Source organism: Neodiprion virginianus, chromosome 7 (assembly GCF_021901495.1).
Source record: "Neodiprion virginianus isolate iyNeoVirg1 chromosome 7, iyNeoVirg1.1, whole genome shotgun sequence".
NCBI classification, from domain to species: Eukaryota; Metazoa; Arthropoda; class Insecta; order Hymenoptera; family Diprionidae; genus Neodiprion; species Neodiprion virginianus.
Genome location: NC_060883.1, coordinates 3,075,973 through 3,326,927, shown reverse-complemented (window position 1 = coordinate 3,326,927; position 250,955 = coordinate 3,075,973). Strand labels below are relative to the sequence as shown.

At 37.9% G+C, this 250,955-nt stretch overlaps 23 protein-coding genes and 3 long non-coding RNA genes across 36 annotated transcripts; 8 read left to right on the top strand and 18 right to left on the bottom strand.

Moving 5' to 3' along the window:
* Positions 1-9,890: 9,890 nt before the first annotated feature.
* Positions 9,891-64,657, bottom strand: LOC124308878 (uncharacterized). Of its 2 annotated transcripts, XR_006909130.1 has the most exons (4): positions 64,453-64,657; positions 41,025-41,130; positions 21,510-21,634; positions 9,891-10,442 (listed from the first exon to the last, which is right to left on the bottom strand). It is a non-coding gene; the product is annotated as an uncharacterized LOC124308878 (long non-coding RNA). The 2 variants fall into 2 exon arrangements; XR_006909131.1 differs by lacking the exons at positions 41,025-41,130; positions 64,453-64,657 and adding an exon at positions 22,751-22,961.
* Positions 64,658-70,509: 5,852 nt separating this feature from the next.
* Positions 70,510-75,861, bottom strand: LOC124308866 (silk gland factor 1-like). The gene has a single exon (XM_046772022.1). The coding sequence runs from the start codon at positions 74,516-74,518 to the stop codon at positions 73,031-73,033; it is 1,488 nt and encodes a 495-aa protein (XP_046627978.1). The 5' UTR covers positions 74,519-75,861; the 3' UTR covers positions 70,510-73,030.
* A 15,599-nt stretch (positions 75,862-91,460) lies between these two features.
* On the bottom strand, positions 91,461-106,483 carry LOC124308861 (uncharacterized). Of its 3 annotated transcripts, XM_046772013.1 has the most exons (7): positions 106,177-106,483; positions 104,353-105,196; positions 103,668-103,806; positions 103,268-103,404; positions 98,747-98,841; positions 97,312-97,419; positions 91,461-94,085 (listed from the first exon to the last, which is right to left on the bottom strand). In XM_046772013.1, exons 1-7 carry the CDS (start codon positions 106,185-106,187, stop codon positions 93,698-93,700), a joined length of 1,722 nt encoding a protein of 573 aa, XP_046627969.1. In that variant the 5' UTR covers positions 106,188-106,483; the 3' UTR covers positions 91,461-93,697. The 3 variants fall into 3 exon arrangements, with proteins under 3 accessions (XP_046627969.1, XP_046627970.1, XP_046627968.1); XM_046772014.1 differs by lacking the exon at positions 97,312-97,419; XM_046772012.1 differs by lacking the exon at positions 91,461-94,085 and having other exon boundaries at positions 95,663-97,419.
* Positions 106,484-108,314: 1,831 nt separating this feature from the next.
* On the top strand, positions 108,315-109,394 carry LOC124309019 (SUN domain-containing protein 1-like). The gene is made up of 4 exons (XM_046772236.1): positions 108,315-108,518; positions 108,682-108,849; positions 108,958-109,041; positions 109,116-109,394. The coding sequence occupies exons 1-4, from the start codon at positions 108,315-108,317 to the stop codon at positions 109,275-109,277; spliced, it is 618 nt and encodes a 205-aa protein (XP_046628192.1). The 3' UTR covers positions 109,278-109,394.
* A 68-nt stretch (positions 109,395-109,462) lies between these two features.
* Positions 109,463-111,727, bottom strand: LOC124308874 (40S ribosomal protein SA). Of its 2 annotated transcripts, none has more exons than XM_046772029.1 (6): positions 111,597-111,727; positions 110,975-111,137; positions 110,687-110,892; positions 110,189-110,476; positions 109,859-110,083; positions 109,463-109,645 (listed from the first exon to the last, which is right to left on the bottom strand). In XM_046772029.1, the coding sequence occupies exons 2-6, from the start codon at positions 111,105-111,107 to the stop codon at positions 109,544-109,546; spliced, it is 954 nt and encodes a 317-aa protein (XP_046627985.1). In that variant the 5' UTR covers positions 111,108-111,137; positions 111,597-111,727; the 3' UTR covers positions 109,463-109,543. The 2 variants fall into 2 exon arrangements, with proteins under 2 accessions (XP_046627985.1, XP_046627986.1); XM_046772030.1 differs by having other exon boundaries at positions 109,556-109,791; positions 111,597-111,710.
* A 225-nt stretch (positions 111,728-111,952) lies between these two features.
* Positions 111,953-150,540, bottom strand: LOC124308875 (growth factor receptor-bound protein 2). Of its 3 annotated transcripts, XM_046772033.1 has the most exons (7): positions 150,172-150,540; positions 149,879-150,020; positions 118,375-118,472; positions 118,061-118,180; positions 117,710-117,875; positions 117,351-117,524; positions 111,953-116,653 (listed from the first exon to the last, which is right to left on the bottom strand). In XM_046772033.1, exons 2-6 carry the CDS (start codon positions 149,954-149,956, stop codon positions 117,351-117,353), a joined length of 636 nt encoding a protein of 211 aa, XP_046627989.1. In that variant the 5' UTR covers positions 149,957-150,020; positions 150,172-150,540; the 3' UTR covers positions 111,953-116,653. The 3 variants fall into 3 exon arrangements, with proteins under 3 accessions (XP_046627989.1, XP_046627988.1, XP_046627987.1); XM_046772032.1 differs by lacking the exons at positions 149,879-150,020; positions 150,172-150,540 and adding an exon at positions 121,426-121,959 and having other exon boundaries at positions 111,953-116,669; XM_046772031.1 differs by lacking the exons at positions 149,879-150,020; positions 150,172-150,540 and adding an exon at positions 121,426-121,955.
* LOC124308879 (uncharacterized) lies at positions 122,651-123,482 on the top strand. The gene is made up of 2 exons (XR_006909132.1): positions 122,651-122,771; positions 122,850-123,482. It is a non-coding gene; the product is annotated as an uncharacterized LOC124308879 (long non-coding RNA).
* LOC124308870 (cell wall integrity and stress response component 4) lies at positions 131,707-139,342 on the top strand. The gene is made up of 4 exons (XM_046772025.1): positions 131,707-132,872; positions 135,905-136,001; positions 136,282-136,597; positions 136,929-139,342. Exons 1-4 carry the CDS (start codon positions 132,724-132,726, stop codon positions 137,516-137,518), a joined length of 1,152 nt encoding a protein of 383 aa, XP_046627981.1. The 5' UTR covers positions 131,707-132,723; the 3' UTR covers positions 137,519-139,342.
* A 132-nt stretch (positions 150,541-150,672) lies between the features above and the next one.
* LOC124308872 (endonuclease III-like protein 1) lies at positions 150,673-188,731 on the top strand. The gene is made up of 5 exons (XM_046772027.1): positions 150,673-151,244; positions 151,339-152,092; positions 152,383-152,758; positions 166,801-166,991; positions 187,675-188,731. Exons 2-4 carry the CDS (start codon positions 151,496-151,498, stop codon positions 166,893-166,895), a joined length of 1,068 nt encoding a protein of 355 aa, XP_046627983.1. The 5' UTR covers positions 150,673-151,244; positions 151,339-151,495; the 3' UTR covers positions 166,896-166,991; positions 187,675-188,731.
* Positions 153,167-157,267, bottom strand: LOC124308862 (integrator complex subunit 13). The gene is made up of 9 exons (XM_046772016.1): positions 156,590-157,267; positions 156,410-156,484; positions 155,745-156,031; positions 155,569-155,662; positions 154,864-155,071; positions 154,405-154,784; positions 154,161-154,322; positions 153,745-154,076; positions 153,167-153,619 (listed from the first exon to the last, which is right to left on the bottom strand). The coding sequence occupies exons 1-9, from the start codon at positions 156,803-156,805 to the stop codon at positions 153,334-153,336; spliced, it is 2,040 nt and encodes a 679-aa protein (XP_046627972.1). The 5' UTR covers positions 156,806-157,267; the 3' UTR covers positions 153,167-153,333.
* On the bottom strand, positions 157,482-158,469 carry LOC124308876 (DNA-directed RNA polymerases I, II, and III subunit RPABC1). Its single transcript, XM_046772034.1, has 2 exons — positions 158,011-158,469; positions 157,482-157,920 (listed from the first exon to the last, which is right to left on the bottom strand). The coding sequence occupies exons 1-2, from the start codon at positions 158,310-158,312 to the stop codon at positions 157,590-157,592; spliced, it is 633 nt and encodes a 210-aa protein (XP_046627990.1). The 5' UTR covers positions 158,313-158,469; the 3' UTR covers positions 157,482-157,589.
* On the top strand, positions 158,788-161,000 carry LOC124308873 (abscission/NoCut checkpoint regulator). The gene is made up of 6 exons (XM_046772028.1): positions 158,788-159,028; positions 159,262-159,500; positions 159,607-159,841; positions 159,940-160,098; positions 160,185-160,313; positions 160,374-161,000. Exons 1-6 carry the CDS (start codon positions 158,981-158,983, stop codon positions 160,563-160,565), a joined length of 1,002 nt encoding a protein of 333 aa, XP_046627984.1. The 5' UTR covers positions 158,788-158,980; the 3' UTR covers positions 160,566-161,000.
* LOC124308864 (putative inorganic phosphate cotransporter) lies at positions 160,854-163,815 on the bottom strand. The gene is made up of 3 exons (XM_046772019.1): positions 163,750-163,815; positions 162,776-163,008; positions 160,854-162,492 (listed from the first exon to the last, which is right to left on the bottom strand). The coding sequence occupies exons 1-3, from the start codon at positions 163,772-163,774 to the stop codon at positions 161,242-161,244; spliced, it is 1,509 nt and encodes a 502-aa protein (XP_046627975.1). The 5' UTR covers positions 163,775-163,815; the 3' UTR covers positions 160,854-161,241.
* On the bottom strand, positions 163,808-166,222 carry LOC124308869 (putative inorganic phosphate cotransporter). The gene is made up of 3 exons (XM_046772024.1): positions 166,115-166,222; positions 165,766-165,992; positions 163,808-165,456 (listed from the first exon to the last, which is right to left on the bottom strand). Exons 1-3 carry the CDS (start codon positions 166,137-166,139, stop codon positions 164,242-164,244), a joined length of 1,467 nt encoding a protein of 488 aa, XP_046627980.1. The 5' UTR covers positions 166,140-166,222; the 3' UTR covers positions 163,808-164,241.
* On the bottom strand, positions 167,690-172,344 carry LOC124308868 (putative inorganic phosphate cotransporter). The gene is made up of 5 exons (XM_046772023.1): positions 171,993-172,344; positions 170,420-170,608; positions 170,127-170,347; positions 169,398-169,908; positions 167,690-168,715 (listed from the first exon to the last, which is right to left on the bottom strand). The coding sequence occupies exons 2-5, from the start codon at positions 170,442-170,444 to the stop codon at positions 167,988-167,990; spliced, it is 1,485 nt and encodes a 494-aa protein (XP_046627979.1). The 5' UTR covers positions 170,445-170,608; positions 171,993-172,344; the 3' UTR covers positions 167,690-167,987.
* On the bottom strand, positions 172,564-176,741 carry LOC124308863 (putative inorganic phosphate cotransporter). 3 transcript variants are annotated; one of them, XR_006909129.1, is made up of 6 exons: positions 176,615-176,741; positions 175,798-176,021; positions 174,797-175,307; positions 173,595-174,339; positions 173,378-173,496; positions 172,564-173,102 (listed from the first exon to the last, which is right to left on the bottom strand). XR_006909129.1 is itself a non-coding variant. In XM_046772017.1 (5 exons), the coding sequence occupies exons 1-4, from the start codon at positions 176,688-176,690 to the stop codon at positions 173,612-173,614; spliced, it is 1,539 nt and encodes a 512-aa protein (XP_046627973.1). In that variant the 5' UTR covers positions 176,691-176,741; the 3' UTR covers positions 172,564-173,102; positions 173,595-173,611. The 3 variants fall into 3 exon arrangements, 2 of the variants coding, with proteins under 2 accessions (XP_046627973.1, XP_046627974.1); XM_046772017.1 differs by lacking the exon at positions 173,378-173,496; XM_046772018.1 differs by lacking the exons at positions 173,378-173,496; positions 176,615-176,741 and adding an exon at positions 176,167-176,266.
* LOC124308865 (putative inorganic phosphate cotransporter) lies at positions 177,833-186,495 on the bottom strand. Of its 2 annotated transcripts, none has more exons than XM_046772020.1 (3): positions 186,118-186,495; positions 180,527-180,753; positions 177,833-180,006 (listed from the first exon to the last, which is right to left on the bottom strand). In XM_046772020.1, exons 1-3 carry the CDS (start codon positions 186,140-186,142, stop codon positions 178,753-178,755), a joined length of 1,506 nt encoding a protein of 501 aa, XP_046627976.1. In that variant the 5' UTR covers positions 186,143-186,495; the 3' UTR covers positions 177,833-178,752. The 2 variants fall into 2 exon arrangements, with proteins under 2 accessions (XP_046627976.1, XP_046627977.1); XM_046772021.1 differs by lacking the exon at positions 186,118-186,495 and adding an exon at positions 180,889-181,203.
* A 3,994-nt stretch (positions 188,732-192,725) lies between the features above and the next one.
* On the top strand, positions 192,726-194,679 carry LOC124309018 (DNA topoisomerase 1-like). Its single transcript, XM_046772235.1, has 5 exons — positions 192,726-192,855; positions 193,485-193,651; positions 193,927-194,204; positions 194,308-194,561; positions 194,665-194,679. Exons 1-5 carry the CDS (start codon positions 192,838-192,840, stop codon positions 194,677-194,679), a joined length of 732 nt encoding a protein of 243 aa, XP_046628191.1. The 5' UTR covers positions 192,726-192,837.
* A 29-nt stretch (positions 194,680-194,708) lies between these two features.
* LOC124308904 (uncharacterized) lies at positions 194,709-195,596 on the top strand. The gene is made up of 2 exons (XR_006909139.1): positions 194,709-194,874; positions 194,972-195,596. It is a non-coding gene; the product is annotated as an uncharacterized LOC124308904 (long non-coding RNA).
* Positions 195,597-195,615: 19 nt separating this feature from the next.
* Positions 195,616-198,955, bottom strand: LOC124308903 (putative inorganic phosphate cotransporter). The gene is made up of 3 exons (XM_046772065.1): positions 198,738-198,955; positions 197,925-198,145; positions 195,616-197,279 (listed from the first exon to the last, which is right to left on the bottom strand). Exons 1-3 carry the CDS (start codon positions 198,760-198,762, stop codon positions 196,029-196,031), a joined length of 1,497 nt encoding a protein of 498 aa, XP_046628021.1. The 5' UTR covers positions 198,763-198,955; the 3' UTR covers positions 195,616-196,028.
* Positions 198,956-202,269: 3,314 nt separating this feature from the next.
* On the bottom strand, positions 202,270-205,476 carry LOC124308533 (putative inorganic phosphate cotransporter). Of its 2 annotated transcripts, none has more exons than XM_046771332.1 (3): positions 205,293-205,476; positions 204,964-205,184; positions 202,270-204,707 (listed from the first exon to the last, which is right to left on the bottom strand). In XM_046771332.1, exons 1-3 carry the CDS (start codon positions 205,315-205,317, stop codon positions 203,466-203,468), a joined length of 1,488 nt encoding a protein of 495 aa, XP_046627288.1. In that variant the 5' UTR covers positions 205,318-205,476; the 3' UTR covers positions 202,270-203,465. The 2 variants fall into 2 exon arrangements, with proteins under 2 accessions (XP_046627288.1, XP_046627289.1); XM_046771333.1 differs by having other exon boundaries at positions 204,964-205,133.
* A 759-nt stretch (positions 205,477-206,235) lies between these two features.
* Positions 206,236-207,909, bottom strand: LOC124308542 (uncharacterized). The gene is made up of 5 exons (XM_046771349.1): positions 207,792-207,909; positions 207,626-207,701; positions 207,303-207,379; positions 207,039-207,218; positions 206,236-206,456 (listed from the first exon to the last, which is right to left on the bottom strand). Exons 1-5 carry the CDS (start codon positions 207,837-207,839, stop codon positions 206,412-206,414), a joined length of 426 nt encoding a protein of 141 aa, XP_046627305.1. The 5' UTR covers positions 207,840-207,909; the 3' UTR covers positions 206,236-206,411.
* Positions 207,910-211,336: 3,427 nt separating this feature from the next.
* LOC124308541 (uncharacterized) lies at positions 211,337-213,003 on the top strand. Its single transcript, XM_046771347.1, has 5 exons — positions 211,337-211,472; positions 211,563-211,638; positions 211,896-211,972; positions 212,057-212,236; positions 212,803-213,003. The coding sequence occupies exons 1-5, from the start codon at positions 211,425-211,427 to the stop codon at positions 212,845-212,847; spliced, it is 426 nt and encodes a 141-aa protein (XP_046627303.1). The 5' UTR covers positions 211,337-211,424; the 3' UTR covers positions 212,848-213,003.
* Positions 213,004-213,489: 486 nt separating this feature from the next.
* Positions 213,490-218,057, bottom strand: LOC124308531 (sialin-like). The gene is made up of 3 exons (XM_046771329.1): positions 216,813-218,057; positions 216,484-216,704; positions 213,490-216,170 (listed from the first exon to the last, which is right to left on the bottom strand). Exons 1-3 carry the CDS (start codon positions 216,835-216,837, stop codon positions 214,923-214,925), a joined length of 1,494 nt encoding a protein of 497 aa, XP_046627285.1. The 5' UTR covers positions 216,838-218,057; the 3' UTR covers positions 213,490-214,922.
* LOC124309017 (uncharacterized) lies at positions 218,058-242,161 on the bottom strand. Its single transcript, XM_046772234.1, has 4 exons — positions 241,760-242,161; positions 239,823-240,046; positions 224,815-226,057; positions 218,058-220,133 (listed from the first exon to the last, which is right to left on the bottom strand). The coding sequence occupies exons 1-4, from the start codon at positions 241,782-241,784 to the stop codon at positions 218,569-218,571; spliced, it is 3,057 nt and encodes a 1,018-aa protein (XP_046628190.1). The 5' UTR covers positions 241,785-242,161; the 3' UTR covers positions 218,058-218,568.
* Positions 242,162-244,245: 2,084 nt separating this feature from the next.
* Positions 244,246-249,520, bottom strand: LOC124308529 (putative inorganic phosphate cotransporter). Its single transcript, XM_046771327.1, has 3 exons — positions 249,175-249,520; positions 246,686-246,912; positions 244,246-245,990 (listed from the first exon to the last, which is right to left on the bottom strand). The coding sequence occupies exons 1-3, from the start codon at positions 249,197-249,199 to the stop codon at positions 244,749-244,751; spliced, it is 1,494 nt and encodes a 497-aa protein (XP_046627283.1). The 5' UTR covers positions 249,200-249,520; the 3' UTR covers positions 244,246-244,748.
* Between the last annotated feature and the right edge of the window lie 1,435 nt (positions 249,521-250,955).

Genomic DNA, 250,955 nt, shown 5'->3' with positions numbered 1-250,955 from the left:
AGCACAAGTGCAACTGTATTTCGGCTGCACAAGGGTGCCGGGCGTGGAACGGGGGGTGTAAAATTGTTATTCAAATCCGTGGACAAATTCGGTACAAACCGAGCAATATGTAGCGCTAACTGTGGGTAGTTCGCCCCTCGAATAACCGGCGCATAAAGCGGCCCTCCACAATGGGAGCGTCTGGGCTCGCGTTTAGCGCAGCCACCCCAGCTTGATCGGGGCCCTGGGGTGTGGGGGTGATAAGCTCGCCTGTCGCTCAGACTTACCCCTGATTTCCACGCATTATTTCACGACGCTACATGCGCACATACGCGCGTTCGCCGGTTTTCGGTGAGGGGCTTTCTGCACGCACGCGAGGGAATCGCCCCGCGCCACCAAGATTCTACCCTCGGGGTTAAAGCGACGAATTGTTTTGGGATACGCTGATTGTTGGGGCGTGTTGTTTGGGGTCAGGGCGGGTTGAGTCCTCGCCCATAAATTCATCTCGGTTGGTGCCCGTCTCGACATCGAATAAAGATCGGCCTGATGATGTGTTGGTAGATATCGGTACGAGAATTAATTATCGGGATCATTTTTTAACACACCATTAATACGATCGAGTTTCATCGACGTGGAAAAGTAAACGATGCGTTTGAGCGATGAATTTGCGAAATAAGGTTTTGGATTTCGCTGCTTTCCTCAACGAGAATCTTCTACTCTGGATATCGATTCGTAGCACAAAATTCCCGTTGATCGGTACGATTGATATGTACGATAACTGGTTGACATTGTGAGACCACTGGAAACTGGCAACAAAATATAAAAACAAATTTTTATCTCATAATTGATTTTATAATCCATTATAGACTAAAGGCTGACGCCGACTAGACCGCGGCGGACGGCGGCGGACGGCGGCGAAATTTTCGCTCATACAGTTATCCATATAGGTGTTCACACTAGACGGCGGCGGACCGCGGCAATTTTTCGCGAGTTCCAGGTTGGGAATATTTCGGCGGTGCGCCGCGCATCGCCGCGCATCGCCGTCGTCTAGTGTGAACACCCGACCGATGCCGAAATTCATCCCAAGTATAAAAATAGGGAAACCTGCGTTACTTTGATGTAAATGGTTATGGTTTACAAGGATTCTTTTCATTCTCTCCGCTGTTCTTGCGAAAAATAAATGTATTCATTTTTACATCTTAAATAAATCCTACGGATATTAAATAAATGTTACGCAAGTAGTTACTTCATTTTTAAAGAAATTTAAGTAAATGTGAGTTTTAGAACAACAAGTTATGATCAACGGATTATTTTATGTAAAAAATTTATTTTTTTCTCATTGTTCGGGTATGATGCTGATTTCATGAAGACTGTTTTTTATTTTGCGTATTAATTTTTATGCATAAGAAATGAGAGAGTATATTTTGAGCTAAAATTTATTTCATTTTTACTATACATATATTATATGTATAATAGGGTGTTTCAAAATAAAAAAATTTACGATTTTCCAACGAGCCACACCCGAAATAGTTTAGGTAGAAACAAAAATTCTGGCGAAAGATGAGCATTGTCGGTTGATTTTTAATCCTTTTTTCCTTTTCATCGAATTTATGATGGACAATTGTTAGTAATTTTTTTTCGTGTTAAACACTTCTTCATCTGAGCTATCCATAATAAGTAATCAAGAAGTAGTGGCAAATATGCATGATTATTTATTGTGTGCCCATGACGACTGAGACAAATCGTGGTCATCAGATAATTGATAAATATCTCTTTTTCGTAGAAACAGTATCGGCGGGTGGTCACGCGACTATAGTGGGCGCATCTCACGGTAACTGCGCCGCGGTCCGCCGCGGTCCGCCGCGGTGCAGTGGGTGTCAGCCTTAACTTTTGAAATGTCCTACCATTTCCGAACACCTCCAACCATCCTATTTACCTATATTACTAGATTAGCTATTATATGAAAAGAGAAGAATTATTCACTTCGAAATGGGATTCTATTCGACGCGCGCTCGATGTATTCCATAACATTAGTATTCCTAATTATTTCAACATCTTTTCATTTGCTCTCTCGATCTTGAATTTTCGTAGGCATATAACCAAAACGCTGTTCTAGCTAGTCGAGAGTGAAGTATCTACGTTGGGTAGAGAAGCAAAATTGTTTTTCGAAAAGTATTCGGATGGAAAAAAATTCAGAGTAACCGTAATACATCACGGATGCGCTAATTTTGAACGAGATGAAATGGATGCTTCGTATATGAGATAGTATTAACGCTGCGTAGTGATTTAAAGACCTAAAAAGGTGATAGGAAGAGGAAGAACGAAGCTTCTTAACACTTCGAGTGTATTTTAACACACATTTGAAAGATACGAGCAAAATTTTTCATCATCCGACTGTCGCAGAACGGCAGCGTTATCGGCTGACCCGTTAAGTAAAGGATATATCTTCAGTCAACGGCTGACAATCGAAGGGCCTGGCCGCTTGAGTCTGGAATCGGCAGGACAGATAAGGTGTGTATTTCTTGTATGAAATGTGAACACTAGAATCATTATACATCATATCATATCATCATACATCATACATCATCATACCTAGTATTACAGTTCGAAACCAAAGTTTGAATTTTCGGATGTTCGAAAAGTGACGTCACCAATCTAAAATCGGCTAGCCGAGTTCCTCAGTCTGGTAACAACCACGCAGTAGAGCGGACGGTTGAGAGTCGCGCTCCGCAAACTTCGAGTACCGGGTTCTCAACCTCCCGGATCCCGCGCTTCGGGTCCGCTACGTATTTCGAGTACCGGGTTCTCAACCTCCCGGATCCCGCGCTTCGGGTCCGCTACGCGGTGAAACTCGACTTCCAGGATAAGCGCTCCGTGGTTCCTGGTTCACGTTTACAATAAATTATTTCAATTCGTTTTTCGCGCACGCCCAAATTCAGTAGCTGTCGGTGCGCTAATAAAATTTCTCGACTTCCAGGATAACCGCTCCGTGGTTCCTGGTTCACGTTTACAATAAATTATTTCAATTCGTTTTTCGCGCGAGCCCAAATTCGGTAGCTGTCAGTCCGCTAATAAAATTTCTCGACTTCCAGGATAACCGCTCCGTGGTTCCTGGTTCACGTTTACAATAAATTATTTCAATTCGTTTTTCGCGCACGCCCAAATTCAGTAGCTGTCGGTGCGCTAATAAAATTTCTCGACTTCCAGGATAAGCGCTCCGTGGTTCCTGGTTCACGTTTACAATAAATTATTTCAATTCGTTTTTCGCGCAAGCCCAAATTCGGTAGCTGTCAGTCCGCTAATAAAATTTCTCGACTTCCAGGATAACCGCTCCGTGGTTCCTGGTTCACGTTTACAATAAATTATTTCAATTCGTTTTTCGCGCACGCCCAAATTCAGTAGCTGTCGGTGCGCTAATAAAATTTCTCGACTTCCAGGATAACCGCTCCGTGGTTCCTGGTTCACGTTTACAATAAATTATTTCAATTCGTTTTTCGCGCAACCCCAAATTCGGTAGCTGTCAGTCCGCTAATAAAATTTCTCGACTTCCAGGATAAGCGCTCCGTGGTTCCTGGTTCACGTTTACAATAAATTATTTCAATTCGTTTTCGCGCAACCCCAAATTCGGTAGCTGTCAGTCCGCTAATAAAATTTCTCGACTTCCAGGATAAGCGCTCCGTGGTTCCTGGTTCACGTTTACAATAAATTATTTCAATTCGTTTTTCGCGCAAGCCCAAATTCGGTAGCTGTCAGTCCGCTAGTAAAATTTCTCGACTTCCAGGATAACCGCTCCGTGGTTCCTGGTTCACGTTTACAATAAATTATTTCAATTCGTTTTTCGCGCAACCCCAAATTCGGTAGCTGTCAGTCCGCTGATAAAATTTCTCGACTTCCAGGATAACCGCTCCGTGGTTCCTGGTTCACGTTTACAATAAATTATTTCAATTCGTTTTTCGCGCAACCCCAAATTCGGTAGCTGTCAGTCCGCTAATAAAATTTCTCGACTTCCAGGATAAGCGCTCCGTGGTTCCTGGTTCACGTTTACAATAAATTATTTCAATTCGTTTTCGCGCAACCCCAAATTCGGTAGCTGTCAGTCCGCTAATAAAATTTCTCGACTTCCAGGATAAGCGCTCCGTGGTTCCTGGTTCACGTTTACAATAAATTATTTCAATTCGTTTTTCGCGCAACTCCAAATTCGGTAGCTGTCAGTACGCTAATAAAATTTCTATAACTTTACAATCTTCTCATAATCTTTCTGGTAGATAATATCGATAAAAAAATTATATCAAACGTTACACATTATTTTTGATTTGTTCTCATGCTGAAAATATTTATTAGTATTCGAGGTATAACTCGCGGTGGTTGGCGGTGGTCGGAGTTGGACGAGGAGGAGGACGAGGAGGACGAGGATTTGTGCTGGGTGAGTAAAACACTTTTATAATATTTGATGGCGATTGTAATTATATTTCATCTGAAATATTACAAACTTGTCACGTTTACAATAAATTATTTCAATTCATTTTTCGTGCAAGCACATATTCAGTAGCTATGAATAATCTTATACAATTTATTACATTATTAATTAATTGATTAATTACATGAATCCTTACACAATATTTTCGATATGTTCCTATACTAAAAATATTCATTACTATTCCAGGTATTACCCCAGGTGGTCGGAGCTGGACGAGGAGGAGGACCAGGTGGACCAGGAGGAGGACGAGGTGGACGAGGAGCAGGCGGGGTGGGTCGTGGGAGAGGACCTCTCCTCTCCTCAGAGGAGGGGAGGGAGAGGGGCAGGGAAGGGGGATGGGAAGGGAAGGGGAGGGGGAGAGGTGGGCGGGGAGGGGGAAGGGAAGGGAAGGGGGAGAGGTGGGCGGGGTGTGGGACGGGAAGGGGAAGGTGAGGGGGAGGGGGTGGGGGAGGGGGTGGGGGTGGGGGGGAGGGGGAGGGAGGGAGGGAGGGAGGGAGGGAGGGAAGGAGGGTGGGAGGGAGGGAGGGAGGGAGGGCGGGAGGGTGGGCGGGAGGGAGAGAGTGGAGGACGAATGTCGATGCAAGCCCATTAGAGTTAATAGAGCAGTACCGCCCCCCTACACGCCCGCCCGCCCTCCCTCCCTCCCTCCCTCCCTCCCACCCTCCTTCCCTCCCTCCCTCCCTCCCTCCCTCCCCCCCCGCCCTCCCCCCTCCCCGACCCCTCCCCCTCCCCCACCCCCTCCCACCCACCCCTCCCCCTCCCCCTCCCCACCCCTTCCCATCCCTTCCCTTCCCTTCCCTTCCCTTCCCCCTTCCCAGCCCCTCCCCCTCCCCTCCTCTGAGGAGAGGAGAGGTCCTCTCCCACGACCCACCCCGCCTGCTCCTCGTCCACCTCGTCCTCCACCTGGTCCTCCTCCTCGTCCAGCTCCGACCACCTGGGGTAATACCTGAAATAGTAATGAATATTTTTAGTATAGGAACATATCAAAAATATTGTGTAAGGATTAATGTAATCAATCAATTAATTAATAATGTAATAAATTGTATAAGATTATTCATGGTTACTGAATTTGTGCTTGCACGAAAAATGAATTGAAATAATTTATTGTAAACGTGACAAGTTTGTAATATTTCAGATGAAATATAATTACAATTGCCATCAAATATTATAAGAATATTAATTAATTAATTAATAATATAATAAATTGTATAAGATTATTCATAGCTACTGAATATGTGCTTGCACGAGAAATGAATTGAAATAATTTATTGTAAACGTGACAAGTTTGTGATATTTCAGATGAAATATAATCACAATTGCCATCAAATATTATAAAAGTGTTTTACTCACCCAGCACAAATCCTCGTCCTCCTCGTCCTCCTCCTCGTCCAACTCCGACCAACGCCAACCACCGCGAGTTATACCTCGTATACTAATAAATATTTTCAGCATGAGAACAAATCAAAAATAATGTGTAACGTTTGATATACTTTTTTTATAGATATTATCTACCAGAAAGATTATGAGAAGATTGTAAAGTTATAGAAATTTTATTAGCGTACTGACAGCTACCGAATTTGGGGTTGCGCGAAAAACGAATTGAAATAATTTATTGTAAACGTGAACCAGGAACCACGGAGCGCTTATCCTGGAAGTCGAGAAATTTTATTAGCGGACTGACAGCTACCGAATTTTGGGTTGCGCGAAAAACGAATTGAAATAATTTATTGTAAACATGAACCAGGAACCACGGAGCGCTTATCCTGGAAGTCGAGAAATTTTATTAGCGCACCGACAGCTACTGAATTTCAGCTTGCGCGAAAAACCAATTGAAATAATTTATTGTAAACGTGAACCAGGAACCACGGAGCGCTTATCCTGGAAGTCGAGAAATTTCATTAGCGGACTGACAGCTACCGAATTTCAGCTTGCGCGAAAAACGAATTGAAATAATTTATTGTAAACGTGAACCAGGAACCACGGAGCGCTTATCCTGGAAGTCGAGAAATTTTATTAGCGGACTGACAGCTACCGAATTTGGGGTTGCGCGAAAAACGAATTGAAATAATTTATTGTAAACGTGAACCAGGAACCACAGAGCGCTTGTCCTGGAAGTCGAGAAATTTTATTAGCGGACTGACAGCTACTGAATATGGGCGTTCGCGAAAAACGAATTGAAATAATTTATTGTAAACGTGAACCAGGAACCACGGAGCGCTTATCCTGGAAGTCGAGAAATTTTATTAGCGGACTGACAGCTACCGAATTTGGGGTTGCGCGAAAAACGAATTGAAATAATTTATTGTAAACGTGAACCAGGAACCACAGAGCGCTTGTCCTGGAAGTCGAGAAATTTTATTAGCGGACTGACAGCTACTGAATATGGGCGTTCGCGAAAAACGAATTGAAATAATTTATTGTAAACATGAACCAGGAACCACGGAGCGCTTATCCTGGAAGTCGAGAAATTTTATTAGCGCACCGACAGCTACTGAATTTCAGCTTGCGCGAAAAACCAATTGAAATAATTTATTGTAAACGTGAAGCAGGAACCACGGAGCGCTTATCCTGGAAGTCGAGAAATTTTACTAGCGGACTGACAGCTACCGAATTTGGGCTTGCGCGAAAAACGAATTGAAATAATTTATTGTAAACGTGAACCAGGAACCACGGAGCGCTTATCCTGGAAGTCGAGAAATTTTATTAGCGGACTGACAGCCACCGAATTTGGGGTTGCGCGAAAAACGAATTGAAATAATTTATTGTAAACGTGAACCAGGAACCACGGAGCGGTTATCCTGGAAGTCGAGAAATTTTATTAGCGCACCGACAGCTACTGAATTTGGGCGTGCGCGAAAAACGAATTGAAATAATTTATTGTAAACGTGAACCAGGAACCACGGAGCGGTTATCCTGGAAGTCGAGAAATTTTATTAGCGGACTGACAGCTACCGAATTTGGGCTCGCGCGAAAAACGAATTGAAATAATTTATTGTAAACGTGAACCAGGAACCACGGAGCGGTTATCCTGGAAGTCGAGAAATTTTATTAGCGCACCGACAGCTACTGAATTTGGGCGTGCGCGAAAAACGAATTGAAATAATTTATTGTAAACGTGAACCAGGAACCACGGAGCGCTTATTCTGGAAGTCGAGAAATTTTATTAGCGGACTGACAGCTACCGAATTTGGGGTTGCGCGAAAACGAATTGAAATAATTTATTGTAAACGTGAACCAGGAACCACGGAGCGGTTATCCTGGAAGTCGAGAAATTTTATTAGCGCACCGACAGCTACTGAATTTGGGCGTGCGCGAAAAACGAATTGAAATAATTTATTGTAAACGTGAACCAGGAACCACGGAGCGCTTATCCTGGAAGTCGAGAAATTTTATTAGCGGACTGACAGCTACCGAATTTGGGCTCGCGCGAAAAACGAATTGAAATAATTTATTGTAAACGTGAACCAGGAACCACGGAGCGCTTATCCTGGAAGTCGAGAAATTTTATTAGCGGACTGACAGCTACCGAATTTGGGGTTGCGCGAAAACGAATTGAAATAATTTATTGTAAACGTGAACCAGGAACCACGGAGCGGTTATCCTGGAAGTCGAGAAATTTTATTAGCGCACCGACAGCTACTGAATTTGGGCGTGCGCGAAAAACGAATTGAAATAATTTATTGTAAACGTGAACCAGGAACCACGGAGCGCTTATCCTGGAAGTCGAGAAATTTTATTAGCGGACTGACAGCTACCGAATTTGGGGTTGCGCGAAAACGAATTGAAATAATTTATTGTAAACGTGAACCAGGAACCACGGAGCGCTTATCCTGGAAGTCGAGTTTCACCGCGTAGCGGACCCGAAGCGCGGGATCCGGGAGGTTGAGAACCCGGTACTCGAAGTTTGCGGAGCGCGACTCTCAACCGTCCGCTCTACTGCGTGGTTGTTACCAGACTGAGGAACTCGGCTAGCCGATTTTAGATTGGTGACGTCACTTTTCGAACATCCGAAAATTCAAACTTTGTTTTCGAACTGTAATACTAGGTATGATGATGTATGATGTATGATGATATGATATGATGCATAATGATTCTAGTGATCACATGCCCTCTGAATCAAGCAGGCATGCCTTCAGTCACACAGCGTCGACATCACATGCAGTCAATCAATGTGCCCCTGTTTTGGAAGAGCTCTTCGGTTTTTCTGCGCTCCTGATACCAGGAGTAATTTTCGCTGAAATTCCTCCGATTTTCTTAGTGCTAAGTTTAAGTTGCGTATGAGCAAGCGACCACATGGACTCCAAAGCAAGCAAGCATGCACGATTGCTTTCGAAAATAGCGATTGCGAATGAAAATAAATTTCTGATTATGAAATCGAATTTCCGAAATAGTATTTTTCAACTTCTTCAGACCTAGGAAATAAAAAAATGTCTAGCAGAACAACTCAGTTTCTACTTTCAGTTTTCAATACCCAATCAGTTTTATGGATCACCAAACTTGCAAGATAACTTGAATTCCTCTAGATTAAATGTTCAAATTTCTCGTCAAATGATTGACAAATTATTTCCGTTCATACTGTTACTACTCATGCAAGACATAAACAAAATCTACATTTTTCAAGTTCCAAGTCCGACCATCGATCAGATACGTTAAACAGTACGACAATGTTCGTTTGCTCTCCATCAACCCACAACCGTTTCCGTATTTATGTTTTTCTCAAATTCCCGTGCATATATAACCCAGCACAAAAATCATACTGTGAATATTCTTTTATCGCATGTTTCTCGAGCAACCCGCGTGTGCCGTCGCGTGTTTTTATTTTCCCTCTTGTCCTCTAGCGCTCGTTCTTTCCTCTATTATTACAAAATCCCTAAATCTCGGTAATCCTCTACTCCAAGTGCAACACGTCACCGTTGACGGGATGACCGCCGGATCAGGGACACCTTCTCAAGAACGGGCTGTCTACTCCATGATTTATTTAGGGCTGATACGCACTTGGCACGTTCGAAATACACGCGTTGTGAAGAAGAAAAAAAGGGCGAAAAGGGGGCTCGGTGACACACGCACACTACTTTGGCTCTCTCCTGACAAAAAGGTGTTCGAAAAACTGCTGAAACCGACAGGACAAACATTGTATCCTGGACCACCTCGCAGACACTGATGCAGAAACAGCAAATCTTCTTCGGCACAGTTTCGACCAAGGATCGTGTCAGCCCTTCTTTCTTAACTTCATATACAGCGATTTACGTAAATAATTTTTACCAACAACAACTTAGGCGAAGACTGTCAACGTTGCTGATAGCCAGTTTATTTTTATTTATTAGATTGACTAGATTCGGAGAATGCTCAGCATAAACTTTGAAGGTTACGGTTTTACTCGAATAAAAAATATAAAAACGAGTCAATTCTACTAGTGTCAGCATCGTGATTTATTCTTCTTACAAAAGTGAAAAAGTTATCGTTTAGCATTTTCTATTAATATAATGTACCATGTATCTTTACTATGAATAACTATGTAATAACTATATCATAAGCGTTGGAGAAATGCAATAAAGGGAAGTTATAAGTTTTGCATTTACAATTTATCAATAGGTACTTTAATAATAAATACACTTATCTTAGGTTTTATTTTCTATTAATTTCATATCAATTAGTCTTGCTATTCGTAAAACTTGTTGTACAAAAAAATCATTACATACTATTATTGCTAATGTTCTCTTATTACTATGACAACTGATGGTATTTATCAAAATTCACCACATCATTAAACTGCACTACTAAAACCACTTTAATTTAAGTTTCTTTCCATTCTGGATTCACAAAGCCTTTGGAGTTGCAATTGTCGTCTTGACCTTGCTTGCCTGGGCCAGAGTCAAAGAAGAGTGAAACGTTGAACTTTGGTTGGGTTTGATGGCTGATTTCCACCGGGGAAGTGTTAATTTTATTAGTAACTCCGCGGGCTGAGCCTGCCGAGTTGGTGTGGCCTCTGTAAACAAGAAGCAGCATAGTTAATAATTGAATATCTGAACGGCACCGTTTACACTAATTCTAATTTACGCTCAGATCGAGCTTGGCTTGATAAACAAGCGTGCAACAGCTACTTGAGCTCAAGTATCTCTGACCATTTACCAGGGAAAAAATTGATCCATTCATTTCATCGTGAAAATGTAAAAAGAAATTGAAATATTTAATCTCAATTCTATATGTAGAATATCACAGTAAAATTATGTAAGCACAAAATCACGAATTCGCAATAGAATCTAAACACAAAGGAAAAAAAATTCAACGATACAAGGATTTGTATTATCAAGGGAAACCAAAATTGTTCGATTTTCTTCTAATAGTTTTCAGCATATAGATAAGAAATTTATTGATAAAAAAATATAATCCTAATTCTGAAACAGAGTTGAAATTTGATTAGTCTAATTCGCTGAGCTTTTTCCGATTCTATATCACTCGGTGAATGAAATCAAATATCTGATCTACCATTTTTAAAATTACGAATTCGCTGTCAAGAATTTTACTCTCCATCGTTTCTCCAACGTCAAAAATATTTCTCACTCTTAGCTTGGAATTCTTGGTCGTCCAAATATTTATAATCTTTCTAAATTTTTAACTCCCTAAAATAACAAATTTGCAAATCTCTAATCACGATACGAAATTGAATCTAGTTTAAACAGACCGTGAGGCTTCACCGAAATTCTACCGAACTTGTCAACTAAGATTATTCAAACGATTCATTACACTAAATTGTCGTCTGCATCGTTCTCTCCGAACACCCCGACGACCAAGTGTTCCATTGTTTTTTTACCTTTATAGTATAAGTAGATACCTAAATTGTATATAGAGAACGGAACGTAACGAAGCGAGATGCCTAAAGTGATAATTTCGTCATGAATTTTAATTCCTTAGAAAGAGAGAGAGAGAGGTAGAAAAATATAAGGACAAATATAAAGAGACGGAGAGTCCTGCGCCCTGGACCTCAACTAGAAACGCACCCTCGGTAGGCTTGCTGCACGTTGGCACTCGATGAATTTTAATTTCGTCAAGGTTTGCTCTCCAAGTAGAGCACCGCGTCTTCTAGGTACCTGTGAAAAGGGGTTTCGTACACTTGGGGACAATGAATATGAGACGGCTAATTTTTTACACTAGACAGTTATGTTGGCAACACAGAGAAACTTACAGCTCCATAGTCGGCCGAACGCGACACAAACTCAATCTCAATAACCATAAAATAACCCATGAACGTCGAATCTAACCTTAGAATACGTGTCAATCCAACAAGTAAATTATCCCCGCGGAATTCGAAGGTTAGATTCGACGGTCATGGGTTATTTTATGGTTACTGAGATTGAGTTTGTTTCGCGCTCGGCCGACTATGGCGCCTTAGATTTCTCTGCGTTGCCAACATAACTGTCTGGTGTAAAAAATTACCATTCCCAGATTCATTATTCCCAAGTGTAACTCTGCCTGCCTGGAACCTACGCTCTTTCAGATCCCGTTACAGCTGCGAAATCCGCGTCTTGTTCTCTCTGCGTTTCCCATTCTTACGTTTTTTTTTTTTTTTCTCATAGTGAGAAAGAGAGAGAGAGAGAGAGAGAGAGAGTGAGCTCGAGGCGAAGGCCATCATTGCGAGAATGTCACACTCATGCCATGCCATACCATCAGACAACGACGATGACGTCTACATGCCTACGAGGCATTCTCATATAAATTCACGATTTCACACGTAATCCAGCTCTCGTCTCGTATACATCCTTTCAATACGTGTACCTACACCTTCCGGCCTTCTCTTTCAAGTTTTACCTGTCTGGTTATTATTAATTCCCTTTTCCCCACTCGCATCGAGTGTATACCGGGAAACAGGAGTTCTATCGCACTTTTTTCAAATTTGGGTAAATATAAGTAGCATTGGATTAATTTGATGCTCACAGGTAATCAATGAAAAAAATAACACACAAAGAAACAACTTGCGGCGGGACTATCTTCGAGGAAATTGTTATTTAATTTATTTTTTAAACAGGGAATAATCAGTTTCCCGACTAGCCCCTGCATCGTGTTTTAACCCTTTGAGTCACACCGAGTCAAATTTTATAACGTGACAATATTCTGTGATGTTTGGGGTCGTTGATTACGAATCTGACATCAGATTTCAAAAATTCAAGATTGCGGATACAATACGGCGGACGGAAATTTCAAATTTTATCATTTACGGTCAAAAAACTTTATGCAGGGGATTTCGGGGTCGCTAATTGGATTCGCCATAATCAATTTTCAAAATCCGATTTCAGATTCGTAAACAACGATCCCAAAAACTTGTAATTTATGTAAAACATGTTTACGATTTCTTTCAATCAATTTGTTAAGAATACTCACCACTGTGACTTAACGGGTTAAACTATAGAATGTTACTGATTCTTTGATTACTTTGATGTGTTCTTTTCTGTTACATCGATACAAAGATTATCAGAATCTCAAACCAGTTAATTCAAATTCATTAAATTTTTCCGATTGAAAAATAAAAACCTCTGTTCAAGAATCAAGTTAAATTTTTGTTTTTCTGATTAGCATTTCCTATTGCTTTATTTACTTTCTTTTCATAAAAACATACTTCACTACCTTAATTTGATTCCGATTGAAGCTAACTCACTTAGTTTCATTAAATGAACGGAAAAAAAAAATGTTTTCAATCCTTCATCTCCCTTTGTCCCTGCAATTAGTTTTTACTTTATTCGTATAACATGAATCCATTCGATTTCCCAACAAGAAAGAATAACATTTATCCATATATTATAAATTCACTTGTTCCACCGTTCCATCTATCATAAAAAATCTTTTCTAACAAGCGTTTATTTTTCATTAGGATTACCCGACTCAGCGACTCTGTATTTTTAATTTGGAAAAAAAAAAAAAAAACGTATAAGAAAATTGTTTTTCCTGGCAGAAATCGATCAACTTCGCGTTTTCTTCTTTCTCTTTTCTCAACACGTCAGGGCGTATAATCATTTTTTCGATAGAGTGTACGATTCGAGTTGCGTTTTTTCCCCTCCGTACATATACTCGGTAGGACTGGAGCGGCTTGTTAGCACTCAATTAACTGGCACCACCGTGTCAGTCCATAGCGGTGTAGGTGAGTACAACATATATGTATATAATATATAGATAAAGTATATGCATATTATATATATATATATATTCTGACTTCTATCAGCGCTGTCTCGTCTTGGAAGCCTTTCTTTACACCTCGAGCTCAACTGACGCGTATAATATCTGCCTACCTGTCTCAATGCCTCAGCCTAAAGTCTAAAAACTCAGCTTTCAGGGTCCGCTTACGGTAAGTATCTGTATTTCACGTGTATGTGTGTGTGTGTGTGTGTGTGTGTGTGTGTGTGTGTACAAAGATTTTTTTTTTTTTTTTTTTTTTGCTATTTCATCTTATTTTTACCCACCTCAAAGTCTCGCTTTTTATTTTGACTGCTTCTTTGTAGCCTGCCTGAAATACGGAAATATACACGTGTATGTGTATATACGATAAGCTGCAGATGTAGCACGAAATGGGATATTTATAGACGTGGTGTGTATGGAAAAATATGATCATCACGTAATTATGTATGCCTTATGAACGTATTTCTTAATGGGCAACGCGAAACGGTATTTCACAGCTTCTTTCTAAACTTTTTACGGACACGTACCAATCGGCACTCGGTACAACTAGCTTGTAACGAACGAATGTTAAGTATCGCACGAGAAGGAAGAGAGAAAAAAAAATATATATATACATGAATATTGTTTCTTTTTTCTTTAAATACATTGTTTTCACTCCGTTCTCGTCGTCTGAATTAGCGTACAATGAAAATGAATCTATTTTGTTGAAAGCTGGAATAAAATTTTCAAAATCAGATAAGGATGATAAAAGAAAAAAAAGAAAAAGAGAGAAGAAAATAAACGGTTTATATTATAAATAGCGGTTCGAGAATTTGCTTCTCTCCATCTTTATTCCTTTTTTCCTCTGCAGTCTTTCTTTTCACTATACGTAACGGAGCTTTTCGAGGAATAAATTAAGACCATATTATTCGTCTATATACATATACGTGTGTACATATGACATTAGGCAATATACTATAAGTCGACGACTTGACTTATTGTAAGTTCGTACATTTTTATTTTATTTCATTGCATTTTTGTTTGTTTGTTTATTTGTTTTTTTTTTTTTGCCCTCCGCTCTTTCAAATTTTTTAGTAAATTTTAACGATCCATACAAATTTACAGTGGTGAAATTGAAAAAAGAACGAATAAATGATGCATGAATGAATCACCTAACGACCAAACGAACGAACGAATGAATGAACGAACGAAACTGTCAAAGCTTTGCGAATCGTATACCAAATTTTACGTATGCACGCGTATGAACATACATTTTTCACCAAGAAAACAATAATTACACTGCTTCTCTAATTGACGTATTTAGATATTCACGATATCTTATTGGATAATACCTTCATTTATTTTATAATATAATTATTTTCATTTATGCATCTCTCTCTCTCTCTCTCTCTCTTTTAAAAATCGGTGAATTCTATCTAAATTTATATCATTCTCTATCTGTTCGGGAGTGTTCTTATTTACGGATATATATATATATATATATATAAAAGAGTGTGTTTGTCTATTTATTTGACTTTTCTAAAAAAAGTTGGTATGCGTGTGCCTGTACGGGCAGGTACACTTTCAGCCGCTCTCTCTCTCTCTCTCTGTCTCCTATCTTTGGACTTTATTGACAATATCACACGTATGGACACCCGCGTATAATAACACACGACCATACGTGTATTGTATGCATATATACACATGTGTGTGTGTATATATATATATATATATATACAGTGTAACATGGTACATTTATATACGTATACTTACACACGACACCACCTGGCAATGTAAATTTGTTACTATTTTCTACCTCAAACACTTGAAGAGTCTCTAAAGAATATAGTGGTGTGGAGTCGACAAAGATTGACGTGGGACAAATATTTACTGAAATTTATACAACATTATTAATATATTGTCAAATTTACGCGCTTCTATACGTATACGTATATAAATATACACGTGTATAGTACATTTTCTTAACGGTGTATCATTATCCGTGTGTGTGTGTGTGTGTGTGTATGTGTAATAAATCTGCGTGTGTCATAACGTCAATGTGTATCCTTGATATTGTTCTTCAACGCAAACACTTCACCGCGGGATCAGTGTGAATTAACCTCTATAATGCAAACGAGGAATCGTCCAGTGTATACATATGTATGTGTATGTATAATTTATTTCACGTAAACTAATGAAGAAAGAATAATTTTATTGGACGAAGCTTGCTTTTTTAGAAACGATAACGATGTTTCGAATTTTAAAACAAAAGATTACATATTTTCACAAACATTTATATTGAAAATAATAATTAAACAAACTTCAGATTCGCCTTTACAATATTTGAATAAAAATGATTTAATATGGGAAACTGAAGATTGTTTAATTGTTATTTACAATGTAAATGTTTGAGAAAATAGGTCGTTTATCTTAAAATTGAAAATATCATTTTGGTTTCTACAAAAGCAAATTTTATCCAATAGATATGTTAGATAGAATTGTTTTTTTCTTTTATTGTTTACGCCGAAGAAACGAAAATTTCAACATCTAGAACTTAGACTCAAAAATCGCGATAACCGGTGTTATTTATCAACGTAAGAAAGACGAAAGCAAACTTTATATAAGCGACAAAGTGAAGATTTTGGTTATTATTCGATGTGTAGAATCAAAACTTACTTATTTAAATATAGACACGGGGAAAAAAAACAATTTTTTTATCGATCTGTGTTATTCTCCAAAAAACTAAACACGTATGTGTACATTGTTTTTTCTCGCTCTCTTCTTTTAACTCGGAAAATAGAAACAATGAATTTTAGATTCATGACTCTATAGGTTCATGGTCTGATTTCAATTACCAGGATACCTGAGTCTTTGGAAAAACGAAACCTCGATTCAAATATTTCAAAGGAAAAATTTCTAAAATTCATCCACAATGTTTACTCCAACGCTTCTCTATCAATTTCCATTTCTGTTTGCTTCTATTTTTTTAATTCAATCAGCCCGATTGCGTGTTGAGTCGAATATCGTTGAATTTAAAGTGTTCGAAAATGAGAATGTATAAAATTAATATCACATAGTTTTCGTCGTTCACTTTCTCTCTTATTTCATCCACTCGGCAATTTCGTTATCACAGAAAAGATAAGTTCTACACTTTAATTTTTTTTATACGCTTTTATTCTTTTCATTCTACATTTGATATTCATTGTATCTTTCTGAAATATTTCAAATTTTCACAATAATATTGAATATCGATTAAACTGGCCAACTTTGAGCGTTCGTTTCTGCATCTAGGTGGAAAAGTGAGAGTGAAAGAAAATTAGAAAAAAAAAAAAATTTCAAAATCTCGAGTTAATTCTACGAATCCAGCTGATTAAGCAGTCGAGAAGAGTAACCGAGGATAAAGAATAGAAAATGAGAAACACCAGCAGCAGCAATGCACAAACATAAATATCTCTGAATCCGACGTGAGTATAATAAACGGTATAGAGTGAGAGATGATTTCACTTTATATATATATATATATATACGTGAAGTAAACACACTTGTATGAATACCGGGTGGTCGTTTACTCACAAGCGAGTAAATGTACATACTAGTATAATATGTAAAAGAAACGGCAACAAACCTCTGTGTGACAACAATTCCGAATGTCCGTATAAACGCAGAAAAATTATACTTGGTTCAGTTAACATTTTACTCGTCATTTGTACGAAATTAAACAACCAAGCGACAATTTTTCGCGTCAAGTTGCTGTTGCGTCGTAATTTCGGGTTGATTTTTTAAATACGGCGAGAAAAAAAAAAAAACAAAAAAGAAAGAAAATTCTAAAACATGTGAAATATTTACCCTGAAACATTTTTAGATTCTTATTTTAAAGGAAGGGTGTTTTTTTTCTGACATATCACTGTTGAAATGATTTCTGTATGGAACTTCCTACACTGTATTAGAAATTTTATTCGGATACGGAAAAGTGAATTCGTCGTACGTTTACTGCTTATTCAATTTATAAATTTCAAATAAATATACTACACAATTTAGTAAGTTTGGATTATTTTTTTCCCACTTTTTCCCTAATTTATATCGCTGCACCGAATTTGTAAATTTTTAACCTGATTTCGTAAATTGACAACTCATGTGTACAGTAAATATGTTATAATAAGCACACAATCACTTTTAACACGCTGAAATAAAAGTACGATAAAAATTGTCCACAAATTTGTTGCGAAAAGAAAGGATGGATGAAAAAAAAAAACGAAGACATTAAAAATTTCTCCGCAACCGTAAAAATTATGAGGACCAAAAATTTTATAGGTAATTTAAATCAAGGATTGAAGATCTTCACAACAATATAAGCTATTGTAAAATTCTGATTGTGGTTTAACATAAAGTGTAAGATGTTAGGAGTTGATTCTGCGGTAAAAATGCTGCAAACAAAAAGTTTTGTAGATGTCATAATCGTTGGATGTAGATTAACAAGATTTTCCAGAAGACTAACATTTTCCGAGTCCTGTTAAGATACTAAAATCTAAATCATTCAAAAAATACAATATCAACAAAGTCAGCTTCAGCCAAATTATTATTCTCGTCGTAAAAAAGTAAGTTTCTAACTTTAAATCGTTTCTAATTCCCATTATGAAATATTGATATTTTCACTTTATTCCATGACCAAAATGAAAATTCCCCAACAATTCTCGGTTTTTCATGACCACTTTTAAATTCCCTTATATTTCCAGGCTTTTCAGGCCTTCCAGTTGCCAATGCCACCCTGGATGAATCTAACCTAATTATGTTGCCATTATATGGTATGAGTTTGTTTCAAAATCCATTGTTTTTTATTCTGAATTTAATTTTATGTATGTTTGACGTAAGTATACTCGATGAATTGGTACTTTTCATTGCATTTACGTTTTTTTTTTCACGTCAATGTTTAGATTACATTTGAAACTCAAGTTGATTGTAAATAAATAAAATAAATAAATAAGCAAAAATTGTTGCTCCGTATGATTTACGATACCGAAAAACACGTAAACTATGTAAATTGCATGCAACAATGGTAAGGATGGAATTCTCGGCGTTGATGGTAGACCTGTCTGCAAAAGCACAAGCCTGAATCGTTCGAAGTCCGCGTATAATAGACGGTAGAAATATATAGGTGTGTTTGAGAATGTGCGTATGCGTGTGCCAACCATCGACACGAGTTTGCGAGGAGAAAATATTTGTCGCTCAAACAGCGGAGGAGGAAGTCTCGTCGAGTCGTCGAGGCTGGTTGGTTTGCTATGGGTTACCCGGTTACCCGGTCGCTGCTTCACGGTTTGTCCATTCGGTCTCAGTTCTCCTCTCTCTCTCTCTCTCTTTACTTGGCTTAGCCACCCCGTCGCACCGCATAAAATCTCTCTTCAATTTTATCCCCCTCCAAATCCAAACTAGGACCTGCCTCAACTCTGTTTACCGAATCGTGGATTGAGGCTCGATTTCTACCAGTCAACCGGAACCGATCGCCAGACGCGATTCGATTATATTTCGATTCGTCATTTTCGATTTAAAATTTTCATCGTTCGAGCCGCGTTGCTTGAAATTTTTTCCCGATCTTCGAATCGATTTTCTCCGATTTTCTGGCTCAACGATTTTTACACTTGAAATAAGGTATAGTAAAAAAAAAAAAAATAAATAACGAGATAAACACCAGAAGAAACCGATAAAATTATTTTTATCATTATAGTGGAGAACAAATACTGTTGAAATGGTGAATAAATTTTGGGCGGAAATTGTGTCAATGAAAACAAAAAAAAAAAGATAGAAACTCATGTTTTGAGAGGCATCATCGAATCTAAATTTTGAGAAAAAAAAAATAAGCTAAATAAACTGTTAACCACATTTCGCATCGATGGGTTAAAAAATATTTGCACAACTCGAGGATCCTTGTAGAATGATAATTAACCGTATACCCGGCAAAGAACAGCAGTGGTTATAAAATAAACGCTGCTGCAATTCAGCTCGTGAAATGCAAAAAGATTTTTGCTAACGATCATTTTCTGCAAGCACTAAGTGGATCGTTCGCAATGAATATCGAGGCACGTGTCTTCGGTGCGAAGTTTCGAGCCGTCTTTTATGAGTCTGCGTAATTGCGTTAAGACTCCGCGTACCGACATATGTATGGGAAATTCCATGCAAACCCAACCAACTTCTACTAACACTCACCATTTTTGATTTTGTTCAACATTTTTTCTGCTATTGTCCCAATTCCAATACATTGCCCACAATTTTTTCAGGTCCTTTATACAACTGGCTGATTCATTACTTATTAATATTGACAGTGATTTTGAAAAGGACCTTTTTCAAAATTCTCAATAACTCTATTTTCTTTTCCAAACATTTCAAGACCTGGACAATTTTTTGTTTTGTCTATTATTCTCAAGAAACTAAATTTTTCTGATCAACTGGAACATTGTTTGGACGCTCTGAAAATGCTCAAAACTTCTATATTTCACTTGGAATATTTCTAACACAGATTCCATTGTCGAGCAATTTCTATTTTTTTGGCACATTACGTTGCTGTTTTTTTTTTTTATTAACTTTATAACGAACCAATCCAGAAATGTTCCAAGTGAAGAATAGAATTAATAAAAAATTTTCGGATTATTCTCAGACCGTTTAAACAACGTTTTAGTTGACGAGAAAAATTCAAAGTGCTAAGATACAAAAAAAAAAAAATCAGAAAAAAATGATTTCATCGTGAGTCCAGAGTTTCGAAATGTTTGGATAAGAAAATACCATTTGCAAAAAATTTTTGAGGCTTGAAAAAAAAAGCTACATTTCAGAATCACTTTTTAATATTTATAAATAGTCAACAAGTCGAATAAAAAATCTGAAAAAATTCAGGGCGCCGTTTCTGAGTTGGGAGAATTGCAGAAAAAATTTTCAACGAAATTAAAAATGTTAAGGGTCGGGTTCGCATGGAATTTCCCATATATGTATCACGTAGGCCTATATATAAATGGAAAATAATGTGACGAGTGCTTCGCCTTGGTGCACAGCATATATAAGAGTGTTAACAACACTAACTAAGATAATCAGTCATTACCCGTTGTTAGCGGGCGTATACCGATGCTCGCGGACTCAATTTTCATTGGCTCGAAGCCGCTCCCCGTAACAGAATGGACAAATACAAGCCATCGGACGGTCTGGTTAGCAAGTGATCTGGAATTTTTCTTTCACACGTTTCAACTACCAATTGCCACCGGCCTCAGAACGAGGCTTTAATCATTCTCGGGCAAACGACGAACGTTCTCATTTTTTTTCTTTTCACAATTTTTAATATTCCGTCGCTCTCTCATTTTTTTTTGTTTTTTTCTTTTTGGCCTTTCAAACTTATTTATACTACTCATTTCTACGTAATTAACGGGATACATTTGATTTTATACTTCGGTTAAAGGGTCGATTTTTTTTTAGAATGAATTTTTGACGGAAGACTGTTTTCTATGAATTTACTCGGAACACGTTATTCTGTTATTTTTTATTTTTTTTCATCATGTTGGCATCATTGAATATACAATATTGCATGTGATAAAATTATTTATGCCTAACAAATGGCAATACTGAATTGAATACTGATAACAAAATCTGTCTCGAATTCATCAACACTTTGTAGAAAACAGTCTTTTAGAATAATGAAATAAGCCATCGTGGATTGAAATTGAACGAATCGGTTGGATTTTCAATAATTTTTAATCGATTTGAAAGGAGCATCGATGTATCCAAACTTTTATTTACAATTACAGTGACTTTTATTTTTCTACTATTGAACAGTTATAAGCTTTGTAACTTCCGAAATTCGCAATTTGATAAACGCTCAATGCACGATCTCTTATAAATAAGATCGAAAATTTGTATAGAAGTTTTTCCAACTAACCTCGGTGATATTTATTTTTCTTAATTTTCTTCGGTAAACGTGTAGAACTTGAAACTTTTACATTTGCGCCAGATTAAGAAAGGAGGCGTTTCAAAAGTGATCGATGTTATCAATTCAGCTCGCATCTGCAAAAAAAAAAAAAAAAAACCAATATTTATAATGAGAAACAAAACACGAAGACATTCGTATTTATTCTATTTTTTCACCTCTGCAAGCCTCTGTTTTCTTTTGATTTTAGCATATCTGTGATACCGCAGAAATTTTGTAATATTTTTAAAATGAAAATTTGCGCACATGGAAGATAAATCTGATTCAGAAAAATCACAGTCTTCAAAACGCAATCAAGCAAAAGGGTTTCGGGTTTCCTTCAGTTTCTGCAATCGAATTTCCCTGACCTTTCATCAAGCCGTTCACAAATGTTGCATAAATAATTTTTAAGGAATGCTAATTTTTCTTTGCATACCAAAAATTCCGATGTTTTTTCACAAACGAAGGCTAAATTTACAATGTCAACCAACCGAGTGACTGACTGAGTGACTGACAGGTAACCAACATGCATAAATATATCAGCTTATGTACCTGACCTAAAAAAATTTCCTCGCCATGTGTACTTAAGAGAAAAACAAATTTTCTTCCAAGCTTTGTACAACTGCACGGTTACGTGACGTAAAACACGGTGTACAAACTAGAGAAATATAGATCGACTCATCTGGTCTTCCATATATATCCACTTTTAAATCATTGGAATAATAATTATTATGGTTACTTTCACCATTAATAATTTTCAAATATTCGCCAAGTTTTATTTATCTAGAAAAATGTTTCTTTCGTATAAATTTTTTTGCGTTCGTTTAACCGGAACGGAAATGTTTTAATTTACAAAATGAGAAGAAGAAAAAAAAACCTGAAAACATAAACAGCGATTTTATAAAGATTTTTTTTCTACTAGTCCTGCACCTCATTATTCACGATTCTTCTGTGATTACGTTATAACCGCACGAGTTTTTTAAACATTGTAGAATCGTTGATTTTCAATCAGTCCTGCAAGATTTTGGTAACCAGTAGCAAAAAAAAAAAAACTCCAAGAAAACGGTGAACAAAATTGAAATACCAGCTTTATAAAAAAAAAAAAAAAGAGATCCATTTTAAAAAATGCTTCGTTTGCCTATTTACATAATTACGAAAAATAGCAAGATTTGCGATCCGCCAAAAATTCGATGAACAAAAACTCATTATCGAACCTTTTACATTTCCGTATTTTCTCAGCTTTTATTTAGCGTTAGATACGCTTGGTTGAAAAAATTTCTGAACTGATGCAGCAGCTGATCGAGCGGATCGCGAGAGTCAGTCGAGACGCTACGTGGCCTAGCAACGCGACATTTTATTTCTATTTGACGGTATTTTTTTCGACACGACGACGACACGACGACTAATATTTGCGCAGCCGGGAGTGAACCGCGTCACTCGACCTTCCCCGACCACATGTGGATGGCCGTGTGCAACTCCTTCTCCTCCACCTCCACCTCCACCTCCACCTCCTCATCCTCCTCCTTCTACTCCTCCTCCTCCTTCCTCACCTCATTGCTGCAAACTCTAGCTGCTTCGGTATTCCGACTATATAGACATTTTAAAATTCGGTAAAACCAACCGGCTCATTTATGCAGCGAACCACAAGAGATGGAGCTTTTTAGAATTTAGAGCTTCAGAGCTTGAGACTGTAGTAGCAAAGTTTAGGGTAGGGGTAAAAAACCAGAAATTTCGATTCACGGAAGAACCAGAATATCCAATTTTCATACATCTGCGTGCGAAAATTTTTAATTTTAAAGCATTTCTCCATTGAGTGCCGTCTCTTGATTTCTCCTTTTTCACGCCTACATACATACATACATACCAACCTAGACATAATTTTTTTTCCTTCGAACAACCGAGCCAATCGATCATCACTCGAGGCTAGAGGAACGTCTATAAAGTGGGCAAGTGAATATTGGTACACACAGATTAGCGATTCGGTAATATTCTATGGTCCTATACCGGCTAGGCACTGTAATACAATATTGTACAATGTTGTTGGATCAGACCAAACATTGTTCGGCACAAGCCTCGATCCATCCATCCATCCATCCATCCACCCATCACTGAACACTACGGGCCGGTTTTCTACGCGTCCGTTTGCATCGCAGGTATTACGTGCCCTGTGTACACTGGTTATACGCTGCACCTAAGCACACGCTCATCAACCACAATATTTTCTTATCAGGTATCGCCCATAACTTGATACGATCCCGCGAAATTAACTGTGGCCAACTATGGGTAAGTATATGAATGTTACAGGCCCCGTACTTCAGGCTCTCGCCGAATATGTATGGGTCTACATGCGCACACTCACTGTGTCCGATCATCGAACAACTGGACAAATTTCTTTTTTACCCACCCTTAATTGCCACCCCTCCACCACCCCGTTACAACAACGCCTCTTCGCGTCGTGATTTCATTGAACACCGTATCGCTTCTCCCTTGATCAAACCGTGGTAAAAATCTACTTGTCGTCCGGCTCTATTAAGGCAATGGAACAGTCGTACCTTTACCGACCGAGCAAATGAACGGAAATGCTTCGAATTTCGACGATGAAATTATTTTTATTCCTAGTTTTCGTTTGGTGATTTCAGTATCGCATGAAAACGGTTTCACGATGGCTCATTGTACTCCTCGTTATTTACGGAATTGCGAAAAGTATTTCAGCTGTGCAATTTTTAACTCCTGATATTCCAAAAATGTGTAAATAGTAAGATTTTTCAAAAGAACCACAGGTTTTTTTTTCATTTTTGACCATTTCCGGGATATGAGTAGGTTTTCTGAATTCCACTACGAAAAAAAAAAAATAAATAGCAACTGACTAGTTTGGATTACTGATTGAATTTTTTTTTTTTTTTTTTTTTTACTATGGAAAGAAATTACCGAGGGTGGCGGATACTGGAAAATTACTTTGATTCTCGGAGGTGAATTTTGAGCGATACAAGACCGGAGAGTCGAACCACAGAATTGAACACCGAAAGCTAGGGATGTCAGAAAGCTCGTCGATAACGATGATGCAAATTTACGACGCGATTAAACCTGCTAATTATTGGATTTATCGACGATTGTTATATACTAATGGGATTACGGCAAACCCGCCGCACCTGCGCAATTGTTCCCGTCAAACATACAAAATCCAGCCGAAATCTAAACAGCAGCTTCTTCTCTGATCCTCGAACAGAAATCAAATCATGCACGATTTCCCTTCGAGTCAGAGATTTCTAGTTTTTTTTTTTTTTTTTATTACCCGGAACGGAATGGAGTTTCAAAGTTTAAAAAAAAATTCATACCTTTTCCCATGATTATTGTCAACGCGTTAGTCAATTTTTTTATAGTTTCATGGTAGTTCAGGATACCGAAAATATTGTAAAAATAGTAAAAACTTGGCATAAAATATCTACGATAATATCTCCTTCGACTTTATATACAGGTACTGTAAAAAAAAAACGGTCGTACATATTTCGTTTAGTTTGGAACACATAAGGGTTTGTCCAAATTTCAATTAAATTTGTTCAAATTTTAGGCGAGCTGGTGAAAATTGACACGAATCTTACTTCGAATGAAGAAATTTTTGCTAAAATTCAACGAAGAAAATTTCCGGTTTTCCACCATAACGTATGAGATTTTGCACGAAAATTACTCAATATTATTAACAGTGTACAAGAAATGCTTGAATATTCATCATGACCGGTAAAAATAATGGAACAAATTCCCTGACTTTCCATTTTTCAAATAACAATTTTTTCCCTGAATGATATCCGAACTATTTAGTGCAAATTCGAGTTAAACAGTAAATATTGTTCATAGAATTTTGTTTCGTCACCAGGAATGATTCATCCTTATTCTTTTTCCAAACCGCAAAAAAATGCCCTGACTTATCCCCCACGACATTAAAAACTATAAACCCTGCACAATGTTTATTTTCCGAATATCTAAATCCCCTGAAAAAAGCATTAACCCGAGAAAAATGTCGAAGTAAAAATAAAAACATTAACAGGCGTAAAATCAGCGGGATGAAAACAATAAATATAATTAAACCGTCAGCAACTTTGCCAACGATATTAAAACGCAACGGAGGGCCCCGATCATTGTCCCCGATCAACTCGACGAGTTTATTAGATAAATCTTATCTGACCGTATCGCGTGGTGAAAATCATGGTGGTGGTGGTGGTGGACAGGGTACGTATATTAGGTAATTGAATGATACCCTTTGAATGGAGCAGGTGGCAAGCGAGTTTTATACGTCGAGGGTACACAACGAGGGGGCGCGTGCCACCCTCCCCCCCCCCCCCTTACCTCTTCTTCAAACTACCCCCCTGCCCGCGGTGGTGGTTAGCCACGGGGAATAGGGACGACAGAAATCCCCCCCCCATCGCAGACTCAAGGGGTATTCGAGCAAGGAAAAAGGGGGGGGGGGGGCACAGCTGGGCGCCGTGTAAACGCCGACGGCACCGCGTCTCGACGCCGACGTCGGACACTCGAAAACCCCAGGAATTAGATGCGAGCCCGACGGGGGGTCGAAAGCTACCATTTTCAAAATAAATTCATCAATTCGAATCGTTTGTGAGGTCAAGTCTGCGGCAGCGAGAAGCGATATTTTATACAAACGAGCCTCCTGATTTATTCGCCTGACGATGAGAGGAAAACAGGTTATGCCCTGAATTTAAGCCTTTGATTATTTGTTTTTGGTAGGGCGGAGCGATTGTTCGATTAATCGAGTTTTTCGATCAGGCGGTTTTTCAATTGATCGAAATATCGATTTTGATTCGTGTATCGATTGACCTGCGGAATTATTATACTAGGCAATTTTGATCGATCGATTAGTCGGAAGAACGATTAATCGACAAAAAAAAATCAACCGAAGCTGCATTCCGATTAATCGATTAATCGAAAAAAGCTGGAGTAAAGGGTGTCGAAAAATCGCGTGAAACCGAATTGGATCTATGCTTGAAAAAATTTAATCCATGGTATGTATAAATTGACAGAGAAGCAAAAAAATTAATAAACCATGCGTTTTTCCACCGAAAAATAATTGTGGGAGATGCGACTGATTTAAATTTTTTACATTCTGTACAAAATCCTGAATTTCTTTGCATTCTCAGGTAAACTAAAAAGTTGAACTTCGTAACCGAGAGTGTTTAAACAAAGGGATCGAATTAATTTCAATCGGTCTTGGGACGAGTCGATTGGAGAACAAGCGGTTAGACAAACATAGGTATAATTCTATCGTAGTAAGGGAGGATTGAAATGGTCTAAATCTGAGACGGAGTCGTAGCCGGGTAGCCGAAACGCGTTACATAAACAGGGTATACGATATCAATCGCTGCAAGCTCTCGAGCCTCGAACAAGGGGAACAAAAGAGAAGCCGCGTGTCTCGAACGACGCCCGGCGTCGGCTAATGTCCGAGTAACAAAGAGACTCGCGATGTTTTACAAACTGCACGTTTCTCCGCGTGGCGCTACGACGGGGATTTTTTAGAGCTGCGCTCATTTCGCCGCACACGTGTCTTCGCCGCCCTGTCAAAACACCCGCGACGTTGAAAAAAATAAGGGAGGGAGGGGATGAAATCGGTTTCGAGACATACGTCCAGCGCATGGGAAATTCTTTATTAATCGGAAGAGCCCGAGAGGATTCATAGTCGGGAGATATTTGCCCCCGGGGAATTCGCGATGCGGTTTCGGAACCGCTGGACCAAGTGAGAAAGAGAGAGAGAGAGAGTGAGAGGGGGGGTGGGAGGGAGAGAGGGAGGGACAGGGTCCTCTTAAACTCGCGTGAACGATTTTCGAGCTTACTCAAAGAGGGAGATAAAATCGTGTGTGATACTTGAGACAGAAAATGCAACCCTCGATTTTCGGGCCACTTCTGGCGCGATTAACTCTCGCTTGTTGGGTGTAATTGATTTTTAAACAGGCCCCATCAACGCGCCGAACCGACCGGACTCGAGTGTTGTGGGAAATTTGACTCGACGCGGTTGCTTGTTTTCCATCCCGAGAAAAAACCACGCTTAGATAGTTTTTTAATCGTATTCGTTGGGGTGAACAATTTTTTTTTTTCTTCTTGTTTTTTTCCAAACGCGCTAAAGAATTTCGATAGATTAATACATGATATAGAATATCTCGATCAAATATGAGCTATTAATATTGATATTTAAAAGCGCCTGTTTTGTATTGACAATTTCCATTTAGATATGACAAATCGTAAAAAAAAATTTGGAAAAATTTGAATTTTTTTCCCCCTAAACGGTTTAACTTGTTAACTATTTAAATGCAGATTCTTACAGGAAATTTCACGCTCTGTAAAAAAATACTACGATAGATATTCTAGTTCAGATGTAATACGTAAATTGTGATGCGCGTTTGAGAAAGAAAATTATTTTTCTTGTTCAGAACACCCTGATAGGTATTCATCCAGTTTCATAGGCACCTAGATAAATTATGATAAAATCGAGAAAAGTGGCAATCAGTGTGATTTTTACGATGAAAAATTGTACCAGTATACCGTAATATCAAAAACTGTGTAAAAATTGATTGAAAAATGCATAACGAATATCAGTAGGCACTTACTTGGCGATATGATTTATAATAACATAAAAACATTTCTCTTGTAGGTGTGGTAATTTGAATTGGGAAATCGTTTACATACATCACGTAGCTAGGGATCGAGATCGGTATCGAAAAAGTACAACGATTAATTTTTCACGGTCATTACGGTGATATTCATTTGGGGTTAATCGGGGTTAGCACCCCGTGTTGAAAAGATCATTTTGATACGATTTGTATAGATAATAAATGCTTCTGCGTGTTTACGGTGGTATTACGACTACTTTCACCTCTGCAATATGGGTGGACGAAATGTCCCGGCACCATATGTCGAACCTAGCCACGCAAATATCGCAGTATTATTACACAGACACACGGATACGTATTCAGAAATCCGTTACGCTTCATCGATTCGCCATTTTGTACGTACAAAGGGATTTTGTTTAATTTTCCGTCGTTGTTTTTGGTTCCACTTTTGAAATTTGATTATTTAATCCCTCGAGCTTTATTGCTGCTGTAAGACTGACGTGTATCGAGTATAATGAAAAATTCGCAACCTGAGAATAATTTTTGCTTTTACTCAAGTATTAATAAACGATCAACTACATCTGTGATTCGAATTTTTGTGTCCAGTTTTACACCCGCAATTTTTTACCCATCAAGTACCACCTGTATCTCTTTATTCGCGTGCAATATCGAAAAGTCTAAATGCCGAATTGCAGAGTTGAGCACGCGATGCGGGTGTAAATCTCAGGCTAGATTTCGGCGCCTGTTAATGGCCGTAACCCCTTGGCCTTCGGCTGGGCCGCAGGCCCCACGGATGACCATATGCCGTTGCTCGGCAGGGTTGTATCATAATCTGGCATGACTTACGAGCCAGCGAAGGAACCGCGCAATATCGTGTACCTGTTACCCGGTCGCGATATTAGACTCGCACGAAGGTTGCGTGCTCGTATCAATCCCGCCGTTTGTACCCATAGACAGGTCACAGCCTAGCCCTGCACCAGCTGACCATATGCCTAACAAAGTGCGCCAATTAAAGCTCAGAGCGCTTTCATACATCGTTTAATTATTCAACGATTTTCAGTCTCGCGCTCCGTTTGCACGCGCAAACTACCAGCGGGTCTCGTTAAGCGGACACTTACGTCACTTGCGACTTGTTTCAGAGCGTGTATACAAGGCTCTCTGGACAAGCTAGGCGGTGCTTCTCGTATCGATGGGTCTTTCAATGCTCATGTTGTAGCTGAAGTCGAGACGAAGTCAATGACCTTTCGTTCTTCCGAATCGGATGAGCCGTTCCAGAGATATCGCGATTTGAAATTTCGACGGGGCACGAGCCGCACGAACAGCCGGCCGCTGACTGCTGTCCGCGTGGCTCCTGTCACGTCAAAACTTCAAATTACGATATCTCGAGAACCATTCAACAGAATTCGTTGAACGAGGAATCGTTGGATTCATCCGAAAGTCAGCAATAGTTTGGATGAGAAAACTCGTCATTCCGCGTGATGATTCTTGGGAAAACGAAACGGAATCGACTTTGTTTTCTGTATAACTGGACACCGAAAGAGATGCTGACGGTTGAATTAAGCGATCGGAAAATAATGTAGTCATTCTTCAGTTGCAGCGTGGGTTGATTCATCCTGATGCTTCATTAGTCACTCAGTCAAATAAGGTTAAATTAGACTCGCCTGAGTTCCTTTCCACGTTATCAAAAAGTAAATAAACCCGAAGAATTGGCTAAGACAGTCTATTCCTGGAATATTTGTCGATAATTACCTTTGCATTGTCATCGAACGGAATAAAACGATAGACGATACGAAAATCCAAGAAAAATTAGATAAATGTGTGTATCCAGTTGACCCGTGCGCGTTGATACGTTTAGTCACCTGATAGAACGTGGCTTTCGCGTTTTCGAACTCAGAACTGCGCTTGGGACGAGTCTGAAGGTCGGAGTTCAGAGTTCGTAGTTCACGACTCAGTCGTAGGTAGAGACGGCGCAAAGTATGTTTATCGCCAAAGCCAATATGCATGCGCTTTTACAATCAGTGTAACATTCTATCTCTATCGCCGTATTTTCGTCCCGACTGCGGTAAAAGTTTATCTCGCGTTATTTGTAAAGCTCACGCATTAGCTGCTTCACGGCGTACTTTGCACGTTCGATTTTCCACTTAAAGTTTCTCAGTTCCAGTATTTTCCACTCAATTGTTACACTGTATTACTGTACTCTAACCGTAACGCCTCGAGACGCTGATTCAGATGAACTTTGAACTCTTACTACCGGCATCTACGTAGTTAGTTATCAATCCATGCAGCTCCATGACGTGACATATCGTACGTGAATCCCAACTGGTCTGAATTGAAAATCAAAACTAAGAGAGTACAAAGTTGATCTGGTACCTAGTTTTGGTAATTTTTTAACACATTTGACCATTCTGAGCCTTTCTTCACCTGTGATTATAATTTTCAACTCTTCATCGACTGTTTTGAGGTATTTGTAGAGATTTTTCGTTCACCTTAGAAATCGTTCTCAAATTTACCATCGATAGCTTTAGATCACTTTCAGACATAATCATTCCTATATAAGATGAAAAATAATATTAGGTACAATTGATACCCTATTTACGACGGTTCGTTACACAGAACTTTTGATATTTTTGTTCCTTTTTTTTTTTAGAAACGGATATTTCCAGCAGAGGCGTGTTTCCACCACGTCCATGGATTCGCATACACGGGTATAAGTCTCTTACGTACCTATACTTACCTACCTAAGTAAGCGAAGGACGTGAAAGCGATCGATAATCGACCGGGTGTATGGCTAGATGGGTGGATGCAGGGTGGATATATAAGAACCGATATAAGGGCGAATAAGGTCGGTGAGGGGCAGCCGATGGGTAGTATGGATTGAGCAAACAGCCCGCTTATAGCGCAGAAGGGACCCTGAATTCCCTCGAGCTCCGAGCTCCGAGCTAGCAAACTACGATCGCCGATGCGAGCTACGCGCCATCGCGGATTCAGGCGTGGAAACCAACGGTGCTGATCATCTTTTTGTTCCTGCTTTAAATTCCGACTCTGACTTTTTATTGTTAGCCATTTTTTGTAATCGTCTGTCGGAGTTATTAGAAAAAGAAAACCCGACACTGAACGGATCTTGAAAATGAAAAAATTTTCGATCAGAACCGTAATCGCAAATTGGGAGCTTCGTACAGCGAGACGGAAAAAAAAAATTTCAACAATTTTTGACCGATTGACAAATTATGACGAATTTAAGCTGATTCCAATTGTCAGGTTCAAGGTTTCTATCAGTTTTGAACTTCGTCTGAAGGCTTTAGTGCTTTTAAAAGCCAGGTTATAAACGGTTGAAAATGTAGTTTGAAACATACTTCAAGTTATTTTGACTTCGATTTACTATTAAGAGAATAAAAGAGACACGTCCACTAAGGTTCAGAATCCAGAAATTTTCAAGATATTAAGTCGAATAGTAGTCAAATTAACAGCATAAATTATAAGGCTAGAAAATTCATCGAGATTTTGCGACAACTATGTAACATAGTTGGTATAACTATGCCAATAATATCAATTAAACATCGTAAAACTATCGATCAATTACTACGCAATCGACTACACGAATAGTCAAACAAACTATCTTTACGATATTTATAATTTCTACTGTATTTCGACGAATGGATTTTCGAAATAATTACCCTCAATACAGACAATTCTGATCCCAGATAGTTCGACCTTTGACGAAATTAATTCGCCCGGTGTCTTGAAATTTTTTTTTTTTTTTTTTACGACCTCCGGCTTTCGGGAGTAAGAAAAAGGGTTAACGAATTCTATACCTTCCCGAGACAAACTCAAGTCTGTGTCTTACGCACCGCGTTACGATGCGGGTACATTGCCTTCGCTTTGCGGCACGCCGGGGTTTGATGCGCATTGCGATCCGGCTCAATACCCGACCTCATCGGACACGGACGTTGGTCGTTCCTTGGTCGTTGCTATCTCCGCGTTGTTGAGGGGTCGTAAAAAATTCATTATCCACGTCCGGAATTGATCCCGGTCCCGTGTAATTAGCTATACTACATGTACATATATATATATGAAGAGGGAGGGAGAGAGAGAGAGAGAGTCAAGGTGCCGTCGACCCCCCACGTATTTTTACCTTCCCCCTTCTCCTCCGTCCTGGTCTCATCCCTCTCGAGTTTGATCTCTCTTGATCTCTCGCCTCCGTTGACCCGCCCTCGCTCTTCTCAACTTGCCGAAATGCTCGCTCCGAGTCCGACTGATCGTTATTTGGTGATTATACCGTTGCCTCACTCTTCATTTCGAAAAGTTTCTTTTTATTCAATTTAATTTCTGCTTTATAAACTCACCAAACATAATTTAACCTAACCTAGACAGTCAATCCGAAATTTGTTCAATAATTAATCACCGATGCAGAGGCTGAAGGAAGCTTTGGCAATTCGATTTCACGTTACGGAACGTTAGGAATAACGTTCTTCCTCCTCGGAATGATGAAATTAATTTTCTTTTTTTTTTTACGATTTTTAAACAACTCAATTTCACATTTTTTTTTCACACTTATACAAGTTTCAAAATTTCATCAATTCGAATTCACGAATTCCTCTTGAATTCTTTAGTCCGTTATAGTAGCTGAACAAAACTGAAGAGCATGAATCGAAGAATCAGTTAAACATATCAAACTTTAATATTTCTATGAACCTCGTTTTAATTTTTCATGCTGCAAAAATCAACAATTGAATTTGCATAGACGTGAAGATATCACAATTTTCAAAGCAATTGATGTTTCGATTTTTATGATAAGATTTTAAGTTTATCGTTGCTTTCTGCAAATTTATTTACTTAAAAATGATATTTCGAACTCTCAAGGAGCGAAATATGATGAAATATATTTTAAACAATAATAAAAATGTTTCTATCTAAAACAGATAGTATTTATGCTGCACGATTTAAGCCGCAGTTGTAATTTGGCGCTCGTTATCGATTTAAGGTGTGCGAATTTATGCATATATATATATATATATATACACGCAGTAACTTGGCTCAAGAAAGTTTCTCGTTTCTGCAGCAGTAGCAGCAGGAGAAGTCAGCAGGGGTAAGTTTTAATATTTTATGCCGTAGCGAGATCTCGCCCGTACGTCCCGTTCGTCGCGTTCACCCTCCTTAACCAAACATCCGCCCTCCAGCCTTCCGTGCATGTGGGATACTCGGATACTCCGCACCTCCACCTCCACTTCCACCTTCTAGGCTTCAACGTGTAAGGGGGTGTCGCGCGAATCGAGGCCACCCGGTTTAACACGTAATGAATCGCTGGCGATAAGGCGCGGGGTTGCATGCAAACAAAGAAGCGTTTCGAAAGACGGGACAAACAAAAAAAAAAAAAACATTAAAAAAGAAAAACACGGAAGAGACGTACGACGGATTAAAAATTCAGGATACGAAAGATTTCAAATCAAACGGATTTTCGAGTTGATCCTGATTCGATTGAGAAAGGGGGATTTTTTTCGCCAGTATAAAGACACTGTTCGGAACTATTCGAAACTATTTGAATTTTCAATCCAATCACTCAACCTGTTGAAGATAATTCGATTTTGCAATTCAACTATTTCAAACAATACGAAATTACAATTCAAGTATTTCAAATTATCGGAACTTGCAATTCAACTATTTCAAACTATCCAAACTTAGAATTAAACTATTTCAGACTATCCGAGCTTACAATTAAAGTATTTCAAATTATCGGAACTTACAAATCAACTATTTCAAACTGTCCGAATTTACAATTCAACTATTTCAAACTATCTGAGTTTACAGTTCAACTATTTAAATTTATCAATACAATAGAAAGTATCATTGCAACTATACGACGAATTGGAATCTAGTCAAATTTGCAATTCAATTATTTCAAACAACTAATACTTCTAATTTACCCACTCGATCTGATTACAATATTCAATTCAATTATTTAAACCAGTACAAACCGTCAGAGTTTACAATTACAACTGTTCATTACTATTAAAATTTTCAGCACAACTATTTAAATGTGTAGTTTAACATTGAATAACTGTTTTCAAAATGTGAAACAATTCTGTTGGAAAAACATGTACGAAAGAAAAGGAATTAAATAGTAGGAAAAAGCGAAGAAAAGAAGGTCTTGAAAAGTACAATATAGCAGGGCGTGTTACAATCCAAACCGTTAGGTTGCGACAACGGAATGTAGTGGAAGGCTGGAGGCGTAGGAATAAGGTGTGCGTACCTTAGGTACGAGATTGAATAATAAAAATTAAAAAAGTGAACTTCCTGGTCTTGTAAGAAAAAAAATGAGCGGCCCCTCTTTGAAGACTCGAGGAGTGTTTGGTTATCCGAATGGTTTACTGACAGCCCGAGAGACGCGTAGATAAGAAAAATGGATAACTATTCTCGGATATGTACAGTATGTAACATTGAGTATACTTACTATAATATGTTTTACCAAGAAACAGGCACGAGAGTTACGCGTATAAACAAATAATACATACTTCGGTATAAATAATCACAGTCACGAATCAGAATAACAACGACGACGATGATAATTGATGAAAATAAATAAATTATAATGCGAGAACTTTCTCTCTCTCTCTCTCTCTCTCTCCCTATCTCTATTTTTCTTCTTCTCTTCTTTCCTCTCGAACGCCGCGAGGATATTGAATTAGCAAAATTGCGATATTGGCCGCGAGGGGTTGAACTTCTAAATCGTTATTCGAGGTGGTGTTTTAATTAGCCAATTGATTAATTAACTGATTGCTCACCTAATTGCCATCGATATCCGGAACAAACGGAGGAATAATTTCCTCATCGAAACGAAACAAACTGAAGAGTAATGAGATAAAAAAAAAAAAAAAAAATTAAATGAGACGAAAATCAGCAGCAAACGAGTCGCTCTTATTTCATTAGGGAAACTTGACTTAGCTAAAGGTATACGCGAGGGTGTCTACACACACACACACACACACACACACCCATATATATGTATATATATGCATTGCATATACACGGGAAGAATCGTTCTGCGACTTCGTAATTAATTGTATCAACCCGCGTACAGCGCCAAAGTACGAAACTGAACGAAACGGAAGCTCAACGATGTGGAAATGATTCGACTAACGAGGAAGATTCTTAAATTAACGCCGCCCAACACTATTTCATTGTTCTTATCGCCATTCGAGCCCTCTTCTTATACTTCTTCTTCTTCTTCTTCACGCGATTTCGTATATACCTACCGAGAAACCGTTAAAAATCATAGATATATATATATATATAATTTTCATTTAATCCGCAATTATTTGCCGATCATTTGGCGAACCCCTCGAATTATTCCACTTCGAAATAATTATGCACCCACGCGTTTTTATTATTATATAGTCTGCGTATAAAAGTATTATACATGACGAGAAACGCAATCGCCTTTTTCTTTTTTAGAATTTTTCGAATCGGCGTATTTGAAGTATGATTTAAAAACTTGAATAAAAAAAACCCCACTTTCTAATATCTGAAAAAATTCGGGAAAATATTATAAAATATAAAAAAAAAAATCTAAGCTGGTTAGAAGATGGAGATTTCATAACTTTAAAGAATAAATAAGACAAACGAGAAAAAAAAATACAATCCAGTAATAATCATTTTTTTTTAATTATTTTTTTAATTCAATCTTTCGAAATTATGAAATCTCAATTTTCTATAGGTGTCAAAAATTTTGCTACATTTTATAAGATTTTTCTGAATTTTTTCGGATTTTAGAAAGTCGGTTTTTCCAGTTTTCGCAGATCGAGAAATTGCCATTCCGATTTTCGTCCTGAACTTTCATCAGAAAAAATTATAAAGCCAATCTGAGACATCATAACATTCATAATTATATAAATTACACTACCCGATATTTTGTACACCTAAAAAAATTTCGATCAAATAGTTTTTATTTACTCTGTGACTTTCACTCAAATTTTTTTTCTCATATTCAATTAATTGACTATGTATACAGAAGCATCGAAGAAGGAGAAAAAAAATTCTCCGTAACTATTTACCCCATTTAGACGAATCGATCGACTAGCCATATTTGTTCAAAGCAAAGTTTACTTGAATAAAAACACTTCACCGAAATCACAGCACTTGGAATTCGACTTGATAAAAGTAACATCATTTACGAGCAACTTTAAAGTATCAATTTGGTCGCCAACTATTTTTTCTGTTTGCTCAATTACATATTTTGGACATTACATTCACTTTTTTTTTCTGCTTTCTCAAGATTCAAATTTATTCCTTTATATCTCAGGTTTTCTTTTACAGCTAAAAGAAAAACACAAAATCGTTGTTGAGAAGAGAGTTGAGGTACGCTAAGAAAAATATCATTTGTTATAATAACTAGAAAAATTAGTAAAACAGGTATCGTTAAAAAATACTGTTTGAATATTGTTGGAGTTACGAAAAACGAGGTACGCGTAAACATTTTGCGCTATCGTCGATTCTTTTTTGGTTATTGCAACGCAAAATCAGTTTCTGAGGTTTACTCTACTTTTTTAGTTAAACAAGGCTTTAACGTCAATTTATTATTGCGCGAGCGTTAAATTTTCGCAACGGTTGCAAGAAAATCTAGCAACAGCGATCGTAATGAGAAAGAATAGCAACGGATACTAGACTTTCCGGTAACAGCTGGAAAACTAATTTTCATATTCTACCTAGAACTATATTTTTCGATTTTGGTAAAAAATGAAAATAGTTAAGGACTGAGCGGTAACCGGAAATAAAAATTTTTCTCAGTGTACCGAAACATATGTGAACGTTATATATTATTACCTAGGTATAATATCCAACTAACCCGCAAGGTTCAAGAGGACTAATAACGGGGGGGCGGAGATGCGGTTCGTATCTTTGTGAGCCACCGACTCTCAAGTTAGTGAGATGAGTGATATTTCACCAGCGTTACTATACGTCTATTTGGATAGCAGGTTACTTAAGTCGTTCTAATAGATCTAACCAGATATTTCGGGCTACCTGTTCCCCACTTAGACTAATTTAACAACTTACACCTTCCACTTTTACCTCTGCTCTTTTCTTTTTCTCCATGTTTGTGCATTCGAGTGTGACGGTGTTCTGTATTCAAACTAGCGAATTTAGTAATAAAATGTTAACAACAAATCTTTCTCAGCTCTGAGCTATTATTATTAAACAATTGTATGATCACTGATACTTGTAAAAATATTGCAATATTTTACCTTGAATCGATGAAATAGGAATTTGAATTTTTGTGTTTCTTCCATTTCGTGATTACGAGTTTTTTATTTATTTATTTATTTGTTTATATTTTGAAGTTTCGTTTCCTCCTTCGATCAACAATTTTCCCGAAAAACTCACCGATATCGCAATGATTGATATTTATATTACGAATAACGTAAGATATCAGACATCGAATATATTATTCCTGTAAATTTTGCAGATAAATCGTGGAGCAAAGCGTGTTGCGATATATATACCTGTAGAGAGGCTGACTGTACAGGACGTGACGTAACGTAGCACATGACTGAATTAAATGCGAAAGAGTCTTGGCGATAATAAATGTGCACACCTATATATGCAGATAATTAAAGATACGGGTGAAGTATATTACATATAATACGTGCGGTAAAAATCTGTAAATATCTGAGCCACTGACAGAAATATAATGAGTGTATAGGCACAGGTACATATGTACGCAGGTTACACGGTACAGTAATTTATAATATATACGTATGTATATATAAATAAAACTTGGGAAATCTTATCTTAGCAAAAGTAAGATACGCAGTGTTAGATACATTATCAATTCCCACGTAGGAAAATTCTCAACATTTCTCAATGCCGGAATTTGCAACCATTGTTAAAAGTGTGTGTATATATATATATATCGTGTATAAAATTGTTAATAAAAAAAAAAATCATGCTAGAGAATGTATAATTTGTACGAATATTACGATTTTCATAATGTTTCAAATTACAAACGTTTCCAAAATCGATCCAATAATATTCTTATTGCATATAGTTGCTCGAAATCATATCGGAACAGAAGAAAACGAATAAAAATTTGTCTTTTTGATCAAACAACGTAGCCGAAAGTTTGAGGTGAAAGAAAAGATCGCGTTGGATAATTTTTAAGTAATGTAAAATTAAGCAGAAAATTCAACGAAACACACGGGTTGAAATTTTTCAACAAAATTATACCAACTTCGAGATTATTTTCATTGATCTCATGAACTGTCGAAATTATTCTATAATGGTATGAATAATTTTTTATCGAACCACGCACGTTTCATCATTTATACCTGACGTTCCGATGGAATATTAAAATTTTTTTTTTTTTTTTTCATCTATCCTTTCTTTTCCGTTTCAGTTTTCTTGCTCTCTTCACTTGCCGAATATAAACCACGCATTATGTTCGACCAATTTTATGTAGCCGTCAAAATTTTGCGAGGTACGTATGAGAATACATTAATTTTTCGTTTGTGATTGTTGCTAATCGAAGAAAAATATATTTACAGGACAGGTATTGTAATTTACAGCTCCTGACTGAATATTGTAACAAGTACATCGTCGCGTGTGTATGGATGTGCAATCGACACAACGACTTTTGTAGGCACGGGTCGAAATACGGTGAACATACAGAGAGTAACACTTGTGCAAACCGTACGAAAGGTATGCGAGGTAGGTGAAGCGTGAAAAATTGCCTTATTTAAAAAATATCATATATTAATGGCAAACTTTTGTAGACTCGAATTTCGTTTCATTTACAATTTCAGTATCAGTTTCGTTTCGCTTCGTTTTATTGCACGACTAAGAAACCAACAACCTTGTTTTAATTTCTTTAACATTTTCTAGGCACATTTCGTTTCATCTCAATTTAAAATTCTTCGTTAAAACTGTTCGGAAATATTTGTAACACGAGTGTGAACAAATTTACAGTAAATTTTTTTCTCGTAGGTACTTTTGCGTCGAAATAATGATGATAAAAAAAAAAAAGATACCCAATATTTTAACGAAACTTAAACCGCGATAATAACTGCTGTAATAATGAAAAGAAATGTTGAATGGAGTGAGTGGAAAAATCATGGTTTTATAAATTTTAAGCGAAAAAAGAATATTCCAACTTTTCTCGTTCTCAAAATGTCAAATAATCCGACCGAGTGATTTAAAAAAAAAAAATTTATTTATGAAGTCCCCACGCAAAGTCTGTAAAAAAATCTTCTATGAATTGTATCAATTGTAGATGAAAAAAAAAAAATGAGTGAAAAATAACAAAAATTGGAGAATCAATATTTATAATATTAACAATAATAATAACAAGCAGAAGAGGGAGCAAAAATAATGTATTAATTTTCTTGTCGTCATATTAATTCTCGCAACGCAACTACACAGATGATCAGCTTTTAGCTGCTCGTGACTCGTTAGTTAGCGTATAAGGCTTGTGAGGTGAGGAGAGGGAGCGATGAATTCACACCGCGTCGCTATCGTAGCAGCTCGGTTCTCTTCCAGCTATATACCGAAATATCCTACCCCATAAATACGTTGGCTTGATAAGGCGCGCGAGCTAGCGGCTCTCTACTGATAAGATAGATGTACTCATGCGACTCGACGAATACGCGTAATGTGTAAGGTATAAGGTGTAGGTTACAACACCAGCGCCGAGAATTTAGACGTGGTAATTTTTTTTTTTTTTCACACAAATTTTCCGACAGTTTTCCTTCATTTGCGCGATTAAAAATGTCGACAGGGTTGAAATGTTTTTCAATTTTTTTAATACAACAATTGTGATGTATTAGAAATTAATATCACGATTAGTTGTTCCTTTCCTTCTGGCGTTTCAGTTTTTTTTTTCTTGTCTGCACTCATCGCTGGTACAATTTTCGCAATTTTGAAACAGTTATAAAGAAATTTGAAACTAGTAGTTCTCGGTATTTATAAAGTTCGACAGAGTATTTGAATAGCGAAGGCTACTAGTTTCATAGTTATTTATACTATCTGATACTACTTAAAATTTTCTGGCACAGAAGATTAGAAATCAGTAGTTTTATAATATCTACAAAGTCAGACTAACTATTTTTATAGTAAGTACCAATATTTTTTTGTAGTTGTTACTGCTATTTCAAGCATAGAAGCTACTAATTCGGAATTTCAGGCACCGCGTGGGTAGAAAAAGTAATATTTAGAAAATTAGTAATTAGCAGTTTTCACTATCTACGAAACGAGCCTAACTATCTTCACAACAAACACCACTATTTTTACAGTTGTTTCTACTATTTTATTCATCGAAGCTAAATATCAGAATTTTCAGATGCTCTGGAATAATAGTCTTCACTATTTCCACAAAGTTCATCCGACTTTGAAACAACGGAAGCTACTAATTTCGAATTCCAAGTACCAAATAGCGAATGGGTTATACTTCGAAGGAATTTGGATGATCCTAATCCGTGCGTAATATCAACTAAACGGCACGCGTTCACAATTTAACCATACTTTACTGTTTGGTAGGGAATTATTCGCTAAACGTTTAGCCAATGTAACTAAACGACGACGCCCTGCAATGTGGTATTATGTAGGCATATATATACAGGCATAAATACGGTAGGAGGGAATGATTCAAGAACCAAATAACCAGAGTCAACGTTGCCGAGTTGACACCGCACATACCTCTACACATAATACACGTATGCACACACGCCTAAGTATATAAGTAAATGTACGACACACGTATGTACATAGTAGGTGTATACCTCGCATTGTATCAAGTACGCGGGTAAGTGAGTAAGTAAGTAAGTAAGTAAGTAAGTAACTAAGCGAGTGAGTATATGGTACACTATAAATAGGTGTATAATATAATACTTACGGATCTCTCTGTGATACGCGGGCAAATTTGCAGCGCATCTAATTCCTCCGACCCGTCTACAAATTATTCCTCGTTAATTGAAGTAGGAAAATACAGGCACGCAACTCTGAAAAAAAAAAAAGACAGCTGTCAATAAAAGTCAGGATAGTAATTCAACTAAACATTTGTGTTGAAAAATAAACACGACGAATATGCCGATCGTTTTGGGAGGAGAAGATTAATGCATTGTTTGGAAAAAGCTTCTGTGGAATATATCCTTCAGGCGAATTAGTTGCGTTAGTATTTTTATCAATTTTTTTTTTCTTCTACAACTAAGCGATTCAAACTGAAATCCAAAATCCATTCTTGAACTGTCGACTTTTTCTTTTTCCAGCAAAATATTTAGTACTTGTTTTGGTATTCGACTTGTTTTTTGAACAATTAGTTGTAACTAGTTGTTTAATTCGCTTCACTATTAATACAGTAACAGTCTTATTATAACAATCTTGGGTATAGAATAACCGCGCATTACTTTACAAAATTTAATAAGTCCGATGAAGCAACGGTTCAACTATTATTGAATTACAACTATAACCGATCATAAAGTAATTTTCTCCAAAAGTTTCTCGACATAAATATTTAAGAAAAACGTTTTCTCCAGTTTATATCTTACAGAATAGTTGAATCATACGAAGTTTTTTTTTTTCTTTTAATAAAACACCACCTGATTTGGTAAACTATGCTACACCACATGTCCAATAATTACTCAAACGAGCTTCTGTTCGACAAAGTTATTATAATCAGCTCATTTTCAATCGATGTACATAATTACCACGGAGAAGTTTGAGTTTATAGAGAGATAGAGTACACCGGGGCACAAGGCGGAGGCGGAAAAGAGGGGGAAGGAGAGAGAGAGCGAGAGAGAGAGAGAAAGAGAAATGATGCTGGCACTGACATTAGTTGAACATATTTGAGTTGCTTTGCTCTGTCGTGTCCAAATATTTATTTATTTACCTCGAAATACACATTTGTGTATTAACCATAAGCGTATAAAGTGTGCATACTTGGGGGGCAATACACATTCATGTGCGAATAGGTTTGCACGTAATATATTTCTCGCCGATTTGCACGCATGATGGCGAATTCATTCGTGCTGCACACTCCGTGAATTATCCTAATTAAACGTCGTGAAGGTGAATTATTTTTGAAAAATATCCTTAAATAACGAATTTTTCCATTCATTGAACGATACGTTTTTATACGCAAACAATTTGTTTCAACTGATTGAAAACCGGGTGTTGTTGAAATTTATCAAATTTACCAACGGAGGAATGAAAATCTACACAAGTGATCTTAAAATTACGCATGTCAGTCAAAAGTTTTCTGGGTTTAAGGTGGACAAATGTACACCACGTTGTTTGTTTTATTATAAACAATGTAAACGTAACGCAATTTTTTTTTTTTTTTTTTTTTTCAAGACAACGATGTCAAAAAACCAATTCACTGTTGTCTCAGTTCTTTTCAATAAATTGATCTGATTGTTTTATGGTTCGAAGAAAACCAATTTCGTTCAATTGATGAATAATAAAAAGTGTGCAGGTATATTATACGTATTGCAAAATGATATCGAGGAGCATACAAAGGCGAAAATAACAGAGAGAATAAGGCATAAAAATGTGGGTCACACCTGTGCTAAACGGGTTCTACACCTCATGCTTTATATTAGCAAATACCTTATAAAAGACAGGCAGTAAATTATTGTCGATTAAATATATCGTTTCGTTTGTTTTTGCGTCAACTCTATTGCGAAATATCCGAAAGTAGAGCGACTCCTTCGAAAAAAATAACCGCAATTAAAGTACCTGAAAAAATTACATATTTCAAAACCACGAAGCTTTTGTAGGTGAGCCTTGTTATTAAATTTAATTTCATCATCAGCGATCATCGAAGTATATTTTTATTCGTTAATCGCATTATAGAACGTAAAAATTTCATCCATCCGGAGTAAATCGTTAATAATAATTGCCTTACAAGCGATTATACCTATAGCGAATATTTATGCTAATTTCAACGAGTATACAACTAATTTGAAGTCAATGTTTATTCCCGCCAATATTTAGTTAAGCATATTAACTAATATTTGAACGATCGATTGAACCAATACTCGCACATATTGAATAAGTAACAGGTCACGAAACAATCACTGCACTATCGACACAATCACTATTATACATAACACAAGTGTTCTTTATCCATCAAGTTAGTCCGAACTACACAAGTTGCTTCATACATCAAAATTGTTCTTCCGTCATTCCAATTCATTCAGTGTTGTCTTGCTTGATATTTATTTATTTCAAATCAACCTCAAACTAATATCAACTAATTTCACCTGACCCAATGTTTAGTTGATTTCGAAACTCGATTTATTCATATCAATCCTGCGAATCGAAGTAAAAATTCGTCACTTCTCAATTATCTTCCTCAATCTTTTACATCTTGAAATCGACGTTGAAGAAAATAAAAAATTCCATTTTACTCCAATTTCCATAATTCATCAAAAAATCTGTAACGGTATAAATAATTAATTAAGTATAAAACGAGTTTTATACAATATCGTTCGCCATTATCTGCCTGGTAATTATTTGTTGTTTTTTGTTTCACGCGTATACACATATGTATATATATATGTACAAACAGCGATGAACAAATCTTTGCCAGTCAATTCGGAAGCCCGAGAGTTTGAGAAGTAAAGTTAGTATTATTATACCTATATTTAATATACGATAGGGTACATACAGTGCATGCTACTATACGTATAGACACGAGTCAGTTTTGTACACACACACAACGCGACATATCTACGTGCATACGGTAAGCCTGTGTGTGTGTGTGTGCGTATTATACATTACACATGTACATAGATTGCATATACAGGTAGGTATAGGTGTGTGCAAGGTGCGATGAAAAGCAGGTCTACATCTGGATGTTTGAGTTGGTAATATTTGGAGTAACACTCAACAGACGCTGCAAGGGTTTACTGAATTTTGTTGGCAATATTGTTGCCTCGACTCGACTCCTACCTGCCCTCTCATATTCACATAATACGGTTATAAATGAGCGAGTGAAGCGAGAAAAGAGAGAAAGAAAGAGAGAGAGAGAGAGGGAGGGAGAGGGAGAGGGAGAGTGATAGTGTCCGCGTTCGATGTTTGCGGACAAATAATTCAGGATCTTTTGTTGATAAGAGACCGAGAGACCAGATCGAGGGATAAATAATAGAAAAGAAGTATGAAGAGGGGGGGGGGGGGGAGAAAAAAAAAAGAAAAGAAACAGAGACGAGGGGTAAATATACAAACCGATCTTTGCGGTCTGCGACTGATATCGTTACACATACGTGTATACATGTATATGGTAAACCAGCCTTACAACCGCGTTTCTCGCTAAAAGAGATAAGTCGGGGTGAAGAAGAAAAAAAAAAAAAATTAAAAAAAGAAAAAAAAAAGAACCATATTATGTACATGATATAAAAATTTCATCGTGTTTCGCAATGAAGATAATTTCATTACTCGCACGATCGCTAAGGATATACGTACGAAGGATGCTCGAAACGAGAAACGAAAGAAAAAAAAAAAATTATTTTATTTAAATTTATTACATCAAATAATCGAATAAAATATTTTTCTGCAATTCTTCAGTGAAGAGAATGAAGTAAAAAAAAAAAAAAAAAAACAGCGTAACGTGCACTCGAGTGTTTGTTTATTCGTTGTTAGAATTAAGGTTAAGAAAAATTGAAAGACAATATTTAAAAAAACATTGAAAATAAAACAATATTAATATATTCTTCGAATGATTCAGAGTGGAAAAACAACGAGGAATAAGTAGACGGACAGATTCATGGAATATCTGAATAGTAGATACGACGATTCTGACTGATGTTTTACGGAAAATTACGGCAGCTAGGCTTGTATGCGATAAGAGACGATCGAGTGCAGAGGGAGAATAATGGCGACGAGAGAGGGAAGAGAGAAAGGAAACATGGAGGAACAGAGAGAAAATTAGTAACTTGACGAGTCAAAGACGAAAGAAAAAAGGGGCAAAAAAAAAAAAATATAAGAATCGTGAAAGGTAATCGAACTTGGGTCCTCGACCTCTTAAGATATGATCTTTGACGAGAATATGATCTATCTGTATACGCAATCGGTATAACAGCGGATTACAAAGATCCGAGACGATGCGTAACGTCTGATTGATTTAGAGATAAAATATCGTATACAGATAGTAGATTCATATACGGATATAATTAGTTGATAATAACTGATTTCAATTGTTTGCTACTGACCTACATTACATTGCGATGGTATCGATTAATAGGTTGATCTATTATAAGTACACATCTACTTGCGGTATATTGATTCTTACGACTGTACACAACCGGCTTATCGTATTATAGGTAAAATACAACTTAAGTGTATTTAAACCACTGTCTGAAGATAATGAGAAAATCTCTGCGGTACAGAAAAAAAAAAGAAAAAAAAAGAAAGAAAGAAGCTCAGAAGCTCAGAATTTCCTGCGTAATTTTTTTTTTTTTTTGTATTTTACTTTTTATTTTTTATTTAATTATTGCAACTATTCGATCTTCTTATCGTCATAGTGATAATTTATCAATCAAGCATACACACGCGTTAATATTCGAGTAATTACGGTTGTTGCAAGAATCGCAAGAATAGATCGTTAAAACCGCGCGATAATTAGTGGTAATTCTAATAATCCTGTTTTCTGAATAGTTGTCGTAGCGATTTTTTGATGTTTTACGTTTCAAGCTCCCCCTCTTGATTTTCGCCAACGAATTTTTCGGCCCTCCTCCTCTCCCTCGCGAGGTTTTTCCCGAGGAGATGAAGCAATTCCTGTCTCTCCGTTGTGTTCATAAACAAGCGTCAAGTACCCGCCTAATACAGCCTCATCGATGAGAGCAAACAAAAGGGGGTGTAAACAAAGCGGAAAATGGCCGTGAGGTAAACGGAAACGAAATACATATAGTAGAAGAAAAATGTGAAACATCGTTTGGTCTAATGCGCGGATGAACGAGTTTCGCGAAGATGGTGCAGAAAATTCGGAGTAAAATTATTCGTCGAGGGTTACTCTGTGTGTGAGTGTGTTTGGATGTACAGTACGGTGTGTATGAACAAGCATCGAGGCAACGGGTTCGATTTTTAATGCCCGGCAAATAGTACTAAGGCTTGTATAAATATATGCGCGAGAATCAGTAGCGCCAACATTGGAATCGTTGAATCGGATCGACCTACTAGTACAACGGTTAGGTATAAGGTATATAAGGGACCTACGGGAATATACCTATAAGTTATAGGTGGAGGGTATATAATACGCGGGGATTCGGACGTGAAAAATTTTGTCGAAGATTCTAGAAGCGGGTTATGCGCGTCAGGATCGTCAATACGATGTCCGTCGTTGAGGTGTTCAAATGTTTGCCGGCGTGTCCTGTATAGTCACTCTCTCCTCAACGCCCGCCCGCGAGATGCTTCACTACGGAATCTGTAAAACGATTGTTCATCTTCCGCATACCCTACTGATATCCAAAGTCAAACGATACTCCACCTCCCTCACCCAGGACTCTCATGCACACAACGATCCGATAAGTTGAAGCTTTGATAGGAGTTTAAACGACGCTCAAACGCTGCCTTGCAGCTGCGAGAACAACTATTCAGGTAGCAACTATCAGGTGCATGTACCTGAACAAGCGACGTTGAAGCTCGATCACCGATGTGTACTTATTGCTTTACGAAAATTTAGTCAACGTTGACTGATGAACAGGCGATCCTGCGACGTGGGTCGAGATTTAGGATTCTGTACAGTTCTAACACTCGAGAAAAACAATATAGTTGGCTATAGTTGACTGTGTACTGCGATTTGGGTGAAAATTTAGGATTCTGTACAGTTCGGACACCCGCGAAAAACAATATGATTGGTTGTGGTTGAATATAGTTGCAACTATTTAATTCGTTATACGGCGCATGGAATTTTGAATTAGTAGTGCTTACTGAGTAAATAGTAGGACCGGCATATAATGGGTGAATAGTAGTCTTCGCTATCATGAAATAGTTGGACTGACTGTAAACAGTATCAAAGACTACTGCTTCAAAATTTCAATGACTTGGAGAGAAAGAATTGAATAGTAAGCAAAGACCGATGGCAAAATTCTAATGTAAATTCTCGAACAAGTTCGTGAAGTTTTGGGTTAGTAGTATTTACTCAGTTGATAGTAGGACTAGCTATAACATGAGAACAGTTGTCTTCGCCGTTGTCAAACAATCAAATTAATCCCAAAAAGTATCAGAAAATTTTACAAATCGAGCCTAGACGTTTTTTTACAAAGCAGATAACGCCACTATAGCCTTACACGTCAGAAGTCAGATAACTAAGGTTCAATCAAACCATATTATCAATGACGCTTAGTTGAAATTCTAGTTGTAACTAGTGATTTTCCGAAAATTGTTTCAAATAAGCAAAGCGAGTGCAGGTGTATTAATCGAATGACAATTTGTCGGAGAAGATTTAGAATTGAAAAAAATTGTGAAAATTACAATCTTTCTCAAAATTTAGCTCACATATCGTTTCTCACGTATAATCTCACAGATTTTGAAAATTCGAGTCTTGAGCGGTGTTTTAAAGAGATATTACACACGTAATCGTGCAGTGTAACTTGAACTCGTGCTGCATGGAATCTCCCTCTCAGCAGCACTCAGCGATCGTCCAATGATAATTAATCCTGAGTAAAACATATAATACGTGAGCCATTATCAAATGAAAGTTAAACAAAGAGGGTTCTCCTCCGATGGTGCAGCATAGAGCCAAAGCCCGCCGGTTGTGTATTATGGGCACTACACACCGGCCACGTAACTCGACACCGCACCCCGCGAATGACTGGCGCGTTCTTCCCGGTTAATTCCGGGACCCTCCTCCTCCTCCTTTTCCACCATAATACTCGATATTTTCCCTTTTCTATTTTCCTTTCCCTCCAGCCGTGGACTCTTTCGCTCTCTTTCGGCATTTCCGAGTCAAAACACGATCCTAAGCGGTTGGGGGGGCCCGATGGCCATGCCCTGAATATAATTTTCCGAGACGCGCGTAGATGACGGGCCCCGGCAAAAAAGGGAGAAAGGGAGAAAAAAAAAAATAAAAATCGAAGAAACTTCGGGCATGTTGTGGGACTATTTTCGACATTCAGAGGAGCCGCGCTGTTTGTCCAGCTACGAGGGCGCAAACACGAGATTGGAACCGCGTGCAGCAAGGTATGTCTGTCTCATCCTACGGTAAGTCAGGTAGACACACGAAGTAAGGTATGGAAGACCATCTTAGCTCCGCGGTGATGTTCTTCAAAAGTCAAAAGAGGTACACGTAGAACGCGTCGGAAGACTAGAGAAACCGCGGATATAATATGTACGTTTGTGCTGTCCCCGCGGCGTCCTCAAAGGAAAGAATATACCTGCATTATGTTGAGGGGGAAAAAGTGAAAAAAAAAAAAAAAAATTGAAAAAAAATTAAAAAAATAAAAAATTTAAAAAAAAAGAAGCCTCGAGAGTCGCCAAGTATTATATATATGTATGGAATAACTGACATTTTTTTTTCTTCGACCTGCACGTGAAGGCTAATTTATGTACAATTCAAACCTATCTCTTTTTTTTTTTATTCTTATACGTACCTACGTGGTACCATCGCTCTGTATTTGTTTTTCATTTTTGTGCTCTTTGGGCTTTTTCTTTCTTTTTTTTTCCTTTCTTCTTTCTCGTTTTTGTGTTAACCCGAGTACGCGAGGCGAGAGATAAGAAAGCCTTTCGCAAAGTATTTTAAATTATTCCATTTTAAGTAACTAATTTTGAAATTTTCTTTTATTCGTTACTATTCTCGCAGTAAGTCGGGATACTTCGATTACTAAAACTACTATTCTTATGCTTAGTTTCATTACATCGAAATTGTAGAAACCGTTAATTTAAACACTTCAGACGTTGGATAGGAAATCAAATGATTTACCAGATAATTAGGTATATCTACCGTGAATTGAGATATACAACTTCTGAGCAAAATATACGTAGTTTGGTTGACGATTATTATCGGTAATTGATGTAGTGAATTTCACTAATCACAAGAAGCTCGAATATAGACGAAAATAAACTATACAATTATATTACATGTCGATCAAAAAAATATTTCACGAGGCAATCGAGCAATAATATTAAAATAGTCGATTCCTATACATAATAGTTACGTCGACTAATTTTTTTTTGGAATTTAAACAAAAAAAAAAAAAACAATACAAATGTCGCATCGAATATATCTGTTCGTCTGGATCCCGACAAGTTTCAGGGCAAGACTTTTTTATTCATCGCAGATTCTTGATTTCATCGTAAGCACATCTTCCTTGGTAATGTTTAATTGCTAACGATAACTCGGATTATTTAATGCTGCTCGTTCGTTTATTGCGCGAGGTTGTATCGAAAGTAGGTACGTAATAGTTACAAAATAACGTCGGCGGAGGTCGCGAGACAGAGTATACAGGTATGTATAACAGCAAGTGGCCAAACGAATCGTTTAATTATCTGATAACGACGCTCGTTATACACGCATGAGCGTGTAACAGTTTGGGCAACAGGTAAATTGAGCATAACGTGGGTAGACATTGCGCGCAAGTATTTACACCTACAATATGCGTAAGAAGCTTGTATTTATATTCACATTATTACAACTATAACACATGCCATTTACAAACGATCGCTTACAATGAAACGATATTCCGTAATATTTTTTCAGCTGAAAAATGAGAGTATGGAAGAAACGAAGAATAGGAATATACCAGGCAAGAGTAAAAGAGAATATATATATATGTATATTTCTTTTTTTTTAATTCAATTCTATGATATTAGATCTTAATCGTCGCGTAAATAATTAATACTGTGAACCTATACATATATATATATATACACATGTAACAGTGATGTATGCTCATTGTTAGTAAAAAATATGTTAGTTATTAGCGCGAATATATTTCGTATTAATTTTCAAAATAATTTCATTTCAACTCTCGGTAAATAAATTTCTCTAGGTGATAGGTACACGCGTATACTATTACAATGGAATTAGAAGGAATATTTACCGCGCGTACGAAGGTGAAGCCTTCTCGGTGTGCGGGGAGTTAAGAGATTGGTATTGATTGGTCTGTTTGCGGAGAACACACAACCAATACAAGTTCGTTTTCATCCAGGCCGTTGAATATATACATATATATATATATGTATGTATATATATATTGAGAGAGAGAGAGAGAGAGAGAGAGAGAGAGACCCGGGCGAGCGCAAAACATTGTGTAGGTACAATGTGTGTGTATGTATAATACACATGCATAGAGGGGAGAAAACATGGCGGGCTAATATTGGCACGGAAATTACGAAAACAGAGGAAGTGCTGCCTTGATCTTGACAAATCAGGTATAGAGGAGCCACGGATACACCCATCACGTATATATATATATATATATGCACATACGCAGTGCTATACGTATAGATAGAACATTATACATCTTATTCGGTAAAAGGGCCACTGTTGTATATTATAATAATTTAATACCTGAATAAAATTTATCTCAAGTCGCGTTTGCATCCGTCATTGTTATAGGTAGTACGGATAAGCGTTACGTTGCACGAAAATTGGAGAAAAAAAAAAAACAATAAACGACAAAGAGTATCTTTAAAAATCAAAAGAAGAAAGAAATGATGATGAAAAAAAAAAAAGAAACATCGACCAAACACGCGACAGACAAACAGATTATTGTATAATAATGTTTGTGCACAAACATTTGAGGAGAAACTGCGTTAAGAAAAAAATGAAAAATAAAAAATCACACATACCCATGTAATAACTAAGGTTTACCTAGGTTACGCATTCACCTGATGTAATGCTCGTTAGAATTAATTTGCATCGTGAAAATTGCATTAGAATTTGCATTAGAGGTACGGCGAAAAAAAAAATGTTCACACGTAACGAATACTCGGTACAGTCTCCAGACAAGTGAGAATATGTTATATATATTAACGTACGTCATAATTTCCGATGACAAACTACCGCAGTGAGTGGAAGAACCGGAAACAAAAAGATAAATTCTATGCACGAAAAAAAAACAAAAAAAAACTGTGCAACTTTTATATTTATTTATTTATTTATTTATTTATTTATTTCTTTTTTTTTTTGCTCAAACAGTAGAGAAAAAGTTTTAATATAATCCGATGAATAAGAATACAAAAAACAAATAAATAAATAAATTAAATAAAATAGAAAAAAATAAACGTGAAAATTGAAATAGAAATCAAGATTCCCGTGTTTCTTATTTTTCTTTCCTATTTTGAAAAGAACCACCCAAGAAGCGGAAAGAGAGATCAGGGAAAAAGAGGGAAACGTAAGAGGCCGACAAAGCTGCAGTCCTCGCGGGCTGAAAGGTTGCACGCGGTGTCGAAGCCACCCCCTTGAACGTTGCGGCATATGCCTGGGCTAGGCTGATGCACCTATGGGATGTTAGGTAGGAAGGTAGGAAGGTAGGAGGGTTTAACGTGTTGGAAATGGTGCGTGTAGAGGTGTACGTATAACCCGGGATTGGCTTTGTGGGTATGCGTAGGTATACCTACTAGGACGCTCTAGGATCTACGCAAATATACTCGTACCACCTTTGTTTTCACTTCCCAAAAAACCGCCAAGTAGGATGTTATATGCGCTGCGTCGACCACCTGCGCTACCCTATAGCCGCTACATCTTTCCTGCTTTTTCCCTCCTTGTAGGCGCGCTAGAAATTTTTACGATAAAACGATGGAGAACTTTGGTTGTCTTTGAATCTGAGATCAGATTTTCAAAATTCAAGACAGTGGATCTGATACGGTGGACAAAAATTTCAAATTTCATCGAGTACGGTCAAATGATTCTATGTGGGAGTTTTCGGGGTCACTGATTTGATTCGCCATACTGAATTTTCAAAATCTGATCTCGGATTCGTAATCGGGAAGCCCAAAAACCCCTGAACAGAGTTTTGTCTCGGGATTCGATCGAATTTGAAAATTTCCTCCGCTATATTGGACCCACCATGTTGAGTTTTTGAAATCCCAATTCAGATTCGTAATCAGCGAGCCAAAAAACTTATAACTTGTATGAAACATGTATATGTGTAAGGAGTAACTTTCGCGGAAACGAATTATTAAATCTTAATAATCTTTATATTGAATATTAATGTTTATTTTATAATTTATTGTTATAAAAAAATTTCACTCTGAATAGACTTCTTAGTAAAATAGTTGTAAGTATAGTTGAAGACTCGTGTTTTTGTTTGCTACATCACTTTTCTTCTGCTCATTTTTAGAGTGCAGGTGAAAATAGTAGGTATAAACCTTGTAATATTATAATTACATCGATTACTATAAAATCGAAAACAAGAACTCAAAAAAATTATTACAGCGATTAGTAAATTATAGTGATAAGGATGAAAATCGTGGCACTTACAATTAGTTATAGTAATGGTGATAATAATTTGAATAACGACACCGAACCGTAACCAAAATAATATCGAGTGCAACTATACTTACATAATATCTATAACTATTAGTCATGATAGTGACAGGCACGAATATAGTTTAATACGCAAATTAGTGATGAGAATCGTTTTTAAAAAATTGTAATACCGGTTGCAATCACAAAAGTTTTTTATCCATACTAGTAGAATGCAATGACTGTGACTATTTTTTTTTGTTTTTTTTGTCACTTTTTCACTCGTAACGGGATTTTAATTTCAGCTGCAGAATTGCGTAGCAGCGGCAAGCAACGACGACTGCACGTGTTTAGTAATCGCATCTTCCTTCACGTATTTATCGTTGTACATGGGTCACATTATACATGCACACGTATCTTTTCTCGAATATAATAATGTATTATACGAGGCGCGATGTGGCCGTACTATATAGCGTATAATACGAGACGCGATATCGTCACTGTTTGAACATTGATAAGAAGAACTCGGCTGCCGCAGTACCTGGCGCCGACTTACTGGCCCCTCGCGTTTCCCGCCGCCTCCCCGCCGCCCCACGGTCTCATCCCTTGGGAAAGACGTAGAGCCCGAACCCGGACAAAACGCCCTCTTTGTCTCATTGTCAGCACCGTTGATTCGTATAATTTATAACACACCGCGGGTATGGATCGCACCTAAGTGTGAAAATTCATGCAACTTTCGAGGAAACGAAGCAGGTAACTAATTTTAAAACGATCAAACAACAACGAGAACCGTCAACTATGTGTAAATAGTACTTGATCTAGAGATCGTGAATAGTGATCGGATTATAATTGTTGAAACGGACACAAAGGAAGGTAATATTAAACGTGTCACATTTTCGTTCTACGTGAATTTCCAAATAAGAAATGAAAACAACTAATTCACAATTTTTATCAGCACTTGTATAGTCATACTTGGATTAATACCGACTGGTTGCCTCTTTTTTATCGACTTCAAGACCCATTACGGATATTATATATATATGTGCGTACATCAATATACAACCTGTTATAACTGCACCCATATGCCACGCCAATATACATGTACTTTGTACTCTGATGCGATCACTTAAGCCCGAGTGCGTTAGTGTGAGTGAGAAGAAGATAAATAAACAGGCTGCGCCCATGGAATTTTTGCCATTCCTTTTAACCATCGCGCGATTCTCGGACCTGTAGCAAAACGTATAGTTGCGAGATGATCTCCGACAGCACCTGCTCTCAGATATACTCGCGGTTTATACACTTATGTACTATCGAAGTTACTTTTCGTTCCGACATGAGGTATACGATAGTTTTAAAGATCGTAATGAAAACTGGTAAGTACAAGTATACATTCAACTTGGACGATTAAAATTATAGTTGCAACTAGGTATAGCAGCGTTCGACTGAATTTCAGGGCACGAACAACTATGACTCCGATCACGTAAAAACTTGATTAGCAATTTAAATCCCAATTTCAAACTCTAAAATTGACTTAGAAATACGAGCATTTGCGTCAATAGTAGATACTCAATAGTCGTGAACTATAAAAACTATTTAAATTCAATGGAAGTTTAACGAAACTCTGAAAGCAATTTCAAATTACCAACTACCAGACTGCGTTATACAGATATGGTAGCCCAACTGCGGACATTAGTTTCCACATACTATACGTATAGTTTTCGTACGAAAATAATGGCCGAAAAGAATCTGACCGAGCAGACGCATGCGTATCGTTTTCCGCGTTCGTCCCTGCAGCAGGTGCTGATGGATTATGGATTACACAATTTAAAAAGTTCAAGCCTGCACCTTATACCTCGTGCCTCCGTCCATTATACCTACACACGTCAACGGCAAAGTGACGCTCGCTTATATTACTGACACTAAGGCTCTTTTTGTGCAGTTACGCGTCGCTGGAACCTCCGACCATATAATACCTGCAAACGGTACTGCGCTACGCGTGCCGGGAATTAGCACAAGGAACAACCCACCCGCTGTGTTCCCTCAATGTGCATGCGCCAACGAATGAGCATCGCACGTTCCCTGCACTCGCCACTTATGGTGCACCATAGCCATGTAACTGATTGTAAGTGACGTTTTGACGAAAAAAACTATGTCAATTTGGAAATAGTTGCAACTATTTTTACTGCGAAACAGAATACCAAAAATAGTTGCAACATGACGCTATCAATTGACCTATGTAACTCAGAAGTAGAATGACGAAATTGTGTTTAGTTGTTGATTAGTTTTTCTGTGAGGATTAGTACGATTTATAAATTAGGTACTAAAACGGCTCATATTGCGGTAAAATAAATATTTTTAGGAACATTCTTATACGAAAGCAATTTTTACTCTGATTAGTTACGCATAGTTTCTTGTTAGACGCAGTTCTTGTTTAGTTTTTCTGTAAGGATTAGTACAATTTATATATAGTAAATATATTACAGTGGCTCATATTGCACTGAAATGAATATTCTTATGAATATTCTTACACGGAAGAAATTTTCACTCTGATTATTTGTTGAACGCAGTTTTCATTCGATTCACTATGAAATGATAGCAACTATGTTAACTATGAGACAATCCCTAAACGGCACGTATTTCTAACTCATCGACAAACCTGAAACAATTCCGGGCAAAATTATCCGCCAGGAAGTTGTTTTTGTTTTTCTTATCTTATTTTATTCTCTCTATCTGTTACTGCAATAGTACCTTAACAGGTAATTTACTTGCCTCTTCATGTTTTATTTGCGCATGTAATACATTGTGTATGATATACTGCTGATCGAATAAATGAAATAAAAATAAGGTGCATAATCAAGAATTCGCCCCCGTCGCAGCCCGTCTAACGTCGCCCTTTTCGGTACAGCGTTGCAGTTAATTCATCGGTGGTGAAAGTGCACGACAGCGTTTAGTGCTGAACAGAGCTTAGAGATTAGGCCTTGGGTATAGACGGATACGGGGAATACCGCGCACGCAGGGTGAAATCGCGGCGGCGTTTGACACCCCCTAGGCTGCACAAGGGGTGGAATGGACATGCGTACACTTGGTCGAGTATACGACGTGCGTTCGTGTGCGGCACAATCGGCACTGCAAAGAGATCACGGAGAGAGAGAGAGAGAGAGAGTGAGAGAGAATAGTCGCGTGCATGCGTGCGAATTGAGCCGTGCAATGGCAGGATAAGCCGCACAATAATACAGGGGCATTTAGTTCGACAACACGCAGGACAAAGAACTCCGAATCTAGTTCTACTCCCGCTTAATCATCCTACCTATGAGCATTATTCTCGCGCGATCATCGAGCTTCGCAGCTGATCGGGAATCCAGTCTGGCACCCCAAGGATCGAGTTGAGCACTGAAGTAAACATCCGTACCGATTTCGACACGTGGTGCTGGAATCTGGATCGGTGGTGGATGTAAATTCTCTCGAAATGTAACGAAAAACATTTGAAATCAAGCAAGTGGTTGTAAACCGACCATCAGCCAGCCCTTGAACTTCATGTTCTTACACTACAGGTTCCGAGTTCATAGAGACAAAAAAAAAGGATAATATCCGATTCGAATTTTCAACTACAAATTCAGATCCGTGATTAACGATTTTAACGCACTCGGATACCATTTTATACAAAAATATGACGATTCAAATCCGAGTATCTCAATATAGTTATGAGAATTTCTTAGAACGAATAATTCTTTTTTAACACGATTATTTAGATCGTTTGAAAAACAATTTGAGACAAAGCATCGTGAAGGTTACAGGAAAATAATTACTCCAAATGTAGCAACTATTCGAATATCAACGACTAATTCGAAAAATTAGTCATTTGTATAATTCTCAATAATAAATTGGTTCTCAATAATAAAAAGTGAAAAAAGAATGATCAAGCGTACGGATATAACGGTAAATTTAAAATACCATGTAATAAATGAAATAGTAGCAAATAGTTGTCACAACTAACTATACTATTTTTTCGCTGCGTACGCTGACAATGAGCTGTGAAGATAATGCCGCAGTGGATGAATATACAATAACCAATATACAACCTCTGATGTATTAATTGAAACGAATTGTCGGAAGAAGAATCGAGACAGACAAAGAAGACCGATTAACGATACTTTAGTGCGAGGTTAGGTTAAGGTAGGTTAGTTTAGGTTAGGTTAGGTTGGGCGAAGAAGGTGCCGTGCAATGCGGCGGCGGTGGTGCGGAGATAATAGCGTAAAATCGGCGTATAAATGAAATCTGCCGAAGAGGAATAAGAGAAGAAGAGGCTAATTGCCCCCTGCGAGAACCTTGGACCAATTAGTCGCTCGAGCAACGTGAAATTAATAATAATCTCCGCAGAAAGATATATATTACACCTGGCTGCGCGAAGCTTTAGCGGTGATGCTATGACGATGATGACGAAGTGACAGCAAAAGTTTATAACCAGTTTATAAAGATTTTGATCTGTGATGATTCTGCAAATGGTATAATAGTCGCGTTTCTACGGATCACAGGCGAATTAAAAAAATTTAACTCAACATAATGTTTCAGAAGATCGACTTCATATTTGTGTTATTTGTTAAATTTTTGTCAATGAATATGACTAAAAAAGAGAAGAAAAATGCTGTAATTTTAACAATCAAAGTATCGTATCAGCGTTTAATTTGTAATTCTTACTTTTTCTTCCCTTGGTAGCGCACCAAAAAATGGTTGAATCAATTAAAAAATTTTACTGGAACTCCTGAGAAATTTGTTTTTTTTTTTCTCCAATCGTGTACACACACACACACGCACATACACACACGTTGATATATGGGTTATCGTTAGTTCGCGTTGCTATCGCAAAGCTGGATGTTGAGGGGCACGGAATATATGCATAGAGACACAGATATACATATATATATATATATATATATATAGGTAAACGCATATCGGCTAGCGTGGTTTTCGACCCATCATCCGAATCTATTATACAAAGACTTGACCGCACGTCACGGCGGTCGTGATCGATGACGGTGATTAATTATACGATGTCCTACCGATCCGCACCGAGTGGTTATAAGTTAGGTATGTAGCTACGCTGCAGGCTGTATATATTCTACAACCTACACCCTCTGCCGCTGTCCCGATCGGACGAAGACACGCGGCCACCCCCCCAAAAACCCACTGTCAGCCACGGTATAACGTGACGTATTCATTTCGTTGAGTGGAACCTCGACGCACGTACGAACCACGGTGTCGGACACCGGAAACAGTATGTATGTATACGTTTGTTAGAAGAGTCCTTAAGGAGAGTGAAATCGAATTTGACTCCTCGGATTGGTTCGAAATAATTATTACTTCACTGATCGTGGTAAAAAATGAAAATAGTCAAGGACTGAGCGGTAACCGGAACTAAAAATTTCTCCCGGTGCAGTGCCGCAGACCGCGATGATTCCCAAGCTGCACAACGCCGGGGAATAGAGAAGAGTATAAACCTACGGCTCGAGGTACTTGGTCCCGGTAACGTGGGACGTGCTTTGGACATTATCGGGTGGATTTGCCAGAGGCGAGAGAGAACAGCCAGGCCGAGGGGCAAGCGGCACGGCCGGACACGGGGTAGATTTGCCGATGACCGTAGCTTCGACGTCGATTGGTGAACGTATATCCGCGGGTCACCGCCATATTCGGCAGCTATACGTGCGATATACGTACACCAAGCTGTAACGGCGATCAATCCGCCGGCATAATTTCGCCCCTGCATACACACCCGCGTATTCGCAAGCGCGATATTACAGGTGTACGGCTGCGATGCATAAGGGGCGATTTTAACCCCTGCGGACAATGGAGAAGCCCGGGTTCAATCAATTCCGGAAATACCTGCAGCGTGGAAAATGATGGGATTTCAAATTGGATCCAAATTTTTAAATCTCTTGAGGTTGTTGAAAAAATTTCAGGGGGTAACTATTCTGGTATAAAAATTTGAAAATGACGATTTTTTATTTATTTTTTTAGGCATATTATTATAGTTACAGGTTTTAAGAATATTTTGGCTTGAAACCGATGACGAATTTTCGAAAAATTGAGAAACTTACGAGCGGCACTTTGTTCGCAAGATCGAAGTGTAAAAATTACTATTTCAGCTGATATGGAAATGAACGTAAAAACCGAAGTCGAAACTTCAAATGCGTTTATCTCAAAAGTACATTTTTCAACCCGGATGACATAAGTGCTCGAGTTCTATCTAACAGATTTTTTTTTCCAACAATTCTTCCGTAAAAAATGGAAAACGTGGTTGTTTACTTCCCCTGTTCCTTCGTATTTCAAACTTTCAAAAACCCCGTAAAAAAAAAATGAATCAAATCGCACCAAATTTGTTTTTATTCATTTTTTGTTTTCACTTCGTCGAGTTACTTTTTCCAACCCCCTAGATTCCAAGCTTTCACTTATCCATAAATGTATGTACGTGACAGGAGTAAATATGTATATCTGATCTATAGATCGGCTTAGCGATTAGTTCCAACAACCTGTCGCAGGAAGGCCAACATCTGACGCTAGTTGCGTATAAGGTAGCGTATTAGAGGTACGTGTCGTACTTCGCAGGACCAAATCCTGATCCTATTAGGTTCAATAATGGTGGACAATTAGACGCGGTATAGAGCTTACAGCAATCCGGCCCCTACACTCCACGGCTGCATGCATACGCGATGGCATACGTGTACGTATGGGGTGCATGTGCCTGCATACGTGTAGAATTAAACGCTGCGGCACACGGACGAGCGAAGCCCCTGTAATATGCACTGTGAACGTCAGGCGCCAGTCACGAGAGACTAGATATAATATAGTACCTATGATTTGATCAAACATCGTGACAATGCGGAGAGCAGAGAGTAGAAAATAGCTAAAAACGAAAGGTACAGATATAATCAAATCCAGTCAATCTACTAATTGGCTCGAGTTATAGCTGCTAATTACTGCACGTTGTTCGATTAAAATTGTGAACGAGCTGGTTTAATTAATTCAATGTGACAAATTTTTATCCATTTCAACGTAAACGAATTTTCAATCAATTTTCTGAATTCAGCGAACATTCAAATAGTTTTTGCATTGTTCAAACTACTAAATTTTTTAATACCAGTTGACTCGAAGAAAATAGTTTCTGTCGATCCAGCTTATATATGTATATAATACTAAATGTAAGCCCCGAAAAATTAATTAGTTATAATTAAATAACCTATAGTCTGTATACTTAAATTTGTCGAATAGTTACATAATTAAATTCAATATTTTACGCTATCTAAAATGCTTTATAGTATACTACAGTTTAGTTATCGATTACATTGTAAACAATGTCGCAGTATTCACTCCGTTAATCTCGTTACATACCAGAAATTACTGCTTAGAATTTATATCATCCCCTGCGATACAGAATATTAGTAATATCTAGTAGTTGAATGTTAAGTTGTTGAACTACTAGGTATACTATGTTCTGTTTAAAACGATCTCACGTTCAAAGGAACAAGTACAATTACTCCGTATAGGTATCTATAATTCGAATGAAAAACATCCTATGAGAAAAAATTATTAACTAAACGAAAATAGTAGGTAACTTCTGTCTTGGTAATAATATATCATAATATACCTAGTAGATCGATGTTCTGACTAAAACGATCTCACATTCCAAAAAACAAGTTAAGCTAGGTACTCTGTACGACTACAATTTGAATAAAAAAATGTCCTACAAGAAAAAATGATCAAGTAAACGAAAATAGTAGGTAACTCGTGTCTCGATGATTTCGACATTATATAAACCGACGTACTAAACGCTAATTTATTCAATTCCCTTCTACAGAATATTAGTAAAATCTAATAGTTTAGTGTCAATAGTCATAGTAAACATTGTAATTTAATGTTCTGGCTAAAGCGATCTCACATTCCAAAGAACAAGTAAACCTGTTCCGTATAACTATAATTCGAATAAAAAAATGTCCTGCAAGGAAAAATAATCGACTAAACGGAAATAGTAGATAACTCGTCATATAAAACCGAGCCTTTATCCGCACTCTAATTGTCCAAGTTCTCTCTGCAGTTCTCGCGTTCACTTTCTTCCCCCTTGCTCGATTAGTTCATTCGTTTGTTACACGCATACCTAGGATATACGCTCATTGCGTAGTTCGGTATGGTGGAGGATGTAGGTAGGTGCGCGAGTCGAGAGCGGCCATGTTGAGCCTGCGCGTGGGAGGGCGTCCTCACTCTTGGTCGAGTCAATACCGAGATCCCTCTCCCTCCCCGCCGCCTCCCCCTCACTCCCGCCTCCGCGTCCTCCTCCCACCACCTTCCCGACGAGACTGGCGTCCGACTTCGACCGCGAGCACCAACCAAAACTCGAGCTGATACCCGCCGTAGCGATGGCAACGCTTTTTCCCTCTCTCTCCCTCCCCCTCTTTTCGTTCTTCTCGCCGTTGCCTCTCCACCGGAGGCGCCGAGCCTCGACGAGGAGGTACGTACGGTAAAAGAAAAATCCGCGAAACCCGCGACGACGACGACGCGACGCTCTTCCTGTACAACCTGTCCGTGCCATGCGCGTTATTCGGTTATGGCCACCGATCGGATTAACGAGGACAGAAACTGAGAGAGATGTGTAGATGATGGATAGATAGATGGTATATTTTATGCCCTGGAACACTTTGGGACGAAATAGATACATGGCAAGTATTAACCGCGTTAACAAATTGAACCAATGATAGTTATGATTGCGACTTCAAAACGAAACTAAAAATAACTATGAGAAAAATAGTAATTAGTAGAATATGACAAAATAGTCCCGTATTTGGATAACAATAACGTGAGAAGTGAACTATACATGGTAAAGTAAATATAATAACATTGAACGGAATATGAAAAACTAGTAAAATAGAGTTAATAAGAGGAAAGAGAAAGAAAGTTTGATAAGCAAAATAACCCGGTCATTTAGGTTGTACGAAGTCGACAAATGCCGTCGCGGAAAGACAGCGAATATTTATAAATGAGTTGCATAGTAGTTGGCATAAATAGTTGTTACGTATAGCCCAATAACGTGTTGAACTATTCTTCGTCTCAACTATTTCTTACCAAAATGCTGAAGAAAAGATATGGATTAAAAGAAACAGCAGGAATGCGTCCGAGGAGAAATGAATGGAGAAAAAACAAATAGAGAAAGTGTGCGATCTGTCTACTAGTTGCTACTATTTTAATTCATAGATTATACACTGGGTAAAAAAGATTCGGCGAGACCGACTAAATCTGCTTGTATTATAATATAGGTTATACAAACGTGGTGATGTAAATCGTTCTACAGTTTACATTGCACAACTAAACATTAGCTGACATAGTTCTTTACGTGCAAACTGATTGATACAAGCATATCCTGTTCATCGTGACTATAAATATGTGTCAACTAAATCAACTAAATCTTTCCGAAACTTATACGAATAGACAATACATAGTATAAATTAGTCGAAAAGTTTGGGGAAAACAAAACTTTCTCTATTTTCTTTTTCACATATCATCATCCTCGGCTTTCTTTTCTTATATATACTCCTATTTTAATTCCCAACCGGCCAGTAACAATTAAAAAATCTACATCGTTCAGATCGTCTCTTATAGGTATATCAGCGTAATATAGTATAATGTATGTACAAACATACGCGTATAGTATACAACAAGCGGTTCACAACGAATCTGATAACGACGTTGTTTTTATTACATGACACACGCTGCTCTCCGAATGAGGAAGTCCCGAGTCGTGTAGAATTGCACTGTGTAACGTTATATGTTACTTGGGCGATCATCTGATGCATGAGAATCACGGACACAAAAATCTCAGAATAGTTGTTCCGGTCAATTGCGATTTTGTACATTTATATTTGTTCCTCATTAACGTTTCATTCGCTTATTCTCAGCCATGCATTAATTTTAACAAAATCACCGGTTCCGTAGTAATATTTTTTTGTTTGCAATCAATAATTTCTATTACACGTACTTCGAAATAGTCGATCGTGAACCTATAATCGAACAGTCCCTAGGTTATGAATACCGAAGGCTAATGATTCAAAATTTCAGAGGGCAGGCGAGAAATTAAATATAAATAGTTGGAAAAATTGTTAACTTTTTTTCTTTGTTTTTTACCGTGGTCCCGCGTATAAACCATAATTTCGTTCGCGTTAAGAGCATACGTGGGCACCTTATAGGTATATAAATGTGGTTCAGGTATAACGTATATATATACGTATACCTGACAACCACGAGAGCTTATGTATAATCCGTTTACCAAAATTTCAATTTCTGGTCGGACCTAAGTAAACCTGCGAGTATATGTAAAGCGGTCGAAACGAGCGTCCGTGCCAGCGTACCTCCATCTCCTAACCTAACCTAAGTACTTATTATACCCACGTTATGGCGTACATGCAAGCCTGTAAATGTGTGCGTACACAAAATACAACTACGCTATTCAACTCGAACGTGACAAGTTTATTATTATTTCTCTGCCGCAAGGTTTTCTAGTAATTGGGGAAAAAGGAACCAACCGTCCGGTAAATCTCTGGGCAGCCTCTAAATTTGGGTTCTTACACCCTCGCACAACGGGAAATTAACTGAAAGCCACAAGTCCCGCAAGATGCACGACTAAACGGAGAACGAAGAGTAACCTTCATCGTGATTATGACTATGCTTCAACTATACGAAATTTGATAATATAAATAATAAACAATTGTTAAACTGGGTTATATTTAACGTATAATAGTTACAACTATACTTTTTATCGTGCGTAGACAAACAACTATGAATGTTAGTAATTTTTTGTGACAAAAAATCGTTCAAATACTTTCTCCGAATTGATGTCAGTCTTTCGTAATTCAGAATTCTAGTAAAGGACATTTGTATAGTTGTCATTGAAGAAAATAAATAGTTAAACTTATCAGCTATATAGTTTGATGTCACTGGCACTGTTTGTAGAATTATAGTATACCGTTGCGATTGATAAATGATAGTATTTTTTGGGAAATGGTGATTTAATCGGTGGTTTTTATTTCGAGTAGTTAGTACCATATAGTAATAGATAATAGTGATAGACAACAACCCAAATCCTATTAACGAACGACCGAAGAAAGAATGAAAAAAGATATGGTGGATAAACGGTTCGCGGCAAAACTCAAAGAGACAGTTTGAATATCGTGTTGAAAAGAGTCGAGTTTTAAAACGTCCGCTAGTCAAATAGCAGGTGAGTCGTTGAAGTATGCGGAAGTGTAGGCATGTGATGCACGGCGAACGAATGACGACGAGACTCTAGCCAGGTGAAATATTAAACTCTGGAGTATATAATCTATCATACACGTGTATATTGCGATTCCGAAGATTCGTAGCACGAATAAAAATATACTCTTCTAATAGGATGGTTAAAATTTGCTCAGTCGATTTGATTAGTACATAGTTTTGAGTCTTTCCTATTTTCGTATAAGTAATATTACCGTAAGAATACAGTCAAACCTGCCGTTCTAACGGTTGTATATGATTTCAGACAGTAAATTGTACACTTGGATCAACTAATTCTTCCTCTCCGTCTACTAATTGTGAAGTGATTCAAGTACAAGACAACAAAGCAGCCGTTTGATAGTTTCGTGCCCTGTTTGATGAACTAATGACTATACCCATGTGGAGAATGTAATATCGAATGATATCTCTCAAATCGTAAATCTGTCTTACGATCTGACTTCAATACTTATTCGGAGTACGAAATTCGCGTGCTTCAAACGCCCGAGTACCTAGTAATTATAATATAGTAGGTCGCGAGACAATTAATCAGTTGTTTGAATAAATAGAATTTTTTTCTCGGTACTGTTTAATGTGCTCTGGTAGCCTATATTCCGGTATAAAACATATATACCCAGGGTAGCTGGCTGGTTGGCGGGTAGGTCGTATCACGCCGTAGTTCCGAGGACCTAAGCGTAGTGAGGTAACCTTCTCTCGACCACGTATCGATCCTCGGGGCTGGCTCTGTGCCTCTGCCTACTCCGCGCCACCAACCAGCTAGTAGTATCTTGGTTTAGCTGGCTGGCTGGATGGGCGGATGGCTGGCTCGGGCTTTCCTCGACTTCCGAAGCCGCGTAGGAAGGTGGCCGCCCCTAGACGCACCTCCATAGTCAGACATTCACACCGAAACACAGAATTCGCGTCGCGATAAAGACGTGAAACACCGAAAACTGAGTGACGGAAAATCAGAAATTTCATACACCGAAGCAACAAGAATTAACCGCCATCTTTTACGGAATTAAAGAGTCTGTCATCTCTTACCTTCCGGCTTGCAGCCGACGTCGAGACGAATCCAATGAGCCGTCGAACACCTAATTTGGACGAACCGTTTCCGAGATACGACGCGTCAAACTTCCCGGCTAGCGCGAGTAACGCGACTTCTGCTCTACGCAGTCCGAACCGCTCGCGCTAGTGATGCGATTCAAACTGAAATATTTCGGGAAGGGGTCGTCCGAAATCGAGCGGCGAGGGCTCGTTGGACTCGTCTGAACGCCAGCCGTAACATCGACGCAAAATAAATCCGCTTTGGCTGGAATATAAATACTGCGCTCTTGTTAACTCCGAAACGGTTGATTTAATTTCGCACGTCATCGCCGCCGTCGCATGATCGCGACGTAATAAAAGTACCGCGCATTTTGCAATCACCGATCTTTTCAACCGGAGTAAACAAGAGAGGGTAAAAAAAAGACCTGTGAATTGAGATGAAAACGCGTCATCGACGCGTCTGGCTGTTTCTCCAGATGCTATTTCAGAGTCAAATCGTACGGTGAACGGAGGTAAAGCAGTTACGTAACCGATCGGTCCAAGCTGCGCAGTACCCGATGCATATAGCCGGCTAACTAACGAGAAGAGAAGAGCTTATTGCAGCGAGCGTGGCGTCGCCTCGAGTCGAGCCGAGTCAAGTCAAGTCGAGTCGCGGCGGTGTTATACCGAGCGATCAAACATTGTTCATGATTTAGTCAAATATTTGCAAAATATACACACAGTGCTGCAGCGCTCTTTGCATAGTGGCTGGCTCTCGTTGCACCGCGCTTGTTTCCGACCCCTCGCTCCATCTCTCTCTCTCTCTCTCTCTCTCTCTCTGTCTCTCTCTCTCTCTTTCTTTCTCTCTCGTTCTCTCTCTCTCTCTCTCTCTTTCCATCTTTACAGGTGTATACTGCATAAGCGAGCATTGCATGCGTGCCACGTCCAACCTTTACGCAGTATACGAGTAGGTGTACCTACCTATGTACAGAGCTCGCGTACCTTCATCGAATAATAATTACAGAAGTATAAGGCGTGTACATATACCGACATATATCTCCATCGCTTATGCGCCACGGGTCAATGCGCAATACGCGCATGCATGCATGTATGACAATGATTGCACAATTAACCGCTTCTTCTGTATATCCAGCTACCGTAAATTTTTATTCAAACAGACACCGAATAATTTTCTGTTTTATAGATTGTACAGCTAATATCTCGATATGGTTATTTTCCTTGTTTTTTTTCTTTTTTTCATGCACTTACAATGCATAATAACAATAATAATCCGGTAACTTCTTAATCGTTTCGAATTAATATATGATTAACTTCTCTTTTACTTCCTTTTCTGCCAGGTGTTAAATATACGTATACATAGTAAATCAATAGAAAAAATCAAATGTGACAAATAATTATTACATATTATAGTTTTTAACTTGGATGTAGAGTAAAATAGGACAACGCAACGAGATTTCGTAGAAATACGTATTGGTTTATTGAAACATTTACATTTTTTTTTTTTTTTTTTTAGGGCGATACTCGTTTATCATTATTTTACTTTATTTTATTTACTCATTTATTTTCATTATCAATTAATTAATTTATCCACTTTACTTATTAAATTTTTTCAAGGATAAAATTTCATCAAATTAATATCTCTCTCACTCTCACACTATCAATAGGTAACGCACTCTCTCCTGCTTTCATATTCATCAATTATTCTTTCATACTACAGAAACACAGCTGCGATCAAACGAATTATTAACAAGGCTCGTACATACGTATGTATATGTGCGATTCGGTCACGGACCAGTTGAACCGTGTATCATCCCTAAACTCTAGAAATTAAATGATGATTAAAAAACAAAAGAAGAAAAAAACGTTAGGAGAAACTATACAATATTAATAGAAAATTAGTAGTACAGAAGATAAGAGACAGAAGAAGCCAAGTAACTGTGCAGCGTCAAGAAAAATCGAAACAACGTAGGAACGGGGAAAAGTAAAAAAAAAAAAAATGTACATTATGTAACAAGGGAATAAAATCGAAAATGATTCCCGCGGTTAATCACCCAAGAGAATAAAGTTGACTTTTATTTCCGACTCAACTCTGGCCGCAATATTTATTTGACAATTGGGACTTTTAAATTAAGATGCGGTGCGTATCGTGGACAATTGTTTGCGCTCGCTTCCTTTCGTTTTCTTCAAGGCGTTCGTTTCTTCTGGATTTGAATTTGCGGGAAATATGATCTCGTATTTCCCGCAAATGCGTTTTAGGCAAAAATATGCCACTTTCGTCCCGATTTTCAGATCAAAAAAGTTAACTTTAAGGTTGAGTTGGGAATAAAATCGGTTCTAAAGTGTAAAGCAATTCAGAACCGGAGAAAATATATCCGTAAAATATAATAATTATGTAATTGACATACATTGAGATTTCCAAATTTTTACAGAGATTATTCTTAAATTCTCTACTCTTTCTTTTATATTATACACACCGTTTATCATACAAGTTTAGGAATAATAACTATACTAGACATGTACATACATATATACGCACATACATACATATGTATGTATGTATACATCAACTACGCACTGTCGTGAGATTTATCGAGTTCTCCAAGATTCGCGTACAGGTATACGAATAACATACGAATGTATGTATAGATGCTATATAATATACACACAATACGTATAGTAGCATATACCTATATTTTATATGATGATGATGATGATGCATAATCGAGATCTTCGAATATTAAATTATACATATATGCATATATACATGTACAATGTGCTACCTATATCTTGCAAGTTCAATCGCGTACTTTTCTTGTTTAAGTTATGAAAATTTGATTTTCGTCGTGAAAATAAAAAAAATTCGGTGTTAGGTGCGGGAATGACGCGTCTAACGTTTATTTCGAAAACAAAAAAATCCTACGACTGCTCGAATCGTTGCGCGAGCGTTACGATAATTATAATAATATTATAATGATAATCGTAGTTTGTAATAATAATGGTAGTGATATATATCTATAATAATAGTAATAATAAATCATAAATCATATTGTATAATAATAATGTGCGATGATATAATCGAATGATCGCTATGTGTATACGTATATACATATCTATATATATATGTATGATAAAATGGCATGAATCTATTTACCCGAAAAAAGTACAAAGTACACAACCTATGCGTATTTATACATAATTTATGTATGTAGTAATAATGATAATAATAATAATAATAATAATAGTTATTCGCTACAATATACATATATATTCTAATATTCATATTATTTACAATAGAGTGTAGGTACGTATGCAGTGTATGTGTGTTTTATTCTTTTTCTTGGTTTTTTTCCTGCACACTGTTCTGTGTGATTCTCTTCGATGTGGTTTTTTTTTTTTTTTTAATTTTATTTTGTGTTTCTTCTTCGGACAGAATTGTTTCCGACGCTTCTCTGTACATAAATTTACGACGGATTGAAATTATACATTCAAGTAAAACGAAACACAATTGTACGAATTGTATAGTTACGTAGTGAAAAATTTACACACAACATACATACATACATACATATAAATAACGTGCACTATATACCGATACATTACGTGTCCGATGGATGAGAAAAATACGTTGAAACGTTTAAAAATCGAGAGTAAATTTTTATTCAATTATGTTTTTTTTCTCCGTCTTTTTTGGTTTATTTTCTAAAAATTCGACTGCAAGAAACTATTGACCACGTCTCTCTCTCTCTCTCTATATATATATATATATAATATAACATTATGTACATTAATTATACTTTGCACGCAGTCGATATTTTGTTCCAATGAAATAATTCCGACAAAATTTGGTACACGTATAAGATACGTATCTATACATTATGTATGTACGAATGTATGTATAATGGACGTATAATAACTGATACAAGCATCTGTTTTTCTTCGAAAAATTAAAATATTACAAATGTACAATTTTTTTCATGATTATTATTATTATTATTATTACCGTACTGCAGTGCGTGGATGTAGGTACGTGTACTATAAAGAGGCGTACACCTGCAGATGGGAAAACATGGGATTTTACCTATATTCACCATATCCACTGCCACATATTTCATACGCGAAGTTTTTTACGTAGAATTTTTCATCTCGATTTCACTCTTTCCCCGATCTTTATCTCTGCGAATATCCACAGTACTACTATCATTAGTTATACTAAGGTCTAAGTATCGTACAAGAAAGTGAAGAAGGCGAGAACAGGAATTTAACGAAAAATTAAACTAAACAAATTACGGAAAAATCTTCAGCGTGAAGTTTTCCGTAGCATAATATGAAACTAAAAAAATGTTATCATTCGTTCGTTTTTAAAAACTTCGTTTTTTTTTTATTTTGATTATTCGAATGCGTTGTAGCAGCTGCATCGCATCCTTAAACACTTTATTTTTCCTTCAATTTACGAATTATCACATTTTCACTTTTGTTTTATTGTTATTAATATTATTCTTATCGACATTATCATTATTTGTTGTTATTATTATTATTATTACTATTATTATTATTATATATCTGTATGTGTGTATATATAAGTTTTTTTTTTTACATAATACAAATGTACAGATATATTTATATTTATGTATAGTATATGTATATTTATATATAGTGAATAATTTTACGTCGCATCGTCTATTTATAACCCTTTTTATCCCCCTGGTGTATATTACTATTATTATTATTATTTTTGTTGTTGTTGTTGTTGTTGTTGTTGTTGTTGTTGTTACATATTTGCATCTAAGATAATAATTCTATATTATACACGGTTGTTACCAGTACTTTTAGCCTCGCTTCTGGATCGCACATATTCATATCAATGAAAACCTTCGAAAAGAATTTCTAAAACATAATTACATGTGTTTTCTTTTTGTTTTTCTTGCTTTTTTTTTTTTTACATAAAATACGTGTTCTGCCGATATAGCTGGTTATATACTTACAATACGTAACACGACAGGTATTAATCGTTTCGAAATATTCATACACACGCATTGGCGCACCGACGTTTATCATTATCATTATTATCAGACATTCGAGTAATTAAAAAATGAGAAAAAAACAAAAAAAAATAGAATTTTTCATACGCGAAATTAACGAACGTTAAAAACAAAGAAAACGGAAATGAAAATTAACGGAAAACAGAAAAGGTTTGATTGTGCTTAACGATAGTAGTTGTAGTAAGAATAGTAATGATAATAATAATAGAAATTCGTTTGATCAGATTTTAATCGACGACGGATAATCGGTGCTCCGATGATCAAACGGAGCGATACAACTAGTATTACGTTATTACAACAAGTTCAGATATAATTTCGTTGATAGATATAATATATTATGTAATGTGGAATAGATAGACTTCACAATGACACTGAATTTCGGTCATTGGCACTCGAGTCTATTCGATATCGATGTACAAACGTATCGATCTTCAAACGATTCGCGATAAGGTAATTTGTGCTTTGATGAAAAAATTTGTCGAGAAAAGATTTGATTTTCTTTTACCAAGCGCGGTATTTCTATTTGTTTTTTGTTGTATTGTTTTCTTTTTCCCGTTTGCACATTCGTTTTATATCCAAAGTCCAAAGATTTCAAGAAAATTATATTCGTTCGAAAACGTAGTTATTGCAGATAATTTAAAAATAATGTTGAGTTGTTCGATTGTTTTTTTTTCGTTTTTTTTTTGTATCTTCATCACGTTTCACGGAATCGAAACGATTGTATGAACACGGAATTTTTACCTATTTTCTTACAACCTTGCAAACAATCTGTTACATAAAATCTTTTAACAAAATTGTTCATCCAATTCTTTACGGAATTTGACAATGTGAAAATAATTTCAAATTATTACATTTATTTTTCACGTTATAGCGGATCGGAAAATATTCTCTTATATCCGTTTGTTTCAGATTTTGAAAGACTTTATTGAAATTGATTTTTCCGCCAGCGGTTTAATCGTTTCAAAAGTATTTCGCAATTTTCTTAGGCTATTTCTTAAACAGTTATTATATACAAAAATTCATGAATATTATCTGTATTCTGAACACGGTGTACAACGAATGAAAATATTTCACGTAAAATCGTGTAACGTTCGGTGGGATTTTGTAATAAATTTCACAAGATTTGAAAGAATTTCAATTCCTTGCAGACACCACCGTGTTATTTAAACTCTCAAGTTTTCGGGTGAAAATATTTCTCTCGAATTTAACATTCGCAAGGTTCTAATTTCGCATTAGAATCTAATTCGTACCCATTTATAGACTTTGTAGGAACTTCAAATGGTACGTTTATCGTGAGAAATTCACGAGATTTCATTACGTGAATTTACACACTCATTTCAATGAAATTTCTGACGCCAATATTTACATACAAACGGGACTTGAAGAGCAATTCCGTTGATTGGTTAAAAGTCACGGTGAAAAGATTTGATTGAAATTTGACTAGATACGATTTTCAAAAGACTGTTTCAAATTACATATTTTCAAAATATAACTGAAAAAATTGTATCTTGACTTCACAGTCTTGTAGATACTGTTACGAATTGAAAAGGCCTCAAACATTTTGAAGCTTGAAAGTTTCGTTGACAGTTATCCATGTTCTGATACCGAATATCACGATCAACTGATTTTTACTGTAAGCGAAACGTTGAAATAATGGCAATTCTGAAATCATGCTCGTGCTGAATATTCGGTAAAAATACCGACACTTTTCTAATCACAGATCATCAAATGCAGATATTTTACACCTTCGATTCCTATTATAGTTTTCAGAAATTTAGTTTTATAATTTTAGACTTCTTGGATATACTTTTAAACAAAATATACCGCAATTTCAAGAATTCGAAATGTCTGTGTAAACTACGCGCCTAATTTTTTTCTCGGATCAAACAGAAACGACTTGTCCAACGACAGTACGAAGTCAGATATGTATCGCATAACAAAAGGTACGAATTCCCTAGCATAACCACCAAAGGACGTTAAAATAAAACGAGGTTAATTTTAGTACCAAAGAAGATGTGAACTTCCGTTCTAAAAACTAACGTATGCGTGAATTTTTCCCCAAATCAAACCAAACCAAGATACAAAAAAAAAAGAAAACATTACGTACACTGCGAGATCCCAAAGTCGTGTAATTGTAAAATGGTGAAATCTTAAGAACGACTTTAAAACCCAGTTCCATGCGTGTTAAAAATAAGCCTGAAGAACCTTTCTAACGTCAAGTTCTGCTTACGTTATACATACACGTGGTGTAGTTAATTTTTTAACTTTATTTTTCAAAGTGCCACTCGAAAAATTTGTCGAAAATACTGAAAAACAAACTTTGTCGTTATTTTCCAGTGGCACCTAGGGAAAAAAAAAAACAAGTTGAAAGTGAAGCACCCTAATGTAGGTATATTAGAAGAAGCGAGTACCGATGGGAATTTCCCTACAGTTTTCCTACACGCACCTCTATTCTTTGAAAACTGGAAAATCTGTAACTGAATAAGCTTGACTTGTTTTTGCAAATCGGACCGATCATTAGAAAAGCAAGGCGGAAATTCTTGACCTCTATGTTAGGATACCTAATTCATGCATGTTACACTGTTAGAAAATTTACGACGTCAATAAAAGTTCACACCGATTGGTGCAAAATCAAAAATCATCGTCGTAAATCGTTCGATTCTTGACACCAAATGATCAACACCAAAATAGAGCGGACCTCTGTAGAATATTTTCCGTGTTACGTTCAATGTTGCATTTTTAAGAGCGTATGTATATATATAACCATACTTACGATTTACCAGCAGAACACGAGTACGCGGAATAATCGTGATATAAAATAAAATATATAAATTTTTACATAGAGGCGTACGGTAAATTGTGGTTATCTTCATCCCCGTCGACGTCGTCATCTTGCACGGTGTCATTGTCCCAGGCCTCGTCCCCCTGCCCTAATGTAGCGTGAATATCGCCGCCGGATTCCCGACCAACACCGACCCGCTGATGAAGTTGATCATCGGCACGTCGATGATGATCGAGATCGTGAGTCCGCCGCCGGTGTCGAAGACTCGCGTTACCGTGGTCATCACATCCAGCGACGGTGTAAACGGCGGCGACTCAGGCAAGGGCATAGGGATGAGTAGCGTGGTGTCACAACCCGGTAGCAGAAGCGCTTGTCGGAGGCGGAGGAGCCGATGATGTGGCGACGGAACTTGCGTGGTGATAAAGCGAACTCGGGTAGTAGTCCTGATGGTGATTGCTCATGTTGTGCATACCGGAGGCGCCGTTGGGTCCAGCGTGCATGCCGTTGTGATGATGATGGTGTCCGGGGGGGACGGAATGGTGCGGATGATGCGGGGACGATCCGTAGGTGGCGTAGCTCTGATGAAGCTGTTCGTACATCTTGAGCTCCGGTGACTTGGTGTCCTGACTTCCGGGGGATCCGGCGGCCGTCGCTCCAGGTAAAAGCCTCGTGATGCTAAACGGATGACTCGCCGCTGTGTAGGGTGTCTCCTGCTTCAGGCTACCTGACATCCCGTGGTGCAGGGCCGACGCCGGATCGCCAAGAAGATGGGGGTGGAGGTTGCGTCCGACCATGGCGGCCAGTTCGTCGTGAGTGGGTCCGAGGTCACCACCTAAGAGACCGCCGATGTCGGTAACGTCGGTCTTCAGGGAAGAGTGGTTGTGGTGAATACCGCCGGCCGTGGGTATATGGTGATGGTGATGGTGGCCCCCGACCAGCGAGTGCATGTCCTTATCGGCCTGCGTTTGACCCGCGTGATGCTGAAGCGGTGTCTTCTTCCCGTGGTTCATTTCATGGGAGGGACTGTGCTGCCCGGCACCATTGTGGTGGTTCTGCTGCGGGTGTTGCTGTTGCTTGTTGGACTGCCGAGAGAGTTCCTTGTTAGAATCCTTGAACCGTTTCTGGCGTCTGAGGTAGCAACCGTTCTCAAACATGTTACCACTCTCGGGATGCAGGGTCCAGAATGATCCCTTACCCGGTTTGTCCGGAGTCCTCGCCACCTTTACAAAACAGTCGTTGAAGCTGAGCGAGTGCCTAATGGAGTTCTGCCAGCGTTGCTGATTCTGTCTGTAGAACGGAAAGAGGTCCATTATGAACTGGTATATCTCGGAGAGAGTTAGCATCTTCGACGGTGCATTCTGGATCGCCATGGTTATCAGGCTTATGTAGGAGTACGGTGGTTTCGCGTGCGTGTAACTCCGACGGTAGGACTTGTCCGATCGAGCTCGCTGCAACGCCGACGTTGGTGATCCAGGCTCCGTCAACGAAAGCGTGTCCCGCGAAACTACCCCGGAACTACCACTCGGGGTTAGCGGACCATAACCGACGTTCATGCAGGCGCTTCCCATGGAGCCTGGACCATAGCTACCCATGCCACCGCCACCGACCCCCATAGCGGAGCTCATCGAGCTCATGGTGAAGCCGCCGGTCCCCTGTGGGCTGCAGCTCGGACCTACGCCTACCCCCATCGGCATACCCATTGGCACGCAACCCATGGAGTTTATTGAACTGTAGGTTGACGCCATGCTACCCATGCTCGACATCGCGCCGCTTGTCATCGCTCCACCAAGACTACCAGCTTCGCTATAGAGCTTCTGGGGTTGCAGCATCGCCATGTCGAAGATCTTGGTTTATCCGCTCCTTGGCCTTCGGAATCGTTCCTCGTCGATGCAGGTGGGAAATTCGGAAATACAGAATCCTAAAACTCTGCACCGTTTTTCCCGAACACTCACCTTGCACCGTCTTTTACGTGCTACTACTTTTCACTAGTGAAATGGTGAAATGTTCTCTCTGTGTCTTGCGGTGTTTTTAAAGTCCCGCACTATCACTGCATCAATTTCATCGGGGTTGCGCGGTTTCTCGATTAAGAGGATATTACACCACGATCGCTGTGTATCAACGACCCGGACGGTTGGATATCTTCTTTAGCTTTGCGGTTACATCTTGGATTGTCGATCTTCTTCGCGGCGGCATTTTTTCGCCTTTTTATTTTACGATGTATGATATTCCGTGTATACTATGCGTCGTACGTTGGAAAAGCACTGAAACTAACGATGAAATCTTGCGGATCAAGTCGGTAGATCGAAAAACTTGGATTGTTGAGTTCACACAAGAGTTGACATAGATTTACTCGAAACGAAGGAACGAAAAAATAATTGTCGAAAAACACTGTATCACAACGATTTATCCACAATGATTAAACACGACTGAAGCACCAAAATACCGTAGCACTGAATCAGTCGATTATTACCTAACATGTATCGAACGGAAACGAGGATCACAAGTGATGTACGAATACATTACGAAAACGCGCACTCCATCAACGATGAGGATTGTTTAAAAACTAATCACACTGACAACCGGATTCGAGGTATACCCAACAGTCTCCAAACGATATACGCCGCACGGTCATCCATGGTGTGTAATAAAATGTGATAAAACCGTAAACCAGGTATCGAGTTTCAGCGAAAGCGCATAACACGAGTTTAACAAACTAATTGAAACACGTTCGAAGTCGATCACTGCACTGCGTTGTTTACCACGTTGTTGTGATAGGGGAGTATATAATTGTTGTCCCAATAACGACTATCTCTCTCCACCAAATTCCCGCGATTGTCCCGCCGATCGCCTACAACAGTGCACCGCACCGCGTTTAACGTACGTGTGCGGGATACGTCAACGTCGCACAAACACGCACACACGTGTCCACAAATATATAGATATACATATCGATGTGTGTACGGGGGAAAATCTATGCACGTGTATACACGTATACAAAACCGTGTTTGCGTGTACTCGCGTGTACACACATGAAAAACACACACCCGCCGCGCTGGCTGTTTCTAACGTTTATCTCTCGCGTTCCTGTTTCAGCAACTCTGAGTGTGTAGTGTGGACCAGGTCCGGTTGCCGAGTGTACCCTGGCCCTCTCGTAGCCGAGAAGCTTGTTCAAACAATCGCTTCCCCCACGGACGGACTCTTGGAAACTCGAATCGAACCACCCACGAACAACTCGACGACCAATAAGCAAGCGTCTCTAGCCGCCATCCGACCAATCGAATTCCGGCCAGAAAAGGAGAGGCGGAGTCGACCTCTTCACCCGACGCGTTTTCGGCAGACGACAGCTGTTCCCGCTCGGTGAAAACGGAGGGTTGGAAGCGCTGGCTGCGCGCGCATTGCCGCGGCGCGTGCGCGCCGCGCGGCGAACTATGAAACCTTGCGTAACCCCGCGCGCCAGTGCTGCCGTCTCGCTCTCTTCCGCGCCAAGTATACGCGGCCTTAAAGCCATCCGTCTCTGTCCGTCCGGCGCGCGGGTTTTCATGTGCGATTTCGTCGCACTCTCTCTGATCGCTAGCACGATTTTTGAGGACCGTTTTTTTTAGTTTTTTCTCTCTTAAAATTTCTCTTTTTTTTTCTTTTTTACTTTTTTTTTTCTCCCCGTTCTCGGAGGGGTTCTACTTTCTTTTTGTGCTTGCTACTGCCGCCGCGCTCGCTCGCGCTCACCGGGTCTCTTCTTCTCAATGTGCACACGCACATCTCCCGATCGTAACCACGTCCCACCACCGCGGCCCTCTGCTCAACTCCGTCGCGACGCTAACGCCGAATCCACGCCTGCAACCCCAAAACGACGTTATACGTTACGTTGACCGACGCGCACGTAGGTTATACCCTCACCTTACACCATACCGTTTACGTCATGCGTCAAATGGGGTTCACGACACGCATTTTGACACATTCGTCGAATAAAACACACGGATTTTGTGCCGCACCGTCAAGCCTGAGTTTCAATGTCGATATTTCTTATTGTTAGTTATCAGTTTTAGCCTTAACGCGCGAGATTTCGATCTTAGTAAACGTAACTTTCGCATTGACTCCTAGAAAATTAATAGAAACTGAAAGGTTTTCACCAATATTAATAAAAGTAAGTGTATCACATAGTATCAAATCTACACGTATAATAATATATATGATAACCTCTTTTTTATTTCATATAAAAGACGGTTCGTTCGTCACCTCGGTTTTGCATCAAGTTTGTAATAAGTATATAATACAATTATTATATAAATTACGCATCAAGTGCGGGGAACATAAAACACATATAAAATAATATGTATTTATGTCAGATACATAAACGTATAATGCAGTGAGAAAAAACAATATGTAATTTACACGCGGTCTGCAAACACCAAGTTTAAATACGCCTGAATATATGTAACGATAATGATAATATTGACAATCATTTTGCTTACCGAAAATTTCATATTACAGAATTAAACATAATAATTGTAATAATAACAGCATAATATTCATACCAATTATAATGATGACAATAATAATAATTTGAAAAGATCTGCAATTTAAAGAATTTTTTTAAACCAACTCTAATCGTATTTTTATACGAATGTAAACCTGTTCGGTGTTAATGCGGTACGATAGAAACCGACTACTTTGGTGTTAATTAAAGAGTTTCGAGAGAACACGGAAGGACGGAATTAATGTGCTCTTTTATACAAGCCACGACGTGACAATTGATACGAATTGAATTTTTCCAGGGTATGTTGAAGTATGGTTAGATTTATAGATGTGACGCGGGTTTTTCGTGCACGCGCATTACGTTTGAAATTCTATCGTTGTACATAGTGTTAAATTTATACTTTTTTGAATAAATTAATAAATCAAATTTTTTGTTAATTCAGCTGTGCTACTATTTATACAAGTTATATTCGTAGAATTTGGAACACAGTTCAATATATTCTAATTGATGCACGAATTTTTACAACTGTTACTTCTTTCTTTTTTTTATATCGATATGTAGCTAAAAATTTTATACTTTTTTGTGGAAATTGCCAAATACGTCGTCACTGTTTTTATATGACATGCAGTATAATAACAGATACTTGATCGATCTATCGTCGCAAAAACGGTTCTTCAACACCGTTAATCAATTTAGTCAAACATTTTACAAATCCATAAATTATCAAAGAGGCAAAGAGTACAACAAGGAGGTATAAGACAGTAAAGATTAAAAAAGATAGGGTAGTTTCTCTAGATTGAAGGGCAACCCCGAGTTCGAAGGGTAATTTTGGCGTAATCATGCGACGGACGGCGTCGAGACGCGCGAGTTCGTGTCGTTATATTTAAATTATATGATAAAATACTTGTGTCTATATAACCAGCGACCGAGTGAAAATTTGTTACGATTTTTGATAAGTAAATTTTTTCAAATTATCCGCGTTCGTACGTAGGACTAATTTACAAATTTCATCAATTGTTCATAAAAATTATACAAACTGTAAGACGTCGTAAAGAAATCAAAGATATTCTGTATTTGTAACACATTTGGATTAATACCAACAAATACAACGATAATATAAAATTGCGAATTTCTTAGCTGTCGAAATTAGACCAAATCTTTTTCCTTTTCGGTTACATATTTTTAACGGCACTGAAAAATAAAAGAACTCTTACATTCCTCGTCCAATTCACATCTGCAGATAATACCGTTATAATTGTCAATAAGAAAAAAACAACAACAACAACAATCAGCATCTTTATTAATACAAAGATGCTGATAATTCGTGACGTCGTTTGTGCTGCAAATTAGAGAGAATGCAGCCAGTTAATCAATTATAATATGTGCAGTACGACCATGCGTGCAAACGAGGCGTGAAGGCATTTTTGCAGTATGCACGTATAAATAATTAATTGGTTTGACTTGCGTCAATGTTGAAACGACTCATTCGGACCGTCCAACGACAATGGCGTATCAAATTCCCTGATATATTCACAGTTTTTCATACATACCTAGATAAATGTGATCTACGTGTCTATATTCTCAGTTTAACAACCGCTTATCGATAGACCGTGTAATAAGTCTCTGTATCAAGTTGATGCAGCCAAGTTACATCAACGTGACAGTCGAGCTGTCACTGCAGTTCTATTGCCATTTGAAATAACAGATATCTACCATTATAATAGACGCGATTAGAACGCGTATAGATGTATACATATCTGCATTGCATATTTGTTATGATTTCAAATATATGTAATACACTTTTTATCTAAGCTTTGTGTATGTACGTATGTATAATTGTGTGTTGGTGATAAACGGCGGAGCTTCTTCTACCATCATCTTATAGTTTTTACGGTTACAAAGGTCTGACAATGACATTAAATATTACAGTGATGTGTTTATTGTTTTTGTTGTCAATTTTGATAAAAGTCATCCCAAAATCGATAACTTCAAAACCACCAAAATTTCCGAACGAATATAATCACGAGGTTTTATTTTTGGAACATACTTCGCGCAACGTTTGACGAAACTACTGATTCTTCACATGTGTGAACTGATAACGATATTTTTCGTGATGGAATTTTTTTTTTTCTTCTTAGCTCTTCGCAAAACTCATACAAGTGGGAAAGTTTGTTTAACGCTAATTGTCGAAATCTCTAACTCTTCAGAGAATAGAAGCAGCTAACGCGAGTGAATAAATTCTCCTTTTCTTGAAATGTTACAAAAAAAAAAAAAAAACAACATAACGAACTTTTCTTTTTCTCCTTCTTGTAATTATGTGTAATTTATAATAACAGTAATAAAAAATATGTAACACGTATGTTTTTATCCTGTGTTTCTTTTACTTTTTTTTTCTAATAAAACGCCATTTTTGCTTACAAATTATAATCGAACACTAACGACAGAAATAATATTTCATTGCGGAACTGTGTACTTGACTGTTTATATATTTAACAACTGATCGTGAGAAAGATGGAGAAAGTCAACCATGGAATTAACAAATATGTGATTAACATCAAAATGTAAATAATTACCAATACACCTAATAACAGATATGATTTTTAATATTCAATCGATTTCGAATTTTTGTTAATTGTTTTGTTCGAAATTTATTACAATATTATTAGTCAGTCTATAAGTTCGAGAACTAAATGATGCGAGCCAAGAAACCTGAGATTATAATAATCTTATTTATAACTGATTTGACTAGTCAATATTTGTTTGAAATAAAGTTTACCAGAAACTAGCAAATTTATTTAGATCTATACGCGTTTGTTATATTTATTGATAAAATATTATTTTCGAATAAACAAATTACTGATAATATAGTAATAATATTTGAACGATAGAGTTTAAATTGCATAATCTACTCAAACACCCTTAATAGTTGTATAAATATTAGTTGATTGCAGAGTTACCATGCGTTCAATCAACTACAAGGAAATTCATTCGATTCAACAAATCCGAATTCGATCAGATCAGATATTTAACCGTAAAATTCGTTTGTTCGTATAAAATTATTTTTTGATCCATCAAGAAAAATAAATAACCTTTTTTCGTACTAAATAATACGTATAAGCTTTGGATTAAAATAATCATAACTTCACGAGATTAGTTACAATGAAAAAATATCAATATAAGTATAATACCAAATTTTGAATAATATATAATAATTACATAAGTTACACGTATTCAAATTGAAATTCGTTAGTTCAGGCAAATATTTTTCTTACACTATTTGCAGATTAAAAATTTCTTGCCGCACTAAAAGTTAGATAGCGGACTCAAAAATAAAGATAATCGAACGTTCCGAGCAGCGTTTTAAAGAGAATAAATTAGCCTTTATTTTGGCTATTTAGAAAATTCTCTACAATTATTTTTTGATCCTGATACATTTTTTTTAGCGTGGCCGTTTTTTAATCTGTTTTTTCCTTTTTATTGAATTTATGATGGATAATTGTAAGTAAAAATTTTTTTCGTGTTTACAACTGCCAGCGGATCAGTTTGTGTCTTAAGTAAGATGCTCGTGGAACTCTTTAGTTGATATTTAATACAATTTAATATATATATATATATATGTGTGTGTGTGTGTGTGTGTGTATAAAAGCCGCACAATGCAAAGCGCGCGGATGAAATTGTTTGTGTAAAGCTTTTCAATTGTTTGTGAGATGAAAATATTGTCCCGGTAAACAACCGCAGGTCAGGTATACAGCGTTATACATACAATATGTATAAAATATTGATACATCCGCATTATATAATAGGTACATCATTGCAGATATAACAAATTGCTCTTTCCGCACGCTTTACACTTATTATCGTATAAAAGTATAAAAACGGGGCGAATATGGCGCGAAATTTTGCTAAAATTATTGACTAGGTATATATGGGTTATTCCACGTAAAATGAGCGGACCATGTACCCTCAGTCTCTTCGATTTTAATCATTTTTTAGTATGACGAGTCTTATCGAATCAAAATATTTTACTATTTTGTTTTCTCACACTTTCTTAGCCACTGATGAAATTCAAAAATAAGAAATCGAAAAACCGATTCCGAAGACGTAAATTTTAGTAATCTGGAACAATTCACACAGATTCTTTTTATGAATTGAAATGTGATTTTTAAGTACCCACACGATAATGGGATCTCAATAGTTGCCGTTTTTTTTTTCCACAAGTTTTTAGTTTTAGTTTTTCAATGACATAATCGGAGGTTCTTTTTTTCTGTTCCCCGATCTAAATAGATCATGGAATGATGAAAATAATGATTCTGCAATCTAATTAGATCAAGGCACAATGAAAATGAAACAAAAAAAAATCGACACGTAAAAATTAAATGCTTGCGGAAAAAATAGTAAATATTAAGATCCCATTATCGTGTGGTGCTTAGACAAGTTTTTTCGTTTTTTATAAATTTCATTTAAATTAAAGTAACGATTTGATTGAATCATGGCAATTGCAATTGCTTGCAATGATAGGAAGAAATTCTAGAAAATTTCAAAATTTTTTCATGATTTTTATTAAGCTTATACATGAGAAAAAAATAATGATAAAAATGATGGAAATTTTCAGGATATGTTCTCCTAATATTATAAACAACAACTTTGCCAAGATTAAAATTGTTTCTTCAATTATTACTGCAGCCGTAAAAAATGAAGTAACTGATTGTAAAACTTACACGTGTGTTTTCGTAGCTTCGAGGCAAGTGACTTTACGCAGCTAAATCAAAGAAGACAAGGATGAGACCCATTTAGAGTTGGCACGGAATGCCCCGTAGATATAATACAAAAATAGTTTCGATAATTTGCAACTTGCTGCAGCCAGTTGTTGGACAAACAAACGTTCATTAACTCGGATCATTATTTGAAAAATAATACAGTTCGCGTGTCGTACAAACCGTAGTATTTGGTACGTGTGTGTTTGTGCTTTTTTACCTCCTCCACACGATGCGTATTGTGAACTCTTACCTGGGACGGGATCTCTCGCCTCGTCGACGTGGGTGGCCGCCGCCCCTTCATCTCCTCTCAAACTACTCACTTAATATATACCCAAATTTGAAGATAAGTTAGTCTTGGGCTGCTGCTAAGGCAGGTAGTCTGCAACGGGCACTCAAAACACACCTTTTTACATCGCACCTTGGTTACATACATACGCGTGTAGGTTGTGGAGGTTCCAACACAAACCCGCAAACAAAGACCTGGTGTGGTGCATACACTGGGAAAAATTTCATTTGTTATACTAACTAGAAAAATTAAGTAAATCAGGTATCGTTATAAAAAAACAAAACTGTTCGAATATTGTTGGAATTACGAAAAACGAGGAACGCCTAACGATTTTGCGAAAACTAATTTTCGTTTTTTACCTAGAACTATATTTTTAGATTGTGGTAACAAATGAAAATAGCTAAGGACTGAGCGGTAATTGGAACTAAAAATTTTTCTCAGTGTACGAATATGCAAAGGCATCCATTTTTTCAGGTTTTTGATCAAAAGCGCGTAACGAGTGCCAAAAAAAAAAAAATTATTAAAAATTTTCTGAGATAGGAAAATGAAGGTGAATTTGTCACCTTTAAGACCCCGCTTCGAAAATTTGGATATCTCTATTTTTGACTCCGCTATCCAACTTTTAGTGCGGCAAGAAATTTCGTCCGACGAATCCAAACTTTTAACGGTCAGGGAACTCAGTGGGATTGGTCTTATGGAAAAAGGAAATTCTTCGCTCAATATAATAAATAAGAATTCAAAAGTTTCGATCACGATATTTTTTTCAACATCTATTTATTATTTTCAGCAAAGAATTTCCTTTTTCTTCAAGACCTTTGTTTATCTTTACATGTCTTTGCAGTTATCAAAAAAAAAAAAAAAAAAATCGGTGATTTCGCCAGATTTTTTTCTATAACATATAATGTTGGTGTACTTTTGAGGGATGAGCGCGAAGAAATTTCGACATGACAAAATCAAACACCAACCTAGTATACACATATTTGTTGGAGTGATTTTTATTTTCAACATTTCCGAAACTTTGCCTTGCAATACTTAATTACTTCAATATTTTATTAATTCTTCTATCACCGTCCTCTAGATTGGTCCTATAAATAATAAATAAACGAAAATCTCCTCCCCGAAACACAGAATTCTATCTCAACCCTAAAACCCTCCTCGCACAAGGGACGTCAAGTTTTGAATGTAAAACACACACGCTGTATGTATTGTAAATACATACCTATCGTTACACACATACAACGTTCACTTTTGTGTTTACACACCGATATCTTACCAACGTGTCATTTTACTTTCCTAACAAATTAGCGAAAATTTTCTTCCGATGCCTCCTTTTTTTATTTACTTTTTTCCCCATCTCTAGGCATTCCTTATTTGTTTTCTTCTCCCTTACTTTATTTCTATCCTCTTTTCTTTGTACGGGGGAAAAAAAAAAGAAAAATAAAAACGGTTTCAAATTCACACAAATATATGTATACCTGATGTTTTCGATCTGACCTCTGCGACTTCGCTTACATACCTGTGTTTCAAAAATTTCTTTTTTGTTTTCTGTTTCTTATACGATTGCTTTATATTCGTTGCAATTTTAATCGGTAAGCCAGAAACAATGAATGTACAGATGAACATACGTAACCTGTTGCGGAAAAGAGGAATTTACTATACAAAATGTATTTAAAGTAATTATAAGTAAGAATAATGAAAATCTATAACAATAATAAACTTTAAACCGAATACCTGCATTAAGAAAAAAAAAAAAAAAAACAACCAATCGTAATACAATTAGTGGTAATATTTTTATACCGACATTTTCACTATACGTTTTCAATTCAATGGAAAACGACGAAACGAATCATCAAATAATAGAATAAGCGATAAGCCACAACGATTGCTTATCGATTCTTCCGGTTATGTGAAAATGAAAAATTACAACAATCATCGTTCTTATACAATAAAACCGTCAAGGTTTTGATCCCATTAAGGGGTTTAGAAACGAATAAAGATGTATAAGTGAAATTGCATATGAAAACGGAAAATGAAAAGCTTAACGAAAACTCGGTTGAGAGGGGGTTAAAATTTGAGCTAAAGAAATTCCGTCAAAATGTTTATAAACGTGCCTGAAACGGGTCGGCACCTGATTTTCGGTTCAAGTGTTGTTTTATTTCGTTTTTTTTTTTTTCTCTTCTTGCGTTTCTTTTTGCTCCAGTCTCCTTCCGTTTCCCGGCGGTTTCCTGCCTCGATTCTTCCACCTTTCCTACCGCCCTTACTCTTACACTATTCTAAAATAATCTATTATTCTGCAGTAAAATTTGACTTTTCGACGCGTAGACAGTAAGGTTAAAAGTAAACAAAATTATCCCGGAAAGAGAATATTTCCGGCTACGAATTTATTTTTCAAAGCTTAAGCACCGGCACCAGCAACAGGAGCTTATTGTGACCCAGAGAAAACTGCGAAACGAATGAATGACCTACTAATCGATTTGACGGAGGTGAGCTCGATCCTTAACCCGGATTTCATGGTTTAGCCCGTATAACAAGCCCCGCAAAATCCCGAACTCGATATTGTACCTAATCGCGTATGAGGGGATGTTTTTCTTTCGCGAAAGTCAAAGCTCGAGGTGACGTGGAAGGACACCGTCGAATTGTACCTGCAGGACACAACCACCAGGAAACCTGCTTCGGCGACAAAAATCCCAGGGCGAAAAAGGACGACGTTTGTTTTCATAGGGCGGTTAACGCAACCCTCAAAAAATTACTTGGAAATTCTATACGTATGTAGAAAAAATCGCGGGGGTTGAAGTTTCGGATTGTCGAAAAATTTCATTTCTATACTTGAAAATCGTACGAATTCTGCATCAATTGTTCTGGAGAAATAATATTCCATGATATTTCACAAATCGGTACGTAGAAACCGTTTAAAAAAAAAAAAAAAAACATTGATCCCAACAAATTCCACAAAAAAATTTCTCGTACTAGAAATATGAATGAAGAATCAAGAAAATATTTCACAAATCAGTATAAACTATTTTTTTTTTTTTTAAATTCACTTTTAAAAATTGTATTCAAGAATTTCTCCTACTATAATATTTCGATAAAATTATAAAAGGTGGGTAAAAAAAATTGAAATTACAATTGCTATTCGTCATCTTTTGAAGTTTAAGTTATCTACGTATACTATGTGTGATAAAGAATCGAAAGATATGGAAAAGGGAGGAAGTTGAAGGAAAAGGAAAGAAATATGACAGTCCGCAGGTAAAATGACGTGTACGTCCAAAGTCCGTGAGGATATTTAAAGGGGGTTGCAAATCTGGGAGACTCAAACTACGGCACGAAGCGAATACCACACGTGCATGACGAGAAAGCTGCCTGGACGGCATCGGACGAGATACGGCACGACGATATTCATCCGATGTTAAACGGACCCCGATCAAATTCCATACCCAATTCCAATGTCCACTCCATACTTTTGTCTGCCTCGTCTCTTTATCGCGGAATGAAAAAAAAAAAAAATCTGAGACTTACAGGATTATACAATCAAGTAATGGTGAGTATAAATTCCCGTGTACCACGTTTAATTTGAACTTCCGGTTCTAACGGAAATAAATCAACTTTCACTGTTTTACCGACAGGCCGATACTTTTTTCTTCTTTATTGATGTTTCTAAACAAACAATCGTGTTCTTCTCAATTTAACTATTTATTAAAAAAAAAAAAAAAAATATTATACTTTTCTTTACTTCCAAGTTTACTTTTTTACTACTTTTTCTTTCATTGCTCCGCCAAGTCTGATCAGTTACGAATTTTTCACTCGGCCGTTTTCTAGATCACCGCTGAAGTTTGTCGGACTGTAAATTATCGCGAGAAAACGGTTTTACCGGCCTGTTTTTCCGTCTTCTTTCTCCGAATAAAATCCTGTTCCAAATCCACCCCCGAAAACGAAGAAGATTCACAAGAATCTTTTAAAACTCGTGACAAATATCTTACTCTCGTATATAGTTTTGCATTATTTAACCCTGGTCACTTACACCTATCGAAACTTTCACGTTACTCAAACCCCAGCCAACTTGGGACCGTTGATTGTACGTTAAAGAAAATTTCAGGGGTCGACTGAACCCCTCGTGCCAGTGACTAAGATTAGATATATAATTGTACTCATCCAAGAATGTAAAATTCTTTTAAGTCGAAAGACAAACTTAAGTCTAAACTTAATGTGGGAACCGTATGAACTGGATTGTAAACATTTTTCAAATTGGAACCACTTGTGGGTCACCGGCTGTATTATACGTGGGTACCTTAATTATTTACTTACCTACGCATTACATTGTTAAACACTCCGCCTATTGTAAGTCTATTCAGCGCCTCTGTTTGCACATACGTAAAAATATATAGACGCGTAATTTACTCGGTATTTCGGTATTCGATGAGCAAATAATTCGCGACAGCATATCTTAAAGGGTGACTAAATGTAAATTCGTTGGTTTACAATTGTCTGTATGTCTCAGGTAAGAGGCACGTAGATAAAAACATAGGGAATTCCATGCCGATGTAACCATAGTGGCTCGATCATAGTTTGTTTGGTAAATTATCTTTAAATTTTTTTATGCACTTTGAAAAATCATCGAACTTCTATTTCGTCAAACTCGATTTTGATCTTAGTTTCCGTCCTTTTTTTTTTTTTTGCGTGTTGCGGGGCAATAAATTGATACGAAATCATTTTCGTCGTTCTAATTGGTGTAAAATTTCATCAATAAACAATGAGCCAACTCCAAACGGAGGCGTCGTATGGGGTCGACCTTCTATAGCGTATTCTTTGTGTGTGTTCATCATTAAATGCTTGTAAGTGCCCCATTGTCGCTCGTTTGGTCGAAATTACTTTTCTCCGACGACAATGCGAACAAATGGTTTGAGTCATATAGCATTATTTACATAAATATCGTAAACATATACATAATAAGTTACAAAATCTATCTAATGATGCGTCGCTTTGTGATCTAGATATTATTATTATAACTTCCGCCCGAATAATTCGTCGAAAAAAACGTGTCATCCGATGTGTCATAAAGAAGAAAATGTCGGCATTAAGCAACACACGAATACAGTGTAAAACTGATGATATTGAGAAGAAAAATGTTATTGAATTTAATAAATATCAATTCATCCAAATGATAATCTATGCGTTTGTATAATAATAATATAATTTTCTTAAATAAATATCGAAACCTGTCTTGTGAAATAAATTCTTGTTTAAACATATCACACATTTCTTTGATCATAGTTATCACTGATTATGTCGGACGAACATCACATTGAGCCAAATATACTGTCTGGCAATTTTAATTTAAACTTTAATATTTCAGCAAGTGTGCACTGAGTAAAATTTCATTTGTTACGGTAACTAGAAAAATTCAGTAGAACAGGTATCGTTAAAAAAAAACTGTTTCAATATTTTTGGAATTACGAAAAACGAGGTGAGCGTAAAGATTTTGCGCTATCGTCGATCCTTTTTCGGTTATTGCAACGCAAAATCAGTTTCTTCGGTTTACTCTACTTTTTTTTAGTTAAACAAGTACCAGTAGTTTCATTATTTTATTTACCGACGCAGGCATTTTCAGGCGTGAAATTTTAAACCCGCACGCAGGATTCTGCGATGCGTAATCCTCCAGGCACTTTGAAAAATCGTCGTACCAAGGACGCGTATCACAATGGTTAGGTTAGATATACGTACATGTAGGCATGTAAAGTCGGGGGCTTCGACGGTTATTTAATACCATGGGCGGGTCGATTGGGCAAACACGATTCTCAGCCCCCTTCGTCCCTCGCCATGGCCCTCCGATGGACCCCATAAGCTTTCTCGCCCTTCTTCTCTTCCGCGTCCTTCGGCAAACCTTTCAGCCTTCGACTGATCGGTCATAGCGCCGATTCACTTCACCACGCGATTCAAGTGCGAAGCAGAAACAAAAGGACGGAGGGGAAAGAAAAATTGTCGGACGTGTGGTCAGGAATGAATAAATCAATCGACTGATTTTGCCTGACGTTAATACAGTCAACATTTGAAATAATTAGGTAGAATCGATTTTTTGGTTCCGGTTACCGCTCGGTCCTCAACTATTTTCATTTTTTACCACAATCGACAAAATACAGTTCTAGGTAGAAAATGAAAATTAGTTTTCTAGCCATTAACGGAAAGTCTAGTATCCGTTGCTATTCTTTCTCATTACGATCACTGTTCCTATATTTTCTTGCTACTGTTGGGAAAATTTAACGCTCGTGCAAGAATAAATTGACGTTAAAGCCTCGTTTAACTAAAAAAGTAGAGTAAACCTCGCAAACCGATTTTACGTTGCAATTACCAAAATGGTTAGGCGTACCTCGTTTTTCGTAATTCCAACAATATTCGAACAGTTTTTTTAACGATGTCTGTTTTACTGAATTTTTCTAGTTACCGTAACAAATGAAATTTTCCTCGGTGCAATTTTGAACACGGTATTAAAGATTTCAAATATTTCAGATGATCACTCGCGAGAATTCTGAAAATTTCACGCGTGCAACAGGATTTAAAAATAATTTACAATTCAATGATTTCGTACAATTGCAAAAATTGTTAAATATTATATGTTTGAAGAAGATTGTTTCAGATAATTTCAGAATTTACGTATTTTCTCACTGCTTCAAAATATATTTCATTTTGTAATAAAATTTCAAAGCTTTTATTAAATCGGGTAAGAATTGGAGAATTCTGTGGCGATTGGCTAATCGCGACCAAAGAAATAAGAAGGATATTTCAAACTTTTACCCAAATAATTCGATTATCAAAAACCCATGTAGAAAATATTATTATACCTGCAAAGTTTTCGCAAAACTTTACAACACGATTAAGATAGCTGCGGGTACATTTTTACGTCGGTTGTTTTTTTTTTCACTCACTCTCTCTCTCTATCCTCTTATTCTCTCCTTCATTCTTTTTTCTTTCGCCGCGTGCCGTAACCTCATGATCGATTTATGACGGCGGTTTCCTTTTGTATGCACGCGTTTGCTAAGCCCGGTATATCCTAGCACTTTGCAACCCGCAATATCCGGCCGCCAAACCCCCGAGAAACCGTAAAATATAGTTTTATATATATGTAATATGCAATATATAAAATCGGCGGTGTTGGAAAGAATTTTCGAACTCTGCAAGGAAAAAATATTTTTCATCAATGTGCGCGGTGGATAAAAAACTACGAGAAGAAGTCATCCCCAGTTTTTATACGCCCTTGAAATTTTCAAGAGCTGCCAATAGTATTTATTATAAATTATTTTCCGATTGGTTCTGTACGTCTTAATTATCGTTACTGTTACGTGTGTAAGAAAAAAAAAAATTTAACGATCGTCAATTTGAAAATTACACAATTTTCAACGACGCCAAGAGTTCGGATTTTGTTGATCGCGAGGAAAAATTTTGGGTGTACAAATTTATTTTCACATCTCCTGACAAAAATGACCGAATAAATTTCACCTACTATTTATAAAAGTCCTCGTTATAAGAGAAAAATATCTCGATAAAATGATCATATAAAACGCGTAACTATTCCAAAGTGTTATTTTTTTTGATTTTTTGCTTATAAGCATTTATGCAGTATGATGGTTGAGGGGGAAAAGAAGGAATAAAAAAAAAAAAAAAAAACAGTTCCTAATGGTTTCTAATCTCGGGAAAATTATATACGTAGATATGTATAAAATACGACGTTAGCTGCTATGCAATAATTATAGGACGAAATCGTAATATTTTTTCAACTGAAGAGACAAAACAAAAAAAAAAGAGGGGTTTGGGGGTAAAGGGGGAAAGGGAAGTTTGTGTATCCACGACGGATTCTCTTGTTGCCATTTCCCGTAGAGATATTTTTCTTGGTTATCGAGCTCTGTTTTTCCCCCATCCTCCAATCTCGTTACAACCTGCATCTATATATTGCATGTACATATGCGTGTATATATATACATATATATATATATATGTATGTGTGTGCGTGTGTGTATATCTGGCAGCATCTCACGGAGATTGGAAGGAACTCCTATCCAGGATAAGTCTGACCTAGGCTAGACTCATAGTACTCGGATATATGAACGTGTACGTCCGTGAGTGAGCGTCGAGAACATCGTCAATTTACGTTAAATAACAACGGACGATGCTGAGAGTGACTCGAGTTACTCGAGAGTTAATTGTAACAGTGAATTTATCGCAATAGTGTAACAGATGCACCGAGAAAAATTTCATTTGTTACGGTAGGTGGAAAAGTTGAGTAAAACAGGTATGGTTGAAAAAAAATTGTTTGAATATTGTTGGTATTACGAAAAACGAGGTACGCGTAAACATTTTGCGCTGTCGTCGATCCTTTTTTGGTTATTGCAAGGCAAAATCAGTTTCTGAGGTTTACTCTACTTTTTTTTAGCTAAACAAGGCTTTAACGTCAATTTATTATTGCGCGAGCGTTAAATTTTCGCAACGGTTGCAAGAAAATATAGCAACAGCGATCGTAATGAGAAAGAATAGCAACGGATACTAGACTTTCCGGTAACAGCTGGAAAATAAATCGATTCTCAATGTTCGGCCGACGCACCTTTACTTTTTCTAAATGAACAAAGTCATCTTTTTCCCAGTTTATATATTTTTTCAGAAACAAATTTATACATTTTTTGGTTATTCAGAATTTTTCTTTCCAAACTTTTTCATTTCGCTGTCAATTCGTATCATTTTCAGATTTTTCACTCGGCCGTTTTCGAGATCATTGGGAAAGTTTGTCGAATAGATCGACGGACTATTTTCTATTCTCGGTGATGAAAATTATCGTGAAAAAACTGTTCATCCCATCTATTTTTAATTTTTGAAATTTTTATTCCTTCTATCTTTGTTACAATCCACGAAAACTTTTGCCCAAAAAATAACACTGCCAACTTTGAGGTTTTCAATACAGAGGAAGAGAGAAAAAATTTCCGGAAGAGTGAAAATACCTTTGTTTTTTTTTTTTTGTCAAGAATCTTCCGACGTTTTTTTATTTTCTTTTTATTCGTCCCCATTTTGATTAGTTTATCATGTTTACTACTGGTATTATATTATTATTATTATTATTATTGTTACTGCTTTAAATACTATATGATATTATATAAATATAATAATGTTATACAAGCTTAACGCTTATAGGTGTGTATACGTATTGTAAGTACATACTTGAACAATTTCTCGGCACTAACTTTTTGTGTTTCGCGTGATTTTAAACACTTGCTTTTTTTTAAAATCTATTTTCAGACTGTGTTTCCGTTAGTTTTTTTTTTCCAAAAGTATGATTAAATCTACAGTAATAAATTACCGACGTACAATTAGTAATAACGATTATAATTATAATAATGGCACTTTGAGATTCAAGAACTTTTATATCCTAGACAATTATATATGTATATATATATACGTATCCTGTATCCACGTTACATATATTAAGATAAGTACCAAATACAAATGATCCTTATAGAATTATTTCGCGTTTATGTAACGATAATATTTACGCTATTTCTGATGTAATAATAATGGAAATTAAGTAACGAGGAAAAATTCGTCAGTGAGTATAAAATATTAATTATTTATAATATGTATTCGATAAATTTGATTCTATAAACAATACTATGAATTTATACAACGATTATTATTATACTTATACGTATTTATGCTATCCAAAATACGTGCCAAGGCTTTAATTGTAATTGTCATTATCAGGCTGAATACATGCTGTGAGAAACGGTATTATTATAAAGTTTAAATAATATGTGGAATTTATAATTAATTTGTAAAAAGATCTGCGTTATTTTCTACCGTAATAATTGTTTTATCAAAACTAGACAAGAGAAAAAAGTCGTCTAATTTCATTCCTATTTTCACTGTATTATTCTTATATTAGTATACCTAGAAACGGCTATATTGCAAGTTATGTACCCTGATTTATATAACCTAGAGATGAGAATACGTTGTTCGAAGTAACACAAAACGCTTTCGACAAAAATGTTTGATATTGAAAACAGACAAATGAAAAAAAAAAAATAATAATAAGAAACAATACTGTTAATGATAAATGAGCAAGGATTACGAGACTAAAATATTCAATGCATATATTCGCCTCGGAGGATAAAGAAAAAAAAAAAAGATCTGCGCTGTTTTACGTACGATAAGTTATTGTACATTATACAGAATTTTCAAATCGACCACGTGTATATATACAAACACTTAGATGTGTGTATAAGTATAAACTGTAATAAATTATATATGGAGGGGGTTTAAGTACAATTGCAAATGAGAAAAGTACAATATAATATATATATTAGCTATTGGTTCGGACTATGAAAAAAAGAATCGGATAGAATTCGTTAGATTTGTCAGGACTTGTATTCACAGGGCTGCAGGTAAGTAGAAAGTCATCAACTTGACTGTATGGGAATATATTTGAATTCGAATAAGTGGCACAAATTGTTTAAAAGATTTGAATTGAACGACTGACTTGAATTGTAATTTGAACTGTATCAAGTTACTTGAATTGAAATACAGTGACTTTGGAATTGTGGAACTGATTTGCGTCGAAATGACAGACTTGAATCCCGATTCGAATTGAAATAATTTACTTGAAGAAAATACTGGTGACGTAAATTTAACAAACAGTGACTTGAATTGGAAACCCTTGATTGCGATTTAAATGAAACGCTGATTGAAAAAGACTCGAATCTTGAATCAAACGATGTACTTGGGTTGGAAAAAGAAAAAAAAGAAACGAGTTGAATAGAAATTGCAGTAACGGTAAGTAACTTGAATTACAAAACGTGAGTTACACTGAAGTAAGGCACTTGAATTGAAAAAAAAAAAAAAAGGAATTCAGTGACTTGAATTGCAAAAATTCAATCACACAATTTACTGGGGTTGAAAAGAAGAAATGAGTTGAATTGAAATTGTATCAATGGTAAGTAGTAACTTGAATTGCAAAACGTGGATTACGTTGAAGTAAGGCACTTGAATTGAAAAAAAGAATTCAGTGACTTGAGTTGCAAAAATTCAAAGAATGCACTTGGGTTGGAAAAAAAAAACAAAAAAGAAAAAAGAAACGAGTTGAATTGAAATTATAACGACGATAAGTAACCTGACTTACGAAAAGTGGGTTACATTGAGGTAAGTTACTCGATATGAAAAAGTTTATTAAAATTGTATCGGTAATGCAGTTTAATTGACAATGAGAACGAGACAGGAAAAAAAACAATGCAATACCTAAACTTGACTTGAATCAAGAAACCTAATCGAGGCACAGGGAGAAGAGTCATTAGCTATAACGAACCAAGCGATCGAAAATATGTTGAAATGTCAAAATAAGCTGGCAAAAATATGACAATGACTCACGACCAGCCCTGATATAAAAGAACCCAAAATCGACAACATAACTAGACTCCAATTGTCGTATCCGTGATTTGAATACTACGGTAATAAATTCGATGATTATTAACTAAAGATCCGTAACAGGTCCGGAACTGTTCAAGCTGGTAGTAAAGTTTATTGAACCGCAATTATCGCTGGTACCAGTCGTTTTATTATTAGCATTAGCTGCCGTAGGCATTTTGGGGCGTGGTTCAAAAGCGGAGGATTCGTCACCCGATGAAGAATTGTTAAGACTAATCGAGCTGACCGGTGAACGGGGATCGGCACTGCTGCTGTTTCCGTCAGAAATCGTCGTCGTCGTCGTCGTCGTCTCGTGGATGTTATCGTTCATCGAAGTTGCAGTCATCGTCGTCGACGACGATGTAACGAGATGCCTGATACCGGGACCCGCTTCGATATCTTCGACGCTAGAACCGTTCGTCTTCTTCCGAAGTATTCCGACCAATTGTTCCAGTCTATAGTGATAAAAATCACACGGGGCGATTATGGGGCCCCATTTTTTTTCCATCATTATTTCGGATTTTTTTTTTTTTTTTTTGTTTTTTTGTTTTGCTCTCTGCTTTTCATTACCATCGAGTGTTATATTCTCGGTTTTGTCACGTTTTATTTTCGATTACTTGTAATGTTAATATAGTTACGATGTAGATTATTTCTGCCTTGTTTCTCTTTCTTTCTTTCTTTCTTTATACGTTATTAAAGCGAATTGGTGAAAGAAAAAAAAAAAAAAAAACGACTTTCATAAATCGGTACGGACAAATTTTTGAAAAACGAAATTACGTGACAACACGTGGTTTAATATTACCGAAAGGAAAACAGAAAAAGAGATAAGAAAAAGTCAACTCTCTTTTTCCTTTGATATGTAAAAAAAAATGCAATAGATAAAAATTGTTCCCTGATATTAAGGAACAATGTTGTTACGATTATCGAGAAAATTTTCACTTTTCAGCTCAGTGTGAAATTTTTCGAAAGATTTGAAAATTTGGTAAACGTTGGAGTGAAAGAAAATTTTATCTCACCAAACAGTATCTTCATCCTAAGCGATAACGATGGAAACGATGGAACAGTCTAATTCGATAAAATACCTTAAAAATTGAAGATCTGATTATGCGATATTATTACCGATTAATAAGAAATGGCAAATAAAATTTTTGACGATATTACATATTTCGCGTTAAACAATTTTCACGCGAGATGAAAAAAAAAGAGAGAAAGAATCAGAGACGCTTGCTGCAGTAATTTTCACGATATGTAAGTATTATCACACATATGTGTATAGTATAAGCATTTATATTATTTTACAGCGTTTAGTATATAGTTAAAACACATTATTATAGATAGTATAATCACTAATGCATGCATATTTATGTACATACACACACAAACACACGCATACACGGCACTGTTGAAACAAACGCAAACATTTACATTAATCTGAAAATTTTTTCTATCACGCGAAAAATGTGCAAAAAAAAAAAAGTCCGACGTCAATTCGCATGTAAAAACAATTTTATTTTGAAAATTTAACAAGATTTATTAACTTTTCTAATGAAACTACATCTTTTATTGAATGTACTATGCATAGATGTGATTTTTTCAGAACTGAACTATCAAGAACTCGATGAAATCCGCGAGATTCTTTTCGTACAAACAGAGAATCGCCAAAAGAATTGAGATATTCTTGGTAATTTTTGTGAAGGCAGAAAACAAATTTTTACCCATCAAAATATACAAGCGAATTATTACTTTCAACAGCGCAACGCTACGAAATGTACAATAACGTATCGTATATATACACATATAATTACAATAAAAACTCAAGCCAATATACATTTAGATAAGATATTATATACAAAACACACAAGAAAAATAATTAAGCATGCAGCGTGTCAAATATTGAACACAATGCAAAGAAAGATGGAAATGAACGAATGATATATTTAAAAAAAAAAACCTACGTGCTTTGTTTTGGTTTTTTTGGTTTTGACGGGTCGTATGTACAGTAGAGGTAGGTTGAGCCCCCAGCAACAATATACCATACATGTAAATCGTTTTCTTTGTTTTTGTGATTTTTTTTTCCTCTGTCTTTTTCTAGTGTTTAATTAAATAGCGCCATTGTAAATAATAGTAGAACTGAAGACCCATTTTATGGATGAAAAAGTGTGTGTGTGTGTGTGTGTGTGTATATACGTGTAATGAAAATTTGATTTTTTGTCAGGATAAAGTTGGATAAAATGGTTGGAATGTGGAAATATTTTAAACCGCGATAAACGGAACAGAGTCAATTTGCTTGTTCAATAAGTTTGACTTTGGATTGTATTTTATAAATTTCGAAAAATCGTATCCGGATTTCTTAAGACTTATACAACTAACGTTCTAAATTAATCGTTCCAATAGTATGATTTATAGATACACCGAAAATCGCGTAATTAACTAACGCGTCGATTATTTTATTTATTTTTTTTTTTTTTTAATTAATACATTTTTTTATAAAAATATGATTGCTTCAGTTTTTTCGTTTATACAATTACAGTAACGTCGCGAAATAATGAGATTCAAAATTCGAGAACGTATGTCAAAGTTTGTTGATGTATTTTTCTAAATCGTCACTGTTTAAAAAGGCGCATAAAAACAAAAAAAAGAAACTTCGATTATCGAAATTCGGCAATTTTTATCAAATTTTCAACATATCAACCGAAAATTACATCTACGTCGGTCTTTTATCAGTATATGCAATTTTTTACGTTAAATAATTTTTTAGTGATTGAAGCTAAAAAATGTATACGCATTGTCAGATGAAAAATATTCAAATGTTTTCCTTGATTTTCAGAGATTATTCAGTTGATTTGTGAAAATCAGGAATTCGATGATCAGGCTAAATCCTTTGTAACAATAATGAGTTCTCTAATTTCCCTATTTCTCTATATATAAGCAGTGGTGTAAGTCGCCTTTGTCGGTGGAGGTTTGAGGCCTTTTGAATTAATAATCCTAACCGAGCATGCCGGTTTCTTAACGATATTAACACGCCCGAAAGATTTCCCATCGACAACAGCAACTTCCGGGATATCGACGATGCGGTCATTGGGGGTGAAATTTTTCGCCCGAAGTCCCTGATGCAAGCCGATGATATCCGGTGATTTTCGATCATCCGTTTCGTCGTTAAAAAATTCCTGATCGTTACAGTCCTGCATACACTCGTCAAAGACAGCGCGTATCGCGTCATTTGTTATTACGGGATCGTTATTGCAGGAGCCGTCGATCTTTATCGGGGTTGAAGTAGAATTTATATAATCATTTTTGGCCGATATATTATCATCGATCTCGTGTTTAAAAATTGAAAAATCGGCGCCGATTTCTTCCTCAAAAATCGGTTTAAACTTTGCTAAAGTATTTTCGTTATTCGGTGGATTATTTTGGCACAATTTCAAGTCGATCGGAGAAAAATCGGTAACGTGACCGGTATCGGGATCGGTATCGGGATCGGTATCGTTTTTCTGGGATGCTAAAGGTGCGGTTGCGTGATCGGTGTTACTGGTTATGACTGCAGAGTGTTGCGGTTGCGATGACTGTGTTACTGTGGTATAATTATGCGTGGTGATGATTTTTGTTTTGGTGACGTGATGGTTGTCAGGCGTGACAGATCTTGGTGAAGCTGCAGCTACTTCGGCGTTTTTTACTACGCACTTTGATGCCTGATTTTGGGCCTTATTTCTCGACGCCATCGCCTCCTGTAGCTCCCGACGCAAGGCCAGCGTCTCTTCTTCGAGTGCGACTATCTCCTGACCCTCGTCGCTATATAATTGGGTTACAATAAATTCCAAAGGTATAAAAAATAACAACGCTATTCGCGGTGATTCGAGTCGGCCGTAAGATTTTAGATCAAATTCGGGTTTAAACCGGTAATCGATTCCGTGATTATTTTTCTTTTACAACTTTGTTCATGATTTTCGAAAAAAAAAAAATCAACAAAACTCGGTTCCTATATTCGAAAATCAGAATTCACAATTTGACGATAAAATCGGTAAGAGTAAGATTGCAAATAAGATGGGTAAAATTTGTAAGAGAAAACTAATCGTTTGCGTATGCAGAAAAAAAATATGTAAAAGTAAATCATTTTCATTTCCTAACGTTACTTCAATTATCATTATAATCGTAGATTAATCGGCATCTTGTATGTCTTCCAACGATTAATCAGCTTATTGCAGTGTCAAAAATAAATGCAGATGAAATGTAATGATCAATGAATCGATGCGCAAAATATTGGAGTGCCGGCAAGTGCGCAAATTTGTGCTGCACATCACTGCGTGAAAGTGTGTAAAAAATTTTTAAAATTGACAACAAGTTCTTATAAAAAAAATGCACGAACTGAAAATTCTTAAACTTGATCGAATTTCCCATTTGTGCAGTTTTGTGTATAATAATCAAATTGTGCGGATGGGGTATTTTTATTTTAATTATTCTGTATCATGATGATACTTTTTTCAAACTGTTTTGTATTAACATCTGGCCTCCGTATTTGATTTCAATAAGGCCTTGTTAACGAAAAACTTTTTTGCCCTACAACGTTTTTTTTTTCTTCCTCTCTTCAACAATTAATACCAGCGATCAGAAAAAAAAATTCGTCCAGCTGAAAATTATACAACGCTTCTTTTTCCCAACTTGAACTATGTTCGGTAAAATTTTCCAAAAAACTATGGAAAACTCTTCGCAAAATCGTAAGTAATGAGATTTTGGTCGGACATGAAATTTGCTGACCATCGGTCGAAATGCGGACCGTTTAGCGTGAAATACCTCATAAATAGATAAAGTCAATAAATATACGATACCGATACAATACGTCAAGATTTTTTCGTTGCAAAGTTTTATATTAATTAGAAATTCATTTCTCAATTGCAGTTTATTCACGTAGGTAATAATAATTATATTTCCGAACAATTGAAAAAAGAAAATCTGGAGACAAAAATCTCTGCTGATCGTTGAAAATTAAGAATCGCACGAAAATCGCAGGTATGTGAGATAAAAAATTGTGTTTACGGTGTAGAAGAATAATCCAGTCAATGTATATGTATATTTGAAAAAATATATAATATGACGCGTATGAATGATGTAAGTTACTCACTTAGCGCTTGATTTGAGGGCAGCTAATTCCTGCTCAACTTTGGCAAGCCGGACTTCAGTCTTTGTCTTCTCGTCAGTAATCCGCGCTAATTGATTCTGAGGAGCAAAAAAAAAAAAAAAATTCAATATTTCTCATACGCGGACAGTGTGTGTTATGCCAGCTGATTCATTTCAACGGTTTTAACACCGACGACAGTGATCAAGATACTCGCATCAGGTCAAATTTCTAAAATAAAATTTCAAAATCATCTCCATTTTATGTACAGAAAATTGATTATCTAATCCAAAAATTTGTTGAACACGATTTGTAAAGAATCGTGGAAAGATTCGGTTACGAAATAAAATTGAAAACATAACAAGATATTTTTCATACCAATTAGCGATAAAAAAAGGGAACAAACCGACAATATAATCGATTCTTTTCGAATTCATTGAGAAATGAAATGATTTCTCGTTTCAAGTTTGACGATTTTGCAGTTTTTATTACATATAATATCTTTGTTTGTGCTTTTGTTTTTGTCGATACGGTTAAATATAAGATTGTAGTTTCAAAAATTATATTAAAAATCGACTCAATGAACTTGAGTCTGACTTTTAACGTCTAACTTCATCACTGTTCTGTTTTTTTTTTTTTGTTAATTAGGTACATCGCATGGTAAGCATAAATAACAAAGAAGAATACAAGATTTCGTCGTCGTATCACAAGTCTGGCAGACTGAGTAATTTAATAACCAACAAACCAAAATAATCCACGTACAGCAGGGTGGTCTTCATTTAGAATTTTGACGAATTTATTCCGGATCACCGCACCAAATCAACTATAAATAATTGAAAAACAATTCACAATTTTTTTCAGATTTTTATATCAACTGTAACCCGTGCCTGTAAGAGAAAGGATTTCCCAATTCAAAATACACGTGTTTCGGACACGTTCTTAGTATATATTTTACTGTAAGAGTAATAATGTTCGAAAAAATCCATGAATGTGAGGTCTATCTGAGAAAAAATTCACATCATCATACCAGGTAACATAGACAATTGCATTTCTTATAAATAAAAAGAAAAAGTCAAATTTCTAGGGTGTGCAATTCGTCGAGATTGGTTGGTACGATGATGTGAATTTTTTCTCATATAGTAGCACTAATACTCACTAAATCTTCGCAATTGAAGATTGATTCGAACATCGTTACTCTTACAATAAAATATATGCTGAGAATGTATCCGAAACAATTGTATTTCAAATGGTGACACCCATCCATTTACAGGCACGGGTTAGAATTGATATAAAAATCTAAAAAAATTAGGAAATTGTTTTTGAATTATTTATAGTTGATTTGGGGGATAATCTGAAAAAAAAAATCATCAACACCCTGAGTAAGGATCGCCCTAACGTACAATGGATATATAAATGTACGAAATAATACGTGTTTGTAAAATTAAATACGGTAGAAATTGCAGCAGGGAGAATTTAGTGGCTATAATGTTGTAGGAGGTGATGCCCGATGGCGTGGGCAGCCATTGCCTTTCGGCTGATGAGGCTAATGGATGTTTGTAACCCGAGAACCCTGCGGAGAGATGAGAACCCGGCAAAGAGGAGAGGAGAGGAGAGGAGAGGAGAAAGAGAAGAAGAGAGGACCGAGAGAAAGGCCTGCCTTTCCCTGACAGCCGCTAAGTGGCCGCATACCCGCCCTGTGCTCATGACGCCCGTCCCTGATGAAATCCCACCCCCGCCATATTTTTTGTTTGCCCCCCCCCCATCCCCTCCCCCCATAACATCATACGACACCGAGCGTCCTTTTTGTTTTTTGTTTTCCGTTACACCCGTTATCATTGCGTATATCTCTCTACCTCTCTAACCTCTCCTTACACTGAGCAAAAAAATTTTTAGTTCCGGTTACCGCTCAGTCCTCAACTATTTTCATTTTTTACCAGAATCGAAAACATATAGTTCTAGGTATTAAAAGTGCCAAGTAAAAACCCCTGACACTCGAATTTAATTTAATATGCAACATCATGGAGTTTCGTAAATCCGAAATCGGATAATCATTTCGAAATTATGAATTATATAAAATGTGCGCAATTATTTATAAGATCTCAAAGAAATCCCGTGAATTCGATACAGGGTTTCTTTCTTTTTTAAATCCATAACGAAACAACAGAAATATGTTTGAAATTATTTCAAATCACGTAGCTACTATACATATGATTGAAAACAACTTGAAATCAAGCAATTTATAGGAATGGCACGTAATTAAATGAATCTCGAGATGAAAATTAGTCAAGTCTGCGGATAAAATCAACTAAACTTCGAAATGACTGCACAGTTAAAGAAATGATTTGTTAATTATAATTTACCGAACGTGACAAAGGAAATGTTACTTTTATTCAAAGAAACGTTATCCTATCGATCAATAATTTGAAAAAAATAAATAAATAATGTGCTCGGAACGATAATTTGAGTTTTTGGAAAATCTCTTTGAATGTAAGAAAACAAACGTTTCTTTTGACATGTCATATTTGTTAGAGTCAAAAAAATTTCTCCATATATTTATGTGCGTAGCGATCGGATAGACAATTTTTTGAGTCTCGACAGAAGTAGAAAAATCCTGCAGGCTGGCGGATTCTCAATGCGGGACAATGTTTATAATATGAACCAACACAAGGCATAGAGCAGCACATAATACGTACAGATAATATAATAAAGAAGGATCGAAATAAGAGGTGCAGTGACGATGATGGCGGGGCTGAGTCGCCACCTGGCCATATTAAGTTGTCCTAATCAAACAGTCAGGAGAGAAAAGAGAGAGAGAAGAGGGGAGAGACTGCGAAGGGAGGAAGAGGGATAAAAATTGAGGGAGAGAAGGAGGGAGAGAAGGAGAGAGAGAGAGAGAGAGAGAGAGAGAGAGAGAGAGAGAGGCCGTTGTGCAAACACTGAAATTCGACTGTTCAGCGTTTTGGCCTTCTGTCATGGGAGGATGAATGCCAAAACAATATTCTCAGGGTAAGTATCATCTATCACGAATAGTTGTGATGATTTTCAGGAAACTCCATCGTTTTCAGTGCGATTAAAAATTAGACCGAAGTTAGTAACGTCGGCGTTTCGAAATATTGAAGGGGAATCTCTATTTTGCAATTTTTTTAGTAACCTTCAAGCGGCTAAGATTTGAAAATATGAATTACTTTTGCCTTGTTATAATTTACTGCGTTTCAGAGATTCCTAAAATTACGAAATACACGGCATTTCTGAAATACGAATCAACGTTACTAACTTCAGAGTAATGATTGAAATTAAAACGAAAAGATTCGTCAAAGTTTGCAGGAATTTCCGGACTCATTCTGTGTACCGTCAGGTTATTTGAAAACAGAAATCAGACTTGTTTACCATAAAAATTATTTTTCGCAAGTCGGAAATTCAAAATGACGGATCAAAATCGGAAAAAAAAGGTTTCACGATTAATGAAAACAGATTTACTGAAATTTTTGATAAAGTTAGAGATTGATCGGGTAAAAAATTATTCAACGCTACGGCGCAAATTTCCTGTGTGCGTAGAATAATTAATTTCAGGGTAATTTTTAGATAGATAATTTTTTTACGTAGTTCCTCGCGTAGGATGAATAATTTGTTTAAAAGAAAGTTACAAGAGCCGTATTATACGCATAATTTTCGAGCTTTGCGAGCTACGATGAAATAGCGGTATAAAAATACGAATAATAAAGGATGTGAGAACACTTATAAGATGCTATACGAAAGTTTTTCCCTCTACCTGAAAATATAAAAGGGTCTTTACCCTGAGCGGATGGATCAAAGGTGCCGAACATGCAATATTTTCGCGTGTAAGGAAAATGTTTGGGTTTTTATTTTAAGGTGGCTTAGAGAGAGAATAAAAGACTGAGAGGAAGTACAATATAAAAAATAATACGAATGGGAAAATATCGGCAAAACAATTCAGGCTGATTCATGTAATACACACGATGTCAATTCGTAGGTCATTTTTTAATTTATCACTTAAAGGTGAAGGAATATTTTTAAATTGGTTAAAACTTATTGGATTCAATATTTTTTAATGAATAACGGGTTTTCCAGAACGAAATTGAAATACTACAGAGTCTAAACTATCAAAATTTTACAAAGAAATTGACATGAAATACGAAGCTAAATGAAAAGAACAACAAAAAAGCAGACAAAACAATAAGCAGCATTTCAAGAGATTTATAAAAATCGACTTCAACAAATATATCAAATTTTGGATTTTATTTTTATTATTATTGAAAAAAAAATTTGCTGTCTGCATCGATTGAGGAATTGAGCTATAAAATGTTTGTCGCGAAGAAGCTTAATCGATGAGTGTAAGATTGGGTACAATTTTTTTTGAAAAACATGACGAACATTCGAGCAGTATAAAGAAAGCTCTCCATAATTCGGTATAAATTCAAAATTATCGGGAGATTTTCCGTAGGAAAGAAAAAGACGCTGAAAAAGGCACAAAGTGGAATAAAAAATGATAAAAATTTATGATTTTACCTTCAACTCATCCAATTCCGTCGTCGACGTATCGGGGATTGATGAAAATGGCTGTTTTTCGTTCATCATTGATTTTACTTTTGATATTAACGATTCCTCGCGTACTTTTGCCGCCTCTCTCATTTCCCTGACAATATCTGTGAACATAGATAGAAAAAATACCATTGTTAGTAATTTAAAAATTGATATTAAAATGCAGTTTGTATCGAATCGTATATTTGTAGAATCGTACTTTAATCACATATGTTTCTTTCTCATATCCTCTAGAACTTTCGATCGTTGCGATAAGCTAAATTATAATTATGATCGATATCTGTGACATAATTGATTTTATCGATTTTGAAACTTTTTTGTGCCAAACTTATCAATTAGAATAATTTTTATATCGTGAAGGGTTAACCTGATAACATTCCGGGTTGATAATCGGCGAAACTGCTTTGTTTTAATCTGGTCAATTCCATTTTCACAGTTTCTAGTTCGGCTTTGGTTTGATGAAGTTCTTTGAATAGCTGGCTATTGCTCTCCTTCAATGCTGTCACCTGAAAAGTAATAAAAATAATTAAACTAAATTAAAATAAACTAAAATTATGTGAATAAATGAACGAGTGATAAGTTCTTATCTTTTACATAATGACCGATCGATCAACCTTTCAAATCTCAGTTGTCAAGACACGTGGAATCTAACTCTCAAGATTAATGCGACGATAAGATATCTAACGAATTCTCAATTGCCTTTGCTAACTCTGTAAAGCCTAGAACCTAATTAAGAGACTGCCAAACTTGAATTTACAAATTAATTGTATTCATTTTTAGAACTTCAATTTATTATGTACAAGCTACTGTTATGATTCTTTAACATTTGAATTTGTGAAGAACGGCAAGAGTCGGTTAACGAATTGACGAGACTATTCATAATTTAACTATGGAACGACACAGCGAAATCACAACTGTCACTAAAGAAGCAGTCTTCCTGAACAACGTGCCAATCTTGCTGTATTCTTGGTTAATTAGAATTCTGCGACAAGTATAAACCCTGAGAGAAAACACAAACAGCAAAATTCAGAGAAATCGACATGCAATTCTACCTGTTCGATCAGCGAAAGGACGAGTTTATTGCTTCTTCCAACAGTAGTACCAGAACTCCCGCTATCAATTGATTCCGAGTCATCGCTCTTGCCAAATTTAGGTATTTCGAGAGGTCCAAGTCCAGGATCAGAGTACCTCCTATGTTCAGATCCTAATTCTTGAGCAGCGACGCCATTTTGGATGTTAGCAGCAGGCGGCAGGCTGGTGTAATCCCCGTTTTGATAACCAACGCCTATCGAATAGCCGACGTTATTCTCTTGCAGGCTTGAATATCCGTTGAGATGGTTGAACGGCGGCGTCATTTTTCCTCCTAAGATGCCGGATGCACCCTGAGCGTGATTTTGCTTCCCCCTGCCGTGATAGCTGTGATAACTGGGCCTCGGCACTGGCTGAAAGAGCTGATACATGGGCGGCAAGGAAACGGGCTCCATTGCGTAGGTCAGAGGCATCGGTGAATAGCCGCAAACTGCTGGATCCGAAGCGGCTGTGAAGAGTCGCTGGCTGTTTTGGGTAGCCCGTAGTTGTTGCTGGAGCGGCGACTGTTGCCAATAAATTTTACCGTAGTCCGTCTTAGCTGCGGAATTCGCAAGCGCAGAGATGTAGCTTTTTTGCTGTGAGTTTAATTGCTGCTGCTCCTGCTCATGGCGCGACTCAACACATTGCGATAATTCACCTGTCTGAGGCGAGCTTCCGGTTCCCTTTTTGCTATTTCGTCGTTTACTTTTTTTGATATAATAGCGATTATTATGATGATTATGCGAGTTATTGCTGTTGCTGTTGGCAGTGTTGCTGCTGTGACCTGATTTTTGTTGAGATGTTTGATCTCGACGACTGTCGGCTGGTCTGTAAAAATTATTTTTTTCTTCTTGGTATATAATTAATTGTTGTTTTACTGGGCGTTCTTGTTGTTCTTCGATTGCAATTCAATTTCTGGGTCTTTTTGGATCGGTTTTGGGTATTTCACTTGCAGTTTTTTGGTTAATATTTGGATTTCGGAGTAGGTCTTTTGCTGGTTTTCAATTGCACGAATGAATTTAATGTTGCATGGAACTTAGGTTTCCACGCCGCTCTTGCATCGCTTTTGGGTTGTTTTTGCACTGTTGCATGCACATGTCAAAAAAACCCATCCCATTTATAAAACTTCTTTCTCTACTTTTAAATGGCTACATACAAGAGAGAACAAAGCGTCTTTTATTCTCAAAAGCAAATACAGTACGAACTATATAGTAACCTTTCAATGTCATCCGATTGAAAAAAATCAGTACACAAACGGCGGGACTAAGAATCGAAACAATCGCTTCTAACTGCAGATCGAAACTGATAACCAAAAGTTTTAAAACCTACTGAAAATCTTCGACAATTAGGCAATTCCTAATGACATAAATGCTATAAAAATTCAGCGCTGGTTGACGTTTTCTTTTATAAATCTTACTCAAGATCTTTGAATCGAGTAAAAAAAAAAAAAACAAATGACAACACGTCATCCGAGAATCGTGACTTTCATTGGATCTCATTTTAAATGAGTATAAAATTGTCAGAGGATACAAAAGCGCAGCATTGTCGCAAAGAAAATCAATTTTACAGACGAAAAACGTCAATGCTGAATATTATACAAGTGTACAATGCTAGAAATTGTTCTACAAAGATGCATGTCAGAGTCTAGAACCTAATGCAAAAAAGAGATTGACCCTCTGCCAAGTGGTTATGACATATACAGACCTAGGAAAAAGGAATACGAGGAGAGGACGATCGAAAGAGGGATTCAAGGGATAAATAGAACGACAGCGTCGATGCCAATTAGCATGATTCAAACGATACTTAACCTTTTATCCATCGTTGTCGTTATTGTTGCCTCTGTTTATAAACTGCGGTGATTCGTTGCCGCTTTTCACTTGTTTACTTGTCAGTTTGTCGACAAACAGAGGATGAGTCGCGAATCAGATCAAATTTTTCGTGTAAAAACGGGACATTTCATCTCTCCAAGGAAATAAGAGAACGGAACTAGTACCGATCCTGACCTGTCGCTGTTTATGCTCCTGCTGGTGCTGATGCTGATGCTAATGGCACCACGGAGTCAAAACTCGACTGAACTCACCAAAATCACCGCCGCCATGTTGTATTGCCCCTGTCACGTGGTAGCACCATTTTCAAGTTTCGAGAATTCGTCGTGTTAAGTGATCGCAGCGCCCTACCGGTGACCGCGAGTCGAAGCTTTGAAAAGAGTCTGACTCTGATTCAAATTATTCCATAACGCGAATTAATAAAAATGAAGAAAAGACGATAAAAAAAAATAAAAAATGGCAAACCTCGTCTTTTTTCGGTGTATGAACCATAGAGCAATATAGATAAAGTATCGTTCGATGGTTTGATCCGGAAACAATTTCAGATATATTCGGAACAGGATACCAGGATAGTTTTTCGAAAAAAAATTACAAACATGGGCCGATGATTTTCAAACCGGCTAAAACCGACATTATTCACGTTGGCGCGTCGGAAAACGGAATGAACACAGCAACGGAACAACGGAAATACATCAAAAATAACATAATTATTGCAGCTCCGAAATATATTAGCTGCGATTTGTAAATGCAGGACAGACTTGAATATTTGTTCAGATTTAGAAATATAAGTCAGCATCTTGTGTGACGTTGAATTGAAACAAATTAATAAGGACCCGTAGGTTTGATAAATTACGATAGGATTGTACCAGAGTTACATCATAGGATTATATCGTACGCATTCGTAATCGTAAGAAAATCAGCCTTACATGCGATGGACGGCCGCAAAAATAAATGTAAATAGTATAGTTAATTCACATAAGTACACAGTGATAAACACAGTGGTATTTAAATGTCGCAATGAAAAATTTAGCATGTCAAATTTACAAAGTATTATAAATGATTTTGTTCTTTATATTATATAAATATGCGGTAACTCACGGACATATTATAGTTCTTTTCAGATCGACGATGAAATTGATGACTCTCGACCTGTGGTTACTTCTCAATACTCGACTCATAGTTAATTTTCTTACAAAAACCTTCAGCTCCCTGATCCAGATCATATCCATAATGGCTCTAGGAGCAGGTATCGCACCAACAGCTTGTATCTATTTGAATGATGAAATTTTCGTTGGAACGATATCTTACATTCTACATAAAATATGTACAAAAAATGTCTTCATCATTTAACGCTGATTTCACCTCAGTCCAGAAGAAAGTAAAAGAATGATAAGAGGAAAAGGAAATCCAACTTTTTTCACAATTATATTTTCTTCTCTTTTCTTCACTGATAACTACCCAAGTTGGATGAGATTTCATGAAAACGTATTGCAAATGAATCGGAAGTAATTCATCAATTTTGGTGACGAGAAAAAAATTTTTCGAAACAGTCAGCATAGATTTGAGATTAAAAAAAAGAACACACAAACAAAAATTAAACTTAATGTTAATATTTTGAAATAGGTGTATTAATAGCGTACACATTGGTGCATGTGAAAATTGACGTGTCGATGTATCCCGAAGAGCATCCCTATGGCAAGGTGGTAAAATCGAGCGATGAGGAACTCATTGGCATTGGGATGACTTCGACAGAGTCAAATTTGTTGCTAGTACAAGAACTAGCAAGTCTCAAGAACCAGGCGCTCAATATTGAAATGAGCTTGATAAAAATGGTGATGAATTTTACATATTTAGCAATTAATAATCGACTGTATTATTGATGAATGAAAAATGCTCAAAATTGTCTCACTTTTTTCCTCTACAGAAAAATCAATACAAGGATCTCTCAAATATTGCGCTGAGCAGTGGAAAAGGTGCATACAAAATAACTCTCTTCAGTGAACACAAAACAGTTAAAAATATTACAAGGAGCTGATTTGAGCTCACTTAAGATTTAAACTTGTTTCAAGAATTTCTTTACTTACGCATGAACTCTCAATTTAATAAGAACCATCAATGCGATGATACATAGTTATGTAGATGAGCTGTTGGGTGTTTTTTGTTCAGACCAAGACCTTCCAGACTTTGCGTCCGAGGCTGCCGGTGGAGCAGTTCTGGACACTCCTGACACAGAATCGTATCATGAACCGTATCATCAGCAAATAACTTTTTTTGGTATTCCAATTTGGGAGGCGGGATATTTTACACCTCGTAAAGTGATACAGGTGTGTTAGTTGGGTTTGTTGTGCATTGATTTGCTACGAAAAAGGAAAAAGCCCACTTTAACTTTACTTGGATCAATACAGCAAATAATGGGATTGATCAGTTTTACCCCATTCAATTTTATACTTCAAGCTACACTGTAGTTTTTCTGTACAAATCCTCTAGCCATGGACTCAAGCAGGAGAATGTTGGGCGTTTCGAGGATCAAGCGGAAAGATACTTTTGAAACTGGCACATGCGGCACACATCGACAAAGTTACACTCGAACACATACCCGTCTCAGCCTCGTTAACCGGTTCGATAAACTCGGCACCGCGAGACTTTTCGATTCACGTGAGTGAGAAATAAAATAGGAACATTAAAAGCATCTTTCAATTAGTTATCGCTTCATCATACGCCCGCCGAACTATTATAATTACACAATCTACTCACACGTTTCAGGCGATAATAGAACACACTCTTCAAAGACTAGATAGTTTCACGTATGACATCAATGGCCAGCCTTCGCAGACCTTTGTTCTGAAGGTAAGACTGACCATGACTTGGCCACGTTTTGTGACTTTTGTACAGTTTAATGATGTAAGTTAATTGCGTTTCAGGACAAAAAGGTGAAGATGTATTCGATCGAAACAATTCTTCTTGAAATACAATCGAACTGGGGTCACCCTGATTTCACCTGCATTTACAGATTCAGAGTTCACGGCAAAATCGCCAGTCATCAAAAAAACGATCCCGGACTTGAGATTGGCGAGGAAAAGTAGAAAATATACTGTGCAAAGAAATCACATGATTAAAAAACCATGAATTTCGTCAATAATAATGTAGTGTAACTGGCCATGACGATCATACAGAGAACAATTTTTTCATTTAAAACTTCAACGAATATTGTGTATCAAGTGTGCATAACTTAAAAAAAAAAATAAATAAAAGATAAATATCAACGTACTGTGATTTAGTTATTCACTTTATTATTGTATTGTATTACAAAGTGATTTAGTAACACGCGATAGCTCTGAAAGCAGCGCGATTACCATTTTTCAGTCGGTGCTCCACCCCAGCTCTGGGTAGGAGCAGGTGCTGCAGCAGATGCGGTGGCGGCAGCCGGGGTAGCCGACCACTCGTCTTGTACCTGAGAAAAAGAGTTCGCAATCGAAGAATTTCATCAAATTCGCGGAGCAAATCGCGAAGAATTGATCCGAAACAGGATTCAGAAGAACTTCATACAGCTTGTCCAAGATTTGTGTGTGGTCAACTTTGGTGTAGCATTGAGTGAATCTGATCTCGAAACATATTTGCATTTTGAAACGAATGAGAGTTTCAGTTAAAGTGGTTAGTGTTTTACCTGCGAAGCCCAGTCCTCATTGGGTGCAAAGGCAGCAGGTGCACCAGCTGCGGGAACAACTGCGGGTGCAGCACCAGTGTCGTCTGCCCAGTTTTCAGTCGCTTGAACAACAGCAACCTCATTAGCCCATCCAGCCTCAGTGGCAGGCGGAGCTTCGGCGCTGCTGATGAAGTCCATTTTTGCCGGTGCTGCAATCTCCTTTGCTGCTTGTTCGTCCTTCTCAGCCTACAAAATAAATCGTTGTGCATAAGTTAAGAAAAAGATTGTGCTTCCTGATGAAGTCGGATGAATTTTCTCTGATCTTCCAGTGTCTTGCAACAAAATACAAACCTCATCTGGATCTCTGTAAAAGAAGAGATCGACCACGACTTCCCATTTGGTTTCGCGAGGAATGGACCCTCGGAGACGTAGTACCTCACGTGCCAGGAGCCACCACATCAACCCGATGCTGTGCCAGCTCTTAGTGTTGCACGGAATTGCAATGTCAACGAATCTCAGAGGCGAGTCAGTATTGCAGAATGCAATTACAGGGATGTTAACGTAACTGGCTTCAGTGATGGGTTGATGGTCGGTAACAGGGTCGGTAACGATCAGCAGACGAGGTTCCCGGAAAGCAGCCTTAAAACGTGTAAAACAACAAAAAAAAAATCAGTCGTATGCTGTTGAGGGATTTTTCTAACACTAGAATCTAATTTTTGGTTCGTTTATCACCATTCAGAAAAGATTAAGCCTTATGTACCAACATATATACTTTCTAGACATAAATTGTCTCATCATTTAGTATTCATTATTTACTTTAACTTCAACAAGAGAAAAAACTGTTACAACCTGAATCTGGTTAGTAAACGCTCCGGGCGTGAAACGTCCGGCAATTGGCGTAGCGCCGGTGTGGGCAGCAAACTTAAGAACAGCCCTCTGACCGTAGGGACGAGAACTGATAACGAAAACCTCGCTGGCGTGCTCGATCGCCACGATAGCACGAGCAGCCAACAAAAGCTTCTCCCAAGTACGACGGAGGTTGATGATGTTCACACCTGGAGACAACCGTTTGGACCTTTGCTTTTACTCGGTTACTTAGAACGGATCGCGACAGAGTTTACGAGGAGTTCGACTCACCATCGGCACGCCGTTTGTAGACGTACTGTTCCATCTGGAAATTGACGTTGTCACTGCCCAGGTGAGTGCACGCGGCCAACATCTTGGTAACGTCATCCTCCTTCAGAGCTAACGCGTCCAATCCTCCCGACATCTTAACGTTGTGGTTGAACTACGATTCAACCTGAAATACGAAAGGTTTTAGTCAGCTCGAGAAATGAAATGCTGTGGATTCTGACCAAAACGACACTCGTTTCTCACATGTTGCTTATCATCAGTGCCCGGATAGATATGTATTCCACATATTGAAAATAGAAATTGCATTTTCTGGATCCAAACCTCATACTTTATGCAGATAATCAAATAAGGTACGAAAATGATTTGAATAAAAAATATGTATTTACACATTAATCAGGGCCCTATTCATTGTTAATTAGCGAATCGTGGAAGTTCGAGACTAGGCTGACACGTGTACTCGCCACGCCGACAGTTATCTTTCAATTTTTAATCGTAAGCACCGAGGTTTTTGTCGTTTGGAATATGTTTCGAGGCAGGAAAGGCGTCGCTGATCAACTAGGCCTAATTTCACCGCCATTTCTAGTCAACTAATATTATGATATTGGATTTTTGTTACTGAACTCACGTTTGGCAATGCCACTGGGAGACTTCCTGAACAGGAAAGAAGGTCCGTCATTTTGGACGCATTCTACGTCAGTCAAGACCGTACTTGATTTTCAACCAGCTCGTTTTGGTCTTCCTAAATAGAACGGAGAAAAATAATATCTGCATAATTTTCACCCAACTTTTAATCACGGAAATATATGCACAAAAACGTTGAATATTCCAGGATCGGTTGTGCAGTTGCGGATTTATTCCGGGGAGCGTTTAATGGCGGAAATTGTGATTAAATAGCGCGCGAAGTTCAATTATCGAATCGATATTTACCTACTTTCATAATACGAAATGTTGAAATTGTAGTTATTTTGTACAAATACAGTATACTTTGGAAACAATAATTTATTCTTGGATTAATTTAATTATACATGGTATATACCTGTTAACGATTTAACGGTCAGCTACAAGTCTCTCGTTCTCCTTGCTTCGTTACGTTTCGAAGAAATGATCCTGTGATAGTAATAGTTTTAAAAAAAAACGCAATAATCGTAGTATTATTTATGAGAATGCAAACAGGTAGTGCTAAAATTTATTTCATCATCAATCTTTTACGCTCTTTTTACACGTGCACATTGGTTTCTATGTACATTAGACATACATAAGACGGAGAGTACACGGTATGTAAATTATACTTACGAAGAGATTATTTTCCGAGCGTATATTATATTATGTACGTATGTATGCATTCGTGGTGAAACCTGAATGATGGGAGAAACATCTGGCAAAATGCTTACACTTCATGTCGTATTATTATATATAGTTATGTACTAATAATATGTATAAATATCCGTAGCAATTATTTCCAAGTATTTTTACAGAAAAATGATAAATCGATATTGCAGTTCGGTTGTTTTGTATTATACTGTGGCTACAGCACAACGTGCTTAGTTATAAATAAACGTAATATATTTGTTGGTCCTGCAGTAAACTCGAATCAAGTTTATTTTTACATTGTTTACGTATTACGTAATTACATTCTTCATACATGTGCTAAAAATACAAGGTTCCGTTTTTGAACTTGTATAATATAGATGATATTATTACTACAACCGGTTGGCAATCTTTACGAAAAAGAATTTAACTATTTCATAATAGTGAATGTATTTACAAACGATATGATCGTTGATTAAATTTAGAGATAAAGAAATTATAGAAAAAAAGCATCGGGAGAAAGAGTTAATCAGAAATATCAGAATCATATATTAATTGTATCTGACGTATCATTGTACTATTTTTCCTCTCCTTTGTACACCAATTTGTCCAAATTTTTATTACTCTTCCTTTCCACTAAAATCGTGTAATTCTCATTTCAGCTGTGACTGTGAATAAAGGAAATATGTAACATACAATTTTATGCAACGATGTATTGAAAAGTATACCCACCAGTACGAGACGTTTTACCGTTGTCTTAAGGCCAAGTATTGTAAGAATAATAATGAATCTCGATACTAGAATATTATAATAACGCCCCAATATCTGACATATTTTTTACTATTGCTATACATGTAAGAATTATTAAAAATGGCACAATCCTAATAGCTCGCTATTATTCATAATTACCACTACGGTATACACAAATTTATATTATATATATGACTGTACCTTCAAAAAGTTCATCATTACTGTAAGGCTTTTTCTTCTATTTCTCCTAACGAATTATTTGCTACATACTATAACTAGTCGCTAGCAAATCTGTGTATGTTTGTTTCCATTGACCGTAGTAAGACCTTGTGAAAAAAAAAAGAAGAGATTATTGGAACAAGGTTAAAATATAATGGCAGTTCATTCGTCTAATTAAAGTATTATAAATCGTTGAAACTTTAATCTAGTCTTTTATAAGTAATTATGACTCTCCGATCAACGAGGACATGATTCCAACTTACCATTGCTGATCATCGTCACCGTTCGTTTAATAATGATGAAAAAAATATAAGTAAAAGTACCACTCAAAATAACAGACAAAAAAAAACTCTTAAACCGAAAAACGCAACGTGGGTGATAATAATTACTGCTATTACACTGAAAACGAGAAAAAAAACTAAAACCCTATGCACATTAATTTTAAACAATTACTACCGAATATTATTGTATAAACAATCCAGTCGCTCTACGTTTCATTCTTCACTCCGCAACGACGGGCCGCATTAATATTCTAATAATTCGTGCGCGTCGTTGAAATAAGTACGTTTCTTACACAGAAATCAAAAATTAATCACGATTTTTTCAACAGCAATTTTCTATTCGGAACTTCCGGAGAATATACAGGGAATAATTTCTTGGTAATTGAGTGGCAGGACGTGATACGAAAACAAATAAGAGATTCATGCATAAGTATACGATTAATAATATATAATAAAATATAACGTAACGCAATAATAAGTGATAATAATAAAAATAATAATTACACAATAATTGCTCGACATTTAAACGATAATAATGATAGTGATAATGATAATAGTAATAATAATTATAATAGTAGTAGTAATAGTTGTAGTAGTAGAAGTAGTAGTAGTAGTAGTAGTAGTAGTAGTAGTAGTAGCAGTGGCACTAATAATAATGATAATAATAATAATAATAACAACAACAACAGGAGTAATTGTAGTAGTGGTAGTAATAATAATAATAATAATGATAATAATAATAATAATAATAATAATAAAAATAATGTTTACAAAGAAAACAGGATGGACAATTATGAAGATCGTTAGAAAAATTATATAACTCTTAAAAAATATACATACAATATTTCTTATACTTTATTCTATTTTATTTGTTTATTATTGATTTATTTAATTTATTTATTTATTCATTTACTCATTCATCGTTCTCTTGTTTTCTTATTTTTCGCCCGGTTATGTGTTCATTATTTATATTGTCATTCCATTTTCGCATTTTCGATACCGTTCGCTTTGAGGGTGTGTGTATGTGTGTAATAATTTTTCACCATGCTTATTTAGGGAAGAAATTAGTTTCATACTACTGGATATTACTAATTTCCTATCGGTAGAATTGGTTAAAGATGGTCAAGATGTTTGACTGAAAGATAAAAACTTTTTCAGGGGTAGAAAGAATGGAACAAATCCCACGACCTTTAATTTTGTCTAACATAATGATATTAAGACTGCTATCCATCAATTTTTAAATGATCATTCCTGAATATATATATATATACATATATATATACTGAAATTTGTTCTCCTGTAAAAATTTATCAAACTAACACGTGCCTGCTATATACGTATACATCGTGTACGCGATAATAATATGATTAGGTACGTGGTTAATAACCAGCCGATGCTATTGAATGTGAAGTCAAAGTGTCATGTTCCGTCGTGTCGTGTGCATGGAGGTGGAAAATTGTTCTTCCCTCTCTCAACCCTCCGTTCCCGCCATCACATATTACGACACACAGTATTACATGTATATTTAGGTATTCGTGTAAATATTGTGTAAGCCATCTGTTACCTATTAGTATTATACATCTCAGGATAATTGTCTTTCTCTACCTGTAAATATGAGAAAGATATTTCAACAACAACAATGGAAAAACCGGTGACAGATGAAGGCGAAGGAAAAGAAGACGAAGATAAGGAAATCTATGATTAGCGCAGAAGATATTCGTGAACAATCAGACAAAAAAAAAGAAAAAGCTATGGCTGAATCGTTTAATTATAGAATCAACGGTAATAATTTATTGCCTAGTCTAAAACAGTAAAGATACGAAAATTTCGGAAACAGAACTTTAGATATGGTCAAATATAATAGATAGAAATGAACAGAATTCAAGCAACGCTTTCTTGAAAGATGAAACATTTAACGATTTGGATTTTTATAATCTTCGTGGACATTGTCGATGTTGTTGTTATCGTCGGCTTCGTGTAATAAATTTAATTTGAAAAAAAAACGGAAAGACAATCATAACAAGGAACATGTTTATTATTTAAAATGAGAAACAAAAGACAAATACGTCGTAATAAAATAAAATGCAATAATGAGAAGAGAATAATAGGTTTAAACGTTACGATAAATCAAAGCAAAGTCGGCGGATATCGATGTCAGGTTACTTCTAATCGAAAGTCCTGAAAATACATATATACATATATAAATATTACGCATATACATATATATATATATATATGTGTGTATATGTATATATGTATTTATATATATATACATAAACAAACGATGCTCCGATTTATATAGATATCTCTCTCTCCTTCTGCCTCTCTCTATCTCTCTTTCTCTCTAAACACTTTCGATAAGTCAGCAGTCTATACTGACGTTACAATGCAAGCATGGAAACATACAATTACACAAAGATACAAGAAAAACAAAAATATGAATGATAAGAAAATAGGAGTAACCGATCCAGTTCTCGAGTTCTCGAATACAATGCGCTTATTACATTATGGCGATGAATCAGGTCTCCGTCAAATCGATTGTGTAACATTGGATTCGTTAGCAGTTAAAACCACAGAAGCAGGCTAAGAAATTATTAATATTAAATCTTGTTGTCAAGCTTGCGAGCCATCAGTCCTTGATCCATTTGTTTATTTTCACGTGTTAATTCCGTAGATTCTACTTTCTTCCTCTCTCTCTCTCTTGTTTCACCTGTTCATGTAACCTGACACATTTTTGCGTGTCTGTGTAAGTATAAAGTTTCTCCGAAGTGAGATGAACGCAATGATCGAAATATTGCCGATAGAAAAGATGGATTCCAAAAGAAACGAAAGCGAAAGAGAGAGGGGAGAAATAAAAAACAGACAGTGAACAACGAAATTTTCTGAAATTAAAAACTGATGAAACGAAAATTTCACAATCATTTCAATGCCCTATATCAAAGAGCTACAAAGCCCTGCGCCTGGACCACCAATACATTCTAAACGCCCACTCCATTGGCGTAGTTTGAAGAATGTTGTTGATCAATTCCGCAGTTATACGAATTCTGTAGGTAATTGTTGCAGGATAAGATGACGATGACGATGATGACGGAGGTTGTCGTCTCCTTTGGGCACTCTGCGTGGCCTGTTTTTGTTCAAAACTTGGTAAAAAAAATATTGAAAATAAAAATAAAAAAAATCGTGCGTCAATGTCGGTAAAATTTTCTAATTCTAAAAATCTCTGCGCAGGACTGAAAATTGATCAATTTTTTAATCGTCACCTTTGGCAAAAGTTACGAACAAATTAATTCAACTGTATCGATAAATTGCTCCAAGCACCTTGATCGAAACGTCGATAAAATGCTACTGAATATCAACAAATAGTAATCAAAAACAAGGTACAAAACGATAAAGGAAGACAGAACTTACCGTGCTCTGTCATATTCTTGATATCTATCCTATAACATTTTTTCCCTATCTAATCTCGACACTCAAGAAGAGAAAGTTCAATCGAGTCTACAACGCATTTATTTCGGGACTATAAATAAATGACTACGAAATCATAAGAAATATGTCATCGTCAAGCGGGATAAAATTTTCGAAATAGGTAATAAATATTTAGTATATCAAAGGCAACGTATCCAAAGACAAGTAATGCTATAAATACACATCCGAGAAAAGGGGAAAAGGTATGGATAACAAACGGAAGTGATAAATTTATAAAGATAAATGAGAGAAGTAGATCTGAGCTTGCGTTCTTTGTGTACGATAAAAAGATGACAAAGAAGCACCCGAAACGATCTATAAATTATAAAAAATTAGTTGGTAATTTAAACAATTACCTAGGAGTGATACTGCGTAACGTAAGTCGATGGGAAGAGTCCCCGTCTGCTGCCAATCTCTCCGTGCCACCAATGCTGGTCAGTGCGATCTGTAACTGTGATGACGTCGCCTCGTCTGAATTCAAGTTCTCCGGGTTCCTGGGGTGCAAAATCATAGAGCGCCTGAACCAAGCACTGCAATAACAAGAAAAGTCCAATGAAGACGGAACCTCGATGATAATTTTGTAGTAAATTCTTCCGATACTTTTCACTTCTGGAAGTTAATACTTCTCATTGATTAATTGGAGTGATTTTAGTATCGATGTGTGTATAAATAAGACGGAACAACCATTTCGCAGTATATTGTTAATTTTCCTCACCTCCTCTGGTTTCATATCAAGCAATTTCACGTCCTGAGAACGAGATACTGATGCGGTGCGATGATATTCGACGAGCTCGTTAAGACTGTTGAATTTGACTACCCAAAGGAAGAACTTGCCTTGCGCGTCTCTGAGGACTTTGAAATGCTGAACGCCGTCCGAGCATCTGTGGAATTGAAATAATGTCTCGATCCGAAGCTATGCATAAGCGTTTAAATGGTTAAATATCTTCGAGTATTATTGTAAGCTATGAGAGGTAAAAATCATACAAATACCGCAAATCTTTGTTTTAACAACATTTAAAATTAGACATTTTTCGAACGATGGAACGAATATTTATACACAACTTACTTGACTGATAAGGAAAAATCACCGGGAGAACTCTCGCTGATTCTGATAAGAAACGCACCTTCGCGTTTGTTCATCAAAAGCCTTTCCGCATCTGCTCTTGTTATTCTCCCGTAATACCAGCTGCGTACAGGGAACAAAAATAGAAAAGTCAAATTCTGGTTCTCTCTTTTTTTTTCCCTTGTTTCAACCATAGCCTTAATTTGTTATCTTGGGCACTTTCAAGTCAGCATCGCCTTTTTCATATAGCTTTGGCTTTGGCTTGGGTCAACAATGGAATGAAACTCATTAAGAAAGAAATACGCCGTCAAACTTACTCGTGATTCTTCATCTCAATGTAATTGCTCGGTATCAAGCCTTCCCTAGAGTCCAATTCTGCTCTGTACCAATTCATGTCGTCTTCCATGTTTAAAATCTAATAAATAGAGAAAGTTAAATCAGTTATTTATAAAATCAAAGGAACAGTGTATTTTGTGCGTTGTTCTTTTGAGATGATGAAAATAGAGAAATTGGAAAATTGAATATGTATGTAAAGGTAAATCCCCAGCTATAAAAAATGACCGATTTTTTTTTCAATTTTCCGTCATTGCTGCTCTTGTCTTCCTATTGATAACGGAGCCAGCTGCATGCTGGTCAGTGTGGTAGCAATACATGCTGCGCAAGTATACATGTATGAATAATCGCAGCTTCCACCACCAAAGTAGCAGCAGCAAACCGAACCAAGGTCGTAAGATTAATGAGTTTCGTTTGCAGGAAAGGAGGAGCGAAACTGATATCAACATAACGATAAGCAGGTGGTATTTAAATACCCTATTGATTAGGACAAAAGATAAAAGAAAAAAGGAACGCCAGAGCATACGGGTATTTAAAATGATATTTTCGTGTAGTAATGTATGCAGCGGTTGTTAAAGGAGGAAACTTATCTTAGACGATAATAGATGCCAAAGTTTCAGACAAAAATATCTGTTTGTATACTAATTATTGTTATTCGTCTTCTTCATTTTTTTTCCTCCTCTGTAATGTGACAATAATTTGCGAATGATCTTGAATTCTTTATTATGAAATGTCATTTCTAGAATATAACTTATCAATTGCGAAAATTAATTATTAACAATAAATTCTATGGAACGTTTTAACGGGATAACAAACAGGGATGTCTGACCTTTCATTAGGAATAGGAAAAGGAATGAACTTTAAAATTTTGAAAATCGGATATCCGCGAAAAAAAAGTTTCTATCTCAAGTTTTTCTTTCAATCTTTATTTTAATTTCATAACGAAATACAATTTAATTTCTCAACATGGACAAGAAATTTTGCGTCATTGTGCGACTTGAAATGTACTATTTTTAGGACGTATAGAATGCATGTTACTACACTGCACATACATTTCTAGTCATTCCCTTAGAGTTGCTAAATTTCTCCACAAAAATGGCGCCACTTGCAGCCACTTATAGAATTTTTTATAAATGTGCTGACATTTTCCAACCGATTTACTTTCGTAAATCCGTTACAATATCGACGCCCGTTACATAATTTTCGATGCGTTACTTTTTTTACAAGTTTGATCGTTTCGTCGAAAATTTGCGGATGGGATCGTGGTTCGTTGGTTGGTCGCCGTTCCTAAAAAAAACGCGAAATCATCTAGACGAGGAAGAACCGAAGAGGCTCTGTTTCCCTTCATACCTACGTGGGTATCTATCCACGTTTCTCGCATGGTTTCATGAAAATTTATAAATAGGTATAAGAGAGAAGATCGAGTATAGTTTTGCCCAAGCAGAAAATAGCTATGGCATAACTTGGACACGATATTCAGCTCGTGTCAGAGTCAGTCTCAGAAATCCCAAGACTCAGTTCCCTGCATACGTGCTTATGTATAATATTCTCGATTTCTCGTTTCGTCATAAACTCTTACGACAATGTAGTTACGCGTAGGAGAAACACGATACTCCGAAAACAATGACAAACTTCCACAAATAATATTCATTCCGATGTCGAAATAATATACAATAATCATCAAATGTATACAAAGTAAGAACGATTAACGTATGCGCAACAAAACGTCGTCGTTTCGTTTCTTTCATAAAAATTCTTTATGTTAAATGTACAAATATATTTCACTTGACGCTTCGCTGTCATAAAATATTCAGCAGCTTTTTTTTTTTTTTTTTTTATTTTGGTACTAACGATCTTTTAAACGATCGAGAAGCATAGATAGCGCGATCACCGAAGAAAGGAAACTGCCAATAAAATATTGGCGAGTTTCCTTTCTCTTCTTTTTTGTTTTTTTTTTTGTTAATAAAATACAATTCGAAAGACTCAGATGGATATACCTATAAGCAAGATTCGAAGAAAGTTTTCATGATTGGCTAAATGAATTCAGAAAGACGATTGGTATCGAATTTTCTCGATTCATGAACCTGCAACCAAAGCGCAAATCAGGGATGAAAGAATTGATATTAGACAAAATTGATGAACGCAATGAAAAATTAAGGGTGTAGGCGATTATAAAAAAAAAACTAGCCAACTTATTAACAAGGAATAAAAATTCTTTTGCCATACGTAGAGACAATTGTATTACGAAATGTCATATTGTTAGATTGCAAAATCCCGAAACGCCATAAAATCCTCCTCCACCATCCGTAGTGCGGATCAGGGAGATCGAAGAGCGAACACACAGGTGCATGCATACACACATACGCATGTGTATTTCTATATTTGGTGATTGGGAGAATGGCGCTGATGATATAAAAGAATTCGTTACTGCTTTTTGCGGGTGTATGCGCGTGTGCGTGTCCCGTTTTGCTTGTCCCGTGTTGATATCGTTCTTCCTCCTTTCCTTTAGTTTTATCAAATAGACGATGACAGGGCGATGGGTGAAATAGAATAAATAAATAAAAAAAAAAAACGTAGGGAAAAAGCGTGGAACACATTGTAACGTTGTTGAGTCGAACAAGCGATCGTTCGTCATTTGTTTTTATTTTATTTATTTTAATTTTTTTGTTCATTTCTTCTCTTCTCTTCTCTTCCCTCCATACAATCACCGCTGCTATTCTTTTCACCTCGGTTATCTAGGAAACATATTCCGCATATGCGCGCTGTCCCCCGTTTACATACATCACACGTATGGTATAAGTATAGATAAGATAAGAAGCGTGTTATTTGCGCTTAATTTACAGCGCGAGGCGTAAGAAATGGGATAAATATTGCCATGGCACGATCAGGGATTATACAGGATCCGTCTAGGACGACACATGTGGGTATGCATAAGTAAATAGACACATTGTGTGAAGAGGAATGGATAAACGACGAGATGACGAGAGCGGTGGTGGGCGGGGAAGGGCGGCGAGGAGAGGGTGACCCGTACCAACCTTCAATACTTGACTCCTACGAAAGCTGAGCTCGTCGTCGGCCGTCGCATTGAAATCGTGTTTCGCTATCGCCTCCATGGTGATGATTCACTCTCTTTATCCGAATCTATTTATCCAAGTTGAATCCTGGCAAATGCGTTATATTTGTTATATTTCGCCGAAGAATTTATGCGTGCGATATCAATCGTTCCCCTGCTCCTCCTCCTCGTCCTCGTCCTCCTCCACGTCCTCGTCGTCGTCGTCTTCGTCGTCGTCACGGGTTCTCGGTTAGGTAGGTAATAAACGAACGTCTCTCCCTTGGCACGAACCAGCCTTGAACAACGTCCACCTCGACACAAAGTTCAAACGACCCAATCGAAGAGTAGTTTTTCCTCTTCTTTCCCTTCGTATGTCACACGCAGTGTGACTGGGTATAATAAGCCTATGGGTACCACGTATCGCCGTATGTAATGAGGAAAAAAAAATCACAGCTGCGGATCTACTCCGTGGATGGTGATCGGCCGTTCGTTCGCCTCTCGACGCCCGTCGGTCGCCTTTCGATATATATATATATTATCTTTTTTTTTCTTTCACCTCTGATATAGCCTGTTGAGAGAAGAAGAACAACCTAAACTGCACAGTATACAACATACACCACCAGTTGATAATAATCGGACACGTAGATTTTGTGACAGTAACGAAAAACCGCAGCTGGGTTCTTTATTTTGCTTGTTGTTTTTTTTATTTTTTTTTTAAATTATTTTTCTTTTCCTTCTCTCGTTCCTTCTCTTTGTACCTCTAAACTTGTTGTGTTGGTGTTGTTAAACTCTTGTTCCTTTTCTTTATCGTTCCTCTTTTGTTTTCGAAACGTTTTACTTGTGCACCGAGACGCGTATCTATGTCACGTTCGCGTTTGTATGGTTTAAACAACACACTGCGAACGATATCTGTTTCCTCTCGATCGAAACACGAGTGCCAGGAGCCAGTAGTAGTATTAGTAGCGGTAGCGAAACGCGATACTAGCAGAAACGGAACCCGTAATCTTTCATTATAATTTCGGTCGGTTGTCTTCTTGCGGCAAGAAAGTTAAATAATAATGTTCGCCGCGTCAATTGCTCCTTATTAATCGGAACGAACTTTTATTGGTAAACCGTTAAAACTGTCATCAGTTCACGACGACCACCGCAATTGCATACTTCGAGGAATTATAACCCATTGCTTTAAGCTTACGCTTATCAGCCGCCGTCGGTCGCCACTGACCGCTGCTGCACCTCCTGCCTTCTCCTGGGGATCCCGGTTAGCGACGGTGCTGCTACCGCGTCGTTTCACGTCGGTACTAAAACAGCCCGACGATATTTTGGGGCCTGGTAATTTTCACCCGATAGTTTATCCCACCTATCGCTTATCAAGTCGTATTCCCATTGACTACCCCAGACGTTTCGCAGGGTTATTGTAATTGCGGCAAATCCGTTCGAGTACATTTCTACGCGGCAACATGAACGCCATTTTTTTTTCTCATTTTACCTCTGGGACTACTTCGCGACCGCGGAATACGCGACATGCGCAGTCGGCAACAACTCGGTTGTACAGCTCGAGGAAAAGCCTGTCGACTGCTGTCGTCATTCGGCAGAGCCAGGCACGTTTCTTTTCATGAAACACGACAACCGCCTATCCTCTGCGTCGATGTATGTATGTATGTACATACAAACAAATAAACGCGCATGCGTATAGGTTTAGCGAGTGGAAGTTTACATTCGTAGAAATGATGGATGAATTATAATAAAATACGGTGTTAAAAATTAATAGAGAAATATTTGTTCATTTACAATGAATTTTGAACCATAAGATCGATTTGAAATTCGCAACTGTATACTAGTATCGTTGATGCACAGGTAGGTATAGATAGGTGTAATTAGCATATAGGTGTATACGTACACCTTGTTCGAGCTGATTATTCCGGCCAGAGACAATGACGAAAATTTACGCGTTACAACATGTATACACATACGTATATCTATACATGTACGCATATTATGAATTATTCAGTATCCGGATAATAAATTATCGGTTAAACTGTTGACCTGTCGTATTTATTCTTCCTTGCGATATCCTCTATGGCCACGGTGTGAAACCTGCGTGCATATCTCTGGTAACGGTAATTTCCCAAATAAGAGAAAAAGATAAATTTTTGTGCGTGAATCATATGTGGCGGTCACTGATCCATTCCGCCGGAAGGTCGAAAGTATCGGACGTCGCCTGTCTGCCGGCGTAGAACGAAACTCATCGACAAAATTGAACATACCATAATAACGGACTAATAGGAGTTTGAAAATCGAGTGTGATTGATAGGTAGTACCCAGCTAAAATAACCGATTCGTACCGTTTTGCTTTGAATCGGGATCGTTTCGAGAATTAAAGAAGGACTCATTCTGATAAATGTATTATATTTGTATTGTGTTACGTCGTATTATTACTGCGCAGCTTTATTAACCAATGTATCCGGGAAACGCTACCCACATACGATGCTGCATACGATAGAGAGATGAAAGAGTTTTCACATACTGCCCAACGCATGTCCAACGACTGTACGATGATGAAAAGAGTGAGACAGAATGAGAACTGTGTTTATTTCAAGTGGGATATATAGCTATATATGGTGGACGATGATGGTTGGGTTCAGTTCCTCTACGTGAACTCGGCTAAGTCTATCATTGTCAAGCAACATCGTCCACTGCGCATGCCTGTACATCCCTTAAGGATCCACCAAAGAGGAACGAAAAATAGAAGAAAGAAGCACGACGGCCCTACAGTTCGCACGTAGTTTCTGCCCTTTTCGATGCAGGTCGCTCTCCGGTTATGTATACCTGCGTACAGGTATAATACATGCATGCATGCACGTCTCTTCGAAAAGAAGATGAAAGGTACTTAAATGCGATCCCCGGACAAACGGGCGGCCCCTGCAACGAGAAGAGCGGGATAGAGAAGGGCTGCAAGGAGAGAGAAGAAGACGGGACGAGTCTGAGAAAAACTGCGGGCTTGAGCACGGGAGATGAAGAGATAGAGAGACGCTCGACGACGGGGAAAGTACGGACCGCACAGCGCGAGAAAAACCACAGCTGGAGTCTGATTCTGTCGCCGTCGTGGCTACGGAGAAAATCAACAATGGAGAATCTTTTCATTTCATTAGTTTTGTTCAACACCAAAATAATGATGCGATTGATAATGATAATGTTTGATACTTGACCCTAGTCACTTACACGGGGTCGAGTTGATCCTAGAACCGACTTTAACGTACAATTTTGAAATCAGCGTGCTTGAATCAGGGTTGCTTGTGCAAGTAGAATGAAGGATGAAACAACTTTTCACTCTCAGAGACCCCATCTATGTATTGCGTATCGTTTTACTTTTTTTGCATCAAGAATTTCTCCCACATCTTCCATGGTTTTTTGCCAAAACTAAGATCGGAATCGATTTCTGAATTGTTAAGTTTTGTCTCAGAATTTTGTTAAACTCATAACTGTGCATAACGTAATGTTGCGCACAGTAAAAACGTTCCAAAGTTGGCTGGGGTTTGAGTAACCCCGTGTAAGTAATGTGGAAGTTTCCATAGGTGTAAGCGACTAGGGTTAATTATACGGAATGATAAGTGGGTCAATATAACAAACATTTCATCTGGTTTACTACGATGACTATGTTAACTATCGCTGAAAATATGGCTTTCAAATTCACGGCCCTATCTCATTTTTGAGAAAGTTGGTATCGGTTGCTTGAGTAGGATTTAAAATTGAAATTTAGTTTAAAGGAATCTAGCTTCGATACATTAATTTTCGACGTTATACTTTCAAGGAATAAATACATACCCCAATATATCGTCATGTATATAACATAGGAATGTACAGACATATAAATCGAGAGAAAGTTTGATAAAATTTTTATCACACAAAGATTGATAACACGTATGTTATAATTTGAGGAACGTATGGTTTAAGCAAAGTGAATTATAGCATTTTGAAATCTACGAAAAACGCGCGCGACGACCAATTTGTCAAATCATATCGTGTTGCGATTGCGATCGCAACGAATACGTGGTGGGAGTTGGAAAACAAGAAGGAAGATGTGAAATAAGTAAGAAAAAAAAAATTACGTTATACCCTTACCAGACTTGCGTCAGTCGAGCGATTGACGTAATTCGCTGACGCGTGCTGCGGCCAGTATAAGAGAACTCGCGTTCTAGATGCGCGATTACGAATCGAGTGCCAACCAGACTTCGATTGATGGTACCTAACTCATTTTCTTCAACTGGATTGTACATTATTGATGAATTTTGCGATAGTTAGGAAAGTAATCAGGTAATTCTTGGCAATTAACCCAATTGATCGTACCTGCCTCTGCCTCCATCCTCCCATCCTTTTAATTTTTTATCCACCCGCCACGAATCCCAGCGCAATCTATTCCCACGGGCCGCGTTTTGCCGATTAAATATCGATCGAATCGCATCATACCGCGACGTGCGGATATATTTCCCCCACGAGGTATCGCCATCTGGCAATGATATGGTTAAAATAGAACCGATGACATCTCAGTCGGTAAGAACGGAAACCCCGTGTACAATTTTCTGTAATTCAAATTAGCGTGGTTCCTTCGTTGGAAACTGAAGAAAAGATGTAATCGCGTTACCAACGCTCGTCTGTTTTGGCCTTAAACGACATGAACCACGCTTTTCAATTGTGTGTGAATAAGAAATTCCCGCCCACAATCCGCCCACGTTCGAATCATTCGTAACAAGTGCGTGTATTAAATACTTAACATACCAACGTCACGCTGCGATAACTGTCAAAGAGTTGTTGTTCAACGTGGAATTTTTCGTCAATTCAGCATGTTCGAATTTCAAAAATTCAAGCCGATACGAAAGAAAACGGAAAATTTTCCAACACGATTCTGTATACGGGGCTTAAGCCACGGCTGTTCTTTCTACAGACCGTTCTGTGCCTGTGTGCACAAACACGCATGAAGCGCTGCAGCGGTCAGGTTAATCTGGTCTCAAGCCTGGTTTACAACGAACGCAGCGCCTTGTGCGGCCTCAGAGCAACGCACACGCGCACAGAGAGGTGGTATTCCTGCGTACGTGAGGTCGGTTCGAAGTGTGCCGCATGGTTACTGCGGCGTTAGCATCTGTTATAAACCGGACTTAAGGCTGTAAACTGAAACAGCAGTCGTGGCAGAACACCCGGCGGGGCTCTAAACCCTGCACAGCAAGCCAGCAGGCCAAGCAAGCAGGCAAGCCAGCCAGCCAGCAAACCGCCCCGCTTTTTACCAGGGGTAAAATATCCCCATCTGCTCTTGAGCAGCATTTTGGCCCGCGGGGGAATAAGTTCTATGCCTTGTCCCTATATACACAGACCGTTTCGGAGATGAAATTCAATACACACAAGTCCCATATTTCGTGTCCGTCGAATTCGAGGTACGCGGAACTGTATACGCCTGAATTTTTTCCATTAATTTTCATACGAATCGTCAAACCCCCGCTCGGATTCAAAGATCCCCATGTCCATTGATGAGGAAACACGTTTATGCTTACCTCAAACGGTTATAACCATTGCCTTGACTGTATTTTTATTTTATATATGCATGTGTATTATATGTACATGCGATTACAGTAAGAGGATCGTGACGTTTACATACATCGAATACCTGTAACAACCACCTGTCTCATCGTGACAACTACACAATATTTGTGTTAATGTGTGTATATTCGTGCGTCTATTCATACCGAAGAAGCTTTGTTACGTGGGCGTAGGTGTGTAAAATAACGAACCGTATCCCACCGACACGTGATCGAAATCATGTGCATAGGGATTATTTAACGCAATGCGATACATTTTACGTCAGTCCTACTACCGCGTGGTACACGCACACATACATGCGTGCATTCAAGATTTGTATTTACGTATAAAGATACGCGTTGTCCTAGGTCAAGGTCATCGTCCTCCCACCCGTTACACCGTATACGTACGATAATCCAATTTAGATAACAGTAATATAGAGGCCTTGAAATATAAGTATGTAAATATTAGTGAGTCATTACAAGCTCTACGAGGTGCCACATATACCGCAGCACCGCGTACAATTAACGTACATAGATGTCAATGTGCGGTAGGCCCCGGTAGGGTTCCTCGACCAATGTGTAACTTGGCCCAGTCATCTTCTCGTATTTGTTTATATTATTTTATTTATTTTCTTTATCTGCGACGGAGCGTAGTATAAGTATATACTATATTATCTCCATTGATGCCTGTGCTATTATACTTTCGATTTGGATATGAAACAGTAGTGAAACTGAAGTTTCGTAACGTTAACGTAACGAAACATAATGCGGGAAAGAAAACAAAAAATCATAATTGTTGCTTGATTTTAGAATTACATTCAAAGAGTTGGGTTTGCAATATACTGCGAAGTAACGACTTTTCCCTAAACACGTGTAACGTTACTTATGACTTAATCCTCATAAAAAAGGAAGTAACGTAATACACTTCGTTCGAATTCTATGCCGGAAAAAGGAAACGTGGATATGAATTTTGTACAAGTAAAGAATAATATGCAGCCTTCGTTTTGTCGATTATTATTATCCATTTCTCCGTACAATCGCGTGTAACAAAAATTTTGACACATGGGCGAACGTCGTTTTACGCTTTTGTTGTTCTGTTCAATCGAACCGGGACTTAATCTTTCAATTCAAAATACGAATGAATGTACCTAGAAAGCTAGTCTCCACGCGAAAAGTCATCTATCTGCTTAATACGATATACCCGAAGTAGTTTAACATTTCCGTGCATAATCTATAAAAGTTGGTTACGCATTTGTTGGTTACTACCCATATGTATTTTGCATCATATTATGTATATTGTCATGGGATTTGAACATGGATTGGAAAACAAGCGTGTTAATTCTATTCTCACGCGAATCGCAAATTGCCAAAATGTCAAAACGAAGCTTTACAAACGAATAACGTAAATCGTTCGACAGGTGTCAACGATCTTACGCGGGGATTTCAATGCGGTACATGTGTGTATATTATGCATAGAACCGGACAACAAGACTACACGTGGCTTGCGCCGTCGTACACACGGTTCGGGAAACGGGTGGCAAAGCTAAACATGTGTTTGTGTGGGAGTATATATATATATATATGTGGGTATATGTACCATATCCATACATATATCGTTCGGCGTCTCTCGTCTTCCGTCCCAGTTTTAGATGTGTTATACACACAATGGCACGTACCGAATCGAGTCGTATGTGCACGCATGCATGCATATGCGTAAGGCACGTGGTATCGTACATACCTACACACCGAGATGTATGTATCTACTCCACTTTCATTCATTCATTCATTCGTTCGTCTCTAGAAATAAATCCCCTGATTCATAATCAGTACCTTCTCTACTATACCGATATGCGGGTGTGCGGGGCTTACTCAGACGTATAGTGTAGTGTAGTTTCAACGGCCCTAGTCGTAGTAGTAGTAGTGGTCGTGTGCGTGAACGAATATATTAGTATAGGTATGTATAATACGTCAGAGTGTATATTATAGAGTATTAGATGCCCTGCAGTAGAGACGCACCGCGGTTTATTTACAATCCATTGACGACCACGGCGATCGTTTACACGCCGGTAACTCGGAATTATACTTACAGTTTATTATTAAGTCGTGCAGCGGTCTTCTCCGCGCATTATTCATGTTCGTCGGGAAATACCTAAAATACATGTATGCGATAGACACATGTTGCACATGACACCGAATTTGTGGAGAAGCGTGTAGAAAGTGCAATCAACGGAATGACAAAGCAGGCCTGTTTTATTTCATCAATTATTTGTTTATACATAGATTTGCTTTGTACCTGTCTCCGTTTTTTTTTTTTTTTTTTTTGAGAGCACTTACTGTACCGTTAGCAGTGCAGATACTGAAGTTTAGTGTGAAAATTATTTAACACTATCAATAGATATATGTATATACACGTCTAGATGTTAAAATATATTTATAATGTCTGCTGCAACACACACACACACTCACACATTTAAATTTGTAATTCCTGCTGCATAAACTGAGCAAGGGGATATTAGCGAGAGTATTTTGAGCGGCCGTAATTCCCTTTGCCAAATAGGTTATTTGGCCGAACGGCATAAACCAGATACCTACCTACCTACCTACCTACCGACCTTATCTATAGGTGTGCATGTCCTGACTAGAGGTACATCGTACCCAGACGTAACGTTTCAACGTCATATTTACTTACGCACGTGCCTCGCATAACGGTCGTGTGGTATACTACCAAGTTTAAAAGTTGCACGTACGTATAACATCTAAAAATACTGTACAATGTAGCACCCTGGTGAAAAATTCCGCTACTACGAATTTTTACAGTAATTGAAAGCATATGGTACCATATCGTAGAAAATTTTTTTCAATATCCATAATTTTTCGTAAAGAATTGTCAAATTTTTGTTAAAAATTGTAGTATCTTGCAGATTTACTTATTTTTTTTTTTTTACTGAAAGTAGAAAAATTTTCATGACAATCTACAGGTTTTTTATGAGAAACTGTACATACATATTTACAATATTTTTTACGGCATGGGCATTGAAAAGTCCACTTTTTGTGGCAGTTTTCGTTCCGTAAAGTGACGCTTTATACGGCAGCGAACAAAGTTGCGGAATAAAGTCTTTATTCCGCAGTTTTGATGCGCAGTTCGAAGTGCGCATCCCAAACTGCCGAATAAAGTAGCTTCGTCGAACAGATGGGGCGATGTAATCTCACTCTTCGTTTTGCTTTTCAATGCCCATACCGTAAAAAATATTGTATGTGGCATGCCCGTAAACCGTTTTTTGGCTCGGATAATTTCAGTACTCCCTTCCGGCTCGCTTTCAGCTCGTCCTGAAATCTTTATCCTTGCCAAAAAAAAAACAGGCGGTTTACGGGCATGCCACATAAATAGCTATTGTACAGTCTCCCAATTTTCGTAAAAATTGGTAGAAATTCGTGGAAATCATTTTCACCAGGGCACATAATATCGGACGAGAAGCTTCGCCTGCATACTTGAACGTCACCGATAGACGTAGCGAGATCATCGAAATAATTGCTATATAATAAAGCGTATATAATAAATATCTCGGCACTCTCACGTTCACGGTCATAGTTATAAACGCCTATAGAGAGTTTCGTTCGTAATACGCATAGCCCTATGCCAGAAACGGACGCACAAACGGAGAAACTTTCCTCCTCGGTTTTACCGTACGATACGGTGCCATAGAATATACCTTCTAGGACACAGCGTCATACCTGCACAGCTGTACACCTAATCGTAAACCGTACATAGGCGGAAAGATACCTGTGTACAGAGGCATGCAAACTGCAAGGATAATGGTTAATGGTTAACGGTACACGTGACAGAGGGTAGGTAGGAAATCGGTAGGAGGAATACCGATGACAACCCAGCTGCGCGATATTACTATGTGTAGAAAATAAGAAGCGAATACCGGGCCGAAGGATGAACACGAACGTTGACGTTCCGACGTGTTGGAAAAATAGACTAGTCAAAAAATTCCTTCTTGTTTATAAAATATCCGTACATTTATATTCAATTTTCAAAAATTCTCTCCCGGTACTGAGTCGCCGTGCGATATTCCCTCCAGTCCGTAAATATATATACCCTATGTATGCGTATATACGTATAAAAAAATAAATCAATGATTATGCCAACGAACGAAACGAAATGAACACGTTGCTTTTTGTGTTAAATGCGCGCAGGTACAACAGCGAGTGACGATGTAGTTTTATAATTTCGAATGAGCGAGCGATATAATTCTCGGCAAGGCTCTATGCCTGTGCCTATGTGTATGCGTGGTGTGCAAAGCGACATAGATGCACGTACACGATCCGTTAGTCGTTGTGCTACCTACATAAGAGCGAAGAAACGGTGCAGTCGCTGGCAGGCGGCTTATGGCCGGGACAGTCGCGACATCGGGACGGGACGGGCGACGCTGACGTAGGTAGAGAGGACGCGGTGTAAACGCGCACATACACAACGACGTCGATGGCGTCGAATGGGGGGGAGGGGGGGGAGAGGTAGTGGTAGTGGTGATGAAGATGGTGGTGGTGGTGTGGTGGTGGTGGTGGTGGTGGTGGTGGTGGTGGTGGTGGTGGTGGTGGTGGTGGTGTGGTGGTGGTAGTGGTAGCGATGGTGATGGCGGTAGTGGTGGTGGTGAGTGGCGACTGGAGGGGTGGTGGGGAGGGAGAGAGGTTGAAAGAGGGGCGTGGAAGGGATGATGGCGTTCACACAAAGGCACATGCTCCCCTCCACTCGACTCTCCCTGGCTCACGGACGAAACACTTCGTGGGGCTGTGCACAGAGGGCGGCGTGTTCGAAGCCATATACACAACTACAAACGAGGATGGTTGGGGGGGTGACGAGAGGAGGGGTGAGCGAGGGAGAGAGACAGAGAGCGTGTTCTGTGTAGAGTGTCGGCTTCGCTGCGCTGGCTGTTCCCTCGCCTAGCATCGATCTCCGCTCCGCCGCGGCGTTTGTGTAATTTCCGAATCGAGTTTCAGCGCGCCAGTCGCTTCAGAGAAAGAGTGAGTGAGTCCTGCCACCGAACAGTTGAAAAGCCCATCGTCCGTCCGCTCTCTACGCGCCGAGAGAGTAAGCTAAGCAACATCTATTCACGAGTGAACCGTGAGCAGGTAGTAGAGACAGACGTTGGTGTGCGAACACGAAGCGGATAGTTCATGTTTCGCGTATTCGAAACCGGCTGTAGCATTTTGCAAAAAGTTTCTTGAAAAGCTCTGGGTTTATAAAATCGTGACGTGAGAAATTTCACTTATAGTCTCTCTCGTTCGTTGCGGTGTAGAGAGCGCGAGAGAGATAGATAGATAAATTGATAGAGATAGAGAGAAAGAGAGAAGGAGAAAAAGACCGACGGCAGCGGAGAGTGGTGTGCTTGTGCGGTGGGCATCGGTGAGCGCTCGTGTTGGTCGACCGTGAGAGGCGAGTCGTGTCGGTCGCCCGGTCGCTAGTCGCTAAGGGGGGAAAGGCAGCAGCGGCAGCAGGCAGAGAAGCAGCAGCGAGCAGCTAGGCTAGCTGGGTGAGCGGCGGCAGTCAGGCGAGCAGAGCAGTCGAAGTTGGAGAAGAAGGGAATTATTGAAAAGGGAAGCGGCTCGGCTCGACTCGACTCGACTCGACTCGCGAAGCTCTAGTATTAACGTCGAGTAGTGCTGCCCTCAGTCGGCAAAGAGACGTATACCGACCGACAGTTTTCATCACAATGGCTTCCGTGAAAGACACGGCGACTTTCTTCGCCGAAGGTACGGCGAGCCAATTTGAACACGTTATCAAGCTATATCCTCAGGCGCTGAGGCTAAAGGCGGACTTGAAGACCAAGAAACCCGAGGAACTTATCAAGCTGGATAACTGGTGAGTCGATACTACTTCTCTACGTCTTTTCACACATCGTGGAGGATTAGTTTTTTGTCAAGGGGGCAACCCAATCCGGACAATGAACTCGAAGCGCGCTTGATGATCGCACGTAGCGCACTGCTGCCGCTGCTCTCTGCTCCTCTTCTTAATCGCCTCCTCTTACTCTCTCTCTCTCTCTCTCTCTCTATCTATCTTCCTCCTTCTCTCTCCGTCTCGCTCACTCCGTGTTCCCTATTTCATCCCATTGCTCTCCGGCATGATCGACGATTGTGTATCATGCACACGCGGAGAGCAGAGAGCGCGTCGCTGTGTGAGCGCGCCGATTCGATACAACCATACGTATATCTCATTCTCTCTCCCTCCCCCCCCCCCACTCGAATGTCCCGCTCATTAAAATACCGACAAACCTTCGCGTCACGTGGGACACCCGCCGATGACAAGTGCTTCGATACATTTCCACCAATTTTTCCCACTTTTTCCTTATCTTTTCTCGCTTCTCAACCCCTTTTCACGCCCTTCTACATCCGACTCTTCGTCGTACATTTCCAAATCTCTCTGTCGCTCTTTCTCTCGTTCCTCGCATCAGCGCCTGTGTGTACGTGTAGAACGTTTCAGCTTGTCGGCCAGTGATGTCACGATCATTCCTGCAAGTCGGCAAAGCAAGCGGCTGGCCTGCCTGGCCTCCGAGCTATCCGCATCATGTCTGCCTTCTCCCCACATCAACCGCGACCGTAGTTTGAAAAATTTTTCTACGTGCCGTTTTTTTCCCTCCCTCGTTCTCGCCAATTCACTCCCCTTCCCTTAATTCTTCGTCGCTTAACTTTATTTTCTCCTCATTTCAATTCACTCCTATCCCATCGAACTTATTTTGCATTTTTTTAATTTTGTTGAGAAAAAAAAAGAATAAAAAAAAAATAAAAATATCAACGCATGTAGTACTATGCACACAAGGATCCCTGATAATAACACGAACACGAAATTAAGGAGAAAACCATCATCGGTGTTAGAAAAATATTATACGTACGTGTCTACACATGTGCATACATAGATAGACTGAGTGTGCTGCTTGGCATCTTCGCCACGTTGAGCTATCTAGATATGCACGTACGTATATACATACCTACCGGTAAACAATATCACGAGGAGGCTCTCTAGAAGCTGTGTTCGCTTTATTTTCAAGGCTGTGTGCACAGCGCTTTGATGCCGCCTCTGTGTGTGCGCGCGTGTTTTTCCCTTCTCTCTTGCGGCAGCGGCAGCGGCAGCGGCAAGAGAGTGAGTCGAGCGCTGTGTGCCGCTGGCCGAGCCTCTCAAAATGGAGACGTACAAAGAGAGACGGCGATAGGGTGCGAAAAGGGGGGAAAAATAAAGATAGAAAAAGTCCGAGAGAGAGACATAACGGACTCGTTGGCGCTACCACGCTAAATTTATAATAATATGCGCGATAAGAGAGGAGGCGGGAAAAGAAAATAAATAGTAAAATTTATCCTTGTAATTATTATTCTTCGCGATCATTCATTCATTCATTCATTCATCATTCGTTTATTCGTTCATTCATTCATTCATTCATTCGAACGGTTCGGATCGAAAACCTTCGAAGCTTTCCCTCTATTTTCCCTCTATTTTCCATTATGTCTTCGTATTGTAACGGAGTTCGAAAAGCGGGGAAAATGTTTCCAATTAATGACCGAGAACTTTCTTGTGAAATTAAACCGCGGCGGATCGCTAGACTGACAACGTGGTGCCTGATGTACAGTACATTCGATGTCAATTCGGCAAAATTCTGCAATACGGCATATTATGATGATTATTATCAGGAAATACTGACTTCTGTAGTCGTTAAACTTGCAACTATTCTATTTGTTTTTTTTTATACAGCATCTTTCCGACCTTTCAATCTTATTTATGCTCATCTTAGGTGTTTTTTTTCTTTTTCAATTTTATTACATGCGCACAGTTTGTTGGTGCAATAATGTATATAAGTAAAATGAAATTCGTTATATTTCTTTTGTTTTCATTGTGAAACATTATATGTCGTCTATAGCATCTCAAAGTTGGAGGTTTTTTTTTTCATCACTCGTATCTATGAATAATCAAAAAATTTAAATAATGGAGAGAAAGGGAGAAAGAGAGAGAATTGGAAAAGGAGATGGTTATTTTTTATTTTTTTAAATAAGATATTTACGACTTGGGATTGGAACTAAAAGAAACTAACGAAAGAGGGGAAAAAATAAGTACAGAGTATTTCTCGAATATATTTTAGAGTCAATAATCCGATCTGAGTATGTGACTAATTGTAAGCCTTCAACACTAGAATTATTCTTGTAATTTCAAATAATGTGAAGAACAATTATTTCCTGTTTCCAACACATGCATTCACTTTGTAGAATACTTTGTGTGTAAAGTCACAGACAAACGAAGAATCAATCAGAACGATGAGAATAATTATTCAGCTTAGAGATGTAAAATTCCTATATATCGATCCATACCTAGAAACAAGTCCATCTTCCAACTCGAATAGAGTAAAAAGAAACTGTGGAGAAGAGAAGTTGATAACCCGCAGATCATAAAACCATTCCTAACATATTATGCGCATCTGCGGTCAGATGCTGTTGGATCGTTTCTTCACAGCACTAATTAAGCCGACAATGAATTGTGAATTGTAAATTCTAGAAAACGCGCGTCTCGTTCTGCGTGTCACTGTTTGCCTGTGAAATTTTTCAACTACTTTAGATTAAATAAATTTTACACTCAGGACTCAACTGCATATGGCTTAAATGATTGTTTATATTGAATGACAATTGCCTACGATTTGAGAAATTTTTGACGAGATTGTTTTCATATTAACTTGAAAGAAAAATGATGAAAAAACGTTCTTAGTTGAAGCTAAGATAATTCCATCAAGAAAGAATGAAAGGAGAATTTGTATTTCATGTTAGAAAATGGAATGAAAATGTAGGAATGAAGGCTGTTTATTAATCCACAAACACACAGACTGTGCATAACTTGAGAGTTGAACATACTTTTCATAGGTACCAAAATGAACTGCCTAAGAAAATCAAATCGAGAGGAAAGGACGCTCATCTTATTCACGAAGAGCTGGTACAGACAATGAAATGGAAACAAACGGTAAGAGTTTATAATCATCATTGTTATACCAAAAGTTGTTGTCTCGATAAACCAAAGGGGCAATGAAAACAGAACGACCGTGTTTATAATTTGTCGCCGAGTAATTAACAGTTGCTCTTAAATTCGTATGATCCAGAATTGGGATTAAATAAACATTGGGCCAATGATCTGGAAGGGATGTGGAAAATGGAAATACTGTATTTTCTCGGTTATCGTTTTACTAGTTTACTCAACCTTTAATGAATGAGAATTAACAAAACTCTGTTGTTTTTCGTCACAGCGCGGCAAATTTTATCCCCAACTTTCGTACCTGGTCAAGGTGAATACACCCAGAGCTGTTATGGCTGAGACAAAAAAAGCCTTTAAGAAACTGCCAAACCTGGAACAGGCTATCACTGCCCTATCAAATTTAAAAGGGGTCGGCACTACCATGGCTTCCGCCCTACTCGCTGCTGCTTCACCGGAAAATGCTCCATTCATGGCCGACGAATGCCTCATGGCTATTCCAGAAATCGAAGGCATCGACTACACTACCAAGGAGTACCTGAACTTTGTCCAGCACATTCAGACCACAGTTGAAAGGCTCAACAAACAAAGTACGTACACATTCTAATTAATTCTTTCCCATGTTCCAAATTACGAATCGATGATACGATTGATTTCAAACTCGGTTAACCGCAAGCTGATAAAAGTTGCGGAGGAATTGGTATCGTGATGTTCGATTCGTGATTTTCTGAAATCTTTGTCACGAGTAGTTTTTTTTTCCCTTTCTTTCATATTTTCATTCGTAAGGTGAACTGTGACTGTTTCTGTTATCAAGTTAAAAAATCACTGAACTTTGGAAATCACATTCTGATTAATGCGCGAGAGTGGAGAAATTATTGATCCGCAAAACCTTACATTCTTTCTCCTTGTTTGAAATTTTAGTATCAAATGGTAAATCGTGGAGCCCGCACAGAGTTGAACTCGCGCTATGGACGCACTACGTAGCCTCAGAATTGCAGCCAGAATTGTTGGACGGAATACCAGGTACAACCGAGAACGGTAACTCGCATCCGACAAACGGAGAGACAACAGAACCATCTGACGACAGTAACCAAGAGGAGGAAGTAGTGGCTGGAGGAGTGGTTGCGGTATCGAATGGTAACAAGGATCCGATAGATCCAGCAGCGATTGATGAAAATAGTACAACGTCGTTCACCGAGGATTCGCTGGACAAGCCAGCCACCTTGACAGCGACTATAGCAGCAGCGGAGGCGGCGACAATGACGGCAACAACGACAACAACGACGGTTACAAAGGAGACTGAAATGGAGACAGAGTCGGACGCGACGACCACGACGACAAAAACAACAACAACAACAACAACGACAACGACAACGGTAACGCCAAGCGAAGACACAAACGACTCTGTCGCAACAAACGACGACAGCAACAATCGGCCGACGGACAGCGAGGACACAGAGGACTCTCAGGATAATACCCAAGAGCCGCCGTCTAAAAAAAGCAAGAAGTGACCCCCTACTAATAGCCAATCACCATCACAATCCACGATGATAACTACAACTACCATTAGTCGCAACATTGTATCGGGAAGTAACTATGCACTGATAGTGGCAAGGCGATACTAAGCTCTGACGCTCCACCCCCCATCTCCCCACTGCCCCCTGCCCTTCTTTCTTCGCTCTACCCCTTGATTCAAAGTCACGGTCAACCGTCGCACCACCAACAGCCACCGTTGCAACTCCGTACCCTTCCCCCCCCATTTTAGGGGGTATCATTATTATTATTATTATTATTAATATTATTATTGTCATTATTATTATTAATAATTCTTTTCTTAATTCGAGACGGAGAAAAATATGGAAAACGACAAAAAAAAATATATATATATAAGTACAAAAAAAAAACTATTTAAAAAAAAAAAAAACCGAGGAAAATGACAAGACTCATTTTAAACATACTGCAACCTATTCCAAGTTATTAAGTTGAATGTAAACAGGATAAAAAAAAAAAAAAATGTACCACAGGATTTCTTTTCTTCCTTTCTCCCCCCCCCCTTACCTCAGATTAAAAAAAAAAATTAAAAAATTGTTCTGTTTTTTTTTCTCAAAAAAAAAAAAAAAAAAAAAAAAAAAAAAAAAAAAACCACTATTATTACTATTTTCTTTCGATTTTTACTCTCACATCTCGTTTCTCTTCTCCGTGAGATATATTCTCTTGGTGAATATTTTACGCCCGGAAATGTAGTTACAGTAGAACAAGAAGAAAAAAAAAAAAAAAACACATCGAGCATACTCGCGAATACGAATTCAATTCGACAAACTTCTCTTTACAGTTGTATTATTATCATTATGATTCATATTGATCTAAATATTTTTTTTTGCACAACTTGTTACGTTGATGCTCATAGTTCGGTTCGGTTCGGTTCAGTTCTGTGGTATATTGAAGTATGATTGAAGGGAACGATGAATTATATTTTTACTTTCTCAATTTACTTACACAGTAATAGCAATTATACACAAACTGAAGGAAGAAAAAATAAAAATAGCTTACCGCGAATTAACCGCGAGAATTTTGGCAGAAGTGAGAAGAGAAGAGAAGAGAAGAGAACAGAAAAGAAAGGAGGTAGTAGTAAATCCACGTGAAAAAAAAAAAGAAAAGACGAAAAAAGAAACAAAGATTTTTAACTTTGTAACTTAATTAGTTAAAAATTAGGTCTAATTCTACTTACATAAATAAGTATATAATATTACAATATAAATGAGGCGAGCGTAGCGTGGTTTAATTTCTAGATAACTGATGAAATGACTTGTTATTATTATTATTGTTATTATTTCTTTTCCAATTCCTTTTTTTTCCCTTCCTTTGACATCGTCCAGTGGTCAATTATACATACTTATGCAATCAATTAATTAATACAATGATAAATCCACTGCGACGGGTTTTATTTTTTTGATCTTTCATTCGTTCAATCGCTGATTCGTTCGTTCATTCTCCTTTTCTTTCTTTCATATATATCTCTTATGTGTGGTCACGTATGTGTATGAATATTTGAAAAAAAAATATATATATATATATATATAATAAATATATATATCGGTTTATATATATATATATATATATATATATATATATATATATATATATTTTTTTTTTTCATATATATGTACGTATGAAATTGGAAATAACGAACGAAGAATAATGATTAATTAACCGCACGCATTTGACACACGCACACACACTCAAAAATACACGCGTTCGTAAATTTTAGTTTTTAAGGGGGGAAAAAAAGAAGGGAGAAAGTGAATTAATAAATAAAAATCTGTCTGAAATGAAAACTAGTTATATTCTATAATATATAAATATGGACGACCCGAGGTGTAAATTTTATTCAATAACCGAACGGCGGAGAAGGCTGCAGATATTTTGGAGCAAAAATTGTGTTTCGTGGCGTTTTTGTTCATTGTTTTTCTCTTTTCTGCAATATTCCACGCTTAAAAATATTACTCAAACGAAATTGTTTGCTTTCTTTCCCTTTAACATTGCTTTTCTCTCGTTATCTTCACTTTTGAATTTCATGAATTTTCACACGATTTTCGCTTTTTTATTTTTATTCCAAGGCTGTAATAATAATGGTAATAATAACAATAATAATAATAATAATAATAACAATAATGAATATTATATAATTTACAAATGTATGTATATTATTACTTATTAGACGAGAAGAATGGAAAAATTAAGACAAACGAAAAAGAAAATGTAAACAATATCTCAACCGAATTACAATTGGTGTTGAGTAGTGGGAAAAAAAAAATAAAAAAAAAAAAATAAAATAAAAAAAAATGAAAAAAACAGTTCATTTGCGAAAGAAAATAAATGGATACATTTAGAAAAATTATCGCATCTTTTTCTGTGATTTTAATTTAAATTAACAAAAAAACGGTACATGTGAAAATATATTGACTCATGTCGGTGTCCCTTTTACATTATTTCACGGTATACTTGTTTATTTCACAAGCATCGGTTGAAAAAAGAGAATGTAAAACAAAAAAAGGAAACAATTCTCTTTCAACTGAATTTCAGATGTCTTAGCATCAAGGCAAAAATGTATTGTTGGGGGGGAAAGAGACTGAAATATTGAAAATGAAGAAGATATGGTTTCATAGTTCCCGTCTAAATGAATAATGAAATTATAATTAATACTGATACGTACGTATTAATACATACATAGATACCCTGGGTACATAAAAACAATAATCTAATTGGAAATGAAATATTCAAAATCCAAAACCACAGCGAATAGTCTGATGCGGTACGCCAATAGTATACAAGCGATATGTATGTATATATATATATATTCATATATATATATATACACACACACTTATTATAACCTTTATAAATATAACGTAATGATAATAGTAATAATAATAATGATGATGATGATGGCGATGATAATAATAATAATAGTAATACTGAATCATTACCATAATTTATATACGTACCTATAAACAAAAGAATTAAAAATAGGAAAAATGTCGCGGAGGAAGAAAAAAAATTCTACAAAACGGAAACATTGGAAAGAGGAAGAGAAAAAACGAATAGGTTTGAAAATAAAAGAAAAATAAAAAAAACAGTAACAATTTGCCACAGGTAACCGTACGCGACAGCAAATCGAATACGCGCGGAGGAGTAAAAACCAAATAGACACAACAAACACATAATATACAATATAGAATTATTGTAAGTAAATGAAATGTTTTTTTTTTTTTTTTTTACGTTGCTTTTAAATTCTTTTTTTTTTTTTTATTTTCCGTTGAAAAACTGACTACTAATATGCCTGCTTGTTTAAAATGAAAGAATAATAGAAATATCGGTAGTGAATCTTTTTATAAATAATTGGCTCGAGACACAGGAAAATCGTATACGTCGCATTGATCACGGCAGGAATCTTGCGAATGAATTCAATATACATTCATCCACGTCTGATATATGTGTACATATATATATATGAATATATATGTATATATATATATAGATGTACGAGGTTAATTGTATATGTACAGGGATTTAACTAGTATTTTTGCACAATTATAATAATAGTTTAATGGTTGGTAATGAGAATAAATAAATGAATGAAAGAAAGAAAACCTATTACACAAAATAATGAATTAAGAAAGATTAAGGATCAAGTGGTATTAGCCGCATGGCTGATTTCATTGACGTCGCAAATTTGAACGAATTGACGGAAAAAAGAAGAAGAAATAGTGAAAAAGCAGAACAACTTGTAATTTAAATTTTACGACAAACATGATATATATATACATAAATATATAATACATATATAAATATAAAATAATCTATTATATGGCTGTATAACGACCGATCACAATATTCTGTTGAAATTATCATAATTTATTTCTTTTTGTGGTTTGTTTTGCAATATATATATGTATATATATATATATTTTTTTCTCTCTCTTTTTATTATACATTTATCTCCTTTTTCACTGCGTCTACGATAGTATTATGTAATATCCCTATCATGCAACACGTTGTTACGCGTATAGAAATTTATAAAACCCAATGACAATGCTGATGATGACGATAATAACAACAATAATAATAATAATAATGATAATACACAAAACAGAAATTTTCACGTTTTACTATTGTTTTTTTTTTTTTTTACTTCTCGCCACAATAGTATTGCATCTATAATTATTTATTTGCCGTCGTACCTCCTTGTTCCTGTATAAATTTTACGAAATTTATGCGATTGCATAAATCAGTTTGAACGGCGTCATATTCAATTAAACAACCTCGTGTTTGGTTAAAGAAAAAATCTTACTATCTTGGCGCAGAATCCGCCTCGATATAGTTCGAAAACTAATTGAGATGCAAAAATGAGCTGCAGTTTTTTCTGTGCAATGGTCACAAAATTTTGTTTACTAATTTTTCACTTCCTAACGTACAAAATTTTTTTTTTTTTTTTTTTCATTTCTATTCCTTCCTTACAAATACTCGGTACTGTAAGAATTTTTTTCCCCTCTATAAATATTGTAAAGAAAAATCGCAACCGATATAAAATGTTCCCCCCCCCCTTTTTTTTTTGTTGTTTTTATTCTATTAATCCGCATAAGGTAATTAATTATTCCAATGATAATTTATCAGACATATGTATTGTAACTAACATTCCAGGAATACGAATTTCCCTATTAGTTCTTTTTTTTTCATGTCTTCTATATAATTTAAACTTGACGCGATTGAACCGACGAATGTATAATTGATACAAAAAAGAAAAACGATAAACGAAAAAGAAACTTGAGGCAGAAAAAGCAGGAAGATAATTATGCAAATTTCGAGGGCTAAAACTTATTCTATTTGACAATTATTATGCATTATATGAATATTAATTATTATCATGCACTGTGAGATATCGTTGCGTTGCTTGAATCTCGCGTTTCGCTCCTTATATCACGTATAATAACATCCCTCGAAAAGTTTGTACGATGATTGATAATAATATCTATAATAATTTATTGTCAAAATCCAATTGAAGAAAGAATAATTGTATTGAAAATTGAATATAAATGAGAGAAACGATGTACAATAGTCCTGATAATACTAATGAATGTAATAATAATAATCATGAGAATAAAAACACTGAATTTCAAAAAAAAAAAAAACAATTGAACAAAGGTGCATTATCTATCTTGGAAATAAAATAAATAAATAAACAAATGTAAAATAGCTAGCTGTAACATTTTCGATTTCTTACAATTCAGGTAACTGCTCGATATTATTCATCGTCAAGTTGTTCATTAATTTAATTGAACGCACGGTCATTTACAAACAGTGAATTAAACATCAATATTACGATAAGTGATAATTTCTCAGATTGCATCGATTTTCGGTAAGATGATTAAATTAGACTTTTACTTTTTTTTTCCACACGATTCCAAATACACGTCTATAACTACAAGTACAATATGAATGATTGAATATTTTCCACCATCAGATGTCGTCCGATGATTTTTTTTCACCAATTTAATTTCTTTTTGCCGTTCTGTTTTATTCCCGCATTTTTTATTTTTCTTTTTTTATTTTTTTTTTATTTTCACTTTCGTCCTCAACGGTCATAACGAACGCGTTATTTTCAATTACACGATACGTACGTGAGACGTCGGAATTCCTGCAGCTATAGTATACAGAAAATGTATATGACGATACAACTATACATACGTATAAAATATTGTATACAATTTGTACAATTAATTCGCGAAAAATTAATGATGATAATAATAATAATAATAACAACAACAACAACAACAACATTATGAATTTTAACAAGCAACCTAGTTCGTTCATCTTTGCAAAGAATTCGTTACACTTTAGTAATTAACTATTATATATGTATTGTAATAAATACATATACACCATATATAAATAGGTAAATACCTGTATAACGAATATTATACTAATATTGTACACGTATGATACAATACATGAATAATTATGCCATAAAAAATGCGGGGGGGAAACTAACAACAAAAATTGAATAAAATAAAACTAAATAAGGTATATATATATTTGTAGCGTTAATAACTGACACAAACCTGTACAAAATATATTATATACTGGGTTTTGAAAGAGATTGAATTCCTCTATTTCACATCGTACTATCGTTTCACTTACGATACCCTCGATTTTTCACTCGCGAATGTGTACAAGTTATCGTCGATATTTTTTGCTTTATAATCGAGTATGATCAAGATGATTATTATTATTGTTATTACTATCATCATGCGTACGATAATTAACAACGCGTCCTTAATAATTATATCACACCCTAGATACGTACATGCGCATATGTAAATTTATGCACTGTGTAATAATAATAATAATATTAATAATAATAATAATAATAATAATAATGATAATAATAATAAATAAAGAAAATAATACAAAAATCTATGTTTCACGAGACAAATTATTACTACTACACATATACACAATACATATTAGTACCTATGCATACAGATATACATACTTGTTGTGTGTATATATATATATTATATATATTATTATATATATATACACACTCGTATGTCCGTTGCCTTTAACCGATTGAAATAAGCGAACCAATAGGTGAATTATTGAAAATATGTACGCCGTAGATTATATATATATATAAATATATATATATATATATATATACACACATTGTATAGATGTATAAATTTACATAAATATTATGTTGAATTTTATGCAACTTGAATTTCACGATAACTTCTTGTTTTCTTTTTTTTTGTTTTCTTCATTCTTTCTTTTCAGTCACTAAACGCACCTGTTTGAAAATTATATTTATTGGTATTCTTAATACTATTATTGCTGTTGTTATTATTATTATTATTATTATTGTTGTTGTTGTTGTTGTTGTCATCATCTTGAATGAAAATAAATAAAATAATTCGATAAAAATACATATATATTATATAGCGTTGACGATTATTGTATAATAATAGTAGAGACGTATAATAATGCTTACTAATTGGAAAACCACGGAAATACAAACGTAACGTAAATAAAACTCCATCATATATTATGTGGATTGAGTGTTGTATGATGATATCTTACGCATACGTGTATAATGTGGGATTTTCATGTACCAAACTGGACCAACGTCAAACTCTTGACGTTTTCGATTTTTTTAAAAACAATATTCTTACGACATTTCTTATGGACGAAGTTGATACATTTGCGATGAAAAATATAAAATTCCGACGATCCTGACCGCAGGGAATATTTCTAATCGATTGTTACCTCCGAATTCGAGATGGCATCGTCAAAGTTTTTCAAACCCAAATAGTTACTCAAAGAAGAACAACAAGAAAAAAAAGTCGTCCAGAAATTTACGTGCTTGAAACAAAGGGGAACGGATGTCGAAAACGATAAAAAACGATATTTCGAAAAAGTTCGATGTTTTCGGTTTTGTTTCAATGAAACACAATAAAATAAAATCTAACAGCTTATTACAGCTCCAATAATGGCTATAACATGCGTCTTGCGAATTTGAACATAACTAAGAAAAGCTCAGTCAGTGTATACTTCGAAGTGGTACATTTGTAATAATTCTTCTGAATTTTCATCAATACATCATGAGCAATTTTGTCCGTATTGTGATTCAAGAGGATCATCAGAAAAAAAACTGTTGCAATTGCCAGCAGCAAGAAAATTGAAGAAAATAGATAAAAACAGTTTGCCGTTCCCTTCGTAGTTTATCATTGTTTGAAAATTTCACTTACTGCCGCCTTTTACAATTCATCTAATCAATTCATCACCGGTAAAACCGTACAGTTATATTATACATGATACATGTACTAATATAACCAGCGTTTAAAATTTGCCAATATATGTAAAACAGGCTTTCGTCCATCTTCACACGTACACAACACACCCAATAAAAATACACACTCAGCAGACACATACCTAGGCATAGATGCAGGGTATATGTATAAATACACGACGATGATGCGATAGGTGGGGGGTCGCAGGGGGTTGGGAGGGGGGAGGGGGGAGGGAAGGAGCAACGGCAGCATCCAGGGATCACTGACCTAGTAATATCTGGCTCGACCTTCGCAGGAGTAAACAGTGCGCGGCATGCTTATGTACTTGGCTTAGTGGCGTCTGCTGTTACGTCACAGACATAACTCGGTCGTCCGAAGAGAAGAGGAGAGGAGAGAAGAGAAGAGAAGAGAAGAGAAGAGTAGAGAAGAGAAGAGGAGAGAAACGGAACTGGTGGAGTTTCCCGACGAAGGTGGAGGAAGGGCGAGTCGGCCTTCGGAGAGAGAGAGAGAGAGAGAGAGACAGAGTGGTGGACGTGTTTGCAAAGAGAGAAACGTTCGTCGGCGGGGGAAGGGGTGGAGGCGGGAGGCCCGCCGACGAGCATCGAAAGGTCACGTCACATGAAACACGGACGAACCGATGTGAACCGGTACGTGTATGCAACGTAACCGCGCGTTACGCGAAGCGCACACATCCGACTTCCATCGTCCAGACTGCACGCGTGCGTGATACGAGCGTCTATCTCTCTCTTTCTCTCTCTCTCTCTGTTCCTCTGTGCGTAAAGTGCAACACGTGTCACGAGACGCAACTGTACGTACGTGGGAAATCCTCTCCCTCCCCCCCCCCCCCCCCCCCCCGACCCTCGACGGTTCTTCTCCTTTTGCTCTTACTCTCGCTCTCCCTCTCATTCCCATTCCCTTTTACCGCCCCCCCCCCCGGCCCCTCTATTCGTCACCCGACGATCCGACGCCCCCGCAATGTTGTTCTTTCGTCTCGCTCTGACTCACCCGGTTTACATGTAGATATGTAATAGGTATGTAACAACTTTGCGGTTCATGGTACAAACGGTATTAGGTAGTTGTTGGGTACATCCAGTACAACGTCGTGCACGGGTATATACTTTGAACACGGGCAAAACCGAAAGTTTTGGAACTTCTGGTTTTTTTCTTTTTTTTCTTTTTTTGTGCAAAAGTGCACCCTGATCCGAGGTCTAAGTAATGAGAAAATTCTTTCCTTGTTTTTGATTCCTCAAATCGTATAATCGAACTATATATCTAATTTGCGCGACAATATCGAAAATCGAATGGTTATTCGAAGAAAATTGTCACCCCGGCGGAGGTTTGATAAGTTTTTGGACGAAAAATTAATCTCGGGCGGTGAATAACGTCGGAAAAATCTCGGTAGATTCCGATGAGTAGAAAATTGAAGAAGATAAAAAAAACGGCCCTTGTTTAGAAGTGTTTTTAAGAAACGAGCTATCTTTTCTTTCCATTTTCTACTCATCGATGCCAGTTTTCATATGTTTTTCACTCCCCTGGATTAATTTTCCATCCAAAAACTTATTGACCCTCCGGCGGGAAAAGAATGTTCATCAGAAAGGTCATTTATTTTTCAAAATTTGTCGCGCATGTTAGAATAGCTCGTTATCCAATTGAGAAAAAAAATCTCAATATTTAGAACTCAGGGAACACTTTTGCACGAAAAAATCTGAAGTCCCAGAAGTTTCGGGTTAGCCTGCGTTCAAACCACCCGTGATTGTCGTTATTCTCGGTTCAATAGATTCTAGATTCAACGTAAGATGGAATTTGGATAATTGAGGAGCTACGGAATTCCCATCTGAAAGTATTGGAGACTCTTGTGTCAGAAAAATGATAATATTTTGTAAAAATATTAAGTTTATATTGAATGCTGTTTGATATCGATGGAATGACCGAAAATTGAACATTCCTTAGATTTATTTCAACGTCAAATTGAGAAACAAACTTTCACATTTGTGAATAACCGAATTCTTCGAATCTTCGGAACCGCATCTCACGCCGATTACTCATGCGCGAATGCCTGTTCACTATTCCTCGAAACGGATTCGACTTTGTAATAGATGAAGGCATTTACCTTCATTACCTTCGCCTGAATTTATTTGTTACAGATGCCATGTGATGACGAAAGTTTCGATGATTTTTAGACGCGTTGATTCAATCTGAACGAATTTAATCCGTATTCTGTGCAAAGTAAGAAACCTCTCGCGCCTCGGTCTGTGTGATTCACTTTCGAGTGAATATTGGTATTGCTAAATTACTTTCAAATCTGGGAGAAATGTTCGACGTCATTTTTAACGGAAACACTTTAGCGAACACAATACCTACTAAAAAAGAAATCGCGAGAATTGAGATCCATCATATTCCATATGTAAAGGGGTGTAAAATGTGTAACATATTTCAAGGTAACTCACAAATGGCAAAATAAGCTGAGAACTTTACAAACTTCCAACCAATATCAACGTTTTTCTCAATTCTAATCTCTGAATTAATTCAAAATTAGCCCGGCGTTCCGCCAAGTTTCTATATGATGGTTCCGATATAAATAACCTGTAACGTATATATGCGTATATTTATTATACTTTATATCCACAAACCCAGAAAAAAATTCCTCATTTCTGTTTACTTTCACCTGCTGGAAATAATGTGGCAATTAGTCGGGGAAATAAAGCACTAAAAACGGCCCAACTGTCGATTTTTTGAGCAGTAAGACGGATTTTAATGCGGTTTTTTGCATTCGATTCGTAAGAGCGCCTACAAACTTTGTGAACTAAATTGATTAATTAATTTTTTGAAAATGCATTATGGCATTAATAATATGCATTTTGCAAGTGCACTACCAAGAGACACTAAATAAAAAATTTGCTACTCGGGGGTTTTTGGGGTCGCTGAACACGAATATCGCCACGGCAACCGTCTCCGAGGTACCTGGTGCCCAGGGTGGACAGTATCAACGTCTTCTCCTAGAGTTTTGGCGAAAATTGTGATCGAATTTGTGATTGAATTAAGAACAATATACTTTAATTGAGGTAAAAATGATAATACTCAAGATAATTCCAGAAAAAGACGTTGAAACGTTCACCCTGGGCACCACGTACCTCGGAGACGGTTGCCGTATCGATATTCGTATTCAGTGACCCCAAAAACCCCCAAGCAACGAGTTTCGACAAATTCGATCACAATTTTCGCCAAAACTCTAGGAGAAGACGTTGATACTGTCCACCCTGGGCACCAGGTACCTCGGATACGGTTGCCGTGGCGATATTCGTGTTCAGCGACCCCAAAAACCCCCGAGTAGCAAATTTTTTATTTAGTGTCTCTTGGAAGTGCACTTGCAAAATTAATGCCATAATGCATTTTCAAAAAATTAATTAATCAATTTAGTTCACAAAGTTTGTAGGCGCTCTTACGAAGCGAATGCAAAAAACCGCATTAAAATCCGTCTTACTGCTCAAAAAATCGACAGTCCATTGCTTTATTTCCTCGACTAAATCTTTTTTGGAAACTTCTAAACCGTATAACAATTGTATTTTAAAAAATGGATTGCCCGCATGTTACTAGAGGGTGATTTAACATTATTTCAGTGAAAGTTTTTTTTCAGCAAAGGTCATGATCACAAAGTCATCACTTCTACCAATACAATTTTCGAATTTGATATTGCGTCCGATTATTTGTCCAACATCAAACTAATGAAGCCAAAATAAATTCCTTACGGAAAAGCTCGTATGCCGGATTGCCTACAGCAAAGCCTACAGAAAGTGAGATTTGTCTCTTTCGAGGAGGAATATAAGGATGGCCACTCGGCCAAAAGCAATCGATGCATCGAATAATCAAGTTGAAAAAAATAATCGAACATTACTCGATTCAATCCGCGAAAATGAATGGATTGTTCGATTTTTCCATAATTTTTTAAAAGAATGTATCTGAAAACAAGTTTCGACAAATTCGGTATGTAATCTTAACAGTGGAAAAGTTTTTTGATAGTCTATAGTCTAATTAAAATTATTTTTAAATTTTAGGCAAAAATATTCATTTATTTTTCGACTATTATATTAAATAACAATCGAAACGTTAATCGCGTAAAATAATATTGCTTTTTCATACAACATTCCAAAATGTTTTGTCCAGTGAACTAAAGAATAACATCATATCTGTGTGTGATGAAGTCCCTGGGGGTGAACTTCATGAAAGTAATAAGAAAAACCGATTGTGGGGGAAAATAATAGAGTTTGTCGGTTAATCGGGTTGAGAAATAATCGATTATATAAACATCCTTAGGAGGAAACGTATCCAAAATTTCGTGGTATCAAGAGTCTATTAAGACCTAGAGCCAGCTTAATAAGACCGAGTTGTCGGTTTTCTTAAAAATTGAAGGACGACAGAGGGCGAATTCGCCACTAATAAAGTTTTCGCCATCCATTTATACACGAAATCATAGGCAAAAAACTCGGCGTCTCGATACTTTCAAAGATCGTACACGAAGCTTACCGATCGCTCGATGTTTCCAGATTGTAGGATCTGCCGAATCAGCCCTCCTGGTCGACTCCTAGACGTCACAGGCTTCATCAGCTACGAACTACGACGTTGCAATGTAGAGCCACTAGTTTCTCACACTTGAGCACGCACATGCCTGTCGCAAATTAAAAATAACGATTACACAGTGTCGAAGGGTTTGCATTTGTTGCTTCCATCGCATGCACGCAAGTTTTACCAGCAACGAGTTCACACCGCATATACACATATTATGCAAAGAAGAATTGGACAAGGGCTTTTGTACTCACGTGTGTATGTCGTAATTATGGCGATTCTGCATCACTTATTACACTTATTACACTTATTATACTCGAAATAATCGCGAACGTTCGTTGACACATGATTTTTGTCCGAATATACCGCAAATCTAAATGAATTCAGTAAGTCGGCGGTGTAAGACAGTAACGGTCAAATCGCGATCGTCGTTTGTTGATGAGCGTTGAAAAAAAATTCGTCACGTACATACCGCGTGAAAACGAACCTCTGGGTGACTTGGAAATGTTTATTTGACGATCACTTACCGTGGTCAACCTCAGGGATCGAGTTAATTACGAAGAACTATTAAATTAAGAACAAATTCGGCACTCAGGACGCGAGATAATCGTAAACACATTCGAACTCTTCGGCGTGCCAGATTTCTGTTAGTACTCTGAAGGTAGCGCTGCAGCAACGAGACTTGCGCGGCAAACGAAACTCGAACACCGCGCACTCTGACGTGGTTTTTCGAACTAATTCTCGAGAACGGCAGTATGTCGGTAACGTATTGACAAAAGTGGGGCCGTGTATCCGTGATGTTATTCACTATCGACAAAAGAAGTGAACATAAATTATCTACCGATAGTCGTTTTCCTATTGTAAATTAGATAAAAATCTCTGTTTTGTTTTATTAATTACCCGCATTTACGCGTCAAAAAGCTTGGGTGCTCTGGTTGACATTCGATCGAAGAATTCAGCACGACTGTCAGTCTAAATTTTAGCAACGGTTTTAACCCGTGAGTACCCTGAAGTTGACGCTGTAGCGGTGATGCTTGTGTGGTAAGCTGGAAACGCTGTGGCTGCAGATCTGTTTATCGAACGTGGTCAAATTTTTCGTTCGATAAAACAAAGCCACCGAGAGACGCGGTAAACTTTCTCAAAACTATTACCTTGAACCTAGCCATGAATTAATTGTCAGCCTCAGCCAATGATAAAGAGATGAGCTGTTCTCTTTCATCGCGAATCCATATTTCAAACCGTGAAACGCGTGTTTCCTCGTTTTCGATGCCTTGTATGTAAACAATTCACGATTATTACCACACTGCGCAAGAAACACGAAGACAAGGTAAGTTAGAAGAACCTTTGAGAATAAATTGTACGGTCTATGCGTAACAGCATTGACTAAATTCATTCTGTTTCGTCAATTTGTCAATTTCCAGATCTCGATTTCCAGCACAAAGCAATTACCGTGCCCCCGACTCGACCGGCCTTTGCTTGCTGTTGACAATGCTCCGAAATTCATCGCACCAAATAGATCGGAACTCAAGTAACGGCTGCCAAAAACTATAAACGAACTGAATACATTGAGAATAAAAAATGAACAAGAAATTGAAATTGAATAACTTGACTGCCTCGCCGAGATACACAAGGTCAATGAAAAAACCACAGATCGTAGAACCTGTGAGCGGCGCGACAGCGACAACCTCGGAAAACACCACTTCACAATATTTTTTAAACAAATTAACAGAGAAAAAATTACAAGCAGACACCCGCGAAGTGTTGGTCAAAAAACACAAAAATCCGATCAAAGTGGAATATGAATCAGAGCCTGATCATGAGAGAAAAGCCGGAGAAGCAGCATTGCTGCAAACAGAGATTGTGAAGTCTGAAATGGATGAAAAATGGGAGCCCGCGGACTGGCGAGTCATCTTGGATAACATCCTTGAGATGAGAAAGAATCACACAGCTCCCGTCGATTCGATGGGCTGCCACATGTGTTCAGATCCGAACGCAAACCCATCTGATGCTAGATTCCAGGTTCTTGTCGCTCTGATGCTCAGTAGCCAGACCAAAGACGAAGTAACCCATGCCGCGATGAAGAAACTGAAATCTCACGGCTGCACGCCTGGAAATATCAAAATCACCTCGAAGGAAACACTCGGGCAGCTGATTTATCCCGTCGGTTTTTGGAGGGTGAGTATTAAAACTTTTCTGGTTGTTGATTTCATTTTTTCAATCCATGCCAAATAGATTTAATGACTTGAATTCTGGTCACTGGCTCTTTTTCACTTTTTCTTATCATTTTCATTCAGTTGCACAAATTATTTTAGAGAGTAAAAAGATTTTCAAGATTAACGACATTGAAGAGTAGTTTGAGGGAACAGACGAAATGAAAAAAAGTTTCCTAGATTTTCTCAAGTCCTATGCGACATAATTTTCTTCTCAAGATGACTTTCAACCCTTTTCTTCTTACATGGTTTCAGCGAAAAGCTGAGTATATAAAAAAGACTACAGATATACTGTTACAACAATATGGTGGAGACATACCAAAGACAGTAGAAGGCTTGTGCAAGCTGCCTGGAGTTGGTCCGAAGATGGCTCACCTCTGCATGCAGGTTGCGTGGGGTGAAGCTTCTGGGATTGGAGTGGATACGCACGTTCACCGAATATCAAATCGTCTCGGCTGGGTGAGAAAGCCGACAAAAACACCGGAACAGACTAGGGTGCAGCTGCAATCGTGGTTACCTAAAGAGAAGTGGGTCGAAGTGAATTACATTTTGGTCGGATTTGGTCAAGAGATTTGTCTACCCGTGCGGCCAAAGTGCTCAGATTGTTTGAACGTCAATATTTGTCCTTACGGTAAGAAGAACCACCAGACTTAATTTTGCTTTTAAATCTTGTTACAAGTAATTACTTGTCTTAATTTGGTCTACTTGATACCGTTGAGTTTTCAATTTTTGTATGTGGAAGCTCGTCATTTTTTTTTTTAATTGCAAAATACGGTTGCCCACCTGAGAATTGGGTATTCTATTTCTCATTGCTATAATTTGAGACGATAATAAACTCAATTGATGAGGAATTTCCGAGAAGAAGAAAGGTCAATCTGAGTAACAGATGTGGTCCGAGATGTCCTTAATGCGTTTTCCGTTAGACATTCTACCTAGCTAGTATTATTTTTGTTTCATTTATATGTTACCGCAGCTTAGTAGAATTAAATTATTTTATGAGAGCAGAGAATTACTATATAACGTGGGTATTCATTTATATAAGAAAAAATCTAAGCCTTTTATTACGATTGAAAAATGCGAATATCGTTATATTATCGATCTATACATATATACAGAAGATTTTAAATTTGCGAGACATTGTTTAAAGACTATCAGGTGATTACTCCAATCCGCAATTTTATCCACACTATTAGGTGGATAACGTGTCTATGCCTCGAGTATCGCCTCGCGTGGTTCTCGCCCGGGTTCCTTGAGGTTTGGGTATAACTTAGCCTTAAAACCGTCGCTGTTTAATCTCCCATGAAAGTCGGGCTTTCTTTCCTTAGAGGCGCTCCGTTGTAGCCAAATGTCGAGTAGAGTTTTGGGTGCGTAAAACGTTCCCTTGTGCATCTGTTTTCCCAAAGAAGAGCCGGTGCACGGTGGCGGCGACATGGGAGAGTCTGTTGTCGCGCGGATAACACTTGCTCGAGCCATTACATCCTCCTTGCCAAGTCTGTGAATAAAAATAAGTAAAGATGAATGAGAAAAAAAGAAAATCAAAAATAGCAAATGGAGAACTGTGAATGAAACAGTCGAACCAATTATTTGAAATTCTCAACAGAAGGAATTAATTCTCACCCGTCAAGCTCTCGCAGCGCCTGATCGAGCTCGACCTTGTCCTTGTCGTCCTTATTGCGAACTTCAAGTAGACAGTTTAGAACCTCTGTGTGCGATGCAGACTGATTTGAGTGACTCTTAAGAAAAGTTTCCAACTCGACCCACAAAAGTCTATAATGTTCCTCGCGCCTTACGCCTCCCTTCCCTCCCCGGCCTCCACCTATACTGGGCAAAGGTAGTGCCTCGTGTTTAGCTTCCAGCTGAAGGAGGCTGAAGATTACCTGCTTGCACTGAAGCACCTCGTCTGTGGTTAATTCTTCTTTCATCATGAGCTCTGAGAGGGGATCTACGAGCTGTAGGGAGCCAAATTTATGATTAGATGAATTTGTGGTAGAAGGTTGTAACAACTACAGATATATTGCTCGGCCAGTGTTTACCTGTTTCAAGTTGAACATGAGCGTGCTGGATATCGTGATTGGCCAATATCTGGTATGCCGTTCTAGTCTGGACCGCATTTTAGCTGCTGGACTTTGGAGTTCGTCGGTTGAATTCCGTTTCAGGGGAACGAGCATATTGTTTCTCATGAGGGTGCCGAAATCCTTCAAGAGGATCGTAACAATTGTATACAAAGTCTCGAATCACGTACGAATTTACAAAGCAGCAAAAATACAAGTCACTCACCGTTATTCTGTAGTCAGTAACACGACCCCCGCACCCTTCGCTGATGGAAGGGGGATCCTCAAGGACACTTCTGGCGGTTGACAAAGTGTGGATGAATATTTCACCGCCATGCGCAGCGAGGAGGTGGGATATCGTCTTGCCACCGCTTTTCCTCGCCATTTCGAGCATCACGGATCGACCGTTCAGCAGGAAATTGATCAGGCACGACGACGGCCGGCTGTTTATGTCGACCGGCGTTATTCTGTGCATCGCTGTACAGTTCTGCATCTCCGAAGCGCTACAGCCACGAGGTGTGCACCACTTCAAAGTAACCGTTTCGTACTCCGAGACTTCGTCGAGTTTCATGAACGTTTTTATTAACACCGATTCTTGGGGATTACCTGGGAAAACGGTCAAGATAATGCAAATTTCTAGCGTGATTTTGTTTTGGCCGGTTTTAGCAATTTTTTGCTATTCTACCTTTCATTATTGCCGCGTGCGCAGCCGAAGCGTGAAATATTTCAACATCGTAATTTGCGGAGCTGCTCGCATTCTGCTCCTCCTTCATAGGGATTCCAGTCACAGTGGTGCTTGCTAGATCGTAGTGCGAAAGTATCAGGTGAGACAGTTTCGAGTGCAACTTTGGAGCCTTTATCGAGTGCACTTCCATTGTTAGCAGAGGCGATACCTGCGCAGTGGAATAGAATGTTAATTCACATGGGCTGATTAGCCACGTTCGTAAAGCGAAGTACCTAACTTATTTTATGTTACAAAAAAAAGTCACCTCGCTAACAAAAAAATTATTTGTTATTTCAAAAACACGTTCCATCACTTACACAACCGTTGCTGACAATTTGCAACTGTCGTTTTCAATTTAGATCTACCTGTTTCTCTTTAGGTATCATTTGCCACTTGAAAATTTTTCGAATATGACAGTTCACCTCAGTCTCTTCTGTTCGTCACATTTAACAAACTAAACTGAGTTATTGAGGATTAGATAAGCTATCATTTGATCATGCCCAATGCAAAAAAGCTAGCTTTTTTGTTCATCCAGCTAACTTAATTATGATTCTATCGTACAATTATTAGCACCTTCTTCGCATTCAAACATAACTTCACACGTGAAAGATTCACTTTAGTTTGAATAATTTTTCTGAAAAGCCTTATTCGTTATAGAAAGTTTACCTCTCGTGGCAGTTGATTCGTTACTTGACAGTCGGAAGTTGATACAGGAAAAATGTTGAGGATGACCAGATGGCAGTGATGAATTGGTATGAGACTGCAAACGTCGAAAATAAAATGTCGTTAAACGATTTTCAAGATTTCAAAATCAGTATAGAAAAAATCTCAAAGAAACTTACTGATCAGATGCTGCGGCATTTTGGTTCTGTTGAATGAGCTGGCTTAGAAATATATTTTCCAAGCTCTTCATGTTCGCGTCATCTCTTGCACTTGTTATGCATATCACTCTACCACTGTTCAAAACTTTGCTCGCGTTTTCCGTCAGAGACGTTCTTTTCTCGTGCTGAATATCTGAGCACTCTGTCAGGACCTCAATTGCCACACGCAATCCATGTATCACAGAAAAATCTATACCCGATTGTCGGGCCGGTGGCGGAACCCCGACTATGGCCATCCCGTTTACAACCTTTCGGGGAAAAAATAGATTTGACTAATTTGAAGGAACCCAAACTATGGAATTTTAGAGATAGGTGAAACTTTTTGTAAAATTTGAATTTTATTAAGTAAAAAAAATTGTTTTCTGATGTTTCAAGCCACAAAATTCTCAATCATCAATATCTAGTATTCATATTATAATTAAGAAATTTAAATATGAATCAATATTTTTTATCGATAAACATGAGTCACTTTAGAATAGCAAAATTTTGTGGACAGTCAGGACAGACTATTTAGACAAAAACGAAAATATTTAGATAATCTAAAAAGAGTAGTTGTTTTTCATTCTGGTATGTTCTCTCTTGCTGATTTTCAAGATAGTCTTTCTCACAGTTTCCAAACAACTTACATGGGACAAATTTTGTTGTGATGGGCTCCAGGTGTTCAGAATATGCGCAGCCTCGTCGCTGACGACAAATCTGACCTGATTTTTAGAAACAGGAAACAGAAAAGGATTACATTGGATCATCATAAAAATTCACAGTATTTGTTTCAAATTTTAATTCTGGGTAATAAAATACCCCATTACCAATTTGCCGCTAGGGAACAAGTCCCAGACTATCCTGCAGTATTCCATGGAGGATTCTACACTTGTTGTCCATAGCGACTTGCAGATGGGTGCTAAAGGGATCAGATTCTGTCCCCGGCTCTTCAAGCAGTCAAATTCTAATGGACTGTCGGTCGATATACCGAAATATGGAGTATGATCAAGCACAAAAACAGTTTTGTGATTGTTTGGATACATTTTTAGGTCTCTTTGATTTATCAAAGACTTATTCCATTAAGGGTGCTCTTATCGCAACGGCAGAAATAAATTTATTTCTGTTTCTGGATTGAGTCACATTTTCAAATTTAGAAGCATCATTGCGCAATCATCAGTTATGATTGAAAATTGTAATGAAAAATTGATGCGTCTCGTAATAGCATCGTCTTTGATCGATTACTTTCTTATTTCTGAGATAAACAAACTGCGTTTCGAGGTTAGAATAGTTTATTGAATGACAACTTCGGTTTGAAAATCAGTTTTTGACCTACTGCGTATTGTTCCTTCACAATTCTAAGTACAGTACGAATGTAAAATGTTTGTTTCCTTTACTCTTGGTTAAATGTCAATATTTTTCGACTCCTAAATCTATCGAGTTTAATATTTAGGTAACCGTATTTGAGGTTAAGTTGAGACGAAGCTGTTCAGTACCTAAAGTCGGTATTTTAACTAAGCGACATGGATATTGAGTCCTGCTATTGGCTCAATTTTTACGATATGGCACGATGGGAGTGGTTGCTGATTTTGAGCCAATGATGTCGCTCCAATTTGCATGTAGCTGCAGTGAAAAGAAACCCTAATGTTTCATGGAAATATAATACATGAAAGCCTAATTTTCTCAACTAAAGTAGAATAATTCACAAAAACAGATTAAGCATTTTCGTTTCATAGAAATTTTTATTCGGATAAGAATATTTATTTTCTTAACATTAACTTAAAATATCGTGTAGGGGAAGTATAGAATAAAATTGTGGATTTTCTTCCGTCAACAGACAAGCCTGTAGGATATATATCGCCCGGCAGTTTCAGATGGTCTGATAATTTTGACGACCTGTCCACGCTTTAGGCCAAAGTAACGGGCAACTGGGTCGCCGGCTTGTATGCGCATGAGCATATTCTCCTTGAGCTTGTATCTTGAGAGCAATTCTTGCTTTTCTTCAGGTGTCATAACAACATGCTCGGGAACCAGTTCGTGCTCAGTTATGTTTATCAGTAATTCAGACTCCAGAAATTGTTCTAGTATGTACTTTGGTGCCATGTCGACTAGCGACTGTTTAGCTGAAGGTGTCATTCCCTGCTGAACGACGATAGTTGCTCTGAAAGACATGAAGACATGCAATTAAATGATACAAAGCAGGCCATAAGATAAATATGATTTTTGTTCCATCAATCTGTATTCCCATTACCTGTGAATTTTTTCTTCTTGCATGCGCTGGCAGTATGTCTTGATTGTTTTTATGCCAATCTTGGGTTCGTCTGGAAAGAACACGAACAGCTGATCGGTCGGATCGTCGTTGTGGGCGACAAGTACGATAAGATCGCTTCTTGCAGGTCTTTTCTCACTTGGTTTGTCCCCGAATTGTTCTTTGAATTGTTCCAGGGTTTGATCGAGCTCGTCCTGCGTTACGAGATAACCTCTGTCGTGGCATAATTGCATCACGGTCTTTCTTATCCTCCACAATTTGTACGTCTCAGCCTCGTCGTCCATTGAAAATTAATTTCTGCTTAGATTGGTACTTTGAACGATGATTTTCTGCCTATTTTTATCAATCTTCTGCAGTATTAGTCGCGTTTTTGTGGTTAATCAAACGTCAAACAGTCCTTGGTGCACTGAACGCGTGGTTCGTGATTCGAGAAATGCGATATATCGATGTTCACTTCTCGCAGAAATGTGCCAACGGTCTATATCGATAACCACAACTATCGATCAATTTTGAATTGCCGTATTTTGCATCGATGAACGTTTTAAGTAATGAAAAATAAGCGAAAATAAAGAATTAAAACCAATCGAACAAAGCACCGTATTATTACACGACTTATACATTGCAAGGTTATAATAATTCACTCTGAAATTCAGTAGTCAATTAGCGGTGTGGATTGTAAGAACGTTCCATTTTTTGAATTTAATTTGAATCCTGTCGATATATTATCGATAATCGGATATCCGTCGAAACTCGAAGGCGCTGCAGAGTTGTCCGTTAGCTGCAAGATGGACGATGATCTTCGAGAGAGATCACAAATGATGAGAATTTGCGCATTGAGGTGCGGCAACGGGAAATAATTTTAAACGGTATCTGGGCACACCAGTTTTTCACATTTGACTCAAGTTTTTGAGTCTTCTGCTCACGTTCAACTGGCACGAAGAGGATTGATGAAATGTCATGCAACGCGTGTCAAACAAAATTCACCTTCTTTACTCGAGAGGTAATTATAAAAATTCGTACTATCAATTCCACTCTCGCATATCGACCGAGTGATTCATACTTTGATTATACAATTACGCAATATTTGTTTAGAGTTATTTCGTTCTCTTCTTTTTTTACCCCCAAATTCCTTATTCTATTGTTATTGTTTATTAGCATGCACAGCAACAAGTTACAAAAACTTGACACAAAATTTGCCATATTCATATCAATACTTTTCAATGTTTCTTCCAGCATGGTTGTCCAAGTTGCCATTTTTCCTACTGCGCCAAGTGTCTCAGGTACAAATTTGACCTGCCAGATATTGGCAGCACAAAAATATGCGGCAAGTGCTATTATCGGTTGAAAGACGGGGTGGAGAACAAGGCAGAGGAGAAGGTTCAGTCTGAAAATTTAAAACCTCAACTCTCAACACCGTCTGAGGGACAACCGTTGTCCGTCGAGCAAGTTGCTCCAATAGATATTACTCAGAAGTACGCAAGTGGAGATGAAGAAATGGAATAACTTATTTCAGTTTCATTTGTTCAATTACTACATCTTCAATGATAAACATTCATTAATCTTTCCAAAACTGCACAGATTAAATTCCCTGGAAAATCCGTCCAAACCACCGATTGTTTTGTACAAAAAGGAGATCGGACGATGGGATCGCCTGAAGTCTGGACTAAATCCAGCGGATCAGAAAATGGTTGATCGACTTAGGAAATTGAAAGATGAGGACAAACCTGTGCCTCAAACTAGCTTGGAGGAGATTAGAAGAAGGCTTGCCCTGCTCAAGGATCAAGACCCTAATAATCCTGTTCCTCAAACTAATGTGAGCTGAAATTAAATACATTGCAATTGTATATTTGTATGCTCGTTCAACTAGCTCATTGACTTTTGTTGCTCCCAAATTTGCCACTCCTCTTCAAGATCCATTCAGTGGATACGAGGTCAGATGAACAAAAGACTGCAGATTTGATAAATGAGTATTTGGAGGAACTTAAGCTGTCTTCGGATGTAAATTCGGATGCACAGATCGAGGACAGGCTTGCCAGATTGAGAGGAATAGATCCTGCGCAAATTCGCAAGGTCAGTATTGAATAATGGCGAAAAATCTTTCAAGATCACAACTTGCTGATATTCATGGTTTATTCCTCTGCTCTGTTTTCAATCAGAACAAACCTGAGGACATTGAGGAAGATGAGCAAACAGCCACCAAAAGAATTCTTAAAAAAGCTTTGGATGAGGCCGCGATAGAGTCGAAATTTGCCGAACTAGATGACCTAGAGCCTATGGATACTGATGTAAGTGCAGCAGCGCTTGATTTGTATATCAAATCTGTTGTGATTTTTAATTTTAAACAGCCAGCTGAAGAGGAAGAAGAGTTACCCTGGTGTACAATTTGCAATGAAGATGCGCAGCTCCGCTGCACGGGATGCGACGGTGATTTGTACTGTACATCGTGCTTTCGGGAAGGGCATGACTCGTTTGAAATGGTCGATCATCAGAGTGTGCCTTTTACGCCACGGAAAAAAGTCAAAAAAGTTGATGATTGATGGATTAATTCGCTAAAAATATCGGTATTACTGGTACTTTGCAATTTACATGCAAGAGATATTGGTTTTCTCAAATTATTTCAAGCTTTCTTACGCATAGAAAAATATTCTAATCATCACATAGACTCAACTACCAGCTTTTGACTTACGATTCGTAAACAGTTGTGCAATTGATCTAAGGTATTAAAAAAAATTATACGCATATATTTATACAAATACACATAATTATATTTATATAATTTTACACATATGTGTTTTAACACTTTTTCAATGTAGTTTTTATTTTTGCTTCTGCTATTCGCGGTTGCAATGAAGTACACATACCTTTTATTTACATATTTATTTATACATATGTATACATAATGTGATATCTGTGACATCAGTTTTTAGGATAGCTGCCTGTATTTTCAAGAATATATTATGTTTTAACCTCTATCTGATATTCGTGTTACAAAATTTAGAATTAACGTTGCCCAGAAATATTTTGGCAGGCAACTCAATATGCAGTCGCGTGTGCCTAGTACCTGTTTGCAAAGTTCTTTCAAAATTGAAAGTTGAGCTTTCTTTCAACAGGGGTTGAATAAAAGTTGGCAGTATAAGAATTTTACTTCCTGGAAAATCAGAGTGACTATAAGCATATGCATGTCATTTTGTACAGCAAATATTTCGCACACAATTAACGATCATGCTTGTGTGGTGACAAATCGTCGTTACGGACCCTGCGTTGTTCGGCGTGGATACCAGTATCCTTCCATCGATGATTCGAAACAAACTCTGAATCATTCCAGTACTGAACTTCTCCGTCAGCACAGAGTCCATAAATGGTAGACGTCGCTACCAAGATGGAGGAGGTGATCCAAAACACGATCCTCCATTCCAACAGGGTCTGATTAGGTGTGAGAACGCCTACCGCGTAGGGTGCCAGGATCCCGGCAAGAGCGCCGCTTCCGTTTACGATGGCGGTTAGAGTTCCAGAGTAGTTTGGACTCAGGTCTAAGGGATTGACCATGATGCCGGGATAGAACGATCCCATGAACCCTATGCCGACCGTGAAGAACACGACGGCCATAACGCGGTCGCATTCGGCATATGAGGCAGCGAGGACGAATATCGCCGGAAAGAGGGATCCGCTTACTGTGCAAATCTTCCGGACGTTGGTCCTCGACATTTTGCCAGCTTCTATGAGCCAATCAGCGAGCCAAGAGGATGCTATGCCATCGAGCCAGATAACGGCGAAAGGAAGTGAGGTCAGAAGCCCGTTCGCCTGTATCGAGAACTTGAGGACATCGTTCATGTACTTTGGGAGGTCGGTCAGTACCATGTAAAAACCCCAGGAGAAGCCCATTTCACCAGCAATCAGAGCCCAGACCGGAGCCGAGGTCAGAATCTGCCGCCACGGGGTTGGTCCGGTCTTCTTGTGCGTGTGTTCGATCGTCATTTCGTGCAGGTACGTCCGTTCCGCTTCCGTTATGAACGGATGGACGTCCGGCTCGCTGTAGCACAACAAGATCCACGCCAAGAACCAGAGGACTCCCATCCCGCCGTAGACGTAGAACACCATCGGCCAGCCGATCGAGGAGTAGCGTATCAGGAACCCGGAGAGAACCGTTCCCAGGACACATCCGACCTCCATTCCCGACGCTGCCACTGTAACGAGCTTGGATCTCTCCTGCGGTGGCGCCCATTGGGCTATTAGGACGCTGATGGCTGGAACTGTCGATCCCTGGCTGACCCCAGTCAGGAAACGGAACACTATCAGACCCGTTGCCTCGTAATATTTGACTACCAATGGTGTCAGCAGGGTCAGTACAGCTGTTGACAGTACCGCGATGCCTAGTATGTACTTTCCTCCAAATCTGTCGGCCAGTATTCCGCCTGGTACACTTGTGATCAGGTAGCCCCAGTAGAAACTCGACAGAATTATGCCCTGAAATATTATTTCATCCATCTCGAAAAAGGGTAAACTTTTTGCCACATCGCAGTCTGATTTTAAACAGACTTAATTAATGTCATGTTTGCAGTGTTTTGGGCTCGAGGAGTTAATCACTCATCGATTTGATGTTCACCTGATTTCAAGATTACAAGGATTTCAAAAGATTTCAAGAGATATCCGGAAAAGTGTGAACCAGATTTAACGAGTGATTAACCCCTTGTGTGGGCCCTTCTATGCTTTCTTATGGTATAAAATCCCGATCTTCTAGTCTTCTGACCTGCGTGTATTCGTCCCATTCGTAAGTGCCATCTTTACTTTCACTGCTTGTAATATTCGATGAGGTGAAATTAGCTGAAGGACAAGACTCGTATGAAATGTCATTCTTCGAAGCTTCTGTGGTGGCTACCATCTCAGTGATTGCCAGAGACAGGCAAATTCTCATTGTGTAGACGTTCATCATTCCAAAACATCCCATTACCGTGAGTACCCATCGCTGGGGTATTCTTGCACCTGCAAAATCGTCGCTTATATCCAACAGGTAGATAATCGTTGTCAATTGTTGTTTGTATCTCTCCGTATGCAACTGATTACCACTGACGGCACATCACCTAATTCCTACTGAACTAAGAATGAAAGGGAAATTTGAAGTACATCATTACTGTTGCCTTCTTTCTATTTCCGTGACAATGGTTACTGCACAGATCATTTATCACGTATGAGTGTTTACTGATTCATTCGTCCAAGGTATTTGGAGCAGTGTGAACAATCTTGATTACAAGATTTTTAAACCTATATTATAAGAGTCAGGTGTCGATAGTTGTTGGATTGATTGATGTGAGTCACAAGGTAAAGTCTGGGTAGTTTGGATTTCATCGTCTAATCTTTCCACTTAAAATGCAGCCGTGCGTTTAACATCGTGAAAAATGATGTTAAACTGCAATTCGACAATGATTCGATCGTGACTTTTAATATTTATTTTTTTTTCTATTGTAAATCTAGAAATTTTTAAATTTCTACCTACATTAAAAGTTCTACTTTAAGAATTCTGTTATGAAAATCCGTGCTGAAAATCTGCCGAAGGAAATCGTAAATATATTATGTTTGGAATTCTGATTTTCTCTACATCGATTTATATAACTTATGTTTTCTGGGAAAGATATTTAAATTTTTTTTAATCGAGCCGAGAGTGTTTTTCAAATTCGAAATATGTATATAGATACACTATAGCTGTATTATAATTTTATGACTTACAACAAATTTTCCACGTGGAGAACATCTTTGAGGAATCAATGAATCGAGGAAATTTTTAACTGGAAACTCACACTCGATAATTTATTGAAGAAAGACAAGATTGAAAAAGTAAATGAAAAGATAAATAATTAACTGCTAACTGAGATCTGATGTTTGTTACACTCTTCGCAGTCGCCGGAATGATTCTGGTATCTTTTATCTTTGGACATAACTTCCTCGTATGGTATAAGGTCTGTGTGAATAAGATATCATTTTCAAATTTTTCACTTGACGAACAAAACATTAACTTATCATCGTCGGCAATTATTACTTTATTTGTACAAGATGCACATCTGTTAAATCTTAAAGTAAACCGATGAGTTAAAAATAGAATACATATTCGTATGATCGGTTGAATGATTAAAAATAAGGTGTATAAGAAAAAATAGAAAAACCTAACGGGTTGAACAGTTTAATAAAAGAAGATGGAAATTACAAGTTGGATCATCCACATCAGATGGTATCTGTACTGACTCGTTGAACTTGAGTAGCGGTCTGTTGACGTTTCCGAAAGTTAGGATCATTCCAGTACTGGACCTCGCCGCTGGCCCACAAATCGTAAATAAATACCGCTACAAAGTTGGCTATAAATGTGATCCAGAACACGATTCTCCACTCGGAGAACGTCTGATTTGGCGTTAGAATGCCGACCGCATACGGAGCCACGACCCCGACGATAGCTGCAACGCCGTTAGTGATCCCCATCAGGGTGCCAGAGTAGTTTGGGCTGAGGTCAAGGGCGTTGACCAGCACGCTGCAGAATATAGGACCCATCATGCCTACCCCGATTGTAAAGAGGATTGTGACGACGATGCGGTCGCAGCCTGCGTACGAGGCGGCGATTATGCATACTGCCGAGGTCGCTAAAGCGAATGACGCGAATATTTTTCGGACATTCGTCCTCGAGAGTCTCTCCGTTTTTATCAGCCAGTCTGCGAGCCAGGATGAAGAAATACTGACCAAGAAAAGTACAAGGTACGGCAGAGCGGACAGTAATCCGTTCGATTGTACGGAGAATTTCAGTACGCTGCTCATGTACTTCGGAAGGTCGGTTAGCATCGTGTAGTAACCCCACATCCAGCCTGCTTTAGCAACCAGAAGAGCCCATAGTGGTACCGAGGTCACAATGTGCCTCCAGGGTATCGGTCCAACATCCTTGTGCATGTGCTCACGCATCGTTTCGCCTAGGTGTTTCCTTTCCTCGTCAGAAATGAACGGATGGTCATCTGGATTGTTGTGGCAGAGAAAAATCCAGGCAAGAAACCAGATTACACTCACGCTACCGAAAACGTAGAAGACTATCGGCCAGCCAATCGATGAATTTTGTATCAACACTCCGGATAGCCCATTACCGAGCATTGTTCCCACCTTCATTCCTGCCATTGCTAAAGCTCCCATCATACTTCTCTCTTCGGGTGGAGCCCAATGAGCTAAGAGGACATTTACAGCGGGTAGAACCATTCCTTCACCCATCCCAATCAGAAACCGAAGGACTACTAATCCCGGTGCGTCGAAAGCCTCGACAACCACTGGTGTCAACAGAGTGAATATCGCCGTCGATAAGATGCCAAAACCCAAGACATGCTTTCCTCCAAACTTATCAGCCAACATTCCACACGGAAGTTGACTGATTACATGCCCCCAGTAGAAACTCGATAAGATGATTCCCTGAAGAATAATGATTAGAAAAGTTTTAGGCATAAAGTAAGTGTACCAGTTACTGACCCTGTCCCAATTATTGACCTTTGTTGATTGTACCTGTTTGATCCTCAGTTCTAAAATTACCAAAAAATAAATTTTTACTATCCAACCCTCGAGCAGTTGGCTTAAGTCGTCGAGAAACTCACAATTTGTGCCTTCAACTTATAATTATGGTAAATAAAAGGGTCAATAATTGGGTCTAAACGTGTCAATAACTGGTACACTTACTTACCTTACTCAAGTTTACTCAATTCACACAGTTCACTCAATTTTCACCTGTGTGTATTCTGTCCATTCGTGTGCACCGCCACTACTTCCAGTCGAGGATGTTGACGACTCAGTTGCTGGGCAAACTTCGTCTGAACTGGTATGACTCGACGATTGATTCGTGGCGGTGACCATCTCCGTGATTGCGATAGACAGACAAGTCCTCATCGTATATCCATTCATAATCGCAAAACACGTCATCACTGCCAGTATCCATCGCTGTGGTATGCACGCACCTGAATAAAAGCGAAGAATTAGGATAGATACCCTTGTATACTATATTCTGATAACTTCTACACATTCTGAAGATAATTTCGTGCACAAGTAGGAAGAAACATAAGATATGATTTCAAATTACAACAAATTTTCCACGAGGATAACATCGGTCTCGAATGTCGTTATAATTTGGGTAAATTTTACAATTTTAACCGACTCACTGCGTGATGAGACGGAGCTCGACTCCAATAATATCTGAGTGGGTAAAAGTACAATTGTACATTGCAGGTTAATGGTCTCGGATCTTATCTTAAGCTATAATTTTTCTGAATACAGTGCTCGTAAAAAACGTATATGCATCTGATTAAATTGTTGTTAATTTGACCAAATCTGATATTGTTTTATCTAAATGACCGATAACGAATCCTCGCTGTGATGTCCCGTAATCAGGTAATATGAAAGAGATTAAGAGTAATCCCCTAAAGTGGAAGGTTATCTGCCCTCACAATCCTGGCAGTTAATCGTAGTCGCTGAGGATTATTTATCAAAATCATTGCGTCGGTCGTTGGAGAAAATAACTGCAATTCGATCATCACTGATATGTGTTATTAAAGAGTAAATATAAAAAGAAAACGATGGTCAGTGTATTAGAAAGGTTTTAAAATAAGTCATTGTTCGTCGGAAACGCGGTAAACTTGAAAGTAATCATAGCAGTAATGGTACTACTCGTAGTAATTTTGTTATCTAGTGTCTTTTAAAGTGATAGTTGATCATGACTTGCGACATAGTTGAGTAATATACGAATAAATGAGAAATGCTTTGTTACAGGTGCAGATTTTAAAACCAGCTGTTCCCAATCAGTCGCGTCATCTGGATGTGAATACGCTCATTATCAATTTCAATATGCAGATGATGTAAACTAAGTTGGACGCCAAGTAAACCAGAAATGTGATCCAGAGGACGATCATCGTTCTTTCGTGCTGAGGGTTCAATTGGGAAACCGGGACGTTCAGCGCTGGGTAAGTCATTCTCTGCTCCATTCGTTTGTATCGCCGCCACTGGTGCGTGACGAGGATGTTGACCCAGGTGATGAGGGACAAACTTCGTTCGAACTGGTACTATTTGATGTCACTGTTGTTTCAATCGTGTCTGTTATCGCGATCGACGAGTAAATTCTCATCGTCACCGCGTTATGTGGTGCTAAATATCTCATCACAGCTAAGATCCATCTCTGCAATATTTTTCCTCGTGGTACTAAATACATAAAGGAAACGAGTTTTTCGCTACCGAAATCCAATTTTTTTATGGTTTTGAATATTCAATGGTCAATTTTTAAAAATACAAAACTTACTTCAGTGAACCACATCGATATCCGAATTTCAATTTTCACTTGTGTGTATTCGTTCCACTGGTAAACGCCACTAGTGCTTGTGCTCGACGATGTTGATTCCAGAGATGCACAAGTCCCGTCTGAACTGGTACTATTCGTTGATGAATTCTCCGCGGTAACCATCTGCGTATTGGCGATTGACAAGGAAATTCGCATCGTGTATGCGGCTGTCATTCCCAAACACGACATCACTGCTAGTATCTTTTTTTTTACATTAGGAATAGATTGAAATGTGCGGCATGATGAAAGAACTGCGCTGGACGATTACTTATTTACATTTGCAGATATGTATACAGGGGTTTGAAAGATATTAGCGTAATCCTGAGCGTCATTTTAATTTCTGATAACCTATTTGACATTGTTTTCATGCTTTACATACTAACCAACAGATCACCTGCTATATGATTACTTCCATTTTAAGTCGCATATCCCATAAAATAAGCATGGAGATTTTTGTTTCTTGAAATTGTAATTGTTTTACGAAAGCGATCTATTGGACTGTGATGGGAAAACAAAAACATTCTCATCACATTTCTCGATACATAGGTATACACGAAGATATAAATGAAAAACAATTTAATTAAGAGAGGATCACGAGCCTAGAAAATCGTGAAACTTGCCTAAGCTATTCACTTGATGACATCTTCTCTTCATATTTGCGTTTTTCACTTCCAACCTCTTTCTGCTCCCGATCAATGGATTCCAAGTCATTCCAGGGCTGGACCTCACCGTCACCCCAGATGTCAAAGATCGTAGTTGTGGTAAAGAACAACGCGAATGTAATCCAGAAGACGATTCTCCACTCCGAGAGAAACTGATTTGGAGTTAAAACGCCGACTGCGTAGGGAGCGGCGATACTGGCAAGGGACGTTATCGTGTTCGTAATGCCCATCAGGGTTTCCGCGTGGTTCGGGCTCAGGTCAACGTTGTTCACCATCACCCCGGGAAACAAGTTGCCCATCACTCCCATTCCAAATATGAAGAGAACCACGACCACCGTCCGATTGCATCCGGCGTATGAAGCGGCGATCAGGAAGAACGCCGTTCCGAGTCCACCTATGCTTGTGAAGGTTTTGCGCGCGTTCCTTCTCGATATCTTTTTCCCCGTTATAAGCCAATCCGCAAGCCAGGACGAGGCGTTGCTCACTACCCACTTGGCCATGAAGGGCAACGCTGAAAGCAGCCCGTTAGACTGAACCGAGAACTTCAGAACGCTGCTCATGTACTTTGGCAGGTTCGTTATCATTACATAGGAGCCCCAGTCGTGACTCAGGCTTGCCGCTATCAATGCCCAGAAGGGTGGAGAGGAGAGTATACATCGCCATGGAATTGGCTGTTTCCTTCCGCGCTTTACTGTGGCAAAAAAATTGGAAATAAAAAAATTTTGTCATTAAATCACTACACATCTCTTTAAATCAATCAAGTCTAATTGAATATCTACTTGAATTTACTTTAAACTGTATAAATTGGCCAATCCCCTTAAGCTGTTCATTCGTGTGAAAATTGATATTACAGGCCTTTTGAGGTCGCTGGTTACGTACTCCACTAAAAATTTGAAAATTTAAATTGTCTGATAAAATATGGTGGACTAAAATGCAAAACTGATTACTCGCGATACGCCATGAGAAATTAAGTATTTTTAAGCCACCATACTTAACCCACTATTTCGAGTTTCTTCATTTTAACGTTGAGTTTGCATTCTGGGACGCACAAAACCTCTGAGAACCAGATTTCATCTCAATCATTTCACGTTTTGAATGAGCGTTCGCGATATTGGATCCGCCATTTTGAATTTCTAAATTTTAATAGTAGATTCGTAATCAGCGACCAGAGTACCAAATTTTGTGAAAATCGTCAGAGCCAATCAGAAAATAATCGATGTGCTCAATATGTCGTCAATGTCGTTCTAGTGGTTGAAGACCATTTATCAAATTCAAACGAAGTTATGCGAATATGCTTGAAGTCACTTTAGATTATTTGAGTTCACGAAGCCACTTGCATTCATGCCGATGATATGTTTTAATAAGTAGTTTACCAGTGTTCACCTCGTTTATGGTTTCCTCGAGGTATTTTTTCTCTTCATCGGTTATGAACGGATGCATCTCGGGCCGGCTGTAACAGAGGAGTGTCCAGGCACAGAACCACAGCACAGAGAAGCCTCCGAAAAAGTAGAACACGATCGGCCAACCTATCGAGGAGTTTTCTATCAGCACTCCAGACAGCGCGTTTGCCACTATTGTACCCAGCATCGCTCCAGACATTATCAAGTTGCCAATCTTTGATCGCTCGTTCGGCGGTGCCCAATGACCTGTAAGAAAACTGAACGAAGGGTAGATGGCTCCACCACTCAGTCCCATAAGGATACGGAGGACTATCAAACCCTTTGCGCCGTATGCTTCAACAACCGTCGGCGTCAACAGGGTCAACACTCCGGCCAAGAGAAGGCCAATACCGAGAGGGTACTTGCCTCCAAATTTAGCCACTGTTATTCCACCTGGTATTTGAGCTACCATGTAGCCCCAGAAAAAGCTGGACAGAATGAGTCCCTGGAATGAGATTTTTTCAAGTGAACTCTTAAAATCTCATAAAATATTTTATCGTAAGAAGTAATTGTACCCATGAAAGTCTCAGGAATTCCACAAGTTTTGCGATATGTTTTTAGTCAGTATACTTGAGATCCTATAATTATACACCATGAAATACGAGGTTCTATTTCATATTTCGTTATCGGTAATGAGACTAGATAAAATTCATTTTCTCCAACCTGTGTATATTCGCTCCATTCGTAAGTGCCACCGGTAGTTGAGTTGGACGAGGTTGATTCGAATGCTGGACAAGTATCGTCTGAGCTTGTATCGTTCGATGAATCTGACTTGGCAACCATCTCGGTGATAGCAACCGACAAGCAGCTTCTCATCATAAAGGCATTCATGGCAGCCAAACATCCCATAAACGCTAATATCCATCGCTGCTGTAACTTTCCGCCTAAAAATAAGCCATACGTAACTTACTGACTTTCGATTAGTGCCGGGCATGGCCGACGACCGTTCAACTCACAGCAAATTTTCCAACCGACTAACATTCTTGCAGTTGTCCCGACGAATCAGTCAATTGCCGAATGTAAATTCACTCACTTTTTAAACGTTATATTAGGTAATGCAAATGTCAGAGACCTCTGTTGTGGGCATCCAGACAGGTAAAACGTACAGAGACCAAAGACTCGGTGTGATTAAAGAGTCTTACTATCTGGGAATTGTAAATTTGACTTATATATTATCAGCCACGTGCTTCTGATCGAGATATTAACTATTAGAATGCGAAGAACTTATTCAATTGTCAACGGTTCACATATCTTGATAAAGCTTCTCGTAAATTTAACGTGTTAGGAACCCATTTTTTTCCTGGTTATTTTTTCTACAGTAAAACACATGACGAAAATACACCCCCAGATAACTGACGATATTCCCTTCCCCAAGAGGGTGTGATGCAATACTTGACTGATGCCTTAAAATGTAGAGTAAAGTTACGAGTCTTAAGTCGAGTCATTTCTTTTGCAAATTGCGTACAGACAAATTCTGTTGTACTGTATCGCGCTGTAGATTTTACCTTGCAATTTTCCCGCTAGTATCACGGATAATCACGTGACAGGATTCGGCGTGGCATTTGCGTTATTACGTTGGTGAATTTCGGATGCGGTTGCGAATACGATTCGATAGGTTATCATAAATGATTAGTGATCATGCTTTGTTAGCGTGGAGTCACTAGTAGGATTACGGAATAGCCGGAAAAAACCGGTGATAAGGACCGCGTATGTTTTACGAAATTGCGATTATGATTGCGTTTGATTTCGTACGGTTTTTGATTTTGGTTGCGTTTGCTGGGATATGATTGGGGATTTTGTTATTGCTGAGTGATGAATATGGTGTCGATGATTATGCTTCGTCTTACGGAATTGCAACTGTGTCGAGAAAAAGTTGCACAATTGGGAGAATTACGGTCAGGTTTGAGAATTACGAATTAGGATTGAGATCAGGTTAATTATGAATCGCGATGTTTCCTTCGACGATTACGTTGCGTTGGCCACTTTTAATTTAATTGAGGATTAGCTGCGTGTTTGATTCGATGCAGGTAACGATTGCGCTGAGTGAAGAATATCAAGCCACGTCTAACATTAAATATATTTAGAGTAATCATCATCTTATGAATTCAATGAAGAAAAATTAACTAACTACGAAAAACTGCTGACAACGAATGTATTTTAATACATTGAAAAATTAAATACAATTCGGGACAGTTGCGTGTCACACATAAACGAGGAATTTTCAAAAAAAATATCGTTGGATAATGAAAAGATATTCGATTCTAGGAAAGATTTTTATCATTGATTGGTGTAAGCTCTTTGGCGACGAAGCTTCTCGTAAATGTAACGTATTAGGAACCTATTTTTTTTCCTAGTCACTTTTCTACAGTAACACACACACGATGAAAATACTTGACTATTAATTTTTTCAAATACCACAATCTTACTTTCCTCTCCTAATAAATTTTCGAGGACAAGTGTACTCTGGTATCTCTTATTCCCACCTGTGATTCTTACATTTGGTATTACATTGACAGACAATGACCTTACCTCACGAGGTGTAACCCGGTCTCCTAAATATTCAGCGAGGAGCTCTTGTAACGGCAAACACGCTTACTTCGCAATTTTAGACCTCGATACCTGCCATAAATCTCTGTATCGTTGCATATGACCTTGGCCATCTCCCCATGCACTCTCCTCTCCCACAACTTCGCTTACTTATAACTTTTTAACTGAGGTATTTCTCAATTCATTACATATTCGACATTCGCAAATTTATTTCAATGGCATTCTGTGCAGAATCTTACCGCGTAGGTGAGACAAGAGGTTAAAATCTATAACCGTGAGACTTGGTGAAAAATGATGTCAAAAACTATTCGCAATTCAAAATTCTGAATGTGAAATTATTTTCGTTGAATGGGTGCCTCATTGATTTGATATTAAAAGGCGTAATTACAATTTAGGCTGATGACAAATGGCGATGTTTCGATAGCGTCTAATTGAATCAGGATATTTTTTTATTAATACATAACATAAAATAAGCGTTGGAAATGATAACATTTTAGTTTCTTAAACTAATTTCCTTCATTGCACTCGTTTTGCAGAAGTAATTTATTTGAAATTCACGTTAAATGATATAAAATTTTATTATCGTATTTCTTAATACACATATCTGATACATCCTGAGAGTCATATCGTTTTTAGAAAACCTTGCTCTGAATTGGTCAGAAAAAAATCAGACAGTTTTATAAAATAAGTCAACGACAGCTTGTGAAACCATCGCGAGGCTAGAGGTCTCGAGGAAATCCTTTGTCCATCCTTCCGTTTTCCGTTTTCAACCTCCTTCTGCTTTCTGTCAATGGAGTCCAGATCGTTCCAGGGCTGAACATCGCCGTCACCCCAGATATCGAAGATGAGAGTAGTGACGAAGGACAATACGAATGTGATCCATAATACGATTTGCCGCTCCAAACGGGTTTGATTTGGCGACCATCAGATATTTAAAAAAAATTTATTTTCTACAAGTACAGTAGAGTTTTGTGAATAGAATTGAAAAGAAATGGAAAAAAATGAAGAAATTGCGGGGATATGAGGCGATTAGCAAGATCCTCTTTGAAAGTCCTTAACGTTGGTGCAATGTTTTCCTGTGTGAGGCATTATCTAAAAAATGAAATAAAAAAATTGTCTTGTAAAAAGAGGTAACAGTTGAAGTGTAGCACAGGGAAAAATTTTACAAATTTTTTTTGTCAAAACGTCAGCTGGCCGTAGAACAAACTCGGATTTTTATCACCATTTTCAGCGCTAAATATTAATGAAAAATGAACGCGGCATCCAATCAAGAAAATCCTGTACCACATCCTGGGTGATATTATAAAGAATACGTTGGATAAATTTCATTAAAATCGATGGAGTAGATCTCGAAATAGTTCACCCACCAGGTTAAAAGAAGTAGTTTTCTTGTTTGCATCCGTTTTGCAGAAGCTATTTTCTCGAAATCCTTAGTAGGGATGTCCTTCTGTCATTCTCAGAATTATAGTTATCTCATACCTGAACACTGAAAATCGGCAATGTGATGGAAAAAGTCACATCGGCAGATGAATGGAAAATAAAAAAATTATTCCATATACGATCCAAGATGTCGTAAGAACTTACCCGAGCTATTGGATTCATCAACCCAAGGATATGTTTTCTTCATCCGCTTGTTCTGGGTTTGCAACCTCCGTCCGTTTTCCATCGACGTTGTCCGAATGATTCCATGACTGAACTTCACCGTCGCCCCAGATAACGAAGATTAGTGTTGCCGTGAAGAATAAGATGACTGTGATCCAGAAGACGATTCTCCACTCCGAAAGGGTATGGTTTGGTGTGAGAACACCGATAGCATAGGGAGCCGCTATTCCCGTGAGGGCTGTCATTGTCTTCATAATACCCATCAACGTTCCTGCATAGTTCGGGCTCAAGTCAACAATGTTTACTATGGATCCAGGGTAGCAGTTGCCCATCACTCCCATGCCCAAGACAAAGAGTGTGACGACTAGCTCCCTGTTGCATCCGGCGTACGACGCACCAATTAAAAAAAAAGCCATTCCGGGTCCGCCAATTGTGACAAAGATCTTGCGCGTGTTTGTCCTCGATAGCTTGCCCGCCTTTATCAACCAGTCCGCAAGCCAGGAAGAAGCATTTATCACTAACCACTTGGCTGCGAATGGCAGGGCAGAGAGCAGACCATTTGACTGGATGGAATATTTCAGGACGCTGCTCAAGTATTTTGGAAGGTTAGTCAACATCACGAAGCTGCCCCAGTCATGGCTTATATTGGCCATCGTTACTGCCCAGAACGGTCGGGAGGACATTATGCGTCGCCACGGAATCTGCAGATTTTCTCTTTGATTCATCCCTGTGGTAAAAATATAATGAGTTTGATATAAAGGACTCTAGAATACAGTCATTAAGTTCATTCTCCAAGAGTGAATCCGAGGAGCTTGTTATCCGGAAACACATTTCGCTCCATGAATTCAGAGAACTCACCGAATTTAAAAATGTTGAGTGAATTGAAACTATTTAACTGATTTCAATTGACGTCTTTTAGCCAATCCACATGACTTCAAGTCATATTTGTGGAAAAGTAACTTAAATTGACTTCAAGGCATTTTAGATGTTCAAAGAGGAGGTAAATTCTCTCCATTTAAATGTACCTGAATTTACTTGAAATCATGTGAACAGACGCGGACACGTCAAAAGAAGGCAAATGACGTTTTCAGAGTTGATTGGTTCAAAGTCAGTCGAGGTCATGTGATTTCATGAAGCTGTTTACACTTCAACGTTGACAATGAGACCAAAAAAAGTATTATAACCAGTGCTGTTCTGCATCGTGGTTTCCATGAGGTGTTTCTTTTCTTTCTCTGTTATAAACGGGTGATCCTCGGGTCGGCTGTAGCAGAGGACACTCCAGGCGATAAACCAAATCATCGAAAAGCCCCCGAAGAAGTAAAACACGATCGGCCAACCGATCGAGGAGTTTTCTATAAGCACTCCGGACAGTGCGTTTGAGGCTATGGTCCCCAACATCCCTCCGGAAGTCATCGTGTTGCCGATTTTTGATCGCTCATTGGGCGACGCCCAGTGCGCCGTGAGGAAGCTGAGCGAAGGTAAAACCACCCCACCGCTCACTCCCATCAGGACATGGAGGACTATCAGACCCTTGGCGTCGTAAATCTGGATCGCCGTTGGGGTCAGCAGCGTCAGCACTCCAGCCGTCAAGATACTGATTCCAAGGGGCCACTTACCTCCGAATTTAGCTACCATCATTGCACCTGGTATTTGAGCTACCGCGTAGCCCCAGGCAAAGCTGGATAGAACGATTCCCTATAATGCGTTTTTTCGTTTTTGTGAGTGTTTTAGAGATCATGTGAAAACACATAAAGTCTTATTATGTCGAACTGAACAGCTCAGATTTGATTTCATATTATATTATTATCCTAATAAATTTTTCACGCTCGATAACGATTTTTTATGCTGACCTGCATCATTTGAGACGGATATAACCGCATATCTTATCGTGTCGAAATAAACAAGACTTCGCGAAATTCATCGACCGATGAAAAACTATACTCTTCAGGGCAGCTGTACTTAAAATAATTTCCGTCTGAAATCACCAAATATTTGGGAATTTCATTCAACTTTCAGATCCATTTCTGACTGTACATCCGTTGAATATTCGATTCGAACCCAACTGAATGCCAGGGAAACATTATTTCAAGATTTAGGCGGAACGTCGATCAAGAACTTGACCTTCCGGGACTCGTTTGCTTAATATTTCTAATCTCAGAACTACAAAAAGTGATTGATTCCGCACCTGCATGTATTCACTCCATTCGTAAGTGCCGCCGGTACTTGATGTCGACGATGAAGTGGATTCGGATGCTGGGCAAGTGTCGTCCAAGCTCGTATCGTTCGACATTTCAGTTTTGGTGACTATCTCCGTAATCGCAACTGACAGGCAAACTCTCATCATGACGGCGTTGGCGATTGCCAGACATCCCATAACTGCCAATATCCATCGTTGCGATATTCTCCCACCTGTCGATATTTCATTCTTGAATTTCTGAGTGCGTTTAAAGTCAGGGTTTGGAACATGGTGATCCAATTCACAGCCAATATTTCATCTCAGTAACATTCTCACAGTTTGCTCCACGAAGAAGATGATAAACGATTTCGGACTTACTTAGCTTTGAAGGCTTGTGACGCAAATTTATCACAATTTGTTTGAGTATTAACATGAATGGATACGCCGCGGGTTAAGGATTCCGTGTCATAACTCCGTTATACGCCAGCTTAATATTAAAGTAGGAGATTCATACTATCTACAAATTAAAATACGGATAGCCTGCCGAACTGTTGACCATCTACATAAATTGATAACCCTTACTGTAGATTTATCTTATTTGGAACGTTCGGTAATTTTTATATACTATGTTCACAATATTGGGCTTGATAAATAAACTCCGATTCGAATTTATTTGAATAATTCTCCAACAAGTTTTTCCCTTTTTCTCGTGATTTGACGTGCTTCGGTATTCTTTTTGCACGTTAGTCATTCTCATATTTGCTTTCACACTGACAGATCGTGATCGTGAAAAAAGGACCAAATTTTCGGCAACAGAAACGCTCACCTTCTCGCCTGACAGTTCGACACCTGAGTTCATCCACTTCGAGATCCACTTTCTCCTTTGTTACGATTCTTATCATCTTGGTTCCGAGCACTCACTCGTGCTTCGACTACACTTTGCCACAACTCCTAACCGAATAAGCATTTCGCAACTAAGAGTATATACTCAACACTTATCGTAGAGGCAAGACGGGAATTGAATACCAAGTATATATTTTTTACTCGTATCGGTATAAAATTATCCGAGTATCCAAGTTCTATTCTATTTACAAGCAGAGTCGGTCCCAACCGGTTCTTTTTAATTTTCCATACTGGCAGTACTGAAAGGTCATGATTCGAATAATGATGCCCCAGCGTTATTCTGCCAGTTAGATAGAAAAAAAATCTGTGAACGATACTGAACGATTTCGACAATGGTTCTCTGATTTATTTTAGTTGCCAGAATAAATAATCTCACATTCATCCCAAGCAAAAAAACTTGCTTTTGCTGCGGAGCATATTACTGCTGTCGTATCACTAGGTTCACAGTGACGTGCCCAATGAATACACTGATTACTTGGACAAGCAAGTCCTCGTTATGTAAGAGTTCGCGATGCCCAAACGTCCCATAACAGCTATTACCCATCGCTGTGGTATCCTTCGGCCTGAAAATCACTCACGCATAATCGACCGATTATTTAATTGAAATCGGGGCGTCGTCCCGGGTTTAAGCTTCGGTTGAACTTAGTACTGACAAAATTTCCATAATTTTTTATTTGACTGAAAAGCGTGTTGGATCTTGAGCTATTGTACAAATGCTGCTTATACTTACTCATTTTTTCCTTCTTGTTTTTAAAACTAGCTAATCCAGATTCGCTTATATCATAAAATGACGAACCTTTAATGATAGCATATGAAATGCTGAAATAGTTCAGATAATTATTTTTCGATTGGTGGAGAAGGGGATATAATTTGGCGAAAATTCTGAATAAATGACAAAATCATACGTCTATATATAATTATATAATGTACATATTCGTAAAAATAATACTTTATACCTAGGAATATACATAGTTAATATAAAAAGTGGAATAAAATTGTAATACTGTTCGATGATCGGTAAAAACTGCGCGGATTAGATTCCAAATGTAAAAAATATTGCGATTTAATTGCAAAATCTAGGTTTCGATATACCGTGTAGAAATATTCTTACATTTCGCTTTGCGAAAGCTATGAAATTTTCCAGTGGATGAAAAATTTATTTCAGAATTGCGTAATCCATCAGAAACAATCGGAAATTCATAGTGAGTTTATTTGTGATATAAGTATAATTTTTCGCCACAATAAATCAATTTTTTATTTTTTTTTTGGGGAAAATCATATTGATTGTAGATTATTTACATGCAGAAGAAATGCCATTCTCCAGAGAATTGATTCAGAGTAGATTCATCTGACGAATACGCGGGTACGTACATGTGGCTTGTAAATCACAGTATCAACTTTAACAAATTGGAATCTTATATAAGTCAGACCGGAGGTAATAGCGTCGATAATAATAGATTTTTTTATTCCATCAAAATGGAAAATCATCAAAACTATTGGCGGTCAGTAATAAACTTCCTTCATTTCGACTATATTCTTTGCCGTAAAATTGGCTATGTAACAAAAAAAATTATAATCGCTAAAAGATAGTGAACTCACGAAACATAGTGTTTAAAATAGCTGAAAATATGATGCATCTACGACTAAGGAACCAAATGTAAATGAATTTTAAAATGCCAGTAGAAAAATCAACTGAAACACGACCATTCTAAAGCTGTCGAAGATTCTTTCAACTTGTACTTATTCTTTATACTTGTAATTCTGCATTGTGATTTTTGTACCAGCTTTTTTCCCCGGCAGAGAATTTAAACGCCCAGTTTATAGGCATTTTGATCACGTTTTAGAACCTTTGCCATGGCTACATCAACTAAACACGATCAGTAAATGAACACATCACCATTCCAGGGAAAGTAAGCACTGGTTAATAGCGTCGTTTCTATCCGGACTGAAGACGTGTTCATTCATTGCCGCATGTATTCACCCGATCTGAAGTACGGTCAATTTGAAATAAAAAAATTTGTTTCAGTGAGGCCGTAAGGAGCACAGCTTGAAGACCCGCAGCTAAGCCGGATGTACCTTTTGGACGGGTCTTCCTGAAAGCGGTATGTCAGAGTTCTGTTTCCGCCTTTGAGCTTCCTCCTTGTTGGTTTTCTCATCGAGTCCCGGGTCGTTCCAGTCCTGGACCTCCCCATCGGCCCAGAGATCGTAGATGAGAACGGATATCAAGTAGACGGCGAATGTGATCCAGAATACGGTTCTCCATTCGCTTAGCGTCTGATTCGGAGTGAGAACGCCGACAGCGTAGGGCGCGGCAATACCGGCAATGGCGACAATCGTTGTTGTCATTGCGGTCAGGGAACCCGAGTAGTTGGGACTGAGGTCAAGACCGTTGACCATGGTGCTCGGGTAGATGAAGCCCATCAGACCCATGCCGAGGGTGAAGAGGATGACGACGATGGTGCGATCACACCCGGCGTAGGAAGCGCCTACGAGGAAACCAGCCGGTCCAGCGGCGGCGATCGTAGCGCAGACCTTGCGCAAGTTCGTCCTTGAAATCTTGTCCTTTTTTATCATCCAATCGGCGATCCAGGACGAGCCGATTCCACCGAGCCACATCGCGAGCAGAGGAAGAGCGGACAGGAAGCCATTCGTCTGTATCGAGAACTTGAGGACGCTGCTCATGTACTTCGGAAGGTCGGTCACCATCGTTTGAAACCCGAAATTCTCGCCGACCTTGCCGATCATCAACGCCCACATTGGTGCCGAGGTGAGGATCCGGCGCCACGGTGTCGCCGCGGTCTGTTTGTGGGTGTGCTCGCTCATCCTTTCGCGGAGGAACTCTTTCTCTTGGTCACTTATGAAGGGGTGAGTGTCCGGATAGCTGTAGCAGAGTACAACCCAGACCGGGAACCAGAGCGCGCCAATGCCTCCGAAGAAATAGAAGACCACAGGCCAGCCTATCGAAAAGTTGTGGATCAGGACCCCGGAGAGCGATGTTCCCAGCACCGTTCCAACCTGCATTCCTGACATCACCACCGTGCTGATCTTTGACCTCTCTTCCGGCGGCGCCCATTGAGCTACGAGCGAGTTCGCTGCCGGGAACGTCGTTCCTTCACCCAGACCCATTAGTACGCGAAGAACTATCAGCCCAGTCGCGTCGAAGGTTTCAACCACCAGCGGTGTCAGCATAGTGAAAATCGCCGTTGATAGAATACCGATACCCAGAGTGTACTTCCCTCCAAACTTGTCTGCTAGTATTCCGCCAGGTATTTGAGTGATTATGTAGCCCCAGAAGAAACTCGACAGTATGATACCCTGGAACGTAATTTACCGTCATTATGAAGTTCTTTGTCATTAATATCGTTTGAAAGGACGAAAGCACCCATTTTGCTCCCGCTTTCTAATGATCCATTAGTCATCATGGATAAAAGACATATAAGAACTCTCGTACGTTGTAAAACGAATAAGGTTGCTGCGTCGATCAACATTATTTTAGAATCAGTCCTGTTTCAGACTTTAAACTGAAAACACGTATCGCTATTGAACGCATTTTTACCACCGTTTAATTTTATTTTCTTTACTTACCGCTGACGTCAAACAGCGACTTCGACGTCGCTGATTCGCTGTCGCGTTGATTGACACGCCATCACCACGGAATACAAATTGTTTGAAACGAATGATCTCATCAACTTGGTTAGGATTGTAAAACTTGTCAGATTTTTATCTCATCGCGAAGTGTTCAACATTCTCACCGAGACACACTTTTGACTGGAAACGTCCATCGAATAATTCCTTAATCGAGGGATGAAACCAATACTGTAATCGGGAATCTTACCTGTGTGTATTCATCCCAATCGTAAGTCCCATCTCCATTTGAGCTCGAGTGCACCGTTCCCTCTGGTGCTGGACAAGTGTCGTCTAAAATGGTGAAATTCGACGATGTCTTTACCCTGGAAACCATCTTGGTTATGGCCAGATTCAGGCAAATTCGCATTGAGAATGCGTTGGATACCGCCAGGCATCCCATGACCGCGAACACCCATCGCTGTGGCACGTTGGCAACTGGTAACAGAAACGGAACTTCGATTAATCTCCCTGAATTTGTTGGGATGATGATGTAATTTGATGAGCGAAACATATCGGACGGATATTGTTCAACGAATTTATTCTCGAAACTGTTCAATGTCAAATGAGTACCAATAAGACGTAGTGATCTCTTCCAAAAACTATGCAGATCATTTCCATTAGTTAGCAAAGGTCATCTTTCGTCTGCAGGGCAGGCGTTGTATTGGGGTCATCAACCCAAAGCTAAAAGTAGGAAGGCGACTCTGCTTACACAGAGTTCGCGGACAAATTCCAATAATCAATTTTCGTTAGTAACACGATAAAAAATAAAAAAAAATAAAAATCGAAAAAAAGGGTAATATGGTAAAAGCTAGTGGGTATAGTTTCTCACGATCCTACAGGAAGAGGTATTGAATTTTATAACAGTGACATACAGACAAATGAATACGAATGCACGTTATCTCTATATTTGGTCTATGAATATGTTGGTAACTAATCTAAAACAAAAACGAAATATTGCGAGAGAAACATGTGCGGCAATAGAAAAATCCTGCTCTCATCTGCTGGTGGACTAATTTCTGCTGACATTAACACTTGTATTAAAAATCACTGGGCTAAAATATTGTATTAGAGTTACGTAAACTATTTAGATCGAAAATTATAAGAAAAACTACGACGTCCATATACATCTGGCAGCGAAAGCGCGTCCGTAATCTACAATGCAGTTCGGGTGATTGGTGGCGGTCAGTGATAGACACTAAACGTTGATTACTTTATTGTAAATAGTGCGTTGTCACCTCGTCTTCTCTTTGACCCTCCTGACCTTAATCCTGAACCTGCTAAACTGATACTTCCTTATATATTTGTGAATTTTTTTTCTTCAAGAAGCTCAAAAAAGATTAGAAGCAATGCCCGATCCACTTTGGGTTTGAGCTTGAAAATTTTTACGGTCAACACTAGAGATCTTTCAGAATTTTTTCAGATTTTTAAATTACGGAACAAGACGTGTCGGGTTTCAAGTAATAAGTGAACAGAAATCGATTCCAAAAAAAAAAAAAATAAATAAAAAAGTCAGGAAAAATTCATGGTAAAGTTTCAGAGCTGGTAGAATCGCATAGCATTTTTTTTTTCTCATTTTATCGCCTAATCATGTATAATAATCGTTACACGCGTTTGCATTGAATTTTGGAGACCAAGACGGGACTAAAATGTTCGCAATCTGATTTGAGGAAATATATAATATACATGTCTGATTATACGATACTGAATCGGTGTGAACGCACATGAAACCGGTTACTTGAAAGCTTAATATCCAAGTCCTAATTTCATCCTTGAAGCCTTGTTTCAAAAATGAAAAAGACAAGGAAAGAAGAAACATTGCGCAGCGTACGATATTCAACGCGATTTATCACCGTCGCGATGTCGAATTCTCGCCGTATGATTTCCCCCGTAAATGCCACATGTCAATTTCGCAAGCATAGGTATACAACACAGCCAAGTGCCAGTTAACTGCCTCATAACTTACCTAACTTCAAGGCCAATGTCACATTTTATCCAGTTACCCGCCTCCTAACGATCATCTTTATCATCGAACAGTTGCGTTCAGTTTCAGGACCCTTAACCTCGATCGTGATTTACAGTTCTTTTGACTCGCTGTCAGTCTTGACCGAATTTATAGAAAAAGAAGAGAGAACAAAAAAAAAAAAAAAAAAGCAGACATAACGGTTCGTCGCTTTCTCTTAGTTTCGCCATTCGTCAATGTAGTCTCGTTGCGAAATAACCTCATAAATCATAGCATATCACGAAGTAGAGAAAGGTTGTGGATTAACATCATACATACATAAACGCTTCGTCGCATTGGAGTCGAATTTGAGAAAAGAATAAAAGGAGTTGAATTCCATCACGTTAATGTAAATTAAATTATCGAGATGGAGAGGTTTTTGTTTTTTTTTTAAATTTTTTTCGCACAGTTTGTAATTCACACGCGAACGCGATTAACCCTCATCAACTCTCGTGAAGTAGGAATGTCTGACTAGCGAGTTGAAAGTTTTTGTCACTCATGGTAATGGTAATGATAATGATGATGATGATGATGATGGTGGTTTGTGACAGAGAATCATTATATTATATAGATTATAATAGATTACATACGAGGTCGAGAATTCTTATTCATCAGAGAATCATTATCGCCAAACCTACTCAATCCATGTGAGTCATTCCAGTGTAAACGTATGCACGACTTGTTGTTACGTCGAATTTACAATCAGTGCGCTTCCTTGAGCATCCGAGCCCATATATATCAGTCACGTTATCCGCTACTTAGCACCAAGCATTCCGCTTTACTAACAACACTAAATCATTCTTAGGGATTGTTCTCTTCTCTTCTCTTTTCTTTTCTTTTATTTATTTGGAAGTAATAGTGGGTCAGAGACAAAGTCGAGGCCCATCCGTTTATCCGTCCTTCGACATATTTATATACATAGGTTATACAATGTTCTTAACGTTGATACGAAAATTTCACTACTCCACTGAAATTGCAAGCACAATGACGGGCAATAAAATAAAAACTAGTCGACCGGAAGTTTAATGACTTATCAGAACGAGCAGATGATGCCTTTTAATTGGTGCAGGAAAATTCTTTCGTCCGGGATGTACAACTTTGGATGTGCAACACGTGTGATAGTTTATCTCTTCGTAATGTGTCTGCATTTAATGATATAATACAGATTTGTTTGTATAAAACACACGCGTGATGGAATTAATCACAAGATAATATTTTAGTAATATGTATAACAACAGAGTGATTTTGAATCAGAGGTTGAACGGGGAAAGGCATTCCTAACAATAAGATTCATTCGACAAATTGTACAAAGGAAAAACAGTCACGTCGTGGAAAGAACAAAGAGAAAAAACAAAGAACAGTCATTTGCACGGAGTGCCGATCGGTAAATTTTAACATTTTCTACGCAACAAAAATGAACGAGGTTGTAGTTGAGGTTTTTTATAAATTTTCGATGGGTCTCTTTTGCACGAAATTTCAATATTTTCACTCGATGAACAGTGAATTGTTGTAATTAAAATATTACGAGAATAATATCGAATAATGTTGAAGCTTCATTAAGATATTTCGATCACATTCCCATTGACTGAAGTTGTGTTTCAAAATCATTAAACGACTAGAAAATAATTTTCGTTGTATTAGAATTGAAATAATTCGAAAGGATTTGAGTCTAATTCGAGAATTAGTCAGAATCTGAACTTATTCGACAAGAATAGAATATCCTATCTCATTGGTTGGAAAATAAATGAAACATTCATTCGCGTTAATGTTTCATCGCTTATTGCGGTTCAGATTCAATTCCAAGTACGAACATATTTTACGTCCTGTATTTGCAGTCTACAATAAACGGCTTTAAGTGTTCATACCGAGCACGAGACTTGCGTTCAACAGATATTCAAATCAGTTCTAAGAATGCCAACAAGATTAAATGAAGAATGTGAATGCATACCTTTGTAACTGTATGATTGTTAGTAAGCATTTTTAGAACTGATGTTAATCTGCGGTGAACTCGAGTCTGACACAAATATAATTCAGATATGAATCAATGATAAAAAGATGAGTTAAAAAATGAATCATCAATCAAACATTTTTTTCTTCAATTAACTTTTCATTATTTTCAAATGTTTAATTTCAAAGTGTAACGCGTTTTCAAACGTCTTTCAATCGGTATTAAAATTTTGGAATAATCCTAAATTCGTACATAGTGCGATCGGTATAAAAAGCTTTTGTCTACGAAACACAAAGATGACTAGAAAAAAGTGTAACGCGACTTCCTGACGGAATGGATGTCTGTTATATAGTAATTGCCGACTGGCAGCGTTAGGTAACCTTAATTACGCCGTTTCGCCTTCCGCCTTCATGACCTAGTACGTAGAAAAAATTTGTATGGAAGGCAACGCACGAATAATATTTCACCAGTCAACTTGTCTTTACACGAATGAAATTAAACAAATGGTGGTATATTAATTCATTGCTACGAACGAATGGTTACGTTGATAAATCTTTGCAAAGAAGAAAAGAAAAATCGGTACCTGCGTAAGTATAAAAATGAGAATATTAAACATTGAACTTTAATTGGAGGCAAAAAATGCAAAATAACTCGTTGGTTTGCACAGACGAGGAAAAAAAAAAAAAAAACTAGTAAATAAAAATTGCGGTCAAACGAACGATCGACACAAAGGACAAAATGAAAGAAGAGTTACTTGAGAAGGTCGAGCGAGTTGTAGAACGAATTTTTTCAACATAAAAAGTTTTATGCAAGTCGTAAAAATCTTTACCGCAAGTACTTTGCTTGTACAATGCGACTTGAGCGTGTTTAATCCACGTGGCATTGATAACACATTGTTTTAAGGTGATAAAAATTGTATTACTATAATCACGGTTAGTTTATTTAAATTTTACTGTTTCAAAAATTTAATCAATAAAATTCTGTTTGCCTATTCAATTATGTCTACTGTACTCGATCGTAAAAATATCGTTTATCAGATGCCAAAACGTAACTTCATCAAAAAAAAAAAAAAAAAAGATAAAAGTTATTTTCATCATTAAACCAACGTGAGTCAAGAAGAAGATGAAGTAGTTTTACTTGTTTCAAGAACAGTATTAACTTCAGCGAAATGTTAATAATAATTCGAGTCAAATGAAACAATAAAGCTTTAACAGCTTCTTGGAACACGATATACCTGATTTTAAACGTATACAATTCGTTGAGCGTCGAAAGTATAGCTTAAAAGATACATTTATACACTTGCAAATAACCTGTAATTAAGCTTGGCAAATCTGCCTGCACGAGCAATAATAATTTCTGTAACAAGTGTTTAAATTTACTCACTCGTCGAAACATTGATTAGCACGATTGTACGGATACTGTTTACTTTTTTTTGACTTTCACCTTAAGAAATTACATTTAATCCTCGTGCGTTTCAACATCTACCGTTGTTATTATTATTTTTATTATTATTAATATACGTCTCGTAATTTTTTAATATATCGGAAGTATTTTAATAAATTCGAGATGAAATCAACATAGTTTATCGGGTCTTGATGTAATTACAAATTTGTAGTGACGGTAAGGAATTCAATTGCCGGTAGACGAAATAAAGATTGTTAAAATTTGCATGAACGATGACGAAAATGACAATTGAGATTCTTGAAATTAGTTTGAAATGGCGAAAAAATGCAGTTCAAGTTCAACGAACGTAAAGTTGTCAAACAGAATGGAGAATACGAAGCGAAAAAAAGTTACAGGCTTCAAAATAGATGAACAATTAAATAATGGCGTAAGAAAATATTTTACTTACAATAAGTTTTCCACGTGTGAAACATCTTCGGGATATTCACGTGACTGTCAAATTATGTGTCTTAGATCGATTAAATAATCCAGCACCGCATAATTTAAATTTTACTCTAAAGGTAGAATTGAAAGTTGAAAATCATACGAATTGAATGAGAAACACGAAACATTCACCCTCGCGAGATACGAATAAGAGAAATGTAAAATTAATTCTGTCACAAAACACATGTAATTTATAAATTTTCACTCATGAAATTATGAGAATGTTTTATGTAGTAAATCGAAAAACTAAACAGAAACAAATAAATGATAACGGGGACGACTATTGATCAGCTCATCACTCGAACGCTGTTGCGATTCCGAATGAGATGTCAAACGAACTGAGACAGCCTTAAAACCTGGGTTCATACACACACGTGTATGTGCACATGTGTAGCATTATGCCGATGCCGTTCGAGTGGTACCTGAGTTATTACTCACAGCATGTACGATGTGCGTGGTTCTGTACGACGAGATGTAAAAAGTCGCAATACCGTCGCACCGGCGTTGATAGTCCAGTGAAAATAGATCCGAATTAAAAATATTGGGGATACAATGGCTGCATTGTTGCGTGGAGAAAGGCTTTCCTCGTACCCTCGGAAACTCAAATATGAAGTGATTTTTGAGCTGCTTAGCCGGGGTCTCGAGAAAAGGGATAAATTTTACGTTTTTTTCCGTTTTCCTCGAGAACTGATACCGACAGATGAAAAATGACTCGACCATCGTGTAGAGCGGAAAATTCTACATCGAATTATGTCCTCGTACGTCGGGAACGGAGTTGGATTAACAAATTGAGAAAAAAGAAATTCTACTTATCGACGGTGTCTGGGGAATTTTGGTGGAATAATTTATCTGCATAAGAAAAAAGATACTATTTTACCAAAATTCCCCAGATATTGCCCGTTTTTCATCTATCGATGGCGGTTTTTGAGGGAATCAGTAAAAAAAAAAAAAAAAGAGGCAAGTTTTCCTGTTTTCTCGAAACGTCGGATGTGCAGATCAAAAATGTTTTCAAATTTTTATTCCCGAGGGTCGAAAACCCGTGCATGTAACACAAAAATCCAGCCGTATCCCGAATATTTTTAATTCAGACTTTTTTTTCGACGCAGCTTTGAACCAAGGGTTGTTTTATTAATTATAATGCAAAATCATCACTACGATTACAATATTTAATAATTATTTAAATTTTGTACAATGATTACCGAGTTTTTCCACACAGGTTTATCTCATCGTCAGCGATTGGGCAGTATTACACGGCTCTAATCTATTCTTTGCCTATCATTATGGTCTTGTTTCCTCACGTCTTAAATACCAGTTGACCGACTTGTTTTTCAGCATTATCGTTCCCTTCGTTGCTTTGTATTCATTTATACGTAACCGAGGATGGTATATTTTTCGAAAATTTCATTACGTCAAATACTTTTCCCTGACCCGATTACATTTATGTTGTAATAGCGACAAAATAACTATAAATTACAAATATTCCGGCAAGAAATAACTTGTTGCAAACACATTTATGTTTCAGTTTCTCGGTGCAAGTGATCAGCAAGATGATGAAAAGACGTGTCTAGTGAGATAAATTTATCTCGAGGTTAAACGTAGAGCGTAAAACTAATGTTCAAATATGTACGCAATTTAACACCTGCTTATTGTTATTACATCCCACTCGATATCGTTTTACGTTTCTCTGACACGCGGTTTTTATTTGTTATCTTCTTCTACTTCTACTTCTTCTTCTTCTTCTTCTTCTTCTTCTTCTTCTTCTTTTTCTTCTTTGGAGATAATTACAGTCGTGCCTTCGCCTTGATATCCATATATTACGTACGTAGCTCAATTTTAATCCTTCGACAATCCTGAATTTTACAACATTCTTTTTTTATCCATCCAATTTTTTTTCATTCCGCAACTCCTTCTCCTATATCCGTGAAAACTTTTCTCTCGTCTGAGAAATTCGATCATTCATTCAATCGTTCATTGTTCTAAACTTCTTTACTCGATTATTTATTTTTTTAACTCGTATCAAATTCACTTGTTCAATAATAATTCAGTATATTTACTCATTGATCTGTTCGCTATATTAAATGAACCGTTCAATTCACTCATATGTTCGATTCATTGGAGATTATTATACGGTTAAAGAACAGTGCAATAGATGTATAAAAAAAAAATTATTTAAATGAGTACAGACACGATTTGTGATTATTCGGAATTTTCTAATCTCGCGAAATAATTCTCCTTGATTCTTATCTAACCATATATCACGTCTGTTTGTCTATTAGTGAATATTAATCGATGTCGATTACCTTCAAATAAATATGCCACGTGATTTATTCATATGGCAATAAATAATAATAATAATAATACCATACCACCACGTGCCTACTCCTATGATGAAACAAATTCGGCGTAGTTAGAAACTGTCAAAGTTTAATTAGTTTACGAATAGAGTAGAATTGTTTTTATTGTTACGCTAACAGACGATTGCTCACAATGACGAATGGAGTAATTATCTGCAAATCGCCTGGAACTAAATTTACGATGTTTTTCATTCGTCAATGTATGTAAAGAAATATAATAATACACGTATGGAAATGTCAAAGTCTCCAAGTTTTTAAAGTTCAATCTGACCGTTACATTAAGCGCTGTTGTTCCAAATCGTCGAAACTTCGGATGATGAAATATTCCGAATGCAATGGTCGTTTTGAATTTTGAAAATTTAGAACTTCAATTTTAATTTGACTCTTACACCTTTTTACAAACCCTCGAACTTGACTTTCGGTTCATTCGTCAATTATGATTAGATATGATTTAACTGTTTTTTCGAAACTTATTTTCGATATTAACATCGCGGTGTTCTGTTTCACCGTTATTTTTCCTTTCTTCAATATCTTAGCAACAACAAGAAAAATTTTATTCCATTGCACGCGGGTGAATTGGCAAGAGGGATATGCTGGTCGTCGAGTTTGTAATCTAATCACTTATCCGGGATGTGGCAGAATCGCGCTAACAATGCGGGAGTGGAAATCCCACAAGCACACGCGCGTTTCAAATGGCGTACGAAGAAATTTCATGTCACTGGGAAGACCGTGATTATGAAAAAAATCAGAAATAAAGCGTTTGATACAAAGAACAGCGCAAAAGAAAAAAAAAACATCTAAAAAAAGCCTGAACCTTGACCTGTTTCAATGTAGAATAAAATCGGTAATAGAGTTTTGTAAATCAATCGATAAAAGCAACTCTGAAACATGGATGAAAAAAAAACAAATCACGTTTGTATCATCAAGAGTATCTTGATGCAAATGTAGCTAAACGGAAGAGAAAGTGAAACTAAAAAGCAAATTAAAAAAAAAAAAAAATGTAAAAATTTTTCAGATTTTCTGCAGAATGTAATAATCTAATTACGTGATATAAAAATATTAAAGAAAAGTTCTAGATTTGAGATCCAAGTAAGTCTCGCTTTGTTTCCCTGCAATAACTTCATCGCTATTCTTGCGGTTTTCAGTTCAACTGAAATCATAACGACAACGATGCAATTATCTCGTGCGTTTATACTTTGAATTATCAGCTTTTCTTATAATTCCCATGTTTTGAATTAATCTTGAAGGCTTGCGATATTAGCGAGATACTTGGAGCCTCAGTTACGATACGAGTAGAAGAAGTCTATTGTGGTCAGCCAAACGCCTTGCGACATACGATTACAGTCCTGTCACTTTGTTGAATGTATCAATTTTTCTAGAACCGATGTAGCAAAATGATGTTATGGTAAGTCAAACTGTAAGCAATTTGCTACGAACGAGGATATAATACAACAGTCATCGGGATAATGGCCAAGGTCAAGGTCAAGGTCAAGTCTACATTCTCGCAGCATGATGAAAAATCATGATCGTTCATTTGTCAAGATTGGAACGTGATATCTTTTTTTACCATCTTGTTGTTGGTCGTTTTTTTTTCTTTCTGTTATTCAAAGTTTCTTTCAAAGGATCGCCATCGAACGGACGAAGTTCGAAAGCATTCGTTATACGTATTTCTACCTCTACACTATTGATTTCTTCCACTTCGTTAACTTTAGCGATGTGCACGAGACGATAAATTGGGACTCGCTAAACTCTCTGATGATATTATATTTTTTTTTTTTTCTGAACAAATTATGCGACACTTGATACCTATATTTGTCAAATGAGAAATACACGCTACGTTTACAGGGTGTTCGAAGTAAACGCTCCAGTATTTTGGGTTGCCTACCAATGAGGGAAACAGGCCTCCCAATTCATAAAAACTTTTCTTTATATGAAATATTTTTATGTCGATATATTTAACTGTAACATTCATGCAAAAATATATTTCTTGTACAGCACACGAACCTATGCTGTGCAAAAAAAATAATACACGCGCATATGTACTTGTATGTTTCGTGTCGCATTTTTCCAACCGAGAGCTATTAACCGGATGTCAATTATCAAGCCGAGATTATTATAACCGGTCATAAGCTGGAATGGTTTATAATTGTAACAGTGAATAATTAGTCAGTAAAGGCGCAGTTAGAAATAAAAGCAATTTAATTGTTACAAAGTATGATGCAGCGATGATATTTATTTGTATTAATATTTACAGTTCATCGAACGATTTTGATGTCTATCGACAGAGAATATTTATTATTATTGACTCTTATAGATGATATTTTGTCACAGTATATTTATTATTGTGTATTGGGCATAATTTCGTTATCAACGATGGATTTCAAGTTAAGGGGACACGGTGGTCTAGAATTTTCGAAAAATCGATTTTTTTTTATATATATTTTGAAAGTGTAGTATCTTAAAAATATACTGTGAAAATTTGGTAATGATATTCACAGTATTTCAAGTTTTACAGCTCATTGAAGGTCGGCTCCAAAGTAAATTAACAAAACATTGAAAAAAAACGGGTCGTTTTCAGACTCGTACTTTTAACTACGCGCCATTTTCTCAAATTTCTTTTTTCATTCATTCTAGTTCCTGCGATAACTATACTTATACTAATTAAAAATCCGTCTTTTTTTATATCAATTCAGATGGAGAGATAAATCACCACCCACCAGTCAGGTCCATTTTTTTGGAGAGCGGGACTTCAGCGCCATTTTTCTAAATAAAAGAAAAAAATTTTTTGCCTAAATTTTCATTTTTGTTTAGTTGATAAGTAATAAAATAAGTGTAAAAAAATTTGAAAGCATTAATCATTATCTTCATAAGGAAAAAATTTTTTTAAATAGCTTAAATTTGAGGACGCTTAATTATAAACACGGAAGTTGGGTCAATTATACAATCTAAAATCAGCAAATTCTAGTGCTGTATGGTTGATCGATTAATCGGTGATTTGTGTCTATGAATTTCAAATTTAAATTATCGAACAAACTAATCGTTAGTAATCAGGCAGTAGAGTTAATTTGGAAAACTGTTCGAATTCGATCATGAAACCGGATATGAAAATACTCAAATTTGTAAAACGAGTTATAGACGCAATTCCTTGATATTTGAATTCTTTTCCGAGAGCCTAAGTCGTTCGTATTATCAAACTTGACGACGAATCGTGGCAATTTTTAAATCCATCTGTACCAAATAATGATTTCTCGTACGACGCATCACTCAAGATCATGGGAATTTTTCTCCGTTCCAAATTTCTGCCTGTGGAAAAAAGGTCGCATAAGAAATTCCATAGAAACCAATTGAATAATTTTTATTTTTTTCATCTTTTAAAATAAAGATTTTATTTCTTTTCAGACCTTGATCTTCTTGTATTTCCTAACGAGAAATACTTTCTACTCAAACATTTTCAATTTTTCATAATGGAATATTCAACATGGCGTCCAAAAAAAAATTAACATAGCCATGAAATTAGTGTACAAAAATTGAAAGAAAAAAAAAAAACAATTTTGCCATTCGCCACCAAGTCGACGAAGAAAAGTCTTCAAACAATCTTTTCTGTTTCTGTCTTTTACAACTTTGTCCTTCACAGTCAATTTTCAACTGTCCAGTAGCAGCTCCATTCTGTTTGCTGTCTGTATCCAGCAGTCGATTGCAATTTCTGTAATTTTTTACAGTCAACTATAATCCCTGACTCATGTTGTTTCTTTATTTTTTTTCGAAGTCAATTTAAAATTTTTCAATTTCGAGAGGAATAATTTTTTTTGAATAGCCAGTCTAGTGTCTATTATACACTTTTAATCACTTTATGTTACATCCAAATTGATCAAAAAATTTATAAAAAAATCGATTTTAACTCCTTGAAGGGGCCTTTGGGGCACGGGTTAATATTAAAATGAGGAACGGATTTCACGTTCAAAAAACATTTTTTTAGTTATTTCGAGTCAATTTAAGGGGTAGGAGAAAAAAATCTTTTTTTCAACAATATCAAGGGCCGCCCTAATATATATGACGCACTGATAATCCCTAAATCTGTCGCGCTTCGAAAGATTGTCAAAGCATCGGACTGATGTTTGAAGCTCATAATGTAGTATGGGCGGTATGCAACACAACTTATCTCTCAGAGATCGACCCCCACTCCCATTTTAGTATATTGCAGAGTATAAATAACGTTGCACTGAAATAGAAATAATCAGTCCGCGAGGAACTTCCCTTGGGTAACGCACAGCTGCATTTCACCGCGGTTATCGCTTTCTACATTGTGGGTACACTCAACCGCGCCAGAAACCATGAGCGCAACGAATAAGGTAGGCTTGTTTCCACATATACGTACATTATTTTTTGCTGTGCAAAACAAATCGGTAAAAGTAAAAAAAAAAAAAAAAAACTCCCTAGAATTTGTTCCTTCGCGTATTGAGAGCAGACGTGATTTAGAAAATTACTGTGTCGTTGGATCGTTGATAAAGATGCGACTTTTTTCTGTCGTAATTTAAAAACGATTCCATATTTCTGAAGAAAATTTTTAGTCAGTGGGATCGTGTTGAAAAAATTTTGACGAAATCTTTCGAATGGTTCCTGAAATATCAGAGATTTTCTTCGTGTATTGCAAGTGTCATTATCGGGTTTTACGTGCATGCCGATAATTCATCGTAGTCGAGTCATAGCTGGAGTATCGGAGGGCTATCTGGTTGTAGCATCGTACGGCCACTTTCATGTAAGCGCAAGTGTCGCGAATGTACGATGTGTAGACATCTCTGTAGAATAATGTGTTATAAACAACATATAATTTGAGAGAATCGTACAACATTCGTAAACTTTTAAAACATTTCTTTTATCATCGATCGTCAGCTTATAGATTAGAATTTTTGTAAAAACAGTCGAGCGGAAACACTTCCGGATAAAACTGTATTCGAAAGTCGAAACTTCACATTTTTAGGATAGTGATAAAGAGGCGGAAAGACCAAGTAATGATGGCGGAGAAAATCCAGGCGGCTCGAAGGGTGACGGTGGCAAAGAAAATCCTGGCGGCTCGAAGGGTGACGGTGGCAAAGAAAATCCAAGCGGCTCGAAGGGTGACGGTGGCAAAGAAAATCCAGGCGCCACGTACGATGAAGATGGCTCAATTTTGTATTGTTCAGATAAGCTTCCAAAGGAAACGATTCTTATCGATCATGCTAGAGTTTCAGTTTCGACGTTTTGAAACGTCTGCTTGTGCTTCCTTCACATCGCCATACGTCACTTACTTTCCTATGAAAATAACTATAGACTCGTTGATAATGTTGCGATGTTGAAAATTGTACCTTTAGATAGAAAATCTGTAAGTTTTTACTATCAATACTACCAATATTGAAATGATTATTTCTTTCGAAACGTCGCAGGCCTGGAAAAACAGAGATAGCAAGGAGAGGCAAGTTTGAGTTCGCATCAGATCTGTCAAATTATATCCATAAAGTTCGGGAAGAGTATTGGAAATGTTTAGAAAGCGACAAAGAGGATAAACAATTTATAGGTGTCGTTCTGTACATTGTTGAAAAATTTTCCCTCCGGAGTGGCACTAAGGATCCCGAATTTCTGGATGATCCAACGGGTGTTTGCAGGTTAAAAAATGGCCACATCACTTTTCCCGAAGATGGTTCCGTTCACTTTCACTTTAACGGTAAGACAAGCTTCTGGTAATGGCATATACTTATTATTACATGTTTGGCTTAGCCACCGTCAAGTCCTTCATACGTCACGGTTAATTTTTTTTTCATTCGTAGGTAAGTCCAACATTACGTACGACAAAATACATCCGGTGGAACCAAAGGTCTACGATATTTTGAAAGAACGGGCAACAGGCCGCGAGTCCGAGGACCTCTTTCCTGGCACAACTGCGCAGCAAGTTAACGAATGTTTGAAAGGAATAATGCCGGGCCTTACTATGAGGGTGTTCAGAACGTACAACGGATCGCTGATAATGCAGAATGAGCTCGAGAACGCGACTCCGCCTTTCAACAAAAATACATGCAAAAAGGTGTGTAAAAAAGCGTTGGAAAAAGTAGCTGCATATTTGAATCATCAACGAGCCGCTTCAAGCTCCGGGAATCAAAATTTGACCCATTTGGTGGAATCGACAGTCGACCTATCACTGAGCGAGAAGAATCTCCAAGACAAGAAGACTCAGCCAAAGTCAGTATTTTATTATAGGAACTTTACCCTCTGAAAAAAAACGAAAGAGCAAGCTGATGGTTGATTTTCAGGGTGAAGACCGAACTACCGGAGGGAAGGGAGTGGAATTTAGACAGCAGCAAGACGTCCTACATAGATCACCGAGTCGTGATTTTGTGGTTGGTTACTCCGAATTGTACCTCAACGCTTGTTCATGATACACAAGCTTCATGTTTCGTCTGATAAGTGTTAGTAATATTCGAAAACTTTTTCCAGGTGCAAGAAGAACGGTATCGAAATAGATGATATGTACACTGTGAAAGAACGCAAAACCTATGAATGGGAAATTGGCGAGGTCGAAAAGTTGGTGGAAGAAAAAAAAAAATATTTCCACACTTTTTATTATTATTATTATTATATAAAACGATTCGATTGTTAATACTTGCCGATGAATTAAAGTAATCAAGTCGCTGGTGTCCAGTTCTTAACAATTTTGTCATTTTCAAACCTGACATTTTAGGTAGAATTACAAGATGTGCAGTGTGAGTAAATTGTTAGTCAACGTAACTGAAATCGCTATGATAATTTAGCGGGTAAAGGGCATTTTCAGATTGGTCTCAGAATGCATGGTGATTAATTATTTGGTGGTGGAAAGGATAAAAAGACATGAGATTGAACACTGTATATATGTTATATATATTGTTACAAAGGGTGAAGTCACCCGTTTTGCCCCTTTTTAATGATCTAGTAGTCATCATAGATAAAAGACGTTTATAGACCTCTTATGTCTTTCAAAAGAATAAGGTTGCTGCGTCAACCAACATTATTGTAAAAACAGTCTTGTTTCAGACTTAAAACCAGAAACACGTACCCTGCAATTAAAGCTTTTTCACGACATTTATTTACGCCTTTGATTTTGGCTTGATAATCAAACTCACGAATCCACATCTATTTCCGTAACGTCCAATAACGTTACAATATTTATATAATGAATGTTATACATTTGCATATAAATACTGTAACCTAATGAGCGTTTAAATAATTTAAGCACGCGGTGAAGTATTTGTGACTGTGAAAGGCGCGAATTGGAGAAACTGAGTTTACCAATTCCTCATATTTTTTTACATTTTGTAAGAAAATAGTTTATGTATGTCTAATTTACAACGAACGATAAGTCATCGTTACCAATAAAAGTATGAGGAAAGACTGAATAAAAATATAGAACTATGAGAAAAAAGAGCTTGGGTTGATTTTCGCACCGACTACGCAACACGGTATGAACTTAACGGTTTAAGAAAGATGAATAAATAGATGATACGATTGCAAACTACAATCAAACGGATGGTAGTTGATCCGGGTGCTTGGATGTCGACGGACCTCCACGTACTTGGTTGTCATCGTCGTTTTCCTGCAGCCTTTGAATCCGGAAGTTGGCGTCATTCCAGTATTGAACTTCGCCGTCTGCCCAGATGGCGTAGGCCAGAACCGTGACCAAGTAAACTGCGAAGGTGATCCAGAAGACGATCCTCCATTCCTGAAGAGTCTGATTCGGCGTGAGAACGCCGACCGCGTAGGGTGCGAGGACTCCAGCAACTGCGACGACCGTCGTCGTCATGGCCATCAGCGTTCCCGAGTAGTTGGGACTGAGATCGAGGGCGTTAACCATGGTGCTCGGGTACATAAGGCCCATCAGGCCCATACCGACGGTGAAAAGGGTTACAACAAGGATGCGATCGCATCCGGCGTAGGACGCGGCGATGAGGAAAACCGCAGGTCCTGCTGAGGCGATGGTCGCGCAGACCTTGCGCAGGTTCGTCCTAGAGATCCTGTCCTTCGCTATCAACCAGTCAGCGAACCAGGACGAGGCGATGCCGCTGACCCACATCGCGAGGAGAGGAAGAGCCGAGAGGAAGCCGTTCGCCTGTATCGAGAACTTGAGGACGCTGCTCATGTACTTCGGAAGGTCGGTTACCATCGTTTGGAAGCCAAAATTCTCGCCAACCTTAGCAATCAGCAAGGCCCACATCGGTGCCGAGGTCAGGATCTGCCTCCATGGCGTCGGTCCCGTTTCTTTGTGCGTGTGCTCGACCATCGCGTCGTGCAGGTACTTCTTCTCCTGGTCGGATATGAACGGGTGTGAGTCAGGGTAGCTGGAGCAGAGTAGAATCCAGGCCAGGAACCAGACCACGCCGAAGGCTCCGAAGACGTAGAAGACCACTGGCCAGCCCATCGAGGAATTGTGGATCAGGACTCCCGACAAGGCTGTTCCCACCACCGAGCCAACCTGCATACCTGCCATCACTACCGTCCCGATTTTCGACCTCTCTTGTGGCGGTGCCCATTGGGCTATCAGCACGTTCACCGCAGGGTAAGTTGTTCCCTCACCAAAACCCATCAGAATTCGGAGAACTATCAGACCCGTCGCGTCGAACGCTTCGACCACCGATGGTGTGAGCATTGTGAATATAGCCGTGGCCAGAATGCCGATACCGAGAGTGTACTTCCCTCCAAATTTGTCCGCAAGTATTCCTCCCGGTATTTGGGTGATGATGTAACCCCAGAAGAAACTCGACAGGATGATTCCCTGAAAAGTGATTCAAGGGTTCAACAGATTGTCCAGTTCTGGTTGACCTCACGCCTTCGAGTCCTGATAGTTGGCAAGGTTGGTTCGTTTTTTATCTTTTTTTTTTTCACGGTTCTATTTGAAAAATTTGTTGTACATTAGTTTTTTTTTTTTTTGTAAATTAGTTCTAAGTAATCGTTCACCAATCAACAGCAAAAAGCGCCTAACAATTCCGCAGTTGGTTATCCTCGTCTTTTATCCGAAATAGGAGTGTCGCATCACCTTGATATCCTTGTTTCGTTTTCAGTATTTATTTTTATGAACAACGATTCATTGGAACACGATACGAAATACATAAAACAATATATTATACAAAGGTCCGTAAGGTATAGACATAAAAATAAATAAAAAATATTGCAATAATTGGTAACGACCTCGAAACGTTTTCCTATCTCCTTCAGCTTTTACGATAATTTTTTTTCAGCAAAAAAGTTAAATTAAATGAACGACCCCGATGTACAAGCTTCGTTAAAAAGTAGTTACGGTTTTTCAGTGTTTCTGGTATTCACGAAGCTTTGGAAGACTGAAACTGCTTCCGATTATACTTTCTCTTCTTCGGTAACGACGATCTCTTTTCCAGCAATGACAAAATAGGATTGTACTCACCTGCGTATATTCATCCCAATCGTAAGCGCCTTTGCCGCTCGAACTCGAGGATGTTGACTCGGATGCCGGACAAGTCTCGTCGGAACTTGTGCTATTGGACGCCTCGGACGTTCGCACCATCTCCGTGATGGCTACGTTCAGGCAGATTCGCATCGAGAAGGCGTTGGAAATAGCGAGACATCCCATTACTGCAAGTATCCATCTCTGAGATATTCGAGAACCTGGAAAGAATCCGGAAAAATCTTGTCACCAGTTCAACGCCGACATCATCGAATATACAACGGTGTCAAAAATGGAACGAGAAGAAAGGTGACCGATTTGTTTTTCATACAAGCTAAATGATCAGGTTACTTACGGTAAAATCACGATACCGTAAACAAAAAAATTTACTTTTAATAAAATACAGATCCAGCCTCCAGTTCTACCGATTCACGGAAGTATAAAAGATCGATAATTAATTTATAAGATTGTTTAACTTTGAGACACTTGAGTTTGATCTAATAACTAATTGATTATCAACTGTTGTAGGAATTATCGTACAGGCGAATAATTGTAAACAGTCGATTGCTTGAGGCAAAATTTAAAGTACACGGTTGTGTTTTGATTTCCATTGATACGTTAATAGATTACCTGAATAAGTGCGATATAAATGGATGAATATTTTTCACAAACACGCAGTTTTTCATTGACGAATGAAAATATTGATGCGGAAATTATCATTTGATAGACAACATTTTATTACTATATACGTAATTAATTTTTATCGTGATGAAATTATCAAACATTTATATACAGAAGATAGAATTGACTTACAGCAGATTTTCCACGATGAGAACATAATCCTCAATGCTGCATTGCATCCGACGAAAATTGAGTCCAACAAATCGTAAAAACGGAAACGGAACACAAAATTTTTTCCCCAACAAGATATCTGTCAAATGATCTTTCAAAATGACAATTAAAACTATCGACTAGACAGAGACGATCGTCTACTCGACGCGCTTAGCAAAGGTCTGTATCGAACACCTCGATGTGATTCTACTATCAGACGACGATATTGTGATTAGACGACTCGTATATCGACGTCGATACTTGACAATGCGGTGTCGCAAGTACTTGTCGCAATTTGAAGGTTGAATTGTTTTCATTCTTTTAATTTCATTGCATTGACTTTCGTACGTTGTAACACGTAATTGTGTGAGAAAAATTTCGCACACTCGATGAAAGCGTTATCAATTATACGGATTGAAACGAATACAAGATCAAACGTAAATAAACGACCGAAGGATTAGTATAATAGCCACGCACTTGGCATGTTTACCCTGTGGCGAATAAAATTTGGTGATATACAAATTTATTCCCGGGACGCGTTCGTGTGTACGGTAATTATTTATTATACGTACATCCGTGTAAATAAGTCGGTAGTTGATTAGCGAGTATAATTGCGCGAGAGTTCATTAAGGAGATGGCAAGCACTGCAGAGTCAGATAATGAATGTTTGCATATTTTTTCACAAGTTCGAAAGATCGATTATAACGAAAAACTAGAGAAATATTGCGAAGCTTGTTATTAAAAAACTAATGCCCAAAATAATGAAGAGTAAAATAAAGATTTCGGTGATTTTTGTCTTACGTTTGAAAAAGGAATTAGCTTCAGAGTATGAAAGTAAAAATTGTAGAAGTAGATTCGAAAGAAAAATTAGCTGGTATCGTTTTCATTAATTATGGAATTCTTGTTCATACCTGAAAGCTGATTTACATTTCCAGTAACTTGGAATGAAGTGAAACGTACCAGTTAAACAAAAAATCGATTTAATTTGTTCTTGTAACATTCTTTTAATACAATTATCCGACAATAACGTAGTTTTGAAAGTAGAACGGAATGTAGAGTTACGTTTTCTTTGGTGTTAAATTCATCGTCTGTGTTGTTCAGATAAAGACAGGCTGTTGGTGCTCGTAATCTGAAAATTAAAAATACTGCTGATAAGTTGTTGGAATTTTATTGTACAATTGTCGCCGAATCATCGAGTCGTTCATTATGCGTGGATTGTTAGGATCAAGACTCTACGGTACAATTCTTGAGATTATTACGAGAGTGTTTTACTGTAAGGCTTTTTCAGATTGAGATAATAAAATAGCTTGCAAAACTGTTTGATTTCATTGATTAATTACTCGTGCAACGCTTGTTTACGTTATGATTTGATTTTCTCCAAGGTCGACGTTTTCAATTTATGTAATTTTTAACCGCGTAACAATTCTTCCGATCGATCGTTGCATTTTTTTTTCAACGGTCAACAAATCTCCATATAATACATACATCGTGAATTATGAGTAAAACAACAGTTGATTATTGTACATACACACGTCGCTTGACAAAGATTAATAAAGTTTTCAAACAAAATTATTTTGAGACTCGCAATTTAAATCCTGGTCAACGCATTTAAGTGCAATCGGCTAATCACTACGAATCAAACCAGTAGTGGATTTCAGGTAATCCAGATTTCTTCGTCATCCATGATTGCTTCCTTGTTCCGATGCTCGTTGTTATTCTGCAAGAAATAAAAATTTACGTAGCTACGCATCTTTGATGTTCTACTTTGGAAGTGTGCAATCAGCAATTAAGAAGTTTAAAATCCAAACCCTTACACGTTATTTTGAATCCTTCAACCAAGGTCAACACCTGACGCAGCGAGTAACGGAAGCCCAACCGACGCGGTTCCGTGTTTACGTTGCGAATCGGTCAGCGTCGGTCGGAACTCAACGAAGCGTCATTTGCGTACGGCGATCGCGCGCGGCGCCACGCAGTCTGACGGCGTCGCGACGCTTACCGCGTGATATTCGGTGTCCGTGTGTGCGTGCGTGCGTGCGTGTGTGTGCGTGTGTGTGTTTTTTTTCTTTCCGTGTTTTTTGATAACCGAACGTGTATCTACGCTGTTGAAAAGTTCTCTATGGACTTCTTCCCATACACCGAATGGGACGTTTTATTCGGATACGGAACAGTGAATTCTCCCTACATTTGCTTTTTATTCAATTTGAAAATACAATAAAATTTGGTAAATTCCAATTACTTTTTTGTGTTTTTCTGTTTTTTATAAATTTTAGTAAAATCAAAAATTTTCATAGTAAATTTAAGACAAACGCATAGCGATTTACCGAATTTGTAAATTTGCAACCTAACTTTCGTAAATTGACGATCTTTTTGTACGGTAAGTGAGTAGTAAATTCGTAATAATTTTCAACAGCGTGCGCAATGTCAAGTGGTGAATACGTGCGAGTGACGATCGGATGCGATCCATGCCTGGCGAATCGAGCTGCTCCAATCAATTTCATCTGCTGCAGACACCACAGAGGTGAGTCGAGTCGTGTTTATGGTACGAATATCTGCCTCTCGTAGATTTCTCTGTACGAACCTGTTGCGTTGCGATTTCCCTGTCTCGTCGTGATGCTGTCCAGCAATTAGGTATCTTATTTTGATCGAGATGAGACAGCTCGTTGCATCTGTTCCGCTGGGCGCGATGCTTCGTTGCCTGTTGTTGTTATTCCTGCTGGTTGCTCTCGATTCGGGGATTGGTAGTTCTGAGACTGATTTTTCACTGCGCATCGTGAAATTGCTCGATTTTTTTCTTTTTTTTTCCAAAATGTAAATTTCGTCAAATTGCTCAGTTCGTATCTTATTTCTGAAATTGCACGTCCTGACGCGATACTGACTATGAGCTCAATTTAGTATCACGATTTCCCTGCGTATGTTTCGAATGATTAAAAACTGACATCGAGTATATGCCGAATGTTGGTGGTGTACAAAGTAATAGCGTGATACTATTCGGAAGTACATTTGTATTTCAAATTAAGTGCGTCTTGTAAAAGTCTGTAGAATTTTCACACAGACGGTGTGTGATGAAACGTTTATTGCTGATAAGTTTTACCGTGACAAGGAATTAACGTAATCCAATTGACTGGAGGTACGCGAATGACTATTGAATGAGTAAAAGATAGCAAAAAAAGTAACCCAGTAAACGGAACACAGTTTAATCAATGCTGATCAACCACTACTCCATGTGGGACTTTCTTTTACAAACCGAACGCCTTTCTGACCGACACCTTTTTGATTCAGCAGATTTTTTTTGCGGATTCTACATCGAAAAAAAAGAGATACACGTCTTCTAGGATTCTTTTCTCTCCACATATTTTGGAAAATAGAGGGCCGAAAATTTGAGAATCTGGCGAATATCGTCTTGGAGACCGATTTTCAAAAATTCGTAACTCTGGTTGTAATTGCGCTAGGAACTTTTATATTTTTTCATTCTAAATTGAAATGAATGAATTTTAATATAAAAATGATCTCATTAAAAATTATTAACAAGTTCATATTGTTATAAATAATGGTGTAAAATATTCGATGGATTAGCGATCACGGACGTAATTAGTATGGATCATTTTTGAAAGTTGGATATAAATTTTCGCTCGCAGGGCTAATATTCTAGGTGAAAATATTGCTTTAGATAAGTCAAATTTAAAATTAATAAATTTTTTAAGAACATTGTCCCGCACGATTAGCCAAATTAATCGGTTAATAAATCAGTCGGTCGATTTTTTGCTGGCTATATCTTCTGCATCTCATCTGTTTATCTTTTTTTTTTTTTGTTGATTACACGGATATTATCAATCGCGCAGATCTGTCATAATCGACTTACGATTCTATGCGCCCATTCAAGGGTATTCAAGACGTTACTTATCTCCGGATCCGATGCAATGCGAATGGTGGCAATAAAGATTGCGCTATCTCGTGACTGCAATAAAATCAATCCGGCTATCTGTTTCGTTGTGAATTTTAATTCCTGCTTTTTGTTTCTTCTTTTGAATTCATATTCATCTGAAAACAACGCTTGATGTGTAAATAACGATTCAGCATTTCTGTTTTTCTTACACCTGAATTTTATATTCAATTGAACATTGTGAAACGTTTCAAAGTATTTGACAGTTTCACAGCGTTATAATTTTTGCAAAAAAATAGGAAACAGAGAAGAAAAATCGATCATTGTGCAATGTTTCAATACTTGCAGTTTAAACAAATATTTGAAACAAAATCATTGCGTGTTGATCTTTGCTGTGAATGAGATATAATATGGAGATTATTTTAAAACCGTGATAAGAACAAGCAAATGTAACTTCTCATGTTTCAAGCTACGCAAATATTGATAATGAATTTGTTTTCACTGTTGATACTGGAATTTGAACTTTGTGTATGTTAAAAGCCCAATTGCCAAGTGCGAATTTGGATTTGAATTTAATTGTGCTCATATGCAATGTTGGTAGCTCATGATTTGCAATTGACATTTTCGAGGATTACCGATGTACACATGCTTGTGTCCAGAGGATAGTGAATCAGACCATGAATCTCGATTAGTCCAATAGTAAAACGTTTCCATCGAAAATGGAGGATGGAGGGGTGAAAAAAAATTGTGAGATGATCGAGGATTAAGTATTTTTCAATTCGAGGCTATCCGATACTGAATAAAAGGCATTCTGGCGTGAGAATCTCCATTTAACTTGACCGCAGTTCAACCGTCACGTCTGACTTTGTATCGTTTTCAACTTTTGGTTCCGTCACCGGTTGTTTGTCAAGTCCGAGTCGAAAATCAGGGTCATTCCAGTACTGAATCTCTCCGTCGCCCCAGATAACGAAGACGATATTCGACTGTAAAAAGAAGCCAAAGCAGATCCAGAATACGACTCTCCACTCGGAAAGCGTCTGATTCGGCGTTAGAACGCCGACGAGATACGGAGCGGCTATCCCTGTCAGACTAGCGGTCGTCAACATAATTGCCATGACGGTTCCAGAGTGGTTGGGACTCAAATCCATTGAGTTAATAAGCACCCCGGTGTTATATGGGCCCATGAAACCCGTGCCGAGCACAAAGAGAACGATGACAACGACGCGGTTGCAGCCAACGTAGGAAGCCGTGATGATGAAAATGGCCGGCAGGACCGAGGCGACGGTGGTCCAAAACTTCCTGACGTTCGTGATACTCATTTTCCGTGTCTTTATGAACCAGTCGGCAACCCATGACGACGCAATGCTCGCGATCCACATAACGAGGTACGGAAGAGCCGACAGAAAGCCGTTTGACTGAATCGAGAAGTTGAGGACGTTGCTCATGTAAAGAGGAAGGTCAGTCATCATGGTGAAATGACTGAACCCGTGCCCGATACCCGCACCCACCATAGCCCAGACTGGAACTGAGGTCAGAATGTGTCGCCAGGGTGTCGGTACCAGCTCTTTTTTGCAGTTTGTCGCTTTCCGCAAGAAATTCTTCTCCGACTCGGTTATGAAGGGGTGAACGTCCGGATTGTTGTAGCAGAGCAAGACCCACGCAAAGAACCAGAGCACACCGGCTGCACCGAAGACGTAAAATACCAGCGGCCAACCCATGGATGAATTTTGGATCAGAACTCCGGAGAGCGCCGTGCCCAGCATGTTTCCAAGCAAGATTCCTGATGTCACTACCGTTCCGATGATCGACTCTTCGCCCGGCGCAGACCATCGGGCTATGAGCTCCCCCATTGCTGGTATAGTTGTTCCCTCCCCTAAGCCCATCAGGATACGGAGGACTATCAGACCCGTCGAGTCGAACGCTTCGACCACCACCGGTGTCAGAAGAGTGAATATGGCACTCGTGAAGATACCCAGACCCAGGACGTACTTTCCGCCAATTTTGTCAGCCAGCATTCCACCCGGAATTTGAGTGAACACGTAACCCCAGTAGAAGCTCGATAGAATCACTCCCTGCAATTTGATTAGTGGATTTGTTTTGTCGTGTGTTCAATTTTCGGGAAGCAGTGAAAGACGGTGACACGGACACCTGACCGAAAGCGAAACTTTGCCTTATCTTCACTTTGTTGCAGATTTGATTGAACATTTTTTGATAAAGCACTGTCTATTCAACAACACCGAAGACTCTAGAATTCAATATCACCGGTCACCTGGATTAACGTGACATGGTACCTCGCCAACAACGAAACTTAAATCCGTGTTTTCTTACTTGTGTATAAGAATCCCATTCGTAACTGCCACCGCTACCGGTACCCGAGGTTGTCGAATCGGATGCTGGACAAATTTCGTCCGAACTCGTACTGTTTGAAGTTTCCGCAGATACGACCATCTGCGTGATCGCTAGTGACAGAGATATTCGCATGGTGCAAACGTTCACACCTGCCAAACATCCCATCACTGTGAATACCCATCGCTGCGGTATCCTCGCACCTGTAGGACGATTATTATTTCCATCGACACGAGTATGTCGTACAGTTCGCGAGATTGTGACAGTTTATTCGAGAGTTTGGGTTTCTACCGGTTGCCATAATTACTTACAACAAAGTTTCCACGATGTAAGCATCTTTGAGACGTTAAAATTGAGTAGACAAGACCACTGAACCTTAGCCTTAAGAAGACTTCACCACAAAATCAATGTGAAGACACGATTGTCACACTCTTCCGTGATAAACTGATTCTGAATATTATCCTCGTTTGATTGACTCTGTCGTCAATGAGGTGCAGACCTGTAGTGTTCCTATCTTGTGGTTAATAACCAGACTTATAAATTTGCGATCAAGATAACGGCGTGCGGATCGGACTCATGACGTGATTCTCAAATCATATGCAGGCAAAAGACCTTTGGTTCAATCGCGATAAGCGTTGCATAGCCTAAGTCTTCATCTTGTAGTATAACAGGAAAAATTGATTTAGCGTACTACGAAGACAAAGTTCTTCGGCACCGAGTACCTCAGAGATTAATCTCAAGGGTTTGTTCGTCAAAATACTTCAATATTGTTTCTCTTATTATCTATTATTAATTATGATCTAAAATTGTTCTACTAATCGGTCCAATAGCCTAGCGATTATTCTTATTGTGTCAATTATCAGTAATCTTCTAGGCACAAGGCATATGAAGCTTCGAACAAGCGAAGTCAGCAATATGGATCTCAGCACAAATTTATAAATCTCAAGAAATGAACCGTTTTGATACAATATGAACAATATAACTCGTTACAATGCTAAGGTTTATCAAATCAGTAGTCTTTGAGTGAGGATAATCAATTCCAGGAATTTGCTGATTTTCTTGCGAGTTTCGGCGCTTTTGTCGAAATTCTTCTCCGCATTGGAGTGCTGAAACTCATACGTGTCGTATGCTAATTGAACTCTAACTTTTATCGAAAATTTCCTCTTACCCCTTCGGTGTAATAATAATTAATCCGACTAAATCGTAATACTATTTCAAACTAAAATAAAACTAAAATTGATTCGTACTGCATGGTTTGAGTTTAAAATATGCTTTATTACTTGGATAGAATTAGGGTACAACAGTGAATATCATACGAACATCATGTCATCAGAATAGGTAGTAAAACTTTGACAAAAAAAAAAAAACAGACAAACTCCAACACACGTCTCGCCAACTTTCGGTAAATCCTGTTCTCTTCGCGTCGTTTATTACCAACCATGAGGAGGCTCGAATATTCCCATCTGCGGGAAGATCTGAAACAATAAATACGATTAGTACGGATGAAAGCGTTAATTTTCTAAAACTACTTAAACTTAAACTGCCCGGAATGCCTTTGCAGTGTTCAAGATTAAAAATAGGATTTAGTTGAGAATTTTATATCCGCCAAGATTACGTAACGGAACAAGAACGACCGTCGCGGAGTTATCAAACAACATGAAAAAGTATTCATACTACGAATAAGACGCAAGGACAAACGTCGAGATATTGTGGTATTGATTCAAAAAAATTATGCTCTTCTCACGATCGGTCATACGTAGTTTGCTCTGGAGTAGAAGACCCAAAGTACTTTTATCAAATTGAATAGAACTGTATCGACAGTATGATGATTCAGGGCAGCTTTATAATTTATGTATTTAAAAGCTCGTTTGCTTTATCCAAATCTCATAGAACCTGGCTGGTTTTGTCCGAGCGAGCTACGAAAACTCAGCCAGTAGCCAGTAGTGTTCTAGAGAGCCAGTGATACAAGTTTGATCTCTCACGATTTTGAATCATGTTCTTGCCGTCTTTCGACTTCGTGTTGCGTTGCGAAACTTTTTAAAGCGCAAACTACTCACCGCTGGATATCCTTCGAAGAAGCACTTCATCACTTCGTACGACATTTCGCGTCTATCCTCAATTTTCGAGTGCTCTTTCACGCATTTCTCCGCCAATGGTTTTGCCCCGGCGCGAACCGTGTCGTCGTTGTCGATCAGCACAAGGAACCCGGCAGTGTCGAAATCACCGTTTTCACGGAACTGCGGACGAGAAAGGATTACGAACGATCGGAAGGCAAGAGGAATCGTTACTTATTCCCTGATTACAGCCAATCATTAAATTACCAAGTGTTTGCCCTCGAAGAAACATCTCAGGTAGCTCTTCACCTTTGGATTTGCAAAATAGGCCGCGTCTTCTGACTCTGGGTTTTCGAATGCATAGAAGAAAAAAGATTAAAACCAGTTTGTTCAGTGGATTAGATTTAGACGTAACATTCGAATCAACTGAGGTAAGAACTGGTGGTAGATTTTGTAATGCGGAATTGCTAATAATTGTCACATCAAATAAGACCAACTCCAGACGATCCCGCTCCAAAAGCATTTTCAAACAGCGACTTGCGAAGTGAACTGAGTAGGATATTGAAGAATAAAGCAAGATGTTATTTTACCATATTCCATGCCAGTTTCGGCGAAGCACGTCTCCCTGACTGCTACATGAAAGTCACCCGGTCTTGCAAGGACAACCTGAAAATAAAAATCCTCACGTGTTAGATAGAATGGTCATCGAAACATGGATTTCAATTCCTCTACGAGGGGATGACTTTCGATTCTTACCTCACTCGCGATAAACAAGCAGGCGAACGTTAGAAGAAAGTAGTTCATCTTGGTTACTGGGTCCACAACGGAACGTTTTCGATTCACCAGAAATACAACTCAGTCGGACTGAACGTCGCGCTGTTGATGAGCAGAACTGACTTCCCTGTTGCGTTAGTCCCTGCTTTTATATCAAAAACATCACGGTTGTGATGGTCAAGTTTACACACTTGTGCTGTCAAATAAAAATAGTGTGCGTGGAGTCCACGCCCGGCAGAGGTCAAAGTTCTCACCAATTAGTAGTATAGAGATAAATATTTACTATCATTTTTAATAGTTTTTATTTTTAGTTTTAATTATTTAAAAAAAAGCGATTTCCTAGAACGCACACCTGAATAATTATGCCTGCTGAATTTTGAGTTTTTGTTGGCTCGATTTTCTATAATTCAATCATTGCGATCACAACCAATTGTGAAAATAATATCTATCGCGAAAGTTTCGTCACTCTACAAACTCATCCAATTACTGTAAGTACCATCGACTATGATCAAAATCTTTCGTCGTTAATATTCGTTTTCTTTCGCATTCGCAGCCCTCTTCATTTTCCGTGAAATTGTTTCTTATTGCATTATTTTGTTTGTTTTGTAGCAATTCATTTATTTATTTCGTTATCAGCGGCCAAAGCCCGTACAGAGTTGTACAAAAGAAAATGACTGTAAGAATATAGTAGGCGGAAAGCTCGCCTTGATAATTGAAAATTAACAAATAAAACACCCTGAATGACGCAATTGACGGCTATTCGTACGAAAAGACATGTTTCGAAACATTATAGACGCAATAAGCCGTATTATCGTTGATACTTGACAAATCACAGTGTTTGTTGCATACGTCTAATAATCTAATAGCTGAGGAGTGGAACAACGGGTTATTGGAAATCGTAGGAAATTCTAATAGATTAATAGCCGAAACCACGGTCTCTGACTCTGCTACGCCTGTTGAACTTGCTGAACAACGCGTTGCATCTCATGTTGTTTGACAAAAGTTTCAAGGCGAAAATGACGTCGTTGTACTCGATGGAAAATTCCATCGTTGGTACGTTCAAGTACTCTCGAATAGCTTGAAAGTCGTGATCTGTAAATTGCATCGATGAGCCTATTTTATAAGCTACGTGCCTTAAGAATTCCTCTATGATGCCACCTAACGCGTTTGATCGACAATGTTGTTCCGATCTTCAGATCACAGAAGCGTAACTTATCGTTGAATAAATATAGATACAATATAAAGTTCCGAAGGAATCAGGTTCACAGAATTTCGTCGTGAAGCATTCAATGATGTTGATAGTTTTAGTAATCTTCGCTTTGATGTACTGGGAAAGATTGTTGAACGACAAATTGGAGTCGGAAATGAACCCGTGGTCTTTAACGATTTCTACTTGTTTCGATGCAATGTTATTAGGAAAATATTGTTTGTGAGGCTGATCGGTTCTACCGAAGAAGATAACAAAACGTTTGTCGATATTACATTCAAGGCCAATTTTCGAGCACCAAGAAAACAAAGAACTTATGCCGAGTCGGAATATGAGTGAGACGTAGGGACTGTTGCGAGGGACTTGCTTTGAAAACTTCATGTTGTCAGCAAAGAGAAGGAATGAACTTTGCTCGATGGCCATGAAGATATCGTTTATCATGAAAATAGAAAGAAGTCATCGGCCCAGGCGTGTGCCTAGGCCAACACCGAATAAAACGTAAATGGGATTAGATATAAAGTTTCTCATTTTCACACTTTGCACTATGTCCCTGAGCAAAGTGTCTTTAATTCGGTAACGCGCCAGTTTTCCTATCAGGAAGTCAATGTTTACCAGGTCAAAAGCGCAGACTAAATCAATACATAAAATTTACTGTGTACTTTATATAAATAATACCCAAGTTTGTAATCGTTGACCTGTTGCTTAGAAAGCCGTGTTGCCCCTCATAAAAAAAACCGTCAACTTGGGTGTCAATTCGTACCCCTAATTCGTAGGTGATGCCGAATTCTCATAAGAAAAAAACTGAGGGTACGGATTCACCTCCTGTTTTTATAGGCAAAATTGTAACTTATGATAAATTTATCACATTTACTCTTGATATTAATGAAATAGACGATTGATCAAATATCCACAAATTGTTAAAATAGATCGTAGTAAACTTTTTTGGACCTGGTACGTAATTTTGAACATAGCCGTTTTTCGGATATTTTTTTTGCCACCGGAAATTAACCCCGTATCTTTGGGAGAAAATTTTTATTTCGTTTATTCTATGGTGATCTTAAGAAGGATGTTGAAACCTACATTTTTGACATTTAAAAATTTTTTAAAGATTTTTTTTCGCCCCAGTATTACATCTTCAACTAAGATAGACCTGCTTTTTCAAAATATGTAAAAAAAAAATATTTCGAGCGGAACTTTATATTGTATCTATATTTATTCAACGATAAGTTACGCTTCTGTGATCTGAAGATCGGAACAACATTGTCGATCAAACGCGTTAGGTGGCATCATAGAGGAATTCTTAAGGCACGTAGCTTATAAAATAGGCTCATCGATGCAATTTACAGATCACGACTTCCAAGCTATTCGAGAGTACTTGAACGTACCAACGATGGAATTTTCCATCGAGTAGAACGACGTCAATCTCGCCTTGAAACTTTTGTCAAACAACATGAGATGCAACGCGTTATTCAGCAAGTTCAACAGGCGCAGCAGAGTCAGAGACCGTGGTTTCGGCTATTAATCTTTTAGAATTTCCTAAGATTTCCAATAACCCGTTGTTCCACTCCTCAGCTATCAGATTATTAGACGTATGCAACAAACACTGTGATTTGTCAAGTATCAACGATAATACGGCTTATTGCGTCTATAATGCTTCGAAACATGTCTTTTCGTACGAATAGCCGTCAATTGCGTCATTCAGGGTGTTTTATTTGTTAATTTTCAATTATCAAGGCGAGCTTTCCGCCTACTATATTCTTACAGTAATTTTCTTTTGTACAACTCTATACGGGCTTTGGCCGCTGATAACGAAATAAATAAATGAATTGCTACAAAACAAACAAAATAATGCAATAAGAAACAATTTCACGGAAAATGAAGAAAGCTGCGAATGAGAAAGAAAACGAATATTAACGACGAAAGATTTTGATCATAATCGATGGTACTTACAGTAATTGGATGAGTTTGTAGAGTGACGAAACTTTCGCGATAGATATTATTTTCACAATTGGTTGTGATCGCAATGATTGAATTATAGAAAATCGAACCAACAAAAACTCAAAATTCAGCAGGCATAATTATTCAGGAGTGCGTTCTAGGAAATCGCTTTTTTTTAAATCATTAAAACTAAAAATAAAAACTATTAAAAATGATAGTAAAGATTTATCTCTATACTACTAATTGGTGAGAACTTTGACCTTTGCCGGGCGTGCACTCCACGCACACTATTTTTATTTGACAGCACAAGTGTGTAAACTTGACCATCACGACCGTGATGTTTTTGATATAAAAGCAGGGACTAACGCAACAGGGAAGTCAGTTCTGCTCATCAACAGCACGACGTTCAGTCCGACTGAGTTGTATTTCTGGTGAATCGAAAACGTTCCGTTGTGGACCCAGTAACCAAGATGAACTACTTTCTTCTAACGTTCGCCTGCTTGTTTATCGCGAGTGAGGTAAGAATCGGAAGTCATCCCCTCGTAGAGGAATTGAAACCCATGTTTCGATGACCATTCTATCTAACACGTGAGGATTTTTATTTTCAGGTTGTCCTTGCAAGACCGGGTGACTTTCATGTAGCAGTCAGGGAGACGTGCTTCGCCGAAACTGGCATGGAATATGGTAAAATAACATCTTGCTTTATTCTTCAATATCCTACTCAGTTCACTTCGCAAGTCGCTGTTTGAAAATGCTTTTGGAGCGGGATCGTCTGGAGTTGGTCTTATTTGATGTGACAATTATTAGCAATTCCGCATTACTGAAACACGACAAAATCTACCACCAGTTCTTACCTCAGTTGATTCGAATGTTACGTCTAAATCTAATCCACTGAACAAACTGGTTTTAATCTTTTTTTTTCTATGCATTCGAAAACCCAGAGTCAGAAGACGCGGCCTATTTTGCAAATCCAAAGGTGAAGAGCTACCTGAGATGTTTCTTCGAGGGCAAACACTTGGTAATTTAATGATTGGCTGTAATCAGGGAATAAGTAACGATTCCTCTTGCCTTCCGATCGTTCGTAATCCTTTCTCGTCCGCAGTTCCGTGAAAACGGTGATTTCGACACTGCCGGGTTCCTTGTGCTGATCGACAACGACGACACGGTTCGCGCCGGGGCAAAACCATTGGCGGAGAAATGCGTGAAAGAGCACTCGAAAATTGAGGATAGACGCGAAATGTCGTACGAAGTGATGAAGTGCTTCTTCGAAGGATATCCAGCGGTGAGTAGTTTGCGCTTTAAAAAGTTTCGCAACGCAACACGAAGTCAAAAGACGGCAAGGACATGATTCAAAATCGTGAGAGATCAAATTTGTATCACTGGGTATATTATTCGACGAGAAAACAAATTCACCGCCCCCTTGTTCAGGTACTGGCTGAGTTTTCGTAGCTCGCTCGGACAAAACCAGCCAGGTTCTATGAGATTTGGATAAAGCAAACGAGCCTTTAAATACATAAATTATAAAGCTGCCCTGAATCATCATACTGTCGATACAGTTCTATTCAATTTGATAAAAGTACTTTGGGTCTTCTACTCCAGAGCAAGCAATACCACAATATCTCGACGTTTGTCCTTGCGTCTTATTCGTAGTATGAATGCTTTTTCATGTTGTTTGATAACTCCGCGACGGTCGTTCTTGTTCCGTTACGTAATCTTGGCGGATATAAAGTTCTCAACTAAATCCTATTTTTAATCTTGAACACTGCAATGGCATTCCGGGCAGTTTAAGTTTAAGTAGTTTTAGAAAATTAACGCTTTCATCCGTATCAATCGTATTTATTGTTTCAGATCTTCCCGCAGATGGGAATATTCGAGCCTCCTCATGGTTGGTAATAAACGACGCGAAGAGAACAGGATTTATCGATAGTTGGCGAGACGTGTGTTGGAGTTTGTCTGTTTTTTTTTTTTTTGTCAAAGTTTTACTACCTATTCTGATGACATGATGTTCGTATGATATTCACTGTTGTACCCTAATTCTATCCAAGTAATAAAGCATATTTTAAACTCCAACCATGCAGTACGAATCAATTTTAGTTTTATTTGAGTTCAAAATAGTATTACGATTTAGTCGGATTAATTATTATTACACCGAAGGAGTAAGAGGAAATTTTCGATAAAAGTTAGAGTTCAATTAGCATACGACACGTATGAGTTTCAGCACTCCAATGCGGAGAAGAATTTCGACAAAAGCGCCGACGCTTGCGAGAAAATCAGCAAATTTCTGGAATAGATTATCCTTACTCGAACACTGCTGATTTGATACAGCAGAACCATTACCAGTTATTAGCAGCCGATGCGAGTCCTCGATCGAGACTTCGCACATTCTGAACAATGAATCAACCACGGGAATGCACGTTCAGGACCTCAGGGTGTTCAGGATATTTGCCGTTCGGGACATTGAGGGGTTTTTATCTAAGAAACAACATTTCATGCGTCCATAACGTTGCTATAATTCCGATTTTATCACCGTCAATTTAGTCAATATGGGTTGTTTCGGGCTCTGTGATAGGGTACGAACTGTTAAGTCGTCCCTATCTTTTTTAATAATTTAATACGCCGTTTAGAAACTGTGCAATACAATTTCACGCACGAAATTTATCAATAGTTTCTGTAATTTTAAACTAAACATGTTCTTAACCGGGTTCAGAATAATTACCCTTCGTCACTGCCGAATACAATTCTCTCAAATGAACCTCTCGTTTGATTACTTGAAGCTTATGAAATTCAACTCTTATTCCAGCTCTGCCTCCTCTTCTATTTGCTTGATAAATTTCACCCCTTGGCATCTACGGTAAAATTTATATGGGTTTTTCAAAAGAAGGATAAGGATAATTCACCAATGCCAAATAGGTGCCGGTGCATATACCAGATGGATACGGATATAGTTTAATAAATCTGCACAAGATGATCTACTCACGTTGGTGGTTATTGATTAGGTTTACTCAAAATGTAAATTCCACATTATGATTAGATTTATTCAGTTTCAAGTTGAAACAAATTATAATGATTTATTAGTATTATGATAGAGACGATAATATTTAAAATATGAAGAGAAACATGGAATTTCTGCAGAGTTATTAAAATCGTCGAATTTTGAAAGATTCTGTAAATTACCGAGGTCAAAGTCTTAACGAACTGCTCTGCTAGAGATTTTTTACTGAATCGACTTGACCAAGAGATGATTTTCAGCCGTCTTGTCAAAAGATTTTGAGTGGCGATAAAAGTAAGGCCAAAAAATTCGTGGCAATTTAAGGGCTGTGAATCAGCTTGAATCGCTTTCTTTGACAGTCATCGATGTATGGGGGTGAATGTTCCATTTTCAACCACCGTAACAAGCAGTTTCGTGCTTGGAGTTAATCGTGAGGAGCACATCAGTCCTTATCGCCTCTAATCAGGCTGACTCACATCGTGGGATCACCGCCTTTACATCTTAAGCTGCCGCCTTCTTTATTCTATACTTGATATTGGTAGGCCACGTTATCTTTCGCGACTCTTCCAGTTAGTGCAGCGGGTGTCCAATCAACAGCATACGATCTGCCATGCGTGTAAATCAGTTCGCTGTCTCGTTTATCGAAATTTCTTCGTGGTGACCGCTATTTATTAATGGGATTTACTACCTCCAGACATTAATCCTTCTGAAATACTTACAACTTTCAGATCACGATTATGTTTCATTATTTATATTGATTGTCGATCGAAAATATTCGACAATGATCGGTGTAGACGCGCTTGTGGCCAGATGACAGTGAGTCAGACCATAAATCTCGATTGGTCCGACTGAAAAACGCTTACATCTAAGATCAGTAATAGGGTTGAGAAATGAATAGTAAGGTGATTGTGTATTAAGAATCTTTAAATTCGCAGCTACCGATACTGAATGGATGGAATTCTAGCGTGAAAATTTGTATCTAACTCAAAGGCAGTTCAACCGTTATGTTTGACCTAGCAACGTTTTCAACTTTTTGTATTTTAGTTACCGGTTGTTGATTATCAAGTCGAACTCGAAAATCAGGGTCATTCCAGTACTGCACTTTTCCATCACCCCAGATAACGAAGACGAGAGCACATTCTAAGAAAAAGCCAAAGCAGATCCAGAATACGACTCTCCACTCGGAAACCGTCTGATTTGGCGTTAGAACGCCGACGAGATACGGAGCGGCTATCCCTGTCAGAGCGCTGACAGTCGTTTTCATTCCCATGATGGTTCCAGAATAGTTGGGACTCAAATCTATCGGGTTAATGAAAATCCCGGTAGTACCTATGCCCATGAAACCCATGCCGAGCACAAAGAGAACAACGACGACGACGCGGTTGCAGCCAACGTAGGATGCCGTGACGATAAAAATGGCTGGCACGACCATGGCGACGGCGGTGAAAGATTTCCTCACGTTCGTGACACTCATTTTCTGTGTCTTTATGAACCAGTCGGCAACCCATGACGCTGCAACGCTCACGATCCACATAAGCAGGGAGGGAAGAGCCGACAAAAAGCCATTCGACTGAACAGAGAAGTTGAGGACGTTGCTCATGTAGAGAGGAAGGTCCGTGACCATGGTGAAATAGCTGAAACCGTCGCCGATAGTTGCAATCAACAAAGCCCAGACTGGAACTGAGGTCAGAATGTGTCGCCAGGGTGTCGGTACCAGCTCTTTTTTGCAGTTTGTCGTTTTCCGCAAGTAGTTCTTCTCCGACTCGGTTATGAAGGGGTGAACGTCGGGATTGTTGTAGCAGAGTAAGACCCACGCAAAGAACCAGAGCACACCGGCTGCTCCAAAGACGTAAAATACCAGCGGCCAACCCATGGATGAATTTTGGATCAGAACTCCGGAAAGCGCCATGCTCAGCAAGGTTCCAAGTACGGATCCCGATGTCACGACCGTCGCGATGGTCGACTCTTCACCTGGCGCGGACCATCGGGGTACAAGCTCCAGCATGGCTGGTACGGTCACTCCCTCCCCTAAGCCTATCAGGATGCGCAGGATTATGAGACCCGTAGAGTCGAATGCTTCGACCACCACCGGTGTCAGAAGTGTGAATATGGCACTCGAGAAGATGCTCAAACCCAGGACGTACTTTCCGCCAATTTTGTCAGCCAGCATTCCACCCGGAATCTGAGTGAACAAGTAACCCCAGTAGAAACTCGACAGAATGACTCCCTGCAATTTAATTAATGGATTTGTATCATAATGTTAATTTTTTTGGAATTAGTGTAGGATGGTCACATGGACGACTGAAATGAGATAATCTTTCTACATATCCTGGAGAATAAATTCTGAAGTATCCAGATCTTGGTTATTACTACGAGTGACTGGCTTGTCTTTGCCTTGTTTTGAATTTGTTCAAACACGTTTTGTGAAGCAACGCCTCTCTTAGAATACAAAAAGCTCTAGAAGTCAATTCTAGCGATTACTTGAATTAACGTGACATGATTCCTTGCCAATAACGAAACAAAAATCGGTATTTTCTTACTTGTGTATAAGTATTCCATTCGTAACTGCCACCGCTACCGGTACTCGAGTTTGTCGAATCGGATGCTGGACAAAATTCGTCCGAACTCGTACTGTTTGAAGTTTCCGCAGATACGACCATCTGCGTGATCGCTAGTGACAGAGATATTTGCATGGTGTAAGCGTTCACACCTGCCAAACATCCCATCACTGCGAATACCCATCGCTGCGGTATCCTCGAACCTGTCAGACGATTATTATTTTAATCGACACGAGTATATCAAACACTTCACCAGATTGTGACAACCTATTTGAGAATTTGTTTTTATACCGGTGGTTAAAATTACTTACAACAAAGTTTCCACGACGAAACCATTCTTAAGACGTTAAAATTGTGTAGAGAAGAACACTGGACTTCAGCCGAAAGTAGACTTCATTACAAAATAAATGTGAAGACGTGTTACAATTTTCCGTGATAAGCTGATTCTGAGTACTAGCACTGTTTTTTTTTATCACGTTGTATCTGTGAGATGCAGACCTGTAGTCTCCCTATCTTGTGCTCAATAACGAGACAGTCATAATGGCACGTGAACTATGTAGAATCATTATGTAATACCCAAATCATATACTGGTAAAACCCGCGATTATATGGCAATAAACCTTTTATAGCCTATTTATTCATGCTGTAGTTTAACAGGACAAATCTCGGAAATAATATTTTTCATCCACGTAGATTTTACATGTTAGATGTGAATTTTCAAATAGATCCACGTGCCTTAGATTTCTCTAAATGTAGTGGAATCGTAAAAGTCGTTCATATACAGTCAAATTATGTATCCATTTTTTATAAATAAAAAGAAGTTAACAGTTTGAAGGAATTGAGATTAAAAAAAAGTCACTAACATGAAGACGCGAGCTCACGCCCTACAGATTAATGTACTTGACTCTATCATCCGAGCTAGGTTGCTCCTTGAATATTCTCACACGTTTAGGTTACGGATAGTACATTTGGTTAAGCAGAGCCTGGAACAAAATCAAGTAGGTACTGTTCGGGTATGAACTGATGTTCAGATGTAAAATTAAATCTGATGAGATCTACATAGATCGAACGAGATCTACTCAGATCTAATCAGCAAAAGGCTCCAATGCAATATGATCTATTTACATCTAAGTAAATCTACCGAAATTGAAGTAGAATTACGGAGACCTAATAAGCATAAGCGTTTATTGACAACATCAAATCAACTTGAGTGTACGTAAATATACTTATATCTAAGGAAATTTCGGTATCTCTTCGATTCTTCAAAATTTGGATTCACGTAAGTCAAATATAATCATAATTGATTTGAAAAATGTTTACCAAGATGAAGGAAAAAAAAAATTTCCCGGGAATCTGGTATACTATAAAGACATAGTTCTTCCGGTACCGAATAGATTAGAGATTAGTGTCAAAGGTCTGTTCGAAAACGTGCTTCGAGGATTGTGCGACTTGTTTTCGATGTTTTATCTATTTTTATTCGGTTGAAATGTGAACTTAGATAAAGATCGTCTGTTTTTGGTGAAACCTGGAGTGGTCAAACTATGCGACTAATGAAAGACATCATTACTGAGCACATTATTGTATCGATATGAGAATCATAATGACATCTTAGAAGTATTTCTTTTCCTACCGAAATGAATATTCATCTACCGCTTAATTATCTCAGGACTCGTTTAGTTATTACACAACGATGTTTTTATCTGTTTTCGCGCCCCCCCCCCCCCCCTCCCCCCCTTCTCCTCTCAGCGTTACGTAACATTTGAACGGTGTCGGACGACTGGATAACTACTATACTTTTTTATTCTCAACTAGTTTCTGGTATACAAAATCAACTGCACTTGTGTAAATCGTTTTGCGTTAAGAAGAAATGTTTTCAACAACCGAAACTATGAAGGATAATATGAGATACTTTTAATGAAGTGAATGTACCTCCTGATCATCAAGACCAGCTTGAGCAAAACTCAAGTGAAATTGAAAACAATTATAATTTATCAGATGCTGATTTGACTTGCGAGGCCAAAAGAGCCAAAATTCATACATTAACAGTTCATGAAGAAGCAGCTCGTTTCACAACGGTGTGAATTTCACCCAAAGTCCGCCAACAGCAGTAGTCAGAAAGTAGTTTGGGTTCAGTTGAATGGGGATTTTGTTTCGCGACGACAGATCGAATCTGTACTTCTGAATGATCGTCGCGACAGCAGCCTTCACGATGAACACGGCGACCCGTTGTCCAGGACAAATCCTCGGCCCCTCTCCAAACGGAAGATGGACAAATTTGTGTCGCCGCTGTTTGTTCTCCTCGGTGAAACGTTCAGGATTAAATTCCTCAGGTTTCGGCCAGTACTCGGGATCCATGTGCAAAGCAGCAACCGGTATCACGATAGAAGTTCCAGTACTGACTTGACAAGTGATTCCGTCCGAACCTACGAGCTCAGTGTCATTCGTACACCGTTTAAAAAGTGCTCCAAAAGCGGGATAAAGGCGTGCGGATTCGTTGATGACTCGATCCATGTATACCATTCGTTGGACAGCTTCGTAAGTGAGGTCACCACTATCTGAAACGATGTCTACGACTTCCTGGCGGAGACGATCTTGGACTTCGGGGTGTTCGGCGATCTGGAATACCAGGAAACTCAGGGTGACGTTGATCGATTCGTACACGTCAAAAAAGAAGGAACCTGCGCGAGACGCGATGACGTCGTTGTCGACTAACTGCTCCAAGCTCAGGTCGACCTTGGCGTTCTTCTTGGTCTCGATCATGAGCTGCAAGAAGTCCGTGTATTCGCCGCCCCGCTCTTCTCTGTGCTTGATAACGTCCTTGACGACCTTCCTAAAGAACTGATCCACTTCTTTGGGTATGAAACGTGTCTTCATGATCCTCGACGGCACCGGTATGAACAGCATGATGTTCTGGATCAGACTCTTCGCGAAGCTCGGCTCGAACATCAGTCGTCCAGTGGCTCTGAAAGCTCCGTATTTACCGTCACTTTTAAAACTGTCATCGACGACGCCAAAAGCTGAGCTTGCGACGATCCCAGCTGTGTATTTCGAGAACAGATCCTTCAATTCCAGCTCCACTGTATCACGGCGATCATTTACGCTGCATTTTTTATTTAAATACTCGTCGAGCTCACCGCAAGTGATCTTGATGGACTCGAATAAATATTTAAGCTTCCCCAAGGTGAAGGCCGAGCTCAATTGCTGTCTCGATGCTTTCCAGCGATCTCCGTTTGTGAAGCCGGGATTAGTGGCCAGTATGGGATCCGTTCTTGTGTCTATCTCAAAGTCATTGTCGGAGAAATCCTTAAATTTGTTCGTCATTATGCACTTCACCAATTCCGGATCGCGCAGCATCAAGGACGGTCTTCGAAAGTTGTAGAGACCGATTATACTGCGACCCGGCATCTCGTTGTAGAAGTCTCTGTACATATCCGACATCTGCTTTCGCAGAAAAATCATCGGCGCGATGTGTCCGAGACCCGGTAAAGCTCCGTTCAAACATGGTACCGACTTGTTTTTCCAGTAACCGTAAGTGCTGGTCAAATGTCGGTATAAAAGCGAGAGTGCCACCAAAATTAGACCGATTACACAGTACGTCTGATTCATGGCTAGACCTCGAGCCAACTGACGGACTTAACAATCTGATGACAAGATCAAGGCACCGTTCAAATATGACGTTATGCTCTAGGGTGGGGAGGCGCATCGAGCCGAGTGTCACGTTACTTTAAAGTTTAGAAAACGATTTGTCCAAATAATGTACCAAAAACGGAAATGTACCAAATGTAAAAATAAAAATAACTACGGTATAAAAAAGTTGACTTTAGTGTAAAAGAGCTATTATTTACGAAGTTTCTATCGAACCTGAAATAGTATATTATGTAACAAGGGGGTGAACTCGGTCTTTTCGGGTCGAGCGTAAGTTTGCAGTATGAGTAACGGGTACTTTACGTACGTAAAACCTGTAAAACATACTCGCATTGTATGAAGAAATTTTCTTATATCCGTACCGTCTATTGTATTGCAGAAAATTAATAAAAGTTGTTTTCAATTTAATCTTTGTTAAATACGGTGAGATACAAGTGACGGCAAAATGTAGATAGAGAGTAATTGGAGTGTGAGTGAATGGCAGGCGGAGTATACAGCGAGAGAGGAAGAGAGTATTAGAGAGTTGACGATTGAGGCGGAAGAGAGTTAGGAGAGAGTAGAGACGATAGTTATACGTGTGAGTCGAACTAAAGAAGCAAGGGAACGACAAGAAAATGTTGAATCGCCAGATTTAATAATCCTGCGTCTTTTATATCGTATTTTCTTTGAGACATCGATAAGTTATTAACCTTATTATTATTATTACAATAGTTACCTAATCTACTATTTATAAATTCAATTAGGCTGACCCACTTTAGGTATCGGTGTATGCTTCAATAATTTTCTTTACGCTAACTTGAGTCTTTGATATTTTTACGGGGTGATTTTTTTATCACTAGCATCAGTTGGCACATTAAATGGGATATCTGTCAATACATGGTGTAAAATTATATTATTTACAAAAGTATTCTTCAAATATTGATAAGTTTTCGACAATTCTTGCGTCCACTTCCAGAATACGTCTTTATTTAATAATTTTTTAAATGGATCGGTGTAATAAGCATGTTCTTAACTGATTTGTCGCTAATAATTGCAAATTCCAAGTATCTCTTGTAATTGTGTTTCATTTTCCGGCTTTGCAAAGTTTCGAAATATTTATAATACATAACTTTACTGACAGGAAGTACGTCTAAATCTGATTTTACTTTTAATTGATCAAAGAATTCATCACGAAATTGGACCTCGAATTAACGCGTCGCATCTTATTGTTAGTTTAAATTTTGACGTCGATTATCAGCCGATGCTGTTGCCGTGTTATTCATATGTAGTTGATTTCAAAATACTCGAATATTCGGTTGAAAGTTGTTCGTATCACTTTGGGGGTAATAATTCAGTAGCGGGTAACTTGTATTAAAAAATGAATAGAAATTTTTTTCGTAACATTCTTCTAATGCTTTTATTCGACAATAACGTAGCTATTGCAGTAGAATGAAATGAAAAGGTTTGTTTTCCGCGCTGTTCAATTCGTTATCCATGTTGATCAGATCAAAGCAGTCGATGCTTGTAATCTGAATCGCAAAAATAGTGCTGACTGGCGGTTGGAATTTTTTTGTACAATTGTCACCGAATCATCGCTCAAACCGGCGATTCTGTACCGCAAAACGATTGTTTATACACGTCATTAGAGAACGAATAGATTTTTTTCGGAATTGACGTTTTTAATAACTATAATTTTTTACCGAGTAAGAATTCTCGAAATCAATCGTATAACATATTTTTTTTCCAAACTTCAACAGATCTTCATACATCGTAAATTATAAATAATATTATTTTACAAGTTAAAATTGAAATCCTGAACACCCTGTTTGAATGTCTTCTACTTATTGCCTTACTTCCAGTAACCAATACTTTCAAGTCATTCATGATTGCTTCCTTGTTCCGATGCTCGTTGTTATTGTGCAAGAAATAAAAATTTACGTAGCTACGCATCTTTGATGTTCTACTTTGGAAGTGTGCAATCAGCAATTAAGAAGTTTAAAATCCAGACCCTTATACGTTATTTTGAATCCTTCAACCAAGGTCAACACCTGACGCAGCGAGTAACGGAAGCCCAACCGACGCGGTTCCGTGTTTACGTTGCGAATCGGTCAGCGTCGGTCGGAACTCAACGAAGCGTCATTTGCGTACGGCGATCGCGCGCGGCGCCACGCAGTCTGACGGCGTCGCGACGCTTACCGCGTGATATTCGGCGTCCGTGTGTGCGTGCGTGCGTGCGTGTGTGTGCGTGTGTGTGTTTTTTTTCTTTCCGTGTTTTTTGATAACCGAACGTGTATCTACGCTGTTGAAAAGTTCTCTATGGACTTCTTCCCATACACCGAATGGGAAGTTTTATTCGGATACGGAACAGTGAATTCTCCCTACATTTGCTTTTTATTCAATTTGAAAATACAATAAAATTTGGTAAATTCCAATAACTTTTTTGTGTTTTTCTGTTTTTTATAAATTTTAGTAAAATCAAAAATTTTCATAGTAAATTTAAGACAAACGCATAGTGATTTAGCGAATTTGTAAATTTGCAACCTAACTTTCGTAAATTGACGATCCTTTTGTACGGTAAATGAGTAGTAAATTCGTAGTAATTTTCAACAGCGTGCGCAATGTCAAGTGGTGAATACATGCGAGTGACGATCGGATGCGATCCATGCCTGGCGAATCGAGCTGCTCCAATCAATTTCATCTGCTGCAGACACCACAGAGGTGAGTCGAGTCGTGTTTATGGTACCAATATCTGCCTCTCGTAGATTTCTCTGTACGAACCTGTTGCGTTGCGATTTCCCTGTCTCGTCGTGATGCTGTCCAGCAATTAGGTATCTTATTTTGATCGATATGAGACAGCTCGATGCATCTCTTTCGCTGGGCGCGATGCTTCGTTGCCTGTTATTGTTATTCCTGCTGGTTGCTCTCGATTCAGGGATTGGTAGTTCTGAGACTGATTTTTCACTGCGCATCGTGAAATTGCTCGATTTTTTTCTTTTTTTTTTCCAAAATGTAAATTTCGTCAAATTGCTCAGTTTTTATCTTATTTCTGAAATTGTACGTCCTGACGCGATACTGACTATGAGCTTAATTTGGCATTACGATTTCCCTGCGTATGTTTCGAATGATTAAAAACTGACATCGAGAATATCCCGAATATTGGTTTGTTTCGGTCTGAAGGTCGGGTCATTCCGGTATCGAACTTTTCCGTCCACCCACGTTACGAATCTTAAATTTGATACACTCTTAAAGGGGTAACTTGTGCGATTTCGACGTTGACGTATACAGGGTGGTCGATTTAAGTTGACATAGCAGAATATCCGAATAATTCCGAATAATGCCGAATAAGCATTTTATCCCTTTGACATCGTGCAAAGAAAAAAACATGACTTGGAACCCCGTACACTTTTTAAACCAAACAAGGTCCAATTATGTATCTGCTCTGAGTAATTTTATTCCAATTTTAATTTATCATCGCTCAATTTTTTCATAAGCGACCATCCTGCAAGACTTTTTGGATTGAATATTTTCCCGATCTCTTGAGCCAATCGCAACTTTGGATGTATGATAATTTGATTACTTATGTGTCGAGTTTTCATCGACACAAATTTTGTTGTTCCTGATTTTGATAGAAATTTATGGAATATGCCACGTTTTCAGTTTCTTGCGCGTTATATCTCTTATCTTCTCTCTTATCTTCTTACCTTTTTTTTTATCGTTTACATGGATATCACCAATTGCGTAGATCTTTCATAATCGAATTGCGATTCTGTGCCCTCATTCAAGGGTATTTGAAAACTTTTCTCATCTCTGGATTCGATACAGTGCACTTGGTGGCAATATAGATTGTGTTTATCTCGCCACTGCGATAAAATCCAATCTCGTTATCCATTTCGTTCTGCTTTTCTTTGTTAGATTTCGGTTCATCTGACAACGTTTAACGTGTGAATAATGTTAAAAAAATTCTTTATTTATTACAGTTAAATTTTCCATTCAATTGAACAATGTTGAAACGTTTTGAATTATCTCGCATATTCCCAGAGGTATAATTTTGACGAAAGCACAGTAAACAGGGGTGAAAGCTCAATAAATGTTCGATGTATCAATGCTTACAGTCGCAGGGAATATTATAAATGAAGTCATTGCGTATTAATCTGTGTTTTGAATCAAAGATAATGTAGAGATTATTCAAAACCTGTGATAAGTATAAACAGATGTGAGGGGTTACATTGGGTTGACCTCTAAAACTCATGATAACTTTTTCGTACTTGAATTCGAATACCAAGTTACGCAAATTTCGACAGCGAATTTGTTTTCGGTATTATTACTGAAGTTTGCACTTTGTGTATGTTTGAAAATGATCTGATTATGGTTTATTTCTGTTATCGTTTTGACCGCCCAATTGCCAAGTGCAAATCTGAATTCAGATTAGATTGTTTTGCTCGTATGCAATCTTAATTAACTTATAACGTACGATTGACATTTTCGAAAATGACCGATGGACACGTCCTTGTGTTCAGAGCATGGAGCATCAGACCATGAATTCCGATTAGTCTGATTGGAAAACGGGTTCATCAAAGACCAGGAATGGAGTGGAGAAATGAACGCTGAGGTCATTGCGTATTAAGAATCTTTTGATTCGAGTTAATCCAATACTGAATGCAAAGCATTCCGGCGTGAGAATCTCTATTTAATTCGACGGCAGTTGAGCCGTTATGTCTGACCTAGCAACGTTTTCGACATCTTGTACTTTAGTCACCGGTTGTTTATCAAGTCGAAATTGAAAATCCGGGTTATTCCAGTACTGAATCTCTCCATTACCCCAGATAACGAAGACGAGAGCACATTCTAAGAAAGAGCCAAAGCAGATCCAGAATACGACTCTCCACTCGGAAACCGTCTGATTCGGCGTCAGAATGCCAATAAGATACGGAGCGGCTATCCCTGCCAGAGCGTTGATCGTCGACTTCATTCCCATGACGGTTCCAGAATAGTTGGGACTCAAATCTATCGGGTTAATGAAAATCCCGGTAGTACCTATGCCCATGAAACCCATGCCGAGCACAAAGAGAACAACGACGACGACGCGGTTGCAGCCAACGTAGGATGCCGTGACTATAAAAATGGCTGGCACGACCATGGCAACGGCGGTGAAAGATTTCCTCACGTTCGTGACACTCATTTTCCGTGTCTTTATGAACCAGTCGGCAACCCATGACGACGCAACGCTCACGATCCACATAAGCAGGGAGGGAAGAGCCGACAAAAAGCCATTCGACTGAACAGAGAAGTTGAGGACGTTGCTCATGTAGAGAGGAAGGTCCGTGACCATGGTGAAATAGCTGATACCGTTGCCGATAGTTGCAATCAACAAAGCCCAGACTGGAACTGAGGTCAGAATGTGTCGCCAGGGTGTCGGTACCAGCTCTTTTTTGCAGTTTGTCGTTTTCCGCAAGTAGTTCTTCTCCGACTCGGTTATGAAGGGGTGGACGTCGGGATTGTTGTAGCAAAGCAAGACCCACGCAAAGAACCAGAGCACACCGGCTGCACCGAAGACGTAAAATAACAGCGGCCAGCCGATAGATGAATTTTGGATCATAACTCCCGAGAGCGCGCTGCCCAGCACGGTTCCAAGTTTGGTTCCCGATGTCACGACCGTCGCGATGGTTGACTCTTCACCCGGCGCGGACCATCGGGGTATGAGCTCTGCCATGGCTGGTATGGTCACTCCCTCCCCTAAGCCTATCAGGATGCGCAGGATTATGAGACCCGTAGAGTCGAATGCTTCGACCACCACCGGCGTCAGAAGTGTGAATATGGCAGTCGAGAAGATGCTCAAACCCAGGACGTACTTTCCGCCAATTTTGTCAGCCAGCATTCCACCCGGAATTTGAGTGAACACGTAACCCCAGTAGAAACTCGACAGAATGATTCCCTGCAATTCAATTTCTGGATTTGTATCATAATGTTCAATTTTTTGGAATTGGTGGAGAACGGTTATACGGATGACTAAAATGAAGTGATTGTTGAAGTGAAGTATCCAGATATTGTTTATTACTACGAGTTACTTACTTGTCTTTACTGTGTTGCGAATTTGTTTAAATACGTTATGTGAAGCAGTGCCTCTTTAAGAATACAACCTTGAAAATTCAATTCTAACGATCACCTGAATCACCGTGACATGATTCCTTGCCAATATCGAAACTTAAATCCGTGTTTTCTTACTTGTGTATAAGAATCCCATTCGTAACTGCCACCGCTACCGGTACCCGAGGTTGTCGAATCGGATGCTGGACAAATTTCGTTCGAACTCGTACTGTTTGAAGTTTTCGCAGACACGACCATCTCCGTGATCGCTAACGACATAGATATTCGCATGGTGTAAGCGTTTACAGCTGCCAGACATCCCATCACTGTGAATATCCATCGCTGCGGTATCCTCGCACCTGTAAAACGATTATTCTTTTCATCGACGCGAGTATGTCAAACAGTTCGTGAGATTGTGACAACTTCTTCCAGAGTTTGGGTTTCTACCGGTTGCCAAAATTACTTACAACAAAGTTTCCACGACGAAAGCATCGTCGAGACGTTAAAATTGAGTAGACAAGACCACTGAATCTTAGCCGAAAGTAAACTTCGTCACAAAATCGATCTGAAGATCCGACTGCAACGCTCTTTCGTGATAAGCTGATTGTGAATATTAGTGCTGTGTTCCTCGCTCCGTCGTCAATAAGGCGTAGAACTGCAGTGTTCCTATCTTGTGCCTAATAACCAGACTCAAACGTTCGAGGTCAAGATAACTGCATGCAGATTAGATTTATGTAATTCACAAATCATAAGCTGGCAAATGACTTTTGGTTTAATGGCGATAAGTCTTTCATAGCAATATTCTGTGGAATAAGAAGGCACATTAATCCGGTATAATATAAAGACTCAGTTCCTCGGCACCAAATAGCGCAAAGATTAATCTCACGGATCTGTTCAATAACATGCTACGAGTATTGTGTGACTTGTTATTGAGTGTATCTCGCTTTTTATCCAATTGAAATGTGGTCTTAAGTAAAAGTGGTCTATTTTCAGCAAAATTTGAAGCGCTCGTGTGACAAACACTTTTCTACCCACGTTTTTTTGAAATTTAGAACCAGAATATTTTTCTCAAACTTGAGTAGGTATATCGATCGATATTTTTGAGTAAATTCTTTAAAATACTGCTGTCTATTCCAGAAATTCGGAGCCTAGTCCAACCGCGGGAAACGATTCTTTCAATTTTTAAAAATACATTTTGAAATATGTGAAATTTATTACGGTGATTTGAAGCTCAAATAAAATTCATTCAAAAATATTCATAGAACATATCATAGAACATAAAATAAAACTAAAAGTATTTTTTCAGAGCAATAATTTATTATATTCTTATTTCAGTGTTGAAAGCGTATCGCTTGACCATTGAACCTGAGATGCTACAAGAACCGCTACGTAACATAAAGTGTGGGGCAGCCCAGAGGAGGTGAGAATACTTTTTAAAATAATTGTTTCATAATTCAAGATGTTCCTTTTGAACCCAACTTCTAGTCCAAGTCAATGAATATAGAATCAGGCAACAGTAATACCTAATCCATTATATTAACGTCCATGATATATCATACAAACAACAGGAATTAACAGGAACTTGGACTATTGATAAACGCAAATCATTGATTCCGCAACGTTTCGACCATTTTATTTGGCCTTCTTCAGGCGTCTATAAACATACATATAAATACAAAATATTTTAAACACAACGCATAATACATATAACAAGATTATACAATTAATAGCAAATAAATTTACCTCAATTTATAAGCGTAACAATATAAATCTTCTTATCCAACTTCATTAGCTCCTCATAAATAATTAACAAAATTCAAAAATTTATTAATTAAAAAGAACGCAGCTAACAGAACCGACTTGTACATGTAAATAAACTGTCGACCGCAGTCGACCTCAAAATATACATAAATGAGGAAACAGTAAGCGAATGAAGCGCCCTTGTTTCCCACATTCACCGCCGCGGGAATTCAAAGTTGGATAAGAAGATTTATATTGTTACGCTTATAAATTGAGGTAAATTTATTTGCTATTAATTGTATAATCTTGTTATATGTATTATGCGTTGTGTTTAAAATATTTTGTATTTATATGTATGTTTATAGACGCCTGAAGAAGGCCAAATAAAATGGTCGAAACGTTGCGGAATCAATGATTTGCGTTTATCAATAGTCCAAGTTCCTGTTAATTCCTGTTGTTAGTAATACCTAATATGAGCACCGAACATCGACTTAGCTAAATTTATTAAAGTTTCCTTCTTTGTTCTCTCCAGATTTAAGCAGAGACATCCGAGCAACTTCTCCATTACTCGGCAACGTCGGTGAGTTTGCACGTATTTAGGTTACGGGTATTTCCCTGGGATTCCCCTGTCACGTGGCGTGGCGGTAACAATTGTTACGCAAATCTTGGATTTCTTAGCTGCATGGATAGGCTCATTAGCGATCGCAACGTGCTTGACTTTTGGTCGGATAATTTTCGTTTCGCAATTTAATTAACCGTAGCTCACTTGAAGTTAGAAATTTTACACGTTGCTAAAAGTGGAATGAGCATCGCGACAGGTAACCATCGCTTACTCGGCATTCGCGAGATCGAATTGCGTTTCGCAACTGATGTAATAATCTACGTTTGAATTTACCGACAATGTCGTTTAAGCGGTGGGTTCACCTGAGGTTTCAACGTATTTAAATATTCACATTATTGTTATATCGATAAAATTCCAAAGTCTGGCATAACGTAACGTAATCAAATTGCATCTTATATTATACGTCATTTTCAATATTCTAACATTCAACAAGTACCGATCAAATTTTTTTTTTTCTTAGCTCGCTTAGAAAAATGCTAATTGGCATACAGGATGTTTTTAATCACTTTTACAAAAGGTTGATGTACCGATAGTCTGCCAACATTTGCTAAAATGATAGATACGATATTGTACCGCGATACTGTATTCCGAGTAGGCAGACTACGATACAAAAACATTTTGCTCCCGACAGGTAACCAACGAAAATGTAAGTCAGTGACCACGGCGCGAATGACGAAGAATGACGTGTGTTGGAAAGAATGGAGAATCGTTTAGATCGAATATAGGTAACCGGGTAGGTAGGCGAACGTTTTGGGATCCGTCGCGGGGTTTGTGCGTGTGTGTGTGCGTCTCTCTTTTCCGTTGGGAAACAGGCAAGGGTAGGCAGGTCGCGATGTACCGCGATGTTGCTAACTTTTGTAATCCACAGCGTCGAACGATCACGGAAATTTTGTTCCCAAAAGAATCGGTATTCGAGTCTCTCGACCGTTTGTTAGCGTTTGAATAATAACGAGTTAGAATTTTCCATTTCTTGTCACTCTGCAACCATTTTTCCATTGTTGTTCAATTCAATCATTCAGTGATCACCGATCGTTATTCCATTCGATTGATTTCTGTGATCGTCCGAATGGGCAAAACGCATCTCTCGACCATCCATCGCGTTCCGTGGTACGCTGGATGGCGAGATGCTGAGCTCGAAGACTTCGCGTCGAAGAGGAACGCCGACCGTCACGCCACACAATATAGGTAAAATGCATGCCCTCCAACCTCCCTCCCGGACTTGACCCGCATCTCGGAAGAACAATCCGCATCGCGACGCGTCGGGTTCGAAAAGACGCGGATGCGGATTGGCTTTCTGCAGAATTTTGCGACAAGTCCTAGATATTTAAGGTATTTTTACAGGTAAATCGGTCGCGCCCTTTTGCGCGTGTGAATTAATCACGGGAATCGGACGCGCCTTTTGCGCGATTATTAATAATCAGGGTGGCGACAAACCGGGAAAATCGGGAGTAGTCGGAGAATTTTGTCCATCGAGAAAAGTCGTGGAATTATGACGAACCATTGGATAGAACGCACTTTTCTATAAATTGTTTTCAAAATTCAGCCGTGTTTTGTAAATTCAGCCAAGCTAACTGCCGGAAATAGAATTGTACAATTTCTAATTGTTCGTGTGAGACGAATCAATATTATTCACGTTTTTTAGATCCAAATCAATATATTCAAGATGTACATTGTACAACTTGCGGAGCTGTAAGATCGTAAAAGCTGTTCAACAATATTCAAGTTTCGTGGGAAAACGTCAGGGAGTTCTGAACTTTTTTACGGGAAAAGTCAGGGAATTTTATTTGAGCACAATCGGCGCCATCCTGCAAATGATCCAACGATCCAGTGATCGAGGGATCGGTGGGATCCGGTAATCGACTCCATCCGGTGGTTAAGGTGTCCAAGGTGATCCAGTGATCGAGTGATCGAGTGATCAGTCCGGGAGGTAACGATAGATTTCGTTGCACAATTTTCGCGAGCTTAATTTTTTTTGTCCGAGTTATCCGTGTTACATACAACAGAGTAGCACGAACGTCTTCCAACGCGCCCCCACGACGAGGGGTGGTACACGACGCTTACAATTACTGCAGAAAATGAGGAAAAAAATGCATGGCATTCACAAAACGGAGCTTGTATGAATTTTGTGAGGCGCTGGCGAATTTCGTATTCAGCCTGACAGTGCTATCAACTTTATTTGCGGCCAAAAAATTTCAAACGCGAAATAGCCGGTTTTTGAACTTAACTCGAGATAGCCGGTTATTCTACGCAATCGTTGGTATTCTCTAAGCTTCTTATGTTTCAATTAATGCCTACGATAAATTTCGCGTATTCGGCAATACGTTTATATTTTTAAATTCATTTTGCTATAATTGTAACCCCGCCGCAATCCCCCGCCGTGAAGGTGATTTGACAGACGTTCGTATTAATATTATATGTTACACATATAACTTAAAAAAGATGAAGCTTACGGAAATGACCCGCAAATTTTTGACGCTGCCTCCGGGACTAATCGAGTGATCGAGTGATCCAGTGGCCCAAAAATGGATGATCCGGTGACCCGAGTGATCTGAGTTTCGATTCGAGTGAGCCAGTTGAATCGAGTGATCGAGTGATCTAGTGATCGAGCAGCGTGGTGAGAGACTTTTAAAACCGGGAAAAGTCAGGGAAATATGATCGACCAAATGGAGAAACGTACTTTTTTTTTTCATAAAAATCATTATCAATCTTGAACTATGCTTCATAAATTCAGTTAAACGGACCTTCGGAAATGTAATCGTTCAATTTCTAATTATTCGTCTCAAATGAAGCAATGCCACGTGTTTCTTAGATCCAAATTAATATAAGTCAAACTTACACTTGAATATATTAAGGATATCATCCTACACGGTTAGCCGAATTAATCGGTTATCAAACGGGTCTGTCAATTTTTAGTTGGTTACTTCTTCTACCTCTCTCGTCTTTTTACCTTTTTTGTTATTCATTACATAGATATCATCGATTCCGCATATATTTCAATATTGATTTACGATTTTATGTGATTATTCAAAGGTATTAAAAACTTTTCTTATCTCCGGATTCGATACAGTGCATTTGGTAGCAGTATAGATTGCATTATCTCGCTTCTGCGATAATATCCAATTTTGTTATCTGTGAAACATGTCTGTTTTTATTACGAGTGAATTCTCTTTTGCATTAAACAATGTTAAAACATTACAAATTACCGTAGATTTTCAGAGCAGTTTAAATTTAAGGAAAAATAGGAAACAAAGGCAAAAAATCGATAATCGCTAACACGGTAAATTCAAGCATTAAGCGCATGTGTGCAGTTTCAATAAATATTTCTAAACGATTGAGACTTCGGGTGTTGATCTACGCTGTGGATGAGAAATATGGTAGAAATTATTCTGGAACAATGACAAGTACGAACAGATGCAATTCCTTGACACGTGTTCGTGTCGAGAGGACAATGAACAAGATCACAAATTCCGATCAATTGAAATGAAAAACGCGTCTGTCAAAGATTAATCATTGAGTGGAAAATGAAATTTTGAGGTGATTGTTAATGAGGCATTTTTTGATGGCATGGCTGTTTGACATTGAAAGAATAACATTCTGATGTGAGAATCTCTATCTAAGTCGACGGCTGTTCAACCGTTCTGTCCGAATTTGTATCGTTTTCAACTTTTTGTACTTTAGTCACCGGTTGTTTTTCAAGTAGGAAGCCGTGATGATGAAAATGGCCGGCAGGATTGAGGAGATTGTAGCCAATGACTTCCTCACGTTCGTGACACTCATTTTCCGTGTCTTTATGAACCAGTCGGCAATCCATGACGACGCAACGCCCCCAACCCCCTGTAGGTACGACCATCTCTGTTATCGCAACCGACAGACATACTCGCATGGTGTAAGCGTTTACACCTGCGAAACATCCCATCAATGCGAATACCCATCGCTGTTGTATCCTCTCACCTGTAAGAAGTTTCTTTTTTTTTATTGAGACGAGTACGCCAAACACTTTACCCAATCCTGACAACCTATTTAAGACTTTGAATTTATATCTGTGGCTAAAATTACTCACAACAAAGTTTCCACGAAGAAAACATCTTCGAGACGTAAAAATGGTGCACGGAAAATCATGCACCGAACCTCAGTCGAAAGTATACGTCGTTAGAAATTTAATTTGAAGATCGGTGAGTGATTCCGACCTTGATGAGGTGCGGAGCAGTATTTCTATCTCGTGCTTATTGATCAGACGTGAAAGTTTCATTTGCGAACTCGATAAACGCGTGAGGATCGCCTGCAATCATCCACTTATCAAATCCCAAGCAGGCGAAAAAACTCCGTTTCTATTACTTCATGACCCTGTTTTATTAGCGAAGTCACTTGGTTGTCGTTGGAAACGCTTAGCTGTATCGAAGAGTCTCCGTGAAAGCGCTACATCGGATTTCAAAAAGAGTAGTAACCTGCACGCATGCAAAAATAATGAATAAAGTGAAAGCGAGTCAGTGATATTATTTTGGGTGATAGATTGGATCGTATATTATATTTATTTGAACCCATAATTTTATATATATAAACAATAGCTTAGAACTCTAGCTTCAGCAGCTTTAATAGCGAGAACCGATGCTGTAAAAAATTTCAATTCATTCTCTTCTCCTCTTCAATTATTCTACGCTCTTATACGCGATGATTGGATAATCACTTCCCATCGAGTTTTGGCATTTATGTTTGATGAAGAAGCGATTCTGATAACGGTTTGTTTAAGCTTTTTATGCCTCAAACGCGGGTTATACTCAAAGTATGGAAATAGTGCGAGGCATCCAATCTTAGATAATTCTATCCAATATCAATTTAAATTGTTGATCCACTCAATCTAAAGTAACGATCGTTTGTTCACTCGATCAATCGCGAAACTGTTTTTAATAATTCGTTCATAAGTAGGTACCTTGCTTATTTTGTTCAGGATTATTTATAAGTGTACGTCAGTTAAATTATGCAATCATTAATTGGTCTAAAATTTAAATGTTTAATGATGAGAAAAATTTTTACAGAAAAACAATTTCCAAAAAATATGAATGCACTAAATTTTGTTGCTATTCAAGTAGTTATCGAAAAAACGAACACACCAGGTTTTATTTCGATGATGTAGCTCCGAAAATGTGTGAATGTAAACTGTCGTATAGTCTAGACGCTATTTCCATTTCTCAAGTGGATCGTTTTGATACACACAGCTGTACGTGTAACGCAAGCGGAATTTCAGGTAATCATTCAGCTGGCTCCAAAAGTTTGATAAATCTGCCTTCGTATCGATTGATAATCAGGGTTCATACAGATGAACGTCTTATTCTCAATTGGATCGTTTTGCAATTATTCTGATAGGGATTTAATTGTCGTTTATCAACGCGGTACACCAATACAGGAGCCACTAATACATCCTTATTGAAATGTTCAACGACATCGCATACAATTCTACAATAATACACCGACAAGGGTAATTAATGCATCATTCATGTATAAGATACGACACGTACCCGCGATAATGATTCTCAACACCGTGATTGTTCGCGCCACTTTATTATTATTATATTAGTTTTGTAAATTTATCATAGCAAATACTTTAGTGTCGTTATATTTGTATGTTGCACCTATTTACCACGTATAAGGTGACTAAAGAGTCACAACAGTAGATTTACTTTCTTATTCCGCATGACGAGTAGTTCAACGTTATAGTAATTCAAATTACGTACTTATTGCCCACGTCAGAAATTCGTGAGCCGATACTCGAATCGGCAGTTACGTACGTTCGCTTGGCCGGTGAGGGCGCAGCGCAAGTTAGTTAGTCTCGAGCGCTCGAATAGGTAGGACGTGTTAGGTTCTCCTTAGACACGCGCGTCGATTACTTCGTCTCGCGTAGTTTTAAGATTTATCCGTTTAACACGGTCGGAGGAGACGCGGCACACCCTCTAGTAGGGCCGGAGGTGCCCGTCTCCCGGATGAGGGGGAGTCGCGGCACACCCTCTAGTAGGGCCGGAGGTGCCCGTCTCCCGGGCGAGCGTCATTGCTTCAGCGTTGGTTCCCGAGACGTCGGGACCGCTGTTTGCACGGCATTGGGCCACCTTGACGCTCCCCACTCCCGGCTTCCACGAGTGCGTGGAAGTTGCGGAGCACGGTTTCTCATGGAGACTTAGATAAGTTGGCTTAAGATCATTGAATGATCATTCAATCTGGTTGACAAGGAACGCACCAGCGGCTGTATTATCCTGTTTTATGATGATCTGATTGGCAGTTAATAAACACTGGTCTTGCTTCGGCTTTTCCCTCTGCACCGTGAGGGTTTTTATGCCGAAGCAAGCGTCTTGTCTTTCCCGCGAAATTGTGTTATTTATTTATTTACCCTCTCGCTCACTCATCCCATTCCGATTGAAGTTAGAGAAGAACTCTGATCAAACGACCAAAACAGTGATTTCGAACTTATCGTCATTATTGGTACACTTACATTTCATATCCTGAATTTTCTTCCGCTGACGATTGTTTCGTTTTCGAAAAATTGCCATCAAATAAATCACTTGGTTAGAAAAAGAATGTGAAAGAAAGAACCGAGAAAAGATTTGATTTGAAAACTATACCGTGACAAAATTTCAAATTCCTCATCTCTTCGTTTTTTTTTTCTTCCGTCTAGTTTTTTTAGTGCTTGTTTAGGTCAGGTTAGAATTGTTTAGTTTGGTGGGAGAGTACTAAATTTTTAAATCCTTTTTTTTTATCTTCAGACCCTTAGGATGTGAACAATTGAATTATTGTTCGATTCAATTTCATTATCAACAATCGATAACAGCGCTGTAATATTGAATAGATTAGAGAGAAAAATGTCGCTAGGGTTTACTTGAATAAGCTTGCAAAGAGAATTAATTACCTCTCTGTCGGAACATAATAAATTTCTCCCCTGACAAAAACGCAATCAGAAAGAAAGGGTGATGCTTTCGAATCATTGATAAAAATTTCCTTCACAGTTTATCGCGCGGAAAATGGGATTTTCAAAATAATGAGAAAATTCTTTAAAAAATACATGTTTATTCAGAAAAATCAACGAATTCATTTTACATGATAAAACAAAAAAAAAAGAAATAAAAATATCCTCTGAAAATTTGTTGAACAATATTTCGTTTAAGTAAATTTTGGGCATTATCATTGTTCAAATTGAATTTTCATATCGTCTTTGTTGTGGTAGATTCTTTTGTAGATTTTTATCTTATCAGAAGGTATTCAATATTGTCTACGAGACTCACTTTTAGTTGAGAATGTACAGCCAATACATCGTAATAAAGGCAACAGAGGAACAGTTGTTCTCAATATCATTTTATTAATTAAGTAGGCCGTACGAGATTGTTTTAGAAGTTCTGTGGTTTAATTTTTAAATTGAATATAAATTCTTCACTTGCATTACGTATCGGTAAAATTTATATACCACGGTGCTAATAATATATAATTTTTGTTTTTCCACTTTCACAATTATTACTTTGGTAGACAGAATGAACGGAAAAAAATCTCCGTGGTGAAATTAAAAAATGTCACGGTCAACCGTTTACTGAGTTGGCGTGGAATTTCCCATATACAAGTTTCGCGTACTAATTTAATACTAACGCGATAGTCCAAATCTTATCAACCTATCTGAAATACATGTGCCACTGTCGGTGTATCGCAACCTTGTACCGTTAGGAATGTGACAAAAAAAAAAAAAACAAACAACAAAATATCAATTATTTACAATCGGAACAATTATGAGATTAACAGCAAATGAATCCGATACCGTGTTATCACTGATTTTTATTACAATTTGTGCCTATTTTTTTATTTTTTACTTTTTATTAATTTTTTAGTAGTGACAATGAGGTAAAATTGACAATTTTTCGTTAAAAAGGTGTGCAGAAACGTCTGATATTGAATGAATTCTGATATTTTCTCTCACTTGTTTGATTTTTTTTTTTTGTCTCACAGCATTTATTAAATCACAAAATAACCAGATTTGCGCATACTAAATTATTTGCTATCAGTTTCCGGATTTTTACAATTGAAAAATCATCTGTCACTTCAGCATAATCGGGAAATTTAACATCTTTAACATGGCAGCTTCGCATTGTGATACAATGACCCCGTATGAACAAAAGCATAAAAAGAAAGTACTTCAAGAAACTCACGAAAGGAAAATCGTTCGGAATTTCAAGTCAGAAAATGAAAACAAATCACAATAATACGGAAAACATCCCGAACGTCTGGAAATAATTTTTTTTTTTTTTCAATTAAGGTTTAATCAAGTTTTGTTACATATTTTTTATTTTGTTCTGCGACTAGAATGAAACGATTTAAGAAACTGTGATGTAATTTTGAAAATCGGGAACGTGATTACGGATTTTTAAATTGATATTTCCGTCAATTTAGACTTATCTTCGTCACTCGTGCCGCCCTGTTTAATGTATGATACTATCGTTACGAAGATCGTTCGTCAAGAAAATGATAAGAGAAAACTGGAAGTCAAACACGAGGAGCTGATTAAAAATCCTCCCAGTATCGAGGACTGTTTTTTAATTCTATAGCAAGACGTGTTGCAGAAGAGATATTTTATCGAATTATATCATAACAATTTGACCATTCGTATACGAAAATATTTGGAAAATATCGCTTGATCATCCGTGAAACAATTTCACCCCAAATTTTCAGAGATAAGATTTTTTCGCAGTGGCTCCGGGAGCTCGATCAAATTTGTAGCGACACATCGAACGTGCGGATTTGCAGGGGTTTCTTTGGAGTTGAGAAATCGGTTTGAGGGATTTTCAAATAAGTAATGGATTTCTAAAGTATTTATATTCGTTGATCGTTGACTATACAGGTATACATGTAATTGCAAAAATATCACATAATCTTATATTTACAATGCCCAGTGTTTCGTAAATAATTCGACTGTTTGAAGCCAGCTTGACAATCGACGCTGATAATAATTGGCAAGAACTTGAGGAGAGATCGATTAGCTCTAGCTAATTTCTAAATAAGACTAGTACAGACTTTGGGTTCGTTTTATGAAGGACATTTCTCATGACTGCTAAATAACAGCTGTATAGTTTGGGATAAATGCAGCCGTGAGGGTTCATGGTTCACCTGCATCCCTAACACTTCGATAGCATGTAAAGAAATCCCTTACAGTATACACAAACATGTACATTTTGTGACATAGGAATTAGAAGTCAATTTAGCGATTCACACATGAGACATTTACTACCTATTCCGAAGATGAAGCTCAATTCGATTACACCGATCGTTAACTACAATGACGACGAGACAAGTATGAAAGAGCGAGTTCCTCTTGGTTTCAACTATTTTTACGTGACAGCCTTAGTCCTGAGGTTTTTCAAGTTTTTGGCAGCGGTCGCTTCGCTCTCAACATCCTTGGAGTCGTTCTCCCGGTTTTCCAGGTCGTTCCAGTACTGGATCTCGCCATCCTGCCAAAACAAGACACCGACATTTGTCGCCATAAATACAGCGAAGGTGATCCAGAACACCATTCTCCATTCAGTCACGGTCTGATTGGGAGTGAGCACTCCCACCACGTAAGGCGTCACTATTCCAGCGAGGGAGCCGGTGGCGATCATGAGGGCCATTAACGTGCCCGAGTAGTTGGGACTGAGGTCGACGCCGTTCACCATCAACCCAGGGTAGAACGGTCCCATCAAACCGACGCCAATGATGAAGAGAATTACGACGAGGACGCGGTTGCACTCCCCGTAGGACGCGGCTACGAGGAATATCGCCGGTCCGACGGAGCCAAATGTGGTGAAGGCCTTGCGGACGTTGGTGGTCGTCATCTTGCCGCTTTTTATGAGCCAGTCGGCCGGGATGGAGCATATATTGCTCAGGATCCACATCGCCACGTAGGGTAGAGCGGTTAAAAGGCCGTTCGAGGTTATGGAGAACTTTAGGACGTTGCTCATGTACTTCGGGAGGTCGGTCACCATCGTGTAGAAGCCCCAGTCGTGCCCGAACTTGCCGATGAGAAGAGCCCAGAGTGGGAATGAGGTCACCATGTGGCGCCAGGGGATCGGCTGGGTGTGCTTCCTCGTGTTCTCGCTTATCTTGTCCTGGATGTACTTCTTCTCGGCTTCGCTGATGTACGGATGGACGTCCGGGTTGCTGTGGAAGAAGAGAATCCAGGTCACCAGCCACAAGGCACTGAGACCTCCGAAAAAGTAGAAGACCAACGGCCACCCTATCGGCGAATACTCTAGCAGGATTCCGGACAAAGCGTTTCCCAGGATCGTTCCGACTTGTGTTCCCGTCATTACCATCGTCCCGATCTTCGACCTTTCCTGCGGTGGCGCCCATTCCGCTATAAGCACGTTCAGCGCTGGGAATGTCGTCCCTTCACCGAGTCCCATCAGGATTCTGAGGACTATCAATCCCGTCGAGTCGAATTTATTCACCACCAATGGTGTCAGCAGGGTGAACGTCGTCGATGACAGGACTCCAGCACTCAGGGTGTATTTTCCTCCGAATTTATCCGCCATGATGCCTCCTGGTACTTGGGATACTATGTAACCCCAGTAGAAACTCGATAGAATGATTCCCTGAAACGTGATTTATCGGGGGTCACAATGACGGTCGATTTATTTTTTGGCAGTTTGAAAGTTGATATGATTTCAGAAAACGTTTCTCTCAAACTTTTCATTTACAGGGATCATTGTGACGATCAGTTGAGGGCTTGAACTGCTATACCATGCACACTTTGGCAAAAATCCGTCCTAATCGTTCAATGGAATCATGTATCCATGAAACTCTTGTAAAAATTTTATTGTGCCTGTAGAATGTGTGATGTTATTACCACACTGCTGATAACGAGGATAAATATTTACAATTGTCAGATTCGTTCAATAGGTTAATCAAGTCTCGTAGTAGATATCGTTGAAGCATGTATGTGTGTTAAAAAAAAAAAACTGCACAGTTTGTCCATTACCGCACACGTACGCATTGCTACGAGCATGATATTTTTTGATATCCTTAGAGATCAGAATGTGATATTGGAATACCCGGATTGATAATGGTGGATTCGGCGTGGTGGATCAAAGTTCACGAAAGAGAATGGATTCTTCAGAAATTAGGTCTTTCAAAGTTTTTAGTACCACTGAATTCAATTACGGTGTCAAATTTAGAGAACTCGTTGTGATGAATTCGATATGTATTGGAGAGAAGTTTGACAAATTAGCCCAAGTATCGGATATTATTCTACCTGCGTGTATTCGTCCCAGTCGTAAGTGTCGCTGCTGGCGCTATTCGACGAAGCGGAAAGAGTTCCCGAACAAGTTTCTCCGTCTGTAGTGCTGTTCGAAGACGATTCGGCGGTTGTCACCATCTGCGTGATGGCAAGTGACAGGCAAATTCGGTTCGCGTACGACACTGTTATCGCCAGACATCCCATCACCGCGAACACCCATCGTTGTCGCACTCTCCCACCTGACAAGATTTGAAAAAAATCATAATAATAATAACAATGCGAAATAACACAGTGCGCAATTAGTACCCCCAAGAACTAAGAGTCTGGAGATATTTTTTATGTGCGAAACCAATGGCGTTAATGAAATGAATCAAAAACGGAAACTAAAAAATTATGAAATCATACAATTGATTATCTTTGTTGTGGCAAACGATTTCAAACACGATTCTGAAGAGGATGCGATCAGAATATCAAGAATAAATCACTATTTCTATGTTCCGTTGAAAGAGTATACAAACTATTTGAGGGTAGTTTATTCCCGAGCGGCAAGGAATAGAGTGCGACTGGATTTAATTTCACTTCAAAGTGGATAAGAAAACGAATGAATAAATAATATACTCTTCAGTCACGCTGCTCTGCAGCTGCTTCCAAAAAAAAATTTAATAAATTTTCCCTCGTATAAATTAATAATCAAGATTGATATGAACTACTGGTATATTTTCAAGTGCATCGTTCTGATACAAACAGAATTCGAGGCAATTATGTAGTTGGTTCCGGCGAATTGATAAATCTGCCTTGGCATCGATTGATAATCGAGGTTCATATAGACGAACGGCATATTCTCAAGTGGATCGTTTTGCAATTATTCTGATAGGGATTAAATTGTGGTTTATCAACGCGGCACACCAATGCAGGAGCCACTAATACATTCCTATTTAAATCTTCGACGACATCGCATACAATTCTACAATAATACACCGAGAAGGGTAATTAATGCATCATTCTCAACAACGTGATTTCGATTTTATCGTCATTATTAGTACACTTACATTTCATATCATGAATTATCCTGAAATCACTTGACCGAAAGAAGAATGGATAGAAAATTTGATTTCAGTACTAAAGCGTAGTAAAATTGCATTCCCATTTCTTTGCTATTTGTCGTTCAATTCTTTTAGTGCTGGTTTCGTTTCACAGATTAGTTTTTGTGAAAAGTAACATTTTTTTTTTTTCAATATTTCAACACCAAGAAAGTAATCAATCATTGATTGTTTTAATTGATTTATTGACAATTGACGATAGTTTGACAGCATTGAACAGATTGGAGAGAGAAAATGGACTGAGGTTTACGTGAATATTGTCTTACAAGAAAATTAACTCTGTACCAGTGATGAACTTTTTCTACGTCCGAAACGCAGTCAGAAAAAAATTGATGCTTTCAAATTATTATTACAAAATATTCTTCTTAAGAATGAAACGATTTGCCAGTTTACCTGAAGTTACACGAGTTTTTTAGTGAAACGTAGTATTTTTTGCACTTGCGATATCCAGAAATTTATTTATTCAAGAAAGAGAGCTTCAACATGATCACATCGAGTGGAAAAATTATTTTTATGATAAGTCAACTTTTGCAGTTACTTGGATTACCAAAAACTACAAATCGTTAGATTCTGATTTGTCCGTAATATTATTCGTTATATACGTGGAACGAAGATTTGATTCTATAAAATATTCAAAAATAGTTTATCAAATCAAAACAAGTTTATCATTTCTCTGCCCAAAATTTGAGTACGAAAACAAACCAACAATTGACATTCGTTTACTTATTCAACCACAATAGATCTGTGAACTAAACCGATTTGCGCGGTGATAAAAATTGCAAAAAAAAAGAAAAATCTCGTCTTTTCCTAAATTTGCCGTTTACAAATGTTAATAAAATTCTTTCTACTTACAACAGACTGTCCAAGACGAAAACATGCTTGTATTACTCGGTAAGTCGATTCAAAATTGACGTGAGAGCCTGAGGAATAACGGGCATCGAAAGGAAAAAAATGAATGGAGAAAATCACTCGAATGTTAGTACAGTATCATTTGTGGAATAATTTGTTTGTTAAATAATCGGGAATGGGTGAGAAAAAATTGAAAACTTGAAAATATTAATCGACCGGGAGAAGAAAGTTGGTCCGAAACGTTTAACGACCAAACGAATTCTAAAATCAAGCGATATGAAAAATTCACTAGGCTACACGTAAATGGAGCTCGTGGGGTGTCTTAACGAATTATATCCCTCTCAGAGGAGAAAACCCATCCCCACTTAGGCATCGAGTGGAATTTCGACTCTCCCACCAACGTGGGGAAGATAATCGATTTATCGGTGGACGTTTGCGAAAATCTTAACGAGAAGGTAAAATTTTTACCACAGTAAAACAGGGTCTGCAAATTCAGAGAGTTGTTCAATGATCAAAATTTTTTTCTTCCGATGAAAAATGTTCTCTTTTTTTCTGGACTTATTTCTCAAACGGGAAAGAAATTTGAATTTATAGTACAAGCACACATTATTTTTCGATTGACGTGACGTGAAGAATTTCAAATCTGGATCGAGCACTTACCGTAGCCCCGAATACCAGACGATTACAAGGAATTGGTGAGAAAACGAAGGCAGTCACAATTTTTTAGAATACATTTTTAATCAATACGTTTTCAACAATATTTGATAAATTGAGCAAAATCATTGAAATTCATCGAAACTGTGAGAATTTTTAATAAGTTTAGAGTGACACTGGAGTTTTTATCATCATTTCCCTAGAATTGTCCAATATCCGACGCAAAGAATGGATGTAAATGCAATTAAAGTCGAGGGCTATCAAGATAATTGGTATAGAATTACGTAGCGATATACCATGAATAAGGGAAAATTTGGATTTAAATTTGTAATATTCATCGATACGTTAAACTATCACGTTCCTCGTTCGTTTCACTTTAGAAATGAGAATCACTGAATATTCTTATCTAAATCATGACGCGAAGCTTGTCGATCGTATATCACCTTCCGGTCGTCGCACACTCGATCGTCTGATTTGGCAATCGACTAGTGTATGAAACTTTTGTTGATTCGACTGTCAAATTTCCACCGGGATCCTTGCAACGATACGCGCAGTTCCGATTGCTTTTCACGTATTGCATCTAATGTGAGCTTTATATCCACAACATAGAATTGTAATCAAATCACATGGCACAACTAAATAATTAGAACAAAATAAATATGCAAGTAAACGTATAGAATACACAAAAACGTATTTTGAAGAATCGTTAATTTCCAGTGATATCGACTTGAGCTAATAGTACGGGAATAAACTGCAGGTAAGACAATTGGTGTATAAAGCTTTGGAGATTTTTAATTGATCTCAATTTTCAGATTTTTCATTGAATGAAAACATTTATTGAAATATTGATCAAATGAACGTAAAACACCACTATTAATGAAAGATTGACTCGTTGCGATTTCATATTTTAGTTATCGCGAGAATTTCGAAAGTTGTCGAAATTTGCTAAAAAATCCGGTCAAATTCCAATACAATTCTAATCGCGTAATGCACAGGAGAGAATTTCGAGCCAAGCTTGATTATCGTGATGGAGCAATAACTACGTGGAAGATTTCCGTAACTTGTTTAGCATTACCTTCAAAGTACGCGGTAATGAAATATAAACCGTACCCGAGATAAATTCTTTTAATTCGAAAGGTCACTCTGTCAGCAAGTTGGCTAATGTGAATCAACGCGCATCTTCCACTTGCTAGGCGCGTTCACTAAGAGAACGAACGTAGTCGTTTGATACTTACTGCGCTAACTAAGCGTCGAGAATAACAAGTAGAATTTTATGAAAACAAAAGTAGCGGCAGTGCTAGCAGTAGCAACCCTTTTTAACTCCAATTAATAAAATCGCGGTAATTATTGTATAATCACTGATTATTTAATCTTCGTACGCGGCTCTTCTTCCTGTTCACAGTTCATCTCAACCAGCTCCTCGTTTTGCACATACCATGAAAATTCGAAGAAGTATTCAATATTTCAAACCACAAGAATAGACAACAGATTATGATTGCAATCTCTCAGCAATACTTGGAGTGCATTTTAATTAAAGACTGATCGGTTGAGAAAGAGTATAAATCAGATGTCAAAAAATGAGCCAGAAAAAAGTTGCCTTCCTGTATTTACACTCCATTCTTCTCTCTAAGGAGTCAATCAGCACATTCATTTCAAAATTCCTTACAATAACTTTCGAGATTAATAGAAAGTTATCATGAGCTTTACTCAAAAAAGCACAACAATGTTCTAATTACTCAAAGAAATGATTCTGAACTTGGTGCAGTGTTTTTTTTTTTTTGCCGGATATTAAGAATCGTTAGGATTATGTACATTCGAAATCGATGAGCATTACATGAAACGCATTATGTCACTTTATTAGGAACTAAATGTTAGAATAAATACACTGTTTATGCAGAAATGAGATTTTTGCACACACAAAACGATTACGTACAATCTTCACAGCACGGATGAAAATGATGTCAAACTGGTGGTATTTTTTTTTTTTTGGATTGCTCAGAGCATCGAAACCGAGTCCGAAGCGTCTGACTCGTTTACTAATTCAGCAGCCATTTTCCTATTAGCAAAAAATTACATCCTCAAACAGAGACCGTAATTTTTGTAGTAGATCTGAAAACGGCGGTTCCGAATTCAGAAGAAAATCCACCAGTGCCCCTAACTTTGTAGATTTTAACACGAGTCGGTACAACATTTTGCCACATGATAATTGAGTTGGATGAAAACCAGCGTGTGGGGACCAAAGAGATTGCTCAAGAAACTTGGTCCAATTGTCTTTAACAACGAATCACGACACAGCGAGACGCATGTGGGCACCAATGAAAATTTTACACAAGTTTCTCTACGTGTCGGCCTTGCCCTCCGGACTCTCATTCCGTTCACTGGGCTTCGCTCCGTTCTCAGGATCCTTGCGACCTTGACCGTTGTTCTCGAGGTCATTCCAGTATTGGACATCACCTCGCTGCCAGAACAAAACACCGACATTCGTCACCATGAACACGGCGAAAGCAATCCAGAACACTATTCTCCACTCCGTCACCGTCTGATTGGGAGTCAGCAATCCGACTACATCGGGCGTCAATATCCCAGCCAGGGCACCGACGGCGGTCATTATCGCCATCAGCGTGCCCGAGTAGTTGGGACTGAGGTCGACGCCGTTCACCATTAGCCCGGGGTAGAACGGTCCCATCAAACCGATACCAATGATGAAGAGAATTACGACGAGGACGCGGTTGCACTCGCCGTAGGACGCGGCTACGAGGAATATCGCCGGTCCGACGGAGCCAAATGTGGTGAAGGCCTTGCGGACGTTGGTGGTCGTCATCTTGCCGCTTTTTATGAGCCAGTCGGCAAGGACGGAGGATATATTACTCACGATCCACATCGCCACGTAGGGTAGAGCGGTTAAAAGGCCGTTCGAGGTTATGGAGAACTTTAGGACGTTGCTCATGTACTTCGGGAGGTCGGTCACCATCGTGTAGAAGCCCCAGTCGTGCCCGAACTTGCCGATGAGAAGAGCCCAGAATGGAAGGGAGGTCGCCATGTGGCGCCAGGGGATCGGCTGGGTGTGCTTTCTCGTGTTCTCGCTTATCTTGTCCTGGATGTACTTCTTCTCGGCTTCGCTGATGTAAGGATGGACGTCCGGGTTGCTGTGGAAGAAGAGAATCCAGGTCACCACCCACAAGGCAGCGAGACCTCCGAAAAAGTAGAAGACCAGCGGCCACCCTATCGGCGAATACTCGAGCAGGATTCCGGCCAAAGCGTTTCCCAGGATCGTTCCGATTTGTGTTCCCGTCATCACCATCGTCCCGATCTTCGACCTTTCTTGCGGTGGCGCCCATGCTGCTATGAGCACGTTCACTGCCGGGAACGTCGTCCCTTCACCGAGTCCCATCAGGATTCTGAGGACTATCAATCCCGTCGATTCGAATTTACTCACCACCAACGGTGTCAGCAGGGTGAACGTCGTCGATGACAGTATTGCTCCAGCAAGGGTGTACTTTCCTCCGAATTTATCTGCCAATATTCCTCCTGGTACCTGGGATACTATGTAACCCCAGTAGAAACTCGACAGAATGATTCCCTGAAAAGTAATTTACGGGGTTCACAACGACGATCCGTTTAACTCTCGATCAACTATGGCAGCGATGCTTCTCTAACAATAAATGTCAACTCTAATGTTTTAAATAATACACTTTTCCAGCAGTTCCGTATTTTATACGATTCTACAAGCTAATTCCCTGTGATTCCTTGTTTATGGAGATTATTGCAATGATCAGGTACTTGAGGACTTGAATTGTAAATCTGTCTTAATCGACCAATGAAATCATATATGCGTGAACGTCTCGCAAAAATAATGTTAATCTGCCGATAAGTAAGTTCAAACAGATGCTCGGAGACCTGATAACAAAAACAAATCATTGTAACGGATAGATTTGTTCAATCGGCAAATGAACGGTTCTCACACTAAGTATCGTTGAAGTATGTATGTGTGTAAAGAAAACTGGCCATGCGCGTGATTATGATGACGGAGTCTTTCGTGATCGCAGAATTAGATCGTGACCTTTGAATTCCCCGATTCAAAATGGCACATTTTACGTGTTTGAACAAAGTTCAAAAAATTGAATAGGTTCTTTAAAGTTTATACGTTTGAAATTTTCTTCAAACTACTCAATCCAAACAAAGACTCCCCAATCAGTTTACGACGTAATGGTTTACCCAGGGTAAAAGATGGAAGCTTGATAAACTAAATGGCGTTAAAGGTCAACATTATTTTACCTGCGTGTATTCGTCCCACTCGTAAGTGTCGCCGGTATTGCTGTTCGATGAAGCGGAAACAGTTCCAGAACAAGTGTTTTCATCTACGGTCGTGCTGTTCGAGGATGATTCGACGGTTGTTACCATCTGCGTGATGGCAAGTGACAGGGTAATTCGCATCGCGTACGATACTGTTATCGCCAAACATCCCATAACCGCGAACACCCATCGCTGCTGAACTCTTCCGCCTGTAAAACGAAAAACAAAAGTCAGAAATACAAGAATAACACAGTTCATCATTGCTACGCGTAACGATAATTACAACGTCGTTGTTATTTTTGCGTTTTGATACGAATGGCGTCGATTCCATGAGTCGAAAGACGCGAACAAAAAAAAAATATTATTTTTCTTTTTTCACTTTGTAATCGAGACTCAGCGTGAAGATAGGAAATTCGATCGTTTCTGAATATTTTTTATAACTTATGGAATTTAGACCCCTAAGTTGAATAATTGTTCGATAAAAGTTTAATCAAAATCAAATTTTTTTTTCTTTTTTGTCAAACTTGGTTTTCACATTAGCATGGTATTTTTTTCCTGCACTTATTGATTCCGATATATATATACATATATGAGACTTTGAGTTTCCTGTAACAAGTTTTGAATATTTTCTTCGAAAACATTTTCATCGATCTTATTTTTTTGAATGAATAAAAATTAGGAACGAGTAGGAAGAAATTTTGAAAGAACTGAAAGATTAGCAGAGAACAAACGAACGAATATTTTTGTTCACGTACGAAATTCAGGCACCAGGAAATTGATAAATCTCTCTCATTATGTCGATTAATAATTAACAAAAAAAAAACAAAAGAATAAAGTTTTCTTATCGATTTACTAATTGCCGTTGTGTTTCTTAGCCCCATTTCGCACATTAATTATACGAGAGAAAGATATTGTCCGTTGTTTCACGCACCCGTACAAATACCTCGATATCAGGTAATCTCGTATTGTGTTGCACAGATCGTTTCGATAACCGAGTATATATGTAACACAAGCAGAAGTCTGGGTAACTATTTAGATTACGATCAAGCGTAAATTTTTGGCTGATCGACAAGTTACACATATACAGTAGTAACAAATAGTTTTTATAAATCAAACTCTCAAGTACATTGTATCGTATCGCCTGCTTAATATTGGCGTAAGGTCGTAAGCGCCGACTTACTATGTTTTGCTTTTGAAAAATGCTGAAGGGGGTATATATGTATATACATTTATTTCATCTAGGCTTAAAACATGAAAATATGACCAGACACGTTGAAATTGAATGACAATTTAATTGAGAGTAAAAGGTTGCAAGTACTGGCAAATACGACATTCTGCTACTGATTCAACCATCAAAATTTGTGTCGATTAATTCCATAGGGTCGTATATGGCAAAAAATATGTACATATATATTTTTTTTTAATTTTTGGATTCAAGTATAAATTCATCAACTAGAGGCAAAAGATGAAAATTCAAAAAATTAACTAGTACGGTAGTTGCATAAGGGCGTAACCGCCAAAAATTATTATTGTTATTTCTAGAATTCCAATAATTAACGACTTGGATAATCAAAGTTCAGAAAACCGACATTCTTGCTGGATAACCTTGTTAGTTTCATTTGTTTATGCGTTTCATTAAAATCTAGACAGTTTGCAACAGCAAAAAAATTGGTCCTCACGCCCCTCTGTTTTCTTTTTTTCTGTTTCTTTCTTCTTACTTTTTTTCAAAGTATTAATTGATTCAATTCGACTATGTAGAATTTTCTGAACAGTTGCATATTATTAAACCGATTATAGCTACAAATTGTGCCAAGGTTTATATGAAAATAAATCGTAAAAAAATTACTTATTTAAACGTAGGTACTAAATTTTGTCTTATTAAAAATAATTGAGAAAGAAAATTCTCCGGAATTTGGAACGGAAATTTATTTCTACAGGGATAAAATAATTTGTCGGTCTCATTGAAAAATTCACGATTTATCATCGAACCATAATAACTTTTCATGGTTTTATGTATTATATTTCTCGACTCGATACGAATAGAAATCCAACTCTCGTAATACAATTTTTCAACATGTTCGTTTTCCTGATGCATAATTAAATTGCGATTGCTTGAATTTACAAACAGGTAAATTTCTGTTATGACAAGCAGGGTTGAATTTTTTTCTTTTTATTTTACTTTTTTATTTCGATACATGCGAAGATCATTTATCACGAGTAGTAAAATGTGAATATAAATTGACATGATTTGATCAAAAACTTGATTTCGTGACCAAGTGAGAGTAAAAAAGATAATTGAAACGCAAAATTTACAAAACAATTTTTTCGGACTGTTGCAAAATTAAAAATATGTACGTATCTAGCCTTTTCTCCCCCCCCCCCCCCCAAAAAAAAAAAAACAACAATGATTACTCAATGCGAAAATTTGTGTTATAAAAATGTTAAGATATCTTTTTTTTTTCTCAACTTACAACAGAGTGTCCAAGACGAAAACATCCTTGTAATATGCGGTGAGTCGATTCAAAATCGTTGCAGGAACTCGAAGAATAAAGGGAAGAATTGAAGGAAAGGAAAGAAAAAAAAAATGAAGCAGACGTCCGTGCGGTATTTTTCGGTCCGGTGATTTGTGTGGGAGAAAATTGGAAATTGGTAAAAGAGGAGGTAAACTTTTTTTTTTCTAATTCAATCTACCGGTAGAATATGGTCAGTGTGAACCGTTTGAAGAGCAGACCAATTCTACCACGGAGCTATTTGAAAATTAACTTGCCCATGCGTAAATAACGCTCGCAGTGCGTTTCTCAATTAGTTATATCCCTTCAAGAGGAGAAAACCCATCCCACTCCAACTTTAAGTGGGATTTCGACTCCCCCACCAACGTAGAAATACGCGACACTCATTTCTCGTGTGCATCTCAGAGGTTTGCAGTGGGGGAAATAATTGATTTATCAAGCGATTATTGCGAGAATCCTACGGAGAACGAGGAATTAAAAGAAATTTGCTGTGGTAAAACATAGCTTAAGAAAATTTAGGGAATCGTCTGACAAGTTGTTTGAATTTTTTTTTTTTCTTTCTTCAATTTCATTGTTTGATTTATCATAAACGTTAAACAATTTGATTTGATTCGACTTGATTTAACAAATTATTGCATAAACTGTTGACGAACTTTGCTTCGTTTCAAGCCTCGATGTTTCTTTTCTGTTTCTTTTCATTGATCGTGTAATCAGACCAACGCTGCAACGTCACAACGAGTATAAGGTATAATTGACACTGTGCGTGTGTAATTTGTCTTGCAGAAGGATCGAATAATCTTTTTTGTCGTATTGCAATTCTATTTGCGGCAGTGCAGCCAGTTACATTTTGTGGATTTTCACTTTACATAACTATGTCGAAGTGTGAACACGAGCATTGTGCTTATCGTTACGATGTAAAAGAATGTCGTATCTGTATCGAGAATCTACGCGGTAGTTAATACAGAATGAGTTTAAGGAATTCGACAGAAAAGCAGGCGATAAGAATTTTGTTTTGTTTTTCCCTAAATCTTCTGAATTATTGAATTTTTAACGATTTTCTACTAGTTTACGATTTCACTAAGATTCGAAGAATTTTTATCGAACCTAGAAATCGTTACAAAAGATTCCAAACATTTTCGCCAATGTGAAATGAAACGTGCCAAATCATTTCCTTTGGCTCGTGCGATATTGGAATCAAATGAACGATAGGAATGCGATGTAATTGAGATCGAAAATTATTAAAACGATTTATTTAAGATATTGAAAAACCTACGTAATATCTGATCTTAAATACAGATAAATTTGTAATAAAATCACAAGATGAATCGGATACGAGAGATTATCACCATCTTCCTTCATTATTCAGTAGAAATAACAATCAAAAAAATTCTTATCCAGATCAAATCAACACCGCAAATATTGTCGACAGTTAATCACCGTTTACTTGCTTGAAGATAGTCTGATACGCTACTCGACTCATATTGTATGAGATTTGTGTCGATCTAGCGTAAAATTTTAACCTTGATTATTGAAATGCATTCGAAATTCCTAGCGATTTTTCACTATAGCGCATATAAACTTTTAGATTCAGAACATAAAGTTTCGACTGAATTCCAAAACCTAAAAATTTCAAGTATAAGTAACTTTTTTCAACTGTAATTAATTGCAAGGTTCAGTGACTAAAATTATCATTATGGATAAATATTAAAGATAGAAATTATTATTTCGTAAACATTGAACGT

What these genes read in the sequence shown, in the direction of transcription:
- LOC124308542 (XM_046771349.1), bottom strand. Translation starts at nt 207,839, where the DNA reads ATGAACTACTTTCTTCTAACGTTCGCCTGCTTGTTTATCGCGAGTGAG. An exon ending in GCTTGTTTATCGCGAGTGAG is followed by an intron (nt 207,702 to 207,791) that starts GTAAGAATCGAA and finishes TTTTATTTTCAG; the next exon opens with GTTGTCCTTGCAAGACCGGG. An exon ending in TCTTCGAAGGATATCCAGCG is followed by an intron (nt 206,457 to 207,038) that starts GTGAGTAGTTTG and finishes TTATTGTTTCAG; the next exon opens with ATCTTCCCGCAGATGGGAAT.
- LOC124308870 (XM_046772025.1), top strand. Translation starts at nt 132,724, where the DNA reads ATGGCTTCCGTGAAAGACACGGCGACTTTCTTCGCCGAAGGTACGGCG. An exon ending in CTTATCAAGCTGGATAACTG is followed by an intron (nt 132,873 to 135,904) that starts GTGAGTCGATAC and finishes TACTTTTCATAG; the next exon opens with GTACCAAAATGAACTGCCTA. An exon ending in CAATGAAATGGAAACAAACG is followed by an intron (nt 136,002 to 136,281) that starts GTAAGAGTTTAT and finishes TTTTCGTCACAG; the next exon opens with CGCGGCAAATTTTATCCCCA.
- LOC124308863 (XM_046772017.1), bottom strand. Translation starts at nt 176,690, where the DNA reads ATGATAAGAATCGTAACAAAGGAGAAAGTGGATCTCGAAGTGGATGAA. An exon ending in AATGGAGTGAATACATGCAG is followed by an intron (nt 175,308 to 175,797) that starts GTGCGGAATCAA and finishes AACGCATTATAG; the next exon opens with GGAATCGTTCTATCCAGCTT. An exon ending in CACGATGCAGAACAGCACTG is followed by an intron (nt 174,340 to 174,796) that starts GTTATAATACTT and finishes TTTTTACCACAG; the next exon opens with GGATGAATCAAAGAGAAAAT.
- LOC124308874 (XM_046772029.1), bottom strand. Translation starts at nt 111,107, where the DNA reads ATGTCGGGAGGATTGGACGCGTTAGCTCTGAAGGAGGATGACGTTACC. An exon ending in TTTACAGAGATCCAGATGAG is followed by an intron (nt 110,084 to 110,188) that starts GTTTGTATTTTG and finishes TTTATTTTGTAG; the next exon opens with GCTGAGAAGGACGAACAAGC. An exon ending in ATGAGGACTGGGCTTCGCAG is followed by an intron (nt 109,646 to 109,858) that starts GTAAAACACTAA and finishes TCTTTTTCTCAG; the next exon opens with GTACAAGACGAGTGGTCGGC.
- LOC124309017 (XM_046772234.1), bottom strand. Translation starts at nt 241,784, where the DNA reads ATGTTTTCGTCTTGGACAGTCTGTT. An exon ending in TTCGTCTTGGACAGTCTGTT is followed by an intron (nt 240,047 to 241,759) that starts GTAAGTAGAAAG and finishes AAATCTTGTCAG; the next exon opens with GTGGGAGAGTGCGACAACGA. An exon ending in GGCTCAACTGCCGTCGAATT is followed by an intron (nt 220,134 to 224,814) that starts AAATAGAGATTC and finishes CAGATTGTTAAG; the next exon opens with TCCGTCAGTTGGCTCGAGGT.
- LOC124309019 (XM_046772236.1), top strand. Translation starts at nt 108,315, where the DNA reads ATGATACATAGTTATGTAGATGAGCTGTTGGGTGTTTTTTGTTCAGAC. An exon ending in CACCTCGTAAAGTGATACAG is followed by an intron (nt 108,519 to 108,681) that starts GTGTGTTAGTTG and finishes CAAATCCTCTAG; the next exon opens with CCATGGACTCAAGCAGGAGA. An exon ending in CGCAGACCTTTGTTCTGAAG is followed by an intron (nt 109,042 to 109,115) that starts GTAAGACTGACC and finishes ATTGCGTTTCAG; the next exon opens with GACAAAAAGGTGAAGATGTA.
- LOC124308876 (XM_046772034.1), bottom strand. Translation starts at nt 158,312, where the DNA reads ATGGACGACGAGGCTGAGACGTACAAATTGTGGAGGATAAGAAAGACC. An exon ending in CAAGAAGAAAAAATTCACAG is followed by an intron (nt 157,921 to 158,010) that starts GTAATGGGAATA and finishes CATGTCTTTCAG; the next exon opens with AGCAACTATCGTCGTTCAGC.
- LOC124308869 (XM_046772024.1), bottom strand. Translation starts at nt 166,139, where the DNA reads ATGTTATCCTCGTGGAAAATTTGTT. An exon ending in ATCCTCGTGGAAAATTTGTT is followed by an intron (nt 165,993 to 166,114) that starts GTAATTTGAAAT and finishes GCTTTTATTCAG; the next exon opens with GTGCGTGCATACCACAGCGA. An exon ending in AATGGACAGAATACACACAG is followed by an intron (nt 165,457 to 165,765) that starts GTGAAAATTGAG and finishes ATTATTCTTCAG; the next exon opens with GGAATCATCTTATCGAGTTT.
- LOC124309018 (XM_046772235.1), top strand. An exon ending in AAAGAAAATCCAGGCGCCAC is followed by an intron (nt 193,652 to 193,926) that starts GTACGATGAAGA and finishes GAAACGTCGCAG; the next exon opens with GCCTGGAAAAACAGAGATAG. An exon ending in CGTTCACTTTCACTTTAACG is followed by an intron (nt 194,205 to 194,307) that starts GTAAGACAAGCT and finishes TTTCATTCGTAG; the next exon opens with GTAAGTCCAACATTACGTAC.
- LOC124308541 (XM_046771347.1), top strand. Translation starts at nt 211,425, where the DNA reads ATGAACTACTTTCTTCTAACGTTCGCCTGCTTGTTTATCGCGAGTGAG. An exon ending in CGAAACTGGCATGGAATATG is followed by an intron (nt 211,639 to 211,895) that starts GTAAAATAACAT and finishes TCGAAAACCCAG; the next exon opens with AGTCAGAAGACGCGGCCTAT. An exon ending in TCTTCGAAGGATATCCAGCG is followed by an intron (nt 212,237 to 212,802) that starts GTGAGTAGTTTG and finishes TTATTGTTTCAG; the next exon opens with ATCTTCCCGCAGATGGGAAT.
- LOC124308533 (XM_046771332.1), bottom strand. Translation starts at nt 205,317, where the DNA reads ATGCTTACATCGTGGAAACTTTGTT. An exon ending in TACATCGTGGAAACTTTGTT is followed by an intron (nt 205,185 to 205,292) that starts GTAAGTAATTAT and finishes ATCGTCCTACAG; the next exon opens with GTGCGAGGATACCGCAGCGA. An exon ending in AATGGGATTCTTATACACAA is followed by an intron (nt 204,708 to 204,963) that starts GTAAGAAAACAC and finishes ATCAAATTGCAG; the next exon opens with GGAGTGATTCTATCGAGCTT.
- LOC124308875 (XM_046772033.1), bottom strand. Translation starts at nt 149,956, where the DNA reads ATGAAGCCTGTGACGTCTAGGAGTCGACCAGGAGGGCTGATTCGGCAG. An exon ending in ATTGAGATGAAGAATCACGA is followed by an intron (nt 118,181 to 118,374) that starts GTAAGTTTGACG and finishes CCCTGTACGCAG; the next exon opens with CTGGTATTACGGGAGAATAA. An exon ending in TTGATATGAAACCAGAGGAG is followed by an intron (nt 117,525 to 117,709) that starts GTGAGGAAAATT and finishes TTGTTATTGCAG; the next exon opens with TGCTTGGTTCAGGCGCTCTA.
- LOC124308873 (XM_046772028.1), top strand. Translation starts at nt 158,981, where the DNA reads ATGTCATGCAACGCGTGTCAAACAAAATTCACCTTCTTTACTCGAGAG. An exon ending in CCAATAGATATTACTCAGAA is followed by an intron (nt 159,501 to 159,606) that starts GTACGCAAGTGG and finishes AAAACTGCACAG; the next exon opens with ATTAAATTCCCTGGAAAATC. An exon ending in ATCCTGTTCCTCAAACTAAT is followed by an intron (nt 159,842 to 159,939) that starts GTGAGCTGAAAT and finishes CTCCTCTTCAAG; the next exon opens with ATCCATTCAGTGGATACGAG.
- LOC124308866 (XM_046772022.1), bottom strand. Translation starts at nt 74,518, where the DNA reads ATGGCGATGCTGCAACCCCAGAAGCTCTATAGCGAAGCTGGTAGTCTT.
- LOC124308529 (XM_046771327.1), bottom strand. Translation starts at nt 249,199, where the DNA reads ATGTTTTCGTCTTGGACACTCTGTT. An exon ending in TTCGTCTTGGACACTCTGTT is followed by an intron (nt 246,913 to 249,174) that starts GTAAGTTGAGAA and finishes TTCGTTTTACAG; the next exon opens with GCGGAAGAGTTCAGCAGCGA. An exon ending in AGTGGGACGAATACACGCAG is followed by an intron (nt 245,991 to 246,685) that starts GTAAAATAATGT and finishes ATTACTTTTCAG; the next exon opens with GGAATCATTCTGTCGAGTTT.
- LOC124308865 (XM_046772020.1), bottom strand. Translation starts at nt 186,142, where the DNA reads ATGTTTCACACGTGGAAAACTTATT. An exon ending in TCACACGTGGAAAACTTATT is followed by an intron (nt 180,754 to 186,117) that starts GTAAGTAAAATA and finishes TTCTGTTACCAG; the next exon opens with TTGCCAACGTGCCACAGCGA. An exon ending in ATTGGGATGAATACACACAG is followed by an intron (nt 180,007 to 180,526) that starts GTAAGATTCCCG and finishes ATTACGTTCCAG; the next exon opens with GGTATCATACTGTCGAGTTT.
- LOC124308862 (XM_046772016.1), bottom strand. Translation starts at nt 156,805, where the DNA reads ATGTATCCAAACAATCACAAAACTGTTTTTGTGCTTGATCATACTCCA. An exon ending in TGTTCCCTAGCGGCAAATTG is followed by an intron (nt 156,485 to 156,589) that starts GTAATGGGGTAT and finishes TCTAAAAATCAG; the next exon opens with GTCAGATTTGTCGTCAGCGA. An exon ending in AATGCCGCAGCATCTGATCA is followed by an intron (nt 155,663 to 155,744) that starts GTAAGTTTCTTT and finishes CGACGTTTGCAG; the next exon opens with TCTCATACCAATTCATCACT.
- LOC124308861 (XM_046772012.1), bottom strand. An exon ending in TCCTTTCGCTGATCGAACAG is followed by an intron (nt 103,807 to 104,352) that starts GTAGAATTGCAT and finishes ATTACTTTTCAG; the next exon opens with GTGACAGCATTGAAGGAGAG. An exon ending in GCCCTCAAATCAAGCGCTAA is followed by an intron (nt 97,420 to 98,746) that starts GTGAGTAACTTA and finishes CCAATTATATAG; the next exon opens with CGACGAGGGTCAGGAGATAG.
- LOC124308872 (XM_046772027.1), top strand. Translation starts at nt 151,496, where the DNA reads ATGAACAAGAAATTGAAATTGAATAACTTGACTGCCTCGCCGAGATAC. An exon ending in ATCCCGTCGGTTTTTGGAGG is followed by an intron (nt 152,093 to 152,382) that starts GTGAGTATTAAA and finishes ACATGGTTTCAG; the next exon opens with CGAAAAGCTGAGTATATAAA. An exon ending in CGTCAATATTTGTCCTTACG is followed by an intron (nt 152,759 to 166,800) that starts GTAAGAAGAACC and finishes GCTTTGTTACAG; the next exon opens with GTGCAGATTTTAAAACCAGC.
- LOC124308531 (XM_046771329.1), bottom strand. Translation starts at nt 216,837, where the DNA reads ATGGTTTCGTCGTGGAAACTTTGTT. An exon ending in TTCGTCGTGGAAACTTTGTT is followed by an intron (nt 216,705 to 216,812) that starts GTAAGTAATTTT and finishes ATCGTCTGACAG; the next exon opens with GTTCGAGGATACCGCAGCGA. An exon ending in AATGGAATACTTATACACAA is followed by an intron (nt 216,171 to 216,483) that starts GTAAGAAAATAC and finishes ATTAAATTGCAG; the next exon opens with GGAGTCATTCTGTCGAGTTT.
- LOC124308868 (XM_046772023.1), bottom strand. Translation starts at nt 170,444, where the DNA reads ATGTTAGTCGGTTGGAAAATTTGCT. An exon ending in AGTCGGTTGGAAAATTTGCT is followed by an intron (nt 170,348 to 170,419) that starts GTGAGTTGAACG and finishes GCTTATTTTTAG; the next exon opens with GCGGAAAGTTACAGCAGCGA. An exon ending in AATGGAGCGAATATACACAG is followed by an intron (nt 169,909 to 170,126) that starts GTTGGAGAAAAT and finishes ATCTCATTCCAG; the next exon opens with GGACTCATTCTGTCCAGCTT.
- LOC124308903 (XM_046772065.1), bottom strand. Translation starts at nt 198,762, where the DNA reads ATGTTCTCATCGTGGAAAATCTGCT. An exon ending in CTCATCGTGGAAAATCTGCT is followed by an intron (nt 198,146 to 198,737) that starts GTAAGTCAATTC and finishes GATTCTTTCCAG; the next exon opens with GTTCTCGAATATCTCAGAGA. An exon ending in ATTGGGATGAATATACGCAG is followed by an intron (nt 197,280 to 197,924) that starts GTGAGTACAATC and finishes ATCACTTTTCAG; the next exon opens with GGAATCATCCTGTCGAGTTT.
- LOC124308864 (XM_046772019.1), bottom strand. Translation starts at nt 163,774, where the DNA reads ATGTTCTCCACGTGGAAAATTTGTT. An exon ending in CTCCACGTGGAAAATTTGTT is followed by an intron (nt 163,009 to 163,749) that starts GTAAGTCATAAA and finishes ACGATTTTGCAG; the next exon opens with GTGCAAGAATACCCCAGCGA. An exon ending in AATGGGACGAATACACGCAG is followed by an intron (nt 162,493 to 162,775) that starts GTCAGAAGACTA and finishes ATAATATTTCAG; the next exon opens with GGCATAATTCTGTCGAGTTT.